This window comes from Amblyomma maculatum, chromosome 8, assembly GCF_055883805.1.
Source record: "Amblyomma maculatum isolate TAMU_Amacu chromosome 8, ASM5588380v1, whole genome shotgun sequence".
NCBI lineage: Eukaryota > Metazoa > Arthropoda > Arachnida > Ixodida > Ixodidae > Amblyomma > Amblyomma maculatum.
Window position 1 is genome coordinate 45,121,339 of NC_139351.1, and position 275,388 is coordinate 45,396,726.

The 275,388-nt window shown below is 45.0% G+C and overlaps 2 protein-coding genes across 2 annotated transcripts; one reads left to right on the forward strand and one right to left on the reverse strand.

The window, feature by feature from the left end:
- Positions 1-79,340: 79,340 nt before the first annotated feature.
- Positions 79,341-83,461, forward strand: LOC146181082 (acetylgalactosaminyl-O-glycosyl-glycoprotein beta-1,3-N-acetylglucosaminyltransferase-like). The gene is made up of 3 exons (XM_084575701.1): positions 79,341-79,508; positions 81,997-82,143; positions 83,426-83,461. Exons 1-3 carry the CDS (start codon positions 79,341-79,343, stop codon positions 83,459-83,461), a joined length of 351 nt encoding a protein of 116 aa, XP_084431827.1.
- A 5,347-nt stretch (positions 83,462-88,808) lies between these two features.
- On the reverse strand, positions 88,809-216,510 carry SP2353 (EGF like, fibronectin type III and laminin G domains protein pikachurin). Its single transcript, XM_084575702.1, has 15 exons — positions 216,384-216,510; positions 181,706-181,822; positions 124,040-124,252; positions 122,015-122,448; positions 119,465-119,606; positions 116,140-116,341; positions 112,064-112,208; positions 108,897-109,089; positions 107,698-107,823; positions 102,874-103,111; positions 102,131-102,359; positions 100,484-100,664; positions 99,890-99,968; positions 95,405-95,757; positions 88,809-91,379 (listed from the first exon to the last, which is right to left on the reverse strand). The coding sequence occupies exons 1-15, from the start codon at positions 216,508-216,510 to the stop codon at positions 91,231-91,233; spliced, it is 2,928 nt and encodes a 975-aa protein (XP_084431828.1). The 3' UTR covers positions 88,809-91,230.
- Positions 216,511-275,388: the final 58,878 nt, after the last annotated feature.

Here is a 275,388-nt window from a genome sequence, read left to right on the forward strand (position 1 = left end):
TTAAGGCTAAACGTTGCCTGTGTACAGACATGCATTGCATTATTGAAACACTGATAAGTTCTGGAATGCCGCTTTGTCTGTCCTATAGCCTTCGGAAGAAACCTTTTCATCTTTTCTTTTTTTAAATTCATCGCTAGCATTGTGACAAAAAAAGTAACGCTATGCTTATGTGACAGCATGTTGATGGCTGTTTAAGGCTAAACGTTGCCGGTGTACAGACATGCATTGCAATATTGAAACACTGATAAGTTCTGGAATGCCGCTTTGTCTGTCCTATAACCTTCGGAAGGAACCTTTTCATCTTTTCTTTTTTTAAATTCGTCGCTAGCATTGTGACAAAAAAAGTAACGCTATGCTTATGTGCCAGCATTGATGGCTGTTTAAGGCTAAACGTTGCCGGTGTACAGACATGCATTGCATTATTGAAACACTGATAAGTTCTGGAATGCCGCTCTGTCTGTCCTATAACCTTCGGAAGGAACCTTTTCATCTTTTCTTTTTTTAAATTCGTCGCTAGCATTGTGACAAAAAAGTAACGCTATGCTTATGTGACAGCATGTTGATGGCTGTTTAAGGCTAAACGTTGCCGGTGTACAGACATGCATTGCATTATTGAAACACTGATAAGTTCTGGAATGCCGCTTTGTCTGTCCTATAACCTTCGGAAGAAACCTTTTCATCTTTTCTTTTCTTAAATTCATCGCTAGCATTGTGACAAAAAAAGTAACGCTATGCTTATGTGACAGCATGTTGATGGCTGTTTAAGGCTAAACGTTGCCGGTGTACAGACATGCATTGCATTATTGAAACACTGATAAGTTCTGGAATGCCGCTCTGTCTGTCCTATAACCTTCGGAAGGAACCTTTTCATCTTTTCTTTTTTTAAATTCGTCGCTAGCATTGTGACAAAAAAAGTAACGCTATGCTTATGTGACAGCATGTTGATGGCTGTTTAAGGCTAAACGTTGCCGGTGTACAGACATGCATTGCATTATTGAAACACTGATAAGTTCTGGAATGCCGCTTTGTCTGTCCTATAACCTTCGGAAGAAACCTTTTCATCTTTTCTTTTTTTAAATTCATCGCTAGCATTGTGACAAAAAAAGTAACGCTATGCTTATGTGCCAGCATGTTGATGGCTGTTTAAGGCTAAACGTTACCGGTGTACAGACATGCATTGCATTATTGAAACACTGATAAGTTCTGGAATGCCGCTCTTTCTGTCCTATAACCTTCGGAAGAAACCTTTGCATCTTTTCTTTTTTTAATTTCGTCGCTAGCAATCTGACAAAAAAAGTAACGCTATGCTTATGTGACAGCATGTTGATGGCTGTTTAAGGCTAAACGTTACCGGTGTACAGACATGCATTGCATTATTGAAACACTGATAAGTTCTGGAATGCCGCTCAGTCTGTCCTATAACCTTCGGAAGGAACCTTTTCATCTTTTCTTTTTTTAAATTCGTCGCTAGCATTGTGACAAAAAAAGTAACGCTATGCTTATGTGCCAGTATGTTGATGGCTGTTTAAGGCTAAACGTTGCCGGTGTACAGACATGCATTGCATTATTGAAACACTGATAAGTTCTGGAATGCCGCTTTGTCTGTCCTATAACCTTCGGAAGGAACCTTTTCATCTTTCCTTTTTTTAAATTCGTCGCTAGCATTGTGACAAAAAAAGTAACGCTATGCTTATGTGCCAGCATGTTGATGGCTGTTTAAGGCTAAACGTTGCCGGTGTACAGACATGCATTGCATTATTGAAACACTGATAAGTTCTGGAATGCCGCTCTGTCTGTCCTATAACCTTCGGAAGGAACCTTTTCATCTTTTCTTTTTTTAAATTCGTCGCTAGCGTTGTGACAAAAAAAGTAACGCTATGCTTATGTGCCAGCATGTTGATGGCTGTTTAAGGCTAAACGTTGCCGGTGTACAGACATGCATTGCATTATTGAAACACTGATAAGTTCTGGATTGCCGCTTTGTCTGTCCTATAACCTTCGGAAGGAACCTTTTCATCTTTTCTTTTTTTAAATTCATCGCTAGCATTGTGACAAAAAATGTAACGCTATGCTTATGTGACAGCATGTTGATGGCTGTTTAAGGCTAAACGTTGCCGGTGTACAGACATGCATTGCATTATTGAAACACTGATAAGTTCTGGAATGCCGCTCTGTCTGTTCTATAACCTTCGGAAGGAACCTTTTCATCTTTTCTTTTTTTAAATTCATCGCTAGCATTGTGACAAAAAGACTAACGCTATGCTTATGTGACAGCATGTTGATGGCTGTTTAAGGCTAAACGTTGCCGGTGTACAGACATGCATTGCATTATTGAAACACTGATAAGTTCTGGAATGCCGCTCTGTCTGTCCTATAACCTTCGGAAGGAACCTTTTCATCTTTTCTTTTTTTAAATTCATCGCTAGCATTGCGACAAAAAAAAGTAACGCTATGCTTATGTGACAGCATGTTGATGGCTGTTTAAGGCTAAGCGTTGCCGTTGTACAGACATGCATTGCATTATTGAAACACTGATAAGTTCTGGAATGCCGCTTTGTCTGTCCTATAACCTTCGGAAGAAACCTTTTCATCTTTTCTTTTTTTAAATTCATCGCTAGCATTGTGACAAAAAAAGTAACGCTATGCTTATGTGACTGCATGTTGATGGCTGTTTAAGGCTAAACGTTGCCGGTGTACAGACATGCATTGCATTATTTGAGTCGAACTTCTATTGATTTTAACGCAGTATTGTCTTGACAGCTAAAAAAGTTGAGAATCTCTTCGTAAGTTGAAAAGATTGCTGAAAAAATCAGTATATTCGCTATACACTGCTTTGCACAAGATAGTTGGATACGGTTGTTGTGTGCTGGATCACACTCGTCTCGTGTTGTACCAACTGGTAGGCTTCGACTTCCGATGTTAAGCATGCACTTTCTAGTTGCCTGTATAACAAATGAGAATAAACTGAATAGCTTAGCTTTAATGAGTAAGTTCGTTGCAGCTCTACTGCATACCCCGTGAAAGTAATACCGCTGGGGATGACAGGAAATGATTTTCACAGGACGTGTTTGAACTTATTGCTGCTCATTTTGCTACACTGAAGAGTGCAGTCTTTAAAGAAGTTCAATGAAGAAATGAGCATCTCTCCGGGTATCTCCTCAGCAATTATGTTGAGATGCGGCTTCCATTCTTTAGGGTTCACTGACGTTATCTAAAAAAAACTTCGTTCTTAGCATATTCCAAGAGCGTATCCAGCAGTGACAAATCGTGCGACATTGGAGGCCTGCGCTCCCCCCCCCCCCCCTTCTCGCCCAATCCATTGATTGGGAAAGATGCCTGCCAGGAATGACAAAAGAAAGTCTCTTCGAGGCTCTGCCATGCTAAATTCAGTTTTTTTTAATCGACCACTGGTAGTTCCGATGGAAATTCAGAGACAGCGCCTTTTAGAACGCAGTATGTGTGTTCTTTTTCCAACTAATGCTTCCATCGGTGAAGTAGGGACCAACAATACGGCTGCTACACCTGCCACACCAAGCATATTCTGACCTTCTTACACGGTTCTTGCGCTGCCGTAGCCAATGTGGGTTATATTGTCGCACCAATAATGGGCATTGTGCAAAAATGACATTCCAGTGCCTGCAAAATTGGACCTCATCTGTCCAAATTATTATGCTTAAAAATTCTGGGTGTTCATCACATTTAAACATGCACAATTTTAAAAACTGAGCCATTTCTCAAAGTCATTCGATGAGAGTTCCTCGTGAAAACACACATTATAAGGTTGGCGGCTGTGTCTTTAAAGTGACCTGAAAACTTAAGCAGCGCTAGCTCTGGACCCATTAGAAATTTACCTGACGCTAAGCTTTCCGCCTTATAAAACGTAAGCGAGGACATAGATGCCAAAATGGTCGGTTCCACTCCCTGGCATTTTCCTTTTCTGAACATGTACTGATTCAGTGTATGCTTAAATCGATTAAATATTGATGTGATCTTGGTACAAGTTGGCACACAGCGACGAGGATGTTGGACAGCATTCAGTCTGGATGCCAGCTCCTCGTCAATTTCCGCGCTGGAATAAGCGACCACAACATCCACCTACTCAACAGTGGAGTTTCGGAGTTGCACTGGCGTGGCCATTCCCATATTTAACTTGATACGACGTGACTATTTGTACTCGGGCGGCACTTCCACACATCGAAATGATTTGAAACACTGGCACTGTAATGGTCTTGTCACATGCACACCTAAAAAAAGCGCGAGAACGTTTTGAGAAACACATGCTTACAACAACCGCAAGAACAGTCTGATAGCATATAACCAATGCCACGCAAACCCCCACGCGGACAAACTTTTATGCGAAGCGTATTGCTAGAGGTAAACCACAGCCCTTCGTGACGGTTACACGCCATGCAAAGAATGTAGAATGCTACGTCACACCACGTGATACGCTGACGTCACGACAGAGGAGAGACGGGGGTCCAGCTCGCGCCGTCGGCTGCGGTTGCACGCCGTGCGGACCACGCGGTATGGTGACGTCACACCACGTGATACGCCGACGTCACGACAGAGGAGAGACGGGGGACCGGCTCGAGCCGTCGGCTGCGGTTTCACGCCCTGCGGACCACGTGGTATGGTGACGTCACACCACGTGATACGCTGACGTCACGAGAGAGGAAAGATTGGGGACCGGCTCGCGCCGTCGGCTGCGGTTGCACGCCGTGCGGACCACGTGGTATGATGACGTTACACCAAGTGATACACTTACGTCACGACAGAGGAGATGTAACTACGGAAAGAAAAGTTTAGCCAAGTGTAACCATGGAAAGCCGAGTTTAACCATCAATATGCCTCGCATCTGACCAGGCTTAACCAAGCTAAGCCTCAGCCATTTTTTCCAATACCGTTCACCCCATATGCAGGGATTATAGGAAGTTGGAAGCTCAACCTAATGAGTAACTGAATGCATAATGACTTCTCAAATCAAGCTCCCCAGACAGCCATAACAGAAGTGGCGAACAAAAAAATAAAACTGCAGCTCAGCCTATCGGGGCTCTCAGAACCGATGTCCTTGCGGCTGGCGGTGATTATCCTTTTCTTGCACCGAGTAACGAAGGAGACGATAACGGCGGATAGGTTCAAGCGCCTATGCTCCCTAGCAAGAGAAATTACCACACGCGCTTCGAATTGGGCGCTGCATTCATTACGACACATCACCAGCGGACGTACCGCTTGCGCCACATTTCTGGTGCTCCTCGTGCGCTAAGCTTCGGTCGCGTGCGGGAAAACTGTAGGGTTCCATCGAGGTGCAGAGCTACAGAAAATGAAATTTTCTTCATTTTAAAACAAATATGGTATCTTATGGTTCACGGCATCAAACTGTCTATTGAAACTAACATCCAAACGGCAGTATTTAAGAAGTTAATTAGTAAAATGTTGTTAAATGTACTCATAATTAAAGGTGTTTTGCAGCAAGTGATGTCCTCTGGGACAGAAAATGTGTTCTTGAAAATATTGTTCTGTTTTGAATCTACTATGTCTCAAAATTACATAAAGGGTTCCCGAAACATTCTGTATATTTTGTTAAAGAGTGTCGTGTGTTGCTTTTTGTGTCGCTGTTGGGTTCCGTGCACCGAGCTCAGACAAAACAAGCAAAGAGCTCCGCGCTTGCGTCTCAGCTGCCGACGCAGCGGCGTACGCCTGCTGCCGCTGTACCATTCGTGCTGACGAGAGTGACGGCTAGCTGGCCAAGGATAGACGCCCTCAGAAGAGGAACGTTGGTGGCTGCGGGAAGGTTTTGCGCTTAGAGGGACGCAAGGAAGCATCCTATGCGATAAGTTGCATTGGAAATCTCCCCCTAACAATGACGGTGTACATCTGGCAATAGCCATTCATTCTAGAGACCGAAACATCACTGTTGACTGGACTGCGAGAGATTGGCTGCGTGCTAAAGAGCTGAAATGAAAACATGGCAATATTTCAAGCAATGTTTTCGGCAGACATTCGTTAGTCTGACGCGTATGGCCGAACGTTGGTTCAAGATGCATGGACGCGTTCAGCAACGCATCGAGGCAACTGTTGCTTACTTCCACGCCGAGATGCGGGAATGCAGGGAGATTGAATTTTTCGGATACTCGTGAGCAAGTGTTCATGAAGCTACGTGCAAAACACCTTAGCACGATGTTCTTAGAAACGTTATGAAGATGATGACATACTGCACGACGTACGGAAATTCGAGACGTAAGAACGATAAAGGCTGTATTTTTGGCTGTCATGGCGTGGCCGTAGATCCGCGAAAATGAACAACGCGTTCATGGCACTAGCGCATTGCATGCTTCCCCAGTCGTAGAAAGAAGTACGAAGGTCAGATGTCCTCCTCTATCAAACAGAAAGGGAGTTTTAGAATGCTACAACTACACCCTAATGGACATATTGCTCGATACTGTCCACAGCCGAAAGAACTGATGCAATGCCTTCGGTGTAACGGAACAGACTACGTGCAGTGTTACTGCAAAAAGCTGGGAAAAACAGTGAAGCAAGGACACTGTGTGAGCCAATATATCAGGATGTGCAGTTGATGGGCTGAAGGAAATTGGATCGGCTTAACACTTGTTGGACTCATTAACACAGGTTGCTCTGGTTGTCTGATGCGTGCATCGGCAGCATTGTATCCAAGGTAGGAGCCCTGTACGGTTTTACAATTAGTGCCACGCATGCGACCAAGAATATTGGAAGATGCAACGTGGACTTGAGCGTTGACGGTGTTTTGGCGAAGGATGTCCCAGTCCTTGTAGCGCATGATAAAGCCCAGTCTGTAGATATGCTTGTTGGGTGTACATTTATTGAGTTACCTACATATGCAAGAGTGGGATGTCTTCTTCGGCTTTGGCCTCAAAATGACTGTCCTTTCGGCCCACGTAGAGCCCTACAAAAACGAAGTTTCCGCTTGAAAGCTTGGGAGGGGTCCGTGATAAAATGGGGTACCATGAACTGGATATCATTGACTGCTGAGCAAACGCTTAAAACTCACACAGTCTATAGACACGGCGGGAGAGATATTCTGCACGCATTGTGCTTGGCGAAGTAAGTGTTCCCATGCAGCTAGCGGGTGACAGCGAGGCTGTCTTACAAAAGGGTCAGCTGCTTGGTTAAACATCGCCAGTGGCGGTGCTAGTAGTTACTGAGGAGGAAAATAGCGCTGCAAATGAACTGCATGGGCTAACTGATCGACAGCGAATACAGCGATCGGAAGTGAAGGTTGGACCCTCCGTGACCGATTCACGGTATCAAGAACTTGTAGTTCTTTTAACACTATTCGCATTTTTCACAAAGCCGCTCTGCGCATGCGCGCCGCTCCCCTGGTTGAAAACAAACTACCAACCCAAGCTACGCATGCGCACTTTTTGACCTCCGCGATTGGCGCAGCCGTAGCTTTTCTCTGTGGCCATGTGTAGGTATTACTCGTGACAGGCGTAATCAATAGATGGCGGTAACTGTCAACAAGATACACAGATATTTTGCTGGCGGCTGCATTTTTCAATGACGTTTTCAACCAGTAGCAGACGAATTTTCAACCACTCCCAGAGGGCTCCACATTTTGTGAAAAAGGAAGATTCGAGAGTGTTTCGAAATGTATTCTTCAGAGTTGGACTGCACGACAATCGTGGAGATGAAAGTCGTTGAATTTCTGGGCAGCACCCCTGTTTCACTGGTGGCCACATAACGCAAACGCAGGAGGGCGAAAAGCAATTTGAAAAATTGGTAAAGGGTTGAATGGTCTTTGCTTGGTGACTGAGACCAACTTAGACACCGCTAGCCCTGTGCTCGTTGTTGACTACCGTAGGCTACAGTGAAAGAGAAGTACCCTCTTCCGAACGTCGACGACCAGTTTGAGGCTCTTGCAGGAGTTATCTTTTACACAGTTCTTGATTTGGCTCAAGGCTACTTGCAAGTGCCCCTGACAGAAGAAGCCAAGACAAAAACAGCGTTCATCACTCCAGATGAGACTATAGTTAGTTCGAACGAATGATATTCTTCGCAGCAAATGCACCCGCTGCTTTCCAACGGCTTATGAACAAAGTGCTCGCTCAACTAAAAGGCACTATCGTGAAGTGCTTTTTAGATGACATTAATTCCAACAAGAGATTGGAGTGATATGATTGATCGAGCACTTTCCTCAAGTCTTGCAAGAATTTAGAGGCGCGGGTAGAAAAAGTCGTCGTTTGCTTTTAGTTAAGTTTGTATTGTAACGAGGACCGAGTGTTAGTTATTTTTTAAACAATTTCCTGCAAGTGACTTTCTCCCTCTCCGGCATTAGAGGACACAAATTCGGTCTGGTGGCGCGTCGAGAGAGCTATCATTGTCATGGATCATGTACGGAATTTGCGAACGGGAGAGCGACTTTTGGGACAGGGTGCGTGTGTGTTTACGAGCGTGTGTTGTGCGAGCTGATTGCGAGACATGGTTCGGTCATGATTGTTCTGTAATATGTGACCCCATTAGACCTTTGTTTTAATACATCCTCACGCCGACGACATGCAACTTTACTACTGCCCATCAAGACAGTGAAAGAGATAACAGCAATAATACCGTTCGCAAAGAACAAGACTGCAACGACCTCGCCAAACACTCAAAATAGGTTGAAGCTCTGGCATGGCATCTACTTCAAACTAACACGTATCCTAACCTTGTTCCTGCTCACCGTCTACGTAGAGATATGCCCGGCTGTCAGCAACACCGAGCGAGCTACAAGATACCACTCAGACTTGAGTGACACGCCGCCAGGCGTGTCACTCTTAACTCATCCCGACTTTTTCTTTTACGGAAGATGTATTGGCCAGCACGGAGGCGACAAACCAGAGCCGACTGATCAAACACGTTGAGAAGGAAGCGTAGGAAACGGGGCTATATAGACTGAGAGCTCACGTTTCTTGCTGAGACCGGTCTGACCAGCACCAAACTGCAGGACAAGCAGCAGCTCCTCGGGCGAGCCTGCATGATCGTAGCGGCACATAGGGTCCTAGGCTGATGGCTCCACACAGGAATGTAGGTACAATAGGCGTCCGTCGCGTTGGTGCAAGGGTAAGGCGCCAGAGTACTGTGCCGAAGTACCCTGGTACGATCCCGACCACCGGTTGCTGCGTTTCGATTGAGACGAAACATAGAGCTGTCCGTGTGGTCGAAATTACCCCGTAGCCCTGCACTGCGGATCCTCTTTCTCTCTATTCACTTTCGCTCTCCGCTTGCCCCCTTCCTTTACGCCGTAGCAGGTGTCCATGGTACAAGTGTGGCAGATACTACGCCTTTCATTTCCTGTGAACCAATTAATATTATATATTAATTTATTTAATTAGTTTGTGGACAATAGGCATTGAATGTTTTTCTATTTCTAAAGTAGAAGAGCTAACGCTTTAATTTATCGAGAATTATATCGGCAGTTTTTCTTCAAAAAACAATATCTGCATAACCAGATATACCTAGAAGTCTTTTTCAAAGAAAATGGTAAAGAAAATGGTACTGGTTTTACATCGTGCCTCTTTATTTTATTTACATTGATACTGCAGAATACATATTTGCTGCTTGCTGCTATATAGCATTATATGTTTGTATTTTAATGCTTCATTCAAAACACGATGTTCAATTATTGTTTTGTCACTATTCGAACTAATCTGCTATTTTACAGGTTCTGAGCTACTTCGAGACTACGGTGGAACGGCAGTCGCGGTCTCTCCACTGTAATGCCGTCAGCGGAAAAGTGATCCGGGATCCACACAGCTGTTTCTACGTGCCGATAAAGGACTTCCCAAGAGAAAAATACTTCGTTTACTGTTCCGGATTTGCTATGCTAATGACATTTGAGGTCATGCGGGACCTTCTAAGGGCAGCCTATGTGATTCACGCCCACCCAACGGTGAGGATTGCATATTTTATGTGGGGTTTTGCTCAGCCCCGTTGTTATACATGCAGCATTTGAGGCATTCATAACCGTTCGATGCTGAACGGCATGAATTCTGCATTGGGCGTTTACCGAGACGAAGATGAGTATGATTAGAAATGTTAGGTTCACATCACCCTCATTTTGGGCGTTGTATTGGAGACTTTTAGTATAGCGTATGGACGCTGTCGTACGATAAACGCCAGCAAATTATGGGACACTACTCCGTGTGTTGCATCGCCGCTTTTAGTTGGCCGTACGAAAGCGCGAACGAAAACTGCGGTGGCGACATCTCGATTTAAAATTAAAAAACACATTCGGCCTCTCTTTTTTTACTTCCAAGCTAAAACTAGCCGAGTCGCATCGGGATTTTAACCAGTTTGTGTTGCGGCAGCTTCGTTGTACTCCCCAACGTTGGTATTTCCATGTTGAATACTTCTACCTTGTATTGCCGTCATGGTGAGTACCGACCTCCTTTCAGCCCCGTACTGCCAAGCACATTTTTACGGATACACACGTGTAAGCAGTCAAGCCAAGGCAATCCGTTTCATGGCGTTGCCATGCCAACAAAGCAACGCTACTTGTCAGGCTTAGGGACTGCGCTGCCACCGTTCAAAATAAAAAAAAAAACAAAGCAAATTATTCACTTAATATTTGAGCGGAATGCTACACGAGGCAAAGCGAAGGCACCGTGTGCCATTTATAGACGGCAGTGCGCCCTAAATTGCGGTAACGAAGACAAATTCACTCTGAAGCGGGCGGCCTAGACGCCGCCATCTTGTCAACGCTGATCTCCCATCGTACGTGAGGGCTGGGCACGATAAACTCAAGTTTCGTCGTACGCTGGCCGATTGTACAAAAGAGCTCGGTCCCGGGTATCGTATAGCGCATGCGCAGTGCGCGTCACGATATTTTTGGCGTGTGCTATTCCTCTGCGTGTGTCCGTGTACGCTATACTAAAAGTCTCTATTTTCTAACACAACCCTACCATTTCTTGAATATCAACAGCAAAAAAAAAAAAGAGAAAAATTTTTCAGCGAAGATTGTTTGTTACAGCTGTAGCATAATCGTGGAATTGAAATCATATAGAAGATAAACTCAAGTTCTGGTATGTGGTTAACATCAATGGAGTTCTGCTTACTAAGAGGTAATTTCCCGCAATTAAAGGCATTTTGTTGTTTGAAACATAGTGAAAACGAAAATGCATGCAGAGCCCACACCGGCCCTTTCGGTGCAATGACTTGTTCAGGGCACTCGTGGTGAGCCGATGTTTACATGTGTGAGTGAGAGGATGTACGAGGAAAGATTATTTGATTGCTCTTGTTTGTGGATGGATGCCTGCTGTGATCTGCGCGGACGCTGGAGCCCATGTCCAAGGGATCAAACCTCAAACGTGGATAGCGCGCTTAGTAGAGACAAAGAAGGATGAAATTCGTGGACACGGCCATGTTTCCTTTTTAAAGATAGAAAGCTCACTGGGAAACCTGTGGTGGCACGTTTGGCGATACGCTTTGTTCACAGGTTTGTTATGAGCAAGAAATGCTTTCGCATTTGTACGAAGTGTTTTTGGTTGCCTTCTATCTAAAGAAGCCTCAGCAGCGACGCGCACTAAACACTTGCCCTCCACAACAGCCAAACTTTACTGGAGAGTGCTCTAAATATAGCAGCTTCAATGCACCTTCTCGGAAAGCAACATTTTCGCGTCCCGCAATAATGGCGAGCGGCACTTTCACTTTGTATCAAAAGTTTATTAAGGCGAAAGCCTTTAATTGCTTATCGCGTGGTTAAGCAAGTGTCACGCTTTTGCGGCGCTCTGATTGGCTGAGGTGGGGATGACGTCATAGGGGTCTCGATCAATCACAGGGCACTACCGTTTGGCAGGCGCTGCCAACTCGGGCCTCTCCGTTGACATGGGAGGGTGACATTATCAAAATTAGCCTGCCAAGACCCTTGCGTTCATGTTATCCCTAGGCCACGCAGACACGCCCATACGGCTTCGTTAAAGCGGGGCTTTATATATTGGCTGGTAGCTTACGCTATCTAGTCATATCGATTCCGGCGTCCGTGTGACGCCTTTCATTTGGCGGTTCCATCGAACGCCTCACAGCAGGGCCTATAGAAGCAGATGTAGTAAAAACAGGAATCAGCGAAGTTTCAAACAAAGGCTTTCGCTTTATCGCACTTTAGTGGTCCAAAGTGTTACAGAATATTTTTTTTTATACCCTAGTTTACTGAGAAATTAAGGCAATCAAACATGCCCGAAGGAATGGACTGGGCTAACATTGCAGACGCCAACGCGGAAACAGCGGTGCAAGCCTAAAAATGTGCTCCTGTAATCAAAATATTTGCTGTGCCTTTGAAATGGCACGGATGTACGCACGGAGCCATGTGCAAAGCAACTAAAAGAAACGAAGTTTTATAGCTCCCAATTCCGCCCAATGGAGGAATGTGTCACGGATGACTGTGGCGAGAACTAACGGCACTGCAGTCAACTCTTGCTTCTTGCCGGGCGCGTCGTCTGCTAAACGCGGCGCAGAAGCGTGCAGTGCCTGGCACACACTTAGCTGTTACGTGCTGCCGTTGCACTCTACATGGCTACAGTAAAGTTATAACTTCATTGCAACAGCTTTTGTTTTGAAGACATGAATCAGCCTGGCTATGGAACGAAAAATGGTAGGGATAACATTAAGAGATAGAAAGCGTGCAGAGTGGGTCAGAGAAATAACTGAAGTTACAGACATTCTAGTAGAAATGAAGAAGAAGAAATGGACATGGGCAGGACATGTAGTGCGAGGACAGGATAACCGATGGTCGCTGAGGGTAACCAACTGGATTCCAAGGGAAGGAAAGCGTAGCAGGGGGCGGCAGAAAGTTAGTTGGGTGGATGAGATTAAGAAGGTCGCAGGGGTGAAGTGGATGCAGCTAGCACAGAACCGGGTTAATTGGAGAAAAATGGGAGAGGCTTTCGCCCTGCAGTGGGTATAATCAGGCTGATGATGATGATGATGATGATGATGATGATTATCAGCCTGGAGAACGCATTTGCGCTAAGCGAAATTCCATTGTCAGTGCAGTGAAACAAGTTCGACAGTGACATTGGCTTGCTCATAACCAGTGTTTCTTGCATTACTCTCTCGCTTGAGTTTTGTAGTGTGTTCTTTCAGGGCATAGTTGCTGTCATGCAAGCAAATTAGTCAAATGTTCAAGGCATAGGAGCACACTAAGGTTTGAAGGTAACGCAGTGGATGTCACGTTTACTGCTGCTCTGCGCAGATTGCTTTCATAGCATAAAGAAAGCTGCTAGCCTGGGCAGCCTGTTCATGCAGTGCATGGCGTTTGGCTACTCGTGAGAAATGATATAGTGAACACAGAATACGAATAAAGGGTCGCCATCGTCGTTCAATTAGAATCTATTTTCTTAATATCGTGCTTAGAGGACTGGCCTAGAACACAGCTTCATATCTGCACTCTCGCATACAGCAATGTTAAAAACGTTTTGTTGCTGGCTCGTCTAAAAGGACATCAGATGTGTAGAGTAATTTAATAAGTTTACTGAAAGAGGGATCAGCGAGAAAAGGCGTGCGCACTGAGGGAAAGGAAATGACTGAGCAAGCATCAGTCTATTCAAAACAGTATCGCGATTAATCACAGAAAGTTGTAATTTTACTCTGAGTCGCGCGTTTTACAGCAGCACCTCTCCCCTTCACACACACACACACACACACACACACACACACACACACACACACACACACACACACACACACACACACACACACACACACACACACACACACACACACACACACACACACACACACACACACACACACACACACACACACACACACACACACACACACACACACACACACACACACACACACACACACACACACACACACACACACACACACACACACACACACACACACACACACACACACACACACACACACACACACACACACACACACACACACACACACACACACACACACACACACACACACACACACACACACACACACACACACACACACACACACACACACACACACACACACACACACACACACACACACACACACACACACACACACACACACACACACACACACACACACACACACACACACACACACACACACACACACACACACACACACACACACACACGCACGCACGCACGCACGCACACATGCACACGCACACACACGCACGCACGCACGCACGCACGCACGCACACACACACACACACACACACACACACACACACACACACACACACACACACACACACACACACACACACACTTTTACTGCTTGTAGGGGAAATAATGTAATTTGAAACTAGCACTGGACTGGAGGTTTAACACGCGATGTTCAAGGCATCTACAGTGCCGCAAATGGTGTAAGAAGTTAATATCATGAATGCAATATTTATTAAGCTGCAAGAAACAATGAGAAAAATGAAATAGTGTGAACAACACTAATGTATGCAAATCAAATGAAGCAAACAACCCTAACTTGATTTCGTAAATATGGACACACATGGGAAGATTACAAGCAATTCAGTGGAGCACACTATACGTCCTTTGGGAAATATTTGAGTGGTCAGCATAATCCTCTACTCTGTTCGATGGAAAATGGGCGTATACGTGGCTAACTTTCCCTGCTATCTTTTTTGCATGTGATTTTTCATTGCTTCAACAGTAAAAGCCATAGTTTCTGGTAATGGGCATCAATACGTGAATTAGGAGCTCATATGCTTGATTGGTAGCATATCGTAAGCTCATTCAGAAGCCACACTTTTGTGTTTGCCAGCCTTACAAACATGCTGTTACCTCAGACCAAGCAAGCGCTTTTTTGCCAGCCATTGCAGGTCCAGAAGGCATTTTAGATGCCTATCTAGGTCCTCTTCTGATATTTTTAAGTCATTTAGTTCAGTCAAGGCAGGCGCTTGATTTGGCAGCCGTTGCAGGTCTAGAAGACATCGAGACGGTTATCTGGATCCTCTTCTGATATTTTTAAGTCATTTAGTTTAACTGCGATATTTGCTTTTTTCCCCTTTCAGCTGCCGCAGTTCGCAGCATACATTTTTTTTTACGCCGCATCCACAGTTATTTTTACGATGTTTTCATTTTTTGATCATTTTGCTTGTCGAATTTCTCTGCAGTCATTATGATGTCTGCTCTCTTTGTATTAACTCCGAGTTGTCACCCCCATGCAAAATATTCATTCATTGACCTGCTTGAGGAGAGCTTGTACGTAGCCAACGCTAAATTTAGATGATATGAGAACTAACAACTTATAAGAATTTATTTATTTATTTATTTATTTAGTTATTTATTTATTTATTTATTCATGTACCCTCAGGGCCCGAAGGCATTAAAGAGGGGAGTGGGAAAGATACATTGGTACAGGGTACAGTGCAGCATAAAACAACATAGGAGAAACAATAACACGGCGAAAAGTGATAAAAAAAAAGAGGATTGGCGCAAAAAAAAAAGCGGAAAAGCAGTTGAGACAAAAAAACATTTCCGACAGTCAACAATGTCAACGAAAACGAACAAAAACAATTGACTACCATCTATAAATACAAATTACATACAGCAGTCTTAAAAGAATTTGGGTCCATAATATCAGCAATGTGCCTAGGAAGGTGGTTCCAACTGACAGAAGTGTTTGGAACAAAAGAATAAGAGGCGTGTTTAGTACGACATGACGGAACACCTACTTTGTGAAGATGATCAATGCGACCTGAAACATATATTGCCTTGACAACCTCTTAACAAGGATAAATGTATTGATAAATGTATTCTCAATAAGCAAATTTCCTTGCCGTCATTGATTGTCTGTCTCGTCATTGCCAAATACTCAAATGTTGTCGAATCTGGTATTGCTACAAAATAAAAATGATCCGGATTAAAATCGATTTTGCAGCTCAGCTATCCGATCTGCGCTAAGTACACTAATATGCCCTTGGCGTCTTCTAAGTTCTCTTCCGGCAATGCTATCGAAACACGCTGGGCGAGAAAATTATATGCTGGCTTTCTCTTGGGTCATACTTTCTGTGTTTGAAGTATGTAGCAGCAAGGAATTAAAGAGCCTCGCTACACCAGCTACATGACGAGAATATTTTGATATTTTTCCTCTTATAAATGCAGATAAAGATATGTTTGATGCGTATGAATGAATGAAAAACTATATTTTTACAAACGTGATTCTCCCGGCATGGGTGGGGCTCTCAGTCCGGGGCCCCAGTGGCCTTTGCTGCCTTGCGCGCTCTGTCAATCCGTTCGAGCTGGTAATCTGGCGTTGAGCAGGACAGCGCAGCCTCCCACTGCTTCGGGTGTTGGTGTGGTGTTTATTGGTGCTATCTGCGTTTTTTAACACTTTCATGTAACATGGTAGAGTGTAGAGGATTCCCCGCATTGTGGGCTTTTATTCTCATATGTTGTGGGATAGATTTTACTGAGTAGACCCAGGTTGGGGTATGTATTAGTCTGTAGCTGTCTCAATGCAACCGACTGCACTCTATTAAGGTCTTCGAGGGTAGGTGGGTAGGTCCTCCTTAAGACTCTGATACTCAAGGATGGCTCCATAGCGTCTAGTGACTGCGTCCAGTTCCAAGTCGTTGTGCGCCTCCCGGTTGGCGTAAGCTCGCGCATTGGCGTCGGCATGTAGGCTACCTTTGGTAGGTAGTCTCATGGCCTGGTGTCCACGTTATGAAGCATCTCGAAAAGGTGATTTTTCTTGCCTTGAGTATGCGGATGACCAAAGTGAATATGCGACGGCCGCTATACCTTCTGCATGCTTCTTGCGAGTCCGTAATTATCTGTGTAGTAGTCTCTCGCCCTGGTGGGTGATAGCCAGAGTGATTGCCGCTTCCTCAGCCCCGAGAATATTGTTGCTCTTGATTGAGGCGCAGCACATTTCCCTAAGTTGGTGGTCAACCACGCTGGCTACCGCTCCGTATTGTACTTTGTATGGGGTCGCGTCGACGTACATTATGCTTTTTGTTTCCCGCGAAGCTTCTTTCGTGTGCCTCCGATCTTGCCTCTCTTCTGGCCTTGTGTATTTGCGGGTGCATGTTTTTCGGAATCGGGTTGACCCTAATGATCTCTCTTATCTCCTTCGCTTTGCTCCCCGTGCTATTTCTGTGCAAGCATCTCTCATGCCCAGTATATTCAGCGTGTTCCTTCCCGTTTGCGTCTGCATGAGTCTTATTTATGCGCGAGGAGGTGGGCTTCGATGTGCTCTTGCACTGTGTTGTTTATGCCCAGTTTAGAGAATTATCCCGTCAAGGTGTTGACCGGTAGTCCAAGAGCGAATTTGTAGGCTTTCCTCAGGATTGCCTCCAGTTGTTAATTTTCCTGTTCGAGCACAATTTGGTAGGGGACACCATATACAAAGCGACTTGCAACGAGGGCCTATACCAGCCTACATGTGTCCCCCTCGGACATGCCTCGTCTTCTGTTGGAGATTCTTGCGATCATTTGCGTGACCTGCGCTGTGGTGTTTGCTAGCTGCCCGATTGGTTGATCTATACGGCTGTTGCTTTGTATCCGCATGCCTAGGATTTTGATTTGCGACACTTCCGGGATCTTATTCCGTCATATGTGGACGTCTATGGAGTTGTGCAGATCGTACCCTTTTCTGTAGACTCTGAGCATCTCAGATTTCTCCGGGGAACATTCAAGTCCGCAATGTCGGGCGTATGCGTTGACAGTGTCTGCTGCTCTCTGCAGACAGTCTTGTGTTTCTCCTGAGGATCCCCTGGTCACCGTAGATAGCATGCCTGACTTCTTCAATTTCTTCGAGTTTCTTTGATAAGCCGATCATAACAATGTTGAAGAGCATATGGGATATCACCAAACCTTGCGATGTTCCCTTTTTGAGGGTGTGGAAGGCGTATGTCCTGACGCCTCCTATTCCAATGGTGACTGTTCTGTTACTCAGGAAGGCTTTCACATAGCTGTGTATTCTCTGCCCGTAATCTAAGTTACAGAGCCCGTGCAGCAGTGCCCTGTGACTGACATTGTTGAATGCCGCTTTAAGGTCGAGTGCGACCAAGATGTCTTATCCGTATTTCGGGACAGTGTTGATCACCTTTTCTTGATATGCAGGAGGATGGCTTGTGCTGAGAGGTGTTTTCGGAATTAGAGCATAGTATGCGGCACGAGGTCTTTGTCCTTCAGGTCGGTCTGCAACCTCTGAAGCACAGTTCTTTCGTATACCTTTCCCAAACATGACGTTAACGAAATGGGTCGAAAATTTTCCAGGCTGGGAGGTTTTCCGGATTTAGGAATCATTTCTATTTCCGCATGCGACCAGTCTTTCGGGGATGGTCCCCTACTCCCAGTGTGTGTCGATGAATTCTATAAATCTGTTGATTTATTTCTCGTCCAGGTGTCTTTTCATGGCATTGGTAATGCCATCCTTGCTGGGGTGGTGTTCTTTTGCGGCAAACAGCACATCGCGTCTGACTTCTTCTGTGGTAATGGGTTCGTCTAGAGCGGAATTTGCTTCACCCGTGTATGGCGAGCTGTAGTCTGTGTCCATTTTGTCGCCAAATTATCGGTGCTTGATGTTTTCTAGCAGTCACCGGTCTGTACCTTGAAATTGGTTCGCGATTCTTTGTATCGTCTTTTCATTTTAGAATTTCGTCTTAGTTTAATCTATGAGAGCCCTTTGCAAAGCCCATGTCTTGGCCAAGCCTAGGGTCCCTTGTAGCTCGTTGCATTTCTGGCCCCAGTCCAGTCATGAGGTTTTTGTCGCATACTCTTCGGCTTGCTTTGTGACCTCGGCGATCTTATGTGCGAGCTTTCTATTGTGCTTCTGCTTTTTACATCTCCATAGCATCCTAGAGGTGTAAGAGATGTTTATCCACGTTGGGCGTGTTGGTGGTGAGAGCGACCTTCCTGGTCACTTTGTCTCAGTCCGATTTGATACCCGCGACCCAGTCCTTGATATCGGTGATCTCTGTATCTTCCCAGTGAGTGAGTCTAGCCTGGCCATACTGTTTCTTGATCGGGAGGGTTTCTATCTCGATGCGCGATATGCAGTGGTCCCTGCCTAGCGTCTCTCCGTCGTTTTTCCATCTTGCCTGCCTTATTCCTGTGACGAACGCTAAGTCTGGGCACGAATCGCTGTTGTTGCTATTTCCCGCTCGCGTTGGCTGGGTGTGTTCTGTGATTATGCTGAGCCTTCTGCGATCAGCTTCCCAGGCTAGATTCCTGCCTTTCTGAGTTTCTGTGACATAGCCTCAGCTTTTATGCCAGGCAATAAAGTCTCCCAGGGTGAGAAGACCCCTCTTGCCTGCTGCTTGTTCTGCCTTGCCCAGCAGGTAGCTGAAGCTAGCGTTTCTTTGGCTGGGTGGGCTGTATACGTTAAGCAGAAAGATGCTTTCTTGGCTTCTCTTTTGGGTAATGACTTCGATAAGAACGTGGTCAATGTCTGTTACGTCGATATCGTATCTGTTTGCGATGACAGCTTTAACAACCAGCGTGGCGACCTTGCTTTCCCCCTGCCCCTCATATGCTGAGTAGCCCGGAAGAGTGGGTGAGCAGCCGGTTTCCTGTAGAGCGATCATGTCTGGTGGTACGGTGTAATTCGCTATGTGTTTTATAAAACTCCACGTTTTGCGTATCCCGCGGCATTTCCACTGCCATATTTCAAGGGTTTCCAACTTGACTGAGCTTTTACGGTTCATCGCCATGCTCGCCATGCCTATTATAGGGTTTGCCTCTGGATTTCAAGCTCGTGAATTGTACTAGGCGTTCTCTATCTCTGCGCGCCTCGGCTTGGATGTTAGAAATGAGGTTACTAAGATTCGCTAGTGAGTTGTTCATGGCTGTCATGACAGTTGCGAATTCTTGCCGCCAAAAGGTGGCGGCTGAGTCTCATCTGCTTATGCGTTGGTGTCAGTCAGCCCTGCTCTCTGGGCCTTGAGCTCTTCTATAAGGTCGTTACGTTTCTGTCTCAGTTCAGCATTTACCGTCCTGATTGTCATGGTTTCTCTTAGTTCTTGCACTTCGTTAGGTTGCCCACTAGCGTTTTTACTGAATTGTGTCTGCGCGTTCTTGTTCTTTGGAGCAGTGGGAGAAGTAGAGAAAAGCTGCGCTGCCCAGCTCAACTTTGTTCCTCCTTTTTTGTCTTTTTCTTCTGCTGCTGCTTCTTTGTTTTGCTTCTGGGGGCTCCCTGGTCATTGATCTTGAACACGACGTCAATCTAGACCCTGATGGAGAAGTAGAATCTGATTTTAACCAGCGCTTCCGAGCCCGGCCGCGTCTGCCCGTGCCGCCATCGCCCTTTGCTCTGCTGTCGGTCTCCTGTTTCGTTCTGGTCCGTAGACTCCTCGGTTTTTTTAGGCGTTGCTCGCACTCCTTCGCCCCTGTATGATGCGCGTTTGTGCACAGCGCACATCTGGGCTCACACGAATGGCCGTGCTTGATGACTGGCTCACCGCACCTCGAGCAGACAAGGGCGTCAGGTGTCGAGCATACGTCCACCCTATGCCCAGGCTTGAAGCATATATAGCAAACTTGCCCCGATGATCGGTAGAGGTAGAAACGCGTCTCACCGCCGTAGTAATAAACGTAGCGAAGGACGATCTCCCATTCGAATGTCATAACGGTGTTTCGAGATTTTCCAAGCATTCGGGCTTAAAAAGGATTTTCACTGCATGGGTACGTACCTTAAGATGGGATAGCAATTCGGTAGGTGTTGTCCCGACGTCCAGTGCGTGGATCACTCCTTTGCAGGAATTGTCCGGCACGGCAACGTAAGCCATCACAGCGTAGTCTTTGGCACCGAAGCGTAGACTCGGAATGTTCTGTACAACGTTGGCAGTCTCCCTGCTTAGTGTGCTGATTATGGTGACGTTAGATTCGTTGTGGCAGTCGTATGAGTAGGCTGCCTTCGTTGCATATGTCTGGGGTTCCACATGCTTTCGTTATAGCCCGGACCATCTAATACGTGCTCAGCTGACTGATGTTGAGTCCATCCTTCGGTTTAAAAATGACTTTGAAATCGGCTTTTGGCAGTGGAGGTAGCTTGTCTCTGCGAAGAGGATTCTCCATTTGTTTGAACTGGCTCTGTGGTAGTTTGTCTGCCGCTTCTGTCACAGTCTCCGGAACGGCAGTTAGCCTCGAGTTGTGGTATTTTGCAATGAATCATCCTCCGCTGTCGAGTGTCATCTTTGAGTGGTTGGTAGCGTTCTCTTCGCGTGTTGTATTCTCTTGAGTCGATGTCGGGGCTCCGGTCGACGCCGCCGCGTTGTCAGCAGCCATCCTTGGCGGCTCCCACGATGGCTTGAGCAGCGTTTAGCGCGGTGTTCTGCGCTTCAGATCTGCGAACGGCCAGAAGATGGGGAAATCTGGACTTACGAATGAAAAGTTGTTATCAGCGGATTCAGCTGGATTAGTGGGAGTCAATAGAGTATTTCACTTTCTGTAACGTTGAGCTTTTGGGCGTAAAATGTGGCGTCGAAGCAGGAGCTCATGTGAAGCGCGTGTGCCCCATCTGACCCCCTAGCGTTTTTTTTCTTCGCTGCATAGCAAGTTATGTATATTCTTCTGTGCGCAGAGCCTGTGTCCACCCTTTAATCTCTAGGGGATCTATTAGTTACCCAAAGAAATGACGGACTTCCAAGTAATCATTTCGATAGCCGCGGGTGCTCTCAGGTCAAAAGCATGCAGGTCAGCTTGACGAGACTTGGTGTACAAACTTTGGCAAAGCGTTAAACGTCTATTTGGTTTGGTTAGAAGGGAAAGACACAGCATCGTCTCTGAGTATATATTACGTTTACAGTGAACAGGATACAATTGGAGGCACAGTTGTTGGCAGTTTGAATCCCTGTCACAAACTATACTCAAACTGGACAAGAAGGTGGATGCTAAATGTGAAGAGACATTGCATAGCACCACACGAACGCATAGCATTGAATGGTGATGTCATAATTTAATACGAAAGGACATGCGTGTTTTTCGGTTACGTTTACCTCAATTCTGGGCTACGGCGACGATACTACTTTGCGCTTGAATGAGCTCCGTACCATATCGCGTAATAAAAAGAAATAAAGCCGCGGAGCAGGCAACGCGCAGCGACTCATGCCAAATGTTACTAGGACGTTGGTGCTGGTGAGCAAATTGACAGCGCTGTCAGGTTTGTTTCACGCATTTATAAGTGGATTTCGCATCATACAAACGCATTCTCCAAGATATTGCATCTCTTCAAAGCCATAGCTGTCGTCATGCAGCTACAATTTTACTGCAACGAGGTAGAGTGCAATGATAGCATGCAATAGCTGTGTGTGTGCCAGTCGTTCCGCGCTTTTGCGCCACGTGTAGCAGACAGCGCTCTCGATAAGGAACAAGAGTTGACTACAGCGCCATTAGTTCTCGTGACATCCACTGGGTGGAGATGCTAAACCCAGTTCGTTCTAATAACACTGGCCTCGTATGCACCCTAACGTTAAGTTATTATGCTGCTTATTTCTGTATAGCAACACAAATCGCAAAGATCGACAGCCAGCATTCAAGACAGCCTGCAAATCCGTGCCAGCTTAGCTAACATTGTATACTCAGGCTCTTAACAATTGTAGTCATTGCTGTTACAATTAACAATGTTATTTTTGCCTCGCACTTGCAACTATATTCTTACTGTAGCAGCTAAAAATGTATAACCAGGAACATGACGCTTGTATTTTTCAAATTTTTTCTCGAACCTCTGTTCTGTTATTTTTGTAACCACTCCCCTTTGAAATGCCCCTGGCCTTGAGGGCAATAAATAAATAAATAAATAAATAAATAAATAAATAAATAAATAAATAAATAAATAAATAAATAAATAAATAAATAAATAAATAAATAAATAAATAAATAAATAAATAAATAAATAAATAAATAAATAAATAAAATTATTCATAAATAAATAAATACATAAACATGTAAAACAGTTTTCTAGTAATCAATGAGGGAAAGAAATGTAATCCACTTTATTTTGGGGTTGTCTGGCTCCGGACGTTATCTTACATGTTTTGAAAAGCTCTGAAAAGATTTTATGCAACTCTATGTTTAGAGTAAACTGATCATGTTCCCTATGTGAATTTTATCGCATAAGTGTTGGGCTGATGAGGGGGAAATCGAACCGGAACATTTGAGCGTATACATACAGATCCTTTCCAGCTGACGATTATATCTCTCGGCTATTGACTGGAGAGCGTTATTCATGCTCCTGTCATCATTTTGCTGCAATTTGTAGGTGTGTCTATTGTCGCAAGAAAGGGTAAATATCCACACTTCTTAGCAAAAGACCATGATGGTGAACACGGATACACTGTTCACATGATAGCGCTACACTTTGTTCATGCAGTTTGTACAGTGCGTGCTTTCAGACATTTATCACCATACTAAATTCGCTCCCGGAATCTATCCTTGCAGCTTAAATACAAGCATTGCACGTGACCATGTATAATGAAAACGTATGATCTCTAAACTATCTTAATGCACGCTTGTGTCTGGGTGTGGTACCCCGTGATACAGCTGGACATATTGTAGGCACTACTTCTCGTTGAGAATTTTGTAGAGGTGGTGAGGAAAAGGTGTGTCTTCTCACTGGACATTTACTACGTGGTCTCGCAGGACGACGCATTCGTGGCTGGGGACTTGGCGTTGGCACAAGCCATCGGCCATAAAAGCTTTTGGCCGCGGGCCATGTTTAACCGGAAACTAAGCAGCTGCCTCTACGAGGGCAAATGCTTCGTCGTACACGATGATTCCAAATACGGACTGAGTATAGGTCGGCGAAGCTTATGGGGCCTGGTACTCTGGAACCGTGGCCTAAAGAAGCACCAGCGCCTGGACCTGTCTCCGAGGCTTGCGACAGCGTCATACGCAATGATGTTTAATGCGACGAAGGCCGCGCTTCGCAAGGGACCAAGTACAAAGCAACTCCGCAAAACCACCACAAAAACATCACGCAGTACAAAGCAAGTCAGCAAAACCACCACAAAAACATCACGCAGCCATATGCTTTCTTGGTTGGTTGGAAAATAAATGTCGAAGAGATCTGAAGGACGTGATTGCATGGTGCATAAATTGAGAGATGATGCAAGTTGTTCTGCCTGGATTCACCACCTGGTACTCAATCACCTACATTTCAAAAAGGTTGCCGATCACTCCCGTTTTTTCTCGTACTTGGTATATTATTTGCCTTTTGTCGCGCTTCCATCATGTTGTATTCGCTACGTGTCATTACTCAAGAATTGAAAGGACGTATTGCAAGGGGCACAGCGAGCACAGCAGAAGGGTAGGCCTAAAATAACCCGCGGAAGACTAAAGTAATGTCCAACAGACTCCGTAAGGAACAACAGTTTACAAAACATAGCCAGGCACAAGAAGGGATGTACTTCTACTAACGATTGGTAATAGCTGCTCATCCGGACCATGTAAGGGAAAGACAACATAAGAAATCCTTCTGGCGGAAGCGCGTTTGGTATTATCAGATTATGAAAGGCAAGTTACCAGTACTCCTCAAGAGGAAAGTACATATGAGTGGTATCTTACCCGCACTAACTTGCGTGACAGAAATGTGGAGGCCGACGGAAATGGCCCTGCTTAAATTAAAGGACAATGCCATAGGTATGGAGCGGGGATGGTAGATGCTACTTTAAGACTAGAAGAAACGGAGCATCCTTAAGACATGGACAGTGAAAGATAGGAGAACCAGCGCTGACTTTAACTGGTTGTTTTATTACAGAGCGACATAATATTTAAATATTGGACAGGAAAATTTGGGGACGAGGTGCTGGGTTTGCACGCAACAGGAAGATAACAAAGATAACAAAATGAAACGAGATAAGAATGCTGTACCGGGGAACAATTAAAAAGAAATGAAAGGACGAATAAAAGGATGACGGCAATAGGTTGTAAAAGATTAAAAAATAACAATGAAATAACAATGCGAAAACAATTCTGTTGAGGGCTAAAAAGGCCATTAGAAAGACAATGAAAATTTAAAGGAATACAATTGTCAAAAAGACCACTAAAATCAGAACGAAACAATTATTGCCAACAGAGGTAGAGGATGAATTCAGGGATCCTAAACACAAAATTACACTGTGCCTGGCTCATATAGTCTATTCTCGTTTTGTTAGAGCTATCGAGGGTGTGTTTACTCAATTGTCTCCTAGCTAGTTCTATAAAAATTGGAATTAGGCTATTTGAGCCAGGCAGACGGTAATTTATTGTTTAAGAATACTGAATTCATCCTTCAGCTTTTATTTGCTTTTCGGTATTGATAGTTTCAGTTCCGCTTTTAATGGCCTTTTGGCTATTTTGTTGCTTTTAATTTTCATTCCTTTTTTAAAGCCATTTTTAGCTTTTTATCGCTTTTTGGGTGTTGTCATCGCATATTGTCGTTTGTTGCGTATTTACTGCTTATGGGGTCATATTTTATGAATTTATTTATTTATTCAGATACCCTAAAGGCCCGCTGGGGGCATTACATAGGGGGGGGGGACATAAGCCAGTATACAATTCATTGTTAAAGAAATAATCAAACAAACAAACAACAAGAAAGAACAAACAGAGCAATGGAGATGGTGAAGTAGCACTCATAAACAACACACCCAGAGATAAAATAGCATTATATCCTAGAAACTGAATTTAATGCAATCGCGGGGAAAATTCATGCAAAAGAAAGAAGACAGCGGTAGGAAAAGAGACGGCAGAGTGGTCCAAAACAAGGTAGGTTTTCAATGCTGACTGAAATAAAGATGACACTGTTATCGTGGCGATTCTGTGCGGCAGTTCATTCCATTCTTTTATTGATAAGATTAATGGTGAATGTTTGTACTTTTCCGTCCGTGCAAAAATGGGTTTAACTTTATGGGCATGATCAACGCGATGTGACGTATGAGGGGCTGGAGAAATATGAGACCGGGTGAACGGAGTGCTATTATGATAAAGTGTATGAAAATGCAATAAACGGATGATTTTTCTGCGCACTGATAGGGATGGCATGTTGAGTGTTTCCTTCAGAGATGAAACGCTTTGATATCGTGGATAGGATGACAAGATGAATCGAGCAGCTTTATTTTCGACGGATTCAAGAATGTTAGCTAGGGTGATTTGATAAGGGTGCCAAATTATTGATGCATATTCCAGAGAAGGACGTACAAGGAAATTATAAGCTTCAAGTGTGGTGTCCCTGTCGGCGAGATATAAGCGACGCTTGAGATAGCCAAGTTTCTTTTGTGCTTTAGACGTAATTTGCTCTATGTGGTCAGTCCATGTTAATGTAGAATTTAGGTAGACGCGAAGGTATTTATTTGAGGAGACCGAGTCTATTAAACCATTATTTATAGTATAGATATTAAGAGAAGACTTTGAACCTATGGAAAACTTTATATGTTCAGTCTTTTCTGCATTAATTTGCATCTGCCAGTTGCAGCACCATGACGTTAGCTTGTCTAAGTCAGATTGCAAAGTAATTGTGTCGTTAGGGCTGCTTAAATCTCTGTAGATTATACAATCATCGGCAAAAAGCCGAACTGTAGAAGTAATATTATCAGTTATATCATTAATGTATATTAAGAATAAAAGCGGGCCTATTACCGAACCTCGAGGGACACCATATTTTGATTCGCTCTCTCTTTTATTTGTTCCCATGTCAGCATTTGTATATCCTATCTTTTTCACCTTTGTTATCTTTCTTACGCGTGCAAATCTAGCAGCTGTTCCTCATTCTTTGCCACAAATTTTTTTATATATATATATATCTTATATACAGCGTCGCGTCACAACAAAATAGCCAGTTATAGTCAGCACTGCGTCATGCAATCATTCACTGTCCGGGTGTCACCACGTTAAGAGAAACGAAGAACGCCGAATCCGTCAGTGAACAAATGACAATGTGGTTGAAATTAGGATTAAACATTGATAAGGGGAAGAACAGAGAAAGCGTAGGCTATAACCATTGGTCGGTAAGGGTAACGAACAGGGTTCTGAGGCAAGAAAAGGGTAGCAGGCATCGGCAGAAAGCTAGGTTGGCGGATAATATGAGAATGTTTGCGGGGACCAAATGAATGCTTCTGACACGGGAACGGATTACCTGTAAAAGTATGGGTCCTGCAATGGGTGTAATCAGGCTGGTCAAGAAGCTGATTGGAATAACTATTTTCTTTCCATCACCGTGAGTTGATTGAGTTAGTGAGGATAAAATGACAACTCCTTTTACAGCAATTGAGCAGTGGCAGGCGACGACACATTTAACGCGATCATCAAAAAAAGTACGTCTAGAATAATAATATTTTGACATTGTATAAAATCCACATTATTACCCTCTTGTTAGCTTCAACTAATAATCGTGTTTTGTCCTCTGTAGCCTTATTTTAAACTTTGTAAAACTGTTTCTTTCCGATTAGTGTCTTGTGTTTAATACTTTCGGGTAACCATTGTGTAACATTTTGTTTTATTTGTTGTATTTGCTCTTACATTTTGTTATTTCATTTGTATGCCCCACTCACACAGTACTCCGAGTTATTTGAAAAAATAAGTGAGAGTGAACAGAGGTTCATGCGGGGTGCCCTGGGTTGGGCTTAATACGGGATCTCTTCGAGCTCTGGCGACGCCATCAAAAGAGTGAAATATAAGTATCAAGACGTGAAATTCAATGCTATGAGCACGCTTTTGCAGTTTCATTGGTTCATCTATTGTCACTATTTGCGCATCATTACTTGAACGTGTCTCATGGGCTTTGTGAGGGATGATGTACGTGGCTACGCCTTTAGTGCATTCTTTCACGTGTGTATCGCTCCACAGTCGCATCTTACCGGTACTCACCTATGGAGCTGAAACGTGGAGCATAACCAGAGGCTTCTTCTTAAGTTGAGGACAACGCACAGGGCTATGGAAAGAAAAATGGTAGGGATAACGTTAAGAGATAGAAAACGTGCAGAGTGGGTCAGAGAAATAAATGAAGTTACCGACATTCTAAAGCAAATTAAGAAGAAATGGACATGGGCAGGACATGTAATGCGAAGAGAGGATAACCGATAGTCGCTTAGGGTAACAAACTGGATTCCAAGGGAAGGAAAGCGTAGCAGGGGACGGCAGAAAGTTAGGTGGGCGGATAAGGTTAAGTTCACAGGGGTCAAGTGGATACAGCTCGCACAGGACCGAGTTAATTGGAGGAATATGGGAAGGCCTTCACCCTGCAGTGGGTATAGTCAGGCTGAGGATGGTGATGACGATGATAATGATCGTTTCACAGAGTGTGTGACTTGGGGAAGGGAATTTTAGAAATGTATTTAACGCATTTTAGTACGCTCTTTATGATAGCTTGTATTTATTTTACACTGTTCAAGGTATGCACTGAATGCGGTTCAGAATAATCTGTAACTTATTTCAACTTGGTTTTTGCCGCAAGAGAACGCTGAGACTGCGTGACCAGATAGCAGCCTTTCATTTTACGTAAAAATTCTACAGGAGGCGGAGCCTCTCCTGGCTACGTGGCCTGCAGACTGCGCACGTATTTTAATGAAGCGATTGCTTTGAAGTTTCGCTTTCCGCTGTCAAGCGTGTACCGCTCTGCGTACCGTCTATTTCGGTGGCGGAGCAGGGGTGAATGCAGATCTGCTTTACGGGTTCAGAGCAAAGGTAGGAAGCTAGGCTGTTTTAAACACACCTTTGTTTATTATGTGTCTAAAGTCATCTTCGGTGTTGAAAAGCTCCTCGTGTTTAGGAAGATCTATTCGAAACCTTAGTAGGCGGTAGGTTGTATATGGTTTATAAAAAGCTTCGTCATTGTAATAATTTTTGTTAATTTGGTTCTACATCTACGCTTCTTTCAAATAATTATTGCTTCAACTTGCATGGCTGCTCCACTCTCAATTATCTTCCTATGTCACATATGAAAACCCGGCTATTTCATTGGCCTTTTCATTGTTTATATCTAAAAAAAGGTCTGTAGTAATATTCATGTATTGTCCACACGTGTGAGAAATTCCGCTGTGTTACAGTTAGAAAGGAAACTGCTTAGTACAAGCATACTCGGCCAGGAGTCTGCAAACTAAGCGCACCACTGCTTCTGCGCAATGTCGTCAATGAGCGGTTTATAAACGTCACTTGTACTGTGGAGCTCAGTGGGTTGGTGGTTCCTAATGCACCGGTTTGTGCTAACAGTTTCCGTAATATAAACGTCGTACACAGGCATAGAAAACAGAGGACTCCGAATGATGCCTGCCACGTAGGCTTCGGAGATCTAAGTCGTCGTATAGTTCGTGTTCGTCGCACATCCAGCGTAAAAGATTTGTCGGCAGTCTAAAATGACGCTGAAACACTACGATCGTCACGCTGACATTTTTCGCAGGTCGAAGTGATGTCTCACGGTGCTACGGCCCCCACTATGTCCGTCGCGAGTTTAACTCACAGCCTTTCAAAATTCACGGGTTTCGCCTGAGGTTTCCTGTCAGTCGAAGCCAACACTCATGCCCCGGGCATGGCGGGCAGATATTAAGTGCGCAAATGTATGTGATACAGTCGGGATACGTGCAACGTGCTTGCCGGCTTCGGCAAAACCTCCAACTGGGCCTTTACAACACTCTTTCCGAACTTACCACATAAGACAGCCCAAATTCATCCCCTCTCAAGGACAAATCAGGGCCGTCTCATCTTTGACCGGTTAAACGTCAACACAATAGGCGAACCCCATCCCACAGCCGCCTCCCAGCATGTGTACACAGCCGCCTCGTTGTCAAACCGCTACCAAAAAACAGGCTCCCTAGCCGACACGACGCGCGCCGTCAACACAAAGCCAGAGCATTCAATGACACCTACCATACCGACGAACACGCAACATACTTGGACGCGGCAAGGCAAGATGCAACAACGTATGCGGCCTGAGCTACCACAACGCAATCTATCCTTATCTCCCCAGCCATGGTGCGCGCGCCTTCTCCCCCACCGCAGCGGAGGAAACAGCGATAGCGTTGGCCATCGCTGACCCGCGTACGCTTACCTCCTCAGTGACTCAAAATGGCCAATTCGAAATTTCTCGGCAGGGTACATTTGCCTTCCTGCTGCACACATCCTGCAATGCTGCACTCCCGACCACAAAATTAACCTAGTCTGGGTACCCGTCCACGCGGGCAACTCTCGAAGCGATGCGGCCGACCAACTTGCCCGAGGATTAACAACCCGGGCGGTCGGTCTCACGCACCCAGACGCACTCGCCGAAGCCCCCCCGACTTTCACCGAAATTACCAATTTTCACAAAGTAACGCGACGCCTTTTTCCTCCACCCCACCCCGATCTCGGCCAAGCACAAGCCACCCTCCTCCGCAGATTACAGACAAACTCAATTCATAGTCACTCCAGGCTATCAATAATTACTAACGGGGAATACGACCCCGCATGTCCAAATTGCAACAACAGTGAACCCGTCACTCCGGCGCACATCCTCTGGGGATGCGAAAATAACCCGCCCGCAAAGGCCCTCCTGCCAACTCCCTCTGCGGAAAGGTGGCACCACCTACTTACCAAGCCAGGCAAGAAAACACAACTTGCAGTGGCCCAGTATGTCGCCCCCACCTGGGGACCACACAGGGCCCATCTGCCCTAATTCACGACATCTGGGCAAATAAAGTTGTTTCTCTCTCTCTCTTAAATTTGGTTGAGGTAAAAAAAAAAGGCGTTGGATCTGCCACAATTCTGCGCGGACATCTTAATCGAGCTGTAAAAAAAAGTAGAAAGGGGGTAGTCAAAAAATAAGAGCACTGCAGATTCTGCGTTGGAGTAATGCGAAAGCACGGATACTGCTTTTGGTTGCTTCTGGTTGCTTCTAGTTGCTTAATTCACTTCTTGTTTGCCCATTTTAGTCTTTGGTACTATCAAATTGCGCACCAATTCCTTCATATCCCCTTTTTTAGGTTCTACTTCCGGTTGTGTGACATCAGATCCTTGACGTTATATCCACTGCGGCACCCCTTTCCCTTTTTCCGCTTTCACTCCTACCTTCCTCCCTTCCTTTAAGTGCGATTCAGGTGTCCGCAGAACAAGTGTGGCAGATACTGCGGCTTTCCTTTCCTACGATCCAGTTGTTCTAATTACCTAATTAACTAATTGGCCTATTTAGTTTTTCAGCAACAACATTAAGTAACCCTCTATCCATTGACGCCACTGATTAACCTCTACCACTTCTCAATTATAACTGCTGCGGACACAATTTTGCAGACACGTTCTGCGGACACGTTCTGCGGACAAGGCCTGCGGACACAATTTGCGGACACTGTCTGCGGACACGGTCCGTGGACAGAAATCTGTGAACATAGCGAAGTAATGCTTTCGCATTAAAAAGAGAGAAAGAAGTAGCCTAGTGGAAGGCTTCGACGATCTCAAAGCCTCCTTCAGGGGTGTGGCTGCTCCTAGCCCTACGGGTCTGGGACTGGTAGGTCACTACCGCTTGCGGCGGGGGCTAGCCTGCCTCCACATTTTTATCTGTCGTGGGCCGTCATTGCACCCACTACCGTTTCGTTTTCGGATGACGGCTGATGATTATGATGATGATGACCTCAGACGAAATTGCATATACCCACGACAGGGGATTGGCCAGGATACATTGTACGTTGTAAATATATTTATGGTTAATATGGGTGTTTAACTAGAATTTGAAAAATACAAGAGGAAAAGAAAAAGTAATGAAGTCCTACCTAGGACAGGAATCTACCTGTTGAAAACGACGCTCGGATTTCTCTCCCTATTCTCCTTTTTTCTTCTCTATTTCCTCTCATGTCCGCACGAGGCAGCGCAGGTAGCTCCACTATAGAGCCAGTAGCAGGCTCGTGCATTCAAGAACTGTTAGTGGAGTATTTCGTGAAGGAATATGTGTGAAAAATACAGTCTGTAATCTTACATGCATGTCTTGCTCAAATATTTGCCACAGTCTATCGAAAGGTGAAACAGCTGATGAGCTGACTCAAATTTCGCATTAGAAAGTAACTTAATCACCAGCAACTTTTTCTCCAGGTAAATCTTTAAGTGTTTTGCGCTGTACCTCCTCCCCATATCATCATGGAATGCAACTGGTGTTTATTAATAATTTGATGTGGAGATTTGTGAGTCGATTATCCAAGTTTAAGATAAGAATTTCCAAAGTAATTTCTCACGAAAACTGTCCAAAGCTTCCAAAAACTATAGGCCACACAGAGACCCGTGCTGCTGTGCTGCGCGCGTTTCTCCTCGCGCAACGCTCGTTCAGTGACACGAAGACGAAGTCTACCTTGATGAGAAGTCAAGCTTTTTTCTGCAACGGCAGTTTATGCGTCATTACTGGTGACTCTGGTCATTGCTACCATGACTACAGAAAAGGAAGGCGTGGCGAAGTTGATGCGCTTGCGCACGTTGAGGATGACAGCACTGGGAGTTCTGGCGTGCGGCGTGTTCTTCTACGCGTTCATGGTACGTTCGCCAGCGATCTTTCCAAGCCCCTTTTCCGCCGAGATGTTCAGACGCTTCGGAATGGGTTGGATGTACAATGCCGGGGGTGTCATCCAAGACGACAATTGGACCGAGCCGCTTTTGGCCCACCGAGGAGGCTGGGCCGTGGCGCAGCGCTGTCGCCGACCGTTAGACCTGCTTGTTTTCGTGCACGCCTGTGCATAAGAGTGGGGACGCAGGGCAGCGCTCCGGGACACGCTGTTCGAAGAGGCGACAGCGCGTAATTTAAGCATGGCGGGAGTGTTCTTCGTGGGATGGCATACCAACAAAAAGGATCTGGACGCATGGCTCGATCTGGAGGCGGACATGACAGGAGACCTGGTGGTGTTCCCGATTGAAGACGGGAAATTCAACATAACGCCCAAGTTCCTGGGAGGCATGCGTTGGGTAGCCGACCACTGTCCCACCGTCAAGTGGATCCTTAAGATGGACGACGACGTTATGGTTGATCCATTTAAGGTGCGTATTAGAGGAACTTCATATATAGGCTTCCGAATAGTGTGCGTCGATTAGAAATTTTGAGAGCGTAGTAAGATTCAGTATCTGCTTCGTGCTACGATATTTGATTTTTCGGAAAGGGAAGCGCCGTCTGTTTCTGAGCGGACCAGTAAAACAAATATTTTTGAGTATCGGAAATCATAGTCAAGTTTTGAATTTTTTGTGTGCCACTTAAACGTCGGTAAGCGAAGTGGCCACAGGTGAAATTATAGAACTAAATAAAAGCGGCGAAATAGTGATGTATCAGAGGCAACTTGGACCTAGTGGTTTTTTCAACTTGTGGTGACTACTGAGCGCAAACGTGTCTTGAGTTCTGCCTTCATTGAAGCGACATAACCACGCGAATATTAAAATATTTTGGCTGAAGTTTAGGTACAGCTATACTGCCTAAGATTTGAAATAGCTAGTGTGTGTTTGTGACAACTTAAGCACTAATGACACGATGCCAGATTATGGAAGCAGCACCCTGTCGATGGAGCGAAATTACCCGGGATTATAACTCCGTCTAAACCGATTATAACACCCAAAAGAATTCGTACGTTCCGTTTTACGTAGATTCGCTTGGTGTTTTGGCATTGACAGAGTAGCAACGAGTTTGACAGTGTTTTTTTTACTTAGTTATTGAGTTTCACGGTAAAGGAGCAGTATTTGTCAATGGATATTTAATCCACTTTATCTTCACCTCCCGAAGCTACAAAACGAGAACGCGTCTGTTTTCTTTGAGGGATGTCACGAAAATGCATGCGCTCATTAGTGTTCTTTCAGATTCCATCTACGCCCCTAATATATTGCCCTGAAGAGCGTCGTGTATTGCTTCATGTCTCGTGGTTGGGTTCCGTGCACCGAGCTCCGACAAAAGAAGCAGAGAGCTCCGCGGTCGCGTTTTGTGCGTGCGCATCTGAGCTGCCGACGCAGCGGCAGACGCATGCTGCCGATTTACCACTTGTGCTGACGAAAGAGCCGGTAGAATGACCAAGGACAAACTTCTGTGAGAGAAACGGTGATGGAAGAGGGGAGATTTTTCCCTTTTAGGGACACCTGCTCCTTCCACAGACGTTCCCAGCGAGGTCAGGGCCATGCCTGCCGGCGCGGATGCCTTGATATTGGTCGGGCTTCTGCAGCGGACTGTGAGAGTGATGAAGATGAAATGATTGCTGGAAATGGAGGAGTAGGATTCGGCGCAGCTCGAGTTCCGATAGCGCCAAAAAGCCTTTGCGATCGACCCCCCCCCCCCCTCTTCCCCATTCATGAGGCCCAAAAAGGACGGAAACAGCGACGGAATCGCAAGTTACGCGAACGCATCGCTGAAGTTACGCTACACTGAGGAGCTGATGAGTTGCAAGTGGCACTGTCTCAGAGCCACGTTGCAGGGAAGGCTCGGTACAGCCAAAACGTGGTCATCCATCTACTGTCACCATGATCCATCCAACTCCAGAAACAAAACCTCTAAAGTGGTACTCAAGCTCCTTCACATGAAAGTAAAAGACCGCATCACTGCTACCTGCACTGGGGGCCTGTTACGTACTGACGGGTTCTGGACCGTAGTATAAGAGCATTTCCTATAAGAACGAATGCTACCCCTCTAGACAACATCACGGAACCAGGACGTTAGAGCGGTGCTAGTGAGCCTGAGGCAGAGTACAGCAAATGGAGCAGACAGAATTTTGTACATGGTGCTCCAGAACCTTAACTATTGCTGAACTACTGCCCGGCAAATTATTACAACAAAGTGTGGAGGACAGATGAACTGCTTTGAGAATGGCACTAGGCTATCATAAGCCTAATTTTTAAACAGGCAAGCCGCTCTCCCTCCAGAATCTTTGGCCGATATCACTGTCTTTGTGAAACGGAGCTCCACTGATATTTTGAAACGAATATCTTCCCTGACTCTAGTTCTGGCCGCATCTCTCGAAACAGTCTTGCATCTTCAACTCAGAAAAGAAGTGGTCGATCATCCCAGCAGGATCCGGGCGGTTGCTGTCTTGGCATTACATTTGAAGGGGTTTTTGGCAATATGTCATATGATGCCATCTGGGTCGGGCTAGCGAGGTCACATTCTGGCCAGCGCTCTTGTGAATATGTGGGGTCTTCCTCTCTTGTTGAACTGCCAGCCTGGGAGCCAGAGATTTGCGCTTTTGGCTAACGCCTCTTACAAGACCAGCCACTCCATAGAGTTCGGTGCTCTAGCTCACTTTGATCAAAGTGGCGATGGCTGGACTCCCCTGCCTCTTTCTAGCAATCCAGATGTGCACCATATCCTCTACGCCAATGACATCGTGATATGGATGAAGAAAGACGAGGAGGGCAACAACGAAAACAGTGCTCAGGAAGCCAAAGAGGTCACTCATCATTACGTGATTGAGAGTGGTCTTAAATACGCGCCTCAGAAGTCCGAATTGCTTGTTATGTGCACGCGGGCGAAGCCCCAAATAGTCGACCGCAATTACAGTTACATTTCGGAGGAACTCTTAACCTTAGAGTGAGCAGGCTGAAGTTGCTTTTCTTGTACCTATAGCCTAACAGCCGGGCGACGTGCGCTATAAGCTTCTCCAAACGCACTTTTGCGCAGACAGCCTACATGATTCATCGCACTTTTAACAGACAATGAATTTAAGAAAGGTGACACCATTCGAATCGCGAAAGGGCCGTTAATGAGCCATATGATGCTTAATGCAGCATATAAACGACTAATCTGTAGCGCAATGAATAATCTGAATACCCATTTAGAAACTGCTGTAAAGAGAGCCCTCGGGCTGCCTCTCTACACCCTGACACACCAACTGCTCAGCTCTGTCGCACAACACGGCAGAAGAGCTGAAGAAAGCCCAAAGGATAGGCCAGCTGACTCGCCTTTGAGAAACTAGAGTGGGCCCGGCTGTTCTGTGTCACCTTCTATAGGCTACCGGAAGCAGACTTCTACGTTACAGTTGTGGTACGACGCCATGTGACCCAAACTGGCGTCTAAGGTCATAGTCGGGCAACTTTACAAAAGATTCTTCTCGCGTTACATGCTGGTAGTAGGACAGTAAGAGCCAAGGTCCTCCTGCGTCAGTGTGCCTCTCAGAAAAATGACCTGTATGTTGACGTGGACGCCACGGGGTTAGCCGTTAGAGACGCCAATGGCTAGATTAGGATTGCAGGTTCTATTCGGGATATGAGCGATGTTTTACGTCTGAGCAGATCCCCATTGCAGTAGCACTCGTTTCTTATAACATGGACACCCATGATGAGTGCCATATCAGTCCAACATACACAAAATTTAGATATTCAGGAGCTGTGTATCTTAACTTCGCGAAGAATGCGTTATATTGCGCGGCTTTTGTGCGGGCTGTAATCAATGTATATTGTCCTATTCCGCAACGTCAACGTCGTTTGGACCAATGGTCGGTCAAGCCTTCTTTCAGGCAATGAGAGTGTGCACGAGCTAGCCCGAGCAGCAACCTTCCATGTGCTATCTAGGGAAGGCGGAAGAAGAAACTGATTCAGAAGGGGCCTGCGTGGCTTTTTACTCTTACATATACAGTACGCATTACCGTACACAATGAAGAACACTGCCACGCCCTCACCCAACAAACACCAAGGTGGAAGCTCTGACATGGCGTCTAATTGAAACACGTATCGTAACCTTGTTCGTGCCCACCGTCTACCGAGCGAAATTTTCCAGCTTTCAAGAGCACAACACACTAATTTTCACTAATTTCACTAATTTTCACACACAGCTTTTCAGTTTGGGCGTGCACAGCACCACCTGCCGGTGCATCATCCATACCTTTTCGCACTCTCTCTTTTATTGAAGAGGCATTGGCGAGCACGGAGACGACGAGTGAGTGAGTGAGTGAAAACTTTATTGAATATTTCAAGGGTTTCGCGGTTGTGAAGTCTCCGTCGTCTTCTCTGGCGCTGGCGACTTGAGACTTCTCGTCAGCAAGGGTGGGCCCCTATTCCAAGGCTCCACTGAGTCGTGCTGCATCAGTCGCGTGCTGCACTAAGGCCCTTTGGGTCGCGAGCTCGCCGCTGGTGAGCCGACTCTCCCATTGCTCCGCACTCGGGTCTTCGTGTTGGTGGAATGCTTTGTTGCGTTCGCATTCCCACGTGATATGATAAAGTGTAGGTGTGGCATCGCACCAAGGGCAGGTGGCTCTGTATTGTGTCGGGAACATGTTATTAAGTATGTGTAGGTTAGGAAAGGAGTTGGTCTGTAATCTGCGCCAGCCGGTCGCTTCCTCCTTTGTTAGGGCTTTGTGTGGTGGTGGATATCTAATTCTAGCTCCCCTATGCAAGTGCAAGATCTCTGCGTATCCCCCCTCGCAAGCCTGTAGGCGGAGCTCCGGAGCATTTGACTGCCCTGCTCGAAATGCGTAACCTCGAGCTAGGCTGTCTGCTCTTTCTTTCCCCCCTATGCCTGTGTGGCCCGGGATCCAGATTAGGTTATGCCTGGGTTTCTCCTCGGCGGAGGTTGCCCCGCTGAGTATTTTAAGGGCTGTTCTGCTGATCCTGCCCCTCGTGTAGTTCCTGCACGTCTCCTTCGAGTCCGTCAGTATGTTGAGAGATCGGCCCGTTCTGTAGCCTTCTGCTGCCGCCAGCGCGACGGCAATTTCTTCGGCCTCCGCTGTGCCGGCGACATTTGCCGTGGCACACGTGATCATGTTTCCTTCCTTGTTTACCACTACCGTCGCGGCTACGCGTTCTCTCTCACGACGACGAATAAAAGCCGACTGATCAATTGGGCTGAGAAAGTTGTGGTCAAAGAGGCTATGGGCTAAGCGTTCGCATTTCTTCCTGACACCGGTCTGACAGCACAGACTCTCTCCACTGGCGAGTCTGCAGGATCGTAGCAGCACATGGGATACTGGACTGCTGGCTCCACTCAGGAAGATAGGGATAATAAGTGTTAAAGGTTTTTTGTCGTCCTCGAGCGAAAGAGCTTACGCTCTAATATACTTACTATTGTATACATAGTTTGTCTTCAAAAGAATATCTAATTTCGACCACCTGGGGATCTTTAATGTATACTTACTTCATACAGCACACGAAGTGGTGTCCATGTGCTGTGCGATATCAGTGCACGTTAAAGATCAACAGGTGGTCGCAATTACTGCGGATTAATCCATTGCAGAACCCCTTTCTTTCCGCTTTCATTCCCACCTTCCTTCCCGTACGGCGCGGGTAAGTCGTCCACAGTAGTAGTGTGAAAAATACTGCGCCTTTCCTTTTCTGTGATTCAATTATGATTAATTCATTATTATTGACCAAAAATACCCAGTATTATTTGTTTTTCTAAGAACATTCCACTACACGAAAGCATTATTGGAGGGGCGGAGATAACAAATAACATTGCTAGAAATGCCAGAAGTACAATAAAAGTACATAAAAATGAAAATAACGGGACATAAGTGATAATGCAGAATGAAAAATAGGCATTGAAAAGGGAGCAACTGCGCGACGAATAAGTGATGTAAACACTCAACAACAAAGTGATGAAGAAAACAGGTGCAAGAAAACTGCGTTAAGAACTGCGTGCAAGAGGATCGACTGTCCGGTCTTTCGCAAGACTGTGGTTATATTGCTTGATTTTCTGTTTTAAAGGTTTGAAAATTGAGAGTTTGACAGAAAGTTTAAAAGAGAAGGAAAAGAAAAGGACATTGGGGATCTGTTTAATGCGAGGAAAGAGGGAAAACCGGGAAAGAGAGGGCATGCAGAGTAACAAAAAAAGAAGAAAACAGAAAAAAGTGAAGAAAAGATAACAAACGCGGTGCGGTAGGGGAATAATGGGAGTGAAGGATTTGTGATAAAAGTGGACAAAACACTTTTGGTATGATCTCAGAGGACTGCGCCAGCTTTATCTCTTTGTGAAGGCAGTTAAGTAAACGCAGGTGCAGAGGTCTAAGGTTACCTTCACAGTGAATTTGTTATTTGGATTGCATCAATGGGTTAGTGACCCTCAAAGGCCGAAAGGTTTCCCGGTTGTACATTTCTGCCGCACTCCACTGCGTTAAATTTGGGAATAAAATATGACTCCCGTTGCTTCCGCTCACAATTAGCTCGAAAGTTGCTTTATAGTGGAGTAACTATTAGTTTTTCAAATTTATGATATGTTTCTTTAGTGTTTTTGGATAGAGGAAGGTTAGGTAGTGACTTGATGTGTGTGCGGTATTTATTGAATCTGATTCTGATGGGACTGTGGGTTTGACCTATGTATTGCTTCAGGCAGTGGCCACATTCCAGTAGGTATACAATGTTGCCCGAGTTGCAGTTGAGGTTTTCTTTAATGTCATGTTTGAAAGAGAAATGTGCGCTGTTAGCCTGTTTAGTTGTCTGCATGTGTTTGCACAACTGGCATCGACTTTTGCCACAAAGTCGGCAACCTGTGGGATGTGGTTTAATTACTGTAGATCAAGATATATTTCACGCTTTCTCAAAACAACCGCACGGAGCCCCAAACCTCTCTAAAGCGAACGTGATGCCTTAGATCCTTTGAACAAACGAAACGATGTCGGTATCAACCCTGCGAAGAAAAGAGGGGGCATAGTAATTTTGTACATAAAAATATATACAGGAAGGAAACTGCCAACTTAACAATATCCAATTTTACAAATCCCTCCTTGTAGACCCCAACCGCCGAACATCAAATTACTATAACGACCACTCTGAACCAACTAACCCAGAAAGGAGAAATAATAACTCGAATAAACAAGGCGCTTACAGTATCCAATCCCTCTCGAGGCCGGTTCTACATGCTGTCTAATGTGCATGAAAAAAAAAAAACCCACGTCGACCAATCTACCGGCATCGGCACGCTCACGAAACCCATCACTGCGCACATAGACTCCTTAATCAAACACATACCCCTCACTCAACCGTCCTACATACGCGATACCAGCCACTTTCTCGAAGAGTTAACGAAAGTAAAAGTTCCCGAAGGCACGCTACTTGTAACCCTAGATGTGGTTTCCCTCTACACTAATATTCCACACGATGATGGCATCCAGGCTCTAGACACAGCTTACGAAGAACACAGCAGTACAGATTCCCTTAGCCTGAGAGCCGGCATGACACTCATCAAGTTAGTATTGAAACTAAGCTCATTCGTATTTAATAATAGCTATTACCCTCAAACGAGCGGCACGGCCATGGGAATTAAAATGGCACCAAATTACGCCAATATATTCATGCATCAGGTCGAGCCTAACTTCCTTTCCTCAAATCCGTTTAAGCATGCGTTTTACAAGCGATTCTTCGACCACATATTCATGATATGGACAGAAACCGAAAACAACCTAACACAGTTTATTGCAGCATTCAACAACGCCCATCCAACTATATATTTCACACACACACATCTACTCCGCCCACCAAATAAACTTTCTGCACTTCACGATCTAAATAGAAGTGGTCACACTATACTCGCTAGCGTCTACAAAACACGCACTGACAGACAACAATACCTTCATATTAAAAGTTGTCATCAACGACAGTGCAAAACATCCATTCCCTACTCCCAGGTCCTTTAGAGCATTTGCTGCGGTTCCCTAAGCGCCTACACTTTCCGGCTTATATATTTAACGACGCTGGTAATAAGGTTAACAAATTAAGTCGCGAGAATATTGTCAGCAAACGTCAAGTTGCGCCTACGAATCCTCATCCCTTAAAGAATATTAACCTTTACGAATAACGTCCTTAACATGAATAAAATTTTAAAGAAGTACTTTATTATTACTGTGCAGAATCGCGGACTCTCCAATATTCTCCCACATTCTCCACGAGTAACATACAGACGGAAAAAAATTTCAGTTACGTAGTCCACACGATAGTAAATAAACCGCTTCCCGCAGGTTGCCTACCTTGTAGCAAAAGTCGATGCGAGCTGTGCAAAACGATGCAGACAGCAAAACAGGTTGACAGCGCACATTTCAATTTCAAAAATGATATTAAATATAACCTTAACTGCGACATGGGCAACGTTGTATACCTACTGGAATGTGGCCACTGCCATATGCAATACAAGCTAAAACCCACACTCTCTTCAGAATCAGATTCAATAACCACCACGCACACACCAAGTCACTGCCTAACCTTCCTCTATCCAAACACGTTAATCAAACAGGTCACTAATCAAAGCGGCGGTGCCCTACCATCCCAGCCCCCGTGAGCGCACGTTAAAGATCCCCAAGTGGTCGAAATTACTCCGTAGCCTTCCACTATGGCTCCTCTTTCTCTCTTTCCCCTTTTACTCCAACATTCCTTCCTTCCTTCCCTTAAGGTGTGCTTCAGGTGCCCACAGAAGCAATGGTGACAGACACTGCGCTTTTCCCTTCCTGTGAACCAATTATTATTATTATTCCAGGTTCTGAGCTACTTCGAGACAACGGTGGAACCGCAGTCACGGTCTCTCCACTGTAACGGCATGAGCGGAAATGTGATCCGGGAACCAAAGAGCCGCTACTACGTGCCTATAAAGGGCTTCCCAGGAGATAGATACTTCGTGTGCTGTTCCGGCTTGTCTGTCCTAATGACCTTTGAAGTCATGCGGGACCTTCTACGGGCAGCCTATGTGATTCACACCCACCCAACGGTGAGAACTGTAGACATCTTATGGTATTGATGTTGATGTTGATGTGGCTGTAGGAAGAAGGAAAAGAAAATGCACGGGCCTGCTACTGGCTATGTAGCTGAGCCACCTCCGCTGCCTCGTGCAGATAGAAAAGAATATAGAGAAGAAAGAAAAAGAAGAGGGAAAGAGACGCGCGCCGCAACAACAGCCGTCTTCCACCACCAGCGGTGGCGTGTGCAATGACGGCCTACAACAGAAAAAATTCGGTGCCAGGCTAGCTCCTGCCCCTGCTAGTGGCGGTGACCCACCTGTACCAGCCCCATCAGGGGAGAGAGTTTTTCTCAGCCCCGTTGTCATAAATGCAACATTGACTACATTCATAAGCCCCACCGGGGTGGCGCATTGGTAAGACTCCCGACTACTGCGCCGCAGTTCCCGGGTTCGAACCCGACTACGGCTGCTGCGTTTCGATGGAGGAGAACGAAGTAGCGTCCGTGTGCTGTGCGATGTCAGCGCACGTTAAAGATCCCCAGGTGGTCGAAATTACTCCGAAGCCCTCCACTATGGCTCCCCTTTCTATTTCCCCTTTCACTCCCACCCCACCTTCCTCCCTTCTCTTACGGCGGGGTTCATGTGTCCACAGAGCAAGTATGATAGATACGGCGCCTTTCCCTTCCTGTGAACCAACCAACCAACCAACATTCACAACCATTTAACGTTGAACAGTATGCATTCTGCAGAGTGCGCACCGCGAGGAAGACGAGCATTTTGAAAAATTTAAGTTCACAAAGCGCTCAATTTAAGCATATTTTCTATGGATGGATGGCATTGGTGATCTTGTCCGCTTCAATTCTGAGCCGAGGGCGTTAGCCGTCACTATATCAGCTGGGGCACATGCCCAACGGCTAAAAACGTGAAAGACATGACTTGCAGAATGTTGCTCAATATGCAAATATTACACTCGTGGAGCCAGTTACCTGCACAACTAGAGACATGGGTATTCTACTGATTAAGTTTACGTAAGATGGCATCTAACTTACGGGCAAGGAAATAGGTGTCATTTCTTTACGAAGCTGTTTCACGACTCTAAGTTGAAGGCTTTGCTCGCTGGGTTCTTTTTTAATAATTTTATTGCTGCTTGCTGTAAACCTAACGGGATTTTACAGCGGAGCGTGCAAGAAAGGCAGATTTCGGATGTGACTGTTAAGGAATGGTAAGCAGTTACAAAACGTAAAAGGTGACTGTAGAAGAATCGGATGCAAAGACGACAATGTTCAGGATAAATTTGATGCAATAGAAACGATGTTTTACCACGCTTTAGCGCGTATTGGGCGGTAATGTAGCAAATTAGTTAAGTTCCAGAAATTTCTGGATTATAGGCTTGATTACTACCGAATTATGAATTGAATTTCATTCGGTCACAGTTCGCGGAAAAAGTAGAAATAGGAAGTGTCATTGCAGCAATAAAATTCCTCAGGCGAGAGTGAGTGTTTATGAAAGGCAAGTGCGTACTTATCTAAAAAGCAATTGCCTATACAATATTATGCGAAGAAAGGAGAGAGAGAGAGAGAGAGGACAGGCGATAATTACCGCAGCTGCCTCTGCGAGGGCAAATGCTTCGTCGTACACGATGATTCCAAATACGGACTGAGCATAGGTCGGCGAAGCTTATGGGGCCTGCTTCTCTGGAACCGTGGCCTAAAGAAGCACCAGCGCCTTTACCTGTCTCCGAGGCTTGCGACAGCGTCATACGCAATGATGTTTAATGCGACGAAGGCCGCGCTTCGCAAGGGACCAAGTACAAAGCAAGTCAGCAAAACCAACACAAAAACATCACGCAGTACAAAGCAAGTCAGCAAAGCCGCCAGAAAACATCACGCAACCATATGCTTTCTTGGTTGGTTGGAAAATAAATGTTGAAGAGATCTGAAGGACGTGATTGCATGGTGCATAAATTGAGAGATGATGCAAGTAGTTCTGCCTGGATTCACCACCTGGTACTCAATCACGCGTATTTCAAAAAGGTTGCAAATCCCTCCCGTTTTTTCTCGTACCTAATATATTGATTGCCTTTTGTCGCGCTTCCATCATGTTGTATTCGCTACGTGTCATTACTCAAGAATTGAAAGGACGAATTGCAAAGGGCGAATTTCCACAGCGAGCACAGCAGATGGGTAGGCCTAAAATAACCCGCGCAAGACTAAAGTAATGTCGAACAGACTCCGCAAGGAACAACAGTTTACAAAACATAGCCAGGCACAAGAAGGGATATACGTCTACTAACGATTGGTAATAGCTGCTCATCCGGACCATGTAAGGGAAAGATAACATAAGAAATCCTTCTGGCGGAAGCGCGTTTGGTATTATCAGATTATGAAAGGCAAGTTACCAGTACTCCTCAAGAGGAAAGTACATATGAGTGGTATCTTACCCGCACTGACTTGCGTGACAAAAATGTGGAGGCCGACGGAAATGGTCCTGCTTAAATTAAAGGACAATGCCATAGGTATGGAACGGGAATGGTAGATGCTACTTTAAGACTAGAAGAAACGAAGCATCCTTAAGACATGGACAGTGAAAAATAGGACAACACAGCTCAGACTTTAACTGGTCGTTTTATTACAGAGCGACATAATATTTAAATATTGGACAGGAAAATTTGGGGATGAGGTGCTTGGTTTGCACGCAACAGGAAGATAAAAAAGGTGTGAAAATGACACGAGATAACATTGCTGTACCGGGGAACAATTAAAAAGAAATGAAAGGACGAATAAAAGGATGACGGCAATAGGTTGTAAAAGAATAACAAATAACAATGAAATAACAATGCGAAAACAATTCTGTTGAGGGCTAAAAAGGCCATTAGAAAGACAATAAAAATTTAAAGGAATACAAGTGTCAAAAAGACCACTAAAATCAGAACGAAACAATTATTGCCAAAAGAGGTAGAGGATGAATTCATTGATCCTAAACACAAAATTACACTGTGCCTGGCTCATATAGCCTATTCTCGTTTTGTTAGAGCTCTCCTGGCTAGTTCTATAAAAATTGGAATTAGGCTATTGGAGCCAGGAAGACGGTAATTTATTGTTTAAGAATACCGAATTCATCCTTCAGCTTTTATTTGCATTTCGGTATTGATAGTTTCAGTTCTGCTTTTAATGGCCTTTAGGCTAATTTGTTGCTTTTAATTTTCATTCCTCTTTTAAAGCCATTTTTAGCTTTTTATCGTTTTTTGGATGTTGTCATCGCATATTGTCGTTTGTTGCGTATTTACTGCTTATGGGGTCATATTTTATTAATTTATTTATTTATTCAGGTACCCTAAAGGCCCGCTGGGGGCATTACATAGGGGGGGGGGGGGACATAAGCCAGTATGCAATTCATTGTTAAAAAAAATTTCAAACAAACAAACAACAAAAAGAACAAACAGAGCAATGGAGATGGTGAAGTAGCACTCATAAACAACACACCCAGAGATAAAATAGCATTATATCCTAGAAACTAAGTTTAATGCAATCGCGGGGAAAATTCATGCAAAAGAAGAAGACAGCGGTAGGAAAAGAGACGGCAGAGTGGTCCAAAACAATTACCGTGAGTGTAATGATTCAAGGTAGGTTTTCAATGCTGACTGAAATAGAGATGACTGTGTTATCGTGGCGATTCTGGGCGGCAGTTCATTCCATTCTTTTATTGATAAGATTAATGGTGAATGTTTGTACTTTTCCGTACGGGCAAAAATGGGTTTAACTTTATGGGCATGATCAACGCGATGTGACGTATGAGGGGCTGGAGAAATATGAGACCGGGTGAACGGAGTGCTATTATGATAAAGTGTATGAAAATACAATAAACGGATGATTTTTCTGCGCACTGATAGGGATGGCATGTTGAGTGTTTCCTTCAGAGATGAAACGCTTTGATATCGTGAATAGGATGACAAGATGAATCGAGCAGCTTTATTTTGGACGGATTCAAGAATGTTAGTTAGGGTGATTTGATAAGGGTGCCAAATTATTGATGCATATTCCAGAGAAGGACGTACAAGGAAATTATAAGCTTCAAGTCTGGTGTCCCTGTCGGCGAGATATAAGCGACGCTTGAGATAGCCAAGTTTCTTTTGTGCTTTAGACGTAATTTGCTCTATGTGGTCAGTCCATGTTAATGTAGAATTTAGGTAGACGCCAAGGTATTTAATCGAGGAGACCGAGTCTATTAAACCATTATTTATAGTGTAGATATTAGGAGAAGACTTTGAACCTATGGAACATTTGATATGTTTAGTCTTTTCTGCATTAATTTGCATCTGCCAGTTGCAGCACCATGCCGTTAGCTTGTCTAAGTCAGATTGCAAAGTAAATGTGTCGTTAGGGCTGCTTATATCTCTGTAGATTATACAATAATCGGCAAAAAGCCGAACTGTAGAAGTAATATTATCAGTTATATCATTAATGTATATTAAGAATAAAAGCGGGCCTATTACCGAACCTTGAGGGACAGCATATTTTGATTCGCTCTCCCTTTTATTTGTTCCCATGTCAGCATTTGTATCTCCTATGTTTTTCACCTTTGTTATCTTTCTTACGCGTGCAAATCTAGCAGCTGTTCCTCATTCTTTGCCAAAAAATTTTTATATATATATATATATATCATATATAATGCGTCGCGTCACAACAAAATAGCCAGTTATAGTCAGCACTGCGTCATGCATTCATTCACTGTCCGGGTGTCACCACGTTAAGAGAAACGAAGAACGCCGAATCCGTCAGTGAACAAATGACAATGTGGTTGAAATTAGGATTAAACATTGATAAGGGGAAGAACAGAGAAAGCGTAGGCTATAACCATTGGTCGGTAAGGGTAACGAACAGGGTTCTGAGGCAAGAAAAGGGTAGCAGGCATCGGCAGAAAGCTAGGTTGGCGGATAATATGAGAATGTTTGCGGGGACCAAATGAATGCTTCTGACACGGGAACGGATCAACTGTAGAAGTATGGGTCCTGCAATGGGTGTAATCAGGCTGGTCAAGAAGCCGATTGGAATAACTATTTTCTTTCCATCACCGTGAGTTGATTGAGTTAGTGAGGATAAAATGACAGCTCCTTTTACAGCAATTGAGCAGTGGCAGGCGACGACACATTTAACGCGATCATCAAAAAAAGTACGCCTAGAATAATAATATTTTGACATTGTATAAAATCCACATTATTACCCTCTTGTTAGCTTCAACTAATAATCGTGTTTTGTCCTCTGTAGGCTTATTTTAAACTTTGTAAAACTGTTTCTTTCTGATTAGTGCCTTGTGTTCAATACTTTCGGGTAACCATTGTGTAACATTTTGTTTTATTTGTTGTATTTGCTCTTGCATTTTGTTATTTCATTTGTATGCCCCACTCACACAGTACTCCGAGTTATTTGAAAAAATAAGTGAGCGTGAACAGAGGTTCATGCGGGGTGCCCTGGGTTTGGCTTAATACGTGATCTCTTCGAGCTCTGGCGACGCCATTAGAAGAGTGAAATATAAGTTTCAAGACGTAAGATTCAATGCTATGAGCACGCTTTTGCAGTTTCATTGGTTCATTCATTGTCACTATTTGCGCATCATTACTTGAACGTGTCTCATGGGCTTTGTGAGGGATGATGTACGTGGCTACGCCTTTTGTGCATTCTTTCACGTGTGTATCGCTCCACTGTTGCATCTTACCGGTACTCACCTATGGAGCTGAAACGTGGAGCATAACCAGAGGCTTCTTCTTAAGTTGAGGACAACGCACAGGGCTATGGAAAGAAAAATGGTAGGGATAACGTTAAGAGATAGAAAACGTGCAGAGTGGGTCAGAGAAATAAATGAAGTTACCGACATTCTAAAGCAAATTAAGAAGAAATGGACATGGGCAGGACATGTAATGCGAAGAGAGGATAACCGATAGTCGCTTAGGGTAACAAACTGGATTCCAAGGGAAGGAAAGCGTAGCAGGGTATGGCAGAAAGTTAAGTGGGCGGATGAGGTCAAGTTCACAGGGGTCAAGTGGATACAGCTCGCACAGGACCGGGTGAATTGGAGGAATATGGGAAGGCCTTCACCCTGCAGTGGGTATAGTCAGGCTGAGGATGGTGATGGCGATGATAATGATCGTTTCACGGAGTGTGTGACTTGGGGAAGGGAATTTTAGAAATGTATTTAACGCATTTTAGTACGCTCTTTATGATAGCTTGTATTTATTTTATTCTGTTCAAGGTATGCACTGAATGCGGTTCAGAATAATCTGTAACTTATTTCAACTTGGTTTGTGCCGGAAGAGAACGCTGAGACTGCGTGACCAGATAGCAGGCTTTCATTTTACGTAAAAATTCTACAGGAGGCGGAGCCTCTCCTTGCTACGTGGCCTGCAGACTGCGCGCGTATTTTAATGAAGCGATTGCTTTGAAGTGTCGCTTTCCGCTGTCAAGTGTGTACCACTCTGCGTACCGTCTATTTCGGTGGCGGAGCAGCGGTGAATGCACATCTGCTTTACAGGTTCAAAGCAAAGGTAGGAAGCTAGGCTGTTTTAAACCCACCTTTGTTTATTATGTGTCTAAAGTCATCTTCGGTGTTGAAAAGCTCCTCGTGTTTAGAATGATCTATTCGAAACCTTAGTAGGCGGTAGGTTGTACATGGTTTATAAAAAGCTTCGTCATTGTAATAATTTTTGTTAATTTGGTTCTACATCTACGCTTCTTTCAAATAATTAGTGCTTCAATTTGCATGGCTGCTTCACTCTCAATTATCTTCCTATGTCACATATGAAAACCCGGCTATTTCATTGGCCTTTTCATTGTTTATATCTAAAAAAAGGTCTGTAGTAATATTCATGTACTGTCCACACGTCTGAGAAATTCCGCTGTGTTACAGGTATAAAGGAAACTGCTTAGTACAAGCATACTCGGCCAGGAGTCTCCAAACTGAGCGCACCACCGCTTCTGCGCAATGTCGTCAATGAGCGGTTTATAAACGTCACTTGTACTGTGGAGCTCAGTGGGTTGGTGGTTCCTAATGCACCGGTTTGTGCTAACAGTTTCCGTAATATAACGGTCGTACACAGGCATAGAAAACAGAGGACTCGTTCTTCCACTCCGAATGATGCCTGCCACGTAGGTTTCGGAGATCTAAGTCGTCGTCTAGTTCGTCGCACATCCCGCGTAATAGATTTGTCGGCAGTCTAAAATGGCGCTAAAACACTACGATCGTCACGCTGACATTTTTCGCAGGTCGAAGTGATGTCTCACGGTGCTACTGCGCCCACTATGTCCGTTGCGAGTTTAACTCACAGCCTATCAAAATTCACGGGTTTCGCCTGAGGTTTCCTGTCAGTCAAAGCCAACACTCATGCCCGGGGCATGGCGGGCACATATTCAGTGCGTAAATGTACGTGATACAGTCGGGATACGTGCAACGTGCTTGCCGGCTTCGGCAAAACCTCAAACTGGGCATTTACAACACTCTTTCCGAACTTATCACATAAGACAACCCACATTCATCCCTTCTCAAGGACAAATCACGGCCGTCTCATCCTTGGCCGGTTAAACGTCAACAAAATAGGCGAACCCCATCACACAGCCGCCTCCCGACATGTGTACACAGCCGCCTCGTTGTCAAACCGCTACCAAAAAACAGGCCTCCTAGCCGGCACGACGCGCGCCGTCAGCACTAAGCCAGAGCACTCGATGACACCTACCATACCGACGAACCCGCAGCATACGTGGACGTGGCAAGGCAAGATGCAACAACCTATGTGACCTGTGTTACTACGCCGAAGTCTACCCTTATCTCCGCTGCTACGGTGCGCGCCTCTTCCCCCACCGCAGCGGAAGAAACATCGATAGCGCTGGCCTTCGCTGGCCGGCGTACGCGTACAGTCTTCAGTGACTCAAAAAGAGCAATTCTAAATTTCTCGGCAGGGTACATCTGCTGCACGCATATTGCGCGGCTGCACTGCCGACCACAAATTAACCTAGATACCCGTCCACGCGAGCAACCTTAGAAACGATGGGGCCGACCAACTTGCCCGAGGATTAACAACCCGGGCGGTCGGTCTCATGCACCCAGACGCACTCGCTGAAGCCCCCCCCCCCCCCCGACTTTCATCTAAATTACCAATTTTGTAATTTGTCCCCCCAAGAATTGTCCCCTTAGATATATGCCTTATCAGGGCCCTTTGCATAGCCTCCCTTTGTAAGGTGTATCTTCACCAAACCGTCTTTAGTGGTGACTAATCACCTAACCGGCATAGTAGTCCTTTTTTTTTCCTGGTACTGCCGCTTTTACTTCTTTTGCAGGCTACAGAATCCCTGGTTCCATGGCTGATAAGTACATACTCAAAATGTTTTTTTTTATTTTCCCCACTTCATGACCCACTTTATTCTCACCCATCCTCTCCTCCCCACTCTTTCGCACCCACTTTCCCCTCCCCAGCTTTTCTTCTTCGGAAGCAAAAGCGTATTTAAACCCCTGCCAGTGATGATCGCTATGCCCAGACGAAGACAAGTCCACTTGTCGAAACGTTGGCTCATCTGCGACCTGAGGCGTACCCTATTTACTCTTGTTCGGCTCTACTTTTTTATACAATTTTCACACAGTAACGCGACGCCTTTTTCCTTCTCCCCACCCCGAACTAGGCCGAGCACAAGCCACCCTCCTCCGCAGATTACAGACAAACTCAATTCTTAGTCACTCCAGGCTATCATTAATTACTAACGGCGAATACGACCCCGCATGTCCAAATTGCAACAACGGAGAACCGGTCACTCAGGCGCACATCCTCTGGGGATGCGAAAATAACCCGCCCGCAAAGGCCCTCCTGCCAACTCCCTCTGCGGAAAGGTGGCACCACCTACTTACCAAGCCAGGCAAGAACACACAACTTGCAGTGGCCCAATATGTCGCCCCCACCTGGGGACCACACAGGGCCCATCTGCCCTATTTCACGACATCTGGGCAAATAAAGTTGTTTCTCTCTCTCTCTCTCTCAAATTTGGCTGAGGTAAAAAAAAGGCGTTGGATCTACCACAATTCTGCGCGGACATCTTAATCGAGCTGTAAAAAATAAGTAGAAAGGTGGTAGTCAAAAATTAAGAGCACTGCAGATTCTGCGTTGGAGTAATGCGAAAGCACGGATACTGCTTTTGGTTGCTGCTGGTTGCTTCTAGTTGCTTAATTCACTTCTTGTTTGCCAATTTTAGTCTTTGGTACTTTCAAATTGCGCGCCAATTCCTTCATATCCCCTTTTTTAGGCTCTACTTCCGGCTGCGTGACGTCAGATCCTTGAAGTCATATCCACTACGGCACCCCTTTCTCTCTTTCCGCTTTCACTCCCACCTTCCTCCAGTCCTTTATGCGCGATTCAGGTGTCCGCAGAACAAGTGTGGCAGATATTGCGGCTTTCCTTTCTTAAGACCCAGTTATTCTAATTATTTACCTAAATAACTAATTGGCCTGTTTAGTTTTTCAGCAACAACATTACGTAACTCTCTATCCATTGACGCCACTGATTAAGCTCTACCACTTCTCAATTACAACTGCTGCGGAAACAATTTTGCAGACACGTTCTGCGGACACGTTCTGCGGACACGTTCTGCGGACAAGGCCTGCGGACACGATTTGCGGACACGGTCTGCGGACGCGGTCCGTGGACAAAAATCTGTGAACATAGCGAAGTAATGCTTTCGCATTAAAAAGAGAGAAATAAGTAGCCTAGTGGAAGGCTTCGACGACCTCAAAGCCTCCTTCAGGTGGTGTGGCTGCTCCTGGCCCTACGGGTCTGGGACTGGTAGGTCACTACCGCTTGCGGCGGAGGTTAGCCTGCCTCCATATTTTTATCTGTCGTGGACCGTCATTGCACCCACTACCGTTTCGTTTTCGGATGACGACTGATGATGATGATGATGATAATGACCTCAAACAAAATTGCATATACCCCCGGCAGGGGATTGGCCAGGATACACATTGTAAATATATATATGTGGTTCATATGGGTGTTTAACTAGAACCCGAAAAAATAAAAAAGGAAAAGAAAAATATTGAAGTCTTACCTAGGATAGGAATCTGCCTGTTGAAAACGACGCGCGTCTTTCTCTCCCTATTCTTCTTCTTTCTTCTCTATTTCCTCCCATGTCCGCACGAGGCAGCGGGAGTTGCTCCACTACGAGCCAGTAGCTGGCTCGTGCATTTTCGTTTTCTTCTTCCTTCATTCGCAGCAACAAAAAGCTTCCTTCATGAAGTCAAGAACTGTTAGTGTTGTATTTCTTCAAGGAATATGTGTGAAAAATTAAAAGAGACAGTATCGTACATTCATGTCTTGCTCGAATCTTTGCTCCAGCGTATCGAAAGTCGAAACAGCTGATGAGCTGCTCTCAAATTTCGCATTAGAAAGTAACTTAATCGTCGGCAACGTTTTCTCCAGTTAAAGCGTTTTGAGATATACCCTCTCTCCATATCAACCGGGAAAGCGACCAGTGTTTACTAATAATGTTATATGGAGATTTGTGAGTGGACTACACAAGTTTAAGATATAAATTTCCAAAGTAATTTCTCACGCAACCTCTGTCCAAACCTTCCAAAAACTTTAGGCAACCGAGACCGGTGCTGCTCTGCTGCACGCGCTTCTCCTAGCGCACCGCTCGTTCAGTGACACGAAGAAGAAGTCTACCTTGATGAGAAGTCAAGCTTTTTTATGCAACGGCAGTTTACGCGTCATTACTGATGACTCTGGTCATTGCTACCATGACTACAGAAAAGGAAGGCGTGGCGAAGTTGATGCGCCTGCGCTCTTTGAAGGCGACAGCACTGGGAGTTCTTGCGTGCGGAGTGTTCTTCTACGTGTTCATGGTATGTTCGCCAGCGATGTTTCCAAGCCCCTTTTCGGCCGAGATGTTCAGACGCTTCGGAATGGGTTGGATGTACAATGCCGGGGGTGTCATCCAAGACGACAATTGGACCGAGCCGCTTTTGGCGCACCGAGGAGGCTGGGCTGTGGCGCAGCGCTGTCGCCGACCGCTAGATCTGCTTGTTTTCGTCCACGCCTGCGCGTACGATTGGGGACGCAGGGCAGCGCTCCGGGACACGCTGTTCGAAGAGGCGACAGCGCGTAATTTAAGCATGGCGGGAGTGTTCTTCGTGGGACGGCGTACCAATAAAACGGATCTGGATGCATGGCTCGATCTGGAGGCGGACATGACAGGAGACCTGGTGGTGTTCCCGATTGAAGACGGGAAATTCAACATAACGCCCAAGTTCCTGGGAGGCATGCGTTGGGTAGCCGACCACTGTCCCACCGTCAAGTGGATCCTTAAGATGGACGACGACGTTATGGTTGATCCATTTAAGGTGCGTATTAGAGGAACTTCATATATAGGCTTCCGAATAGTGTGCGTCGATTAGAAATTTTTGAGAGCGTAGTAAGATTCAGCATCTGCTTCGTGCTACGATATTTGATTTTTCGGAAAGGGAAGCGCCGTCTGTTTCTGAGCGGAAAAGTGAAACAAATATTTTTGAGTATCGGAAAGCATAGTCAAGTTTTGAAATTTTTGTGTGCCACTTAAACATCGGTAAGCGAAGTGGCCACAGGTGAAATTATAGAACCAAATAAAAGCGGCGAAATAGTGATGTATCAGAGGCAACTTGGACCTAGGGGTTTTTTCAACTTGTGGTGACTGCTGAGCGCAAACGTTGTCTTGAGTTCTGCCTTCATTTAAACGACACAACCACGCGAACATTGAAACATTTTGGCTGAAGCTTAGGTACAGCTATACTGCCTAAGATTTGAAATATCTAGTGTGTGTTTGTGACAACTTTAGCACTAATGACACGATGCCAGATTATGGCAGCAGCACCCTGTCGATGGAGCGAAATTACCTGGGATTGCAACTCCGTCTAAACCGATTATAACACTCAAAAGAATTCGTACGTTCCGTTTTACGTAGATTCGCTTGGTGTTTTGGCATTGACAGACTGGCAACGAGTTTGACAGTGTTTTTTTTATTTAGTTATTGAGTTTTACGGTAAAGAAGCAGTATTTGTCGATGGATATTTATTCCACTTTATCTTCACCTCCCGAAGCTACAAAACGAGAACGCGTCTGTTTTCTTTGAGGGATGTCACGAAAATGCATGCGCTCATTAGTGTTCTTTCAGATCTCATCTACGCCCGTAATATATTGCCCTGAAGAGCGTCGTGCATTGCTTCGTGTCTCGTGGTTGGGTTCCGTGCACCGAGATCCGACAAAAGAAGCAGAGAGCTCCGCGGTCGCGTTTTGTGCGTGCGCGTCCGAGCTGCCGACGCAGCGGCGGACGCATGCTGCCGCTTTACCACTTGTGGTGACGAAAGTGCCGGTAGAATGACCAAGGACAGACTGCTGTGAGAGAAACGGTGATGGAAGAGGGGAGATTTTTTCCTTTGAGGGACACCTGCTCCTTCCACAGACGTTCCCAGCGAGGTCAGGGCCATGCTGACCGGCGCGGATGCCTTGATATTGGTCGGGCTTCTGCAGCGGACTGTGAGAGTGATGAAGATGAAATGATTGCTGGAAATGGAGGAGTAGGATTCGGCACAGCTCGAGTTCCGATAGCGCCAAAAAGCCTTTGCGATCGACCCACCCCTCTTCCTCATCCATGAGGCCCAAAAAGGACGGAAACAGCGACAGAATCGCAAGTTACGCGAACGGATCGCTGAAGTTACGCTACACTGAGGAGCTAATGAGTTGCAAGTGGCACTGTCTCAGAGCCACGTTGCAGGGAAGACTCGGTACAGCCAAAACGTGGTCATCCCTCTACTGTCACCATGATCCATCCAACTCCAGAAACAAAATTTCTAAAGTGGTACTAAAGCTCCTACACATGATAGTAAAAGACCGCATCACTGCTACCTGCACTGGGGGCCTGCTACGTACTGACGGATTCTTGACCGTAGTATAAGAGCATTTCCTATAAGAACGAACGCTACGCCTCTAGACAACAACATCACGGAACCGGAAGTTAGAACGGTGCTAGTGAGCCTGAGGTAGAGCACAGCAAATGGAGCAGACAGTATTTTGTACATGGTGCTCCAGAACCTTGACTATTGCTGAACTACTGCCCGGCAGACTATTACACCGAAGTGTGGAATACAGATGAACTGCTGTGAGAATGGCTCTAGGCTATCATAAGCCTAATTTTTAAACAGGCAAGCCGCTCTCCCTCCAGAATCTTTGGCCGATATCGCTGTCTTTGTGAATCAGAAAGCCCGTGGCACTCGTGCCTAACAGGCTCCACCGACAGTTTGAAACGAATATCTTCCCTGACTCTAGTTCTGGCCGCATCTCTCGACACCAGTCTTGCATCTTCAACTCAGAAAAGAAGTGGTCGATCATCCCAGCAGGATCCGGGCGGTTGTTGTCTTGGCATTACATCTGAAGGAGGTTTTGACAATATGTCATAGGATGCCATTTGGGTCGGGCTAGCGAGGTCACATTCTGGCTAGCGCACTTGTGATTATGTGGGGTCTTCCTCTCGTGTTGAACTGCCAGCCTGGGAGCCAGAGATTTGCGCTTTCGGCTAACCCCTCTTACAAGACCAGCCCCTCCATAGGGTTCGGTGCTCTAGCTCACTTTGATCAAAGTGGCGATGGCTGGACTCCCCTGCCTCTTTCTAGCATTCCAGGTGTGCACTATATCCTCTACGCCGATGACATCTTGATATGGATGAAGAAAGACGAGGATAGCAACTACGAAAACAGTGTTCAGGAGGCCAAAGAGGTCACTCAACATTAGGTGATTGAGAGTGGCCTTAAATACGCGCCTCAGAAGTCCGAATTGCTTGTTATGAGCACGCGGGCGAAGCCCCAAATAGTCGACCGGAATTACAGTTACATTTCGGAGGAACTGCTAACCTTAGAGTGACCAGGCTGAAGGTGCTTTTCTTGTACCTGTAGTCTAACGGCCGAGCGACGTACGCTATAAGCTCCTCCAAACGCAATTTGCGCAGACAGCCTGCATGATTTACCGCACTTTCAACAGACAATGGGTTTAAGAAAGGTGACACCATTCGAATCACGAAAGGGCCGTTAATGAGCCATATGACGCTTAATGCAGCATATGAACGACTAATTTGAATCGAAATGAACCACCTAAATACCCATTTAGGAACTGCGGTAAAGAGAGCTTTCGGGCTGCCTCCCTACACCCTGACACACCAACTGCTCAGCTCTGTCGCACAACACGGCAGAAGAGCTGAAGAAAGCCCAAAGGATAGGCCAGCTGACTCGCCTTCGAGAAACTAGAGTGGGCCCGGCTGTTCTGTGTCACCTTCTATAGGCTACCGAAAACAGACTTCTACGTTACAGTTGTGGTACGACGCCATGTGACCCAAACTGGCGTCTAAGGTCATATTCGGGCAACTTTCAAAACGATGCTTCTCGCGTTACATGCTGGTCGTAGGACAGTAAGGTCCTCCTGCGTCAGTGCGCCTCTCAGAAAAATGACCTGTATGTTGACGTGGACGCCACGGGGTTAGCCGTTAGAGACGCAAATGGCTAGATTAGGATTGCAGGTTCTATCCAGGATATGAGCGCTGTTTTACGTCTGAGGAGATCCCCATTGCAGTAGCACTCGTTTCTTATAACATGGACACCCATGGCGAGTGCCATATCAGTCCAACATACACAAAATTTAGATGTTCAGGAGCTGTGTATTTTACCTTCGCGAAGAATGCGTTATATTGCGCGGCTTTTTTGCGGGCTGTAACCAATATATATTGACATATTCCGCAACGTCAGCGTCGTTTGGACCGACGGTCGGTCAAGCCTTCTTTCAGGCAATTAGAGTGTGCACGCGCTAGCCCGAGCAGCAACCTTCCACGTGATATCTAGGAGGCGGATGAGGGGAAGGCGGAAGAAGAAACTGACGCAGAAGGTGCCTGCGTGGCTTTGTACTCTTACATAGACATTACGCATAATTACCGTACACAATGAAGAACACTGCCACGACCTCACCCAACAAACACCAAGGTGGAAGCTCTGACATGGCGTTTAATTCAAACACGTATCGTAACCTTGTTCGTGCCCACCGTCTACCTAGCGAAATTGTCCAGCTTTCAAGAGCACAACACACTAATTTTCACTAATTTCACTAATTCTCACACACAGCTTTTCAGTTTGGGCGTGCACAGCACCACCTGCCGGTGCATCATACATACCTTTTCGCACTCTCTCTTCTATTGAAGAGGCATTGGCGAGCATGGAGACGACGAATAAAAGCCGACTGATCAATTGGGCTGAGAAACCTGTGGTCAAAGGGGCTATGGGCTAAGCGTTCGCATTTCTTCCTGACACCGGTCTGACAGCACAGACCCGCAACACCAGAAACAGCTCCACTGGCGAACCTGCAGGATGGTAGCGGCACATGGGGTACTGGACTGCTGGCTCCACTCAGGAAGATAGGGATAATACGCGTTAAAGGTTTTTTTCTCGTCCTCGAGCGGAAGAGCTTACGCTCTAATATACTTACTATTATAGACATAGTTTGTCTTCAAAAGAATATCTAATTTCGACCGCTTGGGGATCTTTAATGTGCACTGACGTCGTACAGCAAACGAAGTGGTGTCCATGTGCTGTGCGATATCAGTGCACGTTAAAGATCAACAGGTGGTCGAAATTACTCCGGATTAATCCACTGCAGAACCCCTTTCTTTCCGCTTTCACTCTCACCTTCCTTGCCGTACGGTGCGGGTAAGTCGTCCACAGTAGTAATGTGAGAAATACTCCGCCTTTCCTTTTCTGTGATTCAATTAGGATTAATTTATTGTTATTGACCAAACATACCCAGAATTATTTGTTTTTCTAAGAACATTCCACTACCCAAAGCATTTTTGCAGGGGCGCAGATGACAAATAACATAGCTAGAAAGGCCAGAAGTACAATAAAAGTACATAAAAATGAAGAAAATAACGGGACACAAGAGATAATGCAGAATGAAAAATATGCATTCAAAAGGGAGCAACTGCGCGACGAATAAGTGATGTAAACACTCAACAACAAAGTGATGAAGAAAACAGGTGCAAGAGAACTGCGTTAAGAACTGCGTGCAAGAGGACAGTCCGGTCTTTCGCAAGACTGTGGTTATATTGCTTGAATTTCTGTTTTAAAGGTTTGAAAATTGCAAGTTTGACAGAAAGTTTAAAAGAGAAGAAAAAGAAAAGGACAATGGGGATCTGTTTAATGCGAGGAAAGAGGGAAAACCGGGAAAGAGAGCGCATGCAGAGTAGCAAAAAAGAAGAGAAAAGAGAAAAGTGAAGAAAAGATAACAAACGCGATGCGGGTAGGAGAATAATGGGAGTGAAGGATTGGTGATAAAAGTGGACAAAACACTTTTGGTATGATCTCAGAGGACTGCGTCAGCTGTATCTCTTTGTGAAGGCAGTTAAGTAAGCGCAGGTGCACAGGTCTAAGGTTACCTTCACAGTGAATTTGTTATTTGGAATGCAGTGGGTTAGTGACCCTCAAAGGCCGAAAGGTTTTCCGGTTGTACATTTCTGCCGCACTCCACTGCGTTAAAGTTGTCAATAAAATACGACTCCCATTGCTTCCGCTTACAATTAGTACTGACGCTGCTTTATAGTGGAGTAACTTTTAGTTTTTCAAATTTATGATCTGTTTTTGTTAGTGTGTTTGGATAGAGGAAGGTTAGGTAGTGACTTGATGTGTGTGCTGTGTTTATTGAATCTGATTCTGATGGGACTGTGGGTTTGACCTATGTATTGCTTCAGGCAGTGGCCACATTCCAGTAGGTATACAATGTTGCCCGAGTTGCAGTTGAGATTTCCTTTAATGTCATGTTTGAAAGAGAAATGTGCGCTGTTAGCCTGTTTTGTTGTCTGCATGTGTCTGCACAACTGGCATCGACTTTTGCCACAAGGTCGGCAACCTGTGGGAGGTGGTTTATTTACTGAAGAACAAGATATATTTCACGCTTTCTCAAAACAAACGCACGGAGCCCCAAACCTCTCAAAAGCGAACGTGATGCCTTAGATCCTTTGAACAAACGAAACGATGTCGGTATCAACCCTGCGAACAAAAGAGGGGGCATAGTAACCGAAGAACATCAAAACGCTATAACGACAACTCTGAACCAACTAACCCAGGAAGGAGAAATAACTCGAATAGACAAGGCGCTTACAGTATCCAACCCCTCTCGAGGCCGGTTCTACATGCTGTCAAGAGTGCATGAAAAAAAAAAAAAAAAACCCACGTCGACCAATCTTCCGGCATCGGCACGCTCACGAAACCCATCTCTGCTTACATAGACTCCCTAATCAAACACATACCCTTCACTCAACCGTCCTACATACGTGATACCAGCCACTTTCTCAAAGAGTTAACGAAAGTAAAAGTTCCCGAAGGCACGCTACTTGTAACCCTAGATGTGGTTTCCCTCTACACTAATATTCCACACGATGATGGCATCCAGGCTCTAGACACAGCTTACGAAGAACACAGCAGTGCAGATTCCCTTAGCCTGAGAGCCGGCATGATACTCACCAAGTTAGTATTGAAACTAAGCTCATTCGAATTTAATAATAGCTATTACCTTCAAACGAGCGGCACGGCCATGGGAATTAAAATGCCCCCCCACCCCCCAAATTACGCCAATATATTTATGCATCAGATCAAGCCAAATTTCCTTTCCTCAAATCCGTTGAAGCTTGCGTGTTACAAGCGATTCTTCGACCACATATTCATGATATGGACAGAAACAGAAAACAACCTAACCCAGTTTACTGCAGCATTCAACAACGCCGATCCAACTATATCTTTCACACACACACATCTACTCCGCCCACCAAATAAACTTTCTGCACCTCACGATCCAAGTAGAAGGGGGCACACTATACTCGCTAGCGTCTACAAAACACACGCTGACAGACAACAATACCTTCATATTAAAAGCTGTCATCAACGACAGTGCAAAACATCCATTCCCTACTCCCAGGTCCTTAAGAGCATTTGCTCACGCCCTGTTGACTCTGAGGAAAATGCCAACCGCCTGAGGACGATCCCTAAGAGCCAACACTATCCGGCTTCTATATTTAATGACGCTGTTAATAAGGTTACCAAATTAAGTCGCGAGAGTATTGTCAGCAAACGTCAAATTGCGCCTACGAATCCTCATCCTTTAAAGCTGATATTAACCTTTACGAATAACGCTCTTAACATCAATAAAATTTTATAAAAGTACTTTTTTATTACTGAGCAGAGTCGCGGACTCTCCAATATTCTCCCACATTCTCCGCGAGTAAGATACAGACGGCCAAAAAATTTCATAGTTACGTAGTCCACACTATAGTAAATAAACCGCCTCCCGCAGGTTGCCTACCTTGAAGCAAAAGTCGATGCGAGCTGTGCAAAAAGATGCAGACAGCAAAACAGGTTGACAGCGCACATTTCAATTTCAAAAATGATATTAAATATAACCTTAACTGCTACATGGGCAACGTTGTATACCTACTGGAATGTGGCCACTGCCATATGCAATACAAGCTAAAACCCACACTCTCTTCAGAATCAGATTCAATAACCACCACGCACACACCAAGTCACTGCCTAACCTTCCTATATCCAAACACGTTAATCAAACAGGTCACTAATCAAAGCGGTGGTGCCCTCCGGTCCCAACCCCCGTGAGCGCTCGTTAAAGATCCCCAAGTGGTCGAACTTACTCCGTAGCCTTCCACTATGGCTCCTCTTTCTCTTTCCCCTTTTACTCCCACCTTCCTTCCTTCCTTCCTTTAAGGTGTGCTTCAGGTGCCCACAGAAGCAATGGTGACAGACACTGCGCTTTTTCCTTCCTGTGAACCAATTATTATTATTATTATTATTATTATTATTCCAGGTTCTGAGCTACTTCGAGACAACGGTGGAACCGCAGTCACGGTCTCTCCACTGTAATGGCATGAGCGGAAATGTGATCCGGGAACCAAAGAGCCGCTACTACGTGCCCATAAAGGACTTCCCAGGAGACAGATACTTCGTGTACTGTTCCGGCTTGTCTGTCCTAATGACCTTTGAAGTCATGCGGGACCTTCTAAGGGCAGCCTACGTGATTCACACCCACCCAACGGTGAGAACTGCAGATGCCTTATGGTATTCTTCTCAGCCCCGTTGTGATAAATGCAACATTGCCTGCATTCATAACCATTTAACGTTGAACAGCATGCATTCTGCAGAGTGCGCACCGCGAGGAAGACGAGCATTTTTTAAAACGTAATTTCACAAAGCGCTCAATTTCAGTATCGTATATTCTAAAACTACCATGCCATTTCTTGAGCAGCAAGAACATTAAAACAATGTTTGTTCATCTAAAAGAATTTTGTTAACCTGCAGTGGAACCGTAGCTATAAATGATATCCTAGAAGAAGTGAAATTCTGTTATGTGGTTCACACCAATGTAGTTCGTTTTTTGAGGAGGGAATTTAGCGCCATCAAAGAGAATTGTTTTCATTTGAAAGACATCGAAAAACTAATGGCATATAGCGCCTACACAGGCCTTTACGGTGCAATTACTTATTCACGGCAATTTTAATGAGCCGGCGTTTCCAAGCTCAGTGAGAGGCTCTATACGAAGAAAGATTTAAGTGCTTTTGTTTATGGATGGATGGCATTGGTGATCTTGTCCGCTTCAATTCTGCGCCGAGGGCGTCAGCCGTCACTATATCAGCTGGGGCACATACCCAACGGCTAAAAACGTGAAAGACATGACTTGCACAATGTTGCTCTATATGCAAATATTACACTCGTGGAGCCAGTTAGCTGCACAATTAGCGACATGGGTATTCTACTGATGAAGAAGTCTACCTAAGATGGCATCTAACTTACGGGCAAGGAAATAGGTGTCATTTCTTTACCAAGCTGTTTCACGACTCTAAGTTGAAGGTTTTGCTCGCTGGGTTCTTTTTTTAATAATTTTATTGCTGCTTGCTGTAAACCTAACGGGATTTTACAGCGGAGCGTGCAAGAAAGGCAGATTTCGGATGTGACTGTTAAGGAATGGTAAGCAGTTACAAAATGTAAAGGGTGACTCTAGAAGAATCGGGTGCAAGGACGACAATGTTCAGGATAACTTTGATGCAATAGAAACGATGTGTTACCACGCTTTAGCGCGTATTGGGCGGTAATGTAGGAAATTAGTCAAGTTCCAGAAATTTCTGGATTATAGGCTTGATTACTACCGAATTATGAATTGAATTTCATTTGGTCACAGCTCGCGGAAAAAGTAGAAATAGGAAGTGTCATTGCAGCAATAAAATTCCTCAGGCGAGAGTGAGTGTTTATGAAAGGTAAGTGCGTACTTATCGAAAATACTGAAAAAACTGTAAGGGGAATAACCTCACATTTTCTCACACAATCTCACTCACTTCACATAAGAAATCACGTACAAGTCGCAATAATTGCATAGGTTCTCATACTTTCTTGTACTTTATCATAAACTATGTACGATATTTTATGATAATGATGTGCACCGTACCAGACTCCATGCGATTCAATGAGATTTTATGAGGTTATTGCCCCGTAGAACTTATGGTTTTTCAGTAGGAGAGAGAGAGAGAAAGAGAGGACAGGCGATAATTACCGCAGGCTTTATTGGTCGAAATCAGAATCAGGGGGCGATGAGCGGCTAGATGTGCCGTACAGGAGGTGCAGAAATAGTTGAGAGCATGCCACCTTTAACGTTTGCGTCATCGGAGCCAGAACGACTTCTCACTGTGCGATTTCCGTTTAGACCCTTGAGATTCCGCCCGCCGCTTGCTCGATATTTAGGCCGCTCCACTGCTGTACGGAAGGATGCGGGATCGAATCCGGGCCGCAAAGGCCGCTTTTGGATGGAGCCGAAAAACAAGATGGCCTTATACTCTGATTTCATCATCTTCATAATTAGCCTGACTATACCCACTGCAGGGCAAATGCCTCTCTCATATTTCTCCACTTAACTCGGTTCTGTGCTAGCTGCATCCACTTGACCCCTGCGACCTTCTTAATCTCATCCACCCACCTAACTTTCTGCCGCCCCCTGCTACGCTTTCCTTTCCTTGGAATCCAGTTTGTTACCCTCAGCGACCATCGATTATCCTCTCTTCGCACTACATGTCCTGTCCATGGCCATTTATTCTTCTTAATTTCCACCAAAATGTCAGTAAAAAGAGTTATTTCTCTGACCCACTCTGCACGCTTCCTATCTCTTAATGTTACCCCTACCATATTTCGTTTCATAGCCATCTCAGTTTTCCTCCACTTAAGTAGAGCCCTCTTGGTTAGCCTCCACGTTTGAGCCCCTTAGGTGAGTACAGGTAAGATGCAATTGTTGTATAATTCCCTCTTGAGCAATACCGGTAAGCTGCTAGTCATAATCTGCGAGTGCTTGCCAAATGCGCTCCATCCCAATCTTATTCTTCTTGTTATTTTCTTTTCGTGGCCCGTATTGGCGGTTATCCTGTCCTAAGTAGACATATTCGCCAACTACTTCCAGTGCTTTGCTACTTAACGTAAACTGCTGTTCTTTCACGAGGCTGTTGAACATTACCTCAGTCTTCTGTATATTGATTTTATAGCCTACCTTTCTACTTTTCCTTTCTAGGTCATCAATCATTATTTGCAGTTCATCCCCTGAGTTACTTAGTAAGGCAATGCCATCAGCAAATCGCAGATTACTGAGGTATTCTCCACCTACCCTTATCCCTAACTGCTCCCATTCCAAGTCTCTGAACACTTCCTCTAAGCAAGCTGTCAATAGTACTGGGGAGATCGTGCCTCCCTGCCAAACAGCTCTCTTTATGGAAATTTTTTACTTTCTTTATGCAGAACTGTGGTTTCTGTGCAGCTACGATATACCTCTTCCAGCACTTTCACGTACGGTTCGTCTACCCCCTGATTTCGCAATGCCTGCGCCACCGCCGAGGATTCAACTGAATCAAATGCTTTGCGATTTCAGTGCACGTTAAAAAACCTAAGGTGGCCGAAGTTTCCAGTTTCCACTACGGCGCCTCTCATAGCTTGAGTCGCTTTCTGTTGTTAATTCCCATTAAAAAAAAAAAAACCACAACCTACTTTTGCTCTCATGCTGGAACTGGACTGGAGTTTTTGCGAATTGTGAGGCTCTGCTGCGCTGTGGCGGATGGGATACACGTTTTTCTACACCCTTGTTTTTCGTACGTTATCAGTGCACTGTGCGGATAAGAAAGATTGAAAGGATTTAGGGTGATAGGTAGAAAGGAAAGGCTCGGGTACAGCCACCAACTCTTCGTCTAGTGTAAACTGTTCATGCCCCCTTTGCCTTTTTCCCATTACGTGTGGTGGCGCTGGGGAAAAAAAGAACCCGAACATTTGAGCGTTTGCATACAGATTTTTTCAGTTGACAGCCGACTTCTCTAGGTTATGGAGTGGAGAGTGCTGTTCATGCTCCTTTCATCATTTTGTTGCAGTTTGTGGGTGTGTCGATTATCGCAAGGAAGGGTAAATATCTACACTCCTCACGAAAATACCACGATGAGGAATTCGGATGCACTACTTACAAGTTACCGCATTCAGTCGCGTATCTTGTACTGTATACGCGCTTTCGGAGATTTGTGGCAATATCAAATTTACTATCGGGATGGATTTATCTTTTCAGCTACAATGAAATCATTGCATGGGGCCGTATATAAGGAAAATTTATGATCCCAAAGTATCTTAATGCGCATTTGCCTCTGGATGTGGTATCAAGGGACACAGCTGGACATATTGAGCGCCCTATTTCTGTTCGATGACTTTGCAGAGTTGTGAGGATGGGAGGGAAATGTATGTATTCTCACTCGACAATTACCACCTGGTCTCGCAGGACGACGCATTCGTTACCGGGGACTTGGCGTTGGCACAAGCTGTCGGCCATATAAACTTTTGGCCAAGGGCTGTGTTTAATCCGAACCTAAGCAGCTGCCTCTACGAGGGCAAATGCTTCGTCATACACGATGATACCAAATACGGAGTAAGTATGGGTCGGCGAAGCTTATGGGGGCTGCTACTCTGGAAACGTGGCCTAAAGAAGCACCAGCGCCTGGACCTGTCTCCGAGGCTTGCGACAGCGTCTTACGCAATAATTTTTAATGATACAAAGGCCGCGCTTCGCAAGGGACCAAGTACAAAGCAAGTCAGCAAGAGCACCACAAAAAAATCACGCAGTCATATGCTTTCTTGGTTGGTTGGAAAATAAATGTTGAAGACATCTGAAGGACGTGATTGCATGGTGCATAAATTGAGAGGTGATGCAAGTAGTTCTGCCTGGATTCATCACCTGGTACTCAATCACCCGCGTTTCAAAAAGGTTGCAGATCACTACCGTTTTTTGTCGTACCTAATATATTGATTGCCTTTTGTCGCGCTTCCATCATGTTGTATTCGCTACGTGTCATTACTCAAGAATTGAAAGGACGAATTGCAAAGGGCGAATTTCCACAGCGAGCACAGCAGAAGGGTAGGCCTAAAATAACCCGCGGAAGACTAAAGTAATGCTCAACAGACTCCGTAAGGAACGACAGTTTACAAAACATAGCCAGGCACAAGAAGGGATATACGTCTACTATCGATTGGTAATAGCTGCTCATCCGGACCATGTAAGAGAAAGATAACATAAGAAATTCTTCTGGCGGAAGCGCGTTTGGTATTATCAGATTATGAAAGGCAAGTTACCAGTACTCCTCAAGAGGAAAGTACATATGAGTGGTATCTTACCCGCACTAACTTGCTTGACAGAAATGTGGAGGCCGACGGAAATGGCCCTGCTTAAATTAGACAATGCCATAGGTATGGAACGGGAATGGTAGATGCTACTTTAAGACTAGAAGAAACGGAGCATCCTTAAGACATGGACAGTGAAAAATAGGACAAACAGCGCTGACTTTAACTGGTTGTTTTATTACAGAGCGACATAATATTTAAATATTGGACAGGAAAATTTGGGGACGAGGTGCTGGGTTTGCACGCAACAGGAAGATAACAAAGACAACAAAATGAAACGAGATAACAATGCTGTACCGGGGAACAATTAAAAAGAAATGGAAGGACGAATAAAAGGATGACGGCAATAGGTTGTAAAAGATTAACAAATAACAATGAAATAACAATGCGAAAACAATTCTGTTGAGGGCTAAAAAGGCCATTAGAAAGACAATAAAAATTTAAAGGAATACAAGTGTCAAAAAGACCATTAAAATCAGAACGAAACAATTATTGCCAAAAGAGGTAAAGGATGCATTCGGGGATCCTAAACACGAAATTACACTGTGCCTGGCTCATATAGTCTATTCTCATTTTGTTAGAGCTATCGTGGGTGTGTTTACTCAATTGTCTCCTAGCTAGTTCTATAAAAATTGGAATTAGGCTATTTGAGCCAGGCAGACGGTAATTTATTGTTTAAGAATACCGAATTCATCCTTCAGCTTTTATTTGCATTTCGGTATTGATAGTTTCAGTTCTGCTGTTAATGGCCTTTTGGCTATTATGTTGCTTTTAATTTTCATTCCTCTTTTAAAGCCATTTTTAGCTTTCTATCGCCGCTTTTTGGATGTTGTCATCGCATATTGTCGTTTGTTGCGTATTTACTGCTTATGGGGTCATATTTTGATTCCCTCTTCCTTTTATTTGTTCCCATGTCAGCATTTGTATCTCCTATCTTTTTCACCTTTGTTATCTTTGTTACGCGTGCAAATCTAGCAGCTGTTCCTCATTCTTTGCCACAAATTTTTTTATATATATATATATATTATATATAATGCGTCGCGTCACAACAAAATAGCCAGTTATAGTCAGCACTGCGTCATGCATTCATTCACTGTCCGGGTGTCACCACTTTAAGAGAAACGAAGAACGCCAAATCCGTCAGTGAACAAATGACAATCTAGTTGAAATAAGGATTTAACAATGATAAGGGGAAGAACAGGTAAACTGTAGGCGATAACCATTGGTCGGTAAGGGTAACCAACAGGGTTCTGAGGCAAGAAAAGCGTAGCAGGCATCGGCAGAAAGCTAGGTCGGCGGATAATATGAGAATGTTTGCGGGGACCAAATGAATGCTTCTGACACGGGAACGGATTGACTGTAAAAGTATGGGTCCTGCAATGGGTGTAATCAGGCTGGTCAAGAAGCTGATTGGAATAACTATTTTTTTTTCCATCGCCGTGAGTTGATTGAATTAGTGAGGATAAAATGACAGCTCCTTTTACAGCAATTGAGCAGTGGCAGGCAACGACACATTTAACGCGATCATCAAAAAAGTACGTCTAGAATAATAATATTTTGACATTGTACAAAATCCACATTATTACCCTCTTGTTAGCTTCAACTAATAATCGTGTTTTGTCCTCTGTAGCCTTATTTTAAACTTTGTAAAACTGTTTCTTTCCGATTAGTGTCTTGTGTTCAATACTTTCGGGTAACCATTGTGTAACATTTTGTTTTATTTGTTGTATTTGCTCTTACATTTTGTTATTTCATTTGTATGCCCCACTCACACAGTACTCCTAACAAGGAGCCAGTGAGTTATTTGAAAAAATAAGTGAGAGTGAACAGAGGTTCATGCGGGGTGCCCTGGGTTTGGCTTAGTACGGCATCTCTTTGAGCTCTGGCGACGCCATCAGAAGAGTGAAATATAAGTATCAAGACGTAAAATTCAATGCTATGAGCACGCTTTTGCAGTTTCATTAGTTCATCTATTGTCACTATTTGCGCATCATTACTTGAACGTGTCTCATAGGCTTTGTGAGGGATGATGTGCGTGGCTACGCCTTTAGTGCATTCTTTCACGTGTGTATCGCTCCACAGTTGCACCTTACCGGTACTCACCTATGGAGCTGAAACGTGGAGCATAACCAGAGGCTTCTTCTTAAGTTGAGGACAACGCACAGGGCTATGGAAAGAAAAATGGTAGGGATAACGTTAAGAGATAGAAAACGTGCAGAGTGGGTCAGAGAAATAAATGAATTCACCGACATTCTAAAGCAAATTAAGAAGAAATGGACATGGGCAGGACATGTAATGCGACGAGAGGATAACCGATAGTCGTTTAGGGTAACAAACTGGATTCCAAGGGAAGGAAAGCGTAGCAGGGGATGGCAGAAAGTCAAGTGGGCGGATGAGGTTAAGTTCACAGGTGTCAAGTGGATGCAGCTCGCACAGGACCGGGTTAATTGGAGGAATATGGGGGAGGCCTTCACCCTGCAGTGGGTATATTCAGGCTGAGGATAGTGATGGCGATGATAATGATCGTTCCACAGAGTGCGTGACTTGGGGAAGTGAATTTTAGAAATGTATTTAACGCATGTTTAGTACGCTCTTTATGATAGCTTGTATTTATTTTATACTGTTCAAGGTATGCCCTGAATGCGGTTCAGAATAATCTAACTTATTTCAACTTGGTTTGTGCCGCAAGAGAACGCTGAGACTGCGTGACCAGATAGCAGCCTTTCATTTTACGCAAAAATTCTACAGGAGGCGGTGCCTCTCCTGGCTACGTGGCCTGCAGACTGCGTGCGTATTTTAATGAAGCGATTGCTTTGAAGTTTCGCTTTCCGCTGTCAAGTGTGTACCACTCTGCGTACCGTCCATTTTGGTGGCGGAGCAGGGGTGAATGCACATCTGCTTTACGGGTTCAGAGCAAAGGTAGGAAGCTAGGCTGTTTTAAACACACCTTTGTTTATTATGTGTCTAAAGTCATCTTCGGTGTTGAAAAGCTCCTCGTGTTTAGGATGATCTATTCGAAACCTTAGTAGGCGGTAGGTTGTATATGGTTTATAAAAACCTTCGTCATTGTAATAATTTTTGTTAATTTGGTTCTACATCTACGCTTCTTTCAAATAATTAGTGCTTCAACTTGCATGGCTGCTCCACTCTCAATTATCTTCCTATGTCACATATGGAAACCCGGATATTTCATTGGTCTTTTTATTGTTTATATCTAAAAAAAGGTTTGTAGTAATATTCATGTACTGTCCACACGTCTGAGAAATTCCGCCGTGTTACAGGTAGAAAGGAAGCTGCTTAGTACAAGCATACTCGGCCAGGAGTCTGCAAACTGAGTGCACCACCGCTTCTGCGCAATGTCGTCAATGAGTTGTTTATAAACGTCACTTGTACTGTGGAGTTCAGTGGGTTGGTGGTCCCTAATGCACCGGTTTGTGCTAAGTTTCCGTAATATAACGGTCGTACACAGGCATGGAAAACAGAGGACTCGTTCTTCCACTCCGTATGATGCCTGCCACGTAGGCTTCGGAGATCTAAGTCGTCGTTAGTTCGTCGCACATCCAGCGTAATAGATTTGTCGGCAGTCTAAAATGACGCTGAAACGCTACGATCGTCACGCTGACATTTTTCGCAGGTCGAAGTGATGTCTCACGGTGCTACGGCCCCCACTATGTCCGTCGCGAGTTTAACTCCCAGCCTTTCAAAATTCACTGGTTTCGCCTGAGGTTTCCTGTCAGTCAAAGCCAACATCATGCCCCCGGCATGGCGGGCACGTATTAAGTGCGTAAATGTATGTGATACAGTCGGGATACGTGCAACGTGCTTGTCGGCCTCGGCAAAACCTCCAACTGGGCATTTACAACACTATTTCCGAAATTATCAATTAGACAACCCACATTCATCCCCTCTAGAGGACAAATCACGGCCGTCTCATCCTTGACCGGTTAAACGTCAACACAATAGGCAAACCCCATCCCACAGACGCCTCCCGACATGTGTACACAGCCGCCTCGTTGTCAAACCACTACCAAAAAACAGGCTCCCTAGCCGGCACGACGCGCGCCGTCAGCACTAAGCCAGAGCATTCAATGACACCTACCATACCGACGAACACGCAACATACTTGGACGCGGCAAGGCAAGATGCAACAACGTATGCGGCCTGTGCTACCACACCGCAATCTGTCCTTATCTCCGCCGCCATGGTGCGCGCCTTCTCCCCCACCGCAGCGGAGGAAACAGCGATAGCGTTGGCCATCGCTCACCCGCGTACGCTTACGTCCTCAGTGACTCAAAATGGGCAATTCGAAATTTCTCGGCAGGGTACATTTGTCTTCCTTCTGCACACATCCTGCGCTGCTGCACTCCGGACCACAAAATTAACCTAGTCTGGGTACCCGCCCACGCGGGAAACTCTCGAAGCGATGGGGCCGACCAACTTGCCCGAGGATTAACCCGGGCGGTTGGTCTCACGCATCCAGACGCACTCGCTGTAGCCCCCCCCCCCCCCCCGACTTTCACCGAAATTACCATTTTTCACAAAGTAACGCGACGCCTTTTTCCTCCACCCCACCCCGATCTCGGCCAAGCACAAGCCACCCTCCTCCGCAGATTACAGACAAACTCAATTCTTAGTCACTCCAGGCTATCATTAATTACTAACGGGGAATACGACCCCGCATGTCCAAATTTCAACAACGGAGAACCCGTCACTCAGGCGCACATCCTCTGGGGATGCGAAAATACCCCCCCGCAAAGGCCCTCCTGACAACTCCCTCTGCAGAAAGCTGGCACCACCTACTTACCAAGCCAGGCAAGAACACATAACTTGCAGTGGCCCAGGATGTCGCCTCCACCTGGGGACACACAGGGCCCATCTGCCCTAATTCACGACATCTGGGGCAAATAAAGTTGTTTCTCTCTCTCTCTCTTAAATTTGGTTGATGTAAAAAAAAAAGGCGTTGGATCTGCCACAATTCTGCGCGGACATCTTCATCAAGCTGTAAAAAAAGTAGAAAGGGGGCAGTCAAAAAATAAGAGCACTGCAGATTCTGCGTTGGAATAATGCGAAAGCACGGATACTGCTTCTGGTTGCTTCTGGTTGCTTCTAGTTGCTTAATTCACTTCTTGTTTGCCCATTTTAGTCTTTCGTGCTTTCGAATTGCGCGCCAATTCCTCCATATCCCCTTTTTTAGGCTCTACTTCCGGTTGCGTGATGTCAGATCCTTGACGTTATATCCACTGCGGCACCCCTTTCCCTCTTTCCGCTTTCACTCCCACCTTCCTCCCTTCCTATATGCGCGATTCAGGTGTCCGCAGAACAAGTGTGGCGGATACTGCGGCTTTCCTTTCCTACGATCCAGTTATTCTAATGAATTACCTAATTAACTAATTGGCCTCTTTAGTTTTTCAGCAACAACATTAAGTAACCCTCTATTCATTGACGTCACTGATTAACCTCTACCACTTCTCAATTATAACGGCTGCGGACACAATTTTGCAGACACGTTCTGCGGACACGTTCTGCGGACAAGGCCTGTGGACATGATTTGCGGACACAATTTGCGGACACTGTCTGCGGACACGGTCCGTGGACACAAATCTGAGAACATAGCGAAGTAATGTTTTCGCATTAAAAATAGAGAAAGAAGTAGCCTAGTGGAAGGCTTCGACGATCTCAAAGCCTCCTTCAGGGAGTGTGGCTGCTCCTGGCCCTACGGGTCTGGGACTGGTAGGTCACTACCGCTTGCGGCGGGGGCTAGCTTGCGTCCATATTTTTATCTGTCGTGGACCGTCATTGCACCCACTACCGTTTAGTTTTCGGATGACGGCTGATGATGATGATGATGACCTCAAACAAAATTGCATATACCCCCGGCAGGGGATTGGCCAGGATACATTGTACATTGTAAATATATATATGGTTCACATGGGTGTTTAACTAGAACCTGAAAAAATAAAAAAGGAAAAGAAAAATAACGAAGTCCTACCTAGGATAGGAATCTGCCTGTTGAAAACGACGCGCGTCTTTCTCTCCCTATTCTTCTTCCTTCTCTATTTCCTCCCACGTCCGCACGAGGCAGCGGACATGGGAGCAACAAAAAGCTTCCTTCATGAAGTCAAGAACTGTTAGTGGAGTATTTCTTCAAGGAATATGTGTGAAACATTAAAAGAGACAGTATCGTACATGCATGTCTTGCTCGAATCTTTGTCTCAGTCTATTTAAAGGTAAAACTGCTGATGAGGTACACTCAAATTTCGCATTAGAAAGTATCTTAATCGTCGGCAACTTTTTCTCCAGTTAAATCTTAAAACGTTTTGCGGTATACCTTCTCTCCATATCATCATGGAATGCAACTGGTGTTTACTAATATTTTTATGTGGAGATTTGCGAGTCGATTATAAAAGTTTAAGATAAGAGTTTCCTAAATAATTTTTCACGAAAACTGTCCAAAGCTTCCAAAAACTATAGGCCACACAGAGACCGGTGCTGCTCTGCTGCACGCGCTTCTCCTCGCGCACCGCTCGTTCAGTTACACGAAGAAGAAGTCTACCTTGATAAAAAGTCAAGCTTTTTTTCTGCAACGGCAGTTTATGCGTCATTACTGGTGACTCTGGTCATTGCTACCATGACTACAGAAAAGGATGGCGTGGCGAAGTTGATACGCTTGCGCTCTTTGAGGGCGACAACACTGGGAGTTCTGGCGTGCGGAGTGTTCTTCTACGTGTTCATGGTATGTTCACCAGCGATGTTTCCAAGCCCCTTCTCGGCCGAGATGTTCAGACGCTTCGGAATGGGTTGGATGTACAATGCCGGGGGTGTCATCCAAGACGACAATTGGACCGAGCCGCTTTTAGCGCACCGAGGAGGCTGGGCCGTGGCGCAGCGCTGTCGCCGACCGCTAGACCTGCTTGTTTTCGTGCACGCCTGCGCATACGAGTGGGGACGCAGGGCAGCGCTACGGGACACGCTGTTCGAAGAGGCGATAGCGCGTAATTTAAGCATGGCGGGAGTGTTCTTCGTAGGACGGCGTACCAATAAAACGGATCTGGACGCATGGCTCGATCTGGAGGCGGACATGACAGGAGACCTGGTGGTGTTTCCGATTGAAGACGGGAAATTCAACATAACGCCCAAGTTCCTGGGAGGCATGCGCTGGGTAGCCGACCACTGTCCCACCGTCAAGTGGATCCTTAAGATGGACGACGACGTAATGGTTGATCCATTTAAGGTGCGTACTAGAGGAACTTATATATAGTCTTCCGAATAATGTGCGTCGATTAGAAATTTTGATAGCCTAGTAAGATTCAGAACCTGTTTTGTGCTACGATATTTGATTTTTCGGAAAGGGAAGCGCCGTCTGTTTCTGAGCGGACCAGTGAAACAAATATTTTTGAGTATCAGAAAGCATAGTCAAGTTTTGAATATTTTGTGTGCCACTTAAACGCCGGTAAGCGAAGGTGGCCACAGGGGAAATTATAGAACCAAATAAAAGCGGCGAAATCGTGATGTATCAGAGGCAACTGGACATATACTGCCTAAGATTTGAAATAGCTAGTGTGTGTTTGTGACAACTTTAGCACTAATGATACGATGCCAGCTTATGGCAGCAGCACCCTGTCGATGGAGCGAAATTACCCGGGATCATAACTCCGTCTAAACCGATTATTAACACCCAAAAGAATTCCTACGTTCCGTTTTACGTATATTCGGTTGGTGTTTTGGCATTGACAGACCGGCAACGAGTTTGACAGTGTTTTTGTATTTAGTTATTGAGTTTTCCGGTAAAGAAGCAGTATTTGTCGATGGATATTTAATCCACTTTATCTTCACCTCCCGAAGCTACAAAACGAGAACGCGTCTGTTTTCTTTGAGGGATGTCACGAAAATGCATGAGCTCATTAGTGTTTTGTGAGATCCTAACTAGGCCCGTAATATGTTGCCCTGAAGAGCGTCGTGTATTGCTTCATGTCTCGTGGCTGGGTTCCGTGCACCGAGCTCTAAAGTCTCTAAAGTGGTACTCAAGCTCCTACACATGAAAGTAAAAGACCGCATCACTGCTACCTGCACTGGGGGCCTGCTACGTACTGATGGGTTCTGGACCGTAGTATAAGAGCATTTCCTATAAGAACGAACGCTACCCCTCTAGACAACATCACGGAACCGGAAGTTAGAGCGGTGCTAGTGAGCCTGAGGCAGAGTACAGCAAATTGAGCAGACATCATTTTGTACATGGTGCTCCAGAACCTTGACTGTTGCTGAACTACTGCCCGGCAGATTATTACAACAAAGTGTGGAGGACAGATGAACTGCTTTGAGAATGGCGCTAGGCTATCATAAGCCTAATTTTTAAACAGGCAAGCCGCTCTCCCTCCAGAATCTTTGCCCGATATCACTGTCTTTGTGAATCAGAAAGCCCGTGGCACTCGTGCCTAAGAGGCTCCACCGACATTTTGAAACGAATATCTTCCCTGACTCTAGTTCTGGCCGCATCTCTCGACACCAGACTTGCATCTTCAACTCAGAAAAGAAATGGTCGATCATCCCAGCAGGATCCGGGCGGTTGCTGTCTTGGCATTACATTTGAAGGCGTTTTTGACAATATATCATAGGATGCCATCTGGGTCGGGCTAGCGAGGTCACATTCTGGCCGGCGCTCTTGTGATTATGTGGGGTCTTCTTCTCTTGTTGAACTGCCAGCCTGGGAGCCAGAGATTTGCGCTTTCGGCTAACCCCTCTTACAAGACCAGCCACTCCATAGGGTTCGGTGCTCTAGCTCACTTTGATCAATGTGGCGATGGCTGGACTCCCCTGCCTCTTTCTAGCATTCCAGATGTGCACTATATCCTCTACGCCGATGACATCATGATATGGATGAAGGAAGACGAAGAAGGCAACAACGAAAACAGTGTTCAGGAAGCCAAAGAGGTCACTCAACGTTACGTGATTGCGAGTGGTCTTAACGCGCCTCAGAAGTCCGAATTGCTTGTTATATACACGCGGGCGAAGCTCCAAATAGTCGACCGCAATTACAGTTACATTTCGGAGGAACTCCTAACCTTAGAGTGTACAGGCTGAAGGTGTTTTTCTTGTACCTATAGTCTAACGGCCGAGCGACGTACGCTATAAGCTTCTCAAAACTCAATTTGCGCAGAGAGCCTACATGATTCACCGCACTTTCAACAGACAGGGTTTAAGAAAGGTGACACCATTCGAATCGCGAAAGGGCCGTTAATGAGCCATATGACGCTTAATGCAGCATATAAACGACTAATTTGAAGCGAAATGAACCACCTGAATACCCATTTAGGAACTGCGGTAAAGAGAGCCCTCGGCCTGCCTTCCTAGATCCTGACACACCAACTGCTCAGCTCTGTCGCACAACACGGCAGAAGAGCTGAAGAGAGCCTAAAGGATAGGCCAGCTGACTCGCCTTCGAGAAACTAGAGTGGGCCCGGCTGTTCTGTGTCACCTTCTATAGGCTACCGAAAGCAGACTTCTACGTTACAGTTGTGGTACGACGCCATGTGACTCAAACTGGCGTCTAAGGGCATAGTCGGGCAACTTTAAAAAAGATTCTTATCGCGTTACATGCTGGTAGTAGGACAGTAAGAGCCAAGGTCCTCCTGCGTCAGTGTGCCTCTCAGAAAAATGACCTGTATGTTGACGTGGACGCCACGGGGTTAGCCGTTAGAGACGCAAATGGCTAGATTAGGATTGCAGGCTCTATTCAGGATATGAGCGCTGTTTTACGTCTGAGGAGGTCCCCATTGCAGTAGCACTCGTTTCTTATAACATGGACATTCATGATGAGTGCCATATCAGTCCAACATACAGAAAAATTTAGATATTCAAGAGCTGTGTATCTTACCTTCGCGAAGAATGCGTTATATTACGCGGCTTTTGTGCGGGCTGTAACCAATATATATTGTCATTTTCCGGAACGTCAGCGTCGTTTGGACCAACGGTCGGTCAAACCTTCTTTCAGGCAATGAGAGTGTGCACGAGCTAGCCCGAGGAGCAACCTTCCACGTGCTATCTAGGAGGCGGATGAGGGGAAGGCGGAAGACGAAACTGACGCAGAAGTTGCCTGCGTGGCTTTGTACTCTTACATAGACATTACGCATTATTACCGTACACAATGAAGAACACTGCCACGACCTCACCCAGCAAACACCAAGGTAGAAGCTCTGACATGGCGTCTAATTCAAACACGTATCGTAACCTTGTTCGTGCCCACCGTCTACCTAGCGAAATTGTCCAGCTTTCAAGAGCACAGCACACTAATTTTCACTAATTTCACTAATTTTCACACAGAGCTTTTCAGTTTGGGCGTGCACAGCACCACCTCCCGGTGCATCATCCATACCTTTTCGCGCTCTCTCTCTTCTATTGAAGAGGCATTGGCGAGCGCGGAGACGACGAATAAAAGCCGACTGATCAATTGGGTTGAGAAAGTTGTGGTCAAAGAGGCTATGGGCTAAGCGTTCGCATTTCTTCCTGACACCGGTCTGACAGCACAGACTCGCTCCACTGGCGAGTCTGCAGGATCGTAGCGGCACATGGGGTACTGGACTGCCGGCTCAGGAAGATAGGGATAATATGTGTTAAAGGTTTTTTCTCGTCCTCGAGCGGAAGAGCTTACGCTCTAATATACTTACTATTATATACATAGTTTGTCTTCAAAAGAATATCTAATTTCGACCGCTTGGGGATCTTTAATGTGCACTGACGTCGTACAGCAAACGAAGTGGTGTCCATGTGCTGTTCGATATCAGTGCACGTTAAAGATCAACAGGTGGTCAAAATTACTCCGGATTAATCCACTGCAGCACCCCTTTCTTTCCGCTTTCACTCCCACCTTCCTTCCCGTACGGCGCGGGTAAGTCGTCCACAGTAGTAGTGTGAAAAATACGGCGCCTTTCCTTTTCTGTGATCCAATTATGATTAGTTTATTACTATTGACCAGAAATACTTAGAATTATTGTTTTTCTAAGAACATTCCTCTACCCGAAAGCATTATTGCAGGGGCGGAGATGAAAAGTAACATTGCTAGAAAGGTCAGAAGTACAATAAAAATTGGAGGAACCGCGCGACGAATAAGTGATGTAAACACTCAACAACAAAGTGATGAAGAAAAGAGGTGCAAGAGAACGGCGTTAAGAACTGCGTGCAAGAGGACAGTCCGGTCTTTCGCAAGACTGTGGTTATATTGCTTGAATTTCTGTTTTAAATGTTTGAAAATTGCAAGTTTGACAGAAAGTTTAAAAGAGAAGAAAAAGAAAAGGACAATGGGGATCTGTTTAATGCGAGGAAAGAGGGAAAACCGGGAAAGAGAGGGCATGCAGAGTAGAAAAAAAGAAGAAAAAAGAGAAAAGTGAAGAAAAGATAACAAACGCGGTGCGGGTAGGAGAATAATGGGAGTGAAGGATTGGTGATAAAAGTGGACAAAACACTTTTGGTATGATCTCAGAGGACTGCGCCAGCTGTATCTCTTTGTGAAGGCAGTTAAGTAAACGCAGGTGCACAGGTCTAAGGTTACCTTCACAGTGAATTTGGTATTTGGATTGCATCAATGGGTTAGTGACCCTCAAAGGCCGAAAGGTTTCCCGGTTGTACATTTCTGCCGCGCTCCACTGCGTTAAATTTGTGAATAAAATATGACTCCCGTTGCTTCCGCTCACAATTAGTTCGAAACTTGCTTTATAGTGGAGTAACTTTTAGTTTTTCAAATTTATGATCTGTTTTTGTTAGTGTGTTTGGATAGAGGAAGGTTAGGTAGTGACTTGATGTGTGTGCTTTGTTTATTGAATCTGATTCTGATGGGACTGTGGGTTTGACCTATGTATTGCTTCAGGCAGTGGTCACATTCCAGTAGGTATACAATGTTGCCCGAGTTGCAGTTGAGGTTTTCTTTAATGTCATATTTGAAAGAGAAATGTGCGTTGTTAGCCTGTTTTGTTGTCTGCGTGTGTTTGCACAACTGGCATCGACTTTTGCCACAAGGTAGGCAACCTGTGGGAGGTGGTTTATTTACTGTAGAACAAGATATATTTCACGCTTTCTCAAAACAACCACACGGAGCCCCAAACCTCTTGAAAGGGAACGTGATGCCTTAGATCCTTTGAACAAACGAAACGATGTCAGTATCAACCTTGCGAACAAAAGAGGGGGCATAGTAATTTTGTATATAAAAATACATACAGGAGGGAAACCGCCAACTTAACAATATCCAATTTTACAAATCCCTCCTTGTAGACCCCAAAAACCGAACATCAAAATACTATAGCGACCACTCTGAACCAACTAACCCAGGAAGGAGAAATAATAACTCGAATAGACAAGGCACTTACAGTATCCAACCCCTCTCGAGGCCGGTTCTACATGCTGTAAAAAGTGCATGCAAAAAAAAACCACGTCGACCAATCTTCCGGCATCGGCACGCTCACGAATCCTATCTCTGCTTACATAGACTCCCTAATCAAACACATACCCCTCACTCAACCGTCCTACATACGCGATACCAGCCACCTTCTCGAAGAGTTAACGAAAGTTCCCGAAGGCACGCTACTTGTAACCCTAGATGTGATTTCCCTCTACCCTAATATTCCACGCCATGATGGCATCTAGGCCCTAGACACAGCTTACGAAGAACACAGCAGTGCAGATTCCCTTAGCCTGAGAGCCGGCATGACACTCATCAAGTTAGTATTGAAACTAAGCTCATTCGAATTTAATAATAGCTATTACCTTCAAACGAGCGGCACGGCCTTGGGAATTAAAATGGCACCAAATTACGCCAATAAATTTATGCATCAGATCGAGCCAAATTTCCTTTCCTCAAATCCGTTGAAGCTTGCGTGTTACAAGCAATTCTTCGACCACATATTCATGATATGGACAGAGACAGAAAACAACCTAACCCAGTTTACTGCAGCCTTCAACAACGCTCATCCAACTATTTATTTCACACACACACCTCTACTCCGCCCACCAAATAAACTTTCTGCACTTCACGATCTAAATAGAAGTGGTCACACTACTAACTAGCGTCTACAAAACACGCGCTGATAGACAACAATACCTTCATATTAAAAGCTGTCATCAACGACAGTGAAAAACATCCATTCCCTACTCCCAGGTCCTTAAGAGCATTTGCTCACGCCCTGTGGACACTGAGGAAAACGCCAACCACCTGCGGACGATCCCTAAGAGCCAGCACTATCCGTCTTCTATATTTAACGACGCTGGTAATAAGGTTACCAAATTAAGTCGCGAGAATATTGTCAGCAAACGTCAAGTTGCGCCTACGAATCCTCATCCCTTAAAGCTGATATTAAGCTTTACGAATAATGCCCTTAACATCAATAAAATTTTAAAGAAGTACTTGATTATTACTGAGCAGAGTCACGGACACTCCAATATTCTCCCACATTCTCCACGAGTAACATACAGACGGCCAAAGAATTTCAAGTCCACACTATAGTAAATAAACCGCCTCCCGCTGGTTGTAGCAAAACCTTGTAGCAAATGTCGATGCGAGCTGTGCAAAAACACGCAGACAGCAAAACAGGCAGACAGAGCACATTTCAATTTCAAAAATGATATTAAATATAACCTTAACTGCGACTTGGGCAACGTTGTATACCTACTGGAATGTGGCCACTGCCATATGCTATATAAGGTAAAACCCACATTCCCTTCAGAATCAGATTCAATAACCACCACGCTCACACCAAGTCACTGCCTAACCTTCCTCTATCCATACACGCTAATCAAACAGGTCAATAATCAAAGCGGCGGTGCCCTACCGTCCCAGCCTCCGTGAGTGCACGTTAAAGATCCCCAGGTGGTCGAAATTACTCCGAAGCCCTCCACTATGGCTCCTGTTTCTCTCTTTCCCCTTTTACTGCCACCTTCCTTCCTTCCTTCCCTTAAGGCGTGCGTCATGTGCCCACAGAAGCAGTGGTGACAAACACTGCGCTTTTCTCTTCCTGCGAACCAATTATTATTATTATTATTCCAGGTTTTGAGCTACTTCGAGACTACGGTGGAACCGCAGTCACGGTCTCTCCACTGTAATGGCATGAGCGGAAATGTGATCCGGGAACCAAAGAGCCGCTACTACGTGCCCATAAAGGACTTCCCAGGAGACAGATACTTCGTGTACTGTTCCGGCTTGTCTGTCCTAATGACCTTTGAAGTCATGCGGGACCTTCTAAGGGCAGCCTACGTGATTCACACCCACCCAACGGTGAGAACTGCAGATGCCTTATGGTATTCTTCTCAGCCCCGTTGTGATAAATGCAACATTGCCTGCATTCATAACCATTTAACGTTGAACAGCATGCATTCTGCAGAGTGCGCACCGCGAGGAAGACGAGCATTTTTTAAAACGTAATTTCACAAAGCGCTCAATTTCAGTATCGTATATTCTAAAACTACCATGCCATTTCTTGAGCAGCAAGAACATTAAAACAATGTTTGTTCATCTAAAAGAATTTTGTTAACCTGCAGTGGAACCGTAGCTATAAATGATATCCTAGAAGAAGTGAAATTCTGTTATGTGGTTCACACCAATGTAGTTCGTTTTTTGAGGAGGGAATTTAGCGCCATCAAAGAAAATTGTTTTCATTTGAAAGACATCGAAAAACTAATTGCATATAGCGCCTACACAGGCCTTTACGGTGCAATTACTTATTCACGGCAATTTTAATGAGCCGGCGTTTCCAAGCTCAGTGAGAGGCTCTATACGAAGAAAGATTTAAGTGCTTTTGTTTATGGATGGATGGCATTGGTGATCTTGTCCGCTTCAATTCTGCGCCGAGGGCGTCAGCCGTCACTATATCAGCTGGGGCACATACCCAACGGCTAAAAACGTGAAAGACATGACTTGCACAATGTTGCTCTATATGCAAATATTACACTCGTGGAGCCAGTTAGCTGCACAATTAGCGACATGGGTATTCTACTGATGAAGAAGTCTACCTAAGATGGCTTCTAACTTACGGGCAAGGAAATAGGTGCCATTTTTTTACGAAGCTGTTTTTCGACTCTCGGTTGAGGCCTTTGCTCGCTGGGTTCTTATTTAATAATTTTATTGCTGCTTGCTATAAACCTAACGGGGTTTTACAGCGGAGCGTGCAAGAAAGGCAGATTCCGGATGTGGCTGTTAAGGAATGGTAAGCAGTTACAAAATGTAAAGGGTGACTCTAGATGAATCGGATGCAAGGACGACAACATTCAGGATAAGGTTTATGAATAGAAACGATATATCACCCCGCTTTAAAGTATATTGGGCGGTAATGTAGCAAATTAGTTAAGTTCTAGAAATTTCTGGATTGACGGCTTGATTACAACGGAATTTTTAATTGAATTTCATCGGTCACAGTTCGCGGAAAAAGTAGAAATAGGAAGTGTCATTGCAGGAATAAAATTACTCGGGCGAGAGTGAGTGTTTGTGAAAGGTAAGTGCGTACTTATCTAAAAAGCAATTGCTGCCATATTATTATTCGAAGAAAGGAGAGAGAGATAGAGATAGAGAGAGATAGAGGGAGAGAGAGGGAGAGAGAGAGGACGGGCGATAATTACCGCAGGCTTCATTGGCCGAATACAGAATCAGAGGGACGGTGCGCGACTAGATTTCCCGTTCAGGAGGTGCGGAAATAGTTGAGAGCATGCCACCTTTAACGTTTGCGTCATCGTAACTGTGCGATTCCCGTTTAGACCCCTGACCTTCCGCCCCGCCCCTTGCACGTTATAGGCCGCTCGACTTCTATACGGAGATACGGGATCGAATCCGGGCCGCAAAGACCGCCTTTAGATGGAGCCGAAAAGCAAGGCGACCGTATGCTCTGCGATTTCAATGTATGCTAAAACGCCTTAGGTGACTGAAGGTTTTAGTTTCCACTACGGCGCCTCTCATAGCTTGAGTCGCTTTCTTATGTTAATCCCATTAAAAAAACAACCAACCTACTTTCGCTCTCATACTGGCACTGGACTGGAGTTTTTGCGAATTGTGAGGTTATGCTGCGCTTTGGCGGAGGGGATACAGGTTTTTCTACACCCTTGTTTTTCGTGCGTTATCACTGCACTGTGCGGATAAGAAAGATTGAAAGGATTTAGGGTGATAGATAGAGAGGACAGGCCCGGGGTACAGCCACCAACTCTTCGTCTAGTGTAAACTGTTCATGTCCCCTATTTGCGTTCTTCGCATAACGTGTGGTGGCGCTGAGGGAAACTTGAACCAAAGCATTTCAGCGTTGGCTACAGATTATTACCACTAGACAACCAATTTCTCCAGGCTATGGAGTTGAGAGTGTTTTCATGCTCCTGTCATCATTTTGTTGCAATTTGTGGGTGTGTCTATTACTGCAAGGAAGGGTAAATATCTACACTTCTCATGAAAATACCATGATCAGGAGGCGGATGCACTGCTCACAAGTTAACGATAGACATCATTCTTTCGGGCAGTTTGTACTGTGCGTGCTTTCGAACATTTATCACAATATGAAATTTACTATCGGGATTTATCCTTTGAGCTACAATGAAATCATTGCATGTGGCCGTATATAAGAAAAATTTATGATCTCAAAGGTATCTTAATGCGCCTTTGTCACTGGGTGTGGTATCACGTGGCACAGTTGGGCATATTGATCGCCCTATTTCTCTTCAATAATTTTGCAGAGGTTGTGAGGAAAGTTTCTGTATTCTCACTCGACATTTACCACCTGGTCTTGCAGGACGACGCATTCGTTACCGGGGACTTGGCGTTGGCACAAGCTGTTGGCCATATAGACTTTTGGCCAGGGGCTGTGTTTAATCCGAACCTAAGCAGCTGCCTCTACGAGGGCAAATGCTTCGTCATACACGATGATACCAAATACGGAGTAAGTACGGGTCGGCGAAGCTTATGGGGGCTGCTTCTCTGGAACCATAGCCTAGAGGAGCACCAGCGCCTGGACCTGTCTCCGAGGCTTGCGACAGCGTCATACGCAATAATTTTTAATGCGACGAAGGCCGCACTTGTCAAAGGACCAAGTCTGGATAGACAATATTCTAGCGGAAATCGTGAAAAACAAGTCAACACAACCACCACACACGCATTTCTCCAGGGACCAAGATTGGATAATCAAACCTCCAGTGGAAATCAGGAAGAGGTGAGCAAAAGCTCTACACAAGCATTTCACAAAGGACCAAGACTGGATAGACAATACTCTAGTGGAAGTCGGGAAGAACAAGTCAGCGCAGGCACCACACACGCAATTTCCGAGTAAGCAAGCTTGGATAGACATAACTCTATTGGAAATCGGGAAGAGGTCAGTACAAGCACCACGCAAGCATTTCGCCAGGAAACAACAGTGGACAGACAATACTCTGTTGGAAATCGAGAAGAGCAAATTAACGCAAGCACCACACGAGCAAGATAATTTTAGAAAAATCCCTCTTCCTGGCAACAAATAAAGACAACGATTTCCCAAAGTGGCAATGAATGAAAATGTGCTGAATAAATTAAAATCCCTGAAATGTTATCCACACTGAAAATGTTGTGCGTGGTCCTGAACGTGACTTCCCTTGCTGGTTGTCGACACGCACAGTGCTTGCATGGTGCGTACTCGTAGTACAGGAAAAAGCTGAGCCCACTGACAGGGCACGAGGCAGTATTGTCATCTCGCAGAAGGCAAAAAGCATTAACATGGGGAGGTCATTATCACATTGAGAGTACTGCTTGAAAGCGGACCTCTGTGTCTTGGTGTTGCCCGCAATAAACGGAGGGCCTGATAGTGCCATGTATTCCCTTCGCGTACGAAACTTTCAATACATTCACATCATATGGTCCCATCGATACGTGATGCAGCATGTCGAATTATTTGTAACGGATGTTACAGAACGTACGCCGCGGATACTGAATAAAAATCTTGCGCATTTCTCAACAGCCACATGCTTTCTTGGTTGCTTCTAAAATAAATTTCGAAGAGCTCCCAAAGCATGTGAATGCATAGCGCATATATTAAGAGATGATGCAAGTATTTCTGCATGAACTTATCACCTTGCAGTGAATGCAGCACATTTTCCAATGATGCAGAACACACCTGTTTCTTCTCATACCTAATATATTTATTGCCTTTTGTAGCGCTTTCATCATGTTCATTTTACTGTGTCCATGCTCAGGAGCTCAAGGGACGGATGGCCAAGGATGAATATTGACATAAACCAGCAGCGCAAAAAGGTAGGCCTAAATTAACACGCGAAAGACGAAACTAATGTCAGGCTCTGCAAAGAATAACAGTTTACAAAATGTAGCGAGGCACATGAAGAATTAAGAAAAACGTCTACTAGCGACTGGTAACAGCCGCTAATCTGGATCTTATAAGGGAAGAATGACTCGAATAATTGGAATAGAAGAAGAGCTTTAGATGTTACCGAATCAGGAAAGACAGGTTACTAGTATCCCTCAAGAGGAAAGTATACAAGAGCGGTATCTTACCTGAACTAACCTATAGGGCAGAAACGTCGAGTGTAACGAAATGACTGCTTAAATTAGGAACAATGTAGTCAGTTGTGGCACGGCAAGTAGAAGGCATCGCGTTAAGAGACAGGGAGCATTCCGAATGGGTCAGGGAACAAATCACAGTGCAGTAGAGGAGCAGAGATAATCAATATTCGGTAAGGGTAACCACCTCGATTTAAAGGGAAGCAAGCATAGCAGGTTGCAGCAGAAAGTTGGGTGGGCGGATAAAGTGAGGATGTTTGCGGGCACCAAATGGATGCTACTGGCGCAGGACTGGGTTGAGTGGAAAACATGTGCCCTGCAGTGGGCATAATTATACCAGTGACGAGGATGATTAGAATGAAAATGCTATATTTCTATCGCCGTAAATTTATGGAGGGGATGAGAATAAATGTGATTGCAACACATTTGCCCGCATTAAGACGCAAGGTGATTCTAAGACCTAGCCTTGTGTTTTGTTTTTCCTGGGTTCAAATCTCGCGCTTCCAGTAGAGTGCGTATTACGGTATAAACGATTTTGGCACACTTGGTCTGCGATTGAGCCCCACATTATGAACAATGCGCAGGATGCTTTCTTTAAAACGCGTCACCTGCACCAACGCTATTTTTAACCACTGCGGGGCGTGCGTCGTCTTGCACCACTTCAACAACCGCTTCATTCAGAATGAAAATAAAGCGAGTGCCAAAAGCGCTAGTCTAAGTGAATCTAATGCTGCGGGCAAAATGTCTGCATTTTGAGCAGAATTACAAAGGTGGCATAGTTTAGCGGGAATATCTTGTCACGTTAGATTTCGTCGCTGTCCAGTTCCTGTTTGGCTGTTGGGGCAGGATGAAACTAAGACGAACATGATAACATGAATTGCCTCTTATTAGCAGTAAGAATATGGTTCGATGAACACTTACCGAGTATGTTTGATGCCAGTTTTCATGCAACGTGCGAGAATTTCGGCTGCGCTCAACATGGCTGAACCAAGTTGACACGCGTATTCGCTCCTGGTCAGCTTTACAAGCACGAGCCAATAGGGATTTTTATTGCTGTTCGGTAGTCTAGGCTACAACTCTGGCATGACTGCGTTTCCTATGGCTGCCGAGGTAAATTTCGTGGTGGGGGGCTACATCAGCAGGATTGTCCGGTTCAGCCTGACGTTTGCGACCGAGTACAGGCATCGGCCACCAAGTCACTGCGCAGTAATCTATGGATAGGCTGAGAAAGCGAGCATCAGTTAAGTAGTTTATATACTTTCTCTGAGCAGCTATGATGTGGTGTCGAGAGCACCGGTTTATTTCATCCGTGGGGCGGAAGAGAAGCGCACGGCGCAGGGTGTCGTCACGTGATTACCAAGCTGTCATGACTCGGGGTTCGATCGGCGGCGAGCCGATTGCGTTCGCGTGCGGCACAGCTGTTGTGAGGCGCAAATAACACTGGCGCATGCCCAGTACCTAGGTTGTGCAGCTTAATGGCCTTGGAGATTGGTAGTAGTACAGCGTACGCTCTAAATGTAGCTGACTATTTAGCGCACGAATCAAGGTAATAGAAAGCACAATTCCTAAAAAGCTCGAAAATGCTGATACACCAACGCTAAGCGTGTTGTCTTAAATAATATAAAGATATTCAGCGTACATGACTGTGCATGCAGGTTTTAAATGCGCGCTTTTTAGTAGCAACAAAAGTGTTTCAAGCGCATATAAATCAATTATAAATCTCGCGCTTACAAAATGTAGGGGTTGTTAATGCATTTCTGTATTTGGATTTATTGCTAAAGCTTTAAGAGCAGATAAACTGACCTATAACAGGGTTATTTGAGTGCCAAAGCGTTATAGAATTCAGGAATTATCAGGACACCTTTGATTGTAGGTATCGAATCCATGATAACGTAATAGAACGTAAAACAGGACGACGGAGAAAGGGGGAGAACACGCAGCACAAGCGCTACTATTTGTCTGTTATCCTGTTTTTCCGTTATCTTACGTTATGCATCAATACTGAATTGCCACAATTACCACCTTACACCCATACTCACATACGCTGGATGCAATAGCATCCGGAAGGTGATCGGTGGCTCATTAGTACAGGTCGTCAGCCCAACCTATGTTGCCATGCTTTAAGCACTGTGTGGACACTGAAAGTTGGCTGGGCATCGATCCACGGTTGAAATAAATACCAGTCGCCTTCCGACATATGAACAACGACGACACGACTATTGGTAGTCAGGAATTTGTTACTGAGTGAGGAAAATTCCAGTCCTATTGGTTCCCTATTAAACGTCTCCAGAAGCCATAGTTTGTCGCAGCTAACCAACGTCGTCCTTCTAATCTGCCGTCTGACATAATTGCTACTAGACGATCCAAGTACGGAGTACAGTGGATGGATGGATAGAATGTAGGAGCGTCCCCTTTGAAACGGGGTGGTAGCAGTAGCTATCATGCTCATTTTTCTCCCTATATCTTAATTATTGATTTAGAATGGTTAACTAAACCATCATTCTATTTATTAAATTTTGTTCCTACATTACTAACATTATGTCACTTCTCTGCTTTTAAGCCACCAATCTTCCAGTCGTTTTTTGCTAGTTTCCACCGCCGGTTTATTCACCCAGCCACTCGCATCTCTAAACCCCAGAGCTTCAGGAACAGTGATTGCGCCTGCATCAACTTCCGGATGGATACCATTACGTTCGAGTATAATATGGTCCATTGTTTCACTGGAGTTTGCTGGAATTGGCGCCATCTTGCGGCAATATTTATCCTACAGTGCAGCGTAAATTTATCGGCGTCTTTCAAGACGCCAACAAGAACTGAGACTGCAAAAGTGGTTTGGTCAAACTTTTACTTCTCATACCGGCATTACACATACTTTCTCAGATCGGAGCAGAATGCACCGATTAAACGGGGCAGCACACGCGCATCACACGCGCCATTCTGCCGGAGGATAACGGAATCCATTGCACTCATATTCTCGACTACTCAAGGACACCGCTCGCATCATTGTTCATATATGACGCTCATCAGTAGATACAATCACCTCTGTTCGTGGTACTTATCGCGCATGTTTTATACTAACACGGCGTAGCAGGCAATCGATAATCGAAAGCATCTGCTGATATGTGCACCCTTGAAAAGAAGCATTTGCGGCTTCGATAAGGGATCCAGGGTTGCTCTTCGCGTAATTAAAAAAGCTCTGCTTTTGCCGGAGATGCGAAAAGGAAAGTCACCGCTTAACAGGGCAAATATCTAAAGTAAGAACTTTGCTGTCAGCATTCTTCGTTTACAGATCGCAGAACACTCTACAGCTCTACAGTCTTCCACACATGACACACCAACATCACTGATATCTTCAGGAAAAGAATGCTTCAAATGCCCGCATGATCCACATTACACAAGTTAACTTTGTCGAAAATGAAGCAACAATGATCAAAATTTTCTTGTTCTGGCACTCGCGTTGCAGAGTGAAGATGATAGCTTTCATTTGGTTTTTTCAAACAATATGCCGTAACAAATAAGTCCGGTCTGCAACAGAGCCCTATCAAGATAGGTTATTACCATACTCATAATATGTTAAGCGAAAAGACATAGGCCGCGGAGCTCCTGTATGAAATTTCTTACACTGCATAAATGGCTCTCACACCTGATAAAAGAATTATAGGGCTGAGTTCAGTTCCCAGGGCGAAACACACGCTGTAATTCAAGTTTCTCCCCAACTGCTTCATTTAGAACTAGCGGTATTTTCTTAAATGCTATTTCGGCAAGACAACTTGTAATAGTGTGAATTTTGGACACATTTCATACCGCTTAATATCAGCGCTAAATGTATTCAGACGCCAGCAAGAAAGACTAAAAATGATCAGGCAGAGAATAGTCGAGGTGCATCCTTTTGTGAATACATTTTGCAGCCAACCATAATGAATTGAACCTGCAGAAAAGAGTAGAAAAGAATGCCAGGGGGCTTTCAGGTCTGGGTGGTTCTGTCGAATTTGCATTGAGAGTGTTGAAAAACTACCCAACATCATATAACTACAATTTCTTGAAGCCTGTTGTGCACCTGTTTTCACATAAAAGAGGCAATAAGCAACATTTGAACCATCACAACCGAAACTCATTTAAAAGCATCCAGTCTGCACAAACGCAAACACACCACTGAGGCTAAGTAGAATAGTTACGTAGTCCGTACAAAAATTGCTATTATTCTTCAGTCTCTCCTAGTATCTCTGCATTGAACCATACGCAGACAACAAATAAAGGGGTAGACTTTGGAGTTATCACAATAGGAAGGTGTAAGAGATGTAAACGACCACACTTGCTGTACAGATTGAAATGAAACTCTAAATGTGTCATTAGGCAAAAACAGGACTATACTATACAAAAAGCTGCACTCTTGGTTCCCACGATGCGCATTGCCGGCAGCGTCTTGTTTCACTGTGTCGTGGTAAACGACCAAAGCAGAGATCTGAACAGTCAAGGAATCATTCATGTGCGAGCCCGTCAGTAAGAAACGTTCTGGTGTCCTTTTTGTTTTGTTCCTTGTGACGTTTTTTATAAAGGCTGCTGCTGAGGCTGCCGATTTGATCACAAGCCACTATGACTGCCTACAGTAAAGCCTGTCGACACCACTCGCTTAGGCTCCAGGATATTCTAGTATAGGGCCCACTGTACGACTCCTTGGGCTACAGTGGGAAGGAAGGCCATGAACAAAGGGAAGAAAAGGCATGGCAAGCTCGTTTGTTTTTGAAGATCTTCACTCTATTGAAGTGGTTGCTTAATACAGCGGAAATTCGCCTAGAAGAAGTATTTTGTAACTGAAACTGAACTGCCCTTACATAAGCGCAAAGTCGAAGAGTCAATGTGACTGATGTGTTCTTCTGACGGTATTCACCGAATGCGGCGATTTCTTAGTGCTAAGCCGGAACAGCCCACTACGTTTAGCGAAATTCATCAAAGGCAAGGCTTCTATCGTTCAGTGGTGGTGCATACCAAACCGGTGACGTTGTCACATGCGTATCAGGTGTGAGCTGGTGTCGTAACCTGCAACCAACACACATCCACGCTGCGAGTGCTCGTCACTTTGAACTGTAGACGTCGCGGCCGGGCGAAATGGTGATTGCGAGGAATTGCGCGCACAGGCACAGCTTTACCGCACGACAAAGACGTGCGCGGCTCTAAAGGCCTCTGTGACCGCTGAATATGACCGCTGTCTTCTGTGTGGTGTAGACGACAAGACGGTGGTGCTGTGCTAGTTGTAATATTTACCTTATGCCACACACACACATGCGCACCCACACACAAATCCACACGGACGCGCACTCATACGGTTTTGCTGCAGGCCTCATGACCAGCCTAGTCTAAAGCACAAGGTGAACAACATCGTGTATCAAGAATCGAACCAGGTGTTATCGTGACACCTTCTAGCCTTCATTATACAGCGGTTCTCTTTCACGATTTGACATACCTGCACCTGTGTTCAGGTAGGAGGCGAAGAATAACCAAACAACATTGTACAAAAGAGGTTTGCTTACTTGATTATCCTGTAGCACTCATGTAGTACAAAGAGAAAACAACAAAGTGACACCTTAAGTGCGGGACCTGGTTTCAAACGGATAACGTTTTCTCCTTGCTCATTCTCTGCATCGTTCACACGTGCTCAACGCTGCGAGTCAAATTATTTCCTGTGCTTATAACGAGGTCATCCATTATATTAACTAAGCCAATGACTAAAAGTTCTAAGTTGGAAAATATTAAAAAGGCAGAATCAATACCAAATAATTTTCGGGGATGCATCCACCTTGTATCGGATGCGCCACGGCTTTCTGTAGGACTACGAAGTTCCTTCCGTGGCTGTTTTGTCTTCCTTAAACCACTAGAGAAAAAAAGCTCTGATTACTTAATAAGCCAAAGAATGCAAGGGCTGTGCCTCACTGATCAGCTACAGGAGTGCTAGAGGAAGGTCACGCCGAGTTGGTCTGGAAAAGAGTGCAGGCGGACAATGCCCATCACTCTCGACAATAGTGTGCTAAGGAGCGCGCATCCGTTCTTCGACTAAGTTGCGCTTAGCATGCATGACATGACAAAGCTCATCCGCTCACCCAACACTCCAAAGTATTCTCACAAGTGTTCACCACAATGCGCTTGAAGTGTCATCGGCCAGGCATGCGCAAAGGCGTGAAGAAAAAGGCTGGTGAAAGCATCATCGTTTCGGTGAAGCCGTGAAGAGATTGAGGCTGGAAAGAGTTTTGCTGGCTTTTTGCTGGGAGAAAGAAGGGTGCGGAATATGCCGTAGGTCCAAGTGCAAATAAAAGCACGGGTAAATCGCGTTCTGGCCACACAGGGAGAACTGTGGTCCGGGAGCTGCTAGAAAGAACAGGAAAACTATGCACAGCAACTGTTTCGCCATTCAGCGCATTGGTCGCAACATCACCCACTGCGGTTCGAAAGAACATGCGCGTGGCTGCCGGCTTTGGGGTAAAGCCTACTTTGTCGTCACGCTGGGGATAGAGGCTCTTGGAGGCGAGTGCAGCAGTGCTGCTGGTGAAGTGGGCACTTGCGTGGCTTGGGCGTCGCATAGGGCCGCCACAGTCTCAACAGCGAAGAATCGATGAGCTCCGCTTTTCTTCATTGTATATCGCGTTCGCAGAAACAGTTTGGTGCACTGCATATGTGTGCACAGAGCAGCCCCAGCAGGGGTTTGATGGTCCCCAGGGATCTGGCGGCAGGTTATCCTGAGATATTGAAGAGAATTTCATGTGCCCTTATCTACATACGAATACAGATAGGAAAAGATAGAAAACAAATGACATCAGAAGATTTATCTCCTGATTTTAGTTTTGTTAAAGCTCTTTTATCTGGGTGAATCTTGATATTGAAGGAGCAGTTCTCCACAGCGAAGTAGGTATCAGCCGTGCCAGATTGGTTCGATAGCCAGTCTAATCGTTGTGAATTTATCTACATTACCAAATTTTCCTGCACTATAGATTGCACAGACCATTTCATGGGCCGCCACATAGGCCGCCACATAGGCTTCTAAGTAGTCGTCTTTATCACTTTCGGGATAGTGCCTATGTACCGTAGGCGTGCATGCTTTTTCTTCTTAGAACAGTGTCAATGCAAGTAATTGTAGTGTCACTTACAGGCAAGATATTCTCGGCAGCATAGGCGCTTTATCTATGCCTCTTGTCTTTTTAGCCAGAGTGGCTCGTGTATAATTTATGTCACAACTTTGACACAGAAAAAGGAACAGAGGCCATTTTAAGCGTTATGATTTTATGGCATAATCCTTGAATATTTCTTGCGTAAGCGTTATACCTTTATGGGCGTAAGCCTGGTGCGCCATTTGAAATTAATCAAGGTGCGGATAAGGGGCTGGGGCTGCTCTGCGGAATGTCTAACAAGAGGTCTAGTGCGATGACCTTAGCGAAGGTATTTTTGTCGCGTATGCTACACGTGGTCAGTGGATTTCCACTGCTTCGCCTCGCGCTCAAAGGCAGGGCTGAACGTTGATGCCGGTGGCTGCGTGGGAAACGAGGCGCACATGGTAGTCGCCGGCCAGAGTCAAGTTCGCCACGCAGCCGACGAGGCCGGACTTGTAGCGGCCCCGGGTCACGTGGGTGACGTCACCAATTCCACCTGCATGGACAGGACGCAGAAATATGCTGAGTATTCACCAGCCAAGTGGATACGCTATTTCAGTACACATGAATTCTTGACATGTTGTCAGTGTCAAAAGTTTTTAAGGCACCAATTCTGAAGGGCATTCTTGCAATATAATCAAATACTGACGAGAGCGGTCGCATCTACAATTAATTTCTAAAATTCATTCATCCCTAGCACATCAGCAAGTTGGAATCACCTCCCCCGATCTATTATCAAAATATTCGATAATATTATGTTCAAAACTGCTATAACTGACCTGCTAGCGCCATAAACGCAAGTTAGCGTTGCATTGTCATTTTTTTTACCCTATTGTTTTCACGCTGCAGTCTTTCAAAACGGGTGTTCTTATTCTTTTTGCAGGCGCATAATACTGCGTCGAGTGTATTCTTTTCTCTTGTCGTTTGTTTGTTTCTTTGTTTACAATAGTGCTGCTTATGCTGCTTATACGTATATAGTTTCTTTATTTTATTTTACTCTATGCTATTATATTATGACCCTTTTTGTTACTGATGTAACCTTTTTGCTTTTCCCCGTGAACCGTACTTATATTTTGTGATATATGTTTATTTTACTGCTGTTTTTGTTTTTGACTTGCATGTTTGTACCCCACTCCCCTCGGCAATGCCCTCGTGCCCTGAGGGTAATGAAATAAATAAATAAATAAATAAATAAATAAATAAATAAATAAATAAATAAATAAATAAATAAATAAATAAATAAATAAATAAATAAATAAATAATATTTGAACTAGTAAGAAGCAAGGAGTTTAGTTTTCAGCACCCGGGCGTGTATGCACTGTAATGTTTGATGTGATGCACATCCAGAAAAAGTCCTGCAACACACATTGCAATCGGATTGAAGGCCTTGTGGAATACTCCGCAATGCAAGGTCGGAATTTTTGCGATAAGGCACTGGTGTTCATAGTTGGAGGCACCGGAACGTCGTGGGAGCAGTTTCTTGCTTATTTTGTTTGTTCGTGTGAATGCTTTTCAAGGTTTTTATTGAGAGACTTGTGCCTCGAGACATTATCGTCAAGCCCTTTGCTGCATCCTCAATGAGAAAGCAGAAAATTCTTGGCAGCGTGCAGCGATTCTGTATATGATGAAATCTTTTGCTTTTTCACATGGGTTAGGCGTCATTGGTTTGCGAGGCAAAAAATGCCGAATTGTGTAATGTAACTTCTCAAGCGAAGGCAGCATGCAAGCGCAAAGACTAAGTACTCTAATCTATTCAGATGTCTATTGTTTTACTGCCGTGGTCAGTGAAAGATTTTTTTGTTGCATGCAGTATTTCAGTTACGTAATATTTTGGGTTTACGGGAATCGTGCTGCCTTGGCGGGATACATGCAAGCGTTCTGCTATTTGTATACAAATGATTCCAAATACGTTTCCTCGTAATTATGTATTTATACAGAGTGCTGTTTGTAATTGCTGTGAAAACTACCGCACGTTCGTTTTTAAATAACTATACACATAAAAGAGATATGTGTAGCAGTACTTGCTTTTTATGTGTTCTTTTACCTTCAAGCTTCGCCGTACTGTCGCGGCGACATAATACTTTGTGTTATTATTGGAGCTGTATATTCCACCATATTTTAAGACCATGTTGCTGCTTGACCACTTCCGAGAACTGACATTAAACTGCTGTTGCTTCTTCGATAATGCACTCTGCCTTTGCGTTTTTTGCGATGTGCAAGCACTACTAAGCATTTGTCACTAATCAGGCCAGTTCATGTCTGAATAATTTTAAGGTACATGTAAGTAGCAGTTTAAAGCTGCATGCTTTTGCATGACTCGCACTGAGAGACAAGGCCGACGACGACGGAGACGGAAGGACGCTTGGACAAGTCGGCTAAGAATACACCCTGTTCAACATCAAGAGTTGGCTTAATTTGGCAGTAAAATTTTCAGTTCAGTTAAATTGAGCGTGAACAGCTATGGGGTCAATTGTTTTGCCTACTTGGCCGAGCATAGTTCAATCTTCGTCGTCGTTGGCCTTGTATTTTGTAACCTGCAAGAAAAAAAAAATGAAATCTGCGCAGAGCACACGTCACTATAACGCCGTGTTTTTGTTTGTTTTTTATTAGCATTAGTACTTAGAACAGGTCTCAGGGTGGCGTAGCGGTGCAAAGAAACTAGTGCCTTACTCTGTCGTCCCCATGGGGCTCTATGCAAGTTTCGCTACCATGGGATCTACCTTGATCTGCAACGACTAAATTTGCGTACAGTCCCGTGCTCAGAGTAGAAACAGTAAAAACTCGTCACCAAGAACACTGTATGCAGCCATGACAGCTGCTCACTGTGACATATGCTCTGAGCGATACATGACTCATAGCCTAAGAACAAACTTCAGCTTGTGAGTTGAACTCTTAAATGAGAAACGCCGCAAAACCGGCCAGGGGGTGGGTTACCCTAGCTTGACATAGCTCGGCTTGGTTTGGTTTGATTTGGTTTGTGAGGTTTAACGTCCCAAAGTGAATCAGGTTATGACTGACATAGCTAGATAGCAAACAATTATTGCATACAACCACTTTGAACGTTTTTTGTTTATATGACCATTTAAAAAAATCAATTGTGGTTTAACTCTGGTTAACCCTAGTTGAATTGCGATAGCAACAACGGAAGTTTCTTTTCCCTGCTACATTATTCCCCTATCACGCCCTATCAGTATAAGGTGCTACATTATTGGAACACTTCAGCTCATCCTTTAAGAGTATAACGCGAGAGAGTAAGTTACCAGTCTTCTCCTTCTGCTCCAACTACGGGACCACGCTATGGTTCGAAACCTGGCGCAGTATTGCTATCGCAATAAAAGTAGTTCAGACCAGGCTACAATTCACATCTTTCCGTTTGCCTAATGGCCACTAATATTCTTGTCAGCTCGCGTGCGATTACGGCAATGCGTGAAGCTAATAACATGGTATATGACAAGTACGGTAGCGTTAGCTAGGGCTAAGCGTTACCGTTTGGCATACGGCAGGTTTGCCACTGCTAAAGCGCTCTATTAACACCTTATAATTGCCATTTATTGTATTAGTAATTGTATGAGAGATTCCTATCAATCTAGATTACTTGTATGACTTTTGTACGTGTTACAGAAATGTAGGTAGATGGGTTTATTGTTAGGAAAGGCAGAGAGGATGGCCGGAATGATTTAAATCTTGCCTGCTACTCTTCACTGGAGAGAGGAAGGGGAGAAGAAGCAGTATCATGATGGGTGACGATGTGGAAGAAGGTATATGAAAATATATACAGGCACGGCACCTTGCGTTACAAGCGCGACCATGTCCGGTGTCGCACAAAAAATGGCAAAGAGTCTGCACCGCCTGGACACTCTCCCTCCTCGTCCTGCCAAGCGCCCAGCAGCAACTCTTCCGACAGGTTACACGTATTACGTATTACAGAGATTACGCATTACAGTACAGACACGTAAGTAACGCAACAACCAGTATAACGTGAGAGGCGAGTTTGCACCAGCAAGAAAAAGAAAGCAAATATTAAGATTATAACATGAAATTGTACTTTCAATCATGAATTCATCACTGAGCACACCGCTGGCATGGGGATTGATGATTGCGTGATGTACAGCTGTGGCACGCTTTCAGTGCAGAACGGCTTGGTTGGATGAAAACCACAGCCAGCGAACACGAAGCTTGTAGAGTTTGTCCGCCGTCTTAAAATGGAGAACAAAAGGCTTATAACTAATAAGCTGAAACTTGTTCCAGAGAAAAAGTTGTTCAACTACAAATTGATTAGGCCCAAGTATGCGATGCACAGAAACAGTTCTAGCGTCGAGTTTGGGAAGCAGAAAAATGAAGCATTCTAAGATAACATGATAATATCTAAAATGGTGAGTCGAGAATATCTCTCATCTTATGATAGGGGTGTTCGGAGGTCAGCAGACGGGACTGTTAAGACTCAGCTGAGCTGGCTGGTGATGGCGTCTCAAGACAGCTCCTCGGTCGTTACCTCCGCCCATGCTCTTTTGCATACTCACCGATGTAGAGGCCGCTGCGCACGTTGAGTTGCCGGAGGCGTCCGGGTGACGTGACGGCAACGGGAGACGCCCCGCCCAGGCCCAGCGTGGCCAGCTGCCGGCTGCGGCTGAGCGAGGCCCGATGCCAGCGCCCGTCGTCTACGCGCGTAGTGTTCCAGCATAGCATGGCTTCGCCTGAGCCCAGGTTGAAACGTAACGTGAGCAGCCCTTTCTCCAGGCCCAACGAAAGGTAGTCCGACGGCGAGTAGACGCCTGACCGCGTCTGTTGGCCCGAGTCTCCGGCCCAGAACAGCAGGCCGTGGCTCGAGAAGGACCGGAAGGCCAGAGTAACGTCCAGCTGATCGCCGCGTATCCTTGAGAAACAAACCAACCGTGTTTTGACGATCTTGAGAATACCCGCGAGCTAACAACTTTACACAGCGCTAGGTGTAGTTGGGAGGTTTGACGAGATCATGGCGTCGTCGTCCATTTTTTGTCGGTGAATGATGGCTTACTTTGTAAGTAATGCGGGCGCTTGGCATTGAAAACGTAACGGGCCCCGTCATGATAGCGATGACGCTACTCTACATGTTTCAGCCCTGCACAACACCCGTGCCTAAAACAGCACACTGATACACATTATGTGATGCGGACGCTCAATATAGGGCTCACTTGAGGTGCTAATGTAACAGCATAAACAGATAATGTAACAGTATGAAGTGTAACAGCATGAACGCAGCTGGCACCCCACAACCTAAAAACTCTTGGAAGGTTAATTGGCGCTTTTCATCACCATGGCTGTGGGTGAATACCACTTTATCACAAAAATAAACGGTAACGGATGCTTTAAACTTTTGAAATAGTTTCGCAGCAGCAGAAATTAAAGCCTGCACTTATGCAACTACACGGATCACGCAAAAAAGAACTTCAACTACAGCTTTAAAGAATGTTCTGTCAGAGATGTGAGACTAAATCTTTATATGACTGACGTCGGACTGATAAAAATGTTTGTTAGACAGTTAGTAATAGATGCCAAAAACAATGAAAAATAAAGGCTGCGTGTGGAACGTTGAACAAAGCTGAAAGGGCGTACTTTACAACAGTGAGAATTTAAACCTCTCTCCCGCTCTTTAACAATGTGGAGAAAAGTGCGCGCGGGAAAGTCGAAAACACTACTAAAAAAGCCCTAGTGCAAGGCAAGAATTCAACACATTAATGAAGTTATTATTGCGAAAACATTACTTCGCTATTACAGATTTCTGTCCGCAGACCGCGTCAACAGAACGTGTCCGCAGTAGTTGTAATTGAGAATAGAGGTTAATGAGTGTTGCCGATTGATAGAGGGTGACGTAATGTTGTGTACGAAGAAAATTAGGCCAATAAGATAAATATGTAACTAATTAGAGGCAAAACACAAAAATTCGTGTCCGCAGCAGTTGTGAGTAATTGAGTAGCGGTAGAGGTATATGAGTGGTGTCAATCGATAGAGGGTGGCTTAATGTTGTGTCCGAAAAAAGAATTAGGCCAATAAGTTAATCATTTATTAGTTAGAGGAAACAAATCTAAAAGTAAAGGCGAAAATGATCTCATTAGTCAATGGCTTGACGCCATATTGCAATGTATCAAATAATAAAATAGGTAATTAAATCTCTCAATTAGGGTGACGTCAAAGATGGGACATCACGCGACCTTAAGTCGAGCCAAAGAAAGGGCACAGGAAGGAATTGGCGCGCAATTTGAAAGTACCAAAACTAAAATGGGTAAACAAGAAATGATTTAATGTTACGTAGAGGATGTGACGTGACGCAACCGTAAGTAGAGCAAAAAAAAAAAAAAAAGGCATAGGAAGGGATTGGCACGCAATTCGAAAGTACCAAAGACTAAAATGGGCAAGCAAGAAGGGAATTAAGCAACTAGAAGCACCCAGAAGCAACCACCAGCAGCATCCTTGCTTTCGAATTACTCCAACGCAGATTCTGCAGTGCTCTTCAATTTATTAGTCAGCTGCGAAACTCATGCGGAGATGCGAAATGTGGCAGTGAGGCAGTTTAGCCACTAGACAGCGTTGAGCCGGAAAATCGTAGCACTGATCAAAGATTGTTTAATGTTAGTTCTGCTCCAAAATATATCAGTTTTTGATATATTTTTCTAGGGTATTTAGAGATGGCAGTGGTTGGATTCTAAAGGGTTGCTAATGGCCAGTGACTTAAGGGTGATAAGTTTCGCTACGTTTTGCACGAACTGCCGTTGTTAAATTTTAAACTTCTCTTCAACGTTTGGAGAAAATTGCAGACGGGGAGTGAGAACTCCTTCCAGAAAGAACACGAGTTCAATTCTGGAATTCAATACAAAGATAAAATATGATTAATGAGAGATGGCAAATGTTTGTGAAGAAGCAAAATAACAAAGATAACCAGTTTAGACACGAAACAAGGTCGAAATTTAATTTTGAAGGATTGAGTGAAATTGTTGCAACATTTGCTTTGCCCTGAAATGTGTCACAGAGGTCAGTAAGTAGGATGGTATGTTCCTCTACCCGGCGGTGCGAGCACTCTTGTTGTTATGCCTGAAGGCTTACAAGGTATTTTATTAACGCGAGATATCGGAAGTCAAATCAGGGAAAAAAGCTTGTTTCCATCCATTAAAAACCCCCGACTGAGCTGCAGTGTGACGTCATGAGACAACATGAAATTACAGAGCGCTGATTGATCCATGGGGTCTATGATGTCATAACAACAAGTGACATATGGACAAGTGTGCAAGTGCACTTGCCGTTAACAGTTAGTTTGGCGGGTGCTGTAGTCTCGTGACGTGAAGGAGAAAGGTTTCAGGCTCGGGGTAAGTTGCCAACTTCACTCGGTGGTTTGCAGACGCGTGTAGATAGCTCTAAATATTAGATTGGGACGCAGCAAAAATAACCGCCTCGTGTGTTGTGGTATTGTGGTACAAAATTTTCGTAAACTGACAGGGCAACTCTGAAAGTATGTTGCTGAAGATTTTTCGTCGGATGCTGCACAGATGCAGCATAGCCGGCGAGCGGCAGTGGCAGAAGGTATGAAGCTGACTGAGCGAATGGTCTTCGGACTTAAGGCTGCTGTACTTTCTGCGCATAATATAATAAAATATTCTCTACAGTTTGACTTCTCAGGGTCTTAAGCCAGCATGACAGGTTTGCAGTGGCTATGTACATAAGTTTAGCCACCATTTCTATATTAATTAACATCGAATTTATTTGCCTGTCATGATGCCGCTTTTCTTGCTCAGTTTATCATAAGTAAATAAATCTTCTGGTTAACTTTGGAATATTGTTAAGTGACAGCCAGAAAAGACGTTTTCATAAAATTTGCTGATTGACTGACATAAGTAACATCTCCTAATTGGAGGTATTCTCATTTTGTCGGAGTCATTTATGTCGCTAGGTGAGAAATGATGGCGCCATGTCTGACTTGCTGGGGGAGGAGAAGTCACCAAAGTTACAGAGATGATTACACGCTTCCGTGTATCTTCATTGAATCTGTGTTGATGCGTCGGACACACTATGGGAAACATCTAACCAATAGTCTAATCATCCAAAGTGGTGTCATGTTCTGTGCGCGCAGGTGTGTACAAGTCCGCAAATACAATCGAAAACAATGGCACAAAATTGAATGCGAAGGTATATAAGACTTCGTATGTCGCGCTGCCAACACAGAATGCAAGTAGGTCTGCCTGTGAATTTTTTCTCTTTCTTTTTTGGTGTGCTGTAATAATATCTGCCAGTATAGCTAAAGAACTAAAAAAAATTTCCAGTCATCACAAAAGTTTCGTCCTGTTTTTTGACAGTAAACCTGTTCTGAGAACAGAAACCTTTGAAATATCAAACTTTTGTGTTGTTACAACAAAGAACTGCTCCAGAACTGCCAGCTGCAGAAAAGTAATAAAGAAATAACTATAAAACTACAGAAAAGCACTTCGGAACTACAGGAAAGCCTGTCCTACCGACAGAACTACAGAATATTTACCGTATTTTTCATACGGTACTGCAGGTTTTCAACCAGGGTTCATTTTTGCAGAAGTCCTGTGAGCACGGCCTTCGCAATGGCACCCTTGCGTCGTGAGGTTAAGAAATGATCACAAAGAAATCTCAAATAATGGATGTATTCGACTCAATATGAATCTTTAGGTTTAAGTGTGCGATCTGTGTTTGGGCAAGAAAAGGCAAAGAAGTTATTCCACGCTACCTTTTGTTCAAAATGCGCTTTCTTTCGATAACTTTAGTGCATGAAATCAATACTACACCCCACAAAAGCCACTCACCGCACATGTGGCAATGCAAGTCCCCATTAACTCGTAAGTCTTCTTTCGAAGTCTCGTAACGTCACGTAACATTTACCGTTCTAAATTCACGCCTGGGCTAGGATGGAGCACTTTGTTCTGCATTGGGCACTTGCGTTTGGTTTACTTGTTCTTAGAGTGCACAACAAGCAGGCGTATTTGGGATTTCGCCAGCACCAAAAGAAGTCTCACCTTCGCATGATGTCGTCCGACGTATAGTGCAGGTAGCTGGCACCACCCATCATTGGCTCTGCGATGGCCTCCTTTACCTCTGCAAGTACAAAATGGTGGTAATGGGTCTGTGTTAACATACGATACTCAGAATGATGCAGATTTAGTAGTTTCTGCAGAAGAGACAAGAAAGTTCATTGGAGAAAGAGATGGGGGTGGGGGGGGGGGAGCTAATTTTTCGTCCGGAATGAAACGCTGGCCCTTAATTCTCTTCCACGCATCAAGGTGAGGAAGTGCGCTTTACAGATAAAACCTCTGAGGAAGGTTTATTCTTCGAACCTCTCGTTTAGAAGTTTTCCACAAATCCCCCTTCCTCCCTCATTTATAATGTAGCAGCAAGCATGAAAAGTAATGTTGCTGAAATTTGAAATCAAGAAAATTTTCAGAAAGGAAGGACTGAATAGTGCTGAGGCAACTATAGTCACGCTGGCATTTGATTTTGAAAGTGATGACCGGTTCATCTGAGTACAGGGGCAAAATCTGCGTCCCTGCCCCTCTTCTTGGGTTGCCTCGCTCATTTCGGTTTGCATCTGAAGGCGGTGTTCATGTACGTACCATTTTGGCAGTTTGATCCCGCGTATCCGAGCTTGCAGTGACAGGCGTACAGGTCCATTCGTGGTTGGCAGGCGCCGCCATTGTAGCAGGGACCCGTGACGCATGGGTGCACGCAGTTAGCCACGTTCACGCCCGAGAGCGCCTCTTGCATCAGCCGCATGGGCCGGTTATTGATGGTCAGCTGGGTGGAGAGCAGAAAGACGAGATCGATTAACGAAGGACTGCCGATGTAACTATGTGCGCGAAGGTCCGCCAATCTGAGAGCCGTTGTGGACTTATGGGGACTATTTATTAGACGTGACAGAATTTTCAAGGTAACAGAGAGATTTCCACATTCGCATTGTTAAACATAAAAAGGCGGTTCTCTTCTGTGCGTCTTTGGATACATTGCACTCTGCCACTAGCTTACGTAACATATTTTCTCTTTTTCGTTTTATCAGTGCTGGCTAAAGAACAGAAAATTATTTTGTTGCACGACGTTTGTCAATCCCCACACTAAATGCGTTCACTCTGACACTACAGGATCTTGGGTAGAGAAACTAAGTTCTCTCGACTAAAAATGACCTACCTTGCTTTTTCCGGTACATGCTTACGTGGTAATTCTCAAGTGCTTAATAATGCGAGCCCATTCACATTGCCGTTAACCAAAAAGCCGGCCACAGCCAAGAAATGTCTCTGGCCAAGGATGGTGCAGTGTTACAGCCACACGACCTACATAACGTAATTTAAGCTCCTGGAAAACGATACCAAACAGTATAAGAAGGATGCCGTCACTACACAATTATTAATGAGACTACAGATTTACAGAGTCAATCTTCCGTCACTATGTCGTACCTCTGAGAAAAGAGAAGCAATTGCGCTTAAAATAAAAATGGTCAACCCGGGTACTGGTCGACATAGGACTCTAACTGCTGCACCTTACGTTATGAGACAAGTGAGCTACGGCTAAAGCTTTGTTCAGCGCGCTAGTTTAAGGTATTTATGTAACATATGCTCACACCGCAAAATTGAAAAATCTATTAGATTACTTTGTTAAGGTTAATCAAAAGGCTTCAATTTCTTTCGGCTCAAAGCTGAAAAGCGGTTCAAAATGCATCGTAAAAGTTGGCACGCGCCGTACCGCTAAACGTTATGCGCGTTGTGAATTACTGGTACAAAAAAAAAAGTTCAAAAGAGTTTACAGGAACAGGACTCGAACTTCTGGCATACGCGTCCAAAATGCAGCTCTAATTTACTGAGCTACAAAACATACGAAAATGGGTGCTCTTAATTTTGCAGTATCATTCTCATAAACTTCTCACTTACCGCCAGCAGGCAGTGTTTTAAGGGAGTTGAAGAACTTTATGACTGAATAAACGAAATCGCGTCATCAGGCATATTGTCCTAGACGTCACTCCCTTTTCCTTTGTCATGGCACAGATATGTGCTTTCTTAGGCAGTACTCGAAAAAGCGACCAGATCGTCGCTGCTAAGGCCAGGGCAAGCTATGACTACGTGAAGATCCACAGCCATGCAGAGAAGCGAGGTTTGTGACGAGTGATCTCGCTATCTGTGACGGATGGACATAGCGACAGGATGTGGCACCTGCATGATGAGCGGTCCCCGACGGGAAGCACAGGTGAAATGGCAGACGTTTCCATCTCTCACCCTCTGTACGCAGCCGACGAATGACTGGAGCACTCCGGCACCTACAGCGGTCTCTTTCGGATCTGGCACCCCGCCCAAGTAGAGATTGAGGGGCAGTGAGAGTTGAGTGAAGGCACCCGGCGAGTGGGCCTCCACCCGGGGCTGCCCGTCCAGCACCAGGGTTCCCAGGCGGCCGGTGCGGGACGCTTTGGCCAGGTGCCACTCGCCTAGGGCCACCGGGTACGGGCTCCTGGAACGACGTGTGTATGCACCGTGCTACGTTAGCTGCGTGGGAGCCAGTCTAGAGCACTCTTTTTCTACATGAGCAGGGCACAAAAGAAAATGAACCAGTGATAAGGGGAAGCATTATCACTCTGGCAGTTTCGACAAGCGAAACGGTCTTCGTCTGAGCAAAATAGTCATCACTAATCCCGGGTCTAATAGAAAAGAAAAAGAGTGCACGAAAGAAGGAGGATGAAAGGAAAGCCCAACACCAGCCAAAACGAAACGTGAGTGGACTGCTTAGTTCAGTTCACCAACTCAAAGCAACCAGGAAAATTGATCCCACCGCTAAAGCATTTTTCTCTTGGTAGCTAGTATTGATTCCTTGCAAATTTCTAGTAGCTGCTGCGCCATGAAAAATCCCTAGAGGCAATAGCAAAACTTGTGTATTGTGCGGCTTGCCTAGTGCAGAATTCTCAATAACAGCTTCCCATACACACTCTCTGAAGAGCAAGAAATGTCTAAATCTTTGCAGAACTTGCCTTAGTACAGCCGTGCCAGTGGAGAGGTCGAAACGGAACTCAACGTGTCCATCTGCCATCTGGAGCGAAACGAAGTCTCCGGTGCCGTCCATCTTGGCTCCGTTATAGAAGAAGACGCCATTGGGCGACAATGGCTTGAAGACTAGCTGTACATCCAAATAAGAAAGGTGGTCGTTGCCAAGCCCCGGGAAGCGTAGGTAGGAGGAACCGTTGAACGACGGCACCACGATCTCCACGGCTGGAATGAAGAAAAAGTAGATTGTAACAACAAAACAAATAAGAATCTACGAACCTTTTGGATGAATAAAAATTGCTTGTACGGATAGTAGAAACTAAAAATATATAAATTGGAATAGACAGTTCATACACCATCCAAAAAGATAGAGTATGACTTGTCTAATATTAAATCTGATATAGATTTGACCAAAAAACATGCAAACAGGCAGGATAAGTAAGATCGGTACCACTATGACATAAATCGCTACGGATAGCTGGAAACAGAAATGTAGTCTGTCATGCTTGTCGGTGCTGCTGCTACTTATTGCTCAGCAGTATTTGGAAAGTTGCACAGTATTTTATATCGGGAGCCATGAAGTAAACCTGAATTACGGCGATGTTCTTTGGCAGGGCCGATGCTGCTGATTAGTATAAAAAGGGCCATTTGGCTAGATGTTTTTTTGCTAGTACCGCGGTGCCAACTCGTCTCACATCCGGGGAGCAGGGCTTTGTGACTATTCGTGCTACATTTAGAGGCTCTACTTGCAACCGGTTTTAACAAATATTTTTAAAATGGAGTCCTGTCGACCACTCGCAACATATTAGAGCGATAATTGTCCGCGTATTCATAAATGCCTGTTTCCGCTTAAATCTTTGGGCATTCCCAGTACGCCCACTCAGATTGCATGCCAAATGAATGGGGGGGGGGGGGGGGGGTCGCGGCACAGTGGGATGACATTTCTTATGTTTGTCTTTATTGCTTGCTTTATTACAAACACATTACAGCAAATAACACTGGGACGTTCTAAAATATTCGTTTTCACATAACATTCTAATGGGTCAAACCGTGTCAACCATTCGAGCAGCCCGGGCTGAGCTCTGAAAACATCCAGCACATATGTCACACTGTCAACGACGTTTTCAAGCTTAGTGCAAGCATTTCCTTCGAAGTGACTGCATTATTGTCCTGCAATGGCTGTGGACGCTCAGAACCATTATTATGTCGTATGGTACCGCCCCCTTATTTTTGACCGGTTGATAGCGAATGTCAAGAGGCGTGACTGGTAAACCTTTTTTCAATATTCTATAAAGGGTGTCCAAGTGGAAAATAGCGTCACAACATTGTACAGAAGCGTCTTCTATTGTTCGCTCATGCTATAGAATGCTAGTGGTTGCCAAATGGACGAAAACACCTTATCACGTGATAGGAGGTTTGTGTGCAGTTTAATGAAAATTGGTTTTACGGAGGGTTTTACTGGAAGTTTCTTCGTCGCCAATTATTTACAGCGAAAACAATTCTTGGCTCATGAGTGACGTATAAAAAGACTGTCATTCGTTCATGTCCATGCAAACTCACACGTAATAAGAAAAATTGTCTCCAGCAGGAATTGAAACACTACGCTTTCTTGGCCCAGGGACGAGAGTGCTATACTTTCACACTTTCACCGCAGCAGGTCATGCCTCATGTAAAACTGTAACACTCTCTCCCCTGTGCAGTAAAAATTGTTTTCATGAACTTCCTACAGCAAAACATTCTCAGACTGTACAATGAATATTGTCGTCATCATGAAGTTCCGCCTGCACCCTTCGCTCCTCTATTTACTCTAGGTAAATACTTCGTACACATACGCTATGTGGCCGAGTGTGGCAGAGGTCCGCTAGCGCAGTGTCGGCCGAATCCACCAGGTGGCGTGACAGAACAAGCAATGTTTTGAGGTTTTTTTTTTTGGCAGTTTGACAAATTGATTTAACAGTTGACAGCCGTGTGGTGCGGACGCGTGTTCCATCGCTCCTCCGATTGCACGTGACTACCGGAAACGGATGGTCTGGCGACAGCGGGAGCGTCCGAAAGCATCAAATAGATGAGTTCTTTTAATAACTTTATTTCGTTTTCAGCTAGTTCGGTTAGGTGCAGTCTAAAACGTAGATTTTTGCTCTTTGTCTTAGCGGCCTGGTTTTTCGTACCGGCAGCTAGGTTTTATCAGCGTTCATTCTTCAACTATTGTGTTTAGATAATTATTCTTTTTTATAGGTTATTGGCATTCGCAGAATTTATTTTAACACGTGTTTGCGAGTCGTTTTTGTATTTCCTTTGCAGTTTGTATATTCTGAGAATTCGTAGTAGAAATAGTTCTGTTGATACATGTTTAAGATGTGCAATCAAAAGAAGGTAAAGTGTACTCAGTGTGAGGCGCAGGTTAATCTCAAAGAAACGCGTGTTGACTCGGTAGAGGAAGCCGAAGGCAGTGACTTTTTGTACCGGTGTTGCGTCCTGAGTGCGCGCCTAGATAGATTTGAACTAGAAAAGGGCGGTTTGGTGCCTAGTGTGGAAGCCCTAGGAAATGAAGTAGGTTTATTAAGGGCAGAAAATCAGAAACGGCTGGGACAGCTTCCTCAAATGAAACAAAAAGGCCGACTTTGTCCTTGGAAACAACGAGAACAGACATTCCAGTGCGGGCCACGTGGCTGGGACCAGCACTGGCTTGGAAAACATAAGCAAAGTAGGTCAGGTGGATCCGAACCGACAAGGTTATTTAGAAATAGCTACTAAAAAGTCGGGAAAAAAGGAGAAAGTAAGGAAGAATGAAAATCCCAGAGAGAAGGACACAGATAACCGAAAGCCGCAGGGAGAGAGAGAATGCCCAGGTGCTTATCATCGCGGATTATAACATGAGCAGGTGCGAGCGAGATATCATGGAACGTGTAAAGGGTGATAAGCGAGTTTTAGTTGGAACCTTCTCAGGAATGACAATGAGCGCAGTGATGAAAGAGAGTAAAAATAGGCTGTTGAAAAATTCCGTACAGCGCAATATGGTGATAGTAGCCTTAGGGCTGAAGGATGTCCTAAATGGTGACGTTGCAGGAGTGGTGGAAAGTTTAGCTAATGGAGTTGATTATATCAGGGCGATAACATAGCAAGCGCAGATAGTTGTATGCACTGTACCGGAGGCGCTAAGAATGAACGGAACGCTTGAGAAGGACGTGGTGACAGTTAATCAGGACATAAGAAAGTTAAGCCTGGAGAAGCGTTTTGAAGTGGGCATCCATTTTAACAGAATGGTGGGAGCAGAGATTGGCTGGCGCCTGGCAGGCAGGTCTGTAGCTTTTATAGGGGGTCCGCGAGGGATAGTTGCAGGGATAGTTGGAAGTGAAGGAGAGGAAAGCGTAATAACGGAGACTGATCCCCAAACAATGGCCAGGAGGAGGTCGAGAAAGAAAAGTACAAAACAGAAATTTAACATTAGGACCAGCGACATAAACATGCAAGGAGGTAGAAAAACAGCGAAATGACTAGAGATAGAACAACAGTTGAAGGATGACAAATTAGTGTGTACTCTCTATGTGAGACACATCTAAGCAATCTAGAAGATCCGCCGTTTATAGAAGGCTACGTCTGAAAAGGTTGCAACAAAACGAGAACGGAAAAAAGGAGTGAGGGGTAGGTATGTTGATACACCAAGGAATCGAATTGGCAAAGAATAAAATTATCTTGCAATTAACACATCTGGGTATCAGGAACAATTTCCGGCATTATGACATGGCTAGGGTTAGTTTATTTAGGAACAGGACACCAATGCAGGCAAGAAAACAAGGATCTCTTTGAATGTCTCAGTGACGATATAAGCCAGTTTGGAGACGGCCGGGGTTAATATTATTCTACTGGGGGACATGAACGGCCACATCTACGATCTGGTTGGATACACGGATCCTAACGGGAAGCTAATGCTAGATTTCTGTGAGCGACAGCAAGCACTTGAGCTATGCATTGAACGATGTCATCACCGTAAACTTCTATCTGTGCTTAGAAGGCTTCGCATATGCTTCTCGGTTAAGTACGTTAAAATCCTACTATTTTTTTGCAGTTTAAAATTGGGACATGCGGTAATTATATAAAAAGCCGGAGGCCGCGAAACGTTGGTGCTATCATCATCGGTCTCATCGCGATGGCTGCAATGATTGAAAATGGAAGAAGGATTACATTGAACGCTACTATACGATAATGTGCACTGCTTGATGCGCATAGAGTTAGATGGCACCTCACCCGCTCGCGGCTAGGTGTTCCGTGCTTGTTCAAAGATGAGCCTTTCCAGTCGTTAAATAGAGTAGACAGTTAAATGCCTTTGCTGGAAGTGCTTACAATGGAGCATCCAGTAACGTGAAAATAGCGCGCACTCACCCCCCCCCCCCCCCCCCAAGAAGTAATTTCTCAGTGTTTTAATTTGAAAGCAGGCCTTGTAACATATGCGCAGGTATGTGTTGTCAACATTCATAAGATTATGTCATTTTAGGCTATCCCCGGTCTTTTCTCAGGCCGTAAACTTTTTTTTTTCAATGTGGTAGTAATTATATTGTTACTATCATCATCCTCATGGCTTGCATGCACTGTTCCGAAAGTTAGAAAAACTGACCTCAAATTATCCCATTCTCTGAATCATTTGATCGATGGACAGATGCATGGATTATCCATTAACAATGCTATTATACTAATGTTGTGTTTCGTTGCTACACAATGTGCTATAGCATGACCTTTCAAAGCATGCACCCGCAGAAGTGATTGCTGATCGTTAGGTTGTCCAGTGTTAGCATTTATGCCCCCGTGCCACTCACGTGTCTCGCAGGAGGCTCCCGCGAATCCCAGGGCGCAGAGGCACACGCCCTGCTCGGCTCCGTTGGCGATACATTGGCCGCCGTTCTGGCAACTCACGCCACTGCAGCCATCGCCGCCGCATTCGTCTGCGCAGGGCAAAGGTCGAGACCCATGCGGTAATTGGCTATGTTCATAGCCACAAGCAAAACAATTTGCTTGTAAAAGCGGTATGCTCTGGATCATACTCGCGTTTGAAATCGTGTTGAACATTTAGGGGTATACTTTCGAGTATGAAATAGGCTATCAACCCTACATAAATTTCCGAAAAAAAAGGTACTACCGCACCAAAAACTGCTGAGCAGTTTGACGCTGTAGAGCGAGGGTATGGAGCATTAGCCCAGGGTTCGTTATCCCTAATGGTAATATCCATATTCAATGTATGTTGGTTATAATCCAAGTTGCGTGTTAAGTATATCCGAAGTAACGTGTTATACATGCATCTTCGTTATAAGTGAGGTGGAGTGTTCATTATGTTCAAGATCACGTGGCATGCATGCGTGCTTGCATTAATTATAATTGAGGGGACATGTTTGATAATCGGAGATCACATGGCGCATACAACTTAGTTATAGACGATGTTACATGTTCGATATATCCGAGGTAACGGGGCATACATGCATCTCTGTTATAACAGATGACGCACCTTCGTTATATCAGGTCAGGTGCTATGCCTGGATCTTCATTATAACCTATGTTGCGAATTCGGTAATGTCTTGATTTTTTCAGCGCTATAAATATCAAGATCATGTACCAACTAACCCCTCAAAAAGTCCTGCTGCAGTAATTTTGTGGTCACGTGGTGTGTACGCATCTTCTTTATAAGCATGATTACTTGTTCGACATACCCGAGAACATATGTTATGCATGCAACGTCGTGATAACCGACGTCACATGCTCGTTATATCTGAGATCACGTGGTATGCACCGAGATTGCAAGTTTGGTATATCCGAGATGACTTGATATGCATCAAAGCCTTTTATAACTGATATCGCATGTCCTTTGTATCCGAGGTCACATGATATACGTGCCTCTTCGCTTAATGGAGGAGGCAGTAGAACTAATGCTTTGAAAGAAATTTGCGTATTCTTGATCGTTTTAAACACATCTGCTTAACCGTTGGGAAAATGTAACTCCGAACTGAAGCGGCCGCAAACGCACCAACATCCAGGCCCTCGACGGCGTCGCCTCGCTGTGCGGTCGACCTGAAGTCATATCGACGCCCATTGATCTCAAGGTGTCGAACGCAGCCGACGAGGCCTTCCCGGGTTCCCAGCCTCCCAGCTGCTAGGCTGGCATTGGGAGACCCTCCAAGGTACACGTTGAGTCGTAGCGTTATCCTCGAAAAAAGGCCCTGGAGAGGAAAAAATGAAGCCAACTCCGGTTATAATAACAGGTTGTTATGAAGTACAGGCAAAGTAGAAAATACAAACGGTTAATTCAGGTAATCATGGCGTGCAGCAACAGGGCGTTTTGACAGGATTGTGTTTGTTGTGTCTCAATTATTAAACGTTATTTTACTGTTTTAATAAGGCGGCCGTGCATGCAGATAACACATTGCATATATTTCACACATACGATCTTCATGCTTTATTAGCAATGGCATCAGATACGAATCACACTTCGTACAACATCCTGATCATTGCTGCTGCACACGGTACATCGCGTGCTCTTCGTCGAACAAAATAAGCTCTCCGTTGAACGCATCAATGTTCACCGGCGTTCTATAATTGGTTTACAGGAAAGGAACGGCTCAGTATCTGCCACACTTGTTCCTGTCTACGCCTTAACTCCACCAGAAAGCTGAAAAATCCGATCGGCTTCAGGCATCAGGTTTTTGCGAGAATACGAGCAGTAGTGCTGCAGGACTAGTAAGGCTATGTACCCATGCAGCATACGCAAGACGCTCGCTTGCGCTGCACATCGGGGTTCAGAACCAGATGTTCTGCTGTCACTGTCTGCACGTTAATGATGTCGCGTTTTGGCGGCTCCTTCTTATTGGGCAATATTTTTGTTGACCAAGTTACCGCGTGCTGTCGTTTTCCTCCAACAGTTCATTCTTCGCACTACTGTATGTGCCTATTCCTGTAAGCGCACTTTCGCAATAACTTAATATATTATGAACTGCATAGCGTTACCTGCAGCGCTCATATACCTGTGTAGCTGTAGCCGTCATCATTGTATAGACCCCGAGTTGTAAAAACGCTGTAAGAAGCAACCACCACGGCTAGGCTAGTACTGCAGTAACACGAAGAAAACACCAAATGCCGGACGGCATGCGCACCCAATGTTCTATCAGGTGAAGCGTCGACGGTGTTGTAACCATAGTTCCTTGCTCCAGAATACTTGATCTCAAACTACTTCGACAACGGAAGCACAGGCAACGAAATTTTGTTGACTGCTGCTCGCGATAGTTATGCTATAGTTGTGAAGTTTCCCTTCTAAACCCCGGTATTCCTGGGGAGTAATTCATGAGCGTAAATGATAATGGCACTGTCTTTGAGCAGACCAGCAAACCGTTATTGGCACCCTTTGTTTTGAGCAACGCTTAGCGAGTGATCATGACGGTGCTACAAAGTAACAGTCTGTTATATCCAAAATTACGCGTTGTGTAATGCTACTGTGCAATGTAATAATCGATGACAGGACCTCTTCGGGCCAAGGTGAATTGCCTTTTGTGCAACAACTGAAGACCAGGTGTGTTTTAATAACATAATTTCGTCAGTCAATCGACCACAGTGCCCATTTTTAATATACGGGCTGTAGGATGATTTTTGCAACTGGTAGCGTCAAACTGTTTGGGAGACAGCTTACAAGTTTGCTAACTTTGAAATCACTGACTGGGCAGCTTTACTTTAAGATCTAATTCGATGCTAAGGTGGTATACCGCTGTAAAATATTGGCTGGAAATGTGACCATAAACAAAAGAAATATGGAACGAGGCACACAAAATCAACCCGTCGCTATCGAACGCTGAGTTCCACTGGTGTCGCAACATTTGCCAGGGTTACGACAGACCGCAATGCGCGGGAAGTAATCGCTTCTCTTCGTTGTATCTGTTGTATTCCAGCCCAAGTGCAACGAGTGCCGCTTCATTAAAATATTTCTAGTTCCCATCAGCTCGTCACAGAACGCAGTGATCAAATTTCTCTCTACAACAAGCCATTTTTGAGGCACGTTTCCGTTTCAACAAAAGTTTCGCTCAGGATAGTTGGGTTCAAAAATGTGTTTGACTAAAAACCATATCGCCGCTCTTCAGTGCACTTCTGTAGGGCCACACTGCTTTGTTTCACCCAAATATTTCGCGCTGCAGTAGATATGTGCTCCTATGGTCCCGTCCATTTATAATACTTAGAGATCTCCATTGCTCGACGGTGATGACGATTGAGCTGGTTATTATGGGACAAGGCATACTTGTAAGCTCTAGTTTTCTTCCCAGTATAGCCGCAGTCAGGCAATGTTATATATCACGCGATATCTTCAACGAACGCAGCGCATTTGCCCTGGCCCTTTTTCACTGGCGCATGCGCACTGCATTTGACGTTAACATGCTGCCTGTGTCTAGAAGAGTAAAATTTATTTTTTTCAGAAGGCAATGCAAGAGTAATCACCGAGGCATCCAGCATCAGAGAAAAATCAGATCTCGCAGCGGACTTTGGCACCTCGCAGGGCACTGCCTCACGATTATGAAATAAAAATATGCGAAATCCAAAACTTTGCTATTGTTAGAAGGAGTCCGTGAATAGGTTTTTATTCGAGGATGATGTTGCAATGAGATTTTTTACGTAGTACGAAAATCGCACCGCGTCGCCCGTGGCAAAAAAAAAAAAATGTTGGCCAGACATATCTGCTTAGAAAAGATGAGAGTTTTAGTTTTTGATGTGTTTGGGTGTAGAGGACGAATTTTGTTTGGGTGGGAAAGAGGTAGTACGGGTTTCTTTGTTTGCATTACAATCGGTTGCGTGCGCCTGTGCTGTTTCTCTCGTCGTGCTGTCCTCGCTGCACCGCTGTTCTGGGCAGCTAACAAACTTATTTTTAAATAATGTTTTGGACTGCATATAGTACCAACTGAAAGTGTTTAGGGCTCGTATTACTTCAACAAATTTTCGCGCACCTGGTTTATTTTGTTATAGAAAGATTAATTTGTATTTATTTCACGAGGCCACACCCAGAGTCAAATTTCTATAAACGCGGTGCCCAAAGCCACAAATGCCTCAACGTTCAGCGGAATCAGCAGCATGAACGGCGATAAAACGGTGCTTTGGTCAAAGGCAAGGTAATGCAGCAATAACCGAACGGCTCATATTGCCATATAACGGAAGGCCGACCTTGGAGCGGCCCTGGACCTGGTGGCCACTGTTGAGCTGCATCCAGGCGTCCCAGCGGTCTCTGTACACCGTCAGCGTGTTCCACGCGTTGAGGAGTACTGGCTGGTCGCTGCGTAAGGTTCCCGGGCCCATGCCACAGTCGAACCTGAGAACGAAGCAATGAAATGAACACAAAGAACAAGTTAAATTTTGCCTATATTCGTTGATTGCGCTCGATGTTCGAAGATGCACCCGCCCCAACTGGCAGTATTCTTATGCTAGGAAAATGTAATAAAAGTATACGACCCGCCTCATTTTCGTACAGTTTCAAGCACAGAGCAATATTGGCGCCACAGCTTTGACTCATGTGGACGGGAAAAACGTTCAGTAGCTGCCGAATGTCAGCATAGCTGCAGGTAGCTAATCAAATCGATCATGAGAGGTTCTGAAGGCGTTATCAACAACCCACCATTGTACAAGAAATTAGCACTTAGTTTGATGCTTTATTGGTAGTATTGAAGCAGACACATTTCGTCTAGTAACCTTTCAAATTACCCATCACAGTGAGCGCACTGGTGCAGGTAACAAAAACGAGAATATTCCACAACATTTCATCAGAAAAATCGCACCATTTTCATCAGAAAAATATTCCACTACGTGTACCAATGGGTGTTGCGAATGCGACAGCAATAGAGCCTGCAGCGCACTTGGTCTGCTCCTCTTTATCCTCCATTGCACAGCAGGCAGTACTGCCTCCAGGAACAGTTTTTTGGTCGACCGCTCTAATTTCGGGAGTTGTCATTGCTGTAGACACGGACGGCGTTTAGTCTGACTCCATTACAATATCATACCAGGATCTGCACAAGTCAACACACAAACAAGTGCAACTGCCAACAGACGCCCAGCCCGTCATAGCCTAGCTGAGCCACGTCAAGTGGCCAGGAAACTTGCCACATGCTAGCTCTACCATGACACGTAGTCTTATCAGGTGACAGCGTCACGACGGTGGCGGACACAGGACTTCTGTACTAACGAGGCGTCTACCCAATCGTACATGTTCTTAGAGTGCTACCATAATAGGGGCAATGGAGTCCACACCAAAGTATATTTAGACAGAAAACAGTGAGAAAATGAGAATAAACGGTGACTTATACCATAACCAGAACGTATTGACACATTAAGGCAAGTGGTTTTAATGCATTTTTTCACATATCACAAAACTGCACCATAATAGATATACCCGCAGGGCCTCCCCCGGCATGCTTGTAGGGTTTGCGTATTATTAAAAGTATGCATCAAATTGCATTTCTTCATGCAAACCCCCATAAATATACTAATTGAGGGCGCACGACTAGTTTCGGAAGCAAATTCGCTACGCGTTAAAAACTTGTATCATTCCTTTCAACATGTGCACAAGGCCTAACAATATTCCGCACTTGTCGCACTGTTAAAAGCGGTGTCCTAGGATGCTCATCATGTACAGACAATGTAACTGCAGCTATTAAGGACCTCTGTTAACCTTAGTCTGACTGCTTCTTCAGTTCCTCTAGAAAATTCGGCTCTGCCCCAGGTAGTCGCTTCCTTGACGGCAGCGTCGCAGATGGTCTGCCTGACGTAGTAGACGATGGCGGACATGACAATATGAAAACGAAGGCACGTGAAACTGTGTGAGAGCCCTGTGGAGTGGTTTTTCAGACGTAAGTTAGCTTCGTCAGTTGATAGGTAGGCCTAAGAATGCTGTATTAGAAATACGCAAGGAGAGAGAGTATATAACCATTCCTCGTTATAAAGACTAAGGCGTTCGCGTAGTGAGAGCATGCACTCAGTGTTTGAAAATGCACGGGAATTGGTGCGCATTTGGCCTGTACAGTTTGAAGCCTCCAATAAGTAAAAGTGGTATAGTAATCCCCTATATATGTCTATTTTATCCACATATATAGAGACAAGTAATCGAAAAGCTAATAATTGACCTGGGAAGGTCGCGTAACATGAAGACATGATAGCTGGTGGTCTCTATGGGTGACAAAAGCATCCAAGGGAAGGAAACCTTAGCAGGGGGGCGACAGAAGGTTAGATCGGCGGATGAAATGGAAAGTTTGTGGGGATCAAATGAATGCAGCTAGCACAATACCAGTTAATTGGAGGAATATGGTACAGTCCCTTGCCTTGCGATAGGTGTATTGAGGATTATGAGGTATAGAGGAAAAAGTTTATCATTTTTTTTGCGTATTTGAATATTGCTCACAATTTTCAGTCATCAATTTCCACTAACAACAAGGACTCCTGTGCACTAAGGACATGCTGCATTGTGTGAAGATGATACTGGTAAAAGTTGTAGTGCAGATGAAGATAAAATAGTCTTCTCTGTTTGTATTAGCGCTTTATCTTGCACTGATATACACCACTGGCCCAGACAAAATTTTAATTGAGAAGCTGATGTGCGTGTATTGCATCGCGCATTAGGTAACAGCGTACTAATGTGTTTACGCTAGAGCTTTCAGTCATATTATCTCCAACTCAGGAATGGCTAATAACAGTATGGTGAGAGTAAGCAGTAGAAAAATCTCATGAATACCCCCTTTAATTTTTTCATATTCCATCATGCCCTGAGGCAAAGAACAACGTTATAAAAAAAAAGAATCTCATGACCCTAATCAAGAACCAAGTTTTTGTTGTCACCTCTGACTGGTAATTACTTGCACATACTTGCGAACGTGCACTCAAATTAGGCAGACTAAGCTGTGAGCTTCGCATAATTGTCTCCATCATGTGGTAAAGTGTGACGGAGCTCGAAATATGGCATGAATAAAATCGGCCTAACATAAAAAGCTCCCCAAAAAAGGAGTTACCATTTAAAAAGCTACACAGGGCTTTGGTAAAACAAGGCGACAGCTCTAAAATAACGTCCTGGCTAAAATGCCCAAAAACTTGATGACGGCTGAACTCGGTCAAGCCGGGATATGCGTAGCGAAAACTACCAAAGTGACTGCGCGGAATGTCCGACTCAAACGTTCTCGTCGCCGATGCACTATGATGCGATTGGCAATTTGGTGCTCCTTCATGGCGTCTTCCGAAGCTTTGTGCTTCATTTTAACGGCTTCCAATTCTTCTTCTCCTTCTTCTCTTCCCCCCAGTCTTCTTTTTCTTCCCTTCTGTGGCTCGAAGCAACTGGTTGCCATTATTACGGCGCATGTGTAGTAGTTACTAGCGACGCTTACCATAAATGCGCCGCTGACTAGCCTAGCCTAGTTTCGCTACAAAAGCCAGCACGGTACACTCGCATACACAGCTACTGCAATTTCGAAAGAGGCCCAATCAGGAGGAAGCCTGTTTTATCTCTAGAGGCTGTATATACTTCGAGCCGCATCATTGCTTCTTTTCTGAGGTTAGCTGCACTGAAAAATATCTAGCCAAGCTTTTGTCCTAGTTACACTGCGCTCCCCAGAAGGCGTGCAAAAAGCCTTATTGGATTGTGCCTTTCTGGTTACAATCAAGTGCGCAGCAGCATGGCAGTACAAAAACACTTTTTTTTGGCTTTTGTCGCTTAGCACAGAACATTACCGTTGAAATCCGCTCGCACACGAAAAGCTTAACTCCCAAAGGCGTGAGATTGCCGAACGGCGCGCGCCGTCGAGGAAAGAACCAGCGAAATAGCGAAAGCCCTTCTTCCATAAGGGTAACATAACAACGTGTACTCCCAAATGACCGTAATCAAAGAATGGGGGCGCTGGGGAGGATGAAAAGACGGGAGGTGGCAAGGAACAATCACTGGCGTGAGCGAAGTGTTGGCATGATCTAATAATGGCGTCACATCTAAAAGGATAAAAAGGCTTAACACTAATCCTGATATGGCAGGTCCTAATCGAAGACCAGTTCTCCTGCAGGAACGGGGACTTGATGACTGGCGCTTCCCTTCCCCCTCTTGTTCATTTGTGCTAACTCTCTGACGTTAGTAATTTGCCTTCGATATCTTTTCAGATCTCAGGGTTCTAGAAGGGCATGGCTATGTATTGACGATCTGCAATACGTATTCAGTACTTTGAATGCGTTGCTGCTGTCACGTAATGTTGGGGGAGATTACACTGACGCCTCCTCACCTGAACTCGACGAAGCCTTTGGAGAGCAGGATGGCGAAGTAGTCTCCTTGCAGTTCGGGCGACTCGCCCGAATAGAGCAGCACAGCATCATGCGTCTCAGGCCGAAACTGGAGCATGATCTGCATTGACTTGTGTGCGTCCCGCAGTGTAGGCAGCGCTAGATACGACGAGCCAGAGAAGCGAGGGCGCCGCAGATCCACTTCTGCGCATATGGAAGCAAAAAAAAAAAATCTCTCTTCTAACGATTGACTACACTTTCTTTTCGGTCTGCGAAGCAAAACATACTGCAGCTGGTTTTTTGTTATAGCTATCGAAACATATAAAGTGTTCCACACATTTTTAGCGTGCATATTTCATGTCATGTATGTCGAAGTTAGTGCGTATCAGACATGTGCACGTAAAATTGCTTATAGGATGTCCGATCGACGTCAAGTTGAAAATCATCATCATCATCATCATCATAATCATCATCATCATCATCAGCCTGACTATACCCACTGCAGGGCGAAGGCCTCTCCCATATTTCTCCACTTAACCCGGTTCTGGGCTAGCTGCATCCACTTGACCCCTGCGAACTTCTTAATCTCATCCGCCCACCTAACTTTCTGCCGCCCCCTGCTGCGCTTTCCTTCCCTTGGAATCCAGTTTGTTACCCTAAGCGACCATCGGTTATCCTCTCTTCGCACTACATGTCCTGCCCTAAGTTGAAGATATGCTGCTGCAAAAGCAGGGATAAGTATAGGCGTGCAACAAGGACGCATTATTGCAATATGTTTTAGTTATGCTGTGGGCGTGAACTGTGGTCGAATAAGTAAAGTTAACTGACATGGCATTGTAAGGGCCGATTGACACATCAGCATTACAGTTTTGATTACAAAAAAAAGACTACGATGCTGTTCCATTCATAAGCAAGAGTCGTGTCATCTGATGCACCACCCAAAAGTAACCAATCAGTGTAATGTCCTTTGAAAACTATAAGGCAGTGCAAGTATTTCAACAATGGCTGTGTCAACTCTCAGTACAGGCCTGATTTTTTTTCGCCCTCGCACGCAGGCTGCTAGCGCGCTCTTACGATTTAGACACCTGGTATCATCTTTCAGGAGGACGTGGTTCGCGAATTGCTGGTCGCGCTGGCATCTCGCGTAGAACACGTGCGCAATCAATTGTTCTTCAATTCTGTCGTTAACGCGCTCTACACCCACCCATGTGGGGGTGTTCTGTGCATCGCTACCCATTTTGTCCCCTGTTGTAGAGAGTACTACACCTATTTGAATCGCACTGTTCCCTGCTGACGCGATGACCGTTGGTAGTCCATCGTGAAGGTTGCGAACTGGAAATCGGCCATTTATAAAGACAAATGTGATGGCATATTTTTTTTTCTCTGGCTGCCACTGACATAGGATAAATGCACACATTTTTCTCACTTCCTGCCGTTGTACTTCATGATGTCGATGTTTTCACCTTTTCAGTGGCATGAGAGGTATTTGGACCAGCGAGCTTCGTGCTATAAGTTGCTTAGGTAAAAGGCGTTTACGTTCACCAGTGGTTCTTCGTATTTGGCTTTCTTTTACCGTGTCTTTACGGGAATGTACGTACGGCAACGAGCAATTTAAACTGTTATTTTTGTATTTCAGAGAAAAGTAGGCGTGGACAACGCAAGAGCGCAGTATCGATCTTAGTGTCTGAACGATACGCAGTAACTAAACACGATTTCATTGCACCCTGTGACGTGAACCCAGACGGCTACGTGGCACTTTAATGCTGACCGATAGCTTTGAAATAAAAAAAAAAGAGTTCTAGGGGCACTTTAGATCACGAAACTGCGAATAGGCGAAAGCCTCTATCACACGGTGGTCCGATGCCCTCCATTATGGCACCTATTTCTCTCTGTTTTCACGGCGAAAGCCTCTATCACACGGTGGTCCGATGCCCTCCATTATGGCACCTATTTCTCTCTGTTTTCACTCCCACCTTCTCGATAACGCGATAGCATAAGTTACGAGCCAACATATAAAGCTCCACTTTAACCTAGCCGCATGAACGTCCCTGCGTGGCCTAGGGATAACGTGAATGCAAGGATCTTGGCCAACGCAATGTCTGGAAGCCCTATGTCCAGTTAGTGCTCAGCCATGTCAGCGGACAGCTACCAGCTACCCGACTTCTTCTTTTTTTTGTTCTTCCACTTCTACTTTTTCTAGCTTTTGAATGTAACGAACAGACGGTCACCGCGAGTATGAGCGCTTAAAGGCTTTCGCCTAATATAGTCATCTTCTGGCTTTAGAAGTCGCCAGAGCTGGCTATTGTGCTAATATTTATTGAGGACCTATCGCAAGTAGTGTTGTGCCCCACTACGATGGTTTGGTGGTTAGGGCTCTTGATTGCTGAGCCCGAAAACGTGGGTTGGATCAAGGCAGCAACGGCTGCGCTTCGAAGCGGAAGGGGCCCACGTAGCGTGCATGTCCGCACACGGTAAAGAACCCCGGGTGGTAGGATTTTCTGGAGCACTCTACTACAGCCTACCTCACAGCCGATGACACTTTGGAACGCTAAACTTCATACATCATAGGAAATTTTTTTTCACACTCCAGCCAGCGTACCTTTGGTACCTTCTCTTTCTTTGCCATGATCGAGAATGTACGTGCAGGATATAGAAAGATGTATCATATGCCACATGCCGGCGCAAAAGTTTGGTAGGCGCTATTGATTTCATAGAGATAAAAGGAAACTATTCTAATGCGGCAATGTGGATAAAAAAAAACGCAACAAAACCTGCATTATGTTAGCTTGGTAACTCAAATTAGCACATGGGGATAATTTGTTGAAGTAACTGGCGCACCATCACGCAGGCGACAATACAGGCTAATTAGTGGGGTTAACTACGTGTGACACGAAGGACGAAGAGCGAGTTGAACATGCAACTATATGTGAGCCATACACATCAGAGCGGTTACACGGCTGCAGGGTATAAAAACGCAGCATTACCGCGACTGCTGTGCTGGGCTTCAAAAAAAATAAACATGAATGTCAAATAAATCAAATAAATAACACGTCGAGGTCAACTCTAATACCACAGAAATAAGCTTGCTCTAACAGAACCGTACAGTTAGAATATATTTGACAACATTATACAGCCTCCGAAGGCTAACTAATCGTGACCACCATGCAGGCACGGCCGCTGAGATACCGCAGCCCCGTAGTCTCCAAGAAAACGGCTACGTTGATGCACGCCAGTCGGCTGAACGAGACCGCACCAGAGAACCGAGAACAGCTAAAAAAATTTACTTCATAGTTTTTTCGCGAACACACTCAAAACATCAGGGCGTACCTTGGTCGCAGAAGGCGCCCATGAAGCCCAAGGCACATGCACAACGCACGCTGCCCGTCCGCTCGTCCTGAACGCATCGTCCCGTCCGTGAACAGGAAAGCTGCTGGCACGGAGATGAGATGCCTGGGACTAGCCCCGTCTCCTGAAGACGTGAAGAAAGGCTCGTCAGGGTGAAGGAAGGGTGCAACTGTACAGGTTGTTTATTCTAACTGATATGAAGGGGCTTCCTCGGGATTAGCTTTTGTAAAAAAGACACCAGGACGAACAACTTGATTGACTTGGAGGAAATGCGAACTCATGCGCTCTTTAACGCGATATATGCGCCCTGTTCCGGAGGAAATTTGGCATCTGCGTTGTCGCCGTTGTCGGCATCGGCACTACGAGCGAATATCACAGACGTAGATCTGGCAAGTGGTAACAAGTAGCTCAGAAGTGAGTATGACGTCACTCTTCTGCGCATAAGGAAAGTGCTGCTGTCGGGACAGCGCAGTATAATGTGATCTGCGACAGCATGTGAGTGCTAGCTTATATATTCGCTACAAAAAATTAATTTATCTTTTATTGCATTAACACTACTGCGCCAGGTTTCAGCCCGTCGCGCAGTCCCGGGAAGGGCCACGTTGGACCTTGAGCCACAGCCGTGTCGAATACGGCTTTAACCAAGCCTTATGAATGTGCCTTAGTGGCCCATAGGGGTGACGTGAATGCTAGAGTCCTGGCAGGCTGATTCTGACATAACCATCCCATGTGAAACGAGAGACACAAGTTGGCAGCTCCTCCCAGCCCACATATGAAGCCCCGCTTTAACCAAGCCGTATGAATGTGCCTTAGTGGCCTATAGGGGTAACGTGATTGCCAGGGTCCTGGCAGGCTGATTCTGACATAACCGTCCGATGTGAAACAAGAAACTTTGTGTTATACAGACCTGCAGCAGTAGATGGATATGCGATTAACCAAACTGAGACCAAGTCTCATTACTTTACGGACCACTGTAGTGTGTTTATTAGGATTAATAAAGGCAAAGAAGAGTAGTCGTTCATTTGTGTACCATGTCTTTACTCATAGCTAAACATCTCAAACTACAACATGAGGTCCACTAAATGCTGAACCATAGGCGCAGCCATGGAGGTATTGCTACCCAGTCGGAAAATGCTACAAAACTTTCTGTTGTTACTACAGAATTTCTGTGCGGTTTTTTCAGAAAACCTGCTGTGACAACAGAACGTTCTGGAGTAACGCCATAAATTTGTGTACTTACAACATGCAAGTGCTACAGAACTACAGAGAACAAAAATATGGTACAGAAAAACTACAGAACTAAATAAAAGTACAACAAAATTGCGGAAAAATTAGACGTTTACGACCGCACTAGAGAATTTTTTGTCGTATTTTTAGCATGGTTCTGCAGTTTGTTACGACTGGGTAACGCAATTCAACGCTGTTTAACCAGAGCTAAACCACAGCCAGTTCTTTATGACAACCCAAAGTGCGTGTTATGCCTCAGCTATTTCTCCACACGCTTAAGGTATGATATATTCGGTAGAAAAATTATCTTCGTCATTATTTTGTTTCGTTTCAAACTTTTGGCCCATCGCTCGTAAATGTCTCATGTGTGGAAAGTGAACTAGCCTCTCTTCAAACCCTGATTTAATCATTTTAACCCTGCTGTCAATAGAGCAGGTATGAAAATTTGTAAACCCCAAAGAGGAAAGAAGAGTGCACAGCACATTGATGCGCCCTTGTCACCGCTAGTAAGTGGTATCAAGTGCTTCGGTGCTCTTAGAAATAAAAATGAACCTGCTTTGTCTTTTACGTGGCCGCGGTAAAACATGGTAGGGCGCCCGAAGAAAAAGGCAAATGACAATTTTCATCGCACTATAACTGTACTGTAGCTGCACAGGTCCGAAAGGTAGCCGAGAAAAAGGTTTCTAGAGCAGGAACGTCACTAACCCTGGAGGAATCCCAGATTAACTGCGGAGACAGCTATTCGGAATTACTAAACCTATATAAGGGGCTAAGATTCCAGTACCCCCCCCCCCCCCCCCCCCACATAAACATTTATCTAAAGAGGAAGCCACAGGATGGCGAAGACTGCAAACAGGCTCCTTCCCAAATTTATACATATTTAATAAGATGTTCCCAACACAGTATAGCGTCAACTGTCCATGGTGCGGAGCAAAACCAACACTATATCATGTCACATGGGAGTGCGGAAGGAATCATGCATTTCACAAACACAAAACACCAAGTGCGGAGCAATGGGAGAGCCGGCTCACCAACTGCGAGCTAGAGGCCCAAAGGGCACTATAGCACACGCAAGCGAGGTGGCCCGACTCAGTGGAGCCCTGGACAAGGAGCCCACCCACGGCCAAGGAGAACACAGACTTCAAGACGAAGACTCCGTCCTCTACCGCTACTACTTCTGAAAGAACCAATAAAGTTTTCATTCATTCATTCTAGTGCACAAATCCCCATGCCATGGCTTTGAAGACTTCGACGCAGTTGTCTGAAATACTGGAAAATCTCCAGCGCTGGATCCGGGACGCATACACAAATTCTGTATATGAGGCGCGTCGATCCCGTCAGCTTGCGTGCTGATATAATAGTCATGCGTACATCACTTGTGGTGGCCACGGTTGTCATGGCGATGGTGTTGAGTGGCTCATAATGGCTCCCCCCGCCGGCCTCCGTTGCTGGTCCGCGGCGCCTGCGCTGCTTGTCCAACGTGGTGTGACCGTCGTCGGACCAGGAGTCCTCCTCCTGCCAGCTACGTTGTCTGCCGTCCCAGACGGCCGCCACCTGGCCGGGGTCGTCACCCTGCCAGCTGTCTTCCTCGGCAGTGGCGGCATCGAACGACGCCCGCTTGCGGCCCGCCGATCGCGACCCTTGACCACCAGCGCTGCTCATTCGGCGTTGTTGTTGTTGCTGCTGCTGTGAGAGGTCCGCCTCTTCTCCCAAGATAGCGTCTACGTTGTTCTCGTACTCTGCACAGAGGAGGTGAAAAGCCGAGAGGAAGCTGTGGTAAACATTGACGGCGCCACAATAGCATTCTACATGCACACGGTGCCACTATAATGGAGGACGAGGTCTACAAAACGACGTACGCAATTTGTAATAATCAGGCGAGCGATAACATGTTAATTAGCAGGCAGATAACGTAAAAAGCATTCCTTTGGAAAAGCAAACCTTGTAATATGATAGAACCTTAGCGCAGTTATTATGAAGGCGAACGTATATACGGGAAACTATCAGAGCCCCACGTACGAGTAACTCCACCGCTACATCTGAGGTAACGCATTTCAACATGCAGCCTATGAATGTTAATTGACTATCACCTCAGCACTTCTGGCTTGTAATTCACATTTGTGGATTTGTGAAAATAAGGCATCTTCCCTCTGTCGAATTCTTGCGCAGTCCGCTTCCATGTAAAGTGATGTAGTTACTAACGATTACAGCGACAATAAACAATGACTTCACGTCCCATAATGTGCATATCATTTCTTACTCCTAAAACTCTTTAGTGATAATATTAGTTTAATGTTTCACTCTCTCCAGGCTTCTCCCATAAAACACACACAAGTTTGGCTGCCGCCAGGAGTATCCTTAAAAGCTACCGTCCAGTCCCTGGTAGGACGATAGAACTGGTATGGGTTCCGGCTCACTCGGGCAATCCCGGGAACGAGAAGGCTCACGAATATGCCCGAGGTTTCGTCGGCCGGGCGGTGAGCACCTCGTTTCCCGCGGGCGCGAGGGAGGGCCTGCTCTCGTTCCATGATATAACTCGCCATTTTAGCCTGGAAAGGCGCATCTTCCCTCCACCGCACAATTCATTAAGCAAGGCCCAGGAGATAATCTGGCGCCAGCTACAAACCCGCTCCTTTCCCTGCCCCAAAGTTTATTCACATATATTCAAAGAGCAGGTTGACCCTGAATGCAAAGAGTGTGGCGTCGACGCTACTTTAGACCACATTACATGGGGGTGCGCGGCCTATCCGCCACCCGCCGATTTGCTGCCAGCTCCATCTCTGGAGGAGTGGGAGGCCGTGCTGCGCTGCTCGGACCCGGCCATCCAGGCTCGGGTCACTGAGTGGGCCAAAGAGATCGCCGACAGGACGCAACTGGCGGCCATCTGGCGCGGCCAGCTATCAAACTAAACCACTTAGAGCCGATGAAATAAATGTTTCCCCATCCATCCATTGCATGACCCCAATGGAACAGGGTTTCCTGAACATGGTTTGGACACCCTTAAATTGAATTGATATTTCTTCAAGCATTCCAATATGCTTTTTTTATATTTTTGTAAAAAAAAAAAGGTTTTGATATAAAGGACCCCGAGCCGGTTTAAAATTCAGACATGTTTATTATGCTACCTTTTCTGAAATAAATCATATTATTTTCTGCTTGTATTAAGTATTCTCAACCATTCACGGCATGCAGCGTCGAAGCAGTTGCCGAAGCTGACAGAAAACACGTTAACTGTACACTTAAATACAATGTGATTGATGAAGGTGAAGAGCTACCTTTGGCAAATGCCCTACGTCTAGCTCTTCCTCAATGAGTACTGCCTGAGCTCACCTCCATCTGCCCCGGAGCCCTGGTTCGTGCGAGACAACCTCATCTGGCTTCCCGCAGCGTCCAGAGAGTTGGTATGCATTCTTCTTCGCACCAGCGTAGGCTGTCTAGCGTAGCCGCTGCCGCTTGCCGTCCGCTGCTTGACGTCACTGGCGGCCACTGTCGGCGACTCGCCCTTGTGCCGGTTCTCCGGTTCGGGTTCACCTTGTTCGAGGGCTGCAGAGCAGTAAAAGGACATCTTTGTTAGACATCTGGTCGTTTGCAAGTTCGTGGGCCTCCAGCAAACACTAGAGGGCTCGCTCAAGATCCGGTTTGTACACACTGAGTCTGTATTTCGGAATACTGATTGTTGGCGAAATCCCTAAAACAGAAGAAATAAATTTCCCAATAGAAAACGTTAATGGAAGCCACGAAGATCGCTGGACTGCTGAACGGGATGAAGTGGGATCTAATACCGTCCGCTGCGGCCCCTTGTCGATGGAATGGGAAAACAATTGGAGCACGTGTGCTGTGCGATGTCCGTGCATGTCAATGAACTCTAACTGGTCGAAATTCCCAGCACCCTCTATAACGGCGTCTCTGGTAGCCTGAGTTGTTTAGAATCTCATAAACTAAACTAGAAGCCACAAAGAAAAGCAAATGGGGGAAAACTACAGTTGAGATTGGGCGCATGTCAGAGAAAAAGAGATCCTGGATTAAGGTCTTAGCTTGAGCTTAGAGGTTATACGTGCTCGAATGATTATGTTAGTCCCTGTGACTATGGGTCAGATTGGGAATGCGTCGGAGAATATTAATCTGAATCAAAGCCGAAGTGAGCATCAGCGCTTAGGACCCACGTAATTGTGCATCGAGTTGAAGTAATATATCAGCAAGCAGGAGAAACCTGGCACCTGTGAAGGAGGAACATGTTCCCAGGATCGTTGTTACTCTGCTTTAGAATATTTTAAAACTTTGTGAAATAGTGCCCAGGTATGCTTAAGAAAGTCAGTTTCAGTGTTCCTGATTGCATGCCAAGAGCCTGAGTAATGACCATCAAGCGTAGTTTAGTTTTTCACTCCAGCCCGAACGTGAACACGAGTACCACTATCTACAACTTTGTTTTGAGTGGAAGGGCCAAACTGAAGAAGGTACTAAAAGCTCATGATTAGCTAAAATAGCCCTTTCTTAGCATTATATCTAGAACCGAGCTTTGATGCCGCGTGTGAACGTTAGTGCGCCAAAGACTTCTTTCTCAGAGAGGTTAGTCCAATCTATTCGTTCTTTATCGCTGTAAAACCGAATGACAAGATGATGTGTGAAAACGTTTTTTGAATAATTTCGGATCTTTTTATTTATTGTTGAAAACCGGGTGTAGCTGATAGAAGTCTCTTTCATATGACATAAAGAAAAAGGCGAAATATATATTGTTTAGGAAGCAAAGTGTTTTATTGGTACAACATATGTAATTCGCATAAAGTCGGCAAACAAACAATATATTCAATTATATCCAAATTCATTTTATGAATCACATTTGCAGCTACGCCAATTCCAATATACAAGAACATTCATGCTGAATCTTTCTTCCAGCAAAAAAAAACAAAAAAAAACGAAGAAAAAATAAACTGCTTTGGCCTACTCGGCAATGCTATGGCAAGTTGAGGCATAGCATCCTGCATAGAACTCCGTTGGCTATATTTCTGAAAAATGTAGGAACAGTATTTTTCTGAACATGTCCTGTATCTTCGGGAGGCAGGGAAAGCAGTTATTCTCTTCAGGATTGGAGGGACCAAACATCAAATGCAGGTAGCTGTCGACATGCCGGTCTCAGCATAGAAATCACCTCAACAAATCCGTCTTTTTGCACCTACAAAATTCCGGTGTCAATACTGTGAAATTGCGAGAACACTGTTGTTGCTGTCTTCTCGTGACATAGTGAATGGTTTGTTTGTAGGGTTTAACATCCCAAAGCCACTAATGTTATGAGAGGCGCCTTTGAAGAGGGCGCCGAAAATTTTGATCACCTGTCGTTTTAAACGTGCGCTGACACCGCACGGTACCCGGGCGCGTTGCTTTTCGCCTCCATCGAAAAGCGGCCGCCGCGGCTGCTATTATATCTCGAATCCTTGGACACCGCAGCTGAGCGCCTTGACTACTGAGCCAGCATGGCTATGCGTAACATAGTGAATACTGCTGCTTTTCGAGAAGCGAGCCGGATCGTTTAGATTGGGGCACTTTGCACCATCGTTCAAACTGAACAATTTGAATAAGGTGTTTAAAGGAATGTTTAAAATAAGGCACAAAACAAGGCAACTGGTATTTCAAGATGTAGCAGATAGAGCGTATCAGTGCAACGAACGCTGACCCTGAGAGCACCCACAAGTGCATTTGGGAAGATGCTCCCTTGTTATGTTTCCGAGCGCGCATAGCATTTGGTTCGCGTAAAATGCACTGCCTGCGTTAATTTCTCGTTATATTTTCTACAATGATGATGATTCCGTGTACTTTAAGTGCAAGAATGAACAGTTAATTACATATACGCACATCGGCGATATTTCCCTGAGGGACTCCTTATCGCCTTAAAAGGATGCACAGCCGCAAGCAGGCTCATGTTGTGGCGAAGCAACCTCGACAGGACAAGACGAGGGAGCTGGAAAGGACTTTCAAGCAGTCGCTTCAAGGGTGCGCATATTGACACGTTCTCAATTTCTTTGCGGCGCTCCACAAATAAATTGCCACAAAATATCCAAACCCCCTACTAGCTGACCAGGAATTACAACAAGAGACGCAAACAAAACTGCCTCTCAGTCGACTGCGAGACAGAACAGACCCACTTTTAACAGCGAAACCAATAACGAAATAATATACCAGCGAGTCCTTCAAAAAACTCTGTTGCTAAAGAACTTCAGCTGTTGCTTTATTATTGAAGCAGCAATAACAGGAAAATATCGAGGAATAATGATGAGAACAGAGAAAGCCAGCACGACCTCGCCTAACTGGCAGTAGAACATTAGGTGAAATCCAATTTATGCTAGCATATATAATTCCAATGTACTACTGGGAAATTTTAGACGTTCGCACGCTGCAAATTTACAGATTTTATTCGTTAGATACCATATAATAAAAGATGTCACAACATGTGCTAGTTACAGTTTCTTGCGATTATGTTCTTTCGCACTTCCGTTGTCAACACGTTATGTGCTGATCAAAGCGACGAGAAGGCTACATAACGTAGCAGAATTCGCATGTATTGGCACCAGCTTTTATAGATCAAGGTATCTGTACATGAAAGGCGGCCGTAGTCGCCGCTTTCTAGAGCTTAAAAATAGGCGTGACTGGCTATCCTCACAGAATTTCCCTTAATCTAGCGGATGGGCTCACCTAATCATCTTGAACACCACCATAGCGTTACGCTACGCCGCAGCCAGAGGGGCTGAATGTTCTATGAACTACACCGTACTTGTTTACGACAAATAGTAGAAATTCTGAAAGGTTCCTTTAATCGAAACTTGATGTCGCATTTTTTTCACTATTCTTGAAGGCTCATAGACATTTGCGAAGGACAAAATAGATTTCAAACATGGGGAAAATGCTCTAGCACACTCATGAAATGCAAATAAATGAACGTTTTTACGAGTAACATGCATCAGTACCGAAATTAGCATTGAAGAAAGTCAGACTACTTGTGTTGTTACTCTAGCCGCTATGTGTTGAACATTAAGGTCTGTTTTCAGCTGTTCTGAGTGATTATAGCTTTCCGGACGTGGCACAAACGCCATTCGAAACACGCTAGGAGAAACACATTAGGCGTCATTTCAGCTTTACGAAGGTCAAAAATATCCATTTCAGACGTTGCCAAAGACATTCAATATGACCGCTTCTTTTGCTCTTAACAGCCGGACTACTCCAGATAAAAAGGCTTCAGGCTTCTTTAGTTCTGCGCATCGGCGCTCAACAAATGCAGCAATACACTACGTGTTCATCCATCAGATATCTTTCGCAGAAAACATTACAGCATAGATTAGTTTTATAAGATAAAAACCTAAATTTTCAGCACAGTATACCCTACCAAGAGATTAGGTCAATAAAAGAAACCAAAGACTATTTCCACACAAGTGTTTCCTACTATCAGGATTAACCAGAGTGTAGGCAATGAATAGAGTAATGTAGTCGAATAAGGGCACACTGTTATGAAAGGATGTATTTATCACGAGAACACCTTTTTCAGTAAAGAGAAAACAAAAGAAAAAATATGTACAGGCTGTTTTCTGCTTAGAACAAAATCTGAAGTGCGTGAGCGCCATGCTTTGTGAAGCACTGCCGAAGATGGCCAGAAAAATACCCCAAACCTCCACAGGCTGCTCTTTCCGCGCATGCGCCTGAGGCAACTCATTCTCACAGGCGTAAATGTCGGCAATGAGCCACGACAGAAAAGTGCCCCAGATTCATTATAAGTGTGCAATAGCATTTTCAGGGTCGTCTACTTCTAACCTATACGCGGGCACTGTCTTCAAGGCGTTATTTAGTCCAACGCGGCAGTATATGGAACTAAAGTTACGCAAAGAGCCTTATGCCAGAGATGCTTTGCACAGCCTGCCAGTTAGCTTCACTCGCGCCGCCAGATATAACGCAATGGGTACTATGAAGGCAGCGATCGTGTTTTAGCTAGCAGTGGACAAACCTGTACATGTCTCTAAATGAGAAGTCCAAGTGACGAATATCTAATTGAATATCATAAGTTTCACTTCAGCATTAATTATAAGAACGTCTTATACTACTTATATTTCAATAAATAATTTATTTCCAAATTTACCGTGACAGACTGAATTTAATAAAACATTATTTTTTTTATTTCATTCACGCTTGACCACAAAAGTTCTGCTTATATTCTCAGAACGGCCCCGCAAATGCAGTGTTACACCCCTGCCGACGCTTCTCTTAATAAGAAAGTCAGTGGAAAGTGTCTTACGCAGAGATGAACGGGTTCATATGCGAAAACCACGTACAAAAAATGGCAAAGAAACCCCAAGAATGTCATTGCTGCATTATAATTCAAGCACTTCTTACTCTGCAAAAAAAAAAAAAAAAAAAGGAAACATGTAATGTCAGTATTTCGGCAACTAGCATGGACGTTTTGACCCTGGAAAAAGTTTTCCTGACCGACGTTGGAATGTCATTTAGTGTAAGCCTCACTGTCAGCCCCTATGAAAAATGTTCCGCAGATTTGAATACTACGAACCTTCGTCAATCCCATTACATTAAGGAGTGCCCAGAACGCGAGGTCACCCTTGAAATGGCTGCAAAACGTACCTCGAAATAGTGACGTCGCAAAACATTGCACAAAGATGACACACACCAGAGTTAAGGCAAACGATAGCACGATTCTTCTCGCTTATTAGGTTTTCTAGGCGCGACACTATTTCGACGGGCACTTTCTGCAAGAAACTTGCGTAATTAAGTGCGAACTTCGCCCTGACATCAGACGTCGACGTTTTCGGTGAGCGTTATTAATCTGTTTTGAGCTCGAAGCGGCACGGATCTCAGTATGAAATATGGCAATGGCGGAGCTGCCTCGGACGGCGAGCTGTCTTCAAAAGCCCGTCATATATTATACCTAGCGCTCTCTCCCGTCCTCCTCTCCCCAAATCCACGATGCGTGCTCGAATCGATTACAGCTTGGCGGAAAAGAATTCTCCTCTTTACATACGTCTCCCCCATTTCCCCCTCTCTTCTCCGGCATATCGAAGAGTTTGAAAAATGTGGGGCTCCGCCTTCGGACAGTTTCATTAGGCAACGTCTTCTGCTAATTAGCCGACATGTCTCGTGCGCGATGATGGAGCAGGAATGGGGAGAGAGAACTTCGGGAGAAGAACAAGCACTCGTCGCGTCGCCTGCGACAAAGTGTACGGGCAGTGTGTAGCACGAAGCGTGTTCTCGTAGATCCCCTTAGGAGAGATTTCTTTCCGCCTTGGTCGTTGTTCTCTGCGTTTGCTTTCCGGGGTTAGTACAAAACGGAATGGGAAACGTTTCCTCCATTCTGCCAGATGCTCATGTGTGGGCAGCAAAGAGCGAGGGCTTCAGGGTTGAGGGGGAAGGCCGCTGCACGTGGGGAGGGGAGGGGAAGGTGAGTGGTGAGGACGACAAAAACGACAGCACCGCGTGAAATTGGATAGGACTGCGCGCGCTCTCTGATGGCAAAGCTCGTTATGCGACGTCTGCTCCTGTCTACTAGCAGAACAAATTTTGCGCTTTTATCCGCCTCCACGATATATCGCTTTCGTATTTGAATCTCTTCCGTTTGTCCGCTCTAGCTTTTTCTCGCGCGTAGGCTGCTTTTGTTGTCAGGAACAGGAAACAAAAATAGAAAATTGCACAACGCTAGAATGAAGAGCAAGACAGAGAAGGAGAATAAAAATTCAAGAAGGACCTTCATTTCGACTGCTTCCTCTCTCAAGTACACGAGCACGTTCCACTCGAAGGAATCGATTGAAGACGGCATACTACTACGGGGAGCGGTTTCCCGCATTTTCGGCGGAGATGGGGAAACGATGATATAAAAGAAAAAGGTAACGTGACGTCGAGCGATTAAAAACTAAAATGAGAAAGCGTAAGCCTAAGCAACGACCAGACCCGTCCTAACAGGACAAAAAGTGAGCTCTCGAACTTTTCTGGAGAAATGGGAGAAGACGGGGGGGTCCTATGGGAAAAAAAGCGCCGACGTGAGGCCCGGCTTCCGTATACTCCTGCGTCGAGGGAAAATTCCTTCCTTCGTCGCACGCTTCTCTGCGGACTGAAACACGTTTACCCGAGAAAGGGAATTAGAAACCACCGCTTGTTCCTTTGTTTTCCGTGGACAGCGGATTCTGCGCGGTTTCGGTGCAGACGACACCTTATTACGGAGCTAATTTGCTCTATTTCCGGTCGACGTAGAGCCGAGGCAAGGTTTAGGCTTAACGTGTGGCAAGCCTCTACGCGTTCGCCTTCACGCCAGTCAACTGCAGGTATGGCAATTTGCTTTCTGGCGTCCTCGCGTGGACCTCAGACAGTGAATATATAAAAATGATCGAGCCTGGAGTAACACACAGAAAAGAAACAATGATCTGAGGACATTAATTTGTCCTGTTTTATTTCTGTATGCTGCAAAGAGTAGTCGATCCTCGGTACGGACAGCCTATGAGTGGTGTTATCTTATTATGATTACTTATGTTTATTTTACGAGATAGCGCATTGCGCTCATTCCATCGAGAAGCCGTCGCCATACGCCATCAGTGATGAAAGTGTGTAGGGAAAACCCGGTGGCGTCGACCTGCTGCGACAAACGGAACTGAGAACAACTGACCTGTCATTACCGCGACAGATGGTGCCTCCATGTTTTAACCTTGAAAGCGATTTGCTGATGAAAACTACGTCCACTTAAGGTCCTCACTGTCGAAGCGCCCAGGAGGGTCACAGGTTGCTATCGCGTTATACCTTCAGGATGAAGTTAAGTACTCCTCTAAGTTCTCTTTAGTATTAAATGTAACGGTGATATCAGCGTTTGATATTTATTTGGTGTCTAAAGTAATTTGCAGTGCAAAGTACGAAGTCTATGCCTGATTGTGGTTGGTATTCAGTGATCGCTTGATCCTGAGTCTGCGGCCTATAAAATATGCCTTGTTCATTGTTCCCGTACCTATTATATGGCTGTGAGCAGTCATTCCGTTGCATAAGATCAGTGAAAAAATAATAAACGAAAAAAAAAAGGACGATTACACACTCATATATTCTGAAAGCATTCAGAGAGACCCTAATTTCCTAGTCTTTCCGCTGAGTAGGCAGCGACTCGCCACGGTTGAAATATGTGAAGCTGCACTTGTATGTGTTCTCAACGATTGGTTCCCCGTTCGTAAACAAGAATCGAACGTTAGGCAAACTGATTTACACAGTATACATTTGAAATTAGAATATAATTTTTTTGAGTGTATGTCTCAAATAGTGATACTGTTTGTAAATTTTAATGTGATTCACGTTCCATGTAGGTATAAACAAATGCTGGAGGTTAGTTTGTGGCATGATGATGTATATTGTTCAAAACGACCCATGAACTGAATGCCCCAATAGGGTCAATAAATATCATTTTATGTTAAAGACACGGGGAATACATACTTTGCACGATACTCCTAATTTCAATCTCGCATCAGGAGCTGATCTCTGAGCGCCCAACGATTTAACTGAAGCAAAGACACAGGGCGTGAAGCTAACCTTTACATCTCATTCTGCATTCCCGCCGCGTGCAGCTGCCATTCATTAAAAGAAATGTTCTTTTTCACCGCATGTTATATAACATATGAGAAAAGAACAAGAAAAGCAAGAAAACAACGTAAGACTTCGAAAATTTTACGCCTTACAATATAGCTTTGATGAAGCTGTCTGAGACAATGCCACGGCGGGGTGGTGCAGTGGTAAGACACCCGACTACTGTGCCGGAGTACCCGGGTTCCAACTCGACCTCGGCGGCTACGTTTCGATGGAGGTGAAACGAAGAGGTGTCCGTGTGCTTTGCGATGTCAGTGCAGGTTAAAGATCCACAGGTGGTTGAAATTTCTCCGTAGCCCTCCACTACGACTCCTCTTTTTCTCTTTCCACTTTCACTCCCACCTTCCCCCTTCCCTTACGGCGTCGTTGAGGTGTCCACAGAAAACAAGTGAGACAGTTACCGCGCCTTTCCCTTCCTATCAATCAATCATCATCAATCTGAGACAATCAAAGGAAATCAAATTTTACAGTGTCAGTATAATAAAACGTAGGAAGATAGTGAGAGACAGAAAAGCGTGGCGTGACATGGTCCATAGGGTCACGAAGAGGCGGACACGACTGAACGACTGAACTGAACTGAACTGAACTGAATAATAGAACGGGCTATTTATTATTCGATTTCATCACGACACACGTAGGTAACAGGAGCTTTTGAATGGTACATTTTAACGCTGTAGTAAACCAAAGTCTTTAATACACGCATAAAAAAACTACGATGAAAATCGTCTGCAGAGACAGAACTATATAACGACGCAAGAAATCAATGCGTTCTTGCTTTCAATTTATGCCCCAATCCTTCGCCTACACCGAGGCACGTCGAAAACACTTCAAGCCTAGCTGGAAAGATTGTTGGAAGCGCCGTAAATCGAACGCACGATTTGTTGAACGACGTTCCAAGCGACGAACGCTTACGTGGCGTCACTTTCGGAAGAAAAAAATGAAAATTCGGCGCTCAGTTGACGTGGTTTAATTAAACGTGCCCAGCGACCATCCCTTACCGAAGCCGCCCGTAAGAGCTCAAAGCACATCACTGGCGTTCCACAGCAGTCGCCTTTAATTTTCGACGGCGACGCTGGCTCTGCCTCTCGGGTAGCTGTGAAACTAGCTGGGGCGCGTTGCCTTCGTAGCAGCGCTATTTGTCGCTCTCTTCCCGACGCCTTCCTTCGTCTCTCCAAATGCGGGGCCGTCCGTCGCTTTCAATCAACGCTACCGCGCTCCACAGGGACGTGTTTCAGGCAGCTCTCAAGCGTGCGGCAGCCGGGAAAAAACTCCCCCTCTCTCTCTCTTTTCCAGCATAGCGGCTATGGCGCGTCTCTGACTACGCGACTACGGTGCGGGCTCGTTCGGAGCGTTTCGAGGGACGGAGAGGGCGTGTTGGAGTAAATTGGTTTGAAGCTCAGAGCCACGAGCTCGTGGTGCCACTGCGAACGAAATCCTTCGGTTCCCTAACGGCGCGAAAGTCGCTTTGGCTGCGAAATTCATTACCAGCTCTTCTCCCCTGGCTTTGTTTCAACCTCTCGAGACGTAAACGCTACTTAAGAGAGAGAGAGAGAGAGAGAGAGAGAGAGAGAGAGAGGGAGGGAGGGAGGGAGATATGTGTTCAGTGGTGGCGATAAGCCCTTCCCTCTCCCTCCCCTGTCTGTCGAAGGAGGAGATTCTCCTCTCCTGGCAATGTTTTCTCCGTGGTTGTGCTGTACACGCGAGTAATTCGTTTAGGAAACCACGCCACATCTGTTCCAGAACAATTCGGCCTCGACAGAAGACCGATGGGTGGCGAAGCAGTTGTGTGCGGCGTAGTAATCGATGGGTTTGCGCTACGCGCGGGTGTGAAGTCATTTTTCTTTTCCTTTTAAATAAAGTGCTAAGATCGGCGCAACATACACCTAAACATTCATATTTTACACAGTGCTGAAACATCTCGAACTTTCGCCGAATTGGAACAAAAAACAGATTTCATATTTTGTGCAGAGCAATAACTTTGTTCCAGACTAGAATACCTGGTTCTGAATAAATAACAAGTATTTGTACGTAAGAGCAAACGGAGCTAAAAAAGGCGGCTTATTTGAGCAAAGGGCCCTTTCATCTTGCTTTTAAAAGATCCACTTACTCAGAATATTTGTAAGGAAAGTTACTAAAAAAGCAAAAAGAAAACCAGGCCGGGTGCCACGGACAAGCCAATCTCACGCATCTCTATGACCTGGCTATTAAAATTTCAGCTCAGCACGCACAAGCCTTCCCTTTTCACACAAAGCTCTGGCAAGCAGAATATACGAAACCATATATGCCTACCATATTTCCATAGCCTTAGCGAACAAATTCGACCTTGTACTCCAAAAGTCATGCGCTGTAATACTCATCGTACGCTGTCCGCGATATCAAAATTGACTACGGAATGGTCGTTCTATATTCTGATTCGCACCTTCTCTCTGAAATCATCGTCTTCGCGAAAAGGAATGATACGTCATGAGCATATAGACTGAAGTAAAACTTGTTGCTGGACTAGTTGGTGCGTATCCGATCAAAAGAAGCTAGCGTAAAGCAGCACGGGCACGAGAGAGTAACACAGGGCTTCGCATTTCCTTGTGCCTTCTTCATCTTCTCTGTCCTGTTTTGCGCTGACTTGTTTTGAGCATATGGCACCTCTCTAGGGGGCGAAAAGTAAGTGGGTCTAAAAATAAAAGTGCCTTGAAAATTTTAAAACTACTGTGTAGTTGAGGTCGTCGACACAGGGGATGAAGTGGTGTCCAGATCCTCCGAATCTCCCCTTCCTCCCCTTCTCCTCTTCCTAGGGCTATTACAAGCGAAAATCTCGCTTCACACATGCTAATGGCTAGTCACAGCCTCATAGTCCTTGAACTGGGCGCCTGTCTTGCAACACAACTTACACCTTCCACAGTGTTTAGCGTTTTATTTTAGTAAATGCCACAAGGAATGTAGATTATGGCAACAGTGTCACGCCCACATTCTTTAGAGGCACATGTGGAATGATTTACACGAAGAATAACTTCCGAAGGCTCGCACTTCAACCTGCACAGTGTAATAAAGCTACCCAGTTCACTCTATAATGTGGGCCTAAGGGAAGCGGAAATCGCCTTGAACCTTGGAAACAGAGACTGGAAGTGTCTAGAATCGAGCATATTTTTATTCAGCACTTTCACGTTCCCATACCTATTATATGGAGAGACTGATGGGTCCCTCCGTTAGCCGTATGAAGAAGAAAGTTATTGTTGCTGCCAGGAGCTGGAATTACCCGCTCATTAGGACGGGACATTTAGCGGCCGAGTTTTATTCTTAATTAAACTGATCAAGTTTAACTACCAAGAAAGGTATAATTCTCGTTACAGTGTAGGTTTCAGAGTGCTTTCTATAGCTTATATGGGCGCCCTTTAGAAAAATATACATATTTAGATGAATGTTGAACAGATACTCAAAGTAGGCGCCTTGACAACCACATTCGCATTCAAGCTGAGCCATCTTTATTGTCACTCCATCCAAAACGTGCCCAAACTCTCAGTGTGCGGGATTGAATTCCGGCCTCGGCTGCCGCTTATCGATGGAGGCGAAAAGCAAGACGCCTGTGTGCTGTACGATGTCAGTGCATGTTAAAAAAACCCAGGTGGTCGAAATATCCGGAGTCTTCTACTACGACTTCTCTCAAAGCCTGACGCGCTTCGAGACGTTAAACTTCACAAATTAAATAAACAAATAAATCAGTTTGAAATACAATATTTTTTAACATGCATCCAGCACCTAGAAGTATTAGCTCAGAGAAATTTGTAGTGTCATTGGCAGCATTGGTAGCTTTTATGAGTATTTTTGGGGCAATCATTAAATAGAGTGAGCCCAGAGTTCGGTTGATTCAAACACAAGCTGACCCCTTTGAAAAATACATCGTCAATCCTATTCCCCGCGCACTTGAACAGAACGCCGATGCACTCAGTCGACATGTCAATACGGACAGTGCCGTCCACTGCCTCTAAACATAAAGGCGATACCTGTTTATAGATGGACAGAAATACTCGAGCAAAATAAAAGCAGACTCAAATTCACTTGATATCACGGAAATGAGAACCGAGCGCTAGGAGTGGGACCAGAAAAAAGGTAAGTAGCGTGCTTCATCAAACGTTAAGGAACGTAGGAGGGGAGCACGTTAGAGGGCCCCCTATATTGAGGAGCGTCCATCTATGGGCCGAAGACATGGTAGGCTAACATATATCTCCTAAACGACGCACCATTAGTTCCGCACACGAACCATGAGACGGAGTCTATCTATTTTAATCTTCCTTCCAACCTGGAAACGGCGAAAAAGCACCGTGCGCGTTGGAGCACGGACAGGAGACACGGGAGACGGGTGAACATACAACACGCTGAAAAAAAAAAAAGAAGGCAGAGAAAAATCAAACAGTGAAGGGAGACTTCCAAGCGGGAGTGCTTTTCCGACCAATTTGTCAAGTGTCCGCTTTTTCAAAACAAGTCGCACAGTCGCCGGACGTCGTCGTCCTCGAAGAGTGCGCTTCGAGGTGGCATTTGAACGATTACAAATGGTCGTGAGGAGGTGAATTGAGCAAAAAAGTGGAATGCATGCCGCAAATATGGAACTGAAATGACACGACCGCATTAAAATCCGAAAAATATATCAAAGAGCAAGTAGGAAAAGAGCAGCGCGCCTCGGTGACAATACGCTAGTCATAAATAACGACTCCTTACGGGGAGTGAAGGTAAACTGCTCGTATCAAAGTGTGAAATACGTACGCTGAAAATAACAGCACAGAAAGGAAGCGGGAGTTTTTATGCAAGAACGGCAGTGTGTTCTGAAAGGAAAATGTTCGTGCGCGCTGTGCCAGTCAAAATGAAAAGGTAAAGATTAAAATTTTTAAAGAAGCGCACAAAATTTTATACAAATAAGGACCATTTCGTGCAGTCGCCTCGCAGGGAAAGCTTGTGTCGATACCTAAGCAGATATGATTGCGCCTGGATGCGTCCAGCCCTCCTTTTGAAACGCATTGATATTTTTTATTTACAAATACTGCTGTCTCTCTTGTTAGAGATATAGCAGGAGTGGGTTATACAGCATTTCAATACAATATCAGGTAACATGATTAATCAGTTCTTTCTGAAATTGGTTAGTTGGCAGTAAACGCAGAGAACCATCCAAGTTATTCCATAAGTGAATCGTCTGTGGAAAAAAAAGAAAACTTAAAGCAATCTAAAAATGTCTAAAAGTGGAGTGAAAGGAACTATGTTCAATGGTTGAGCCCGTCGGGTAACCCGTGATGTGGGTGCGATCAATGTTATAAGCGTTTCAATTTTAGTTGATCCGTATACAATTTTATGCAGCATGATTAGGCGGTCACACGTGCGACGGAATGACAGTGGCTCCAGTGATAATGCACGCGCTTATGACGGTGAAAACATGCGGTCGTAGCGGTCTGTAAAGCTGCCTTCTCAGCAGACTATCTCTTGCCGTGGCAAAGCCAAAGGGGTGAGCAGCGCTTTAACTAGATTTCACAGGACGCCAACAGCCACCGAGAACGAGTAAAAGAAATTGGAAAATTGTTTTTTTCTTCATTATTTTTGTTTAAATCATGACTAAATTAGTTTATCCGCTTTTCGTACCTAAACGGCAATTTATTATAATTTAGGCAGAATAAAACGTGTCGATGATTATTCACAAGCTAAGGTTGCACGAAACACGAATACATTCGAAACTAGAAGGCACGGAAGATCCTGCCATACCTCGCTATCACTGATGTTTCCACTGAAAAACTGAAAAACAACAATAGCAACAAAAAACACCCGAACATAGCGAGAGTCTACTCCACGAAAGATAGCGAGCATAATTTCGCAGCGTACGTTGGATGTTTCAGCAAAAAAAAGTTTCAGCCAAAAAAGAGGTCCATTCATTAGCGTAGGCGTGCAGGTACAGCTGGAGATGTCCAGTCTGTCGACTCAGTATCGAAGCGCACTGCTTTATTTGTCCTGGTGTCCCCGGGCCATGTGAACCGCGAAGAAAACTGGGAATGAACACAGTTGTGGACCAAGAGAACGTGGCGAGCGAAATAGAATTCTCTTGCATTACAAATGGCCACATTTAAAAGTTTGACGCATGTCAAAGAAGAGTTTACACGTCCTCTTCCTGTGCGCATGCTTTTCTGACAACGAAATATGACTCAGTTTTACAAACCACCAAATAGCCCAGGTGTCCGCGCTTAACCATAGCTGAGCCCGTAAAGCACCGAATGCGATATACGCAGGTTGTGAGGGAGGATCCCACTGGCATGGCATTACTTTATTTCCACATAGTAGTGAGTTCTTTTAAGACACGAATCAATAGAGTACTACTCCGCTGTTGATAAAATGCTCAAAATAAAAATAAAGCTGAGAAACATTTTGAGGCTGATTACCATATTCAGAAATGTAAAATAGGAGCACCGAGTTTGAGCGCTAATTTCTTTTTTTTTTGCAAAACGAAAGCGAACACAAGATTGATTGATTGATTATAGGAAGGAAAAGGGTCCCCCTGCTAAATCGTCGTGTTCGCTTACCCCGGCAGGACAAGCGAACACGAGGACTCAGCAGAGGGAGCCAGAGAAGAGAAAGACAGTAAGCCTAGGCGTTTGTAGATGTGGGCCTCGGTGAGTCCCGTACTCTATTAGTTGAGCGACCGGCGCAGGGCTCGTGGCTCTTCGTTCTCTTTTGAGAAATTCTGTTTGGCTCGACACTCCCTTTCGCTCACTTACACCGGCATCGACAGCGACGCGGCTATATGTTATAGTAGGTGTTATAGTGGGCCTTAGCCAGCCTTGCTAAGAACAAAGCTGGCGGAATTGATGGCATTCCAGCTGAGTTGCTTCAAAACCTCAACAATGACGCTGTTAACAATCTGCATACATTATGTCAGAAGATTTGAAAAACCCTGCAGTGACCACAGGATTGGAGGAAGTCAGTTTACATCCCCATTCCAAAGAAAGGCAGTGCCAAAGATTGTTCCAACTACCGCACGATCGCGCTTATTTCGCATGCTAGCAAGGTGATGTTGAAAATCTTCCAAGGTAGGCTGCTGCAGTATGTGGATCGGGAGCTTCCGGACGTGCAAGCTGGGTTTCGCAAGGGTAGAGGAACTAGAGACCAAATTGCCAACCTTCGCTGGATCATGGAAAAAGCAAGAGAGTTCCAGAAACCCATCTACTTCTGCTTTATTGATTACGCGAAAGCGTTTGACTGCGTAGATCACAGCAGATTGTGGCAAGCTGTCCGAGATATGGGAGTTCCAATTCACCTGATCTGTCTCCTCAGGAACCTGTATGAAGGACAAGAGGCCACAGTCAGAACTGGGCATGGTCTTACTGATTGGTTTCCGATTGAGAAAGGAGTGAGGCAAGGCTGCATACTGTCGCCCTGCCTATTTAACCTATATGCAGAGTGCATCATGAGGAAGGCCGGTCTGGACGTGTCTTCAGATGGAGTGAAGACTGCTGGAAAACGTATCAACAACCTTAGATATGCGGATAATACCACTTTAATGGCAGAAAGTGAAGTGGAACTCAAAAGACTTCTGATGCGCGTACAAGAAGAGAGTGAGAAGTTTGGGCTTAAACTGAACATTAAAAAGACAAAGATCATAGCGTCTTGCCCTATCAAGTCCTGGAGCATCAATGGACAAGAAGTGGAAGCTGTGACAGATTTTCTCTTCTTGGGCTCCAAGATTACCTTGGAAGGAGACTGCAGCCATGAAATTAGGAGACGCCTGCTTCTGGGAAAGAGAGCAATGGTTGGCCTTGACCGCCTAGTAAAGAGCAGAGACATTGGTCTGCCAACCAAGATCCGTATAACTCGTGCTATGGTCTTTCCAGTTGTGATGTATGGATGCGAGGGTTGGACTGTGAAAAGGGCTGACCACCGAAGAATTGACGCATTTGAATTGTGGTGCTGGCGAAGACTCTTGAGAGTTCCTTGGGCTGCCAGAAGATCAAATCAGTCGATATTGTCGACCATAAACGCTGACTGCTCATTGGAGGGTCAAATTCTAAAGGTAGAGTTCAGGTACTTTGGTCATCTGATGAGAAAATAGGAGTCGCTGGAGAAAGGTTTGATGTTAGGAAAGGTTGAGGGTCGCCGGAGAAGGGGTAGGCAGCGAATGCGATGGTTAGATGGCATCCTCGAGGCACTGCAGATGAAGTTATGTGATGTTAGGAAGATAGTGAGAGACCGGAAAGCGTGGCGTGACATAGTCCATAGGGTCACGAAGAGTCGGACACGACTGAACTGAACTGAGGTGTTATAGTAGGCGGCTACAATATGTGCATATGTTCTTGTTGCTGTCCTCTAAAATGATGCCACATACACACACAGGGGGATCGGCCAAGAATTGGGGTGCAGAGGGAATATTGGAGATTTGTTATTACATCGCCAAAAGTAAAATTCTTGTAGGGAAGAGAGAATATGAAAAGTACTTTAAAATATTTCTCACTGTTTTTTTTTGGGGGGGGGAGGGGGGAGGATGTGTGCATGTTGTCCTTCTTAAGTATGCCATAGCGAGCACTGCGTGTCTTGCATCAGTCTACTCACACAGATCTTAGTCGGCAGTTGCCTACTAATGGACAACATGATTTTCCACTGTTGGTCCCTGACTAAATGACGTGACAGCTCTCGAACCTCAAGCCGGCATCTCTATAAAAGGGCGCGACGCGCCTGCAGTGGGTGTTTGTTTGCTTCTAAACATACAACCGCCAGATATTAGAATCACTGCCGCCCGATCTCTCGCAGGAGCGGCGTACGATTACGCCTCAACGCCAGTTATGATAAAAGTTTCAGTTTGCGCCGGCACGACCTCCGTGGCGCTGGCTACTGGCTGCGCGCTCTGGGGGCTACGGGCACGTCTGTAACGGAATTGTTTCCTGTCGTTGCTCCATTTTACAACCAGTTATTGTGGATGGACAATGCTTTGGTTTTGTGCACGACCTTCGGTTCAAACTCGTGCTTCTTAAGAGGTGATCTTTATAACGATTATTATTAGCGGTTTTCATCTTGACTTTCGTGTAGCTTTTGTAGCAGCTCAACAACTCTCCGGACTTGCATGATGTCTCTTTGTTGTCTTAGGAAGAAAAAAAAGTTAATTCAAGTAACTTCCAACGTTCGTCTTTCTCACACGACTTAATCTCACATACTTCTACGCCCAAGCATTTGTCAGAAGCATAGGTTTCAGCTACATTTGCTTGGATTCTGAAACGTTCGCTTTCGCCAATTTTATTGTTCAGGTCTCAATATATAAATTTCTCCTAAAAAGTCCTTCCTTTTGATGTACCTTCTAATGTACCTGTCGTCTAAGCCGTGAGAGAGTCAGACTACGTACGAGAAACCGTTCTCTGATTCTTCGAGCTCTCTAGCTGCGTGTATGTTGACAGAAGTGAACATATGTGACAACTGGCGACAGCTTGAGCGGCTTGTGTTCATGCCTATATTATTCGTCATGGCATATATTATTCTTGAATAAAATGTAGCGAGTACGTAATGACTCTAGGAGCATAACGGAATTTCTAAGTTGGAGTTGAGAAGGCACTCCTCGTGAGAGGTTTCGTTGGATGGTAGTTCATAGAAAAGAAGTTCCGGGTTTCTTTTTGGCATTTTTTTACAATACGGCCCAAAACACATTTTAGGCATTTTAGGAATTCTAGGGCGATATAGAAGAGAGCGCAGGTTTCATAATCACTCCATATATATGCCCGCGAGAGCTTACCCAGGAAATTTCTTTTGCTCTACGAACGGCTACTACAATGCACCACGTTTCCGGCTCTTCGCATCAGTCATTCGCAGGGCCAAAATAACAATACAAAATTTCTCTACTTAGACTGAACACACATAAAAGCATAACGCAAGCACTAAAAACTCGGCGATGTATAAGACGTATAAGACGGCGCATGAGAACTATGGAATCATCATCAGGGTTCTACGGCAGAGTAGAGCGTACGGAACGAAAGGCAGCCTCGCAGTGCCGGCCAGCTGTAGACGATGATGAAGCCATAGGTGAAGTCAGGAACGAAGCTAAAAGTTATGGACGTAGCCGTATTTACTGTCCGTTATCGGGGAGAGGTTTTCGTATGCTTGCTTCTTCGTGCACATTAACGTTTGCAACTTCTAATTCGCAATGACAACTGCTGAAGTCTCGTTGTGGTTAACAAAGTGCCATGCGTTGTGCATGACATTATTAGAACGCACCATGACAACTCGCTGTTTTAAGTGGTCCAGAATGAATGATGTCGTGAGTGGCCGCATAGTGACTTAACGCTTTCTCTACTGACAGGAGGACGAATAGCAAGAAATAAGGAATGGTACCTTCCCCATCGAAACCAGTTGGCAATCTTGTTATGTGGTGCTAACCGTCCAGTGAGGTTTTGCAGTTTTAAGAAAAAAGCAAACCTTTCTTAGCCAAAGCTACTGCGTGATTTTTGTGCGCTTTTTCAGTACCCTCGTGTCTCTCGCATGTACCGTAGACAGGTACAGCTCAAGATTGCAGCAGCAAGTGCTCCTTAAAGGACGTCCCTTAGCCAATGTCGTCACGCGGTTTTCATTTGATCGCTGGTGAATTCCTCTCACGGACGCAGCTGCGATTTACCAATAACTCAACGCTGAGGTATTAACTGCTGCGTCATAAAAACTTGCGGGGGATTTTGGGTGCAGGGACCTTGCGAGCGGCATTTACTGCTATATTTGTGAACAGCATGCGACTACAGGGAGAATAAACAGGCAGACAACACTATTTGAATGGTGTGGCGTGCTCGCCGCAGTAGTTCAGTAGTTAAATCGCTCGGATAGTGAAACGGAGCTGCGTTTTCAAGGAGGCGACATGCAAAGGCACCCGTGTAGTGTGCAATGTCTGTGAAAGTAAAAATATGGTCAAGTGTAAATATGATAATTTCGAAACCCTCCACTAAAGCACCTGTTTCTCTTTGTTTTAACTTCGCTATGTTCCCAGATTTCTGTCCGCAGACCGTGTCCGCAGCAGTTGCGAATAATTGAGACGTGTTAGAGGTTAATGAGTGGTGTCAATCGATAGAGGATGACATTATGTTGCTACAGAAAAAATAATTAGACCAATGGGTAATTAGGTAATTAATTAGAATAATTGGTTCACAGGAAAGGAAAGGCGCAGTATCTGCCACACTTGTCCTGTGGACACCTCAAAGGGAAGGGAGGAATGTGGGAGTGAAAGCGGGAAGAGAAAAACGGTTGCGATAGTAGATGATGTCAAGGATGTGACGTCACGCAACCGGAATTAGAGCCGAAAAAAGGGCATAGGAAAGGATTGGCTCGCAATTCGAAAGTACCAAAGACTAAACAAGAACAAGACTAAACAAGAAGTGAATTAATGTTAGGTAGAGGATGTGACTTCACGCAACCGGAAGTAGCGCCAAAAAGGGCATATGAAGGGACTGACACGCAATATGAAATTACTAAAAGCTTAAATGGGTAACCAAGAGGTGAATTCAGCTACTAGAATCAACCAGAAGCAACCAACAGCAGCATCTGTGCTTTCGCGTTACTTCAATGTAGATTCTGCAGTTCTCTTTATTTTTTATTTATTCCCATCTTTCTCCGTTCGCTCGTGGTGGTGTACAAGCGTCCACCAAGAAATGCGACAGGTATTGCGCCTACAATTTCCTATGAACCGATGTACGCACACATTTGTAAACTCGACCGCGGTGGCGCAGTGTTTAGGAAGCAGGACTAGTGTGCCGGAGTACCCAGGTTCGAACACTACCGCCGAAGGCTGCGTTTCGATGGAGGCAATAAGAAGAGATGTCCTTGTAATGTGCGATGTCATTGCACGTTAATTAAATATCCCCAGATGGTCGAAGTTACTCCGCTGTCCTCCACTACGACATCACGTTCCCTCTTTGCACTTTCTTCCTCACTCCTCTCTTCCCTACGGCTCTGTTCAGGTGTACACAAAAAGAAGTGGTGTGAGAAATACTGCGTCTTTCGTTTCCTGCGCGCTCATTATTATTATTATTAATAATATTATTATTATCATTAAATTATTATTATTATTATTATTATTATTATTATTATTATTATTATTATTATTATTATTATTATTATTATTATTATTATTATTATTATTATTATTATTATTACTATTATTATTATTATTATTATTATTATTATTATTATTATTATTATTATTATTATTATTATTATTATACACTTGCAGAGTGACGAATGGTAACGCGCAATGCAGTAGTGTGCAAACGCGGCGCAGGAAATCACGAAAGTGCACTGTGTACATCTGCTGACTTCTTAGTTCGAATTGTCAACACGTTACAGAATCCCGGGTGGTCGAAATTTCCGGAGTCCTCCACTATGACATCTCCTATCCTGAGTCTCTTTGGGATGTTAAACCTCTCGAACCAAACCAAACTCTGATTAAAGAAACGTGTTTTTTATACTTATAATGCGATTGCAATTGTAAACTGTATTGTCATGACAATAAAGCGATTGCCAAATAATTACCCAAGTTTGGCGTTTATCTGGCTCATTTTTATTTTAAAAATGATGCCATTACGTGAATAACTAGCATGTTGTTGAGCATCAGAGATAGGAACATACAAACTGTTGTCCTTTATCTAAGCATTCTTATACACTGCAGCAAGGAAACTATTCACGCTAGCTGAGGACACTCAAGGGAAGGTTTTGGTTGTCAAAACACATACTGTTTCTAAATCCGGCAAACTGAGAGAAAACGTTCTTCGGTTTTATTTTAAACGTGGGAATGTAAACACACTACAAATGCACCACCCATTTCGTTCTTTCACGTTTCCATTGAAGGAAGTAAAGTTGTTTCTTTGTGAATTACACCCCTCTAACGAATATACAAAAATATTGAAGCGACTTGGCTGAATACTGCATAGAGAAGAGAACGCATGGTGTTCACCCTTCTAGATACTCATATCGGTGTGCCCTGCATTTTTTACTCTGTGAACACGGACATTTATTGACAAACCGGACATAATTTTTTGGTGTATTTATATTGAGCATTGTTGAGTTTAACATAGCGTGATGCTCTCGCTTCCCTCAGTATGGAAGTTATTTGGCAACGCTTCTTGAATGAGCGGAAGGTTTTATTCGAATAAATCACGAGTAGGTTGCCCTCCGCATTACTCCAAACGCTGTGAATGCATGGGGATACCTTTATGCCTTAGCGCAAGCTAGGAGATATAATCCTAAGTAAGCTCAAGAGACGACAAGATTAGTTGTGCACATTCACACGTTTACCTTGCGCATGGTTTGGGGTGGAAATAATTATTTTTGTCAGTAATGGAAGTCTGATCATTGCCCTTGGGTCATGGTCAGGCCTCCAAGTGACGAATTAATCTCCAAATGGGCACCTGTGACTTGTTTACAAAAAAAAAAAAAAATAGACTGAACGCCTCTTAAGAGCCAAAAAAAGGGCCGTCTATGTCGACAATATCCTACTCTTGCTCAGTACTTCGCGAACTATTTGGCCTCAAAGTCTGAGGCTATTTTTGCTTTAACGAGTCCGTTCTATAATTTAAGTGTCCTAGTACTAACCTCTATGACTAAATAATATTGAACGTAACTAAAGTGAGGGTACCGTTAATCACTAATCTATGTTTTCTGTGCTGGAAGAATCAATACATCATGAAATCATGTGGGGGTCTGGATATGCAAGGTTTTAATCATTTGAGCTCAAGAAACGTCGATGCTGGCGAGTTTGACGTCATGCACAGGGCAGGTATATTTGCCTGTTTCCACAGAAAAGACGTCTTTACTCTTTGCTATACACGCCGGAATAGGCAGAGTATCGTTGCATTTTTTAAAACTGAAAAAAAAAAAAAAAACCCTGGCGCAACTAGCCCGGCAACATCCTTTATTGATCGTTGCATTGTTCTGCAGGTTCTGTGTGTAGCAGCGTAGATGCCAGGCAGCCTCCCGTGGTTGCTTTGTCGAACATCGAAGAAAACCAAATTATCCGATATCTAAATATCGCCAGGCAAATGCTAATGAAATTATTATATAGGGACATTGCGAAAAGAGATGGATGAAAAACGCGAGTTAATCTCACCCTGGTAAAGAAATAGAATTGGGCGTGCGTTCAAGAAAACGAATTGGGGATGAGCATAGCATTCATTATAAGGCGTACGAAGGGGTACCCAAAAGAAACCGAACTTATTATCTCTTGAACCTATTTATTCACATTTTAAGCCCAAACCTTGAAACTCGCCCTACTGAAAAATGAAAAGTTCTACGTGGCAATAATCTCACACAATCCCATAAATCACATAGACTCTCATACGGTGCACATCATTATTATAAAATATCTTCCATAATTTATGTTAATGTAAAGAAACTATAAGATCTTATGCAATTATATGCGACTTGTATGCGATTTCTTACGTGAATTGCGTGAGACTGTGTGGTAAAATGTGAGGTTATTGCCTCATACAATTTTTTCAGTAGAGCCCTTCAAACTACTCTCTACTTGCACTAATACGCTTGTCTAATCTTTCATTCCACTTTTCACAAAATTGTTTAAATTCATCTTTTGTGATGCTTGACAGCGCCTGCGTCGTTTTTTTTCTTTGCCTCTGCAACATCAGCAAAACGCTTTCCTTTCATGTATTTTTTTCATTCTGGGAAACAAAAAAGTCACACGGGGCAAGGTCCGTTAAGTGTGGGAGTCAGGAGCAGGGGTCATACTATTTGTGGTCAAATATTGATGATTGCACGAATTGTGTAAACATTTTCATTTGTTCGGGCCGTGGAAGGATGATCAGAACGAGGTTGGTCATCAATTGACATTTCATCAATTTTGAAATGGGAGATCCACTCAAACACTTGCGTTTTCTCCATAGCATCATCCTTGTACGACGTTTTTAACATTTCAAGAGTTTCTGTTCCTTTTTTTTTTCGAGCAAAGCACAAATTCACCGCCGCACGCTGTTCACGAAAATCAGCCATTGCAAAAACGACACTCACAGAAAACAGTTGTCACTATAAACTCTGCCGAAGCTAGTACGTTTGACCTTCAGCGATGCCACTCGGCTGACTGACTCTGGATGGATGGATGGATGGATGGAATGGATGGAATGGATGGAATATATGAGCGTCCCCTTTGAAACGGGATGGTATCAGTAGCTATCGTGCTCATTTGTCTCCCTATATCTGTTCACTCTATGCGCTCCTAGCGGCAAAACACTGCACTACGAAAGCGCTGCCCACCAAAAAATTAGTTCGGTTTCTTTTGGGTGCCCAATTGTAATAACCGGTGGTCGTGAAGTGTGACGAAGAGAGGTAAAGCGTGGCAGAGAGCGGCAGAAAATTAGGTGGGCGGATGACATTGGAACGTTTGCGTGGACAATATGCCTCCAACAAGCAAAACCCAGTTTTGATTGGAAACACACTGAAGAAGCCCCTGTCCCACAGCGAGCGAATATTAACCTTCTGACGATGTTGATAAGCGACGTAGCCGATACACTTCTCCTGCCTTCTTCCCACAACAGAAATCGCGTTCCTTGTTCGTTGGATGCCATAGCGAGGAAGTGATAAGCCAAACTGGCGTTACACCTTCAGAAAGAAAAAAAAAAAGGCGAGAAAGGCGCAATGTGCGTTATGCGATTGCAGAAGTCGTCAGAAGCATTGTACGCGCCGTACGTAGCTTGAAATCGAAATGTCCGGCACGTTGAAAATGCCAAAATGGCATGGAAGGAATGTCCTGCGGAACAGAGAAGCGGCGGCGTTTTGAAGGCTGCGATGTCCGGATTCCATCAAAGGGTACATAAACTCGCAAGAGTGCGCAGTGGTGGTCAGGATGTAAGAGATAATAAAGTATGAGCGTGGGTGCGCAGAAGGAAACAAAAAAAAACACATAAAAGGTGTAGCGCAAGAAGGGAAACAAGAATTGAAAGCAAGCGAAAGGAAAGGAATAGAATATAAGGGAAACCGGCAATAAAGTTTTGAACTGTAGTTACGAAGGAAGCTATGACGTTATGGCTTCAAGATGTCGGGCATTAGAAAAAATATAGACTACCAAAACTACGAAAATTTTGAGCATGCTCGTAAAGATCAAAGCAATGTCCAGCGAGTCAAGAAACTAAGCTGCCGCACCCAATGCAACTAGTCTGGAAGAGGGGCAGGGGAGATGTAGCGGAGTATCCTCAAGTTCTACTCCGGTTTCCTTCTGATCGGACGCGTGCCCTAGAGAGAAGTCGTTGCACAAGAAGAATAGGGGAGCTTAAGTGGATTCTGCCATTGCGCAAGCAACTCAGAGTGGACCGGTTGCCCAGCGCCCATTTTATACAACAACGCGATTGATTTCAAAGTTTCCCCTTCGAGTAGCCTTCTTGGGAATTCCACGTGGTTTGAAAACAATGTTCCAGCTTTATTGTTTCACTTTCTTATTCTTTTTCTAGTTTGAGACCTTCGATTCGATCGCCGGACTGCAAGAGAATTCCACTGTGCCACACGATTGCTTTCGTTTGCTATCAGGCATATCAGACGGCGGCGGCGGATGCTACTTAGACCCAGGTTTTGTTTGTTTCTAAGTCTTTGTTGAGGCCTCGGAAAAGAAGACCACTTTGCAGACAGGAAATGCCGTATGGAAAAGAGTTTTTCCTGCTCTCTTGTACTTGAGAGTTTTCGTGAGCCCACAAGTGGTATTTGAGTGTATGCTGTGTAGTGTAGAAGGGAAGGCCGCATGAAGCCACTAAGAGAGCTGTCAAGGAAACTTCAAATTTTACAAGCTGAATAGCACTTCCCTTTACTTCTCAACGTGCTCCATGTTGTGCAGTAGCACTAAACTGCTCATATAAAACTCAGCTGTCGATTCATTGTGAGGGATTTTAGTAGACCTTTAACTGGTAAACAATGTAAGTGGAATTCGAATTCGGATTTGGCGTTTGCTTAAACTCATGGAACGTTTCTCGTACTAAGGATGGACCATGGGACATTTCTCATGCTTAATGCAGATGTCTAGTCCTCGGTGGCGTGCAATGATAGGCATTGTGGCTAAAGTATCCGTCGCACTGCTATTGAAACAGGCGAAGCTATAAAACAGGGCAGACAACAAAAAAAAAACGAAAACAAACAACTGACAGGGGGGGGGGGGGGGTGGAGGGGTGAGTTAACAGGTGGTAAAGAGTGGAGCTAAGAGCATCAGTTTACCGAATGGCTCATTGGAACACAGTTGAATACACAGAGGTCGCTGCATAAGCGCTGGCGTGCTGTATGAGCATGAGGCGAAGTAAGCACGGGCCGAAAACCAAAGTCAGCAACAACACACATATAGGACCATTGGTACTACTTTGAAAGCGTTATAGTTCGACAAGAGATGATTAGAACGAGCGACATCACGTGAGGAATCAATAAGCCTCATGTCTGGATCACTGCTGGACTAAATGCAAGTCATACCATTCCTTTCGATAGGCCGATCTATATTAAGCGCACTTAAATGGTTCAAGATTATCTCTACGGCGACTAACGCCTCAGCGAGTCGCTAAATCGCTTCGTATGAATGCATGGGCCTGGAGCGCTTAGTTCCAGCCACCTCCAAGGCCCTGGTGTGCGAATTTGAAATGTAATCTACGTAGGTGTCATGTTTGTTTCTTGCTGGTCATCATCGTCGTCTCTTTCGACTTACAGGCTTCACGAAATCTCGCGAAAGAACCACTTGGTAGTATATTTATGCACAGTAATTAGGTAAAACATATCGAGACACAAAATAAATAGTAAGGCGCAAAGGTCTACAGCATGAAAGAAACAATAGGAAATCCAGGATTGCGCGTACGTTTTATTAGATACAGTAACATGCTAGTATTGCTTTTAATTCTTGCGATTACGCTGCTACAGGTTCGTTTCTTGGTCCTTGCTGCTTATAATGTGCGTTTTGCTCTCGTGTTGTGGTTTCCTGCTCTGGTATTTGTCTCTTGCGGAGTTCTGCATTCAATATGTTTCACCAACTCACGCGTTTGGCGAACGTGTTCAGCTATTGTGCTTCGGTGCTCATTTTGTGCTAATTTTTAAAACAATTTTTTTAATTCCACTGTTGGCCATTCCCTCAGCGCCCTCCGGCTAACTTATGCTAAAAAATACGGCCTGGTTTTGTAGAAGTTTGCATGCAGTAGTGGTTCCCGCTTTTCGCATAGGAACGGGAGGATGGGTATTCGACTCCAGGCAGTGACACTTTTTATCTTTCATTATGATTGGCAGTTCTTGCGGACGAGCTCTGCCATTCCACTCTGAGGACAGGCGATGTCCCCACTAGCTATGAGACAAGAAATGTTTTCACAATACTAACTCTTATTAAGGCGAAATACTTTATTGCCTGATCGTTGTCATCAGCAAAGTGTCAAGCTTTTGCGGCGGCTATAATTGGCATTGACGGGATGACGTCATGAAGATATCGACCAATCACAGAGCACCACCACAGTATGCGCGAATGCGTGCCTTATATGGCCATATGTCAATCAACGATCAATTACTAATTAACAACTAATTATTCAATTATTATACAAGCATTTACTAATTAGTGACAGGTGAGTAGTTAATTAATAATTGTTTATTATCACTACATACTATTTAACACAAAACATTACTAATTATTGCTAATTACCACCAGTTGCACAATTACTCAATTACTGATTAATGCCGCGCACCTGGTAAAATCAACCACGCAACAGTAGTAAACGTAGAACAACTGCGAAGATACAAGGAGCGCGATCCCGCCGCTGCCAAGCAGAAATCACTGACTACATGCACTCGCAGAATGTGAATGCAGTAGTCGCTAGATATATACTCGCAGCAGCGTTCATCGCTACATGCGCAAGAATAGCGATAGCAGAATGCAGCACTGAGACTTTCGCCTGTCATCACTTTAGTCGCTAAGTGTCGTCGAATATTTTCAACATTTTGTTCGCCTCCACTCATATACTCTCGTTCAGGTGCACATCGAACGTCCGCCGCTGATTGCATTAGTCTATACTTATAATACGCAGGATTTATGAGTACAACGTTTCACGCTTCCTAGGTTTCCACACATACATGAAGTAAATATGCCCGCATGAGTGATGCCTAATACTGCAGTTTTCTTGCTTGCCCATTGGCGTAAAATTTTGGTTCTGTCAGCGCAAGATGTGGTGAAGTGGTCCACTGATTCCTATTTAAATTTTACACCGTGGCCAGTTTAAATTTAACAGTTTAGATTACTTGCAGTATTCCTAACATACAATTACAACTAACTACCCCACTGAAAAATCAAAAGTTCTACGGGGCAATAACTCACAAAATCTCATAAAATCGCATGGACTCTCATATGGTGAACATCATAATCACAAAATATTTCCCATATTGTTTGATAATGTACAAGAAAATACGAAAGCTTATGCAATTATATGTGACTTGTAGGCGATTTCTCATGCGAATTAAGTGAGATTGCCTCATACAATTTTTCAGTAGGGTATTTTACTGATAAATTGTCGCCAGTATTCACTCAAACCGACAACTTTGAATATTCACTATCTGCGCGGCGTATAGGTAAGGAGAGCTGTGTGATTTGCTTCATGTGATTGCATTCAAGCTATTTTTTATGTGACTGAACGAGTTGTACGCCTATAACTTTTGCCCCTCAATTGAAACCGCTGGTTTCCCGTTTCCTCGATTTTTGTCTCTTTCTTTTATTATACTCATGCATTTAGCATTGCACAACAGTGGTTAGGAGAATAGAATCCCACTTCTGCTTTACAACTCTACATTAGACAATATTGTGTAATAATCGTTAAATAAGGAGCTGCACCTTTAGGTCAAAATCCATAATTACTGCTAGCCTGTCTGAGCTGCTGGAAGACCGACCCGAAATACAATACTTGCTCTGCGGAAGCCTCGGAGCAGCTAATAAGTAGTTCTAAATATAGCCTGCTCGACGGGCATATGCCGAAACAATACCAAGATATTAGGGCCGGCGAGGTGTCGGCAATATGAACACGGCGTTAGGCATTTCTGTAGGTAAAGCAGGCATAAGATTCTCATTTTTACACCGACGACTTCATAAATACGCCGCATATGCCGGTTCTGCAACGTTAATGAATTAGAACGCGTTATGAAGGCGTTAAATTTTCTCATTCGCCGCCACCCTTTTGAAAGGTAGTCATAAAATGTAATGGAAATTCTTTTATTGCCTTCAATGGCATTTAATACTTCTCACTGCTTTGGGCCCAGGCAGCATCAATTCACAAAAATTCCGCATTGTAAAACAAACGACTACGCGCAGGTTGAAATGTGTCCTGAAAATAGCACAGGGTATTGATGCCCCATTATAAAGGCTGTCCGGCGCTGTTGGACCATGGAATGGGGACTCGCTTTTTTTGCGAAAATGCAAAGAAGTCTGTTCATTGCAGGGAACACAAGCGAGAAAGCGGAATATACGAACAGCAACATCAGCATTTGTTTGCTTCTCTGCTGTGCTCTCGGAAAATGTATTTGAAGACGAAAAAAGAACTGGGAAAAATTGGCACATGATTTCTTTTTGACTCACGCTTCCAATTCGAAGTGCAGTCTCGGCACAAACGAGCGTCCGCGTAGAAAGTAGTCGTTTCACGTTAGCGCGCTTCGTGAAATTCATACAAGAGCAGAAAAAAAAGCGGAGTGCAGGTTTTATGTTCTTGAAAAATGTTGCGCCCATTAGCAAGCTGCGCGAAGTTTGCTCGAAGTGGAGTGTGAAGTTCGATGGGGCAGGCGAAAGAAAAAAGAAATGAAGCCAGCGAAGCGCCCAATGGCAACATCGCAAACGAAAGAAAGAAAAATGACCGCGCGCTAAGAACAAACAGAGCTTGCCGGGAGCCCTTCGTGGCTCTGGGTATCGGAGCGAAAAATTGGGGATGTCCGTTTGCATGTGTGTGTTTGTGCGGGCGAACGGCGGACTCTACGTTCTCTCTCCGGGTTGGAAGCGGGGACCGGAAGATAAGGCAGCGCCAGGAACCGGAACAGGATGAGAGACATTAAAGAGAACAATCATAATAAGAGCCCAACAGGCGGAATGGGAAGGGAAAAACTGAAGATATTATACTGCGGAACATGACATCATTCGCAGACGCGCTGTCAGGGCTGAGAGAGACGGATCGTAAATTTAGAGGAATGCACGAAAAACAACCAATCGCTATCGGAGAATCGTGGGGAAGATAAGAAAAAAAAGAGTCGTCTAAATGGTAAATATTGGAGGGAAAAGCAAAAAATCTATACACAAAGAAAGAAACTAATAGATGATGCTGAAGAAACTAAATCCTTGAGCAGATATAACATAGATACGATTTCTCCAGCTTGCCTCCACGCAACAGCCAGATGTTCATTAAACATAAAAAAGCATCTCATGCATTCAAATGCGTCAAGATGAAAGAGGTGCCAACGACAAAGAGGTGTGATACTCGAGTAAATAAAAAGAAATATATGCGGATATGTCTGCGCTTATTTCAGATACCAACGATAAAAGTGTCCGGCTTCTACCGTGAGGCAGAAGTACTGCAACGTGCCTGTGCATTTAGCACATTGACTCGCAAAAGCAATAGATTGTGAGATAGTGCCTAAAGCAAGGTTACAGGAGTAAAAAACTAAATGATGTGAAAAGTACACTTTTTTAACTCTTTCCAGTTTGTTCCGAAGGAGTTAAAGAAAAAAGCGTTGAGGGGAGGGGGCTGTAGAAATATGACGACAATAAATATAGATTTCGGCGCAGGAGGGACACAGCGAGAAAGAAAATGCAATATTGAAACACATTGAGGAACGCAAAACAACAAAAATAAAGGCGACGGAGTCGACCGGAGAGCGATCAAAATCTCTGGTTTTCGAGCAGAAAGAAGTAAAAGAAACGAAGAGGGAAGCAGGAGCGAACAAGGGACAAGACATATGAAAGAAAAGAGCAACATAAATTTTTTGGAAGTAGGGATAAGGGAAGTTAGGGAACGATGATATATGACGCAGTAAAGAGCGATAACGTACAAAGAATGAGAGAATACCAAAATATACTGAAATATTAAGAGAACCTGCTCGAAAAACCGTTGCACTTTCTCCACTCCACGCATATGGCGTTCAAAAAAGCGCTCGCTGGAAAGCTGATGGTTGAGCCGATAAAAGTACCGATGTACTGAAGGGTTAAAACAAATGCTCGGTGGTCGAGGGTGAAGGCGAGGGTGAAGAAAAGTAAAAATTGTCGACGGCGGTACAGACTAAAAAAAACAACAACAATTGTCTAGAAGGAAACCGAAACAAGAGTGAGATAAGGGAACCTTAGGGAGAGGAGGAGGCGAAGGAAACTTTACTGCCACCCTTTCTGAACACAACGAAGGGGAACAGGGGAAGTTGGATGGAGAAGGGCAACTGGCGAGACAAAGCGCCTATAGCAAGGGCTGGTATATATGGACACAGTCATTTCTCGCCCTCGCGCCTGCCTCCACAGCGGGTGCCCTCAATATTGACAGAGATTATACCCAACTCGCGCGCAGACATTAAGCCCTCCCCTGGACTCCTTCGAATAGTGAGCGTGTTTTGCTGTTTGTTTCGTTTAGGCTCAACAAAGTTAGCTCCCGTTTTCGTTTTGGTACTCTGCCAAGCGAACACACGACGAACTACTACTCCCCAGAAAAGCCCGAAACTGTAAATCCGTCTGCGGTAAGGGTTGGCAGCCGAGCGAATGCGGGAGAACGTGAGACTGAGTTGTGGCGGAAGCGGACCGAAGAAGAGATCGAAAAAAAGGTCGCGAGGGAGGAAGAGGAAAGAGACACGAGCCTGGCAAAGAAACGCACGACCAACCACCACCAACGCCACAGCGGGTGCGTAGCCGCAGTGCTTCTCCAAGGTTTTGCTGGGAGGAAGCGGCAGGGAAGGAGTTCGGGGAAGAGGGGGAGCCGGGTAGTTTCGGCACCAGCGACCAACGCCTCCAGTGTCAACTCTCCCCACTATTGCCTCGCAGCCGTACACGATTCCCTCCCATGCCTTCCCCATCCATTTCTTCTCCCCTCGCGCTCCCCAATGGGGAGAAAAGCGAAGAGGCTTAGGGAACGGCCTCAGCGGCGGGACCACGCGCTTTCCGGGAGTGCCTTCCCCAAGCGCGGCGGTCGATGTTCCTTCGATCGAGGAGGGTAGGGCTTTGCGCGCGCCGGCGCAGTCGTACAGATAGATGCGTGCAGTGAGCAGCGGTTTAGCCGTTAGTCCGTCCGGCGATGCTCCCAAAGTTGATTTTGAATGCATGCAGGCACAAATAAAGTACCCTTGAACCATTCATTCCGTCTAAACATCTAGACTGACTGAACAAAAACAATCAGCAACTCACTGGCTGACTTTAATATGCGCAGCAAAACATATCAATTGTCGTATTAAGCGCATTTCAGCACAATCACTTCGCTGCAGGCCTGCGTTGAGCCTTTCGCCATGTCCCCCACGTTTAGACATGTAGGGTGGCAAACGCAGTATGTACCAAGGAAGGCTAATTGGAACAGGGCGTCAAGGGTAACCGAGATGTGGTGGCTGGGGGTGGAGGCGTCGTATTGTTACGGCAGACTGCAGTGTACCGCTTTTTTGCTTCATTTCTCTGAACAAGTCAAGTTCTACTATCCTGTGGCTAAGTAGGGAGTGACACCATCAACGGCGCTGCCTTACCACAAATATCCCAGTTATTAAAGCTGTCTGCCAGAAGTTAGCTTAACCATATTAGCATGATAATGGTAAACATGTAACTTATAGAATTACCGCAATTCAGGTTTAGCCAAGAAAATTCTTGGAGTAGCCCGAAGAGCGCCAGTCATCGCGTAGTCCAGTGCTATCCATAGCTCCGAGATGCACTTTTCTGTGAGGTTGGCGAAGTCTTAACAGCATACAGAGGCCTGGCAACAGTGTATGGACTCTTTTCTTCGTGTAATGCCGTCCTTGGCGGGGCAGCACGTGAAACTGTAATTGGATACGTTGGCTTTATGCTTGGAAACAAGGCTTTCCCGAGACATGCAAGCAGCGGTGCTGGAACTCCGAGAAGCCAAATGAAAGCACAGCATGCTGGCTGCAGCTTCTTTGGAGGAAGCCATGGAGTCGAGCTGCGGCACTGCTCCAGAAACCACCAGCACTAGAACATGATGCGATCACGGTTCAAAGTAAGACCTCCTACCACACCGACAGATCGCTTTGCTGAACGTTCAGAAGAAATCAGAAGAATGCCAGTTCAAGATAGCTATGTTTGAGGCCTTCTGTTGCAATTTATCTCCAGTGTAGTAATAACAGCTAGCTGAACGGCCGGAGATTTCAGACGAGAACGTGGCTTCTTGCGGGGCATGACTTTAAAGTTCCTAATGCGATATACTGTTTCGATTACAGAAGTTAATTCTTACGCTCCTTTTATCATCTACACAACCCATAGAATAGCTGCTTTGAGCTAGGAGTTGTCACGTACGGGGAAGTAACAGATGTCGTCTATCTGTACTTACAAACGTTTCGATACTGGATCTTTATTTGTAGAACATGTCTAGCACCGCCGCGTGTGCTCAGATTAAATATGACGTCATCTACGCACGCACTACTTTGTTGTATTAAAGCCCCAAAAAGCTGGGTGTTACTAACCATCTTGATAACATTACACTAAACTCAAACATGGTAGATAGGCGTTGCACGCTTAGGTAATGTCCTTAATAGAGCGAAGCTCGCATGCCTAAGTCATTAATAAAGCTAGCTAGCTATTAGCTATAATTCGTCCGATATAATAAGAACATCAGAGAAAACGATAATTTCGGCGCTCGCAGTTGTATATATTTTTTTAAATTTTTCATCTCTCATACCTTTTTTCCGGCAACAATTCCACTGCCTCTCGAAAACGTTGTCTTTCTTGAAAAATTGAAACTGCGCCAATTAAACAAAAAACCAGGGAAAGAATCTATCGCTGATTCTTCTTTTAATTTACTCTGTATCTTTCAAGATGCAATACTAACTCTCCCACTATATGCTATATTCCTACTCTTTCCTTTGGTAACGCCTACGGTCCGTATGAGGAGCAAACCTAATGAAACAATGCAAAAAGTTACGGGTTTCTGTATTAGGGTGACGTCATTGGTTAAACACTTCGCCCATAGGACACTGCCTGACCCCTGACTACAGCGGTAATCTGGAGTTGCTATGACAGTGGGAAGGAATCATGATTATAACAATATAAGCAGAACCGAAGCTTTATTTTATTTATGTATTTAAAGATATTACTAGCCCCCTCGGAAGTTGTCGCATGATTGAGGAACAATGGTTGGTTATAAAAATGCGTATTTGGAAGAAGAGAAAGCACCTCACTCTGACGGAACTGTATTTTAAACACGAGGTATAAAGGTTTACGCCAAGTATCGTTGCTTGGCCATAGCCCGCTGCCAGCCTATTCCGAAGGCGCAGAACACGTATTCACTGCACTGAACTAGACAAACCGGGTACAAAGAGAGACAGAGCCTCATGCCCCGAGCCCTATTCGCCGGTGAGGCTTGCACACAACTGTGCAGAGCTTCGGGGGAAAGCTTGCTCAATGTGTGCGCACGATTGCCGACGCTCGCAGCTTGGACGCCGTACGGCTGCGACTGCCTGCGGCCAGAGAAGGGGGAAGGAAGGGCACCGAGGGTGGGCGTATCTACCCTGCGCGCAGAGTACCGCTCCCCGGTGCGGGAACGGACGTTTCCGTGAGCGTGCGACGCAGGTGCACGTACCTAATAGGGAGATAGCCATTTTTAGTTGTTTGTTTCTGCCAGGGGTTGCGTAATAGCTGCCCGTAAAGCTACGAAAGCAAAACCGAAGTCGTTGGTGGCGTGGCGCCTCGATGTTCCTGGCTTTTACCGTTTTACATCGCCCGTTGTGAGACAGGGTTTGACGGCTTTTTTTTTTTTTCGTTGTGTTGATTTGGTTGCACTGAGTGGAAGTTTGGGCTTGTTATTGAGGCGAGCCTTGGGGGGACATTTAGCTTCAAAAAGCGAAGATGACAGAGCGTACACAGGATAAGCGCTTGTGGTCTCCCCGAGCCGTGCCTGAACTCATTTCCTTGCACCGTGTTAAGTAAGCTCTGGTCTTTGCTAAAATAGTGCATGATGAAGCTCCTTATGAGCCAGAGATTACTTTTTGAACATGTCATTTCTATTCTTAAAAGTATTGAATGTATTTGTGTTCAGGTGCATTCGTTTTGGAATTCTCATTACGTGAATCGACGTGAAATCTGAAATAGTAGGTAGCAAACGGTTAACATTCACGGTTGTCTTTTATTCCAAACTCCTTACAGGGTATGCCATATTACCCACTGCATAGTTACGAAATGAAACGGATAGGTTTAAATAGAAAGATTCCTCTATCTTAAGACAATAATGAAAAAAAAATTAAGATAATTAGATACGCATTGGGATGGCGCTTTAGCTCCGGTAGGCAATGTTTAGGTCTATGTTCACGTACTATAGGAATTGTACCGATTCCAGGGATGAGAGAGAAAGTAAGTGAGCATGATGCGGAAGCTTGAAATTTCTGCGCATGAGAAACTCAAAGCAGCCTTTGGAGAAGGTACCATAATTTTGTTTCCGCATATATATATATATATATATATATATATATATATATATATATATATATATATATATATATATATATATATATATATATATATATATATATATATATATATATATTTAAGAAGTGGGGTGGGCTAGTGAGCATGATTGATTGATTGATTGCTTGCTACCAAAAATATGACAGGGGCCGCTATCAGGTTCCAGGTGTGCCCCCTTGATCAAAGAATAGCACTCAGAAACAGCTAGGTTTAAAAAAAAAGCTGCTTTAGCTATGGCGTTTCAGCTGACTCGCACCATTTTGAAGAAAAGCTCTGCAGGACGGCTAGTTTGAAGTGACTATTCTACTAAAGCACAATCAAGAGTGCCGTCATTGAATTGTTCGTGTTTCTGAGTTTTAAGAAGTAGATTTTAAAGAATCTGCACGCCTTGATGATGATGACATCAAATAGTCGTTTTTTTTTTTTTTTTTCAGCGACAGAATAAAACTTTCTCCTTTCCAAGAATTAGGCAAATTGAAAATCAACGTATGAAGCGAAGTTATGTCCGCAGACTAATGGGGAGGCTGGGCCAAAAACTGAAGCAGCGTTCTTCATTCAGAGTTATCGGACGACCACTCGTAGCGTAGCAGTCAGGAAGACACCGCTGTGGCCCTTGACTTCCTGACTTACTTTAGCAGTCATGGCCCACTTCCCGTGTAACGCTGTGACGGTGCGTTTCATACAGAGCTCATTGCGTCTCCTATGTAAATGGCGGATACGTGCCGCCATTGCGGCCTCACGCGCCTTTCTGAACACGTTGTCGATACATAATCTTTACTCTTTCACCTTGGCCAGAAGGTACAAGCAAGGTCTACATAACAATGAGGCCCTTATCACATTCATTGCAAATTTAAGTTTAAGGGAGGGTAGGTCTACATCCCGGTCACCAGAAATTTGGAGAGTTCCTTTTTTACGCACAACCTTTAGCCGTGAAATGTTGGAATTTTCACTTCCATCGTTACTTACCACTCACAATATAAATGTAGAAAATGTTAGTATGTCAACGTTGAAGACTTTGTTTTCATCATAAGAGAGATGGTACCTTCGTTAAGAATTGTATTATGATGACGACTTCTTTTTCTTTTTTTTTTGTTTTTTGTTTTTTTGTCCATACTGTATATATGTATTGTGTTCATTACACTGAGTAATTTTTGAACATGCAAATGAAGCTTTTTTATTTTATTATGTTTGCTTCAGTTTATGCAATGTCCTTACACATTTATTTTTTTTTCTATAAAAGGTTGTCCTGCAGATTATGCACTGCTTATCTAAACATTTGCGACCGCTGTATGCTGTATTGTACGACCGCTGTATGCCTTGTACGCAGGGGCTTGAACCTCGTCAAGTGAAGTGTTTTTCACTTTTGTTCGAGCCCCTGCCGCTTTGACGGAAAATAAACTGAATTGAATTGAATTGAATTGAATACGCAAAAGTCTTCCTTCAAGAAACGACATACCACTCCCCAATACCATATTTCCATGAGAGATTAAGTGGGAAGTAAGACAAGGATTATGCCTCTGCATATCTATGAAAAGCTGTTTTGTTTTACTGAAGACGAAGACGCCACAATGATAACGATCGTCTGTTCACCATGGCGGGAGCTCCGTTCAGTTCTATTTTGCAGTCAAATTCGAATCGTTATTTTCTCGAGGTCATGTTGACATTCGTTCGGAAACAACAAGCGTAGGTACTGGCCATGGATTTGATCGCGTACGCTGAAAACTCCTTTTTGCACCAACTCGATGCGAACTGGTGACGTTGACGATGATGCCGTGAGCAAAGTGAAGACTCGGGTTTGCTGGCTGAGAGCGTATGACGGTGTGGTTTAGCCTCGGAGGTCAATAAAGGAAATGCCTTTGACTTCAAATGTGTTGAGAATGGCTTATGTCTGAGATACGTTTTACACTTCATCGATCGGAAAGCATTATACGTGCCATCCAAACTAAATCTGGGTGTTGCCGAAAACGTGCCCTCCTGTTTTCGCTTTGAAATAACCGTTTCAACACAGAATCTTTAGTAGGGCAGAACAATCATTTATGGTTCTTGGTTCAGATTAAAAGCCTGTTGAAGGACACTTGGAAAGTATAAAACATTATTAACCACACTATACGCAGGAAACCCATGCCCCGACATTATCTACACCAAATTATTTATTTATCTAGGAGTGGCGTGTAATTTTTGTTCGTATGACTGTGAATTATGCGCTCAGCTCGGGAATTTAGTTAACTCACATTACTTTGTTTGCCTGGTCCGGACAAGGATAAATCTCGAAGTAATTTCACTTACATCAGCACTGTGTGCGTAGCGGTCTCGTCGCGTAGAACGGCATTTTGAGTTGCTTCGTCCTCAATTAATGGTTGCCGCTAAAGAACCTATCTTGACCGAAATATTGGCCCTATTTTGGGGAAGCCAGAAAGGAGACCTTGGTTTCCATGGATGGTGTTTTATATTTTTGCACTGCGTTTTTTTTTTATGCCCGTTGTTCTGGTATGAAATAAATATATGGAATAAATATATGGAATAAATATATTGGTGCGGAATAAATATATTACAATTTCTTGCAACCGCGAGGTGGTATCGATCCCAATGACGATATCGCTGGTAACTGCATGCACAACAACAAATCGCCGTCATTATAAAGAAAGATAAACCAGCGCAGAACACGGAGCAAAGAAAGAACACACGCGTGCTGCGTTGTCGCGTTGTATCTTCGGGCCGTGTTCTGTGCGTGTTTACCTTCTTTTCTTAATATGATGTACCTAATTGCCCAAGCCTCAGCGATAACACCATCGCCGCAACCAATCGGACCCGTGTGCTGAACTGCCAGTCCATCGCACGGTGCTGACCATGTAGTTTACATCAAAGTCAAACCGAGCGCAACAGATTCAGAATATACCTCTATCGCAATAGCCACTTAATTTGTGAGACAGGGCCCTAAAACTTTAAAGCGTGCTCCCGTTAACACCAATTAGAAATCAAAACTCTAATTACCGCCAAAAACCAAACAGCAACCGATAGCTAATCCCCAACCGACGACCACTTGCAGTCACCAAGCGGTCACAAAACCTTAATTGATTACTAATACGTACTTACTTACTAGAATGTAGGCCCCTAAGTGCCATTTATGAATATTTGCTTTGTTTTGACCAATGAGGCCAAACTTTCCCATAAGTGAACCCCTGAGCCAACACAGTGGCCGTTTTCGTTCGTTTTAACCAGGTTTAAGCAGGATTAGACCTAGGCCATTTTTAGCTTAGAAACGATTTTGTTTATTGGTTTATGGACTGTGATGTTCTAAAGCAACATTGGCCTTTGAATGGGCATAGCACCTTATGGACAATAAATCGCGCACTCACTGAATAAAAAGAACGTTTTCCATGTGGGCTGTCATTAAGGAATACAGGGGCAAAGCGAAAGTGCTATTCGGAGTTCGTTTATCAGAAATGTTTAGAAATTCACATTCAGGGCCTGAACTTCTTGGCTCTTGTTGCGGAAAGTTGCGATGACATCGCCGTCTAGACTCTGCCCACAAAATTGTCGGTGACATCGTACCAGTTTAGTTTCCTCACTATGTTCGGGTTTTAGGTAGCACTGAGCAGTCCTAAAAGCCGCAGTGGGCACGACACTCTGCTAAAATACATGCATTTTTACAGTAGCAACTCTGGATTTTGATACCCTATTAGGTGGGGAATTCAGAAAAAGGTGTATCCTAAAATCCGTGTGCGGCATGAAGGCTGCTCGACCTAAGACCTTAATTATGTTTGCGCTCGGGAGCAGACGGGCTAATGGAAAAGGTGTGCAAACTGTTGGAGCCCTTTCAACCATAGCTCATACATTTGCTGTTCCCGGCGCACTACACCTCTGCCATTTGAGCGCACCTTGGATGAATTACTTCCCGCTGGATTCCGCGTTTGCCATTTTCGTTTAATGAAGAGAGAAAGTAGAGCATGTCCAATTGGTCCCACTATTGCTAGCTAATTGCCACTGAGTCGAAACACAGCAGGTGAAAACATGGAACAGCACTATACAATATGGCTACTGTCATTTTCCCTGTCGTCTTGCGAGAAGCCAAGGAACCTTTGACCTCTGTCGCCTAATGGAAAGGCTCTTATCTCGCTTAATTTTAGGTCCAATTAACGCACCACTTTATTCTTTTATGTTTTCCGTCTTCAATTTAGTAGTAAGTATAAACGCAATTACCCGACTTCAAAAAGGTTTGACCTGTGCGTTTTTGTAAGCTCCATTCTTCATGGCTTGTCGCCGAGAAAACACATGAAGCGTCTTTAGAGCCGCTGGACTCATTAGCAGTTGTTCTATTTTATTCTGCTGTTGCAAAGCTTTTTTATATTTCATCCTAGACGCTCAGAGAATGAAAGCTTTTTCGCGAAACAAACTGAAAGCAGTTATAACGGCAGTGTCAAAATTGACACTACTCTGGCTAATGTTATGTACTGCTTTTGAAAGCAGCAAGTAGCATCAAACGCATTTATATACATCACAGAAAGAGTTTTTGGAAGGCTCAATCAAAAAGCAAACGTTTGAGGGAAATGAGATAGCACAAAGTGTTTGTGGTAGCTGTAAATCCATTGCTGCAAGGGATAACGTTCCACCGCAGCAGACAAACGAAGGCATTTTTTAAATTTCTGTAGGCGAGGGAGGTTGCATTCTTAATCTATTCCAGTATCGGTTGCTTGTACGGTTCCTTCTGTAAAAATCATAAGCAAAACGTCAGCAATTGCGAAGTAACTGTGTTGACTGCGAGCTTTCTACGAAGCCGGCCGTAATAACAGCCACTTCAGTGGGTACTGCAAGAGATCAAAAGATCAAACAACTTTAAATGCTCATCCAATACTTCGTGGTGGTAAATGCAGTGCGATATCAACGAGATAAGGACACAGTACAAATCTTTGATCTCCCTTAAAATTTCTGCTCGGTTGAATTTGAATCTGCCCAAAGAGAGAGTCCAGCTAAGGACATGTATACGTACACTAGGTATGCAACGCGGGTCACTAGACATGCAACACAAAGCCTCTTATATTGCCATGCTGATTCCAAATCCCTTTGGTTTAAACGCACTCTGCAACCTTTAAATAATTGGTCCAAAAGGTCGCGAACCCGAGAACGCACATTTATTAGCGACCCTCGCTTGGCCTGAGGTAGACAAATATTTCCAACGCAGAACTCAGATTACGAAGCATGCTTTTGAGTAACGCGTTGGGAGCAGATTTGAATTCAATATTCGATTTTATTGCGAACGCCCGTACTTTGATGCCTTGGGGCCTTTTGAATTCAACAGCTTCGAAACGGGAGCCCCGTGACACGGAATAAATCTATGTCCCCAGACTGAGAACTATTCCAAATTTAAATCAGTCCTGAGTCCTCTTTTTTCAGCACGTTTAAATAAAGAAATATGAAAATGCTCTTTTGGAAGCCGCGGTAGCTCAGGGGTTAGTGCGGCCAAAGTGTACTGGGAGCGCTAGTCCCGAATGTACTACGACAGAAATACAGAGAATAAAAGACCAGGTATAATTAAAACGTGTTTGATCATCTGCATATTAATTCTAACTGAGATGTCGCTTGAGAAGTGTGGCCGATAGTGTCAGCCATTACAGGAAAGCTATAAATCCGCGTGAATACTCAGCGTGCGGTGAGCCATTCATACTTCAGTATTGTTATCGTAAGATCGCCTCATCATGGAGAAACAATAGAATACATACCAATGATCATACAGTGTGATGACATAAATCTGGAGGTGCAGTATTGGTTTTAGTTTTCACTTTCACGACAAGAGCTTTTGCAAGCCTTTTTGAATTTGAGTTTGCCGTCGCTTTTTCTTTCAGCTGTTGCACGGAATTTGGAACACTGGAGTTATTTTCCACGGTGTGTAGCTCGGGTAAAACACTGCTAACGCGGTAAACAAAAATTCCTTTTAAACTAAACAACATAGGGATGATGACCTCAGAGTAAGTGTCAGCATGGCCGATACAAGCGAAGAGTAGAGCTTCGAACGCAGGTTACATGACGTACGCGCTGAGGTTCATGTTTCGAAGCGAAAGCTTCACTAGGTCACCTCGGGCCAAGGTAAGCGACGAATCACGTTAGTCCTTCATGGAGACAGAGGAAAACGTGTGGCTGTAAGAGAAAAATGTGCCTCCACCGGGAATAAAATCTAAAATCCCTCCGATTCCCAGCCGATCGCGCAAATCACTATTCCACGCCGGGCTCGTCGGCAACATATATCTTAATTTTTCATATGCGACGTAACAATGATCGTAGGGGTGACAATGTCGTTGCAGGTACTTATAGTAATAATAGTACCGATAGCAATGACGATGCAGTTAATGTAAACAATTAAACAATGCGGTAAAGTGCTTTTTGCCATTTTCCCTCTTAAGCAGACTTCAGCGCACTGCTATATTATAATCTATGCATTTGGGCATGGGATTGGCTAAACGGCAGAAGCAGTTGAAGAGAACATAGGAGAGGACTAGGCTTGAACTGAGGAAACGCCAGAACATATTGGCATGCAAGGGTCTTTTTATATATGGTGTAACCGTCACTAAACATGCCTAATTATTTTTACACACAGTGTGCCGACATGTGTCTCGATTTTGTGCGGTGAGCTGGCAGCGTGCCAATAGGCGTTTACCAGAGCGGACACGTGTTAAAAACAAAACATGTCGCTACGTGCACTGACTTTAATGTTTTTGCTAAGCCACATGGAATGATCTGCTTTAGAGTACCTTACAGCCTTTTTTTATTTGGCAGTATAAATGAAATTCAGACTTATGCCAAAGCTAAGAAAAGAGTTTGAATAATTGAACTATTTTTAAGAACGCTTTATTTCCTTCAAATGAAGTGTGGCCATATTTAAACAATGCTAATGCAGCACAGACAACACGATTTATTTTTGCGACCTCCACATCACCTCAGTTTGCGTCACTCTGCGGAAGAAAATATTTCCTCTCCTGACGTAAACAAACGATCTGTGCAAGCAATGTAGTCGTAAGATTTGCCTAGAGCGGCTAGTCCAGCCTTCTGATGAGGAAGCGCCGGAGAATATATGGTACAAATACCGCAGACAAACGGGCTTTGAGACCCGCAGAGCATCAAATACCACGGGGCAGCAGAGAGGCAATGCAAACAACCGGTCAAACCCCTGAACGCTGGGCACATACCGTCCGTGTAGCCAGCGCAGATCTCTTTGCGCCGCTTGCGGGGAGTCCTATTCCGCAAATGCCTCGGCTAACAAATTCCGTGCAGTGCAGAGAAAGGTGATGATGGAGAAACAAACGCGCATTTCTCCGTATAAGTAGAATAATAATACGCACATAATTAGCGTCCTTATGACAGTAGGATTTGAGAGCTGTAGGAAAATTTTAAACAGGATACACAAAGGTACTGCCCTGTCAAGACGATAGAGTATTTACACTGCAGACATCCAAGAATATCCCAGTTTTGCGAATTCGTGCACGGAGATGATACTTATAAGATATTTTATTTTATGTGATATACCAAACTTACCGCGATAGGGAAAGAAAAAAATAATAAAAATCGCACTTGTGAGTAAGCGTGCAAAGCATCAAAGACGTCGTAATTGGCGCTAGGAAGTTTTACTGGGTATGCCATTGTGAAAAATTTTATAAAATCGTTAACGGACTCTTGTCGGTGCAAACTTGTTGCACTTCGGGCTTAAAAAGGCTTTCGGCCCCTTGATGTTGATGCAATATTAAATAGAAACGTTTTCGACTTCATGCGTATATGTCCTATTTTTTTTTTCAGCCAAGTAAAAATCTATAGGTTTGTTAACGCATGCGTTAATACTGTCTAAAAAAGGTTGGAAATTTCCACATCCTTTATACACATCCTACAAGGTCAACGCTTGCACATATTTTCAGGAGCATAGAAGATATCGACAGCAGATTTAAAAATCGTTCGAATACTTATTTGCTTAGTAGCACGGACGGTGGAATATTTCCGTCTTTTGCCGATCTGGTTCTGCTCCAGCGATCAATGATGTTTCTGCGCGCCTTTCGCGGCCTGAATTCTAGTTCTTTGTACATATTTAGAAATACTGCATGTGAAATTGCAATGCTATTTAAAATGTCATTAAATTTTGAGAGCGCAAATGACCAGTGGCGTCTTTCAGCGATCTGAAAAATACGTTATATATCGGGCTTTCCAGTGCGAACAGGTTCGCGGGTCTCTGTACGCAACTGGCGAGATGCGGTATAATTCGGCGCTTTCCGGGAACCACGTACAGCTCCGTCCGGTCGCTCCCGTTGTCCGCCAGTCGAAACACAAAGCCGGAGGGGGGAGAACCAGGGGCTGCAAGGCTGGCTACTTCAGCGAGTTGCACACCTCGCATTGTTTGTTCTTGCTCCTGCTGCTGCTGCCGCAGCAGGGCGTTCGTAGCAAAGTGGGTGCAGGATAACGTCAGCGCCGCTCAGTTCGTTGGGGAAGGCACGCGTATATCTGCAGGGCTTGTAGGGGACGCAGCTTCTATGGCTTCCCTTCTCCTTCTCGCCTTCCCCGGCAGCGCGGACAATCCTCCTTTCCAGCGGAGGCTATTCGCCGCACGCCTCGTCATCTGGGGCTGGCGTTGTTGCACGTAGGAGGCGCAGGCACAAGGAAGGGAGATTTCGGTGTAGGGAAGCGGCGAGGGATTGAGGGAAGAGCTTCGGGATCGGTCAGGAGCGCCTTTAGATTGGGGACCGGGAATTTAGAAGCTGTTTGTGATGCCTTCTTTTATCGATATCGGGCTACTTTTTTCCATTCCGTGACGCATACGGTTCGAGCCTGCAGTGGTCCCCGCTTTCGGAAATGGCTCTGTCGTGAAATTTGTTGTTAAATAAAGAGGACACGAAGCATACGAAGGCTTTAACCTCAAAAGCTATACGTGACTTTTTCTTTGCTGTTTTTTTTTTGAGATATTTAGAAATGGCGAGTACAGCTCAGCGTGAGACATTTTAGAACTCCCTCCAACGAGCAGCGCTAGGCAAACGGTAGAAAAAGGTCGATTAGCTTTCTAAAAATTATCTTTCTTTTTTTATCTCTTGCATCATAAAGATGGTGCTGTGGTGCTTATTATTTGCATATTTGTATCCCAGCTCTACTATGACGCTTTTAATGGCGATATACGGTTTCCTTCGAACTGCAACGCTGCGCTGTGGTTATGGAGCCTTTTTTCGGCACAGATGTCCGGTGCAGCACTGGCTCTTGTACATTTTCAAAAATTTAAATTCTGTATTTTTTTTTTTACTGGACCTTCATATTATTGCGTTAAACCGAAATTGCAGCAACACTACTTTATCGGGATGATTCTGCCGGTTGCTTATTTAAGCAGCAGCAAATCTTACTCAGACAAGGTAACAATAATAGAGTTGAACGTTCAGCTAGTTGATAACACATGCCTTGGAAGAAGGCAGCAGAGCAGGTAACAACACAAAACATAAGAAGCACACACAAACACAAGGACAACGCTGCGCTGACAACTATATTGGCAAAAACATGCACATTTTCTCCCTTCACTTTACGTCTGCAGCCAACTTCTTCCTTGTCTTTAACGTCCTGCCGGTCTGCGCATAAAATTATAATTCCTTCTTCAACAAAACCACTGATGGCATACTGACACATTGGTCTCCCTACTCACAGATTGCATATGCATCATAAATTTCCCTTACTAACGTATCCTTCATCCTTTTCATAACCTTAAGATTGTGAAGGTCAGCTGTACATTTGTGGTCTCTACAATCAACGCAGTCTTTGCAGTGCACGGTGATATTAGTGCCAGACTTGTCCGGTATTGCCATAGCATGCACTCTAATCCTGTCATTGATACATCTTCCTGTCTGTCAATATATGTCTTTCCACAATGCAAGGGAACCTGATAAACAATTCCCTGAATACACTTAGACTACCTAGTCCGGTGCGAAGTTTTGCATCCAGTGTTGATGTCCTGGTGTTGTTACCTGCTCTGCTGCCTTCTTCTAAGAGCACAGACAAGGTAAGATTGCGCCAACGTTGACACTCGAAACAGAAAAGCAAGGAGAAAGGCTTCGCTAGAGCCCCTCAAGTTTGTTTGAGTACAAGATTCACTTCGTTTTAGAGAGGCCGGTAATACAGGCTACTATGAATCACAAGCCTGTTGAGCATTCTTTACGCGACGAAGTCTATCAATGCACAGGGGGCAAGCCTTTTCCATGCCACATAATGATAGCTGCTATAAATTGGCAAAATGTATTGAAGCAAAGAAAGCATACCCACACTCATCATTTCGCGCAATTTCGCGCAATCATGATTTCGCGCAATTCCAGTCAAGCGCCCACTTGACCAGCCAGTCAAGTGAATAGGTATCGTCATCAGTACGTTCGTCAATGAAACTTATATTCGTAATCGTTGAATCTCTCCTGACTCCAAGCAGAGTAATTGTGGTGCCAGAGACTGCGAAGGACAAATTCTGCGGCGGTAGCTGTTAATGCGATGTCTCCTGGACATCTTTCTGACGATGAAGGTGAAGCCTCGCATATATTGACTTCGTAGCAAGCTGCCAGGGCTCCGGGGTCCCTTGAAATGGCATGTCAAGGGTGCGAAGCTCATGACAACGCCGTTATTCGGCGTTGTCCCTATTACCTGTTACCCTATTACCTTTCCTATTACCTGTTAAGAAACTTCCCACGGAAAAATGTCAAAAAATTCCATTTCTGATTGGGCAAAATTCTGGCGTTTACGGATAATGCTGGCGCCCGCGATGTGTACCCAAGTTTTTACTGTCTCCAAGTTTCAAACATCCAGATTTTTTCTAAACACATGACCACCTGGCAATAAAACCCTTTGAAGAGATGTAGTCGCAAAATTTATTAGACGTGACATCCGTATAGATAATTAGGAGAGAAAAGAAAAAGAAAAGCAATTTTTAGAAGGCAATAATGAGAGTTGCATATAGCTTTTATTGGCTGCTTCTAGATGGTGCAGCCATTCATAAGTGCTCAAGAACTACATACTAAAACTAGTCACTTTTTTAGCCGGCGTTTCAAAACTGGTATGAATGAAAAGCTGTAGTCATCGCTCAGCAGAGGTTATCGGTCACCCGAAACAGTGGTCTGGCGCAGGACGCATATGTCGCCTAGGACGAAGGTGATGAAGAATGCACAAAGAAGCGGACTTCTCACAACCGTGAAAATCTCAGTGGTCTGTACATGATAAGCACTCAAGCATTCGGTTTATTCCAAGGGTACCTGCTTAACTAAGCTAGTTACTTATTAGCTATTACACTTTAATAAGAGGGATGAGAAACCACAAGAGCTACATTTAAGGCATCTTCACCGGCCACCTTGTAAGTTTCAAACTAGGTTTTAAGTCTGCAGCAGAATGTACCTGGCCGAGATAAGACATTTTATTGAGTCCGTTAAATTCTACCGTCTGCAAAATGGACCTGCTGAAAACGACGTTTTTTTTTCTCTTTCTCCGTCCACTCTCTCTAGCAAGCATACAAAGCGGTACAAAGTATAAAACCAACCCACAGTTCTCCCGTTCCTTTTTCCACAAAGCAATAAAAAATGGCTCTCGTATACCGATGTTCGATTTTCCACTCGCCTGGGGTATTGTATGTTTTTAAGCAAGTCTCCGGTGCCGTTGTTTGTGCCCGCGGGCAAAATGCGCGCAGTCTGTGTTGTATATTCACCTCGCCGCTTGCCTTCGGCGTCACATACAAACGTACATGGCGACCGTGCAATTGCCATCGATTTTCCGGCAGCCTTCGCGTCAAAGGCGACTTCTTTTCTCTCGAAAGCGGAGTTGTCAAATGCACGCGCCAGTGATCTCGGACGGACACACACAAAAAAAGGGAGTATGCCGGATTGAAAACAAGAATGAAGATTGGCTGGGGTGAAGGCGACGACATTCCGAGCAACACACGCAAGACTTCCTCGGAGAATGCCGTTTCCGTTTACCTCGCTGATCGGCGCCATTCTTTCTTATCGCAAATTTCGGGTTTCAATTCGAAGCGGCGTCGCGTAGAGCTTTCTTGTGGCACCGCGGCCGCCACAGATGCCACAGCGCCATTCCCCGCGAGTTTTCATTTCCGCAGACAGGTGCGATGCGTTCTTTAAATGCCATTCCTGGCGTAAAGGCATGCCTGATTCTGTCACCGGGGGCTTAGCTATTCTAGCACCACATACGGCGGGCGGGAAATGCTCAAGAACAGAATGGGTAATTTAGGCACAGTGTAACGAAAATTCAGATAGAAATTAATAACGAAGTCGCAAATTTCCGTCAGGAGACTGTTATAGTCAACGTAGCTGTCAGCCACATGGTACTCGCCAGCATGTCATAGCAAGTCCCCAGCTACCACAACACGACGCTATGATAATCGCATTTTGATAAGGACGTCATTACCACTGCTAAAATTGCCGCTACAGGGTGAACTGTATCCTGAGCGAGACAAATACCTCTCCCATGTCCCTTTAATCAAAACTGCTTTATAAACCAGAGTTTTTAGCCGCTCCGGGGCACGGCCATTTTCTGTCGATCGGCGCGCCGCCGCGCGGGCGCTTCCTTGGGGACTGTGGGGTCGTGGCACCGCCGCAGCCGCGCCTGCCCGGTAGACACGCTTAGCTAGCTTTCGCGTGCTACAGAATATTTGCAAAAATATTTTCACCGCATGGTTGTGTTGGAGCAAGTATATTTGCATTGTCGTAGAGTTAAAATTGACTCGGTAATAATGCAATTTAGTTTAAAGTTCACGTTAACTGTGTTGGTGCTCCGCACGCAGCCGCGCTCAATGCTGCCGAGAAAACGTTTGTGAACAAATGCAAGCATTGCTCTTACGTACGACTCGCATATAATTCTACTTCTAATGAGCTTTTCTTCGTTCCTGCCAGCCATTTCGATCCTCACCAATTAGGCTGTGCTGTCGCTTGCGTGGTGTGTGTCAGTAACACCAACAAATAATCGCGGTGTGCTAATCGAAATCGACAAGCTAACAATAAACAAGTTTTGTTGCGCTTTATTTATAACACCGCCACATATAGGGTCGTTTCTTTTCACCGCTGGAAAATCTAGCGCCAATCAAACCGTGACGCCTTCATGTCAAGCATGATACATTTTTTAAATCCTGCATGTAGGTAAATTATTGCACATGCCAAAGGAAAAAAACAGCAGCAAAGAAAGGCTAGCTGGAGCATAACAACTCAGTTTTCATGCGGTATATGGAGTTTAGCGTCCAAAAGTGGCATCGGCTATGAGGTACGCCGTATGAAGTGCTTCGGAAATTTAACGAGTACCTGGGGTTCGTTAACGTGCACTGGCATCGCATACTACACAAGTGCCTTCAGCTTCGTATTCATCGAAGAGCGGTAATATCGTCCGTGATCGAACCCATCTCTTCAGGCTCAGCCGTCGAGAGCCCTATCCAAAGAGCCAGCCACCGCTGGAGGGCACAGCACCGTTTCTCCATTTCTTTAAAATTTTGAACAGGTATTAACGACTACATCCGGTTACATTAGCGGCTGAATGCGAATAAACTCTATTTCGATGCTTTCGGTGCGTGTGAAAGATCTGTTTAGCCTTTCGGGCCAGGTCATAGCATGTAATGAAGTTATGTTTGTTGACTCTCAGGCAGAAACAATAAAGAGCTACAGCGCTCAACCGTTTTGCACGTCGACTTCTCTCTGAATTAAGGAAATAACAATTCGGATTGCTTTTAGTTGGAGTGCAGGCAGTGCAAGCAAAAAAAATAATAAAAGGGGACCTACGTCCCCGTTTTTTTTTTGTTTGTGTGATGCCTTCACTCATGAAATGCCCAACTCGTCCAAGCGTTCGTTATAGTCAGACTTACACTCCCGTTAAGGAACAGCAAACGATAGCCAGAGACGAACTACTGGTGGCCGAAAACACGTTTTGCCTAAGCAGCCTTCAGCACGAAGCTCGTCGATCCGGTTACATCTCAAACCACGGAGTCCGGTCCAAAATTCTAGTCTCATGTGCAGAATAAAAAAGGTAAGAAAGCAAAAGGTGGGCATTTATTGCTTGTGGAGAGTACTCCCAGAAGAAAAAAAAAACGCGATCGCTGCGCATAAACGGCTATTTACAGTTCGCAACCTCCATGGTAGTCTACCTTCGTATGCTGCGTCAACGAGAGGAAGTGCGCTTTAAAATGCTGCAGTACTCTGTGGAACAAGGACAAAAAAAATTCGGCCTGTGCCAGCTGGGTCAATCCCATACCTGCAAATTTCCTAGTCTCATTTACGCATTTAGAATTCTTGTGCAGTTCTCATCTACGCACCTGTCGTTTTCCCGCATCCTGCCTTGTTTTCTTCTTTTTTTTTTTAGAATAAATTCCTTTCCCCCCGTGACCATCAGGTATCTTTCCGTTGCAATAAATGCTGTACCCGTGGTTACTCTGCCTTTGTTTCTTCTAGAATGTGGTTGAATCGCGTTTCCTCCCTACTCATTAGGCTGTGTAATTGCCTCTCAATGTTACACTTATACTTTTTTCTTTCGGAGCTCAATGCTTTGTTATCAATTGAAGCTCTAACCTATCCAATGGCTTTTGAGGGAGTACCGGTAAGAGCTGCTGTATACTTCTGCTGTTGGATATTGGCAAAATTACAAAACTTGCTGGCGAGGCCTTCGCCCTGCACTTCCCACTGATTTTATTGAAGCGAAGAGCTTCACTACGAGTGTCGCAGCCGAGCTTCGCGTATTCAGTGACGTCACAGCCAAGGCCAGTTGCTCAGCTCCCTCGCCAAGCTCTGCCGGAGTTGCCTAGCAACACTTAAAAGGAGTGCGACTCCTACTCATTAAAAAAAATTAGTCCCCATACGGGAATCAAATCTCCATCCCTTGCATCCCCAGCCGAGCGCTGTACCGCTGTAACACGCCTCAAATTTGTTTTCTTTATTTCCTGTTAACAATAACATTTACAGTGGCGCAAAGTCAAAGTATAATACAACAAAGAACTCTAGCAAAAGTAAGGGTTCACAGAGTTTCAGAAACGCTTTAGGTTAGTCAGTTCACTCAAAACTGGCATCCATTCAGGTTTCTCACTTTGGGTATTATATATGGCGGTCAGGTTGTTGATACTTTCAATACTTTCAACTCTTGTAGAGCGAGCATCCACGTCCGCGTGTTTTAAAGCCATTCTCATTTTCCATACACTGTGGAGGCGAAGCAACATGAATAAGGTATATGGCACACCCCCTTGATTATAGACCAGCAGGAACCTTATACCATACGGCGTAATTGGCAAGTCCTTTTTTGAAGTCCTCTGCAAGATATCCCACAGAAAGACTGCATCCCAGCAGTCAAGAAAAATATGGTCTATGGTTTCCGGTTTATGGCAAATCAAGAAGTCCACCGACCACGGAACAAAGACACATTTCTCTCTCAACCACGGTTTAACAGGTAATGTACCACGATGTAAAAGGAAGAAAAAAAAATTTTGCTGACGACAGTACTGGCCTCTTTTTAACTCCTTTTAGGACATCCTTACCTTCTCCTTCACAGTGTAAAGCTCGATACAACGGCACTGGCATCATTACATCAAGCAGGTTCTTATACACTTGCGTTTGGGTTACAGCGCTTAGGTATTGCATTGAGAATCTCATTTTTAAAATGTGAATGGAAGCCACAACTTCGTGCAAAACAAGCGCTCAGTCATCTGTGTTTAGGTTGCTAGAGGACATCAAAAATTCGGGTAAGTCTTGGCTCAGTCTAACTTGAAAAACCGTATGCAGAAATGGGTTGGTTTGGTTCCGTAAGAACACAAACATAGATACTATTAGTTGTAAAAACAAATGGGCCAGACCAAGTCCTCCAATGTTTACGGAGGGAAACAAATTTGTACGACTTGTTCTCTCCCAAACCGAAGCCCAGACGCAAACCGCCAGCAATCTGTGAAATTTCTGAACGCCAACTCTTGAAAAGGCCAATGCTTGCAACACATACCAGACTTTCGCAACAATGAACAAATTGCACACAGTTGAACGCGCAAACATTGATAAATCAAGACCACCCCACTTTGTTGTTTTTGACCGGACACATTTGCGTTCAGCATTCCAGTAATATTTCGTATCCTTGTAGTGTTCCAGCGGCACTTCAAGGTACCTCGCAGGTGTCACATACCAATGAACATTTTCGAAAAAGGATGGTGCGTTGCACCAAACCCCATGCCACAGCCCCAAACATTTCTCCCAGTTGACTTCGCTGGCCGTTTGCCTACAAAATCGAATAGCATCTTCGATTGCTTCCGAAACGCTGTCTTGATCTTGATAGAAAACGGCTATGTCGTCAGCATATGGCAATATCTTTTCTTCGCTTTCCATAAGTCTAAATCCTCGGATCCTTTCATTTCTAATCACCTTTAAGCACAATGGTTCTATATATATGCCGAACCACAGAGGAGAAAGCTGACATCCTTGTCTTACGGACGACCTTATCTGTAAGCTTTCCGTGACTTCCTCATTTACAATAATACTAGTGAAACAGTTTGCATAAGCCATTTGAACTCCTTCTAATATGGCTGAACCTACATTTACATGATCAAGAATTAAAAAATAAAATTAGATGACTAACCAGGTCAAAAGCTTTCCCCAGGTCTAGTTGCAACATTGCAAAGTTATCTTCAAACATGTCACAGCATTCCAAAATGCTTCTAGCTACGTGAATGTTTGCATATATGTTTCGCCCTTTTTTTCCACATGTTTGATGTGGCCCAACAATTATTTTTTAATTACGTTCGGAAACAGTTTCCCTAGGACCTTCATGAAGATTTTTGAATCCACATTGGCAAGTGTTATAGGCCGGTATGCCTTCACTGAGAGCAATTTGACGGGGTCATCGCTCTTTGGTATCAACCACACACGCGTCCTTCTAAATCACGGCGGCGTTTCTTCTTTATCATATGCCTCGCTCAAAACTCGATTCAGTGCCTGCGCAACTTCGCCCTTAAAATCTTTATAAAAGCTGCTGCCTATCCGTCAGTACCAGGCGATTTTCCAGCGGTCAGGTCATCTGGAGTATTTTCTATCTTTCGTAGGCTGATGGGCTTCTCCAAGCATGCCAAGACGGTTTGGTCGAGTGTTGCCATCTCGGGCCAGCAGGTGCGCAGCTTCATTGCCAGGGACAGACTCGTGTGCTAGTATCCATCTGATGAATATGGTTCTAGCAATGAGATTTGTGAGAATAATCTTTTTGGCCTCCTCTGAGATCCGTCCTTTTGCAAAATTCTAAACAGTCGTTTTGCTGTCGCTAATTATCGTTTTGGCTTATGTGCCAGCGCATGCGAGCGCTATTGCGATCTCTTCAGCTGTGCTAATGTCACGGGTTCGTGTTGAGACCCCAATTTTAGGTGCACCTTCTCCATTTACTACTGCCGAGACAGCTGCTCCGTGTCGTCCGCATAATGCGTCTACATAAGAAAATTCCTCGACTGCTTTGCGTTTCATTTTTTTAGCGATAGGTCTGTGTTCTCTGCGTTCTTTGTTGTAGTCTGGGTGTATGTTTCGAGGTAATGCTGGTACCAGTATATGTTTCCTTACGTTAGGTAGGATAGATGTTTTCGTCTGTGGGCCTCTGTCTGATTGGAGTCCGACCCAGTCTAGGATGGTTCTGCCTGTCTCCGTCTGACTTAGCCTTTCCAGTTAAGAGATTCTGACTGCTTCAGTGAGCTCTTGCCATGTATTATGAATTCCCATTTTCTCCAGCTTCTCTGTTGACGTGGAAAAGGGAGGGCTAGTGCGCGTTTGGCGCATTTTCGGATTATGACGTTGATTGTGCTACGGTTACTACCGGTCCTCCCAGTAAACGTATTCCCTTACCACTTCCCGTGCCTCGCAACATATGATGAATTTCTATTATATTCCTGAGCTGACGGGACTTCTGATCATCAGTTTTCTCCAACAAATTCTTAAACACACATTTCGCACTTGTGCGTCTAGTTCATTGGTGATGCTTTAAAATTCAAGCCATGAGATACAACATTTGTGAAGTAGAGCAACGGTGGAGGATGGAAGGCGGCCGGTCCTTCGTGAGGGTCGCAGTTTTCTCCATTGCACCTTCGATTTCGTTGTTACATTCACGTTACACAATTGTATGCGCATCTATTCGATGAACACCATGTAGATCGTCGATTTAGATTGGCGAGCTGTGAATAGAGGTTCTGGATGATAAAATATGAGGGAAAGATGAGATAGAGAGGCGAATGGAAGGTATAGTTGGCGTCTCGCTAGTTAGGGATGGTGCGGTGGGGATGCGGCTATAAAGGAAAGCTTCGGGGCGTAAAAAGCCAACGCCTGCATTTTAGCCAAATACCAGAACTACTCGTGACATAGAAACAAAAAAACAGATGATATAATCTGAATGCGTGGTTAATACAATTTCACAGCACACCGCGCCTGTATCAGCAGTTTTGCAGTTTTTCCACAAGCGGTTAGATATAGCAGTGCAAACAACGCACCACTGCTCTTCACTTTAGTCACTGTTCCCGACACGGTTCATCTCACATTCTCTGTGGTTGTGGGCTTTTCAGCAGACAAGTGGAATAAAGCAGTTCTTATTTCCCTTTTTTACTCCCGAATCACCGTCAGCTGAGCAGAGAGGGATGCTTGTTGTGACAGGCAAGCGATCGAAACACGGAACTGTCTCGAAAGCCGAGTAATGCTGCCTCGCAAACTCCCGCAGCGTAAGCCCATGGCTTGAGGCGACGGAGACAGCCGCCGTTGCCCGGACGACGAACCGACGCGCCAGACCCGCGGAGAGGAGGAGAAAAAGGAGGGGATGTCGACACAGCACAAAGAGGTACCGGTAATATACCACACTCTCTCGCCTCCAGCGGAGAGGAGGAGAAAAACTAGGGGATGGCGACACAGCACACAAAGAGCTACCGGTAATATACCACATTCACTCGCCTGCAGACCGCACTTTTTCAGACCGCGAGATTTAAAAATGGGAAAATAGGCCTAGAATGAAGAAGTGTCCTGGTATTTGGATCCAATAAAACCAAGGGAATGTTCCCACAAATATCTTTCTGCTTATACTGCTGAGTCACTGTATTTAGAACATAAACTTTATTGTTCGGCAGACAGTTACGGCACCGAAATGTTACTCCTAAACGCAGAATGGCACACCTTATGGGCATTGATGCACATCTCCACACTTCAGGTTGTTCACAACGCTCTAGGTAGCAACTAATTACTGGTACCGGTTTAAAGTGGGCTCACTGAAACAGCTGACCTGCTTGCCGTTACTGTTTTTATTGTGGTAGTTATACATAATAACTGAGCTGCTCCTTTCATAATCAGATGTCAAATAACATAGTCTTTATCACAATATCATCCGTTGCCAAGCGATCATCCAAGATAAAATTTGGGATAATACGGGAGGTCTCCGGTTTTGAGGCTGCCTCTACTTCCGGGCGCTGAAAAGCGGCGCCGTGGATTCCACTGCCACCATCATATAGTTTTAAAACAACATTCGCTGCTGGTGTTGCTGAAAGCTAATGCCAGTTCGGGCACGCTACAGACGTGCGGTGGTTGAAAAAGGATCTACAGAGCGAAAGCAGCCGACGCGCTCAGCACGCTGATGAGGCTCCTCGTTAGAAAGCGACTCGTCGGTATCTTCTTTCCTCTCTTTTTGGACAAGAAGCAGGTCGACAACCTCTTGCTGCTAATCCTTTCGCTGACACGGCACTGCCGCAGGAGGCGCTGGGAGAGTGATTCCGAATAGCTGGAACGCTGGAGTTAGGCTGCGTGTGTTTTCTTGTTCATTTATTTGTCCATTCTTTGGGAGAATGGTTTAGTCAATCGCTACCTTCATTTTCTCCCGTGATGACTTTCACGTTCGCTAATGGGCATAGTCGTGTTGAGATTGCGTAGATGCACTGCCAGCTCTTACTGAATCAGGAAGACTAGCACGCGAGAAAAGTAATCAAAATAGCGGCTAACTATAATGCCGAAAAAAAAAAAACGTTCCCTGTGAATTATGTACCATGGAACACTCACGGTGCGCAAATATAATCTTTTTTTTTTTTTTATTGTAAACAGATTGGAATTCAACATAATCGGGTACTGAATTTCTAACTCAGCTTAGATTCTAGCATTTGTAAATATAATATTGTATACGACGATACCCATTCAAGCCAGAATTGTGGAAGTCATGTGGCGTTCCCACTACCCATTATCAGAGGAAAAAACTGTAGCCATTATTACTTCTAGCCATAGCCGACTGTAGTACTTGTGTGGATGGCTCTTATTTCGCACGGCAGCAATTCCGCGGACCATGGAGCTTCACCCTAACTTGCTACCTGGCAATTAGCTCTTTGTATTACAGCTACGGTACTCACAGAGGCGTCAAAACCGAGCAAAATTTTACTTGCGTCTCGCTGGATAGGAACTGTGACGCCAGCTGTTGCAGAACCACCGAAGTCCAGAGTAGGACGATAGCATGCACGACAGATCCCTGTACCAGCTTTTGCGGCAGTGTTTAGCTTGAAGGGAGAACTGGATAGTTTTCGCACACCTTTTCTCTCTCGTTGGACTCTGTTTGAAAACAGATTTACAGAAACGTGAACGTGTTTTGTCGAGGGCGTAGGTTCGAAAAAAAAAGAAAAAAAAATCTCTAAGCGAGGTATGACTTTTTGCAATCGAACTTGATGCCTAGCAGACACCTGTGTTTAAACGAGCGCACGAAGCAGCACGCTTCGCTTTATGGTTTATCTAGTGCAATTCACAACGATACTGTCGTTGATAACAATATGAAGCTAATGTGGCTTGATTGGGAGCTATGTGCACGTTGGCTTGATATTTACCTGCAGCGTTCTAAATCTCTTGAAACTGAGCAAGAGCAACACTCGTCCCCATTTTTCCGAAAGAATGGCTTCATAATATGCTGCTAAGCTTCACTGCGAGATGACTTGGATGCGAACGGATACTTTGGTTGGTTTGTGGGGTTTAACGTCCCAAAGCGACTCAGGCTGTGAAAAACGTCGTAGTGGAGGACTCCGGAAATTTCTACTACCTGAAGTTCTTTAACGTGCACTGATATCGCACAGCACACGGGCGCCATGCTTTTCGCCTCCATCGAAAAGCGGCCGCTGAGGCCTGGATTCGATCCCGCACCCTTGGGAACAGTAGTCGACTTCCGTAACGACTGCGGCACTCCGGAGGGGTAAAACGGATACTTACGCGTATACCAATGTTGCACAAGTTTTTGTCACTGCCACTTGCATTGAGGCCTCGTTTTGTTACATTCAGTGAAATCAGCATCCGTATAACTTTTAGGGAGCTATAATCGCATAATACCGCCGAACAGGTGAAGTAAATTCATTAATTTTATATGAGAGAAAAGGGTCCAGCATATATTTATTAACTGGACTTTAACAATGTCTGACCGCGACACCTGTGGTTATCTAACGTGCAATTATATAGCACAGTAAGAAGATACCTTGGTTTTCACGCGAACCAAAGCTCGGCCGTAGCTGTCGGGATCAAGCCAGAGACAATACGCTTAGCGGGTTGAGTGCAGGTAAAATTAATGACTATCGGACTGGCGAAAACATCTGCTTAAGTTGACTGCTGTTGTCGTCTTTCATTGCTGCACTTCTAACACACGCGAAAAGTTGCACATTTCATATTTCACCATGTAAAATGAAATTAATGCTTGACGCCCACTTTAGGTATAGCACATACAAGCCTACCTTAGTTGACGGCTCCGACAGTGCCAGAACGTCCTAATTACTTCCGAATTTGCTGCTTTTATTGACCTAAGCTAGTGCCGTTTAAATTCATCACTTTTTTTTAATATCACGAGTGATGAGAAATTAAGAGAGATCCTGTCTTTGCATCTCAGTTTATGCAGCAAATGATGCTCTCTATATATTGCTTTTGGTCGAGATCCGAGAACAACAACTAATTAGTCTCTGCTATGTACACGCAATCAGACAGACAGGTAATTTAGATTTCTTAAATGACAAATGTCTGTCGCCGAAGACACCAACTTGGGCCATTAAGGCTCTAAACTTTTCATGGTGTATTCGAGTGCAAGTTATAGCGGCACATCTAGAAGTAGTATAGCCGGCTTGCTCCACTGCCATGTATCCTTCAATTAGCTTAGAGCTGCTCACTGCAGCGACGGGAAAAATTTGTGGAAGCAGCCACTAAAATCTGTTGCAGCGTATGCGTCTAAGAGCGTAATATCGCGCATTTCCTCTGTTCGTGAGAGACATTTCACTGGTGCCATCGGATTCTGTCGAGGCTGGGTTCTTCGTCCTCAACTTCTGCATTTGTTTCAACCTTACACTGATAATATTGCATAAAGTATCCTCCTGCTACTATGTGTACGATGAAGTTTAGATGTGACTGTGATTTAGACAGTTTACTTATACCAAAACTTGAGTGGTTCTCATTACTGTCCAAGTGAGCGGTAAATACAAACGCCAAGCGGTGTCTTTGAAATCATGGGGAGAAGCAGTGTAATTCATTTATGCTATATAAGCATCAGTATCGCTACACTATACTTGATTATAATAGAACTGAGACCTTTAAAATAAAGAAGAATGGTCCTGATGCTGCGCTTTGCGCCCCTTGTTTTGATCAGTCGCATAATGGGGAGCCTCTCACAACAGTACCGAGTAAGTACCATAATGAAATGAGAGCCAGCTAACCCCCAGTTTTCAGTTATTAAATATCGACAATCAAGGAACATTATCTGTCACGGACCGGTTTGGTGCTCCGCCTTAAAATGTCGCATACAGCATCAATGCGCATAGGAACGAAAGAGCCTCGTGGCGTGGAGCTTACGTTGGCAGCCATATCCGTTGGAAGATAGCCGGTATCCAGCCGTGCAGCCGCACTCGAACGTCCCGTCGTGCAGGTCGAAGCACATCTGTTGGCAGGGACCGTCCACTCGGCATTCACCTGCATAGGGAATTCAGTCAATTATAGACGTTAGTGTCATGCAATAGTTTATGGCGTAAAACAATTATACTCGCAGAAAGCTGCGTTGGTCTGCGTTTTCAATAAATAGCAGGGCACTACAACCATTCCGAGGGATCACCCGCGATTGTATTGTTTTGTGCGGCATGGAATGTAGAGAGGGCCTTCTCCTGCCCTCCGCCCAATAAAGCGCAGCAGAAAGGCTCGGACACTGCAATGGCATCTGGAAAGTAATGCTCAACATAGTGGCATAGGCTGCTGGAACGCTAAGCAGTCATGGTGCACTTTAACTCTCCAGACACTATCCCGAACATGACCTAACCTACATCATCTTCTATACATAACGGCGCCCATTGCATTTGCGCTTTGTTGTGCAGTGTGCTAATGAAAGCAGGAAATCAGTAAAAGGATGGAGGCCGTTAACAGTGCTCTTCACCAAAGGCATATTTGATGTCATGAAATTTCATGCGCGACAACATATGCATTTTTTGGAAAACACAAGTCCCTCATGGCATTATACCTTAAGCGATAAGCGAGGAAATGTAAATATAGAAAGGCTCGGATGAAACTCATGCCTTCGCATATGTTTCTACCTATTCTAGATAACTGTCAGTCTGCAGCATGTACGTTAAACAATATAAATACTATTGTCTGACTCTTATGATGAAAAGAGGGCGAACTAGGAGTACTTTGATCACCGCACAGGTTTTTCATAATTAAACATCTCAGAAACGTTTTTTCGAAGTTCATTGTTGGCCGGTGACTAGCAGTGACGCCATCTTGATGTCCCAATTAAAGCGTTTGGGATACTTGGTTTTTCGCATGAAAATAGTGAAAGCGCTTACAGGTAAGAGGGACGGAAGGAAAGAGGAACGAAATGCACATCGTGTTTCTGTATTATCTATTCCTTCTTTCATTTCACCGATTTGACATTCTTAACATGGTTCGACACACAGAATGGCTTGATCTGAGGCAAGCAAAGAAAAATATTGAGCGCTGAGCTCTTCTCTGCCACCACTCTGATTACCGCGCACCGCTCATCGAATAGGTCGCTAGAGAGCTTCACCATCCTTGTAGTTCCTTAGCGATCTGTCTTCTGGTACCGGCGTGCGCGCGCTGAACCGCACGAATATTTTTTGCGTACGCACAGAAAATATTTGCGCCTGGAGTGCTCTGCATAGTAGCCAAAATTAAGCAAGTTCCTCTTGCATGGACTTCCATCAGTTTCCAAGAATATGTCAAATATTACGCGAGAGGGCATGCAGGCTGTTAAGTCGAAACGCCTTTTGGCTCGTGTATTATCGGGGGGTTGTCGCAAGTTTTTGGAACGTGGCTGGATAATTCTTTGGAGTTGTCGGCATGGATGCCTGCCATTAATTTGATGTCCATTTTCTTATGAAGTGGTTCAGGTATCCACCGAAAAGGTCTGCATATAAACCATCTATCGCGTGTACTCTTAGAGCGAAGCTTGATTATTCTTCTAATTTTTTGTAAGATACTTTGCCAAAGATGTAGTTCGGAATGTCTACCGTTCCAACTTGCAGCAATATGTTGCTTTCAAGGCTTGTGCTGCCATCGCACCAAATAGATAGGACTTCTGTAGAAAAACAATAGGGTAAGTTTTTCACAACAAACAGCAGAAACCTAGAAACGTCCTGGGGGAGGTCCTGAGGATATATTTACTGTGATGTAATCTCATGATATTCGGTAAAATCTACGTCCATAAACAATCGTTGATAGAAAGAAAATGAACGGATGTCCGGAATGTCTGAGCACTGACGCGATTGAAAAGACTACGTGTCACTAAAGTAAACCTTTTACTAAGTAGCTTAAGGCGACCCGAAGGAAAAGAAAAAAATGATCTTGTTTATAATAACGAACTCTTCTCCGGAATTAGGTTTATTTACTTATTTATTATTTAGACATCTAAATAATATGAAGGCGGAGCGGCAGATGTGGGTTCACGGGCTGCGTAAGCGAGCAAGAAACATTAAGATCGAAGGAGTACAAAGTAAATCTCCCGCACATTGACGCAATTTGAAATCTTTTGAAAAATGCGCGAAGCAAATAAAATTCTTCATAAAACTTAGTGCCTCACCAAGTGTTATTACAGCGAAAAATGAATTGGCGGTTGTCATCATCCTATATCCGAAAAAGGAGAAAAAGAAAATTCTTCATTGACCTTAGTTGCGGTTGCCACCTAAAAAGTGGATGATTTGACGCCTACATCGCCTAACGGATCATCGATATGGGCAACGTCCTGTGGCCGGAGTGATCTACAGAGGCTAGCAGGGGGATCAGCCCAGTTCTCTCCGTAATGGCTATAGGCACGTAGATTGGTAGGACCTGCGTGTATATAAATCCCACATACATGTCTCTATTACCTTTTCCCTAGGAGTGGTGCAAAATTTAAACGCGTAATGAGTTACTGTAAAGTTATGCTCTACCAGGAGTCGCAATCATCGGCAAGACCTTTTCCTCTCAACCTGCCACTAATATACAGTTTTCCTCTTATACCTCTTGTTAACCTTAATTTAGGTACCAAAAGTGTCTACTCCACTGATTATGTAGAAATATAATAAACATGGTATCTCTAATATTCAAGTTTGGAGCTTGGATGTAAACAGCCCACACTAGATACGTAATCTGTGATAAGTACATCCCTCCAGACGCGTGGCGTGCTCAAGAGGAAAAACGTTAATTCCTGCTAAGTTGCCTGTTTAATGCGGTAAAACAAAGTAGCATGCAGATACGAAGGAAGAGGCCGATTTGACTGAATGAGCACCGGCGAGGTCTAGAAATTTGCATTCGTGTTGAATAGATGCTGGTGGTTACTTTTTAACATATAATTCCTATTGATTGGTGAGATACGATTCTGAACCCTATTGAGAGGAGTTGAAACACTTCACAGTCGTTACAGTTTTTGTCACATACTTCCAAATGCCATCAACTTCAACGCCTGACATTTAAAAAAATAGAAGTGAATTAATTACGTATCCTAACGAAGTCCATTATAACTTGCAGTACAAAACGAACCTCGTCGAGATTTTGAAAGCAGATAATAAAACTGTGCAAAAAGTAGCTGAGTTGTGCGCTCGAGGGCATATCTTTTATCCAGCGCATATTACAGCTGATTCACGTCAGCTGTATTTTTTTTTGTCTGAATTTGTACCTGTACATTAGAGTCTAACAAAAGACGATAGCCCCATTGCATTTTGAAGCGATTATTCTCGCGTTTCGCAAGCAGCACAAGTACTCTAGCGACAAGCAATACACGCTGGCTATTACTGAACATCGCATACACTTATGAACATGGCATGCATGACGCAAATTTATGCACGCACGTTTTGGCATTTTTAAAACGACAGGCGAGGATGAGCGCAGACAGCCGTGAAGACTTAAACTGCCTACATCTTAAGCATGCACGAGACAACGAACGGCCGTAACGACCGCGAGATTATTTAAAGCGGCCGCGGGGATCAGGTGAAATGCAAAGGGAGCATCGTTGACGACACGCGCTCCCGGCTTCCTCTCCGCTGCCCATTTGTGATGAAGGCTGCAGGAACGACCGATCGGTCGTAAGCGTGGAGAGCCTCGCAGCTGGGGATGAGCAGATGACTCCTGAATCGTTCCAAATTGCCTAGCTCGTAGTTTTCGAAAGTCCATTATTTCGAAGCGATGATATTTTGCCAAAAGCTATGCTATCTGCCTAATAGGCTGAGAGGCTATGCGTGTAACGTTAAGCGACAGAGAAATGAGCAGCGCAGTACGGGTCAAATGTTGGCCGTGCGCAGCTCTGCTGAAGTCTCTCGTGATTCTTTTTTAAGGTAAGAAGGGGAAATATGAGAAAAACAGGAGTCAAACGTAATACACCGTTAAACAAATTAGAGACAAATGTAATGGTTGTTTGCTACTAGCTTTCAAACGGTGAAGGATTAGCTGTATAGGCGTAGCTTCCTTCAGTTCAGTTCAGTTCAGTCGTTCAGTCGCGTCCGACTCTTCGTGACCCTATGAACCATGTCACGCCACGCTTTCCGGTCTCTCACTATCTTCCTAACATCACATAACTGTAGCTTCCTTAGACTACAATATGGCTATATGCTTGTCTGTTCTGAGGAACGCACAGCTGCTACCCATTGGGAAGGTTTTTATATGCTTCTTACTTCTATTCTAAGCAAGGTTCACTAACTCGCCAGTTTGATGGTTAAGAAAAGTTTACTGCAGAAACCACATCCAGTCATGATAATATCTCATTCTGTGAATTCTCCAATTCATGACATTGCTAGTACTAGCCAGCTCCACTAAATGCAACACTTCTGCAACGACCAAGTAAAGTAGTGACAATCAAGCGCAGGGTGATTCCGATAAAAAAAAAGCAAATATACTGCAAGTGAGAAATTGCCACAAAGAAAAACAGCTAGGCTAACTGCGCAGAGGTGCCTGTCAATTGACGGATATTATTATGCTCATTCGACCAGCCAATAAAAGACCTTTAAATAATATGTAATTGATACCGCCAAGCGAAACGTCTTCTCCCAGGTAGCCTACCCGGAAATTCGACGCTGCTACAGAAACGGTGTCTTGATGAGTTGAAAAATGTTAGTGATGTCATATGGCTACAAATACTTATCTCTTATCGTGCTTTACTTTCTGTGTTCACAAGTCTGAAAGACCGCCTAGTTGACGTACTGTTTTTGGGGGCAAGCGCTTCAGTGTGCATCTTGCTGCTTTCATTGCCGTTGCGTGCCTAAAAAAATAAAAGAAACAGGCAAGAGATAGGAATCGCAGAAGCAGCTATAATAAAAACGCATGATCGTCGATTGCAAAAGGCTGCACACCTGATGAGGGCTCCGAAATGCTTTTTTTGGACTGGACATTCTAAAACGTGAATTTGTCGTGGTTGCGAGGGTGAATTGGCTGCTTTCACAACAACGTGACTGGTGAAATCGTGTTTAGCTTTAAAAATGGCGTTTTACCGTCATGCTTTCCGCCTGGCGCGTATATTCTCGGAAACCGTGAAAATTAGGTTAGCATGATTTGTATTTTAGACAATACTTGCTTTTGCCTGTGCGAGTTATTTAGTTTATTTCTTTGGGTTATTCGGGCGTATATGCGGTGGTTTGTGCGGGCGTACGCGTGTGCTTACAAGTCTACGTACTTTTTTCGGACCCGCGCTGTCTATAATAGTGGGTGGCCAAGCACTATTACAGGCGGCCGCATAAAAATTTAAACACCCTTTCTTGATGCAAGAGGAAGCGAGGATTTCTTGAAGACGCAATTGAGTGCATTGTGAGGCTGCGCTGATATACTGCTCATGATGACCGACATCCAAGCTTATGTCATGATGACCGACATACAAGCTTTCTACGAGCCAGGCTAAGAAATAATTAAGGTAATCCGATTGGCCGCCACCACCCTGAACGAGTAAGCGAGATTCATGCTAACTACCCGCAAAGAAGCAAATTTTAGGGCAAAAAAACACGTACAATGTAGGAGTTCCCTTTGAAGCACCGTCCAATTAACAAGTAGTATTTACAAAGCGCAGAGTGGGGAACCAAAAATGAGGTTCATTGCAAAAAACGGCGCTCGATAAAAGTCACTACACAAAAGTAGCGTCCAAAAAACTTCCTTCCGGCTTGGCACTCCAAGGAAACGAAAAAAAGAAACACAAATACGTACACACCGACGAGACTTGCGAGTGTACACAAAAGGCTTCATGATATCTTGTACTCCCAGGGCACGTTTCCTCCCCAGCGGCGCAGGACTCAGAGCGGTCGACCCGCGCTAGACACTCCCGCCTCGTCCACTAGCAACTCCTGCTCCCTCCCGTCCACTGGCGAAACCGGGCAGCAGCACTTCATCTGCCCGCGCGTTAATTGGAGTTATAGTCTGTGCCGGGAGAGAGTTTCCTTTTGGGGATCGTTCCGTTAATGGACCCTCCGCCGTCTGCGCTGGCGGTTCTTGCACGATTCCCTCCCTTCCTTCCTCGCATTGGGTTTCGTCGTCTCGCGGCAACCCTTTTGCGAAGTCATTCGCGTGGAACGCGAAACTGCCTCTGTCCGCCGCAGCGCACGAGGGTCGTTTGGAGAAGTCGAAGCGAGCGGAGAAGCGCCGGTTTGGCGACATGCAGCCATATATAAGCCTAGAATGTGTGCTGCTTCGGACTTGCTTTTCGCGCACGCCATGTTTACTGCGGATCACTTTAGTTGAGGGTTGATACACAAGAGTCTATGCTGGGGTGCTGAGATGGAAGGGGCTCGTCTAAAGCCTTTTATGCTCCTCTCGTGTTTCGAGAGCATTTGCATACCACAGCGATAGCCGCTGAAATATTCGACTAGGGACTCAAATCATACATCCCCTTCTCGTATCTTCCAGAGAAATTGGGAGATAATAATCTTCGCTAGTGAGTTTTGACGCCTCCTATCCCTAGCGAAAAAAACAGTATGAGTCACAATAACCTCAAACAGATTTCTCATACTAAACTCATACAAGTCTCATACAATCTCTAAAATTTCTCATACGTTGAACGATATCTTTATGAGAATATGTGAGATTTATACGAGCGTTGTGTGAGTTTAGCATGATAAATCTGTTTGAGGTTATTGTGACTCATAGGGTTTTTTCGCTAGGGATATAACTTGTGGTTTATTCTGTTTACCTCACAGAGCTGACTCACAGGTAAAGTCCAGAGGCTTAACATTAAGTTGCTCTTCACTTAGATAAAACCCAACGAACGAAGAAAAAGCCGCATTTATACGAGCACCACAGTGATGCAGCCGTAATAAGGTCAAGGCAACTTGCAGGAATATCTATCTACCTCCCAACGACGTCCTGTTCTCGACCTTGAGACTGCCGCGTAAAAGGGTGGAACAGCGGCAGACGACGCAGGTAATTAAATTTGCTTTAGATGAAACAAATTAGAAAGAAGCTTAAGTAATTCTGCCAGGGAACCTGAAGATACCGTTCTCATGTTCTTAGCCACACGAAGTGTGCCGATGCACTGCCCCTGCACAGGTTGGTATCTTCTATTGAACCATAACGAGCATTAGATCATCATTATGCTTACTCGTTACTGCAAAATATATCAACTAAGATCATCTACTACGCGTGGCATATTTTGTAGCTTTAAGATATGTGTCTCAAATGCAGTCTGATGTTCTAGCGAAGTGGTGCTGCCCTTACATCTCGCCGAGCCACGCTGTGATCGAGAAACTTGCCACGTATTAAGCGGCGGACAATCCGATGCATCTTGCAGTACTGATATTTTTGCGGCGCCACTGCAGATAACATGACACGCTGACCGTGTCGACCAAGCGAAAAAGCAAAAAAACTTGCCTTTCAAAAATAAAGAACATATTTCAACAGAAAACGCGCAGATAGACAGGCACACTAAGCACATATTTGCAATTCTCTCTCAGTACATTGCGGAAGTGACGCCCAAGAAATGCAAACAATGTGACCACGCAGCAGTCTACCAAACACACACAATATATATATATATATATATATATATATATATATATATATATATATATATATATATATATATATATATATACATATATTTATTTATATCAGTTATCTATTAGCTATATAAAACGTCTTCAAGGGACCTGATTAAAAGTAGTATGTTCAAAGTTACCTTGAAAACCTCATAAAAGCAATAATTTTCTCTAGGACGCACGTCAAACTATTTTCAACAGCACACAGAAATACTGAATACGACATCTTCAGGTAGAGAAAAATTCTTTCAACTCTTAAAACTAACAAGGTTCCCATTCTTGCCGAAAATCCAATCAATGCGGGCCATTTTATTCATTGCACACAAAAAACTCACAAGCGGCCGGGCAGACGAATAAACAAGACTGCCACGCAACATGCACTATAAGGAAACTCGCTACTCTAACTATTGCACCATCATAGTTAAATGATAATAATCGTCATCCAGTAAATGATAGCAACTGTCATATCTATAACACCAAGCCCAGAACACACGTTCTTCCTGCGCAGCACCCCCCGCCAGGCCTACAGAGATGAGCAGAAGCACAGGACTTCAAGACAAGAACAAACTTCGCACTTCATACCAATTTCACTTACAAAGATGAAACGGATGCAAAGCGTCAAGCAAACAAGGAGCTAAACTACCTATCGTGGTAATGGCATTTATGGTACCAAGATCAAACGACCGTGGCCAGTACCCTCCAAGAAAGAAGGCACGGAAAACATCTGTACTGTCCAGAACGCCAGACGATGCAGCCTTTAAGCTTTCCCAAAGTTCTCAGCACAATTCAACATCCATTGGTTACGATAACTCCCCCAAAACGCGTAATGATATCATTGAGTGCAGTCTGACTCCCTCCACCTTATCAGTCCGGGTAGCATCCCGTAAACAGTGACGTAGTAGAAGCTGCGCAGCCGTTTATATTCTGGATGCCCATCTTTTACAAGGATAAGTGGCGCACAGGCGAAGCAATTGCTGGCATCGATTTACAATAATAAACGATTCTGAGCAACCCTCGGCGAGACTGCGTTTGCCGATGTGCTATAACGACTCCGCGCTAATTGCCAAGCGACGCAAACGTCTGCACAATTAGCGGAGTCGCATCGGGACGAAAATCGTAACGAACGGCGCACATTTAACGAGGAAAACAACATAAATTAGCGGCATCCTCTGCAGTCCAGAACTGACTCGGTTGTTAGCGACTCCGGAGCGTCATTCGGTGAGGCGACGATATACGCGACACCGGGTTCCGAGCTTCAGCGGCAATGACAATCGGATTACTCTGCAATCCGCTCAGCGAGGATCTTAAGCCCGTCCCTTTTCACCCCGTCCTTTGCTTGTCTAGAGCCGTCGGAGTATATCCCATCGGTGTTTCGAAACACGGACACGCTAACAGCGCGTCGTCGTCGGCTCAAAGCACTGAAAGATAAATCCAGCCAAGTGGGAAGCAGTCGTCACTGTCCCCATCCCCCACTCATGGCTGATTTCTGAAGACGCGCCTGTAATAGCGGAGAAGTGACTATCGCTTGACCGTCGTAACAAGCGTTAGGTTCTCTACTTCTTCATCAAAGTTTGATAATCCTGCTTCTGTGTCTGGAGGCGCCTTAAAAGCTGTTTTCGCCCTGCAGAATTTTGAAACCTCTTAGAAGTAGCCAAATATCCACGAAGGGCCTGCGCCAGACTATGACGCTGTTCGGAGTTGTTCGCATTATCCATTTATACTGAAAGCCCAAAATGGTCATCGTCAGAGTAAGTAGAGCGTAAGGCGTCTCTAATAAAGACTCAAGTAAAACGCACAGCGTTATATAGAAGGAAGGGGAAGAGGTCGCAATGAAGCTCTCTCGGTGGTCGGCTACTTGGCTGTAGCAAAAAGAGCAGGTGGTATAGGACACTGTGACGCGTGTTGATGCGGACATGCCCGTGGTTCTAGTACAAAATCAGACCGCTGACGTTGTTCGCAACAAAACTGAGCGTCGCACACTGAGAACCAATCGAAGAAACGACAGATGGGCTAAACTGAACATATGTGCTCCGATGGTTACTCCGAAATGGTATAGGGGTAACGAAATGCACAATATGACGAACGTAGCAGTGAATACCCTGTCTTCCAAAGTAGTTTTGGAAACAAGCCGAACAAGGCTAAAAGACTCCTCCGTGAATAGGTGCGCCTTGCATGTTAATGAAAACGTTCTTGTGCATTGTGGTCGTGTTTTTCGTAGCCAATGGAATCCTAGCAGTAGAGAAACCTTAAAATGCTGTTTCTGAGACATGCACGTAGTAGAGGTTAGAGATTGAAGAGACTAGAGGGGGCCGCCTAGAGCAGCAATGAAATTGCAAGAAAAAGAGAACTCTGGGGAGGCAGATTGTTGATGAGGGTAGACTATACGCACGCTGAGGGCAGTTGTTGGATTGGCGCGAGAAATTAATGGTTAGATTTCGATGAGGCAATTGTCAGCCTTGCATGAAGTATGAAAAATGCTGCGCCATTCCTTGCCGAGAAACCAACTTATATTTACATCTCATGACTCTCGGTCGGTTACAATGGCAACGGCACCAAGTGAGACGCGTCTCAACTGCCCAAACAGGCGCACGATCGAGAGCTGCGCTCGGAAAGAAATGAAAGCGCGGTATCAGCAGTTACGGTATCAGCCATGTTCATTTCAAGTAAGCCTATAAAATACAGGTCAAGTCGCAGCCTACGTGAAATTGAATCACAATATATACCGTCTACTGCAATTCATTTTATCGCTTTAATATCGCATATGAGCCCTAGTTGAGGTCACCACAAACGCCAGGACTGACATCGAGAATAGTACGTAACTACGAATGAAGGAAGTAGTTAAACCCGTAATGATCAAAAATACATCTTTGGATGCGACGCTGCCGGAACCACATCGACAAAGGTCGTGGGTAATGAAAATTTAGAGAGGAAAAAACAATTCCTGTAAAAAGACTAAACTCGTAACTACCGACACGGTATACGACCAATAGGACTGGAATGCACAATTACGGGCTAGCAATTCCAGAGAATCTCACGCTGACACCCTCTCCGGAATCCAGAAATACATTCATTTTTACTTCTCATCCTCGCAAGCACGAATCAATTTGAGGTTGGTGCGGCAGTCATCGCTGACGTCTTTAGCTCGCAGAAAAGGCAATAAAGATTTTCTCAATTTGTGATACAACTCCGTTATTAGTATTGCCTTGAAAACAACCTCATATTCGAAACATCGGAAACGCAAAGTATCAAGTCCGCTCTACCAGCGCGGATTCTTTGAAGATGTAATGACACGCTGCCGAAAAATGGTAGTCCCAGTTTGTGTTGTTTTTAAAGCATAAAAGTTTCAAAATCAGGCCACCAGCCGGAAATTTAGGCCTCCTAATTCTAGCCCAGCCCCAAGAGGGGCAATCAAGCCAGAGGAAGCGTACTCTGCAATGTACACGATGCCAACCCAACATGACCTTTACTGTGTAACCATTGGAAGCAAAGTTTGCGCACCGCCTGCAACGCGTGTCGTAGAGTAATGAACGTTAAGCTGGTAAAGAGCAACGCTAATAAAAAACAAAAAAAAAATAATAGTCAACGATAGAAGAATACAAACGGTTAGGAGAGAAAAGCGGAGCGATAGCGATGCGTGCTTTCCTGCATACAGATGAGGAAGTCGACGCGCACGCCGCAGAGATTTCTAGGCGCGGCTAATAAGCGGGAATATCGGGAAGGGCCGACGTGCCGGCGTCGACGTTGGTAAGCGATAGTGAGGTATCCTGGGCAACAGTACCAGAACAGACACAAGACGCGCTACAACAAAGGGAAAAGAAAAGAGGTAGGTCAAAACAACGAAAGAACAAAGGGCAAACGAAAGAAAACAATGAGGACAGGAGAAGAACAAAAGAGAACAATGGAGACTAAGGAAAGCAAGCAGAAAACAAAAGGGAACAAGCAGCGGAGAAAGTGGAAAATAGAGAGAGCAATTGAAAACATAACAGAGGAAGAAAAATACAGATAAATATTGAATCGAAATGGGAATGCAAAAAATAAAGAAGGAAGTAAAAGCGAGTTGAGAGTAAAGAAAGCCATGGGCCCTACACTAAGCAGCGCGGCATGCGGAGCTTTCGGTGGGCGGGTTTATTCGTGAAGATTTCGCTGCGCTCGGACGCTCGAAAAGCGGCTTTATATATTTACATTTTTCGGCCGATGTTAGCAACGAAAGAGCGTGAAAAATTCAGCGCACGTCGCTCGATGGTCGTCGTCGCAGCCCCTCGGACCGACGGTCCGTCGTCGTTCTCCGGTGGGCAGCGGGACGGGATGGGGGCGTACGGAGTACGGGGCGGGCACTTAACCAAGCGCAAGCAATGAGCGCACTCACGTCCACGCTTGCTGTAAGAAGAAGGGAAAAAAGGTCGCGGCTCTGATTTTTCAGCAGGAATTCTATGTTGCCCCACCTTATTTTGTTTTTCTTTTTTTTTATGTTTTGTTCGCGCCAAACGGGTTAGTTTTCTGGCTCTGTTCTCTTGTGCAGCGCTCACTTCAGCTGCATTTCTTCTTCATTCCTTCTTTTCTCATCCACTCATACCTTCTCTCCCCTACGTTCGCTCAATTCTTAGCCCTCGTCCTCTGCCATACTTGCCCCGCACTTTCGCGTTGTCTTCGTTCGAATTTCTCTTCGCAAACTCACCCGGCATCGCACAAATGGGTCCCACGCCTGGGTTCATTAGCCCCCGGGCATTAGAGGGGCCATTCTGAGCAGCGCTCATATTTCGAGCGCAACTTCGTAGCAGCCTGTACGAAAACGCAAAGTGCAAGTGAACGCAGACACACACAGAGGTACAGTACAAACACAAACAGCCTCTGCAACCGCAGCTACTTAATAATTCGGCGCGCACTGTAGTGCTCGCGCGTCTTCCGAGCTGCGAGGCGTAAGAAACGAGCGCGCGAGCTCGTTTTCTTGGCAAGAGATTTACCTCGACGCGTTGGTGCATCTTTCATCGCGTATACCTCGTATCCTCTTTGCGCATGCGCTGAGCTTGAGCGAAGCTGTCTGCGTGAGCCCGCGTGGGTGCGTTATGTGTTTACGTCGCAGCATTGAGCTCTCAGATCAGTGCATGCTTGTGAGCAGCCCACACGTAGGCGCGCCGTTCGCTCAGGGAATCCAATCGGACCTTCGATTTCCTCCCTCACTATCCCTTCCAGCCACTATAGGCTACTTGTTCGAACCCGAGTGCTGAGCAGAGAAGCAAGTTGTACACGCAAACTTTCGAAGGCATGCTTACAATCTTAGTTAAATATCCTGAAGCTGCACAGTGTTCTTTTAAGCTATGTTGGTGGGACTTGGTTTTAAGCTTTTGCTACAAAAACCAAGAAAACTTAGCCCAAACATCGACTGCTATCCACCGGTAGCACTGCGTTCTGTGTGCTACCGCTGTGCTACTTTTTGTGGGTACTTGCTGTTTACAAAACCCTTAGAGTATAAAGAGCGCTATTTGCCAACTGTCTGCTCTTTATGGTTAAGATTTGATGTCGAGAAAAGAACCTATCGATACCTTCCTAATCGGCCTCACAGGCTATTAGTGAAGACAAATGACACCAGTGCGATGTAGCAGAGGTATGTGTTTGAGCTTTTTTGTGAACAGTGACAACAAGGTTCCATTACGCGTGAATAAATGTGCCTAGATGGCACTACAGAACGAGCAATGTAAAACAATATTCAATAAACCCAGCAAAAAGTGCTCAATTGCAGAGGTGCGTTGTCCAGTGCTTTGCTCATTTCCAAGAATAATGTAAAGCTTCTAATGCTGCTCGGATTATTGATGATAGATTGTTTCTTTTTTGCCTTTGATGATATTTTATTGTTCGCCGGGCATTTGACTGCATTATCTTCATGTTGGACGTCAGTAGCTACAGGCATCTTTTATCACTTAAGAAATGTTTCACTTAGTGATACCTTAGCCTCGGTTAGTGTAAAGATTCTTTTGCGTAGAAAAAAATTATCGGACTGCAACCCTCTTTTTACGCGTTACCTTTATTCACGTCAATATTTTAAATTTGTGCGCAGCAGATACAAATTGCCTGTATTTTATTTTATGATATTTGCATTTATTCATAAATATCAAATGTTATCTTCACCTTGTTCGTCCAATTTAAAATTTTTATTTTGGAAAAGAATTCCACATTAGTTCTTACAATACGCAGAATTCGGCGAATATTGATGATAATAGATACGCAGGTGTTTTCAGCATTTTCTAATAAGAATAGTTGGAGTAAATATTTTCCAACAGCTCTTCTTATCAAACTAGGTAAGCCAGAAAATGATTTTTCCTTTCGCGAAGTATTTTCTGTCACAGCACTAAAACCTCCAAGTGCTTTATGTAATAACACAAGAAAAGTTCTGTAATTTTCATTTTATGAGCGATCGTTTTTATGTTAGACCCTTAAGATCATAAATATATATCATAATTTGCACCGAGAGGATAGCTCGGAAAAATAAGGTTTGACTTTGCTGACTAATCTTTCTATTTAAATGCGTATTGCCACATGAGTTAAGTTTCTGTAATGTATTTGATGTTAATGTTACCTACATTATATATACATGTACAATCATAAGTAGTAATTGGAACCAAGCACTGTGTACCAGTTTCATGTTTTACAGAGCTTAAATTGTTAACCTTTTGTTGTCGGGGGGGGGGGGGGGGGGGGGTAGCAGTAAGTTCCCAGTTGCCAAGGGCGAAGAATGTGGCCACAAAATGACTATTTACGAGTTCCTGCAAAGAGGCCAAAACGACCTCGGAGGCTAGTAAGCTCCTTGAACCTATGGTGTGGAGTCAGCAGTTCACAAAAACGAGAACAAAATAAAATGGGTAAGCAACGAATGCGCCTCATTGCCTGTATATACAGTCAGACGCAAGATAAAATGGACCACGGGGGTGATGCGTGGCACGGAAGACGCAAGAGGATGTGAATATGTTTAGGGATTAATTTGAAAATATCAGCCTGCTACAAAAAATGAGCAGCTTTTCTCAAATGGAGCTATATCTTGGACTCCGCTGCATGGCCGCGTTGCGAGGTTGTTCTGGCTTTGGTTTTATCCCCACATTTCTAGGACGTACCGATGGACGGGGGGTGGGGGGACAGATGACAGATGGATGAAAGTTTATTGTACTTTTGTGAAAGTGCCGTAACGAATCACATGCCAGGAGATAATACATTGAGCTCTAAAACTACTTGGTAATAGCTCTACTTCACCATAACGCCCTTCAACTTTGGAGTGGTTCGTGCTTCCCACCCTGTTTGCAATGGCCGGTTTTCGAAGGGGAGTAAAAGAAAAAAAAAATACTTTGCGCTGTTTGAATCATGTGAAGGTTCTTGAGCTCCCTGCTATAGAAAGTAGTACGGAGCTCACGGTTACGGCGTCCCTGACAGCCTTACAGAACGATTCTTCGATGTTGGCCCGCCGTGGTGCCACAGCATTAGACGCTCGGCAGCTGCACACAAAGACAGGCTGTGCGGTCGCCACTTGCCGATGAAGACGAAAAGTAAGAGGGCCATGCGCTGTGTGATGGCAGTGGACGTTAATGTACCCCAGGTGGTCGAAATGCCTGGAGCCCCTTCGGGACGTTAGCAACCCATTCACCAAAACAAACCAAAGCTTCGAGATGTTTAGCCCTATGCATCCCATTTTAAAACTCTGCGTTCTGAGCGTGTTATATTTATTTTAATTTCACTAAAATAGCCTCGCCACACTGTCTTGTAGACAAGTATTTTGATATTTGTGTTGCATAAGTTCAGGAGGCTATACGGAACTAGTAGTAAGCTCACATCAGCAGAGTTACCAGCGTTCAGTCTCCCCTAATTTATCAATTAATTTAGTTCATTTCGCGTTCCTTTCACCATCTCCTTTTGACCACTGCAAGTAGGCTAGAAACGTTGCGCTTTTCTTGTGAATGAGGTTGCACGCCATCCAAGAACTTTGCACTAGAGCACAGGCTGTGCACTGTAAAAAGTGAGCCGCATAGGCCTATACGCTGGTGCAAAGATGTACAGTCGCGGAAAAAAGTAGTATACTCCACGCGAATCGCAACGATTGCATTTTTTCAGTATAAAAAAATGTCCCAAACAAAATGGCTTGGACTAGATGGAAAGAGTATCAAGGAGGGTAACATTATGCATATCTCAGAAATAACTGCTTCTCTGTCGGAAAATTCTGGCGCGCTGTTTTCTCGCAGCGCGTGGAATATACCAATTTTGTCCGCGGGAGTAAATTCCAAGAGGAAACTGCGCCTGTCACGAATTTCATAGATACAGTGCATGAATAGAAGCTAAGCTGGCATGGAATCCTGCAAAAACAACGGAAGTTAAACGAAAGCAACAATGACGAAGGTGAATACTAAATGCTCAAAACAAACTAAAGCACAGACGAAGAATAAATAAGGTGTTCATGGGACCCTCCTAGGCATCGATTTGATTATGCACGCTGCAAAACGAGCGTTCTACTGCTAGTTTAAAAAAAAGCAGGAACAAAGAAAACCGAACTCTGGAAAAAAAAACACATATAATAAATCATGTGCATACCCTATTTCTGAAAAATCCAAGAGTGGGCGGTATCCCGTTATATTAACTTCATTATGATTAACCACTCATTGTGGTGGGGTATAGCATGGTATGCTATATTGTATAGTATGGTAATATATTGTATGATATTGTAGGGAACGGTACGATATGTGCCATTTATTTCCATAAAGCTGCGCGAACACAAAGGGTCTCTTGAGGGATCATAGTAAGCACCTCTTACTGGAAGACTCAAGCTTAATTTCCACCAACTTGGTCTCTTTTTTCATTGACAAAGCGCACCACATGGACAAAATTGCATACCGCGCATACATGCGCACGTGGAACAGAACTTGGGACCACTGCTGACAGAGGACAGGGTTAAATGAAGGGATACCTTAGAGGCCTTCTATCTCACTAACCTCAGAAAATCCATTCCAGGTTCACTTTACTCCTTCCCCTGCCCTTCATAATATTCAGCTAATCCTACCAAACATTTTTCCTTTTCCATTTATCTTTTCCGTTCGCCCCGCCAGGTTGAGAATCCTCACGGCAATCTAAAAAACACTGCTGGATGTTTTTGTTTTGTGTTTCTAGCCAGAGAGGCCTTGTCAAGCCTTACACGCTTCGTGAGCGCTATATTATGATTCGCCAGAGGTGAGTGCCCCAACTCAGAGCTAGGAAAGGAGTGCAACCCCGTTTGAGTTCTTCCGTTTCTGCTGGTCTGAGGAATGTTTTTTGCCTTCAGATTGAAAACGGCCCGCAGACAAGCAGCGGAAAAGAGATTCATATTGCTTTTGTTTTTTGAGAAGCAGGTTTCGCTGACTAGGCATACTGGTACTACCGTTTCGCCAAGATATATATATATACATATATATATATATATATATATATATATATATATATATATATATATATATATATATATATATATATATATATATATATATATATATATAAATAAATATATATATATATATATATATATATATATATATATATATATATATATATATATATATATATATATATATATATGTAGGATGAAACTCACTGTGTTTGGCCTGTGTAGGAGGGCTGGCAACGCAATGCTAGACTGCTGAATACATTTATTGTGCGGCCGAGGGCAGTGCCTGGTCAGTGGCACGCTTACCTTTGCATATGACTTAAAGGCAAAGATATGAACCAAGAACCCGGTGTTTTGTATGTAAATATTGGGATATGCCTGCTGTGGCAAAGAGTAATGTTCACAACGAGAAATTCCAAACATTCCATTACTGTTGGCACCAACAGTAACCGCACCACACAAGGTATTGCTTCAGGCGAGTCGACTTTGTACAGATTAATTCTCCTGATAACATAAGAGACGAGGCATTGGGAAGAAGAACATAAAGAAAACATGCTCGTTGGGCTTTCCATGCATATTGTTTCAAGATCAGTGTCATTCTTAAATGTTGTGTAAAAGGATGCAGGTAATACATAGTGAACTAATTCAACCCCTCCTTTAATTTCATTGGTTTTATTTTCTCTGACTCGTCCTCAAGAACAGTTGGCTGATTATGTGTATAATATTAGAGATTAGTTGAGCACAAATAACATCGACGCACATCGCATAAATATAGGGAAGCAAGCACTGAAACCGTCACCGCAAGTTGTCTCGTAAACTAACTATATTTAAAAATTTTACTCTGCTCAAAATGCAGGAAGCAGCAATAGAGGCGCATGTGGCACCATAGCTGTAGAGGGATCACGCATCCCAGTACGTACATGCATGCATGTACGGATAGCAGAGACCGTGGAGACGGACGTGATCCTACAGTGGGCCCTCACTTCACCAGAAAGAGAGCTGAGCGAAGGGGACAAAAAAGGCACCGGAGGTGCAAATCCTCCGTCGCCCGGCAGACTCAGAGGTCATTTCCGCGTTGGGACACGTGCGAAAGCTTAAGGGACCAACCACGCGGAGCTCAGGAGATTATCGTTCCGAGAGGAACGAAGAAGGAGTCACGTCCGGCCGAGCGTAAGGAATGGAGAGCAAAGAAGCAGAGAAAACACAAACCAGCCTCTACGCAGACGGGGAGAAAAACGCGCACATCCACTCTGAGTACGGGCAGTGACCGCTGAAGAAGTGGCTGCAGTGACGGGTAAGAAAAGAAAAAAAAGTAGAGCATGAACCGGAGAAGGGAATGCAGGTGGTGGCATATCCATATACGAACCGACCAGAGAAATCCAGCAAAAACTAAATTAGGAAGGAGGTACGAGCGAAAAAAGCACGTACAAAATTCTAGTGACATCTTCTGGCCTGCACACAGAGAGATGACAGCCGAGCACGACCGGGCTCGCAGGGTATAGTGGACGGCAAACACATATGCTGAAGGAGATGGGCCGAAGTCAAGAAGAGGGAATGAGCCGAGAACGAAGGCAGGAAGCCAAGAACGAAGGCAGGACGATGGAATCGGAGCGCGAAAAAATAAATGAATGAAAACGCAAAGAAAACGGGGGAAAATACCGAGAAAGGAGTCGGCCGTTCGTCCGGCCGGCAGCCCCAGGGACCATCGATCGCCGACTGGCCGTTCGACGTGATCCGCAACGGAGCCCGGCCGAGCGAGCCAACTCCGACGGCGCAAAAGGTGCGAGCAGCATCAACCACCCTAGCGGGCCGCTGCTGACCTGGAGGCCGCGTAGCGGTCGGAGTCTCTCCCCCGGGGGTGATTGCCACAGCTCAAGGCCGCGGCCGCGTCCACCATATTGGGTGATAGCAGGCGACCATGTAACAATGTTCGTGTGTACCGTTTCATTGTCTTCCCTACTTGCGACACTATCGAGAACTGCACTGTAGTTTTTTTACTTGACCATGACACGGGATGTGAAGAGCCCATTGCCAATGACCTGGTTTGGTAGTAAAGCAGGTTTTAAGAAAACTGAACCATAGGCGGGACCTAAACAATCAGGTGGTCAATAATAGTAAATTCCCTGAGATAGAATGTTTGCGGTTTTGCAGCAATACTACAATGAAACGAATGTGAGGGAATGTTTCCAGGCATTTGGAGCAATCTGGCTTTTTTTCGCTGCTGATACTACTACTGCCGGTGCGGACTTTCTTTGGTTGAAGAGTTGTGCTCATATACATCACTGACAAAAGTTGTCTTGGTTTGTAAGCACTGGTACCACACCCCTTGACTCGATAAGTAATGTTCTTGGTAATAGTACATTCCTTTCACTGAACAGATTAGTTCGTCATCGTCCTTCTCCCTCCCATAACGAGAAAAATCAGTGCGCCAAGATCACATAACGTGGAAAATACTGAGGGCACAGGCTTCTGAAGCTGAAGGGGACACATGCAGATATTTCGGCAGCGCAGTTATTTGACCGTTCAAAGATGGCTAATAAGCGCATTATGCAACATACAGCGCCCGCTGCGGGTGTGTGAAGTTGTTCTCGTCTTTAGTAAGCAGTAGGAATCGTACCAGAAGCGGGAAATGAACCCTACAGGTGTGATTCCTGCCACAAAACCGCACATCTTCATGTGAAGATGCAGGTATGTTCTCGGAGATACCGCCATGTGTCGCTTGCGCGTGTCGCTTGTACACCTGCGCATGCGGGGAAGAATGCGGTGGTTTGTTTTCTTAGAATCTAGCTGTGTAGATTTTACCGCAGCAGAAAAGGGGATACAAAAATCTAAATTTCAACCAAATTCTATTGTGCCCTGAGACAAAAAACAACGTCATTAAAAAAACAGTTCAGTCACATCGTTACTTCTAATGGACTTTGCAAGACGGTGGAATCGACCCGCTCGGTCCGCGTCATTCAGGTAAATCCCAATTGCAAACTAAACGAGAAGTATCTGGTCATGGCGCCGTCGACCACTGATGGTCGAATGTGTTGTTATCTAGAAGCTGCATAAACTTTAATTCCGGAAAAGGATGCACCAGAACTGCACAAAAAGTAAACAAGTCAAAGTGTTTTCGCCATATCTTAGCAATCCCATTAAAAGGCACTCCTGAACAGCAAGAATAAAAGAGGCACACATCACCAGGGTTGAAAGCGAAGGCGAGGATTGTGTAGTTGCATCCTCCATTCTGCGATTGAAATTTCCCTTTTTTCATGGTGTCATGTTGGGGTTAGAGTAAAGTACGACCCCGTGAAGCTACATAGTAAAAATAGTACGAAAAACAAAGGAAAAAGAGCAATCGATCGGGTTCTGGTCGGCACGAACGGCACAAAAAGCGCATAAGAGCCGAAGGCAAAACACCTAAACGACGGAACAAGGGACAACCGCAAATGTGACGACGCGCATCTCATTTCGTACGCGTACTCCCTTTCTAGACCAATCGACAGATAGGGGAAAACGGGAAAAGGCGAGGTAGTGCAGAGAGAACCGAAGGAGGTATGCGCATTTCCATTTCGCCGGACTTCTCCCGCAGGCCCTCTGAGCACGAACTCACGCAGGCGTAAACACACACACACACAGACGCAGGCTCACACAGAAAGGGATAGGCAAGAGGCTTGCACGCCTTTCCCGAAGGGCTTACCAGCCAGGAAGGCCCGCGTGGAAAACCACAGGCCGCTGGCTCGCACTTCAAAGGCTCGCAGGCCCCCTGCCACTGCACTGCAGTCTCCCCTTGCTTTTCCAAGGTCCCTTCTCTACGCTTCCTGCCTCTAGCACCTTCCGGCTCTTCTCGGCCTCCTTCAGTATATATCCTTTTCGCCAGCACAGCACCCAATCGCCTCAGGGAGTGTTCCCCATTTTCTTTGTGTTACTTCCTCTTAGTCCCACGGTGCCCTGACTTTTGATTCGGCTGATTCGGCTCCTCGGAGAGCCCTGCCGTCGTCGCCGTCGGTCCTCTGTGATCTCCACTCCCGCCACCGTTCCCTGCTCGGGTGTGGTTTGCGTTTTCCCGAACTTCCTCCCTTTTCTTTCTCCGCCTTTATCAACCCAGAGCTCATCGCATCTTGTGCCCGCCAGGGATGATCTGATGTGTTGAATTCTCGTTGCATTTAGACGCTCCCCGCCACCACTCCGTTTGTATTAACGCTCGTTTCACTTTTGCCCTCTTTCTATTTTCCCGAATGTCTTTTTCGCCTCTTCCGGTCCCTGAGGCGGCGCGCGTTTCGCCGCCACCTGCACGCCCAAGGTGATTCCAATTCAATCAGATAGTGACTACGGAGCGAGGACGGGGCCAGAAGGACTGCCTCCGGGGCACCAAAGGAATGCCAGAAATGAAGGCGTTGGTGTTGTGCGTTGTAGGCACGAAAAGACTACCGATGTAATTCAGGTTATAAAAGCGAATTCGCTTCTAATAGGACAGTAATTTTGGTGGTGTTGAAAAAGGCTAAATGTTACTGAAAAACTCAGATAGCAGCGCAGCGGTGCTTAAAGCGCACGTTGTCGACGAGATGATGAAAGTGAGTTGCGCTGCACTGTTTTAGTCCTCCTTCAGTTTTATTCGCAAATATATTGAGCTATTCGAGGATCTCACCTGTGCTTAGCTGCAAAGCAGCAGCGGGAAGATGGTATACAAGAAGCAGAGAAGAAAAGTTGTTTGGGTGGGCTGCGTAGCATGTGTTTTTCCTTTGCCCTCTTCACATGGGCAATAAATAGAGATGCTCTCTCTCTCTATGGCACCTAACGCATGTTACAACGTTCTCCGCTGAACGAGCTCATGGCTAACACTTCGGGTAATTTGTTTAGTCGGTCTGGTTATCAAGAGTTAAATAACTGGCCCACGCTTTAACTAGCGAAGCTAGTGGTGATAGTGAACACTGATTAAGCGTAAACGGATGCGTTCACTAATACAAAGTGCTCTTAAGTCGGTCAACGCTTGCTACGAATGATTATGTCAGCAGAAAACACATTTTGCGATCCTGATGCGTGAGGAAAAACGCATACGCCATCAGACAAGCTCATCATCTAAAATACTTTCCGTCATGAAGGAACATCTGTGGTCTATTGGGTAACATTGAAGGTATTGTACGCGAAACGAATTGATTTTAAACAAAAGAGTAATTACTTATTGCATTCTCTCGTTCTGAAAGTGTAAGCACATTTATGGATGGCATCAGTACCAGGCGACCGAATCTCGAGACAGCGCAACAAACAAGTGTGGTGACCCATAAACCATCTTAAGAGTGGAATACGAAAGCAGTGACATTACCTCTGCGGCTTTTTGTCATTGAAGTCCGATGTGCTAGATGGCGGCTTTTTAAAACGGCAGCCTGAAAGCCTCATCCTGCAAGAACTGTGACGGCACGCTATAAGCTGTAAGTGACCATCGATCCTATGGTAGGTGGTACATGGCAGACGACATGGCGAAATGCTGATGGGTCGGTGGTATGTGTGATGCCGCGAAACCATCTGGCGTGCCCTTTGTAGGAGCTACCAACTCGGGTAGCATCTTGGAGGTTGGAATCGAGCCTGAGACTGTTGGAAACCGAGATAGACAAACTTTTAATAAAGTACTTAGAATACCATTCGTACGGCTTGTTTCAAACGAATATTTACATAGTCATATTTTCGCATAATATGACACGGCTGCGGGGTAGCATCTAGACGTGTGATATAGAGGTCGAAAGACAACGAACAGTGATTAAGCTTGTAGCAACGTATACCTACGCGAACATGGAATTACATGGGGAGGGGGGGCGAAGACAGGATTCTTAAGACGGCCTGTAGAGCTTAGGTGCGACCACATATTTTATTGGTTTTTGTATACCTTATGGTACTTACACGAGATAACCGCAACTGTTCTGCCTATATCATTTGACGCAGCGCACGTAATAAACGAAAGCGTCCTTTGCAAGCTCGACCCTGTTGCGGGTTTTTATGACGGCAAAGACGTCGGTGAACGTTAAGCGCTTGGCGTTGTCACCTGCCAGCTCGGCCATAAAAGTCCCTGATTGGTTGAGAGGTTGATGACATCAGGAGGTCGGGTAATATGGTCGAGCGTTGTTTGGTAAAAGCAGGTCTGTGTTTCACCATCATTGTAACGAGGACACTGCAGCCGGGTGAAAACTCGGGTGTTCCTACTAGCAAGTAGAGCGTCCTAATCGCTTCATCACCACGGTGGGCATATTTGGTTTACCCTGCCTCACTCTCTAAAAGCATTTATTGAGTTAGCTATAAGGGAGCGAGAAAAGACAATGCGAATAGGTAAATCAGCAGGAATTGCAGGGTTTTTAACACATCTTTGAAGGAGACGAAAGATGAGAAAGAAACGGGTAGGCTAAACACAATTAATAATAACGAGCGCTAAGTTAGATAGTAGGGAACTTTTGCACGGCAGAGTCATAACCTTTCTCATTGGGACGACTGGCTTAAACACCGGTGCCAGTCCGCCAAACGTAATGGACTTTAGGTTGGGTCACACAAGTACGTAAGTGGTGTTGTGGGCATTTTGCTGCATGGACCACCGTAATGTGACCCTTAGCGACCTACGTGACAAGGATCCCTGACCAATAACGGATAGAGAAATTGAACGAAATGCAGCGGATCTATTACTGTCTTGCTCCGCATATTGTATGACTCTAAGGCGTCGACAGGAAACAAGACTACGTCTTGCGGTTATTGATTACAGCAGCGCAGGGAAATAAGAGGACCGAAGAAAGACCAAGCACCATATGGACAAACGCACTTCGTGATATCATTCCTGCCCCATGTAACAAAACAAGGTGATTTGCTTCTTAGTCACGTCAGCGGTGCTCTTATGGCAATCCATAAGCTCTAAATATAACACAAAATAGCACTTCTCCGCAATTCCAGTATCGTATTGGTCTTCATAGTTGTTCCGATTTTGTTTCCACTCCAAGGGTGCAAAATAAACCCCAAAGCCAGGTTTATGGAAACGGCGTACTTGTCAGCTGCGTGGTGCATGTCTTTTGATAGAAGAAACAGCGAAGCACAAGTTAAAAAAAAAGGTCTCCAAATGCTATTGCTTACTATAATATTTGTCCACGTAAAGATATTGGTGATCCAACTTAGGGTTTCTAGGAGCTCAATGTTCAAGATGCAACTTTCTCCAGGAGGTTTTCATACGGGACTCTTACATTACGTGTTACGTGGACTAAGAAGTTCCAATTCAGAAGTTTTCAAAAAGAATTCTTACTTGGGCACTTTAGGTTCCAGTCGAAAAACTAGGTAGCCCTGAGCTCTAATAGCGATCTTACTTCATTATGGGTGTGTAATGTTTGAACTGTTTTGCGACATTTTCAATACAGATTTTTGGTCCTGATGAACTTAATTCCTAAATAGGTAAGATTGCAGTGGAATGCTAAGAGCAATGTTGAGCCTCATGTTTGCATGTATGCGACCACACTGAACAGAAGCAAAGCTTCGCACACCTAAGACATTAATCTGAGAAAAACATGGAGGACCTGTCACGTACCGTGACGCCAGTGCCAGCTGCACATGCAAAGTGGAACTTATGCTCACTCCATTAGTTCACGAAGGTGAGCATAACACATAAACGACCACCACTAGATCTCTTTCATCAAGCGTGGCACTATTAGTGATGTAGAATGGAACGTATCATGCAGAGTATATCGCTACTATCATGTTAATGGCTAGAAAGTGTTAAGGATAACGAAGATTAAAGACGAGCCCGATGCGAAAGAAATACTTATCGAAATAATTGTCTACTGGCAATTGTTATTCAGGAAAGGAGTTGCGTCAGCAGAAGTAGCGTCCGCGCCCTTTTTTGAATGTATTGTCTTATAGCGCTAGAAGTGACCATCGATGTAAGTTACCAACCGGCTCAAAAATTAGCGCCTCTGTAAAGGGAAATGCACGGACCCATATCTCGCATCAGCAAGTAACCAGAAGCACTAACATACCGGTCAGATGTAGCCAAAGAAAGCGTCCCGGTGTATTGAACGGATCTCTCTCGCCACTTCTCCCTCGGCGACGCTCATTCTGGTTCATTCCAGCAAATGAACCATGTAACCTGACGACGTCATCCCTTACTCGCCTTATTGATTTATTCTTGATCTCTAGAAAATGGATCCTATGATCTTGATAAAAGAGTTTATTATTTAAAATATTAGTATTCTTCCCAGCAATAGAGGTTAACTGTTTTAACAGAATTGTCGCCAAAGCCTGCTTCGTGTTAACTGGGCAGTTTGTAGAGATAAACAGTTCATTAACATTTTACTGAGGCTGCCCAACAGACAACGCGCTGATTTTGTACTTTTCAAATGCAGCATATTATAATCAGGCGGACAGGCTACGTTGTGCTGACCGTTCGCAACCTGAAACATTGGACCATAACATCTGCCATTAAGGGCGAGAGAGAGAGGCAGTCATTGCAGGCCAACGTATGATGTCACGCACACTTAAAAATTCTATCATGCGCGGTTGCATCGCCTTTTAAAGCAGCAACGGTACAAGACAGTTGAGATTATTATTTGTTTGAAATTAATAAAGCCAACCTTGAGATATTATCCATCTGAAAGGCGGAGCTAATATTGACCATGCAGACTGTAACGTCAAAACGCAAGATTGTCACTAGAAATTCACCCGATAGGAGCCAATAACTGGCGTATCTCAAAACTCCTTTCTGTTGTAACAAAACTCCACCCCTACGTGGAATTTGGCACGAAAGATCAAAGACTGACAAAGATACACCATGAAAGCTTAAACTGATTACATACAAGCAGGCAAAAGGTGGGAGTTGCTAATCCGGCCTCGCGATTTAACAAAACTCGGACTTTATGACCTCCTTAGTGACATCGGCTCAATATGTACACACATAAAGAATACGGCAATGCAACCGCGCTTCACCACACAAAGTTTCTGAAAAAACGAAACCTTATATACGCTCATAAAGAAACACGCGAATATGAGTGATTTGAGAGAAGAAACCGATTCAGGAGACCAAGGTCCTGAAGGGTGCCAAGAATTGAAGATGGAAGGAACGTGTCATAGGCCTTTGTGATGTCCTTAGCGATCACAGTACGAACTAGATTACTCTGTTGGAGCATGCTGAAGAACTTCAGCAGCCAAAGCAGCAAGACCTCTTCCGTTCAAATTTGAGGACGGAACCCGATTAAAAGGTTTCGATTATTAACCATCCGATTCCAACCACCATTACAAGCGAGCTGCTAGAATGTGTTCAGAAAGCTTGGAGATAATGAGCGTAAGGGTGATAGGGTGCAAATCGAATAAGGAAACTGGCGGCTCCCTTGATTTGGGCTTTAGAACAACAATAGATGTTTTCACTCTCCCGGAATAATTCCAGAATTCTACACCTAATTGAATGTATCAAGCAGATATTGTAAAGCAGGCCTTCCAAACGGTGAAACAAGGCGTTAGGTACGCCGTCGTGTCCGGGAGTATTGTTTGTTATGAGGCGATGTATGGAGGTCAGTAATTATAGCATAGTAAATACTGCAGTAACTTCATCGGGAGGCTCAGAAATTGATATCGTCAGAACAGGGGCAGCAATCCAATCATAATGTGGGAAGAATGATAGGCTGCATGTTCTGCAAACTAAATTTCATCCACTATCACATCCAGATATTCCTCCGTTGGGTCTCGCCCTATGATGTAATCAATCATATTTCATTCGCATAGGAAACAAATCTGGCTTATAAAAAGCAGTTCAAATTCCGCAAGCGTAAAGTGCGGGTGTTCGAGGTCTTCTTCTCACTACATGATTAGTTCAGCCACACCCATTCTTCAGCCGCGGATGGTGTATCATGCACAATTTCATCACTTCACCTGCCGAAATTGCGCCTCCCTTGAAGCAATAAATCGTGAGGCATGTGCACACTAACCTATCTCTTTCGCTTCACACCCATATCCATTGTTCAAGAGTACGAGTAGGCTCAACTTAATACATTCACTAAAACATCGACAAGCGTGAAGAAACAGAGCAAGCGAAATGTAACTTCAACTTCATCGTTGATAGACTCTTCCTCTTTGTTTGGCTGTCAGTTCAAAGACCATCGCTACACTGCTTCTGCGCCGATAGATCTCCGATCTATACACCGACACACCGATCCGTCATACGCACTGCAGGCAGTTACCACAGTGTACAGTCTCTCCAATTCTCTTTTTAACTCTTGCGTAACATATATCGCGGGTGCGTGCACCCTCCTTGCCTTAAAATTTCCAGCGATAAACAGTCAATTGCTTCCCTTCCACTCATACCCACATTTGATATTGGGCACATTTACACTGATATCCTAGCCGCCCTTAAACATCTTAAGGATGCTGCCACGTGACACAACCCATCAATCAGCTCTGCACAAAATACCCCTGCCCGTTGAGTATTCATTATTCGCGAGCATGCTCCCAATCTGCATAATATGCATATGTACACAACGACGCACCTTGGCACATCAGACATCTCGCAGCCTTCCCCTCTTCCCCAATATTTTTCCTGTCCTATGTTTACGAGGAACAAGCTCTCCCTTGTAATCTCAATAGGGAGGAGGAGATGTCCATACAGCGGATTCATGCTGGAGCGGCTCTGACACCTGCGCGTTATCAGCGGATAGACAAACGGCTGCAAGTGATCGACAAATGCTTGCATTGGTGCTCTTCACCGAAACTATGATATGAAACACCCGATGGTGATTTGCCCAGCTAAGGCTTCCGTGGGAGAACGCTACTTAAGGACGTTGAATGTGACTATCCTAAGTGGACATTAGATAATCGCTTTATCGGGAACTTCTATGCTTTAAGCGAGACCTGCTAGTGCACTCGTTCTTTCTCGAACTTCCCCCTCTCTCTTTTACTACACCTAATAGTAGACATTTGAACACACAACAAAAGAACACTTGCTCGGAAAGAGACAGCGAAGTAAAAAACGACAAAAAAATGTATGACTGTCTCGCATACTGTGCCAATAGCTCACTTTATTTTACTCAGTTTCAAAGACGGCTTGCCAATGCAAAAACTGTTTTTCATGTGGAAAGCTTGAATTACCTCTATTTACACCTGGATATGATGTCATGACTGAGAAGTGGCTTTTTAAACTGCGGTTTACTAACGATGATGGTACTAATCGGCCCGGATAAAGAATTTTGTGCTCTTTTAAGGCGCTTGTTGATGAACCACCTTGTATATCGTAGGTAGATATACATCGTTTGTTATATTTTGTTGCCAATCGAGGACAAGCAACCCAGAAGCCTTCCATACATTCTGTATGCCAAGTTGACACGTTGAGTATCATTATAGCTGTAAATACCCCCTCTTGAGTACGAAACCACGCATCAGGAAATAAGCAGGAAGGGGGAGGGGGGGCGGCGCTCTGTCAAAACAAATACCTTTCACTTCTTGCCTCAGAGCGCTCAGGCCTCTAGAAGTGCACACCATGGGGCCTTGTGCGCTTTTCTTTGGATACCACCCCTGCTACATAATTATTTACCTATTATTCACTTCCAGACACATCTGTTGCTAGCCGATAGTTTAGCGGAACGTTTTGCTCGTACGGAAATAACTTGCGAATGAGTACATCGAGTTTTCCTGGCCACCTTTATAATTTCTCCTTCCATTTCCTTTCGACCTAACATAACTACATGGCAGCCCTTGCTGCAACCATTTTTGCCTTGTAAGGTGTATAGAAAGACTAACGTTCGTAAATAAGAATATCAATTACATGCTCTCCTTGGTTCATTGAAAGAACTCGTCTTTCTGAACCAAGCTGTTTCTGGTAGAATGGGTCTACAGAACTCACCGCTGTTTTTTTTCTCTACCTTTGCAGGCATTCTGTCGAATTTTTTTTGTAGGGGCACGAAGAATTATTTTACTGGCGCATCCAATCCGCAGATTTATTTATGACACCCTCAATCCTAGCAGCACTGATCGCTTTTGTTTTGCACATGCATATCATCGCAAAAAACGAACACAGAAATGCAGCAATAGCGAAACAAGCCACGTACAAAGGAAGATAACAGTTACATTTTCTTAGAGACCAACTGTCGCGTTTTGCCGGTTAATTAGGGTCATACTTAACTTTTCACTGCACAGTGCACCATGAATAATTAGCCAAGTTAATATAACAATACGTACCCGGTCGCGCTATATCACAGTTGTTATTGTGCACGACCAAATGGAGCCGCAAAGTGAAGAAAGCGGACCTGCAGAAATCTGCTCCCTTTTTGAGGGGCATCCAGTCACCGTTATTCATTGCAGAAGTTTTCCAGCAGTACGCTCGGTAGGAATCCAGCGGTTTTTCACCCGCATAAAGAAGGAAATCTGGTCTCCTCTTGATATTTCAACATTTCTTAGCACAATATCAGACTTTGCGCTAGATAATCCTATAGGCTATAATGGCCTTATTTTGCCCCACGTCTCATTTTACTCCGCCCTACAGTAAATGTTCCAGCCTGACAAAAACAGTTGCTATACGGGAGCAGTTAAAAAAGTCATTAAGCGGATGTGACGCCTAATTTCAGAGCTAGGATTAACGGACGTATGCGAGTGGCACATCTTAATCGAATCTGAACACGCTTTCTTTCCTGTCGTACAGAATAGGAACTGTAAAGTATAAAACAGAATGAAATAATAATCAGGAAGGTAAAGAACCGATTCCAATACGAATAGAAAATTTAAGTCGTTATTCGCTGCTTGTACAAATATTCGCATAAATGAATAGTTATGCGAAACAGCGAAATACTAGAAGGGGATTATTGATAACCTACCTGAAGCTGTAGTCATCGAAAGACCGCAGACACTAACCTCCGTAACAAAGATACACAACATAGGTTCAGCATACCGATTTTATGGCCACAAAGTCTAAAGCATAGGAGAATCACGTTTCGATTCCTACCGACCATGACAGATAAGCGAGCAGCGCCCAAAATCAGAGTTTGAACCATCGCCCGCGATATATGTGGCATGAAAGAAAGCTTTGCAAGGCCCGCAGGTGAACCCTGTCTCGTTACGAGATGTTGAAGGCTATGCGCACGACTATAATCAACTCCTGATAAGTACCTGTAGTCGATTGTGTTGATGCATATTAAGGAAGACACAACAACGCAAAAAATGTGCAAGGGCGTAGACAGGGAACAGGACTAGCGCCAGTCATGTTCCCTTTCTAAGGCTGTGTACACGGTCCGTACTCCGAGTTGGCGTCGTTACCGAAGTATCGCTATCTCACGTGACCTCGAGTAATCCGATTGGTGGAAGCGCAGGAACAAGATGTTGCCACATCTTTCGGTTCCGTAGTGGCAACACCCGGTGCCGGCTTTTCCACCAATCAGATGACTCGAGGTCACGTGAGATAGCGACATTTCAATAACGACGCAAACTCGGAATACAGGCCCAGGTGCGAAGGAAAATATTAGCACAAGTAATTTGCGACCCGGGCGGAAAAATTGCGATACGTGGCGCTATGTTTGCCGTGCTGGTCAATAGCGAGAGCACAAAGCACGTTCTATTTTCCAAAGAAGGAATGGCCGGCAGAAAGGAGCCTATTGCGGCGAGGGACAATTAGAAAGATCGCATCTTAAATTTAATGCTCGTGCATTTCTTATCGGCTTGGGCCGATAATGCGATCGACGGCCATGCACGTGGTTTTTGTTATTTCTGCTGTTGTTCAGAGCAGCAGTATCTAAATCGCAGCTTTTCTCTTAAAATACTTGTCGGGCAAAACACTGTCAAAAGCAGAGAGCCGAATTTCTGAGGAATGAAGCGGGAAGCAGAAATTGGCAAACCGGAACCTGTAATGAGAATCGAACTGCTTTCTGAGGCTTTGCAAGAGTGGACGCGACTCACTGAATTGACAAGAAGCATTAATGCTGCACTGCCCGCGCACATCCGAAATGTCATGGAGGCTGGTGGAGTATTCGCTAGTCACTAATTGAGCGGCCTTTATTTGAAAGGCGTTTCCTGAATGATTTAAAGCACTAGTACGTTGATAATACTGACTATTTGGAATGTAGTAATACATTTGCTTGACTTGTTGGCCACTAAAAACAACTTAGCGAATTAAAACTGTGTTAAATCGTGTTTTGCAGACAAATAAACTAGTACCTGAAAAGCGCAGATTTCTTTAGGATGGCTTGTACTTTTACTTCCTCGAGCGAATTTTCACAGTTCATCGTCGAGCAAACTGTTGGCTTTGCAGAGCACTGCAATAAAAATGTACCGCTGTGCGCTACGTCAGGTAAAAAAATGAAAATAAATAAATAATTAACTCATCTGCGCAGCAAAGTTGGCGCGTAATTCTACCAATAACCAAGCCATCATTTCAAATGCAAGTTTTGTCCGTGCTGCTTTCTACCGGCCACCATCAGTTTGGTAAACAGAATGTGCCACGCCCTCTCGCTATCAGCGAGCACACAACAGCTCCACGTATCGAAATTTTTCCGCTCCGGCCCCAAATCACTTGCGTTCATCTTTTTCCGTCGCAGCTGTACCTTTTCTGTGCTCGTGTGTCTTCCTGGGTGAGTCCTGGTTACTACAGAAACCGATAACGACGGCAAGCTGAATTACGTCATTGTCGGCTCTATGCAGGCGATCGCTCTGCCCACATGGGAAGCGCCTGCATGAGTTACTGATGGCGCGTTATATCATTCTTTATTACGCTTCTATTTTGTCTGCGCCTCTAACCAGTACACGTAGCGATTACGCATTATATCACTCATTATGAGACTTGTGTCTCTGCGTCTCTAACCAGTACGCGCAGCGATGCAAGCACTTCACCAGTTTTACGTGCAAGTATCAGCGTCTAATTTTTGGTTTCATTTCGTTAACTTCATGCGGCTGGCAGTTTGACTCAGCAGATAACGCAAATTCTACTCATAGCCTTCAATTTATTAAAGCAAATATATATAAAAAAATATTAGATTTGGCTTTTACGCTTAATTTGACTGTATTTTAATCCCTAAACAGCCTGTATTGCAGCTGACTGAACTGTCATTTACCAGCCTAACTTCTAAATCTTCGTTTAATTAATAGAGACACCATATCCAAGGCCAGAATAGCAAGCGATCAATACCATGTCTATAGAGAAGCTGCAAATGGTAATAATAGAATGGCCTTTGTGACGGTTCACCCAAATCACCAGGAAGAATAATTTTCCCGTGTAAACCATCAAGAGATCAAGAGGGACATCTATGTCCTAACCAAAATTTTTCAATGCTCTTGAGAGCTTTCTCTCGTCGTTTGTCTCTTTCTATATTTCCTTTTTTCATTAGTCTATAGGAACTACAGTTTGGCAATCATCATCAATCCAGACAACATGCCTATCTGTGTATGCCAAAGATAAGCTCTGTGCCGTTCTTTGTGACAAACCCAATGGTACCTAGTCAGGTCGGACCCTTGTAGAAATTTCCGCCTACGCATGCTTACCATCTGGGATCGCATGGTGAGGTGCACCTGGGAGTAGGGGCAGTGCTTCTAGGGGGAAACTACGCCAGAAATATCTATTCATATCGTCACGCGGGAAAAATTATGCCAGGAAAACATCACCATTGTTATTATCATCATCGTCCTGAGCACGCCATAGCTGGACAAGGACCCCTTCCTACTCCTTAAAACTATCCCAGCTTTGTTGACAACTGCAAACACCTGTACTTATAAGCATACGCCCAATCACAACACCAAAGACGCAATATATACTTTAGAGTTAGTTATGCTTTATAGGCCGGAAGAGGAACAAAAACAGACACCACTGGTCTATAGACGAGGCTCCACGCATGATAACGCGCCAATGATCCTGCAAAATAATGAAACGCCTCAGGTCGTCTTTGGCACTTCATACGGCCCGTAATTTTCCACGCCATTGTGCGTGGGAGAATGATCTCTTGGATGGAGAATTACACTCCTGCCACTCGGACATATTTAAACTTTGTTCGTAAATGCTACATGTATTCGCGGTAAAATTAAGTATCACCTGCTGAGTTCAACGTAGAAGTGTCCGTTAAAAAGCTTGCTTAACTCTGGGTAATATGCTTTCCCTTATTTTCTCCTTACTTCTCGGTTTCTTTTTCATGCGCCTTGTTTAAACTGAATTCCCAATTTAAAGCAATCTGAACGCAAACCTGCAGCAGGCCTATTGACTTTCGGGTTGCTGTTTCAAAAGCATGCAAACACTGTTTTGTTCCGCTGTCAGGTAGAAACTCTGCATTTGTGAGCGATCACCTGTGCAAGTATAGGGTTGGTCGTAAAACGAAAATTTGGTAATGGTACCCAAGAGCTAACGCGCCACATTGAAAAATTTGAGTATATTGCTTACATGCGAACATCTGAGTGCCTGAACTACGTTTCAGTCAGTCTATCCCAGCTGGTAATAGTTGACATTGGTATTATAGATTACAGTAATCTATTTAACTTACCTCCTACGCCAGCGAAGCGCGCAGGTGCGAGTCTACGCGATGAATGTTCTATATGATAATTCACCTTCCAGTGGCAAGTGTACTTTAGAAGCATTGTATTTCCGTGCACTATCTCTTTGCCGTTGTGAGAGTAACGAATACGATACGACTTCGCCTAAGCACGACTGTCCCAATGGAAGAAAGAGTCCATGGCATTACAACATCTGCATGCTGCTGGAGTCCTCAGTGATTGTTTGCCTCAGCGAAGTTCACACCATTTGCAACGTGGCACCACTTTGAACTGGCCTCATATACAAAACACCTGCGGCCAGATGTCGAAGACCTAGTAAACATGAACGCACGTCATCTGGTAAATGTCTACGTAGTCGCTATGGTACGGTCTAAGGCTTACCATAGAAATATTTATCTGGAATCGCACATTGACTACTTTTTCCTTTGAACATCCGATGATCTCGGTGGACTTTCTTTAAAGTGTTTACTGCCTCAGATCGTAAAGCCAGATGATTACGCGAATGAGAAAAAGATTACAGCTCTTGGCTTGGTCGGTCGTTGCGCGGTAACCGAGCTAAAGGAGACAAACAGATCGTGCGAGTGACATTGGTCGCTCACTGGCGGTAATAAAGACACTCATAAAACCAATTAGAAACGCACTCTGTTACAGCGTTGACTACCATCTATGGTGAAATAAACTGCAGTTCTCTGGCCTGTACTGCGTATGGACTTATTTATGTCAGTGCCTCGCACAGAGATTCCTTAATGCGAATAACTCCGCGAACCCTTTACAAAGCGCCTGATCCACGAGTTAGTGCTTTATTGTTATTACTGTTCTATATTTTATACAACGCTGTGTGAGCCAACCGTTTTACTCCGCATCTTAATACATAGTCACTGGGAATCGTGCGTCCGGGATGCTAGCTTATGCATGCACGGCTCTGATGCAGATTTATGGAAGGGGCCGTATCTCTCCCTTGTATCACGGAGTTCCTCGTCCAGGACCAATAAAAAATAAAAAGGAAAAACAAGATTTACGACCGCTAGCAACGCTTCGGTCGGATTTTATCGACTGCGTTTTCGCTCCACGAGACAGAGAGTGCACGGTACCACGCTCGCGCCCTGGGTATGAGAACCAGGGTCGCCTTAGTCACGTCCTCGCGCAGCTCCGCAATCGCTCGCTACCAGGTGGTAGTTAAAGTCGCGTCAGGAGGAAGCGGCTCTCTCACCTTGGAAGGCTGCCTCGAAGCCCACTGTCTCTGCAGAACAGCGTACGCAGGGAAACACCGTCGCTGCAGCGATCCACAGGCCAAACACCAGAAGCGCGGCCATCTTGAATCGATAGGGTGCCGGCATGGTTTTTCTGCGCCCGCCGAAAAGCCGCGCGCTCACTCACAACCAGAGAAAACGCGCGACGAAACAAACCGCGCCACTGAGAACGGTGTAATTCCTCCCTTGGCGAAGCGACGGCACGGGGGCGTCACTGGTCCGCCAATCCGACAGTCCTCCGGGCGCTGCGATGCTCCCACGGTTTCATTTGACGGTGGTCGTTTCTGGGGTCTTCCATCGGACGAGCACACGTATGCGAGCTGTGCGTTGACTCCTGCAGCAGTTGCCGGTCTGCCGGTCGCAGCTACGAATGGCCCGTCGTGGCGCGACGGTATCACTCCGTTCTATCGAGTGGGTGGACCTATGGTCTGCTCGGAGCTTACGACAGGGCCCGCGGTAAGAGCGCTGGTAGATTCCGCAACACAGACGGCGCCCTCTGGTGCGAGCCGTGGAAAGGGGAAAAGCGACGTCGCCAGGAGGCGCGCGACGTGGGTGGTATTGATCGACTGCTGGAAAAACCTTCCCCAAGGCGAGAGTAGGGTGAACGGATGCGTTTTATTCGGCAGGGTGACACAGGCCTATTCAATGCCACAGTTTTTGGATTTAAACACTCGGCCACTTGGGCGGCATTAACCAGCTGCAGACGTAAAGTGTGTTTGACCACGGTTATCTAGTGAATTATGTGAACGGCACCAAAATGAACATAACATGGAAAGATAGAATTCCAGCATTGTTTATTTATTTATTTGGCCCCCACGGTACCGACTACTTAACAGAAGGGTTCATGAGCATTTCATGGTAGTAAAAAAGAAGACAAACATAATTTATACATGGGCAGAAAATAATAGTGATAAAATTATTAGGGTAAGCAATATTATTAGCAAAAAAGATTTCATAAACAATAACGTGAAGTAGTACTCAAAAACAGTCTAATCCATCGGGAAATGAACACAAACACGTGTATTTGTTGTAAGGCCCTTTTTGAACTGAACGGGCTTACTGATCGTAGTTAATAATGCGGGTGAAAATTTCATTATTTGCAGGCTCATAAAATACACTATTTCATACATGTCATTGTATTTCAGCGGGGCGGTGATACGTTTTGTTGGTGATTATTGCGTTCAGAAAAGAACTGTGCAAGCGGAATTGACTAGGAGAGAAGCTAAGTATTATGGTCGAAAGTATTATGAAACACAAATATGGGCGTGCTTTTGGTGGGTAACTAGTCGCGCTAGGGTTAAGAAGAATTTACCTTGCAAAGTAAGCAACATAAAACACGCTGCATGGTTTGCACAAATTTTAACATGTGTGCCAGTATGACTTGTCCAGAATCTCAGGAAGATGAAGCATATTCCATTTGTGGTCGCACATGGGTTGTGTAGTAATAATTTTAGCTGTGGTGGTGGGGAAAGTAACACCCTTATTTTGTTTCATACGGTTCTATATATTAATTGTGATAGTTCTAGGACTGTGTGCTATTTACGTGGACGCCGAGATACCGCTAAGGTGCTACATCTTCAAGGGGATGCGGATGAACGGGAAATCCTCTATGACATATTTTTTAATGTTTATTATCATTTTGTAAGCATGACACCATTGAAACATGGAATTTAGATCGATCTGAAAAGGGTGACTATCAGAATTTGAGTTATTTTGCGGTAAATCACACAGTCATCAGCAAATAAAGAAATTATTGAGGTAGCATTAGTAGGCAAGTACTTTATGCGGCCCGTGCCCTACGTATAGGGGCGCCTCTGAAAGCCGCCTAGCGGTTGTTATCAAAAGTCTTTCCAGGAAACGAGTTGAGGCTGCTCATACGTCGCTAGGATTGGCGATGCTCGCGGGGGCAATTTGTTTTTCAGCTACTATCAATTTTTTCTATGGCGGCCTGAAGCATAAGGTTAAGGTTAGCCATTGTGTAAAGGCGGAAATGATGCTGCTGCACCTATGCGTGTACGCGCCAGGTGCCTCCTACAAACAGGCGCTGAATGACCAGCTTCATTTCTGAACTCTGAGTTTCTGTGGATTTGCTGCATCGACTTGTCAAATAATTTAACCGAATAATCAGTCTTTTTTCATTAATCCTGCCTTTGCTTTGCAAACTCTAATACTTGCTCCTGGTGACGCGCCTCAATTTCATATATGAGATATTTTGTGCGACCCGCCGTTACACCGTGCCAGCACCGCTCTCTTATATGCATATCGTTTAATCGGCCGAATTCACAAGACTTTAATGCAATTTCGCAAACGGTCGTCTGTCGAAGAAAATTCGTCGTCGTTCCCTGTGAGCGAAAAATCTCAATGGAAAATTCACAAACAGTTTGAAATGTTGAGATTAGTGCTCAATTTCTCAAGGAAGTTCGAAGGAAATTGAGCGGCATTGAAAACTGACTTAACTTTGAGGGAGGGTATCAGCCGACCTCAGGAATTTCGTGATGCGAGATTGACACACGCTCATAGGTCGCGCAGGCTCACTGGCTCAAGCTGAATAAAGGTAGACTCACTGAATTCGCAATGTGAACGGGGCTCAGCAACGCATCGCATTCAGATATTAATAGGCGATGCTTAAATACGCGCCCCGATGTTTAAAGCATCCCTCACGGGAGCCAGGTCCGCATGGGTGCCATGCATAATTCTATGAAAAGAATAGTTTGAAGCCACGAGCTTCACTACGAGGGTCAGAGTCGAGCTTCGCATATCATCATCATTATAATCATCATCATCAGCCTGACTATACCCACTGCAGGGCGAAGGCCTCTCCCATATTTCTCCACTTAACCCGGTTCTGTGCTAGTTGTATCCACTTGACCCCTGCGAACTTCTTAATCTCATCCGCCAACCTAACTTTCTGCCGCCCCCTGCTACGCTTTCCTTCCCTTGAAATACAATTTGTTACCCTCAGCGACCATCGGTTATCCTCTCTTCGCACTACATGTCCTGCCCATGTCCATTTCTTCTTCTTAATTTCCACTAGAATGTCGGTAACTTGAGTTATTTCTCTGACCCACTGTGCACGCTTTCTATCTCTTAATGTTACCCCTACCATTTTTCGTTCCATAGCCCTCTGAGTTTTCCTCAACTTAAGTAGAACTCTCTTGGTTAGCCTCCACGTTTCAGCCCCATAGGTGAGTACAGGCAAGATGCAACTGTTGTATACTTTCCTCTCGAGCGATATGCTTCGCTTATGCCGTATGTCATATGCCGTATGCGGTATGCCGCGACCGAGTGATGTCACAGGCAAGGCCAGCTGGCAGCCCCCTCGGCAAGCACCCATGCATTTTGGAGGTCATCGGGTGTTTACCTAACACTGACCAGTCATTAATTAGTACTCAAAAAGTGGGAGTTATAGTTAACTCTCACTAACCAATAGTAAAAGCTTCGCCGGCGTTGTAGATGCCCATAGGAATCCATGCATTTGGAGGTCATGGTAACTATCACTATACCATCACCTAGGTAAGGGGTGTTTAACTAACGCTAATCAGACAATAACTAGTACTCAGAAAATGCAAGTCATGGTTAACTATCACTAAACAATAGTAATGGTGAGACGTTTGGAGACGTCCATAGCGTCACATAGTGACGCCATCGGCCGTGACATCATGACCAAATTTTACGTCATCATGACGTCACATCCGGTCATGTATCATAACTGGGCGTGATAATGACGTCACATCCGGTTATGACGTCATGACTTATGGTGACGTCGCTAGGAGATTCACGCATATTCGAAGGTGACCCCGCAGGCGTTCCATCCCCGTGTTCGCGCGGCGCCTTTCATTTGGCGCTTCCTCAAACGCCGCACCACATAGCATGTGACGTCACCTATCTGCCGTCAGCTATAAGGACCAAGCGGGAACGAGTGCGCTTCAACGCCGCCGGGCGGCGCTTCTTGCCTTCCGCGAGTGACAGATGCTGCGCCTTTCGTTTCTGTAAACGAACTACAGAACCGCCGGTGAACTTAGACACTGTCGACATCGAAGCCAAAGAGAGTTTAGCTGCTGGCGAATGGCGCGAAAGACTGTAGTCATTGCTTTTCGCTGTGTATATCCAGGCATGCAGGGCTAAGCCATCTCTCATTTTCTTTTTTATTTTTTTACTCATCTGTGTCGTGACACTTTTTGCCACTTATGCTTCTGTTTTCAGGTAGTAGTTTTGTTTTAGGCGTCTTCCAGAATTTCTCTTATCGAGTTTTTTCGCTGTGAATATAACCTGGTGAAACGATGGATGTCTCGTGCATCAGTCTAGGTTTTGCAGCATTTCTTTTATGTTTTGTCTAGGCAATACATTTCTTTCTCTTCTTCTCTTCCTTCCCTTTCATTTTTTTTCTGTTTCACTCTTCTGCTCCTTATTACAGTTTTTTTAGCTTGGTGAATTTTTATGAACCTAACATTACAATGCCGTAGGAGACTGCCAACCTCCATTTTCCACCCCATTTTATTTTTATTTCATTTTCATTTGTTGACTGTCCTGCTAAATATTTTACTCCACTCTCTCTTTCTTCCTATAATTTTGTGTTCTGTATTTCTGTTTCTCTCACCGCACTGTCATTCTGTGTATCCGTTGAGGTTGAGAAGTTGAGGTTGTTGCTAACTACAGATGGAATGCAGGTTCTGTCGGTAATTTGTATATTCGTTGTTTTTCTGATGTTTCTTGCTTTTCCGGCTCCACTTTCTATTTTTGTCTTGTTTCAGGTGTTGATGCTACCTTCTGGACGTTTGTTTTTCGTTTTGAGGCCAGCGTACACCATCTTGCAACTCGGACCTTGTTTTCTTTTTCTTTTATATTGTTATTATTATTTTGAGTTCACTGTGTAAAAACTTTTTTTTTATTTATCGTGAGCTTTTGCTCCCTTGAATTTCTTTTTAATTGACTTCAGGCACTGTAAAGTTTTGCTAGTACTTGCACCCTCTCTTTTCTTTAGTTGTTCGAGATGACAAATAAAATGGGTAAAATGGGCTTAGCCGTAACGATGGATCGAATCGCGGTGATTACCCGTTTTATAGCCTATAAAGACGAAAATAGGTAAAACGCTACAAAACGAGTGCTTACTATCTTAGCTTCGGAAAGCTCATGCGCTTAGGTAAAATGACAACGTATTTAGAGATGCTGCTCCTAACCAGCACCGTTTATAGACCACTAAGCAAGAATACCATGCGCGTGTAGCACCGTGTTTAATTCAATAAATTTTGTACCTGACGCTCATTATACCCGTCTTCACTTTCCACTCTTGACCTAATAATGGCTTCAAAAATTAAGGGTCATAAAAGTATGCACCACAACACTCAGCAAATGAACAATTAAAGGCTTAGTCATTAACCAACAGATATTTTTCCTGCAACTAAACGTGAATACTACCGATCTTCAGAATATTCATGATGATGCGCCGATAATATATGAAATTCATATCGAAATATGAGACAAGAATGACAAGCGATCTGTTAACGCGAAGTGATCTTGAACGGTACGGTCGAGGTCGCGTTGCTCGGTGAATTGGGACGAGTGATTTTTGTAGCGCACTTTAACGCGATAGCGTTAAGGGCCCCGTGTCGCGGAAAAGTGGGTGTCGTCGTCGGCGGCCGCCGTCCCGCGTCGTCCAGCGTTGGCCGTGAGCGTAAAATACCAGAAACATTAATAAATATAAACGAGTAGGAAAAATCGCCCACCTGCGGAATCGAACGTGAGCCTCCTGGGTGGGAGACGAGCACGCTAACCACTCCGCCACGCCAGTATTTTTTCTTTAATGCCTGACTTTTGCAAGACAACACAAACACACACAAGACATTTACATAGTAAGCCTACCAGGGGCTGGCTTCGTCGTTCTAAAATTCCTTTAGATCCATCGAAGGTTCTACCTTTGGCGACCACTCAGGATTATCATCGTCAAACTTCACAATCTCGATAAACCAATGGAGAGCCTCACGGAAAGACATTCGTGCAGGGCGCGCATCAGGATCAGAGGGATATCCTGCCATGCGTGAACGCCATGTACTGTGGAGGCCCATTAGCATGATTTATTCACATGCAACACTCTCCTCATTTTGCGTGGGTAAGTATCGTATTTCGTAAGGATTCATAGGTAAATCTTCCTTTATGGTTCTTTGAAGTACGTCCCAAAAATAAACCCCTTCCAGCTAGATGGTTTGAAATGGACAAAGGCGCGTATATTGATTGCGGTGTTGTCTCAGAAATGTCCCTTAGAGAAGTGCATTGTGGCGTATAATTATAATTATAATTATGAGTATGAAAATTACAAAATTACAGAACACGCAGTTAAGCGAGTGGCAAATTACTTTTCCGCTGTTCTTCCTTTTCGCTTGGCGCACGTAGCGCTATCATGCGCGTGGCGCACGGAATAATATAGACAGGGCATGTCCTCCGAGATCTTCATCGCGCCGGCTCGGATCGGCAACGATGTTGCCGACGAACGACGACTGCGCCTTGAGGCCCACGCGTTTCGGCAAGGTTTCTAGCAGTGCTTCTACGTCCCGGAGGGATTAATAAATAAAATTGAGTATAGCAAAAAGCGCGACAAGCAAATCAGTATAAGGTGCGAACGGGGCGCGATAACGATTCTTAAAGGCGAAGCTTAGGCGTCCTCCAATTTTTTTTAGAGCTTTCGAACATTTACCTTAGGAAAAAATATCGCTACAGATGCCCTTTAGTTTGCTTCCAAGTGAATTGGCAGCGGATGCTGTTTATACAACGATGTAAGTACCGCGTCAAAATGAATTCTTGACGCGAGGACTGCATAGAAACACACGGCTAGCAGACGACGCGGCCAACTTCGCCCCCGGATTTATTTTCAACCCCGCCACCAATGGCGTGGCCGTCGCTTTGCGCGGGGCGTATATATATGAGGAACAGTAGGGGGCCAAGTACTGATTTTTGAGGAACCCCAAAACCAGATGGTGCATTAAAGGAATTTCGACCACCTGGAGAGTCCTCCACTACGGCTCCCCTTTCTCTCTTTCCTCTTTCACTCTTACCTTCCTCCCTTCCCTTACGGCGCGGTTCAGGTGTCCGCAGAAACAGGTGTGACAAATACTGCGTCTTTCTCTGTATGTCGACCAATTAATATAGTTAATATATTATTAAATCATTTAGTGCCACTGGTGCTGACCCTATGAACACGAGACGAATGAAATACGCGAATCGAGAGTCAATATTGAAGACACTTATTTTATATAACTGAAGCGAGTTATGAACTTTATAAAACGCTTGAGGAAAGCCTAGAAATAAGCAATAAGTTGAAGAAGAGGAGTTCAAGTAGATGTGCAAGTCATTAGTGAAGGAAAGTAGTCGAGTGTCAAAAGAGAAAAAAACTTCCATAAGCCATGCTATATTAGAGAAGAAACTGTTGTCCTCAAGAAAATTAAAAAGATGAGGAAACATTACATCTTTCATTATTCTGCATGGTAGCGATGTAAGAGATATGCGTCTATAGATGTACTAGTATATCTCCGGCTTTATGCACTCGTATCACCACATATGTCTCTCGGTCTTACGTGTTGTACATACTGATGATACGACAGTGAGAATGCGCATTTAAGTATTGTAGAACTGTACTTTTTCTTATTCAATATATAGTTGCCATCTATAGAATCGATTATGTCAGAAGATTTTAGTTTCAAATTTTTGGCGTTGCAGTCTGCCATGTTAAACCCCTCAATGTTTCCGTTTCGATTACTGTGTGAACATATACCAATTTTCCTTGCATATTTGCGCAATATCAATTGAGAAGAATCCACATCCAGAGAAGTGACATGGTGGCATCATTCAGCTTCCTTAACGGTACATTCCAACAGCATCCATTCGAGCAGCATCGCCGAACAGAAAAGAGATGAACATTCATAAGAACGGGCAGTAGCTGAATAAGGATACACCGTACTAGATATTTCTGTTCCAAAGTGCATTAGCGGGGCGAATTTGAATGCGAAAGAGATCTCCCTGCTGCAACCCTTCTCGCATTGCTCTTTCTGCACGATAAGGTGTATTTTTATAATATTTTGTGTATTTTAATATAAAACATGAATACTTTAAACTTAATAAAATGAAGTTCCAATCTCCTTCTTAGGAACATTTCCATGCCAGAGTAGCTATATTTCGTTTCCTTTTTAGGGCCTTCTGGAGCTCCGAATCATTACAGCAGGGCAGTGAGTACAACTTAAACCTTGAGAGCAATAAGAAAAAATTACGCAAAAAAAAAAATGGAGGGAGTGCTGAGAACGAGCGTATCGAAGCTAGTCGAAGAGAAATAAGAATTATGCACGACAGTTCCTCAGTCTACAGTTGTTGGTTTGAAAGAACAATTGAAAAAAACTTAGACTTCCGTGAGGTTACTAATTGATTAACATAACACTTCAACGGGCATATTATTGCAATGAGAAATACTACTGAAGAAATCGAGTACTTCATACTGTTAGGTATGGAGGCCACTTTAAGGATTTTAGGAGACAGTGGCCTTCTCTGGGTGGTACGGGAAAAATAGCTGCACGTCTGTGCCTGCTGAATATAACCAGGACGGCCTCAGACATCAACAAACAAAATCTAAACCAGACATTCGTAAACGGAAGTCTACAAGACATGATAATAGCAATATTTATCACGTGGTAGAGAAATACGAATACTGTAACGAACACCTGTACATAGCTTTTTGCGATTATGAGGAAGCAGTTCACTCAGTCGAATTCTCACCAGTCACGTAGGCATTGTGAAGCCACGGAGCAAAAGGTCTCGTCTAAAAATACTGGAACGTGTCTATTTCGACGATAAAGCCACCATAGTTTATAAAAAGGTAATAAGATTCTCCTAAAGCTGGATGCGGCGCCGTCAGACAATTACCCTTCTGTTGCTATTCATGCCGAGTATAGGGGGGATATTCAGAGTTTAGGTTTAGGACGAATTCATACTAAAATACATATGAGTGCGCTATTTGTTGGTAACTTTGTTTCGCTAAATATATCAGCGGACGGATAGCAGTGAATGGTCAACTACAAAGGTAGGCAAAACGGAACGATTGGTCTAAAATTAATTTGTAGGATACGCAAGTAATGTTGGAGAGTCTCGGAAGGGAACGAACAGTAGTTCCTGGTAGGTAGTAAGGCGCTTGTAGTGGTACGGAAGCGCGCCTTCTTAGGGCGAGGAGAGACTGCGGACTCGGAGAATAAGAGTGAAATAACTAGAATACCTAGAACTAGAAATCAGGGGGTAGACGAGCCGTACGTGAAAGTGCTGGAAGATATATATACATAGTGGCTGCACAGCAAACATAGTTCTGGATAAAGAAAGTAACAAAATTCCCATAAAGAAAGGTGTTAGGCAAGGAGACACGATCTCTCCAGTACTAATAACAGCTTGCTTAGAGGAAGTATTCAGAGACTTGGAATGGGAGCAGTTAGGGATAAGGGTAGATGGAGAATAACTCAGTACTCTGCGAGTTGATGATGACATTGTCTTGCTAAGTAACACGGGTAATGAACTGCAAATAATGATTGATGACTTAGACGGGGAAAGTTGAAAGGTAGGCTAAAAATCAATATGCAGACGACTAAGGTAATGTTCAACAGCCTCGGGAAGGAACAGCAATTTACGTTAGATAGCGAAGCACTGAAAGTAGTAGGCGAATATGTCTACTTAGGACAGGTACTAACCGCAGATCCGGACCATGGAAAGGAAATAACAAGAAGAATAAGATTGGGATGGAACGCATTTGGCAAGCACTCGCAGATTATGACTGACAGCTTACCAGTATCAAGAGGAAAGTATACAACAGTTGCATCTTTCCTGTACTTACCTATGGGGCTGAAATGTGGAGGCTAACCAAGATGGTTCTACTTAAGTTGAGGATAACTCAGAGGGCTATAGAACGAAAAATGGTAGGGGTAACATTAAGAGATAAGAAGCGTGCAGATTAGGTCTGAGAAATAACTCAAGTTACTGACATTCTACTGGAAATTAAGAAAAAGAAATGGGAATGGGCAGGACATGTAGTGCGAAGGGAGGATAACCGATGGTCGATTAGGGTAACAAACTTTATTCCAAGGGAAGGAAAGCGTAGCAGGGGGCGGCAGGAGGAGGAGGATAAACATTTATTTGACGAGGAAGAAGTCAGGCAGCAGGGGCTACCGCCCTAGTTGGCCAGGATTCCTTGGGCTCTGGCGAGCTGGGTTGCACGCTCAATGGCCCGGAGTTGGATTTGCGGGTCAGAGCTGAGCATAGCGGCCTCCCACTGCTCGAATGTGGAGAGCTGCAGATCCCGCGGAGGGCTATCTCGTGGACACGCCCACATTATGTGGTCTAGGTTGGCCCTCTGTTGGCATAATTTACAAGGCGGCGGCAAAAAGTTAGTAGGGGGGATGAGGCTAAGTTCGCAAGGGTCACGTGGATGCAGCTTGCAGAGAACGGGGTAATTGGAGAAATATGGGAGAGGCCTTCGCCCTGCAATGCGTATAGTCAGGCTGCTGCTGATGATGATGAATTAGAATACGTTTTGTCTAGTTTGGTTCGGGGGGCTTAACTCTCAAAGTGACTCATGCTATGAGAGATGGTGTATTAGAAGACTCGGGAAATTTCGGCCACCTGGGGTTCTTTGAAGGCACTGATAATGCACACACACAGTATAGAACATGGGGTTGAACGCATTTAGTAGGTACGTGCATTATATCGAATGCCATCGTGTGTCAACGCACCTCAAAAGAAAACTATATCATCATCATCCGCCTGACTATACCCACTGCAGGGCGAAGGCCTCTCCCATATTTTCTTCCACCTAACACGGTTCTGTGCTAGCTGCATCCACTTGACCCCTGCGAACTTCTTAATCTCATCCGTCCACCTAACTTTCTGCCGCCCCCTGCTACGCTTTCCTTCCCTTGGAATCCAGTTTGTTACCCTAAGCGACCATCGGTTATCCTCTCTTCGCACTACATGTCCTGCCCATGCCCATTTCTTCTTCTTAATTTCCATTAGGATGTCGGTAACGTGAGTTATTTCTCTGACCTACTCTGCACGCTTCCTATCTCTTAATGTTACCCCTACCATTTTTCGTTCGATAGCCCTCTGGGTTGTCCTCAACTTGAGTAGAACTCTCTTGGTTAGCCTCCACGTTTCAGCGCCGTAGATGAGCACAGGTAAGATGCAACTATTATATACTTTCCTCTTTAGCGACATCGGTAAGCTGCTAGTCATAATCTGCGAGTGCTTGTCAAATGCGCTCCATCCCAATCTTCTTCTTGTTATTTCCTTTTCATGGTCCGGATCTGCGGTTACTACCTGTCCTAAGTAGACTATATATATTTATATATGTCCTAAGTAGACTATATATATATATATATATATAAAACTATATAACCGCTCTTTGTTGCCATCCCGGCCGCTTTTTGACGGTCGCGAAAAGCAAGGCGCCAGTGTACTGTGTGAAGAACCCCAGGTGGTCGAAATATCCAAAGCCCTCCGCTACGCGTCTCTCATAGCCTGAGTCGCTTTGACAGGTTAAACCCCATAAACCCCATGTACTTACATATCGTCACGCCCAACCACCGTGGGTGATGGCTAAACCTATGGTGCACCTTCGTGTTCCCGGAGTACTAAAGAAATCAAATGTGCCACTTAGTGGTCTCAAAAAACTTACTCTGGCGCACATCTAGTCAGAATATCCTAATTATATTCACGTATACACCGACGGATCTGTGTCAGCAAAGGCATCCGCTGCAGCTGTTGTCATACCAGCTCAAAAAATGACTACATTTCCTTTTGGGACACACTTCTACATCAACCGCTGCTGAACTTGTAGCCATTCGGGAATCTATTCGCTACATACATGGGGAACCATCTCAAAAATGTTGTATATTCACAGACTAAAAGAGTATTGCAAATTTTATTTTATAAAACTTCTTAGGCCACACTGCCTACCAGTCCCTGGCACTAAATATTATGGAGCTCCTGGCGTCTGCCCAACTGCAAGGCCACATGATAATGTTCCAATGGACCTGCCCACTGCGGGCTGCATGGAAATGAACAGTCCGATGTTGAAACTAAAAGCGCGCGCGCTCAGCAATGGCCTCCTAACAGCTGTGCCTTTTTCAAGAGCAGATACGACGTGCCTTCGTACGAGTTGTAAGAAGAATGCTACAGTAGCCTAGTGGGCCTAGCCAGACGCCCGACACATTCGCCTCAAAAGGCTCGATGGAAATTGAAATTTAATGTTCCGCGTGATATCCCGCGTCATCATGAATGCTTGATACATAAACGTCGTTGAAAGGTGGCTTCCATATGCAGATACGTACATTTATTTGAACAGGTGGATTCCCCGGAATGTTTAACTTGTGGAATCCCCGAAGCTGTGGGCCATATATTGTTAGTGTGAGCAGTGTATGCGCGTGAAATAAATTTGCTAGCCGCTTCTTTGAAGCGTTTGGACAAGAGGCCTCTGTCGGAGGAACTGTTGCTGGGCGCTTGGCAGAACAAGGAGGATGGGTGTCTAGGCAGTGCGGGCTCTTTGCCGTTGTTTGTGCGCCACAGGACTTCATTCAAGCTCGTAAAAGAAGCTGCCATGCCTGCATATATATATATATATATATATATATATATATATATATATATATATATATATATATATATATATATATATATATATGCATATATATATATATATATGCATATATATATATATATATATATATATATATATATATATATATATATATATATATATATATATATATATATATATATATATATATGCATATATATATATATATAAATATATATATATATATTTATATATATATATATATATATATATATAAGGGGAAATGAGGATGCTCGTTATAATACATGAAGGAAAGAAGTCAACAGTCGGCGAGGCCAAGGAAGGCGTTGGGGATGGTACTTTGTCTTTTTTTTTTAATGTTTACTTGGATAATCACAGAAATTAGTAATGTAATCTGTTTAGGGGAAAGTTAATTAAACACAAAGTAGAAGAAAAAACAACGTGCCGATGGTGGGAACCGAACCCACGACCTCCGAATATCGCGTCCGGTGCTCTTCCAACTGAGCTACATCGGCCGCTGTCCCCCCTGCTACTTGCTTGGGTATTTAAGTTGTCTGTATACGAACCTTGAGAGTGTTCACCAGCGCCACCCTCAACCATAGCGGCGGACATGGAACGTCCTTTGTTACCGCCAGCGTCACGTAGAACGTGATCAGGAGCGAGGACGAAAGCTGTGCTAGAACCCTCTTACGCTACCTATGGCTTCAAGACTGCCAGAACCGAGACCCCCGTAAGCTACAAGCAGATTAATTAAGGGGAAATGAGGATGCTCGTTATAATACATGAAGGAGAGAAGCCAACAGTCGGCGAGGCCAAGGAAAGCGTTGGGGATGGTACTTTATGTCTTGTTTTTTAATGTTTACTTGGATAATCACAGAAATTAGTAATGTAATCTGTTTAGGGGAAAGATAATTAAACCCAAAGTAGAAGAAAAAACAGCGTGCCGATGGTGGGAACCGAACCCACGACCTCCGAATATCGCGTACGGTGCTCTTCCAACTGAGCTACATCGGCCGCTGTCCCCCCTGCTACTTGCTTGGGTATTAAAGTTGTCTGTATACGAACCTTGAGAGTGTTCACCAGCGCCACCCTCAACCATAGCGGCGGACGTGGGACGTCCTTTGTTAACGCCAGCGTCACGTAGAACGTGATCAAGAGCGAGGGCGAAAGCTGTGCTAGAACCCTCTTACGCTAGCTATGGCTTCAAGACTGCCAGAACCGAGACCCCCGTAAGCTACAAGCAGATCAATTAAGGGGAAATGAGGGCGCTCGTTATAATACATGAAGGAAAAAAGCCAACAGTCGCGAGGCCAAGGAAGGCGTTGGGGATGGTACTTTATGTCTTTTTTTTTAATGTTTACTTGGATAATCACAGAAATTAGTAATGTAATCTGTTTAGGGGAAAGATAATTAAACACAAAGTAGAAGAAAAAACAACGTGCCGATGGTGGGAACCGAACCCACGACCTCCGAATATCGCGTCCGGTGCTCTTCCAACTGAGCTACATCGGCCGCTGTCCCCCCTGCTACTTGCTTGGGTATTTAAGTTGTCTGTATACGAACCTTGAGAGTGTTCACCAGCGCCACCCTCAACCATAGCGGCGGACATGGAACGTCCTTTGTTACCGCCAGCGTCTCGTAGAACGTGATCAGGAGCGAGGGCGAAAGCTGTGCTAGAACCCTCTTACGCTACCTATGGCTTCAAGACTGCCAGAACCGAGACCCCCGTAAGCTACAAGCAGATTAATTAAGGGGAAATGAGGGTGCTCGTTATAATACATGAAGGAGAGAAGCCAACAGTCGGCGAGGCCAAGGAAGGCGTTGGGGATGGTACTTTATGTCTTGTTTTTTAATGTTTACTTGGATAATCACAGAAATTAGTAATGTAATCTGTTTAGGGGAAAGATAATTAAACCCAAAGTAGAAGAAAAAACAACGTGCCGATGGTGGGAACCGAACCCACGACCTCCGAATATCGCGTCCGGTGCTCTTCCAACTGAGCTACATCGGCCGCTGTCACCCCTGCTACTTGCTTGGGTATTTAAGTTGTCTGTATACGAACCTTGAGAGTGTTCACCAGCGCCACCCTCAACCATAGCGGCGGACGTGGGACGTCCTTTGTTAACGCCAGTGTCACGTAGAACGTGATCAAGAGCGAGGGCGAAAGCTGTGCTAGAACCCTCTTACGCTATCTATGGCTTCAAGACTGCTAGAACCGAGACCCCCGTAAGCTACAAGCAGATCAATTAAGGGGAAATGAGAGTGCTCGTTATAATACATGAAGAAAAGAAGCCAACAGTCGGCGAGGCCAAGGAAGGCGTTGGGGATGGTACTTTATGTCTTTTTTTTTAATGTTTACTTGGATAATCACAGAAATTAGTAATGTAATCTGTTTAGGGGAAAGATAATTAAACACAAAGTAGAAGAAAAAACAACGTGCCGATGGTGGGAACCGAACCCACGACCTCCGAATATCGCGTCCGGTGCTCTTCCAACTGAGCTACATCGGCCGCTGTCCCCCCTGCTACTTGCTTGGGTATTTAAGCAATGTAGAAGAAAAAGAACGTGCCGATGGTGGGAAGCGAACCCACGACCTCCGAATATCGCGTCCGGTGCTCTTCCAACTGAGCTACATCGGCCGCTGTCCCCCCTGCTACTTGCTTGGGTACTTAAGTTGTCTGTATACGAACCTTGAGAGTGTTCACCAGCGCCACCCTCAACCATAGCGGCGGACGTGGGACATCCTTTGTTACCGCCAGCGTTACGTAGAACGTGATCAAGAGCGAGGGCGAAAGCTGTGCTAGAACCCTCTTACGCTACCTATGGCTTCAAGACTGCCAGAACCGAGACCCCCGTAACCTACAAGCAGATCAATTAAGGGGAAAGGAGGGTGCTCGTTATAATACATGAAGGAAAGAAGCCAACAGTCGGCGAGGCCAAGGAAGGCGTTGGGGATGGTACTTTATGTCTTTTTTTAATGTTTGCTTTGATAATCACAGAAATTAGTAATGTAATCTGTTTAGGGGAAAGATAATTAAACACAAAGTAGAAGAAAAAACAACGTGCCGATGGTGGGAACCGAACCCACCATCTCCGAATATTGCGTCCGGTGCTCTTCCAACTGAGCTACATCGGCCGCTGTCCCCCCTGCTACTTGCTTGGGTATTTAAGTTGTCTGTATACGAACCTTGAGAGTGTTCACCAGCGCCACCCTCAACCAGCGCCACCCTCAGCACGTTCCACGTCCGCCGCTATGGTTGAGGGGGGCGCTGGTGAACACTCTCAAGGTTCGTATACAGACAACATAAATACCCAAGCAAGTAGCAGGGGGGACAGCGGCCGATGTAGCTGAGTTGGAAGAGCACCGGACGCGATATTCGGAGGTCGTGGGTTCGGTTCCCACCAACGGCACGTTGTTTTTTCTTCTACTTTGTGTTTAATTATCTTTCCCCTAAACAGGTTACATTACTAATTTCTGTGATTATCCAAGTAAACATTAAAAAAAAAGACATAAAGTACCATCCCCAACGCCTTCCTTGGCCTCGCCGACTGTTGGCTTCTTTCCTTCACATATCGTCACCCATCATGATCTTCGTTCTTCTCCCCTTCCTTTTCCCCAGTGCAGAATAGCAGGCCAGATTTTAATCATTCCGGCCAACCTCTCTGCCTTTCCTCTCAATAAATCCATCTATCTATCTATACGGCCAAACACATGAAGGCGTTGAAAAGGAGCCCGAAAAGGTGTCAACTAAGACTGAGGGTCACGCCGTGAGCTATAGATAGCAAAATTACAAGCAAAACGTTGAAAAATAGACAGATGTTGGTCAGGGAGCAATCGCGAGTTTGTGATATTCTATTCGAAATCATAAAGAAGTCATGAGCCCGGCATTTAAAAATAAGGAAAGATAACTCATGTTTGGTACGGAAAATTGTCTGTGTGCGGTAAACTTACAATTTTTCAGGGATAAAGGAAACGCGGCTGGGACTGGACAGGGTTAGATATAGGGACATAGAAGAAGAGTTTTTTTTTTTTTTTGCTTAAGACGTAGTTAGGGTACAATGATAGTGGTTGCGCTCAAGACCCATTTTTATGCGTTATTACTAAGAGCCCTGTTTCGGGGAAAATTGTCTGCGGGCTTTGTTTCTCCTGTGCTTCAAGGCCGCTGTGATGTCACCGCAGGTTCTTCTGAAGAGCATCGCAAACACACTGAGACGATGGCGACGAGCATAGAGTTGACTAGCAAGTGACCATTCTTTTTCTTCTTACTTAATTAGAAGAGGGCGGATAATAAACATATGCGCATAAAGAAAGAAATTCAATAGAGAAAGAAAATAACAAAAAGTGAGAATTATAGAAAGAAACAGGGACAACAAGAAGGAAAGAAATTAGAGAAAGAAAATCCTGACAACAACAAATAGCCAACTCGGCAAAATCAGCAATGGTTACCAGTCAGATTTTTCTTTCTTTCTTTGTTAGCTTTTTGCATTGTTATGCGTCTGTTAACTGTTATTATTATTATTATTATTATTATTATTATTATTATTATTATTATTATTATTATTATTATTATTATCATTATTATTATTATTATTATTATTATTATTATTATTATTATTATTATTATTATTATTATTATTATTATTATTATTATTATTATTATTATTATTATTATTATTTGGTTGAGGAAGAAGAAAAGAAACCGTCAGTTGCTGGTTAGCGTCGCTCTTCCTGTCTGGGTTTGCCTGATTGCGCTGTTCTTTACAAGACGTTTCACCAAGCAAGCCAATGCGTTTGACATCTAAGGACACCGCGACACTCCCAAGGGCTAATTGGTCTACGGCGTGTGATGACATATAACCACGACATGGGCTAGTTGGCAGGTGGGCTGACAGACGATGGTTAGAAGCCTCGCTTCGAGAACAAAAGAAGGCTGGCGCCGACTTTGTTTGTAGCTGAAGCCCAAAGCTTTTGTCCGGAGAGGAAACACGGTGGCATGAAGAAAGGAGTGGCGTCAAAGAGGAGAATGGAGGCAAAATGGCTTTGACAGAAGGATGAAATGGAGCTTGGAAGAGGATGGGATGAACAGCAGATTTTGATTTCCGGATAGAAGAATAAACAGGAGGCGAAAGCTGCATGCGGAGGACGCATTGATACAGCCATTCAGCCCCTTTCCGTGGGTATGAGCCGGTATTGCTTGGGGCTTGGTTATTTGCTCTGTCGCTAGCATGTTTTTTTTGCTACCTGCTACAATGAGTTCTGCCTCCCGTATGCCCCGCCAGAACATTACGTCCACGCGACCGCTTTAACTTACCAAGAGTACGGACAAGATACGGCAAACGTGTCCGTGCCTTCTATGTACCTGATGTGTTGAACGACCTGCCAGATAATGTTTTATCTTCCAGCACGCGGAAAGAAGTAAAATCTTATATCTTTGATCTGTATGTGTAATTTTTTTTCTTTTCTTTCTTTGTTTTTTATTTTTTTCTTTCTTCCCCGTCATTCCTTACTGCCTATCTTTAGTTTTTAGTTTGAGTCTTGTGACTTACTGTGCCGCCACTGGGCTTGCTCCATTCTGCCGAGGGCTGCCCCACAAGCCCATTGTTGGCTTGGGCAGGCTCGTATTTGTATGTAATTTTTGTAATAAATAAATACTTTATGTATATTATATATAACTAACGGAAGCACTTACCTGCCTCATGAAGTTCATCGATGGTCTGTCAATGTTTTTATTCACACAAAATGGGCCATCAGAGATGGGCACACGTATTGAGAAGCAGGCAAACATCTCTGTTCAGACAAAGACCCCTCTGGAATGACAGCACGGGGTGGTTAAGGTAGGTAAAAAAGCAAAAGCAAGAAAGTGCTCGGTTCTACTATAGAGGTGAGAAGTACTTTTGCGCGACGGCCAGTGTGCAACGTTGGCAGTACAGTGGCCTGCCAGCGTTATGAGTCGGCGCTGTGGAAGCACATATACGCATAAGCATGAGCAGACGTAAAGTTGCAGTGTGCTTGCGGTAACCCACCAACAAACATGCCGTAAACAAATTAACCAGAAAACACGTACGGTGCGTGTCATCAAGTAGCAGAATACATCTTGGCACGGGCGAAACGTAGTAATCGAACCCAAATCAATATTTTTTCTTGTTTTTGTTGGTAGTTACAAAACGTTCGTAAGGCAAAGGTGCACTAAAGTACTAGACGATAATTGAAAAGGTAAATTCGAAGACGAAATCAAGTACACAACCGCTTTTGAAACAAGTTGCAGAAACGGCTGTGGCAAACTGTCCAAAAAGGCTGTGTATACACAGCGTTTTGAGCCAGCGTTACGCTGACGGTGATTTTAACCTACTGCCAGTAATGTCACCTGGAGAGAAAAAAATAAGATCGCAAAGCACTTGCAGAGAAACGCATTAGAATAGAATGCCCGGGGCCCCTTGTATCATAATATGTGAATATAGTATCATTTCCTGTGTACTGGTCGGCTGAAGAGCGCATGAAAAACTAAGATAAAACGAACTGGCATTCCCCTCAAAAATAAAAATAAACACCGCAAACGCAAAAATATTACCTTGAGTACCATGCGTCGGCGTTTTTAAGCAGTGGCGTACGTCCGGAGGCGCAGCCACATCGCATCCCCGTCCCGTCGTAGCAGCATCTTTTGCTCGACGTAATGAATTGAGTAAAACGTCAGAAAACGTGTGGTCTCAGCTGCACCATGTACGGAGGCGACCAATTCGCAGCACATACAGCAGCGCTTACGAAAGCGACGCTACCCGCTGGCGCGGCGGACGACGGCGCTCTCGCCGAGCGCTACTCTCTAGTCGTCGCTAGGCCTAAATTGTTTCGCAATGAAGGCATATCGGACGGCGCTTTGTAACTGCTTAGCGGTATAGCAAATGGTCTCTTGTGGAACTGCCTCGCTGCATATCCCATTGTATCAGTAAATTAAAGATGTAAATTTCGGTGATGCCTTAGGAGCGGAGCCAGCGTGCTGACGGCGAGCCGCGCGCCGCACCAGCGGCAGCCCTTTGTGTTGAGAAACTTCCTTGTATTGCAATTATCAACAACAATGTATGAGTCAGAGATCCGCAAGAAATATTTTTTTTTTTGGCTGTCGCCTTACTGTTTGAGTGAAGAACAAACTTTAGCACGCTCTTTTGGCACTGGCGAAAGAGAGCGTGGGCGGAAGCACGACCTGCCCGGCGTGCGTGTTTACTATAGCGAAGGAAGTAAAATGTGCATCATATTCGTGAGTCCATCATTGATACTAAGTATGTCTGGCTTTCACAAAACTTTCTTAGGCGAATTAAATCAGGATGGACTGGAAAGCGGTAAAGCATAAAAATCTCACAGCCGCACTCGGACATTAGTAGCACGCTTCCCGCATACGCTCTCGGCAATCATCTTGCAATTTATTTGGTTGTTTGTACTGTCCACGAACACGCATTGCTGTCTCGATGACATTATCACTAAAAGGGGCGCTACGAAAGGTATTTAAATATCTCAAACGACAATATATCGAGGTGCAAGGCCACTCTGGTATGCATGAAGCCTGCGAATGCACAGCTCACTCGGTATGGCAACAGTCGACCAGTGCAATGAATCTGGTTGGAGAGGTTCTTCCTCTCTTCCTTGCTTTCGGTAAAACGGCTTATGGGCGGCTGTTTGCCCACCGCAGTTTTGTAGACAGTTTGGTGGGTGGTGAAGTAAGCTGGCACATCCGGTTGTAATTGCAGAAAGCACTGAAATGACGTCATAAGGGTACTTTTCAGCTGCACAACCTTTTAGAAGATTAATAATGAAGACACAAATTTACAGTCGCTTGTAGGTCCTAACTACCCTCCCGTTGCAAATGCTTTGCTCTCAGAGAAACCATAGAACCGCGCCGTTGTTGTTAAGCGCACCAATGCGGCCGGCTAACTCAAGCCGTTGATCTTCGCGAGAGAAGCATTTCAAAGAACAACAGAAGGAAAAAAAAACACAACAGAAAGTTGGGCGAATTGTAGGTTGTTCATGATGGTTTGATGGGCTCTGTTTAACACAGAGAAAATAGAAAAAAAGGAGAGAAAGAAAGGTGACAGTCCTGCCCTTTCGTCTCTTTTTCTCTGTTAAACAACGCCCACCGAACCATCATGAATTTCAGAGAGCACCGCGATGCCTTCAAATTATCTGTCTTGACGGTTCGCGAGTACATCCTCAGAGGTTATGGTGCTGTGGCTGTGCAGGACCTTCGCGCGACAGGCAGCGAATGATCACCAAAGACTGCCGTAAACGTCAGCCCTAAACATTGCCTTTTTTTGCCTAGCACTATGCTCTCACTGCAATGCTAAATGGGTCACTATAGTAACAATTAGGCCTAAACTGATTAATGCGCCTACCTCCACACACGCTAAATTACAAATCTTCGTAATTTGAGCTTATTCGGTGCAGTAAATATTGTTAAAATGAATTTTTATTTTTAATACCAAAATCAGCTTTATGATCTGACAACCATTTGCCGATGACGTCACAACGACATATCATCCCCGTGTCGTCTGCTATTCGAGGTGTCGGCTGCACTGTTGTATATACGCCATGGATGGTGGTCACTAAGAGCTATTTTGTTTTTTTGAGCAAATTATTTTATTCGCATATTCTCTTTTTTTTTTTCTTTGAGAAGCCTTTACTATACTGGTAACATGCGACCTTAGTGATCCTCGGATTGGGCTTCGTCTAGACATCGCTGAGGAGACCGAAATCGACGGGCTCTTGCTGTAATATGTAAGCATACAATTAGAAGCATACTATTCTTAGGTTACGAGAGTTTTCTGGTTTCAGCAACCAGTGCTCCCTCATATGAAAACATAAGTCCAAAGTCACCTTCCGCCACACATGTGCGCCGCGAAAGGGTGGAGGGGCTAGCGTTGTGTTCCTGATTGCTGAGCTAGTGCCCGTTGCTCATTCGGTCTGAAAACTAAGAGGAAAACCAAAACAAGCATGCGCTGAAGCATGAGCATACCTTGCGACTTTAGAGGAGCAGACACAACTTTTGAACGAAGCGCTACACCTCTTGGCTTGCTCTTAGGTGAGCGTGTTAGTCAAACTTATTTTCGGCTGGTGAAGCATTTTTGCAAAACTGTGTTCAGTCTGTCCACTGCTAGTGCACGAAATCATGCACCGCCGCAACCGCTTCAGTCCCGTCATCGCAAAACCCAACTAAATTCGAATGCGATTCAAAATCCCGCACCAAGCAAGAGTCTCCCATCCACCGTCGTCTCTGTCTCGCCTCTCCCGCAGTCGCGCGCCCGACCGACTTCCGAGCCTAACCTTGAGTTTATCTAGTGCTTGTTCAGCAAATGACTCGTGGATGCTTTAACGTAAATATGCACCATTTATTATTTCCTGTGTCAGCCGTGAACCACCGGAGGAATGCGCCGATTCGCGGATTATGACTGCACAACCAACGTGCTTGTTTACATAGTTTTCGTTATGACTGGCTGTATACTGCGAGTTCGCACGGCATAAAATGAGCTGACCTAGCGACACCAAAACTACACCCTTTTCACGTCGGTTGCACCTTTATTTATTCACTAACTACAACTGCCCTCCAAGAGACTACTTGGATGCTACGCCTGCTGCCTTCGCCGGGTACCAGCGCCGGCAGCTGCTGGCTGCGCTTACCAGACATGATTACATCGACGCTTCCCGCTCAATGTGCACGCCATTTGTGATATAAGCAGATTTTGATTTTGAATCACTACTGGCTGAACTACACTCGATGGCCATATTCTTGTGAATGCGTGCTCCGTAATCGCCAAAACTCAATCTAGACCCGAGCCCCGCGTACTCGCGATAAGCCTACTCGTCGCGGAACGAGCCGTCAGTTCGGCGCCGACTAACATTGCTGATGAGAAGTGGGAACATAAGTGTGTCTGCTTGTTTTCTTTTGTGTCACGGTTAAGCTACATATAAGCGCAGCTGATAAGGCCGTTCACTGATCGGTGTCAAGTTCTTGTTTGGCGACCGATCCAACCAAAAAGATCGGACGACCGTCCGCTGACCAGTTCCGTCGGCGTCGTGGCGATGAAACCCCTACACTACGGCGATAGGCGATCGTTGGTCGTGCAATGCGACAGAACAGTGCGTCGATTAACTAAGGACTGTAACGATATACGCGCTACCCACTGACAGAAAAGGTGCCTTACTTTATATCACTTTGGCGACGTAACATATTCGTCAAGCACTCCTGCATGAGGGGCGACCACTTGTCTGTCATTCACAAAAGTAAAAGCAGCGTGTGCTTTGATATTGCAGCCTGCATTGCAGACGACGCTCCGTCGTGTATTCTCTTCTGACGTTACACGAGCATTTCAAAATGGCGGTCGCTCGCGGTCGGCGGAGCTTCCCGATACCGATTTCTATCACATTTTGCTCTTGTAATATGCGCCGCGTGCTAGACACTAAAACACTGTTTATTATTCACAGAAGCATAAAACGGCAATATACCGAATCAAGCTGTCATTGTCAATTTGATGAATTGAACAGCCATCCTACGATGGGAAAAGCAAGCAAAATACTCAGTTTCTACTTTAATAAAGGCATGTATGTGTTATGTACATGACACATGTTTTCTTGCCACATGTGAAGTGTTTCATGTGTAAAGGTTTCTTTTACTAACAGTGCAGGCTCACCATTTGAGTATTTTGTTGAAAAAAAAAAATACGTACTCCAGATCACGTTATGACAGTGCATTCTAATAATATGATATTGTTGAGTGAAATTTTGTGGTGTCTGTTTTTTTTGTTACGGCTGAAAGATAATCTGCCTTTATTTATTTACACGCCCGTCACCGCCCTCATAACACGCTTTCCTCATCCCGGCCTCGGCGTCAGCTTTTCGATGGAGGCGAAAAGAAAGGGCTCCGTGTGCTGTGCGATGCCAATGCACGTTAAAGAACCCCAGGTAGTCGAAATTTCCGGAGTCCTCCTCTGCGGCGTCTCTCATAGCCTGAGTTGCTTTGGGACGTTAAACCCCACAAGCCAACCAACCAACCAAGTCATCTTTTGCCCTCTTTCCTTATTCTACGTTTAAACCCTTCTTAACTCGTGCGGTAGCGTGGAAATCGCCTAGTTAACCTTCCTTTTATTCCGTTATTCTGTTTCTACGTCTCTTTCTCAAAGGTATTTTGCGTTTCGCAAGAGCCTTTCGCACGCCAGGGAATGAAAATTTAACCGACTAGATGTAAGGCCCAGCGTGTGCCTTCCACTTAGTCGGTTGTGTGTGTGTGTGTGTGTGTGTGTGTGTGTGTGTGTGCGTGTGTGTGTGTGTGTGTGTGTGTGTGTGTGTGTGTGTGTGTGTGTGTGTGTGTGTGTGTGTGTGTGTGTGTGTGTGTGTGTGTGTGTGTGTGTGTGTGTGTGTGTGTGTGTGTGTGTGTGTGTGTGTGTGTGTGTGTGTGTGTGTGTGTGTGTGTGTGTGTGTGTGTGTGTGTGTGTGTGTGTGTGTGTGTGTGTGTGTGTGTGTGTGTGTGTGTGTGTGTGTGTGTGTGTGTGTGTGTGTGTGTGTGTGTGTGTGTGTGTGTGTGTGTGTGTGTGTGTGTGTGTGTGTGTGTGTGTGTGTGTGTGTGTGTGTGTGTGTGTGTGTGTGTGTGTGTGTGTGTGTGTGTGTGTGTGTGTGTGTGTGTGTGTGTGTGTGTGTGTGTGTGTGTGTGTGTGTGTGTGTGTGTGTGTGTGTGTGTGTGTGTGTGTGTGTGTGTGTGTGTGTGTGTGTGTGTGTGTGTGTGTGTGTGTGTGTGTGTGTGTGTGTGTGTGTGTGTGTGTGTGTGTGTGTGTGTGTGTGTGTGTGTGTGTGTGTGTGTGTGTGTGTGTGTGTGTGTGTGTGTGTGTGTGTGTGTGTGTGTGTGTGTGTGTGTGTGTGTGTGTGTGTGTGTGTGTGTGTGTGTGTGTGTGTGTGTGTGTGTGTGTGTGTGTGTGTGTGTGTGTGTGTGTGTGTGTGTGTGTGTGTGTGTGTGTGTGTGTGTGTGTGTGTGTGTGTGTGTGTGTGTGTGTGTGTGTGTGTGTGTGTGTGTGTGTGTGTGTGTGTGTGTGTGTGTGTGTGTGTGTGTGTGTGTGTGTGTGTGTGTGTGTGTGTGTGTGTGTGTGTGTGTGTGTGTGTGTGTGTGTGTGTGTGTGTGTGTGTGTGTGTGTGTGTGTGTGTGTGTGTGTGTGTGTGTGTGTGTGTGTGTGTGTGTGTGTGTGTGTGTGTGTGTGTGTGTGTGTGTGTGTGTGTGTGTGTGTGTGTGTGTGTGTGTGTGTGTGTGTGTGTGTGTGTGTGTGTGTGTGTGTGTGTGTGTGTGTGTGTGTGTGTGTGTGTGTGTGTGTGTGTGTGTGTGTGTGTGTGTGTGTGTGTGTGTGTGTGTGTGTGTGTGTGTGTGTGTGTGTGGAAGACACACACTCTCTCTTTCCCTCTCCCTGTCTCTCCGCTGCTTTCCTGGCTCTACACAACTCAAGCCGACACAATTTGGTGGCCTGACGGTAGCTGGTCATAACGCGGCTTTTAAAAAAAGGTGGGCGCACAGCCAGTACATAACAGTAATTGATACTTTGAGACAGCGAGCGTCATCCTCGGACAAAGACAAAGCCGGCTGCGCCTGCGCCTCTTCGTGAGTCCTAGAGATACTTTAGAAATCGGTCGATCAATTTTGTTTACGACGAGGTCATGTTTTAGTTCTTGCATTTACAAGCCTTTGATAAGTGAACGTGAGAGGTTATCAGAGGTGATGAGGAGCAATGCTGGTTTCCGCGCCAATTCTGCGACAACCCACTGCGTATATTCAGTTGTTCTTGCTCTTCAGCTGAAACTCGCGCACCAGGCCTCTCCGTGCGTAGCTGTTGTCGAATTTTGTACCACAAGTATGTCATGACACAGTGATGCCACAACGCCACAACATATTTCCCTCACCCTAACTACAACCCGAGCCTTCCGAATCACGGAATGCATCACAGCAGCTGGGTTACTGAAGGAGCATCGTCTTTTTTTATACTTAATTGTCGCCAATATTTGGTTGCAGACGACAGTGCGGTTTTTTCTATCACTTTTTTTCTCTTTTTCTTCAGAATGCGAAGCCTCATTGTACGCTTACGTAACCTGGCACCTACCTACTGCACACGTCACGCGTACTTCACAATTTGATCAAGATGGCTAATTGTCGAAAATAGGGCCCCTGTTCCCTGCCGCCTATTAGCAACAGCCTTCTTCGGTCATACCACCACATATGAAATTCTGTTAATTGCTCTCTGTTATCCAGTCTTGCGTCGGAGGAGAGCAGGAGGGGGGGGGGGGGGGCTTAGTGCGTTTTAATTTAAAATGCTGCTTAAATTGTCATATTTAGGCAGGCGTACCACGTAGTGGTTTTCGTGGCAGAGACCTCGAGCCAACTCGTCTGTCGCTTCCTTCCCAGTCACTGCTGCATGCGCTGGTGCCCAAATTACCTTTGCACAAATTCATATTTTTCGTTTGTCCGCTGCTTCGCGTGTTTCATGCGTTCGTCAAATAGAATCTTTTAGCCCGGTCAGGTAGAATAATTTAGCCCGTAAGAAACTACTATTGTAAGCTGTACACCCTCGACATCGTATTAGGGTCCCCCCCACTGTATGCTTCTCGGTTACTAACTGCGAAAATCTCGCGAACGCTGATTGTTTTTGAAGGGGCTGTGGAGGGGAGGCTGTGATTTACTATTATCAGTTTCCCAGTGTAGTTCATTATGCTCATAGTTATTTATATACATGCGCAAGTGTCATCTCGCTAAAACTATGATTTTCATGTTACAGCTAAAGGCTAAGATTTTTCCTGACACAATATAAACAGTGGCTTTAAAATGTTTATTTCCAATTGCCATTGCTGCAACCAAACCACTCCAGCGATGATTGAATTTTGGTGCCCACTTAAAAGTGTACAATCAAGACCAATGGTTAGTGTTAGTAACCGCAACCAATTCTCAACCTTATAGTAATGTCCCACAATCAACATTTGCGAAGTAATGAATAAACAAATAAACTTTAGATCGTGGTACCCGGGCACACATTCGATAGGCTCAAAAATTCAAGCAGTATTTGCAGCAACACTGAGGCAGTTACCTTTCTTCTTTAAAGGAGACATTGATATTTGTAATGAATAACAGTTTTCAGTAAAGTGTTCTGCGCCACACTGCAAAAGAATATGTGTTAAACGTCATCACGTATTTTTAAATTAAAGGATAATTTATGAAAGGATGCTCACTTCTCACAACACTCTCAGGTTACTTGCGAATAGCTGCGTAGAATCACAGTTTAGTCAGGCTGTCGAAAAAGTGAAAATGTTACCTTTTCTTGTCATCTTGCTTCCATCCCAAGAAAAAAAAAAGATGGCAGAGAATAAAGGGTCAAATTAGAGATTGAACAGTTGGATGTGAATGCTTATTGTTTATAATGCAACTAAACTCGATTGCTTAAACCTATGTGAAAATATGAAATGCATGTATAGCTTAAAATAGTTCTTAAATTTTAATTTGAGGTCTAAATTCTTCAAACGCATCATTAAGTTCAAAAGTAGTGTAATGCATTCGAAAGAGAAATATAAAACTTATATGGCGCACTTAACCCCTTCTTTCCCTTATGTCGTATTCTACGTGTAAAAAAACAGCGTCAAATATTTCACTCGGACGTATTCTGAGCGCCGCTGCGGATAGCGATTGCTTACTGACGTCAGCTCCTGCATTTTATATTTTGAGATTCCACGCCCCTCCCCCTATAAAAATGAAGAAAGAGCATACAGAGCTCGAACGCCCGAGACCGTTCTCAACTAGTGGGGGTCTTTTGCTAGAAAGGAAAAAGAAAGCAGCGGAGCGAGCGCCATCTCTCGGGAGGACCATTCATCACGAGCGTGTGTGGCGCGGCGATACCGGTCCCCAGGGGTCACCTCCGGCAGGCAGCCGCTTTGTCGTCGATGCTCTAAACAACAGCGACCCGCGCTGCTGCCGAACTCTCTCAACTGTGACCCGCTGGAGGATTTCGTTCGTCCTTCCTTTCCTTTTCAGCATTTGTGGCGGCGAGAAGGGAGTACCTCTTTTGCCTTCGGTGTGTCGTCATTTCTTGTACAGAGTGAGAGCAATTTCATTCCCTCTAGCTGAGCTGAGCGCCCGCGTTGAGTCCCAAAGGATGAGGCTTCGAGCCCGAAAGCAGGCCGATATATGAGAAGAAGAAGAGGGGAGCCAGGTTTTAGGGTACGCATTTTGCATCCAACAAGCTCTCTGCAGACTCCCCATTTGCGCTGAATTGCAACGACAGCACGGTTTACGAATTTAAAGTCCTGACATTTGTTGCGTGAGCAGTCGCTTAGGAAAGAGCCTATCACGAACACTGCCTGAGCGCGTTAAACACTACCGCATGCTTTCTGCCTCACTACGTTACAAAGTTTCTGTCGTTAGCGGCAGTAATATTTTCTCCGTAGACGCAGGGCCCCTCCTTTATATAGGCATGCGATCATTGTTTAGAAAATGGTTGACGTAATTTTGTCGTACCCACCCTTGCGCCCTTGAGAAAAATGTCGTTGTGGCTGTAGGAAGAAGGAAAAGAAAATGCACGGGCTAGCTACTGGCTCTGTTGCTGAGCCACCTCCGCTGCCTCGTGCAGACAGAAGAGAAAATAGAGAGGGAAGAGGGAGAGAAAGACGCAGGGAACAAAATGTAGCGCACCAAGACAAGGACAGAGAAAGAAGACACACACAGCGCTAGCTTTCAACTAATGTTTAATCAAGGAAGAAAGCATGGTTTTATACCACCGCGTATCACAAGCGCCAAAAGAACATGCGCTAGAAAGTCATATCAGCCAGATACGCAATCTCCTTTGGTAACAACGCGACAGAAGGGTTACTTATACAATCATCTTTCAAAAGAGTAATCCATTCAGCTTCAACTATTTCACGCGTTAACCGGTTTTTGTGCACTTTTAAAACCATACTTTTTTGAGGGGAGGAATACAATTGCAAACACGGCATGAGCCGACAAACCTTTACCACACATGTTAGAAAGACGCGCTGCAACAACAGCCGTCGTCCACCACCGAAGCGATGGCGGGTGCAATGACGGCCTACAACAGATAAAAATTTGGTGGCAGGCAAGCCCCCGCCGCAAGCGGCAGTTTCTATAGCTGTCCCAGTCCCATCAGGGGAGTGAAGGAAATTCACGCTCTTTCCACTTTAACGGGAACGCCTAAAAGGTCTGGCGACTGCCTACTTTGCTTACGCCGAGTGAAATATAACGTGAACCAAGGTATAAAAAAAGCGATACAGTGAAGCTTGCTTAAAGCAAAATCATATGGTTTGCGGTCATCTAGCACTCCTCATAGTATTTTTGCATTCCGCTCAATTAGTCCATGGATTCTGCAAAACATTTATTATTTGGTTTCGGGCCAAATGGGTTTTATCGAGTTGCGGACGGGCTTCGGGAGCAACCTATATCCAGTTTCTTTTACCAAAGTACCTCCGACGCGGCCTCTGACAATTGAAGAAATCCCACGAAATATGAAAACGACACCTGACTACGATTGTGCTGTATAATAGTGATGTGCTTCCAAAAATGTTTGGACGAACAAAACGAGTGCTCCTGCCACATGATAGTAAGCGGCCGCCGCTTACTTCCAGCTGGCCTTTTTTTGAGTTATTGATTTGTGTATTGATTCTTCTTTTTTTTTTTTTTGGTTTGGCAGTGTGAGAGCTCGATAATAGCTCCATTGTAATCGGCGGTCGGTGGCTTACCAATCGCTCATCTCTGATCGTCGGATGCGTTTTCTGCGCTCCGGCAGTATGTGATGACGCCGGCTTGAGGTTATACTGACAGTGACGTCTGCCGCTAATTTCGACTGGACGAGTACGCACGCTTCATTGATTCAGAACACGTTTTCCAATTCTGCAATACGGCAGCGCAGGACAGCGGTCACGTTTTATTTTTTCATATTTCGCTCGCATTCCTAAAACTGGAAAAAAACGGTCGTGGATAGAGGCGCGGTAGCAAAAAAGCTGGTTCGGTTGTATCTTAACCCCATCTACAACTTAATGAAGGGCGCTTGGTGCTAAACTGAACTTTAAAGATTCTGCCTAATTATTTTTAGTTAATTAGGTGATTATATAAAATACTCAAGGAGCACTACATAACGGTTAACAATATGTCGCTGGTTTCAGCCAGCTGATAAGTTGCCCTTTTTTTAACTTGTATTTTTTTTTCGAAATAAAAAATGCTGAGGGCGTCAGCATGCTTTTTACGGAGATTTGTTCCTAGCAGGCCGAATTTTAGATTCCGGGAAAATGCAAGAACTAGAATAGAGACGAGTCTGCAAACGGGAATTGAGGTTGTAGTTCATCGCTAAATTCATAGAATTCCTGCTGTCTGGATCAATCATTATAGGCCACTGGTTTCTTCCTCTTCCATGTAACTTAATACTTTGCTTCGTTTTACTGCAAACAGGAATCACGCTTCGTTTCCGCCATAAGGTAAGCGGTACGATCTTCAAAATAAAGAAACTAGTGAGATTAGTGGATAGTACTGGGAAGCAGCAATCCTGAATAGATTAGAAAACCACTCATATCGAGAAATCGCTTTTATTGCGCCAACTGCGTGGGCGCTTGGTTAAAAACTATCCCCCGTACGCAAACCTTCCTTACCGCATGTTTAGCATGTGGTTCATCATTATGGAAGTCGTCACCTTAATGGTTGTTGAAAGTAAAAGTAATGCCAGGCTACAAATTTGCATGACAGCATTGCAAGGCCACTTGATCTGTTTAATTAGCCCGCCGAGCCAATCTATTCAGAAGCGTGGTGACCGAAGAAGCAGCAAAATTATTTAGTGCAGCTCTATAACATCGGTAGATGGGAAGTATTCGGCTGATGAAGATGAAATGTCAAAGAACACGCCTTTGCGACTCCGCTGATATTCGATGGGTGTTTATTTCATGTTTCTTCATCAGCAGCTGCTAATGCGCTCTGAGAAGCTGCGACCTGCAAGGTACCTCTAAGCCTACCTGCATACCTACCCTCCTATGCTGATCCTTGAATTGGAAGGTAACTTCATTTTCGAAAGGTTACCTTGAAGCTGCCGAAAAGAAATATTAATTTTCCGATCAACCTCTTTGTTCTTCAACTGTGCGCGTCCAGCGTTATTGGTGTTTATACTCCAGCGCTATCCATGCATTTGTCTAGGCGGAAATGTGTCTGATGGAGCTAGAAACCATCCTCTAGCAATGCGGTATATAGATAGAAATAATATTCCATGGATGCTGATCACTTACAAAGGCGCAAATTATCAGTGTCAAAATCATATCATAACAAAAGTTGCCCATCATCCAACCATTAAAGGGCAGGCAAAGCTGTCACAGCCAGCAAGAACTGCCACAAGTGATTGTTGTACATGCATTGTTTATAATCCGTCCAAAAGCAAACAGTCATTTGAACTAATGACATTGAAAGTTATGGAAAAAAAATGCTCGGTATATTACCATACTTCTGAATGCGAAATCTGAGAACAGCTATTTAAGCGCTTTTGGGATAGAGTAAATAATTAGAAAGGTGTTTTTATGTACGTATGTTCTTTTGCAGCGAGAGCTACATTGGCCACCGTCTCGCCATTTCGCCGTTTCCGTCCGTGCCTGTCCATGACGAGAAAAGAAGAAGGAAAAGGAGAAGCAAAAGAGGAAGAGGAGAACAAGAAGAAGGAAAAGGAAAAGCAGAAAAGAAAGAAGAAGAAGAAGAAGAAAAAGGAAACAGCCAACAACAACAAGCCGATCCCCCTGTGTGGGTATCTGCCATCAAATTAGAGGAGAACAACAACAACAACAAGGAGAAGCAGAAGAGGAAGAGATGAAGAAGGAGGATAACTCGGCAGTTGGTAGCTGGAAGGTTTTCTCTCAAAATGTTCAATATGGAATGCGCATACCGACATTGAGAGTTCTCCTTGCGCGGCGCAAGAAAATGCATCCTGCATTGGTGACTCTGGATATAGCAAACACTTATGACAGCTTAGAGCCCAGAATTTTATAGCAAAGATCACAGACTCTGTGGTTTCAGCAATATTTAATTGCGTGGATATCAGTACTCCTACAAAACAGACAATTTCATTGTGAATTAAATGGCGTACATTTTGGCAGATATCAACAAACCAGAGGTGTTCCTCAAGGGGAAGTTGTATCGACTGTGCTCTGTAACAGTTTATGTAGCTCTGTTCCCACTCATCAAGAAGTTCGCACGTATGTCTATGCGGATGACATCGCGTTCTTTCCGGCTGCACCTGGCATTCAAACCCTCAATGGGCGCCTTGCAATCCTACCCGAGCTCCCTTCAGAACTGGTTATATGACTTAAGATTTGCATTATAGGCAAAAACGTGCGCTGTCCTTGTTTTTCAAATTCAGGATCCGGTAAATATTTCTCTAACATTTCAGCAAGAAACAATTCTTCAAGTTGAGTCTTTGAGTGTCTGAGTGTCATTTACGATGATCATCTGACACTGAAGGATTACACTGAACATGTTGCAGCGAAAGGCACTCGTGCTGTGGGTATGTTGCGAAGGTTAAGCAATCCCAGGTCTTAAATGCGGCAAGATGCTCTTTTAATGATTTAATTTATGCAGGTCTGGCCAATTACAAAAATTGGATCGGTGTTTTCTGGTTCTCCTGCTAACAAAATTCGTTCGCTTGCTCTTTAGGTTCACGTACTTCGACAGATACCGCTGAATGCACTCACACACTTGCACACCTATTTGTACAAATACCGCCAGGATACTTTATGTATTAACTGTCCTGCCTATATGCGAGCCTTTTCCACTGCCAATTTTTCTACCTGGTTGCATTGCAATTGGGGTTCTTTCGCACCCGCTCCTATACTAATGTCACCTGGGTGACTTGCTTGGGGCTGAGGTGGAGAGTGAAAGTGGATAGAGAGAAAAAGGAGCCGTAGTGGAGGGCTACAGAGTAATTTGGACCACCTGGGGATCTTTAACGTGCGCTGACATCGCACAGCACACGAACGCCTCTTTCGGCTCCATCGAAACGCAGTCGCCGAGGTCGGGTTCGAACCCGGGTACTCCGGCACAAATCAATGTCACCTAAAGCCAACCATCAGTGCACCTAGAGATCCCCAGTTGGAATAACTCCATAGCCTTCTACTACGGCACCGGTTTCGTTTTCCACTTGCCCAGTCGCCATATGTCTGAATGTGATGAACAGAGGTGGAAAGTGACAGCGAGCCCGGAGGGTCGCCGGGCCAGGACAGGTCCGCACCAAGCACGTATGTCCGAGAAGCAGATAGAAAATGTTAGCCACAATGAAGACGCCCACAAGAAAATTATGCATCTTGCCCTGGACACTACTGAATCCCAAGGGGTTCCAGTTTGCTGAAAGGGAGGTAGACAATTCTAAATAGGTGTAAATAAAGTCGATCATCCTTATCAACGGAAGAGCCCGCTTTTAACAGGTTCCTTTGTTGCCAGAGTATTTTGGCTTGTAGACGACTCCTTATTCCTTTTTGACCACAGGACGAATATTGTAGCTGAGACCGGGATCTCAGATGGTATTGAGATCTTCAAGCTATGCATGAAATCACTACAAGTGACACAGGAGGTCCTGTTGGAAGGCTAGTTCCTGTTTATTGATCTACAGCTCAGGTTTCGTCATACAGGCTGGAAATATGAACCTCGGAGCTACAAGAAACTGCTGCCATTTCAATCGGCCCATTCCAAGCTGACTAAGAGAGGAGTCGCCAGCTTGTGCCTGAAGGACGCCATCTAAATATCTTTCGCTCATACAATGCAAGGAAGTCTCTACGATCAGGTTCTCGTGTTCTTGACGCAGGGTACCCTCCGGACATTGTTACTTCGGTTACTGAACGCCTTTTGAAGGAAGTAAAGGAGAAGCATGAGCCAGCAATAGGATTGAAGAACCGCCGCAGAGACGAAAAGTAGTCGTTGTGGCATTCATTCACAACGTGTCACAACGCGTCTAGTAGATTGGATGGCGTAGTGATGTTAACGTCGTCTTTTCGGTCCCTATGAAATTGCGCACTCTTTGCGCAATTGTTTATTGCGCAAGTGTAAACAATGGGGATGCCGAGCGTCGGCGGTGCAACACGGCGCACTAGAACAATTTCGTCGACTGTGTCGAGCGTGTGGTGTGCTTCACTCCCCTTTCATGCGGCAATGTTAATGTAGGCCAGACAGGTAGATGCCAGAAAGAGCGGCTGAAAGAACATCAGTACTGGATCTTCGGGACAGGAACAGGCAATCTGGCGCTGAACTGGTGAAAATGCAAAATCAAAGAACAAGCTTCCTGCGGTGTGCTCCGGACATAGCCATCTGTTATGTAATCAGCAGGCTCTCGGACCAGGTAATGCGGGAGATCAAGGAGGCAGCTCAAATAGCGGGTGTGCAAGGTATCTGTGCTAGCGCACCTTCCACCGCTTTTAGAAATGCGGATATGCTCTTTTCGAAGACAAGCAAAGAAACTTTCTTAATGTTGCTTGGAAATCAGTATATCAGTAAATGTTTTACCCATAAAATGTCAGTTGGAATTTCAGCGCTTGTGTGTCCTCGTTCTTCGTCGTGTGTCTTGCTGTTTTGCGCTTCTATGCATAACCAATCATTCGAGAGCACTGCAGAATCTGCGGTGAAATGCGAAAGCCTGAGCGTTGCTACTGCACACGGTACATCGCGCGCCAGCCTTTGGTAGCAATCGTACCGCAACTTCTTTCTTGTCACTTGTTGCTCCTCAGCGGGTTAAACGGCGATTGTTACCGAGAGATCTGTCTGAACGCAACCTAAAGGTAACATACACTCACTGAAGGCAGGAAATGATTCCGGTGAAAATAATTAAATAGTGTTAGCGTTGTCATGCTGTTGTCTCGTGGCTGTGTTCACGGCTGGTTTTGTGGCTATTAAGAAATAAAAACATCACATGAAGCAACCTAAAGGAGAACATGCTCCAGGAAAGCTATTGGTAGCGTATTTTAATGTTGCAATTTAAAAAACAAATTCAGAAATAAAGTTACGAGCACAGGATTCGAACATATATTTTATTCGCTGACTGCTAAGGTAAGTAATGTTAATTCATTTGCGCCGCTAATTTTTTTCTTTATTGCCTGAGTTTTGCAATACTACACAAACACACACAAGACATTGATATAATAAGCCTGCCAGGGGCTGGCTTCGTCGTTCTAAAATTCCTTTAGATCCATCAAAGGTTCTACCTTTCGCAACCACTCAGGATTATCATCGCCAAGCTTCACAACCTCGGTAAACCAATGGAGAGCCTCACGGAAAGACATTCGTGCAGGGCGCGCATCAGGATCAGAGGGATATCCTGCCATGCGTGAACGCCATAAACTGTGGAGGCCCATTAGCATGATTTAATCATATGGACCCCCTCCTCATTTTGCGTGGGTAAGTACCGTATTCCGTAAAGATTAATAGGTAATTTTTTTTTATGGTTCTTTGAAGTAGGTCCCAAAAATAAACCCCTTCCCAACAGTGAAGAAATACATGATCTATCGTTTCTGGCTGTTTAATAATTAAGCAATATGCACCCCACGAAAGAAATAAACCTTTTTCTTGCAAAAACACTTTGACTGGTAAAGTTCCAGTGTGCAACTTAAAAATGAATGTTTTAGCCGCTGCCGGCCCCTTCATCCTCTTTACCCTCTTCAGTACATTCCTTCCCTGTATATGGTCCTATAGATGGGCTCCGGAAGAACAACGTTGCACAAATCTTTGTATAAATTTTTCTTTTTCACAGTTAATAAATATTCTTTTGAAAATCTTGCAGAAAGAAATCGCACACTTTGAAAAACTTCTCTAAAGTAACCAAAAATACCTCCTCTGTAACAATCGGTTGGCACAACGAAATCTGGCAGTGCACGTCCAAGGCATGCTTCAAATGCGCTCTTATTCATATTTACAATATTTCCGCTATCTGTGCTGCTGACGCTGCTAAAAGGGCCCTACTTTTTGAAGACAGATCGGGGTGTCTTAGAACACGCAGCTACAAAAAGGAATTTAGCAATGAAGATGACGCATGTGCTGTATGTGGTAACTCCAGTAAAACAATTGATCATATTATACTCGAATGTAATGGTATTCATCCGGTAGTCGATGCAGGCGCAGTCACTCTTGCTGAAGTTCTGGGGTTTCGAGATACCTGTGGCCGGGTGAATAAACCGGCGGTGGAAGCTAGCAAAAAATGAATCGAAGATTGGTGGCTTAAAAGCAGAAAAGTGACATAATATTTGTAATGTAGAAACAAAAATTCAATAAATAAAATGATGGAGTAGTTAACCAATCTAAAACAATAATTAGGATGTAGGGAGAAAGATGAGCATGATAGCTACTGCTACTACCCCGCTTCAAAGGGGACGCTCCTATATTCCATCCATTACATCCCTCCATCTATACCGTTGAGAGAACGGAGTCATGCGCCAGGGCTCGTGCCGTGCAGTGGAAATTTATTTCCCTTGGCACATGTTTGTTGCAGCGCTTCTGCAAGTGTGGGATTGGACCCCAAGTAGCACAAAGTGGACTATGACGTGGGGGCCCGCGTTGGGTCCGTGGGGGCAGTACATACGGGCCCACGCGGAATTTTCTACACGTACCCTGAGCGGCCCCGCGTGGGTTTGCTCAATTTTGCCGCGATCGGTCCCAATATGTATCCGTGTGGGCAACCCTAATAGGACTGCCCGCATTCAGCTCAGATATTCGAATGTGGGAAGCATACCAGAATCCCTAACTGGTTCTGTGTTTGTGCTGGCAGTGGCGCCCCACTGATCAAGCTAGGGTTTAATTTTTAGGTCGATGAATACCTCCCATACTTGAATTTTACCGGCGCGGGAGTCGCGAAGGTCAGTCCGTTTTGAGCTGACCCATGTGCTTCCCTCTTGAGTTCAATCTGGCATATTCGAGGCTGCCCAAGCTTCATTAATCAAATGTCTAACATTAAGCACTATTTCTTTACCTTGTACTCGACACTCAGTAACATACGAAATATTTATTCCCAACAGTACAATAACATGGGCTGGCCTACATCACCTCCAAAATGTCGGTCTAAATATTTATTTCGGGGGTCTGTTTAGAGTTGGTTAGTTAGTTTGTGGGGTTTAACGTCCCAAAGGGACTCAGGCTAGGAGAGACGCCGCAGTAGAAGACTCCGGAACTTTGGACCACCTGGGGTTCTTTAACGTGCTCTGGCATCGCATAGCACATGGGTGCCTTGCTTTTCGTCTCCAGCGAAAAGCGGCCGCCGAGGCCGGGATTTGATCCCGCATCCTTGGGAACAGTAGTCGAGCGCCGTAACCACTGCGCCACCCCGGCGGGGCAGGTCTGTTTAGAGTAATAATAGTTCTAGTTCTAGTTGTGGCTGTAGGAAGAAGGAAAAGAAAATGCACGGGCCTGCTTCTGGCTCTTTAGCTGAGTCACCTCCGCTGAATGGCGCGGACAGAAGAAAGAAAGTAGAGAAGAAAGAAAAATAAGAGGGAGAGAAAGACGTGCGCCGCAACAGCCGTTGTACAACACCTTAGCGGTGGCGGGTGCAATGATAAAAATGCGGTGGCTGGCTAGCGCCCGCCGCAAGCGACGTTGACCTACCAGTCCAAGCCCCGTATGGCCAGGAACAGCCACCCTTCATCTCCCCCAGCCACCCCACATAACTGTGCTAAGAATATCCTTGTCATGAATAAAGACTATCTATTTTTACTCTAAAATTACGTTAATTACACAATACTGGCAGAAAATATGCAGCAGTAATTGTTCCGCCTTACGAGTATGTACTGAACTACCCTACATTTTTCCAGCCACCCTTAGGACAAAGAGGCAGCGGAGGTGACTCAGCTACAGAGCTGGTAGCAGGCCCGTGCATTTTCTTTTTCTTCTTCCTACAGCTACAACAACAGCCACCCTTAGGAAAAATGCAGAGGTATTTCAGTACATACTCGTAAGGCGGAACAGTTACGGCTGCATATTTTCTGCCAATATTGCGTAATTAACGTAGTTTTTAGAGCAAAAATAGATAGTCTTCATTCATAACATGGATATGTTTAGGACAGTTATGTGAAACCTCCACAAGAGGCAATTAGCAGCCGTTATAAAATGAATTACATAAAAAAAAGTGCCCTAAAGATTGGGTGTAGATGTTTCAGAGCGGTAAGCCCGCCTAGGGCCAATTTGAAGCCCACTGCGGTCTCTACTGGACTTATCTTATTTTTACCGCACGGAATACCAACATACGTTGCATTTGCCCTCAAGTACCCCCAGAAATCCTTTTGTGGGCAGCGTGGCTCGGCCGCCAACTATGCGGGGTCTATTCAGCTTTTTAGTGGGCAGTCCCATTCGGGCTTGCTCGTCATCTATTTGAATTAGGTCCACATGTGCTTCGGATTTGTGCTAAAGTGCCCCGCAAGACCCCGATGCAGGCAGAAGTGGTAAGGAGCACTTTCGTGCCCCGCTACAGGCCAGGCGGAAATTATCCAGGTTTTTGGCTTTCAGCCCCATTTGAGGCAGCCCAGGTATTTTCTGCATGTAGCCCACATTTCCATTTACCCTTCCCTCGATCGAGTACCCCTCAAGGGTCCCATGTAGGCAATGTGCGGGCATAGCCGTATTTAGCCCCGCCGCGGCCCATACGGGACCTATTGCACTTTTGAGTGGGCAGCCCCAATAAGGTTAGTTCAGGCTTTTTCTATACAAACCACAAATTTCCTTTGCATCAGCCCTACAATTCCCCAAGTGGGATCCTTGAGGGTAGATGTGGGAATATGTACACAGTTAGCCCTTTCTAAGCCTATATGATGCCCAGATGGAAAAAGCAGTGGCAAACCCAATTTGGACTTGCCCGCTTGATCCCTAAAATGGAGCCTTCATGGGTGTTATTGTGGTTGGCCTTAACGTGCGTTACTTGGGACGTTGTACCGTCGCTCCTGTCTGGTGGCAGTCGTTGGCGGGCGTTCGTTCAGTTCTCTTGGAAGTGTGAGACTGGTGGTACGGCGTCGCTCGTCGTCGCATCTCTACGTTGCCATGGAGACAGCAGGAACGCTAGGGAACGAGAAGGCATCTCAAGGAATCTCGCGGATAGATTTCGGGCACGCAAGATTTCACACTTTACCCAAGAAAGCCTTTCGGCTTAATGCATAGATCAATGGTACGTCCAACCACACGGCCAACAGAGGGGTGCCCTCTGTATTAAGTGAGCTTATACAGGAACACTAAAGGAAGCGTTGGAGTTCTTCGTTGCTGAGAGATAGACTGAGCTTCCGCCTTCGTACCTGTAGGCGGGTTTAGGCCCCCCTCCTTGGACGTGCATTCGTATTCATAGGTAGAAACGACATGACACATACACGAATACACATGTCCACAAAAATGGCTGAGGTTCAACACGGCTGAACATAATTTACAGTGCTGAAGCTCGAATAAGCAAGGTGAGACACGATTTGCTGCGTTTTCACTCCGCTCTGAGTCTCTTCAAGCGTAAAGAATATGCACCGCCGAAGCACTGGTTTGGACGTGCGACTCTCCATGGCTGTATACAAACCATGAATGGCCCTAAAGGGGGGTCTAGACGACACCGAGGGGTCGATGCCTTTTTGAAGGGGGAGGTTGAGGAAGGGGAGGGAAATTATAGAGCGCAGTGGACTGGAAGATTTTGCGTTGTGTCAGGGAATGCTGTATATTTGTAGAGATATTGTTACGGGGGTAGTTCAGCTTGAGGTTTCAGAGAGCGGAGACGGGAGACAAGGCTTTCACAGAAGAGGCCTTTCCTGCAGGCACCAGCCGACACTCCACGAACGTCGTCCTCTTCGCCCAAAACTGTTCCGATTCTTCTTTTTCCTTCTTATGCGCATATCAGCGCATGCATCGCCTAACGTAACACTACCCCGCCGGCTGAAAAGCAGCACCGTCCCGGTGCGTACTAGGCTCCAAGCCAGGGTCCTTGTAGTACGGCTTTAGGCGTGCGACATGGACCGTCTCGGTACGTGATGTAGAGCTATGGTCTGCGGGATGCAAGGGCGCAATTTCGTATGTCACTGGTGTCACTTGTCGTAATATACGGTAGGGTCCTGTATAACGGGGCAAAAGCTTTTCCGAGAGGCCGACGCGGCGAACTGGGGGTCCAAAGCAGCACGAGAGACCCGCAAGAATACTGGGTGCTGCGATGACAGAAATCATAGCAACGTTTCTGGGAGTGCTGGTAGGTTGCGAGTCGGTTGCGAGTAACAACGCGGGCAGCATCAGCTCGTGCTATGGCGTCACGAGCATATGAGCTGGCAGTTCCAACAGAAGGAAGCAGGCTGTCAAAAGGAAGCAGAGGTGCACGGCCGTATAGAAGATAGAAGGGGGAGTAGCCGATAGTGTCGTAACGCGACGAATTGTATGCAAATGTCACAAACGGCAGTGCTATATCCCAGTCGCGGTGGTCATCAGAAACGTACATTGACAGCATGTCAGTTATTGTCCGGTTAAGGCTTTCGGTAAGCCCGTTCGTTTGTGGATGGTAGGCAGTCGTGAAAGAATGACGAACGTTGCACAACTGTAGGATCTCGTCGACTATACGCGCAAGAAAGCAACGGCCACGGTCGGTGAGTAGTTGGCTGGGAGCTCCATGGACAAGTATAACGTGGTTGAGGAGGAAAGCAGCGACATCAGTTGCACAACTAGTTGGTATTGCTCGTGTAACCGCGTAGCGTGTATTGTGATCAGTGGCCCCCGCAATCCATTTGTTCCCCGATGCGGACAGTGGAAAAGGCCCTAAAAGATCCAGACCAACTCGAGAAAATGGGTCAATGGGGATGTCGATCGGCTGCAGAAGTCCATCTGGTAAAACTGATGGCTTTTTCCGGCGTTGATAGCGCTCACAGGCAGACACTTAGCGGCGGACTGTGCGGTATAAGCCGGGCCAAAAGAACCGACAGCGCACACTTTCGTATGTGCGAACGACGCCTAGACGACCGGCTGTGGGAACGTCGTGAAGCTGTTCAAGGACGGCTGTACGTAGGTGCTGAGGGACTACTAGTAGAAGGTCGGGGCCGTCAGGTCGCATATTGTGCCGGTATAAAATGCCGCCGTGGAGAACCAACAAACGAAGGGAAGGGTCATGGTGGTCGGTGCTCAGGCGATTGATAATTTGGCAAAGCTTACGGTCCTGGCGTTGCTCACGGCGAATGTTGGGAAAAGTCAGAAATAGAGAGCACGCAAGCGTCGTTGTTACATTCAGGTTGGCTTGGCGGGACGACTGGATGACGGAACAGGCAATCCGCATCTCGATGCAACTGGCCAGACTTATAGACCACTGAAAAATTGTACTCCTGAAGGCGCAAGGCCCAACGTCCAACGCGGCCAGTAGGGTCTTTGAGTGTAGAAAGCCAACACAATGCGTGGTGATCAGTGACTACTGTGAATGGCCAGCCATACAAGTAAGGGCGGAACTTTGTAATGGCCGAAACTAAAGCTAAGCACTCACGTTCAGTTATAGAATAATTCTGTTCGGCCGCAGAGAGGAGTCGGCTGGCATAGGCGATGACGCGAGAGGAACCGAGCTGACGTTGTGCCAGAACGGCACCAATTCCATGACCACTTGCGTCGGTGCGTACTTCTGTGGGCGCTGACGGATTGAAGTGAGCCAACACTGGCGGGCCGGTGAGGTGGCCAACAAGAGCGGAGAAGGCGGCTGATTGTTCGTGGGCCCAGGAAAAGGAGACCTCTTTTTTTAGAAGCTGCGTAAGTGGGCGGGCGATCTCCGCGAAGTTTGGTACAAATCGCCGGAAATACAAGCAGAGTCCGAGGAAGCTACGCACGTCGCTGCGAGATTTCGGTCTAGGAAAGCCACCTACAGCGCGAATTGTGTCGGGGTCCGGCTGGATGCCATGGGTGTTGACCAAATGTCCTAGGACCTTGGGTTCCCGGCAACCAAAGCTACACTTCTTGGAGTTCAACTTAAGGCCAGCTTTTCGGAAGACACCAAGAATAGCCGAAACACGATGAAGGTGGCCCTCAAAAGTTGATGAAAATACGATGACGTCATCGAGGTAGCACAGACTTGTCCATTTGAACCCGTGTAGTAAGGAGTCCATCATGCGCTCGATGGTCGCAGGAGCATTACATAAGCCGAAAGGCATCACCTTGAATTGGTAGAGGCCATCCGGGGTGACAAAAGCCGTCTTTTCATGATCTCTTTCGTCAACAGAGATCTGCCAATATCCAGAACGGAGATCGATGGGGGAGAAGTATTTAGCATCATGCAGGCAGTCGAGGGCGTCATCGATCCTTTGAAGAGGGTACACGTCTTTGTTATCTTGTTTAGGTGTCGATAATCTACGCAAAACATCCAGCTGTTGTCCTTTTTGACGAGTACCACCGGAGACGCCCCGGGGCTGCTCGACGGCTCAATAATGTTGCTGGCCAACATTTTCTCCACTTCTTCCTGAATGATCGGGCGTTCGGAAAGAGCAACTCTGTAAGGTCGTCGGTGAATAGGGCGGGCATCTCCAGTATCGATGCGATGTGTGACGACGGATGCTTGGCCCAGGGATCCGTGACCGAATTAAAAATGTCACTGTATGACCGCAAAAGGCCGGCAAGGGCACTGGCATATTCGGGGCGCAGGTCAGAAGCAACCATGGCTGAGATGCGGTCCTCCGGAATATATGACGGGACAGGTTGGGCAGGTACTTCGGCGTGACGGTCGAACAGCACTGCAGATATAGTAAAGCTGGACAAAGGTGATAGCTCGGCAAGAAAAATGCCCTCCGGGAGAACTTGCGAAGACATGCTGAAGTTGAGTACGGGAATGTAGGTGAGGTTATTCGCGACGTGTACAATGTTATGAGGTAGGACGATGTTGCGCTGTAGAGTGACGTCGGTGATGGGGTTGACAACGTAGTCGCCGTCAGGAAGGGAAGAAAAGGGTGACATAGGCACGTATATTGCCGCCTCGGGAGGTAGGCGAGTAAATGTAATGGAGTGAAGACGAGGCTCGGAATGATCAGCACTAAGGTCGTGAACACAATGGGGCAGGGCTAGGCGTAGAAGTCCGGAGGAACAGTCAATGAGAGCGGAATGGGCTGTTAAAAAGTCTAGGCCTAAAATGACGTTTGAGGGGAAATAGTGAGGATGGCGAAGAGCACAGGGACGTGGTGGCCGGCGATGCTAACGCGCGCAGTGCACATTCCGATGTTGGTAGCAGTGTTGCCATCAGCAACGCGAACTGTAGAGATGTTAGCGGGCGTAAGAACCTTTTTGAGGCGCTGACGGAACGAAGAACTAAGGACTGAAATATGGGCTCGAGTGTCGATGAGAGCGGGCACAGGGACTCTATCTACGAGGACATTGATCAGGTTACGGCGTGGTGCGATTGTCGAAACACATTTGGCTGTCCGGGTCAGTAACGCAGCGTCACGTTCGGGCGCTGCGTTGCCTAGTTTCCCGAGTAATGGCCTTGGTACGTTGGGGACAAGCTGCGGCGAGGAGTAGGTCATCGGGAACGGTGGGCTTGAGGCGATGGCGAACGGCTGGGACGACGGGCTTGCTCTCGGTACGAATGTGTGCTGGGATGATAGATACTCACCGTGGCGCATAGTAGTCATGGCGAACAGGACTGTAATAGGGGCGAGAAGGGGGAGCCGGGCGGCTGCGGCAATAGCGGGACGTATGGCCAGCCCGACCGCAGACAAAGCAAATAGGCCTATCGTCAGATGTGTGCCACTCTGCAGGATTGTGGGTAGAGTAGCGCGGTTTGTAGGGCGGTCTTGGGGCTGCAGCAGCAACCACTGGTATTGGCTGTGGTGCAGGGGGTGGAGTGGTATTATTGGAGACGAGGCCCACATTTGCGAATTCTTGGCGGACGACAGCCTGTATCATAGCTATTGTTGGCTCTGGAGGAGGTGATGGTGTAACAGGCGTCAAGGCCTCGATTTCCCTGCGGACGATAGTAGTGAGGTTGTTCTGACTTTAAGGCTGCTGCAAAGTGGGCAGACCGTCACATGAGGATGTAGTCGCCCTTTTGAGAAGGCGCTCAAACCGATGAACGATGCAGCGCTGCTTCGCCTGTTATAAACGGCGACAGACTTGTAGGACTGAGTCCACCGTAGAGCAGTCTTTGCAGAGAAGTATGTTGAATGCATCTTTAGCGATACCCTTAAGTATATGGCCCACTTCGTCATCTTCGGTCATAGAGGTGTTCAGCTTGCGACACAGGGTGAGGACGTCCTGTATGTAGGCGAGGTATGATTCGGTTGACGATTGAGCACAAGTAGCCAGGTCTTTTTTGGCTGCTAGAGCTCGCCCAATCGGCTTGCCGAACAAGTCCTGAAGTTTTTGTATGCAGATGTCCTAAGTAGGCATCTCCTGTTCGTGGTTGGTCAACCAGGTCTTCACCATTCCCGGTAGATAGAAGACGATGTTGGCAAGCATTATGCTAGCATCCCAACGGTCGTTCTTGCTGCACTTTTCGTATTGATCGAGCCAATCTTCAACATCCGTCGTCTTCGCCGTTAAAAATGGGCGGATGGCGGATTTTCGTTAAGACCATGGGGGCAGGTGGAGTTTGCGTAGCTGGTGATGCGTCCTGGGATGCCATGCTTACTGTGGCAGTCGGTGGGGTGAGCTCACCTAACGTAACAATATGTACCGGTGCAAATAAAGTTTGCTAGGTGAGTAAAGAAGCAGCCGGAGAAAAAGTGAGTGCCTCCGGCACTGCGCGCCGCAAGTGCGAAGTTATGGGGACCTACTCGTGCCGCACATGAGGCTAATTCTCGGAAAGACGTGACCTTTAGCATGCAAGAACTAGAATTTCCTTTCTGAAAAGTCAGCAAAAATAAAAAAAAGGGAAATAAAGAAAAATTTAGATATATGGGAAACAAAGTTAACACTTGTAGTAAGCACTCACTTTCGGTGCCCCTTAAGATGAGCGCTGAACATTTTTTTTTTGCATTATTGGCCCTCATAGAGCATCGAAGAATTGTGGGAAGTGGCAGACATTTGCGAAGTGCGTTCACTGCTTCTCCCAAAATAGCTTCTTATTCACTTCAGTAACGTGAAGGCATCTTTCTCGCCCTGGTTGCTGCTCAGATACAAGAGACCGAGGTCGATGGCTGAGGGGTTGGGCATGGCTGGGACAGAGCTGTGCCTCGAATCCTCCCCAACATTTTGACGGGTGCAAATAAATGTTATTTTCCTTTTTTACTTGTACCTTCTCGAGGCCATCGTTTTATAAGGGAATGCTATTAAACGCTGTCGCCATTTCTTCCTATTTCCTATTACTTCTGCGCTTTTCTTTGTTTTCTGGCTCTAGACTGCTACCGAATGTGTTTTAGATCCTAAAATGTGTCTCTCAGCGCTAAATGCTAGGCTAAATGGCCACCACGCGCCGAGCATCTGCTTGGACCGAAGAAGCTGAAGAACGCAATCACGGCCTGGCTGCGCGTGGCTTTGTACGTGGGCGTTCTGCTGGAACAAGATGCTGTCCGGTCTCAGCGTGACTCGGTAAGCGATGATATTTTTATTTTCCTACTGTTTGCCATATAGGGTGCCACTTCGGTCAGATGGACGTGGCAGTGGCTAGGCGCGATGACGAACCCAGTAATATTTGGTTGCCTCTGGCAGTTATGCCTCCGTACATGTAGCTGACCAAATAAAAGGTCGCCTTGTAAGGAATACCGCACGCGTTGAGATTTTACTGGTATTGTTCTCGATGCTCGGCGAATGGAGGAGTTTTGCGAAGCCTTAGGTTCCCTTCTTTGCTGCGGTTTTCTCGACAAGCACAGGACTAAGCCTAGCACTCCGCGGTAACTATTATGAAGGGCTGACACAAGAGAACCACACTGTCGCATATTGTGTCCTGACTTGAAGTGGAACGGAAGAATCCTTGTTGTTCCGATAACATTATGCGCCTAGACCCTCCACGCATCTTTAGGCATAGCTACCGGCGAAGTCGGTGGATTGATTATAATACCGTACCCTTTGAAATGGGGTGTTGGCTGTTTCCGCCATGCTCGCCTTTTTCCCCTTGATCTTGACAGTAGCTATAAATACCCTCAACTAATTCACGCGAAGTGTCACCAACGCTAAGTGGAACCGATCAGTGGTCAAGCCGCCGAATGGCGCGAACGCAGTTTCAATATATTGTGTAATTTCTGATGGATTCATTGTTATAATATATTTGAAGCTAGAAAGTAAGTCGCACGTACTTATCGGGGGGGGGGGGGGGGGGGAGGAGGTTGAGTTTTACAAGTACAGTGGAGTACATGCGCGTTGTTTCTGCTGCTCTTGATGGATCTCATTTTCTGCGCTTCACTTTGCTGCCTTTCCTTTTTATCTTTTTATTTAAACAATTGGGCAACATTTGATTTAGATTAGGCCTCCGCCTTCTCTTCTCGCGAAACAACAGACCAGGAAATCTTCTTTAACGTGCGCTGACATCGCACAGCAAACAAAATGGCCGCCGTGTGTGCACATTAAGGTCCCCAGGTGGTCGAAATTACTCCGTAGCTCTCCACTACGGCTCCTCTTTCTCTCTTTCCACTTTCACTCCCACCTTGCTCCCTTGCTTACGGCGCGGTTGAGGTGTCCACAGAACACAAATGAGACAGTTGCCGCCCCTTTCGCTTCCTATAAATCAGTCAGGTTTCGCGTTATTGTTTGCATTGCTTCGTTCGGTAAGCCCTTCGCACTGCTGACTACTGACTTTAACTACGGTGCCTCTAACCTGGTTTTGATACGATGTGGAGGTTAACCAGGCTGTTTTTACCCGACCATCAAAATGCTGTGGAGATTAACGGTGTTATCGTTAGCATGAAACTGTAAATCGTACTTTGCGCTTTGGCCAGCTACTTTGGTTGAATGTCTGTCGGAGATTTGCCGAGCACGTGGCGGAGAGATTAAATATTATCCATACAGTCCACGTATCCATAGATGCGTTGTGCGAAGTTTAACCTGCGCTGTAAGATGTAGGTTCATGCAAAATTGCCTGAGCTGAACGACGCTAATCCGAAACATCTGCTATGGTGGTCCACGTAGCCCTTATGTCCGCAACCGGACGTTAAATAGATTACCCGAACGCAGACTACAGATGTGCTAAGATCTACCATCAAGTTGCACAAATGTGTACTGGCTCTTTGTTACGCTTTAAAGATTTCTTCTCTTGCACTTCGTGCGCAAACGGTTGCCTGCACTGTGTGCGTAACTCATGGTCATTGTATAATAGTCTCCTAACTTCTCTGCCGGGATGGTGATACGACCTGGAATAAACAGTGTGCCAGAGGAGGTTCTTTGAACCCGGAACCGGTATATCCAGGCGAGTACTGAGCATCGTAATCACTAAACCATTGCGGCGGGTAATGAGGGAGACTTAGGAGTCCATCCTACATCGATATTGTCCCACAATATCTGTAATATTGTTTCGCTAAAAAATGCCATGATCTAAACTTGCAATTAAGTTTCCTTTGAGAAGCTCATTGGCTTCAAAATAAGGCTGCTGACCACCTTTTGACGGAGGCGAAAGGCAAGGCGTGCGAGTGCTGTGCGATGCTAGTGGTTGCTAAAGAGCCCCAGTGCGTCCAAATGTCTGAAGGCTTCCACTACCGTGTCCTTCAGACATAGCCTGAGTTGCTTTGGGGCATTGCGTGTCCCTCACATCTAGCCTGACTTGCTTTGGGACATTGCATACAGCGAACTGGTGCTCCCCTGATGGGGCTGGGACAGGTGGGTCACCGCTACTTGCGGCGGTGGCTGCCCTGCCACAGAATTTTTATTTGTTGTAGGCCGTCATTGCACCCGCCACCGTTGCGGTGGTGGACGACGGCTGTTGTTGCGGTGCGCGTATTTTTTTCCCTCTTCATTTTCTTTCTTCTCTATTTTCTCTTCTGCCTGCACGAGACAGCGGAGGTGGCTCAGCAACAGAGCCAGTAGCAGGCCCGTGCATCAGCGATAGCAAAGCGGCGGTTAGGAATTTTAGCAAGCGTAGAGTCAGCAATCGTGCTGCAAAAATTTTGAACGAGTCGTCTCTCACCGAAAGCGTGACCATAATCTGGACCCCAGCACACGCCAGTCTCGCCGGCAACGAGGCTGCCCACATGCTCGCCCGCTTCTCGCTATCTCGGGATGCTGCGGACGCCTCCACAACAATATTTAAAAGCAAAGAATGTATTGGTACGCTTAGGGATGTAACCGACAACCTGAAAAAAGACCGGAGGATATATCCGCCACCGGGTAGATCTCTGAGTAAAAACGAATCATACGACTGGAGAAGACTCCAAGCTCGAAATTTCTTTTCGCCCCGGTGGAGGAGTTGGACGGGTGCCAGAGGGCGGAAGAGGGACGGTGCAGAAACCGAAATTGGCAAATTTTGCGGGGCCCCGCCGGGGTGGTGCAGTGGTAAGACGCCCGACTACTGTGCCGGAGTTCCCGGGTTCGAACCCGACCGCGGCGGCTGCGTTTCGATGGAGGCGAAACGAAGAGGCGTCGTGTGCTGTGCGATGTCAGCGCACGTTAAAGATCCCCAGGTGGTCGAAATTACCCCGTAGCCCTCCACTACGGCTCCTCTTTCTCTCTTTCCACTTTCATTCCCACCTTCCTCCCTTCCCTTACGGCGCGGTTCGGGTGTCCACAGAGCAAGTGTGACAGTTACTGCGCCTTTCCCTTCCTGTGAACCAATTTAACTTAATTTAACTTAAATTTTGCGGGCAGCGCCGGGGTGGTACAGTGGTAAGACGCCCGACTACTGTCCGGAATTCCCGGGTTCGAACCCGACCACGGCGGCTGCGTTTCGATGGAGGCGAAACGAAGTGGCGTCCGTGTGCTGTGCGATGTCAGCGGACGTTAAATTCCCCAGGTGGTCAAAATTACTCCGTAGCCTTCCACTACGGCTCCCCTTTCTCTCTTTCCACTTTCACTCCCACCTTCATCCCTTCCCTTATGGCGCGGTTCAGGTGTCCACATAGCAAGTGTGACAGATACTGCACCTTTCCCTTCCTGTTAACCTATTATTATTATTATTATTATTATTAAATTTTGCGGCCACGAGGCAACATTAGATCACATAATACGAAGATGCGTTCGTGCCCCAGGGCGCAACGCGATTAAAACAAGTGATGAATGGGAGACCACGCTAAGAAAGCTCCGACGAAAAAACTCAGCAATTCGCCGTCCGCCTGGCGGCCGAGGCTGAAGACCTCTTCGCCTAGACGGGGCCGGGTGTCCTCCGGCCGCGGTGCGACAGATTGCCTCCCCGGACGCCTGCGTGCGGACCCGGAGGTGGCTGCCGCGCCGTATTTGGCGGAAATAAATGTTTCTCCTCCTCCTCCTCGAGCGGTGGCGCAGTGGTAATACGCTCAACTACTGTACTGGAGTAACCGGATTCGATCCCGACAGCCGGCGGCTGCGTTTTAATGGAGGCTAAACGAAGTGGCGTCCGTGTGCGATGTCAGAGCACGTTAAAGATACCCCAGTTGGTGAAATTGTTCCGGAGCCTCCACTGCGGAAACTCTTTCTCTCGTTTCGCTTTCCCTCCCACCTTCCCCATTTACTTACGGTGCTGTTCAGGTGTCCACTGAACAAGTGCGACAGATACTGCGTCATTCCTTTCCCGTTGCCAATTATTATTATTATTATTATTATTATTATTATTATTATTATTATTATTATTATTATTATTATTATTATTATTATTATTATTATTATTACGGGTGTTAACGCCATAAAGCAATGCAGGCTATGAGACCCACCACAGGTTTTTTGGTCGGGCTTACGAGGTCTAACGTCCAAAAGCGAATGAGACTGCGAGACATGCCGTAGTAATTTAAATGTGAATTGCTTTATAGGAAAGGTAGGAGGTATCTGTAACACTTCTGCGTGGAGGAGGAGGAGGAAAAAACTTTATTAAACGAGCGAGTTTGGACCTTTCAAAGGGCCCAGGGCCACCGCACGGCCCTCACATTACGCGCATGTGTCCAGGTCACGTAGGGCCATGACACTGGCACCCCGGTCTACACAGCGAAGTTGTATGTCCAGGTCCTGCGACGTAAGGAGGGCCTCCCATTCCTGCCGTTACCGCGGCTACAGGGAAGGAAATATTGTGACAGTGTAACTAGAAAAAGAGGAATATGTGCCGTATTGGAAGGCTGGTGAATCATTTCGGCCACACGAGGATCTTAATCGCGCGCTGACATCGCAAAACACATGGAAGTACCTTCGTTTCGCAATGCTAAGTCCTTGATTGAATCGGTTCACAGGCAGAGAAAGGCGTAGTATCTGTCACAAGTCTTGCTGTGGGCACCTAAATCATGGTGTAATGAAGGTTAAGGAAGTTGGCTGGAATTAAATTGGAAAGAGATTACGAGAAGCGTAGTGGAAGAATAGGAGTAATTTCCACCGTGCGGGCATCTTTAAAGTTGTTGGTGTTTTTGGTGTGCACTAACATGTGCGATATCAGTGCACGTTAAAGATCTCCAGATGGTCAACAATACTACGGAGCCCTCCACTACACACTCCTTCCTCTCTTTCTGCTTTCACTGCCAGCTTCATTCCTTCACCTATGACGCAGTTCAGGTGTCCACAGATAGTGTGACAGATGCTGCGCCTTTAATTTCCTCTAAACCAATTATTAGTAATATTATTATTATTATTATCGCAAGCATACGCACGCCTCTTCGTTTCAAAACGCAACCGCTGATGGTTGTGCTCGAACCCGAAAGGAAGGAAAGAAAATATTTATTTAGTGTTGTTTACGAAGTGCTGTGCTGGTCCGTTATGTTGTGAATGGAGCAGTGCGCGCTAATGAACAGGCCCGCACCCCTCTTCGCGCTTCGCCGGGAGGACTCGCCGCCTGCTTGCGCTAAGCGGGACGCCCCCCACGGCGGGCTCCCTCGCCCTCCTCTGGTTCTGGGAAGCTAGCCCCATCCCCATTCCCGGCCTCCGTTCTTCGCCCTTCAGTTCGGCCAACGCCTCGGCCGACGCTGGTCGCACCCTCTTATCTAGTGAATAAACGAAGTTAACAGCTTAACAGTAGCGCGTACGTCTTTTCTACATCGAAGACGCCCAAACACGACATTTAGCTCTAATATTTTTAGGTTGTTTTTGAGGCGTCTTCAGAGGTTTCTTCTCCGTCAACCTCGTCCACCTTCAAATATAGCCGGTTCCTCTCAGTCCAGGGCTCTGCTAGCCACTGCCACCCGACGAGCTCGCTCTACCAGACCTTGCTGGTCTTCGCAGTGGTCACTGGATAGCATTCTTCAATTTCTCCGCACTGAGATTTCGTATTTTAGAGACAACGAACGTCTATGGTCTGACAGGCCTATGTGATGTGATGTAGTGTGGGTTTTTTGTCGCACCATGGACATCTGTCCGCGTATATCGTAAGGTGCGTTTTGCTTATAATCTGTAGGTTTGGATACGAACATGTCTGTATATGCCTCCAAATGACAGCTTCGTCTGTGTTGAGAAAACTGCGCGGCGGGGCATATTGCATTCTTCTGCCTCTATAGTTTTCTAGTAAGGCAGAGTACTGCTCGTTGGTTGGTTGGTTTGTGGGGTTTAACGTCCCAAAGCGACTCAGGCTATGAGAGACGCCGTAGTGGAGGACTCCGGAAATTTCGACCACCTGGGGTTCTTTAACGTGCCCTGACATCGCACAGCATACGAGTGCTACTCCGTTTCGCCTCCACCGAAACGCAGCCGCTGAGACCGGGATTCGATCCTGCTTCCTTGGGCATAAGTAGTCAAGCGCCGCAACCACTGCGCCACCCCGTAAGGGCAGAGTCAGAGTATTCCTTGTGTGCTGGCGAAAGTTCCGTGGCCTCATCGGATGCTCGGAAAGTAGTGTATGCGCGAGCCGTCCTGTCGGCCTCTTTGTTCCCTGCCCCCACCATGTGCCCCGGTGCCCACATAATCTTGTGTGTGGTCTTGTTATCGTCGTGATTTTTAATTTCGCCGCTCGCTTCGAGGAGTAAACGGAACACGTGATGACATATCCTGTGATTCATGCAATTTTGGCTGGCTGTTTGAGAGTCTGTGAGTATCGTTAGCGACAGTCAGGTTCTCCTCCGCCGCCGCTAGCGCAAAGGGTACTTCCCGGGCCTCTGCTACCGTGCAGTGTCCTATAGACGCGCTATTCATTTCGCGCAGATACGAGACCTACACCTGACAAAAATGCTCCAAATTGAAAACTTCAGGCCCCGCCGGGGTGGTGCAGTGGTAAGACGCCCGACTACTGTGCCGGAGTACCCGGGCTCGAACCCGACCACGGCGGCTGCGTTGCGATGGAGGCGAAACGAAGTGGCGTCCGTGTGCTGTGCGATGTCAGCGCACGCTAAAGATCCCCAGGTGGTCGAAATTACTCCGTAGCCCTCCACTACGGCTCCCCTTTCTCTCTTTCCACTTTAAATCCCGCCTTTATTCCTTCTCTTACGGGGCGGTTCAGGTGTCCACAGAGCAAGTGTGACAGATGCTGCGCCTTTCCCTTCCTGTGAACCAACCAACCAACCAACCAAACAACCAACCAACCAAAAACCTCAGGCCTATCTCGATCACGCCGTGCCTTAGAAAACTTTACGAGCAGTTGGTCACGCTCAGTCGGCAGAATTGAATGGAAGATAAAACGATGTCCCCCTTACAATGTCCGAACCCGGGTATACTCCGGCATATTAGGCGAGCATCATAGCCAGTGCGCTATCGCGACGGGGTAGGAATTACACAACGATCACACAAATAGCTGTGGTTTGGCTTGTGGTTAAACCTGGAGTTACGCGCGAGTTCATGGCTACGCTTAGGTTCAGCTTGAAAGTAGACGTGACTTTTGAAAATAGTAGTTTACTGTATGGATGCAGCTTTATCGATGCCATAAAAGGCACTTTGAACAAATAAAGTGCATTAAGGCATTAAGTGCATTAAGTGCATTGAAGTGCATTAAGGTGTCCTCGCGCGACAGACACAGCGCCTTTGCTTTCCTGTTAGCCAATTTGAAACTCCGCTGATGCCTGCTGCACTGTCTGCTATATGCTGTGTGGTGCGGCGTTAGAGAAACAGTGAACAAAATTTTCAGAGATATCTTTGCAGAGTGGGCGGTAGAAGTAGGCGATGGGATAGGTAAGATGCCGCTAAACTAAGGAGACGAAAGACGATTAAGAAACAGCAGTCTGAAGGCTTCCAACCCTACAAACAGGATAGAACTGTTCGAGAGATCAAAGTTAATAAAGCGTAAAGTGTCCTACATAAGGAAGTATAACATGGGAAAAATTGAGCACACCCCGAGGGTGAGCATGCTCCATATAAGGAATACTCTTTAAAAAGGCTGCCCATGCTCTTGGGAACAGGGCAAATCTTAAAGAAATACGGCGGCCCTTTTTGAAAAAATTGAGCTTTCAGCAGAAACCAAGAATTTTTAATGCTGCGAAATGAGATATCATATTTAAATTAGGCAGAAAGAAGCAGAAATGCCCCTTTTTTCAGCAGAAATACGCAGGCCGCGCGACGGGGCTCACCGCGGGTCGAGCCGCTGCCTGTTATTGGCCAAGACGTCGCGTGACGACATTTTGAGCAACGGGAAAGTTGGCGATGCGGCTCCTTCTTTGCTCTGCGTGTTGATCGCAGCTCTCTGTTGCTTCGTGAATGTCGTTATGGCACGCCATTTCCACTAGAACGACCATCGGTATTTTCAGCGCATGTATTCGAGCCAGATGCACCCACACAAGATGCAGCACATCCGTTGTGGGCAGCGTAGGTTGAGCGTGAAAACTTGCTTTGGTTAGAGCAAAGTATTTTGAAAAGTAGTGTGTGTCATTTGCATCAATTACATGGCTCACAGCGAAACCTCGGTGCGCCTATTCCTGGGAAAGAGGGGCAGCGAAAAATCCACTAGCCGATTGCCTCCATCTCAGGCCTCCCGCCCAGCCCGAAAGGCATTGTTGTGAAAAAAGGCCCCAAGGCATGGTGTACCAAATCTTGCTTTGAGTTCCAGGCTTCGTATCTTGGGAAAATGAAGAAATTAAAAAAAAAGGTTAGGCAGTACTCAGCTGCCACCATACAAATGAACAATAAGCGAAGCTTGGTTGCCGAGTTCTGCGATGCTGCGAGGCATTGACGGACCTATTCGGCTGGAGACCGCATCAGACACGCGCAGAATGCTGCTTGAGTCATAGGATATTTATTAGACGTAGAAAACCTTTTCCTTTTATTGTATGCTCACAATATACGTCTAGTAAACTGACCGATGACGTATGTTGAAAGCCAAGATGCAGCTCCGCACCACCCATATCTTAATGAGAAAACCATGTTCTGGAATTTGTTTTATTACAAGAGCCTCGCCGTTTTCATTTATAATTTAATTTGCATCCCCAAACAATACAGGATTATGTAAAAGGACGAGGCCGCAACAGGTGCAAAATCACAAGACCATATGTACACTTCAATGATTGCTTGCTTGGACTCAACGAAAGAAACCTCGCGCTTGGCGCTCCATACCTGAAGGCGCCGCACTCATCTGATTGATACACATCTTATCTTCTAATAACGCTCCCGTAAGGGTTCCACGTATGTGATGTATGGATGCGAGAGTTGGACTGTGAAAAAGGCTGACCGCCGAAGAATTGACGCGTTTGAATTGTGGTGCTGGCGAAGACTCTTAAGAGTTCCTTGGACTGCCAGAAGATCAAATCAGTCGATATTGTCGACCATAAACCCTGACTGCTCATTCGAGGGTCAAATTCTAAAGTTAAAGCTCAGCTACTTTGGTCATCTGATGAGAAGAGAGGAGTCGCTGGAGAAAGATTTGATGCTGGGAAAGGTTGAGGGTCGCCGGAGAAGGGGTAGGCAGCGAATGCGATGGTTAGATGGCATCCTCGAGGCACTGCAGATGAAGTTGTGATGTTAGGAAGATAGTGACAGACCGGAAAGCGTGGCGTGACATGGTCCATAGGGTCACGAAGAGTCGGACACGACTGAACGACTGAACTGAACTGAAGGGTTCCACGAACATATCAGACACGTGCCATGCTGGAAAGGATCTCGCGAAGCCGTCGAAACCTAGCTGCGACACAACAGTGGGCTCTTCTTAATCATCTGATCGTTCACTAAGATCATCAGTGCGTACTGCTGATAAGCTATCTGATGTTTAGCAAAAAGGCCGTTGCGGCGAGGTTTGCGAAAAAAAAAAGACGAGAATACAACCATGTGCCTATGCTGCCTGTGCGTCCCATCGAGGTTCCACTCCGTGAAGAGATCGCAATCAAAGCTAAACTCAACGGTTGACATACAAATGAGACATGAATCGTCAGAAAGTAATGGAACCCCGAAGTACAAACGTTACCTCCCTTTTCTTCCTTTAATAAACGCGGTTCTAGGAAATGGCTGCTAGCACGACTCTTTTGTGCGAGGAAATAGAAGGAACCGCGTCACGGTTCAGCCATACCTTTTTGAAACTTCCTATAGATATTGCATTAGGAACAAACTGCATGTAGTCACCGTCACGAAAATGCTTCGAGTAGAATGTTACCTTTGGTTGGCTTGATTTGATGTCTTTTCTCAGCAGTGTTGCGGCGAGCTTTTGACGCAATAAAAGACATCGTCTAGTCCACAGCTGTTCTTGCATCCGAACACATGCAGACCGGTGTTTTATTAGGTGCACAACACTAAGTTTACGTGTTTTGTACGTGCGTTGCGCACGCAAGACGAGGAACAGAGCACGCCGAAAGCTTCCTCTGTTGACTCTGAATTCTTCCGGCAGCTAAAATTGACGTCACGGTGGACTCATAAGCGAGGTTTCTCTCTCCGCTTTCCTCTTAAGCAGTCACGCAGGGTGCGAGAGATTTAAATTGTGGGCTTTCAGTCGGCGATTTGCGCAGGTGTATTATGCATAATAAAAAAATAACTTCACCCACATGACATGACTAACAAATAATCTACTTCAAAAATCTATACTACAGGCACATTTGAAAACCGCTGCAGCGGTTTTTTAAATCGGCGAAGAGAAGATTGGACATAGGCAAAAATTACGTGTATGCGCTGAAGGACAAGGCGGGCAATGTCATCACTAATATGGAAAAGATAGTCAGTGTAGCCGAGGAGTTCTATACTGATCTTTATAGTAGCGAAATAGTCAGGACAATAATGAGATAGGAAGTAGTGAAAAGTAGTCAGAGTTTTCGCAGCTGAGGAGGATCAGGTAACTACAGATTGGTTGAAGGGCGGTGGGAATATTGTGCTAGAAAAACCGGCAACCATGTATACGCAATGCCTAGTCTCATCAGCGGTATCGGGGTCAGGGAGGAATGCTAACATCATTTTAATTCATAAGAATGGGGATGCTAAGGATTTCAAAAAAATAATTGAGGCCAGGACTGTTCCATATAAAGATTTTACTAAAGTAATCACTATCAAAAGTAGGACAATCTTAGACTTCAGTCAAGTAAAGGATCATGCTGAGGTGAAAGAAAAATACTCGGAATAAACGCAGTCCTTATACATAGCATACATTGATTACGAGAAAGCATTTTACTCAGCAGAAACCTTGGTAGTCATACATGCATTGCAAAATCAGTATATAGACCAGCGGTATGTGAGAGTACTGAAAAATATTTATAGTGGTTGCACAGCAACCATAGTACTGTATGAAGAAAGTAAAAAAATTCCAATAAAAAAAGGTGTTCGGCATGGAGACACGACCTCCCCAGTACTGTTCACAGCTTGCTTAGAGGAAGTGTTCAGAGACTTGTGATAGGCACAGTTAGAGATTAGGGTCGATGGGAAACACCTTGCTAAGTAACTTAGGAGAAGGTTTGCAAATGATGAATAATGACCTAGACATGAATAGCAGAAATATATGCTTGAAAATCAATGTGCAGAGGACTAAGATGATGTTAAACAGCTTTGGCAAAGAACAGCAGTTCAGAATAGTTAGCAAACACTAAAAGGGGTAGGCGAATTTGTCTACTTAGGACAGGTGGTATCCGCAGGTCCAGATTATTAAAGGGAAAACTCTAGGTGAATAAGACAAGGATGGAGCGAATTTGGCAAATATTCGCAGATTATGACTAGCAGCTTACCGGAATCGCCCAAGAGGAAAGTACGAAAGAGTCGCACTTTACCTGTACGGACCAATGGGGTGGAACATGGAGGCTAACGAAAATTGTTCTACTTAAGTTGAGGACAACTCAGGGGGCCATGGAACGAAAAATGGTAGGGGTAATATTAAGAGATAGGAAGCGTGCAGAGTGTGTCAGAGAAATACCTCAAGTTACTGACATTCTAGTGGAAATTAAGAAGAAATAATGGGCATGGGTAGAGCATGTAGTGGGAAGAAACGACAACTGGTGGTCGCTTACGGTAAGAAATTGGATTCCGAGGGAAGAAAAGCGTTGCAGGGGGCGGCAGAAAGTTAGGTGGGTGGTTGAGATTAAGTAGCTCCCAAGGGTTAGGTGGATGTAGCTAGCACAGGACTGAGTTAATTGAAGGGTTATGTGAGAGGCCTTCGCCCTGCGGTAGCTATAGTCTGACGGATGATGATGATGATGAATTTAAAAGTGGCAAAGAATTTCCAACTTAAGGCGCCATGTGCCCCATGGAAAATCTAGAACTGCAAAGTAGCTCTTGCGGGGCGCTACAAGCATCCCAGATATTTGGGGTAGCCTGTGGCATGACATAACCATGAAGGCAGCAGCAGGTGGCTAAGGGAAAGAACACTGTATTAGAGTTCTTAGCGGTACTTGTTAGAGCGTTGCAGCTGCACTGATTAAACTGAGCGCATGTATTATAACAGCAAAATGTTGGAATATACTGTGGGTGACGAAAAACCTGCCATAATAAATTCGCAAGAAGCACGAAAATAGATCTCGATTTTCAAGCATTTTTCGCAGTTATTCTGCCATCTAAAGGTAAACGTGTTTGTTACCTAAACCTCCAGATATTTTGAATACATTCAGTTGCTGATAGCAAAGCTGACAGCTTTACCGCTCAAGCTTCCTGGAGTTCTCTTTACTTCTTAGTAGACCTTTAGGACGCAACAAAACCTTCGAGCTTCGTCTCCGTGTTTTCATTCCTCTTTGGTTATCATATGATTAGTCAAGGACCATGATGCATTGCGAAAAAGCGTTCGAAGTACGTCTTTATGGATAGCATATATAAAAAGTTTGCCTCATGCTTGATGAATGGGTATGTAATTGCTCATTTTAAATGATTCTGTTCCAAACAATACGGCAAACGCTTTCTGATGTATTTTGTGCCACAAGTTCTTAACTAAATAACTAAAGTAGTCCTTTCCCTTAACACTTGTTTTAAACTGAAATTGTTACCGGTTAAAACATTGTTATTTACTATAAACTCGCCAGTAGCAAGGGGGATACAGCACCTTCTCTTGCACTGAGAATGCTTTCTCGTTTCAGCTGTCTTTGGGACAACGTAAACCAGTTCGTTAGCTGATGCCGGGTGCTGAAACTTAACTATATCTTGCCTTCGGCAGGCCCGCATTTTTATGAACGAGTTGAAGTGAACAATATCATTATTTTTGTTACTACTGCTGTTGCTATGTGAATAATAATCAGTGCACATGGAGACGACTTTTAACACAAAAAACATTTGGTGAAAATTTATTTCGAGGCTGTCTTTAACACGAAAGTCGAACGCCACCCGCCCGGGCAGCGAGCAGTGGAGAGGCTGGGCGAAAGTGAGAGAACAGGTCAGCCATAGTGGTTGCGGAAGGCTAACACATATAATAATAATAAATGATAATAATAATAGTAATAATAATTGGTTCATAAGAAAAGGAAATAAAAAGTATCTAACACTTGTTCTGTGTATATCTGAACCGCACAGTAAGGGAATGAAGATTGGAGTGAAAGTGAACAGAAAGAGATGCCGTAGTGGAGGGCTGCTTAGTAATTTCGACCACCTGGGGATCTTTAATGTGCACTGACATCGCATGCCGTCGGGATCGCAACCAGGAGCTCCGGCACAGTGGTCGGGCATCTTCACCACTGCACCACCGCGGTGGGGCTAACGCATAGAGTTACTTTGCTTCCGCGGCGAATATGAAGGCCTGATAGGAAAGAGCTCAAACTACCATCCATCGTGGGCTGCGCAGTTTTCGGAGTGAACAAAATTAGGGGCGCTTACGTATCCTGACGTTTTGACGCATTACCCGTGCGGTAAGGCCCTGGGAACGCTTGTGAAGTAACGGTCGTTTATATTTTGTTGCATCGTTTAGTAGCGCTAACTAGCAATATTTAGTGTAATAGTAAATGGTGTTCAGTAGTAGGGTGTAGTGTAATCAGAGGGCTCCTTGGTGTATATAGTGTTCTGTATAGTGCTGCATTATTCTGATATGTAGTTGCTACTTACTCGGCGATACAAGTTGGCCCATAAGGC

What these genes read in the sequence shown, in the direction of transcription:
- LOC146181082 (XM_084575701.1), top strand. Translation starts at nt 79,341, where the DNA reads ATGAGCGGAAATGTGATCCGGGAACCAAAGAGCCGCTACTACGTGCCC. An exon ending in TGATTCACACCCACCCAACG is followed by an intron (nt 79,509 to 81,996) that starts GTGAGAACTGCA and finishes CTGGTCTTGCAG; the next exon opens with GACGACGCATTCGTTACCGG. An exon ending in ACGATGATACCAAATACGGA is followed by an intron (nt 82,144 to 83,425) that starts GTAAGTACGGGT and finishes GTCCATGCTCAG; the next exon opens with GAGCTCAAGGGACGGATGGC.
- SP2353 (XM_084575702.1), bottom strand. Translation starts at nt 216,510, where the DNA reads ATGCCGGCACCCTATCGATTCAAGATGGCCGCGCTTCTGGTGTTTGGC. An exon ending in CTTCGAGGCAGCCTTCCAAG is followed by an intron (nt 181,823 to 216,383) that starts GTGAGAGAGCCG and finishes TTCCCTATGCAG; the next exon opens with GTGAATGCCGAGTGGACGGT. An exon ending in GCGCAGCGGCCTCTACATCG is followed by an intron (nt 91,380 to 95,404) that starts GTGAGTATGCAA and finishes CTGTCCATGCAG; the next exon opens with GTGGAATTGGTGACGTCACC.